This window comes from Saccoglossus kowalevskii, chromosome 22 (assembly GCF_978046115.1).
Source record: "Saccoglossus kowalevskii chromosome 22, keSacKowa6.1, whole genome shotgun sequence".
NCBI lineage: Eukaryota > Metazoa > Hemichordata > Enteropneusta > Harrimaniidae > Saccoglossus > Saccoglossus kowalevskii.
In genome coordinates, this window is record NC_140662.1 from 24,140,760 (window position 1) to 24,405,197 (window position 264,438).

Consider the following 264,438-nt stretch of genomic DNA (forward strand, 5'->3'; position numbering starts at 1 on the left):
GGAAGTGATGATTTTCTCTGGCTGCTCCTAGACAAAGAATTTTTTAATCTTGACAAGGATATTTATTACGGCACCATTTATCTTAGCCCGCAGTATTCAAGTATTTTTAAATGGAAAGACGCAAATTTATTTCAAGTATTGGAGGATGATATTAATAGATATTCAAAACGTGGTTCAGTTATTTTATCAGGCGATTTCAATGCCAGAACCAAAATCATTATGGAATTGACCTCTTTCAGTAAAATTAACTATCAGTCATCCGCTCCAAATATTAACACTAGAAAAAGGGCATCTCAAGACTTGGCAGTAAAAAATCATTATGGTCACTCATTGTTGGATTTATGTTTATCCGCAGAACTAATCATCCTCAATGGTAGATGTATGGGAGATAAAACTGGCAAGTACACTTGTCAACAAACTAAAGGCAGCAGTGTAGTTGACTACACTATTGTTAGCAATAATCTATTTAACAAAATTAATCTATTCTATGTTCACCCTCTTAATTTATTACTCTCAGATCACTGCCAAATAACTTTTCATCTTCAAACAAATGCAATTTACACAAATAATATTTCGAAAATAACACACTCCCACAGTGATAAATTAGTACATGAAACTGACACTTACATTTGGAATAGCGAGTCAAATTTGATATTCAACCTAACGCTACAAAGCAGAGATATTACAAATTTAATTAATAACTTTAACATTAAACATTTTGACAATACACAACAATCAATTGATGAGGCAAATTCTATGCTCTCAAGTATTTACATTGAAGCAGCTGGCAGATGTCTAAAAAAACATATCAGGAGAAAACCAAAAAAAACTAAATGTAAACCAAAATGGTTCAACAAGGACCTATATAATCTAAAGAAAGACATTTTGGGTATCTGCAGTAAATTTAGTGCAAACCCATACAACATTAAACTGAGAGAAAAATGCTACAGTCTGAAGAGGGAATACAAGCGGCTAATAAAAAAGAAAAAGAGAGATTTTAAAAATGATATATTGAACAAGCTCGAAAGTTTTAGCAAATCAAACGCCAGTGAGTACTGGAAATTTATTAAGAGAGCTAAAAGACACCAAAATAAACAATGACTCTGATAATGTTGACAGTCAAACCTGGTTTGAACATTTTAGGAAACTGAGTAAAGAAACAAGTAATACAATGAGCGAAAACTCATTGCAGCTACAACTAAAAAATCATGAATCACTCTCTCTACCTAAAGCCAACTTAGACAAGTACATCTCACAATTAGAAATCCAAAATGCTATAACTAAACTCAAAAATAAAAAAGCTCCAGGCGCAGATAAAATTACCAATGAAATGATCAAGGCCAGCAGGAACCCACTAGTAAAACCACTACAAAAACTATTCAATTTAATCCTGCAGAGTGGATACATCCCTAATTGCTGGAATTTAGGTGTGATCACTCCTATTTTCAAAAAAGGAGACAAAACAAATCCAAATTACAGAGGCATTACATTTCTTAATAGTATCAGTAAACTATTCACCTCCATTCTTAAGCAACGGCTTTTGAAACATCTAAGGAAAACAACACAATTATCAGAGAACAAATAGGATTCATGCCAAACTGTAGCACCAAAGACCATTTATTTGTCCTCAAACAACTAACCACAAAATACCTAAGCAACAAAAAGACTTTGTTTGCTTGTTTCATTGACTTCCAGAAAGCCTTTGATTCCATCTGGCATCTAGGTCTCTTCTGGAAACTTATCCAAAGTGGTATTACAGGTAAATTCTACAACATCATAAAATCCATTTATCTGAACTCAACAGGATGTGTTAAACTTAAACAGGGTGTAACAGACAGCTTCACAATTAATAGAGGAATTAGACAAGGGGATGGACTCAGCCCACTCCTTTTCAATATCTATGTAAATGACATTAAAACATCATTAGACTTGGCTCGTAATGACCCACCAAGTCTCTTAAACACAAGTCTCCCATGTCTGCTATATGCAGACGACCTTGTAGTATTATCCCAATCACATACTGGCTTACAAAATGCCATAAATTCTCTTGAAACTTACTGACAGAAATGGAAACTCAATATTAATATCTCTAAGTCAAAAATCATCATGTTTAGTAGGTCAAAAAAATCACAGGACAAATTAAAATTCCATGTTAATGGAAAGGAACTTGAAAATACAAAAACCTACACATACTCGGCATTAAACTACACAAATCAGGTAAATTCATCGGAGCACAAGAAGACCTCAGAGCTAGAGCAATGAAGGCATGTTTCAAAATGAAACAAATGCTATTCTCAGAAAAACTAATTCCAATCAAAACATACTTAAAAATGTTCGATGCAATTGTAAAACCAATTATGCTTTACTGCAGTGAAATTTGGACGAGCGAGAACATCAACAAATCGCATCTAATGGCAAATCTGTCTACACCAATGGAAAAAGTACAAATACATTTCTGCAAATACCTTCTAAAAGTAAATAGCAAAGCAAGTAATTTGGCAAGCCTACTAGAGTTGGGAAGATTTTTTTAGTCATCGAAGCTAAGAGATAATTTTAACATGAAAAAGATTGAGCCATCACAATAGAAATAATTCTTGTTAATAAATATCACTAAGGTTATAAATCACCATTATATGTGACATCTGAGGGTCATATATAAGGCATATTCATTGACCCATAAATTCAAGTCTTTTTTTTTTTAATTCAGTAAAGTCATTATCGACGAGTCTCTACTTCAAATTTAGAGTTCAGGTCGTTGAATGAATTATGAGCCCCTTCCCTGTCAACGACGCGGCGAGCCAGTTAATGACCACTCGCCAGTCTGCCGTACCTCATCGTCCGCCTGCACGACGTTGTTCCGCCGGAATATTCGCCTTGAAAGATCGAGATGATGTACCTTGACCAACGACCACACTATGTTAACATCGCTGTTCTTATCTCCCGCGTTTTTTTTACAAACTACATATTTTTCGTGATGTTGCGATTGTTTATCGGCGATGAATGAATTAATAAATCAATGTTACCAGGTCCGCACGTACATAATTTACAAATTGGTACATGATGATAACAATAGTACACAATGTGCAAGTTATGTATAATGTTTCAGCTCTAATGAAAACACAGATATAGTTGCTAGAACTAGTCAAGCCCTAGACTTGCATACAGTCTCTTGTTTGTTTTTGATATTTTTTTTAATAAAATAAAAAAAATACGGAGTGCATAAATGACGAAAGCCTGGTTTGTTTCGTGGTAACCCGGCTTTCGCCATTTATACACTTTCATAGTATTGTATTTTATTGAAAAAACAAAAATATAAAAGACTGTATACAAGTCCAGTCGAGCCCATGGCCCCATAAATAGCTCAATAACTATTTTTTCTGAATATATGCCCAACTAAATAATAAGTAATGAACTGAAATAAATAAATAAACAAACAAACAAACAAATAAATAAATAACCTAATACATAACTAAATAACATAACATAAAATAAATAAGTTATTAATAAATTGTTAACAAATAAATAATATATACGTATAACAAAGAAATTGCTCAAATAATTTGATTTGAGTTTATTATTATGTCATTCAATTAATATTAACAACTTTTTTTTAAATATTTCTTTCATTTGAATTGTGCCTGGCAGAGAGTTCCATTCTTTAGTTACCATGTAGTTTATATTATATTGATTCAGAGTGAGGTTCATTCTGGACAGATAATAGTTTTTGTATTTAGTTGATCGTGGTGAGCATGCATGCAGTTGGGGTTAAAGGTATTCTTTGGCATTTTGGTCAAAATGGTTGTTTTTTAAATCAAAGGAAATATGTTTGTTTGTAATTTCTTCATATAAACCAGACAATGGGAATACTTCGTATGATATGGTGCCATGGTAACGATACAACTAACTTTGTTTGAAGAGAGAGAAATAATAATTACTACACGTGGTCTAATCGAACCAATTACGGTCTCTGATGACTGGTTTAGAATGAACGGAAATCCAAGCAACTGCACGTCCCCAAAGTCATCGTGACAATATGTGACAAGATCGATATCATTCAAGTTCATGCAACTGTCAACTGCTGGCCCGAGAACACAACAAATCTGTCAAACATAAATGACACTGTGTCACGAACCCCCCCCCCCCCACTCAGGATCCATAGGGGGCCGCATGCGCGTTCCCATTTTCTCGGGAAAGAGGGTACTTTTTGACGATCTGTCTCGGGAACATTTTCCCGAGAAAATCGTAGAAAAGGGGGTATTTTTTGCTTGTTTTCCCGAGATTCTCAAAATAGGGGTGTATTTCAAAACACTTCCCGAGATATACAAAAAAGGGGGGTTTAAAAGGAGTTCTAGACTGAAAAGTTCCCTAGATAGGGGGTGAAATTCATCGGAAAAGCCCGTGAAAGGGTTAAATTTTCTTCTTTTCCCTAGATAGGGGGGGTCAAAAAAAATGAGGGGACAAGCATAGCCCCCCCCAAATATAGGGAGTGGGGGGGCGGGGTCACGAAGAATCCTCGTTGTTTTCTGCCAAGTTTTATTAAAGTATTACTCCATTCTTTTATGAGTTATATCAGAAATACAAATTCTGTTCGCAAGCCAATGTGACCAAGAGCTACGATTGCTTTCCTATTCATACGTGTTTCCGAGTCCATTATGGTCTTTTAAAGAGCGGTGGTCATTACGTCACGTCGTCTTTGATATGGGTCCCATGCGATGTGTACAACACGTGTGAAATAAATCGTTTCCGAGTCTTTACAAGAAATTCGCACTATGGCATATTAGATACCGTTGTCCAAACTAAATTATCTGTAACCATTTTTATTTTCCCAAGAACATAACACGTGTTATAAAAACAATATTATTTGTTTGTTTTCGTGTCCACTTAGGTTTATCCCTTGATATATGGGATTTTCGATCCCGAACGCGCGTGGTTTTAAAATCCATAATCCTGGGATTATCCGGATCATAATCAACCCAATGAACCCTAATACTGACTGCACAAGAAAACCGGAAGTTGTCAGAATCATAATTACGCAATAGAATACTAGTATATATTCCATAGAGTGGCCGTGAACTTGAACTTCCTTCAATTAGTTACATTTTTTAAAATTAAATTCATCATGAATAGCAAAATTTCTTATTGTTCATATATCATGTGCATGACCTCAAAAGGTCACATATCCTGGTACTTTCAGGGTACAAATTCAATATACATTTCCCAATTACCACAATATGCTCTTATTGTACCCCCCCCCGAATGTGTCAGTTGAAGTGAACTCTGTGAATGAATAGGACGTATTGATAACACATATGATATAACTGATGCAACATAATACTCGCATATACTGTCCCTTTAATACTCCATATACTGTCCTTTTAATACTCGCATATACTGTCCCTTTAATACTCGCATATACTGTCTCTTTAATACTCGCATATACTGTCCCTTTAATACTCGCATATACTGTCCCTTTAATACTCGCATATACTGTCCTTTTAATACTCGCATATACTGTCCCTTTAATACTCCATATACTGTCCTTTTAATACTCGCATATACTGTCCCTTTATTAATACTCGCATATACTGTCCCTTTAATACTCGCATATACTGTCCCTTTAATACTCGCGTATACTGTCCCTTTAATACTCGCATATACTGTCCTTTTAATACTCGCATATACTGTCCCTTTAATACTCGCATATACTGTCCCTTTAATACTCGCATATACTGTCCCTTTAATACTCGCATATACTGTCCCTTTAATACTCGCATATACTGTCCCTTTAATACTCGCATATACTGTCTCTTTAATACTCGCATATACTGTCCCTTTAATACTCGCATATACTGTCCTTTTAATACTCGCATATACTGTCCCTTTAATACTCGCATATACTGTCCCTTTAATACTCGCATATACTGTCCCTTTAATACTCGCATATACTGTCCCTTTAATGCTCGCATATACTGTCCCTTTAATACTCGCATATACTGTCCCTTTAATACTCGCATATACTGTCCCTTTAATACTCGCATATACTGTTCCTTTTAATAAATCTGATCTCCTTACTCTTATCAAAAGTTTTCGAACCTCCCAGTTCCTTCCCGGCTAACAACTACTATATGTATTTTTAATTTTACAGTAATCATTAAGTTATGTACGACAACGTGTAACGCCTTTCCTAAAACACACGTTTGAAGAAGTTGTTTATTTTTTAAATATTTCATTCACCTAGCTACAGTCTAGTACACGTTTCTACAAAACAGTGTGGGCTATTAAGTTTAGGTTGTTAATTTATATATATGTATATATATATATATACCGAGTTATATATATTCTTCTCTAGTGTTTTTGTTGAAGGGTCCGTCCTTTTGCGGGTATCTAAAGAGCGTCACTTTGTCTATTTTCCGTTGGACTAATTCCATATGGGCCATATTTACTGGTAACTCGACTTTGCTTGGATACAGCGTGTGTTCCGCGTCTGCAATAGCCGTTGCTTAATTTTCCGCTGTCTCGAGCACAGTGCCACGAAACTTGATATTTCATAAGTTCATGTTGAAGTCGATACAGCGCTCCAGGACATAACCGCAACAGAGAATAAGACATTACCTAACGCTGTGTTATTTTCACTCAATATTTGGTCCATACGAGGTAGACGACATGTCGAAACGCATACCCCCGCTAACACACAAACTAAACACAAATCAATAATTTGCACTTACCACGTTTTTGCAAAGTTTGTCGCTTAAAATGTCAACCTCACTAAAAGTATCACGTTAAACTTGTCATCGCTAATAATGTTAACTCGGCATATATCTGCGACCCGGGTCTGCGACTGACAATATCGGGAACACGACTGAAATGACGAAACAGTCACATGATCGGTACGTACCTGCTGTGTACAGAGTCCAATACACGTATCTCAGTAGCATGGATTTGTTGTTATGGTTACGCGGCCTCTTGATGGTGTCTTTCGTGTCATGACATTTACAATGTTGCTGTAATAAACATACCTATTATCAGTTTTCGGCAAGTTGTTGGATTTCTTCCCGCATACTGTTAACATGTGGTGTTTTGAACAAAGACACGCGGTCTTTCGCGGTGGAAACTCACCGATGTACATTTCATTATGTGCCGTAAAGTGTGTCACCATTACAAAGTTGACGGAAACACGGTCCTTTTTTTTTCTACGCAACACGAATATGGGTGTATTAGAGATGTTTCTCCGTGATGAACGAATAACGTCGGAGTTTACTTTCGTGGTTCGTTTATATGTATTGTTTGAAGCAAATAAATACACGTGTAAGTTGTATGTATGGATTTGGCAGGATTTCTAAATAATTTTGTAGTTGGATATATTCTACCATTCCATGTGTAATGAGTGTGTTGCATGCCGGGACATCATTGTGGAATACAGAGCAAAGTTCCTGTAGTGGGTAGCTCAACTCAGGCATATATGTGTCACGGGGTGGGGTGGGTACAAATAACATATAACTAATAATAATAAATAATATGCTTTGAGCATAATTAAACTAGTTTGTACTTAGGTAATTTGGGTTCTAATTTCAATTAGTGGAGAGAGAGGGAGGACTTAAAGCGACGCATGGCATTCGTATCAAGCAAGCGCCATGTTACACATGTTATACTGACAATTATATAATTCTGTTTTTTTACTCAAATCTTGGTCCGATGCAAAATTACCAACGCTAGAGTTTCTACAAAATTGTACAACAATAATATACAACAATAAAATTGTCATGAATGGGCCAGTCTAACTCAAACACCGCGCGTAAATCCATTGCTTGTTTATACGAAATAATAACGAGGACTAAGCGACAATTACTGTAATTGCTCTATTAGTAGCGCGTACACTTACGTATATTAAAGTAGTATTTATATACAGCAAATGCGATTGTTTGTACATGTGCGCCTCTATTGAAGATGTGCCTTTTTTTTATAGTAAACACGGTATATTATTTTTAAAATAGGATACCGCCGTTATTGAAGATTGGATATTGACAAAAATTTTAACAGGGAACTGAGACTGAATCATTACATTATAAATATATACAAATATTGATTTTCGCGGTTCAGGTCCAAGTGATAAAAGCGGTAATGTACATGCTTTGGTAATAATTAATTTGGCGAGAGGATCGATGATCGTCCCTCCTATAGATATGACATATTCTGTAAAACTTGCCGTGGAAAGGGGATCGACGGGATATCTTGAGTAATCGATGAGAGATTGTAGAAATAATAAAGATAAAAAATAAGAAAGATAGCGCTATCATGTTAGTACAAGATTTTACCTCTGTCAGTTATCACCCAAGTTTTGATGAGAATTGAACTCAATAAATGGTGGCATTTTTTGAAAATAATTTGAGAGTACATCAGAAAATGTCATGAAAATATTTGTAAAAGTTCAGCATGGTAGATTGTCACATTATATTCAAGTTGTCGCTACCTGTAGAAGTCGTTTGGTAACGCACCCATTTCCTACGAGTCTCAGTCGTGTTTTCCGCTACGAGAATAGATGTATTCCTCCGCGGAACATCAAATTTATCCAAAAACACCAATTTAATCACATAGTACTATATAGTATTGCATGTAATATAAATATTTTGCAAATCTCTTCAGCAAACCACTGGGTTCGATGCATATAATCAAGTATAATATTCTTCTGAGTTGATGAGTTTGAGTATTAAACAGGAAGTTATTTACTCCTCCACTGCCACCAAAAACCTCATGGGATTGTTTTCCGATAATATTCATTCGTCAAGGCTTTGTGATTGGTCTAAGTTTACGCTTAGGGTAGAAGCCTACTCATAGTTTTTGAAAAGAATTGCCATAAATAACATGCTTTTGTGTGTTGCAGTGACGTAAGTTGAGAAACTTATTTGCTTATGGCTATTTTTAGAACAATTCCATATAACACAGTTGTTATGAAAAGATTACTTTTTTGCCACTTTTTAAAACCCAGACTTTTGAAATAATTGAGAAGAACAAAAAGTACCCAATGTTTAACAATATCTGATGTCACCAGCCTATTTTGAGATCTCTGCCATAGTAACATGTAGTAAAAGCGTTATAATACTGACAGAATGGCCACTATCCACTAAAATACAAACATCCTTTTCTCAGAAACTAGGCTGGTGAACCCCAACTTTTTATAAGTCAATATCCATATATTGCCTGGGAGTACAATTTATTGAAAAACGTGTAAATACGCCTCTCTGAATAAGTTTGTATATGTGGGTGTGCATTTCACTTTAACCGTTCATTTGAAGATTGTATTGAGCGTTAGAAGCATTTGTGCTTGCCGAGCTGCAGCCACCGCGGTGTAGCACTTAGTCAGCGAATTGTGAGCTCTGTGTCGGATGTTGCTTTACGGCTATCACTAATTATGATAAATAGTCCTACCATAGATGCCTCATATCATATCCAGACATCGCGGACGTCGGTTGTCATATGTACATGTTATACACTACGGGCCACAGCTATGACACAACGGGAAACTGGAGCTACTAGTATATTTTAATGAAGTGTCTTTGTGAGAACAACTGCCTATTGTACGATAGTTCGCTGCGCTTACCTCTGACAATTCTTCTTATTACAAAGTTGCTGGCGGCATTCCAGAATCCAAACAAGCTTATATAACGTGAAGATAAAGAGATACTTTAATAATCAGTTTTGTACCAGGTGGTAGTACACAGCAAGTGTAAATAGCGACCCAAGGACCAGGCACGACGCGTGCTTTTGTTTTTAAGCGAAGTGCAAATCGCCCTCTATTGGTAGTTACCGGTATACCATAGAGTAGATGCGCTTAAAAATGTTGTGAATCTTTAATATTGAACTTGTATGTTGCACACGTTAATTTTCTGTTGTAAAGGGAGCATGGGACTCAAATCGAACACGACAACTGTGGTGTTTCCAAAAGATAAATGGATCATGGAACTTTGCTTTTACACAACAATTTACAGAACATATCATATTTCAAATTTTAAAATTTTTTATATTTTTCTGAGTGAAAGTTTCAATTAAAATAATTGACAAGAAGCAAATAAAAATTAGTTATCTAAATGTGTTGCCATGGAAACAATTATGTTGCAATTTCCCTATAGTGTTAAATCATATGTAGTTGGCTATTAGGATTGGAAAATGGGCAAAATGCATAGTTTGAGTATCCCGTGTTTTTTTCTTCTGAATTTAGAAAAGTCAATCACAAAAAATAATTAATTAGAAGACATAATTATAACATTTTAGTAATTAAGAAATTAAACTTTCCTGTAATCTAGAGGTTTCGAATATTTATTCCAACTTTACACAAGACTATATTTCAGTGTTGTATTAGTGTATTGATTGGAATTGAAAGACCATGTGTAAAATCATTTATATAGAATGTCACATATACCATGATTTGGAAAAATATTCATCTTTTGGTCATATTACGATTTTTATCAGAGTGTTATATCAAAAATGAAAGAAACTAAGTCTAAGGACATCAACATCAGAAAACAAATAGACTAGAAACAATTTTTTCTTAATTTTATTGGCTTGAGCAGTTTTAATTTCACAATAAATTCAGTGGACTATATTACTGGATCCACACACAAATGAAACAAAGTTGAACTCTTGTGTCTTCTGACTGCTGTAGAAACTATTGAAATAATTTGCATATATTTCCCAGAATGCACAAGAAAACATCTGATAAACCACATCACATGATTATTTTCATCCAATCATATCTTCTCTAATGCCATAATTTGCATAAAATGAAAGAAATTTGGAACACAATTTACAAATTTAAACTTTTTATCTATTTACAAATATATCACTGATTTGACTTTCTCAGAGCAGAAACAAATATTTTGTTTCAAACAAAACATTGCATATTAAAAAGAAAACAAACTATAAGAGTAAACACAAATTGATAAAAGTTGAACGTTTTGTAACTGAATTTTAAGTCAATGTTACAGGCAAGTTCAATTTTAAAAGTTCTTTTTCTCTTTATTCACAGAGTCCATAGATGTGTTTATAACGACTTGAAACATGTCTGACTTCCAACTCTAGAGGTCTCCTGCGATCAGTGAGGTCACGTTCATGGAGATGCCGTCCACCATAACGACCATCGTACGTCAGTGTTCCAGTAGATCCTAGATGGAAATAACAAATCATGATAATTATCACAGAATATGCATGAATGCTAACAAGAAAACATGTCAAATCTAAGAAAATTATGATGTTTTGTTGATTATTATTAAAATGAATATTTTAATGGGTTTCCATGGTGACAAAATTACATGAAAGTCACTGCAGCTCTTGGTCTCAAAGACCCTGTTTATTAATCACTACTGGGTACAAAATTTTAGATCTTCACCACCACTTTTTTTCCTTACCTGACGTAGCTGATCCAGGTTTCCCAGAACAGTCTGGAATACTATTAATACTAGGAACTGTCCATACACCAGATCTATGCCCATTAACGGTTGGTGGATCTGTACGTGGTCCTATCGTCTCACGACGTGTTACTGTACATTCATTAGGCACGGGTCGTCTATAATTTGGATCATCTAATGGGCCGACACTGTCTCCCCACTCTTGACCAAACACTAGAGGACCAGATAAGTTGTGGATCCGAGCTGTACGACGCATGGCATCTATCACAAATGGAGCTAGTTGCTACAGAACAAAAAAATTTAGTTTTAGATTTTCATGTTAAAATTACATCAAGAAATAAATTTATGTATTATTACCAAATCAAAAAATGTTCATACTGTATTTACGCTATTAACAGTGCAACTGTCATAAAAGTAAAAATCAAAATTGCATTGATGAAAATTTGATTTTTAACCCGATTGTTAAAATATGTCTTACTTCAACCATAATGACACCTCTGTCAAATACCGTACCACCAAAACAGACACATTTTTAAAATGCAAAAATTCTAAAAAAAATTAGAATCAATTTTTGTGTTTCAGTAACTTTTCAATTACATCAATTTTAAAACAAGTTTAATTACGTGAAGATATTATTATGCTGATGAACATAGTGTAATATAATATGTACAGTATTTCAATTGTTTTGTTTCCTTAACCATAAATTGTGTTTACCAAACTTCATATTATTATTATAATTAATTCTTTCAATACACGTCAACTTTAATCATCTTTCATAAAAAGTTTTCCATATTTTTAAACAAATTTTGATTCAGATGACGAGATTCTACTGACTGATACAGAAACAGATACAGACTGAGGACCAATTATTATTTTTTACAAATGTTCTATTAGGTGTTGACAAGCAAGTCAGTGAAATGCATGCAAATTAGTAGTGAAAATTTCTTTGGGGTCCTACGACGTGGAATTCCAGTGCAAAGGTGAAAATTCTGCGCGTCTCGGTGAGTGGTTTTGAGTAGTGTACATGCTTTACTCTACACAACGTCTGAGGACTTGCAGGTCCTGGAAAGTGTATGTATCCTTAGCTAACAATTATGCAATATTATTTAAATCAAAAGTATTTTATGATGTGTATTTTTGGTATTTAATATATTTTATTTAATTTTTAATTCATTTTTATCTTTTTTTAATTTTTTTTTTAATTTTTTGTTTTTATCATATATACTGTATTTTGTACTATTTCAACTAATGCCACATATTAAAACAGTACCAAAAAATAAATAATAATTATTAATAATAAAAATATATGAAAAAAATAATAATTAAATACGTATATGAAAAAATTGAATAAATAAAAAAATAAAATTATTATTTTGATAAATGGTAATCAATATTAGAATTTTTTTAATTAAAATAAAATGCATCCTTACTCTTCTGTAGTTTCTGATATGTTCGATATGTTTCTGGCAAACTGATTCAAGAAATGATTTGTCCAAAGCCTTCTGTCCTCTGCTTTCAACACAACACTCATTTTTATAATCCACAAGATAATGTGCAACTTCTGACAAGTGTGCGATGAGATCTGAAAACAAAAAAGAAATCAACACTCTGTAAAGATGATAAACATGTTACTAAACTAAAATATATGGCAGTGTGGTCAGGTGATGGAGAAAATGACAGAAATCAGCTGCAAAGACTCAAAACATTGATGCAATTGCTGTGAATTTTCTGCTCGAGAATTGAGCAAAACGTAAACAATTCCAGCTTTTAGGATTTTTAATAAAATGTTACCAACCCATCTGTGCATCCTCCTTCATTCATAGTTATATTATTCAAGCAAAATGTTTTAATGATTAAATCTTTAATTATTAATGATAACAATTTAGAAATAACTTTTTGTTTTAAAATGTGTTGATTTAAACAGATCTTGATCAAAATCAAGCAGGATTAGTTCATATATATTATTTTATACTTTATAATTTATTATCTTTACGTTTTAATAATAGTCACATCTGTATATCTTATACCAGTATGTGATTTTTTGGTCATTTTACCTAAATTCAGGCAATTTTTTGGTGAAAAACAGCATTTATTGAGCCAAAAAGCACTCTCAACGTTGGGGTCCAGTTTACAACTAGCTGTGGGTTACTCCCACCTAAAATCCAGGTGAGTAACCCAACACGCCAACCCTAGGCCCCTAACATCTAATAATAACAGACTGCATCAGAAACACATTTCTATTTTTATATTTCACATTGTAAACATCAACAATCAACATTTCTCTCTTAATAAATATACATTATTATGAAATAATAATAAGTAGACATTTAAAAAAACATACAATGTACTGTAATGTAATTATTCTACCTATATGCTGTTAATTAGCCTCTTATCTGAGTTATCTCATCTATGACTACTGTCCTATATGCTGGTATTAAATTTGCTTCATGGTTAAATTTCAGTGATAGATCGAGTGTCTATCGAGTCTTTTTGAAATAATAATACTAATAGGTTGACATACTATGATGTGTTGCTATAATTCAGAACTTTGTACTAGTTAGACAATAACAACGACGTCGAGTAACAATGTCTTAATGGACACATTTGTTTATGCATTGAGTATAAGTTAAAATAATCAAACAGCGATGACATTTTGCAAAATACCGGAACTTACATTTGTTTTCTGCTTCGTGATCAGCTTTGAAATGGTGAGCGTGGTAGTTATCTGTGGTTTCCTCGTAGCCTCGATCTCTAGCAAGTTCTTTAATATCTGTACCGATACCTTTAAATTCGCTTAAAAGTTCATCAGTTCTGTAGTAAAGTGGATCATCAACACAACTAGCGATGTTTTGAATTAAGATGTGGAAAACATGGTGTAAGTTGTCAGCCGACGACGCGTGGTCGATCAGACTGTAGCTGTTGTTGCAGTGGCTGATTCCGACAAGACGCACTGGTTTGTCAACTGGGATCCGGACGGCTGGGATCGCTGGCGGGGCTGGATCTGCCATTTTTGGTATTATATCCGCCACAATATCACCGACTTCGAAAGAACGTTTGATCAGTAAGCGGTCTGACTAGTGGTTGAATAAAGGAAACCCTTCGTAACCACGTAACAACGCCCTGTAAACAATTATTAGCATCAGCTGTGGTCACGTGACTGGGAGGTCAGCTGAGCTATTATCTTGCAAATTTGTTTGACCTTTTATTTTATTTTATGCAAATCATACGGTGTTGATGTGCGGCACCATAGCAATAGTGTGATCGACAGAGTAAGACAAAAATACACTGTAAATATCGACGATTGCTTGGTTCTAGCGATGTCGTCGGAAAATCCAGCCACGTTGGTAGCCCGTAGCCAGTACAGGGACACATGTACGAGTGTTTTAATGGGAATCGAGTCCCTGTATCGACACAGGAGCCTTTTGAGCGATGAGCTGGACGCGGAGCTCCAACAAGACGCAACGATGCTAGAGACTTTGAGACCAGAAGTGGACGAAAATTTAGAGTATTGGGTGGATGGTCCCCTTGTACGATGTGAGTATTACTTATAATATGGCAGTGTCCATCAGTTGCCCTGTTTTGTTTATGTTACGTGATAAAAAGCCATTGAAAACCGAAGGATTCAACCTCTGTATCAATTACGACGGCGGCCACCGTGATACAATTTCTTGTTTCTAGATTATACAAACGAACGCGGAAGTGCACCTTTCACAATTTATTTTCGTTGTGATAATATACCAACACGTTTGCCCGCTGACGGTTTTAACCAAACAAACTTATTAAAACACAAGTAAACGGTAATTTTAATTATATATTTATTTATTTATTATTATGTGCATACAGCGTTCATAATGCAGCTCATTTTTGCTTTTACGTTCCTGTCAGACACTTGCACAATTTTTAGACCTCGTAGGAACAGAATTAATGATTTTAAATATTCACCTATTTTCACGTGTATGGATAGTTTTAACAAATTTTTCCTTTCATATATAGATTTATTCAGAGGATTACATAAGTTTATTTCAAGCTTAAATTGTTATTTTTTGTATATTTATTTGTCTTTTTTATTTATATGTTTTTTTGTTGTTGTTAGAATTTTCCCATAGGATATCCAAATAAATAAATTATTATTTTGTTTTTTTCCAGTTTTAACAGCCAAAGTTGCCAAAATGTTAGCTGTTGTACGGGAAATTCGACGAGCTTGTAGTCAACGTAATGTCACTTTAAATGGAATTGAGCATCATGGATGGCACTGTGAGGAACATGTTAAACAGCTGAAAGACATCAGAGAGGTGAGACAGAAAACATCCACTCAACAAACGTGATATTTTCAATTTGTAAAGTTTGCATGCACATAGCAAGGTTGAGGAATATATCGTGTAATTTGAAATACCGTAAAATCTGTATTAGAAAGCCACATCCCTAATAGAAGTCGCACCCATTCTTTTTGAACAATTGAGACCCAAAAATTCACCATTTCTCATATGTGTAGATGCTCTAATAGATGTCGCATCCCCTCTGTTGCATTGTACCATTTTAATAGAAGCTATGGTTTATAATACAGATTTTACAGTAATACATTCATACAAAACTTATTTTCACAATTGTATTCGACTGCCGTCAACATGGCGATCTAAGCACCTTCTTTAACATCAACATCAAAGAATAAATGTGTATTTTGAAGGGTGGTGGTCGTCATGCCGCATCTTGCCCAATATGGGACTCATGGCGATGTTTACAACGTGTGTAAAATACATTGTTTATTTACATGAGATTCGAACATGCGCTGCGCGACGACCACCGCGCTTTAAGAGTGATTTTAGAGTGCGAATTTTAAATTATGACTACTCAAACAATTCATCACTATAAAATATTTCCGAGTCCATATTTGGAAACGCGATCAGCTTACGAATGTTACCTGTTTCCGTTATCAACCTTAACTGTTGACTTGTTGAAGTTGAGGCATTATACCCTGAACATCCAAGACGGTAATATACAGCCATTAGGCTTATGCACGACCCCGGGCCTTCCACGGGTCTTGCTAAGTTCTGGAGACACGAACACACTCTCAATAAAAAAAATCGCGATTATACTGTAAAATTACTAATTTTCGCTGCGTGATGACTACCACCCTTTAAATTCAGTTTTGCATCCACAGTTTCGCGTCATGTGATTTGCATATCAGTGATTAAATACCATACCAATTTGCATATCGGTCGATTGACATTAGCTATCGCAAACTTGATTAATTGTTCTAAAACAAATTATGTGTTGAAAATAAATACTCTGAGTCTCACACAAAAATCTATGCTAATTCTACTATATGAGTCAGTACTGTAACAATCATATGTTTTATAGGAACTAGAGCCCTATTATAAGGATGCTTTAGTGAGGATTGCTAACTATGAGGACCGAATGAGACAGCACCAAGCTGACGCACTGGCGAGAAGTAAGTGGGCCAGCACAGCAACAGCCACACAGCCTGATCCACGAAAAACATCCGGCTCCGACAAAAGTGTCAAATTTAGTGGAGAACTAGAAAAGAGACACCCGCCACTACCACAGCTACGACAGTTGCAACAGAATCGATCGGTGGAATCAACAGAAGAGTATGACAGGACGCGGATGACAGGACAACCTCATTCCAATAGCTGGCCAGAAGATGAGCCCTGGCCACCAAGGGCTGAGTTCAATACAAGACCACCATTTGGTGAGTGGTTTCTAATTTATGATTTATGGATAGAACCACTCACAACTTGATATTTTGATATTTGATAATATTTTTTGGTTTATTCAGGATAATAGTCATCAATCATCGATCCACCGTTAATTACTCTGGAAAATTTAATCAAATTTACTTGAAGTGTCACAGTCAGCATACAATATCAAGTTCAATGGGGATCCCATGTCACTTTCTTGATGATTGTGACACAAATTTTGAAGTCAAGGAAGATCATGTAGTTCCCCCTACCTCCACCCCAATGGTTTCAGACCAATGAGATTTAGTGGCTGTAAATTCACTCACATTTAAAACACTCAAAATTATTATTTACATTACTACCCGGTAGTATATACAAGAAATCTCTACAAAACCTGTTTTGAATTTTTTTAATATTGTTAATTTAAAGCAAAACACAAATTAATCAAAAATTCTCAGCCTACATAATTTTATTTGATATCAATTTATTTATATTGTGCTTTTCAATGTTTTTTTTTCTATAGTTGATGGTCGTTTAAAAAGACTAGATGCCTATAAAGATCTACCACAATTTACAGGAATTAATATTCCAATACCTAAATTACCAGATGCAGAACTTGGATTGATTGCAGAGCACACACAGCACTGGGATCATCACAACACTGTTATGTACTAGACACAAGAAACTATTTAAAGATTCCCAAAACTGGGAAATATTGATATTAATAGTTGGACAGTTATGTAACATCTACAAGACACAAATTTCTGTAGATATTAGTTTTTGTGATACTGAGATAGATTGGTATGGCCTTATGTAAATGTACAAATGTAGTTTACTATGAAGCACCCCTCCCCTTTCCTGCTGGTCCACCCCTGCTAAAAATGAACTATGACAATGATAATGCCTAACATGTCAGTAGGAGTTACTGTGCGCTTGACAACAGATTTACTCAGATACAAATGTAATGTAACAGAACAGCAACTTCCACAAACCATGTCAAGCTAAGCAGTCCCATTATTAGTGAAGTGGCAGAGGTGAAAATCAAAAATGTTTGTGAAGCTGAAAAGCATCAGAGGCATAGTTCATTTGTAGCAGGGGTGGAGGCTGGTTCACTATATTTTAGAAGAAAAGGTAATTCTTAGTTAGTGTATTGAGTTCTTACAAGTAACTATAACCATGGAATATTCTGACTTGATAAATCAGCATTCAGCCAACCAGACAATCTGTTATAATGAAACTGGCGTGGCCAATCATGGTGATTTTGGGGATGCCTCAACCAATCAGATTGTGTATTGTATACATCATAAGCATTGTGTGAAATCAATACCTTAAAACCAAAATTTATCATTTTCTTTAACAATTGCTTCTAAAATATAATGAATTTTATTTTTTAACTATTTTGCTACACTACTAAATTAAAATTATCTATTTGACAATTATAGAGCCGTCCTTGTGGTGCAAACTGCAATCTAATAAAAATAAACTTCATTTCATATGTTTTTGACATTCACATTATTTTATTTAGTCTCACCTCAAATATGGAATCTCATTTTATGAGGTCAAATGTCAAGTATATTACTCGACCAATCACAGTGCTCCAAACGTACTGATTTGTTTTGAACATACACCATCAAACACTCATTCTAATTGGCTGATGAAAATCACACAGGTAAAATCTAAGTATAAACAAACCATATAAACAAAAATCATACATTTTGTCATGATACAGTAATATTGGTCGAGATATACAAATTAATGGAATAACAGTTTGTCTTCTAACAATCTATTCTCACATTCCCAAAAATAAAAATCACAAAATTTTACTGTAGTCAGTAAATAGGTGTAATATCCAGATCACAAAAAATATTTGTAGACTCAAAAAATAATGAATACCATAGCCAAAAACAAAATCAAACTTGGTGCTCTACATTGCGTGTGGTATATTGGAGTGCCATTAGTTAAAAAAAAAAATAGTCATATAATTTACGCCCTCTCTAGTCAAACAAGGAAAGTGTCTGACCGACGCTTTGACGCAGAGAGCGTTACTCTCCAAGTCCACTGTGGAGTCTCGGGGACACTCCAAAAGTTAGACAATATTCTTCAATTTACCGATTGCTGTATGTAAAACTATAAATGAAAGAGTCTATAATTTACCTAAAATCTTAATCTATTTCAGCACGCGATGTGTCATGTCATGATCCCAGGTCATGATGTACGTTGTTTGGCCCGGCCTCGGTAGAACGCATCTCAGAACGAGTTTGATGACTTCCATCGGCACTCATTGAGATTTTAACCCAACAGCGTGAATATAAGGGAAAAAACATACATTTCAATGACTTGTTTGCACTAATAAACAAGAAAGTCATTCATGTGACTGGGTATAGTACCAACAAAAATAGTCATGTACCGTACTTGGTATTGATCTGAATCGGTAGGCCCAGACTCGGAGTTCAAATACAGTTCAAAAGAGAGAGGTGAACGCCAACTAAATTAAATGTAAGGCACAGACAACCAGGCATAGATGATACTTGCATCTGTGAGTAATACATTGTGATGGCGATGTGATAGAAAAACTCGGAAAATTACGATCTGTTTGACGTCCCATTTTAGGCTTTTCGAGGCATTTGCGTCGCGTTTTTTTCGTAATTTACGCATATTCATACCATAACATATGTCACAAACTGGACCCAATACTCCGATAAAGAGTTAAAGCGCGGCAGTCGTCGTGCCGCGTCCTGTTCGATATAGGGCTCATAGCGACGTATACAACGCGTGTAAAATACATTGTTTATTTACATGAAATTCGAACATGCGCTGCGCGACGACCACCGCGCTTTAAGAGTGATTTTAGAGTGCGAATTTTAAATTATGACTACTCAAACAATTCATCACTATAAAATATTTCCGAGTCCATATTTGGAAACGCGATCAGCTTACGAATGTTACCTGTTTCCGTTATCAACCTTAACTGTTGACTTGTTGAAGTTGGGGCATTATACCCTGAACATCCAAGACGGTAATATACAGTCATTAGGCTTATGCACGACCCCGGGCCTTCCACGAGTCTTGCTAATTTCTGGAGACACGAACACACTCTCAATAAAAAAATCGCGATTATACTGTAAAATTACTAATTTTCACTGGGTTTAAATTTCACTGATTTACCATTTCAGGCATATTCAGTGGGTTTTAAATTCATGGTTTTATTATTTAGATAATGTGTTCTATGCTCAATTTTATATATTTTTAATTCAGCGCATTTTCCAATCAGGGAAATAAGCCAAATTAAAACCCAGTGAATAATTAACCCTTTTACAGTAATTCAGAAAATATAACCAGTTGTCATTGAATTTCAAAAACAGTTTACCACTAAAAAATGGGTAACAATATCGGGAATTGTTGTTGTATCAATACCTTGAGATTTCCAGGATGTGTGACATTTAGGGAAAGTGTAGAGAATACTCGTATCTATTACATAATCAACAGCAAATTCCCAACGTCTTTCAAAACCCCAAGGTGTCTGCTATCACACAAGTTAATCTTCGATTGGTTAAATATTCAGGTGTTGGTCTTTGTCAGCCAATGAAAGTGAGGGTACTAACTTGAATGCTGTAGATATTTTTGAACAATGTGATCACATATTTCATTGGCGTATGTAACGTCATTATTGGGCGTTTATCGAAGGGATCATACGATGACCAATTCGCCTTCGGGCTGTGGTAATACTAAACTAACAGTGACTGGTCAAAAATGGAAAGTTTATTGTAAACCCATCTGTGTGGTTTGTATTCTGATTATAATTTGCTTATCAACACTGCATTTTCATGATCCTGGTAAGAACTGTTTCGTTGCTCAGTCACCGCGCATATAGCCTTTGTAGGGTTGTAGTTTCTCCAGAATGTGTCCCGGCGAATAAGGTACAATCGGACTCCGCCATGTAATAGGTTGTATTATATACCTAAATGCATAATAGAAAGCTCCCCATAATTTTGCGGGGGTACGTAAATCAGCTTATGCAGACCGTGTCCAAGCAAAGTCACTCTACTAGTAGAGTGACTGTGGTCCAAGGTAGATTGAAGAGTCCAGCGTAATTAAAAAATGTGTTTTTCATTATCTGCATAACGCTACAATGGTCTATATCATAACACGAAGTAAAATTTGGTGCAAATTTGATTTATGAAAATTAAATCACATCCCACTATAGTTCAATGTAGTTTATGTATATTTTCCACTAAACTATTACTAAACGTTTTTTTATTTAGTGAATACATATGCGGGAATGGAGTACACCGCTGTCACGATGCCCGCTCAAGGTATCCTATATGGGGAGACGGATGTGTACACAAAGAGACGAACACACATGATGAATGTCTGCCAGTCATTATCTCCGATGCAAGTCGCATATCCACCGATCAACCCAGTAATTGCAATCGACGCAAAACACAATTTTCTGTTTTGTTTAATTGCCAAATGCGCGTCTGCTAGTTGGAAACAAATTTTCCGTCAACTCGGCAATGGTTCCCCGCAAATGAAAAATATCACGTTGCTGAAATTCCATGAAATGTCCAGAAATATAAACCACGTGTTTACAGATTACGTCAAAGTGGTGATGGTGAGGCACCCGTTTGAACGATTTTTGTCTGCATATTTGAACATAGTTCTAGCAAAGCTTTCCATCAAAAGAAAACTTCAGAACCCTTCTGCAATGCATCGTCATATAACAAATATGAGAACGATGTTTTCATTGAGTGAATCGCAAGCGGTGACGTTCTCGCATTTTGTTGATTATGTTTTGAATACAGGTGCATTTAACCGTCATTGGGCGCCTTATCACACACTCTGCAGTCCTTGTAAAATACACTATGACGTCATTGGCAAAATGGAGACCATCTCTTCGGATGTCGATTTCATATTACGAAGTGTTGGTATGAATGGCTCGGTGTTTCCAACTGCACTTTCCCGACACAGGACTCAAAGCTCCAGGCGTGCTAAGCTCAGAAAATACTACAACAGACTATCAAAAGACCAGATAAATGGTTTATACGAAAAGTATAGCGTTGATTTCCATTTGTTTGGATATGAATATCCGTCTTGGTATGGCATATAATCACAAATAAACTATAGAGAAGACAATTCATCAATTCGATGAAAAACGAAGTTAACATTATATGGATTTTCCCATATTTTCTAAATCTTTAATACAGCTTAGTCTTTTCCACGAAACGAAATCCTAATCTTAAATTTTGAACGACTTCAGACATCGCCACGTCACAGAAATAAATTTTTCGAGAATATTTAGTTTCCACCTCTTTTCCGCCTACTTTGCAGCACGATTCATTTGTGCTGACATGACGTGACAGCCATTTTGGAATTGTTGAACACTGATGGCGCTAATCATTTCGTGTTTCACAGTGTGAAATTTCCTCAGATATTATTAGGCCAATGAAAAAAATGCGGGTTAGGGTTTCGTTTCGTTTCGTTTCGTTTCGTTTCGATTCGTGGAAAAGACCAAGCTCTTTAATATCCAAAATAACATGAACTTAAGAAGATAAATTGATAACTATACAACACGATGTGATACAAACACGTTAAAATACGAAATAAACGGAAGCTTAAAAAGAATTCCCGTGTGCCGAGAGTTCATTTAAAATGAATTAAAAATTAAAAATTAGCCTTTCAAATAAGAAGCTTTGCAGTTATTATTAGTCTTTCGTTTGAGATGCACAACATGAAAACAATGTCAAACACAGTATTGAAGCTTTACAATATTCAGAGAAAATAAATGTGATTGTACATCTGTAGTCTGATTTATTCTTGGGTTCCTCTGTCACGAGTTCAATTTAAATCTAATTAATTTGTGTCATCAGAAACTGGCTAATACAAATCTGAGATCAATATGCATTTTTTCAACATTAAACTAATCACGTATGTGGGTTACCCCAGAACTCTGGGTAAGACATTTTAATTAAATGTAGTGAATAAACATATTATACAAATTGGGTCATTATGCTCGAATTTCGATCAAAAACTAAACTGGTCATTGGCATTGAACTCGGGTACTTTTATACAAGGTGTTATTTAAATGCAATAATTGGTGTCTGCGATGTAGATGGAAAATGTGTTAATAATTATGCGAATAAGTCGTTATATGCACGGATTTCAACCGAAAACCGAGCATGTCTGTGCATTGTCCCAGGGCACTTGTTTACTATGTTCCAATAGAATGTGATGATTGATTGTGTAACAGCCAAAAATTACATTTTAATGCAAATTAGGTAATTATGATGAATGTATGTATAAAACCCATAACTAATTAGGTGATCGAAATGTCTTAGAGCATTTGTGTATTAAGATTCATTGAAATAAAATTAGAAAAACTTAAAGCTTACAAATTATTATGCAAATTAGGTAATTAATATTTAACCTCAAACTTAATCAGGTCTATGCATTGTTCTATAGCATCTATGTACCAAGTTCAAGTTATAAATCTCTCAATTTATTTTGTAAATGAACTATCGGACGCTCTGGATTTTCACTAATGTTCGTCAGACATACCGCTTCGGCACGACTTCTATCTCGAACCACCAAGACGAGCCTCTAGAAAAACGTCACGATATTCTCGTATTTTTCTTAAATTTCTTAATGTTTTGGCCAAAACCGTTCAAAACAACGGCAAACGATTCATTGTCTTAGCGTCCTAGTCAGATAGGTATTAGATATTATTTGGTAATCGGTGTCCTAATCAACTTTAAAATAGCTAGACGTCTCCATTAAATGATTTACAGACAGATAGTAGGTGCTGCTTTGTTGGTAAGTGGAGGACGCAGTGAATGAGGTATCAGGGGGAAATTCTTCTCTCTGGGGTTCTCCACACGTGTCAGGGGGAATCTCGTCTCGTCTCTATATCTCGTCCCCTCGAGATGCGGGATCGAGAAAGTCTTTACAGTCAAATAAGACACACACAACGAAATACGTTTCAACTCTCGTCTTAGTCGGACTGTCGAGCACTCTATAAGACACAGCGCCCTGGGGAAAAGTCCCCAAGACTATCGCAAGGCTGACTCAAGACTCGCACAAGACTCTCCAGGACTGGACTCTAGACTGCCTCTGTCGTGGAGTACTCGCCAAGACCAACTCAAAACTCTCTTTATTCATTTTCAAAACTCTAACCAATTACAAAGCAGTAAAAAGACTCTAGGGCGTAACCTTCAATCATAAAGCCAATCACACTAAGTACTGAATACGTCATATCTTTTGATTAATCGTTCACTACATTAATAACTATGAATACCAACTGTCAGAAATAGTAGTCCGAATAGCGACGGTTATCTCGTAATTAGTTCCAAATCACTGAGCCAAGTTCCGTTCAGAACTTCACATGGCCTAAACGATGACAGACATAACACAGCCATTCGCTAATAATCAACTAAATAAGTCGGTCAACAGATACGCGTAAACAAATTCATGACAGAGGAATGATACAAGTGAATGAAATTTCCCTTTATTGAGTTCTTGGATGATTTGGAGTTTTGTTTCCTGATTTTGTCACTTTTTACACAAGTCCGTGAATTTGAAGTTGTATCATGATTAAAATGTTAAGCTACCAGGGAGGGTCTGTGCGAGTTGATGCTGTGAAAGTATTCATATGTGCGATTTTGAAGTTCGCGATTGATATCGCCTATACACGTGATGACGTAGATGATGTTACGGTTTGCACATGTAATGTTGCCGATGATTGTACGTCATTTACCCGAGCGATGTTTAATGATGACATTGTTGTCTTGGATCATGTATTTGCAACGATACTATCCTCGGGGGCGGAGCTACGTCACGTTGCTACGACGCGCACCACTGCACTGTACATGCATTTCTATGGGCTCTGAGCGCGCTGCTGTGGAACGCTGGTCGAGCCGGTGAAAATTCGAGAGAACAACACTAACTCAACTTTGAAGTAATCCCGAACAATCAAATTTATATATGTTACACACGTAGGACTAATCTTGTTACACTGTTCAGAGGAGTCTCAACAATCATCACAAAGTACCGTTTTCTGCGAGTTTTTGGCCTTTGTTTTCACCGCCGCGGGTTGCCAGGAGGTGAAAATGCCCGGATGTCCGCCCCCCCCCGAGGATACGAAGAAACCGTATAGTGAAACGCCCTCTGTGGCATAAGCGTTACAACACGCAGTACATTTCAGTCGCAGTTGTGTAAAATACAATAATTGTAAAATTTCAAAATTGCATATATATCGACTTTTCAAAACATGAGCTACTGTACCTACAATTATGTAGAGCATAATATTGACCTTCTGATTTCTCGAAAGTCATTTCTGTGGCCTTATTCCGGTTTTCCTTGAAAATAACACCTCTCTATTTGCACAGTTATCACGTGATTACACGGTCCCATTTTTAGTTGGAATATTTATTTCATATTATTTGAAAAATAAGCTTTCTAAAAATATATAACTTGATGGTATTCAAAGAATGTGTTACTTCAGAAATGTGCTATGCAATTGCAATAGCAAAAACCTCTGCTATATTATTTATGTCATTCTTATGTTACACCCTTCCGACAAGTTGTGCACTCTTAAATAACGCCAACAGGTAAAAGCAGTCTAGTGATATATTATATAACTGAAGCACATTGCCTCTACTAATTCTGCCGTAATACTAGGGCTCGCTTATTTACTCAACTCCGTTCTTGTGTGGGTGGCCAGGGTGGGAGTGTGGTGGGTGGGCCAGTTTATGAAAGCGTGCGAATCGGATGATGCCAAACAAAATCGAACATAACACGCCTACTTTTTCATTCTATAACTGAAGAGTGAATTGTTGCATATTGTTTTTGATTAAACTCTAAAATAAGCACATCGACTGATATCATATGTGACAGTATAGTTATTTCTTTTAGATCAAACAGTCATATTTTATTTTATTTTATTTTATTTTATTTTATTTTATTTTAGAAAGATAATTTACTCAGTAGTGGGCATTCAACTTGAAAATAATGGAGTTGCATTCGAATTTTAACTTTCAGACGGAATATCCAATCACAATTTATCAGACTTACCAATCTGATAACAATCAGATGTAGGTATGGGCTTCATTATTTTAACGAAAACAACAAACTGGAGCTTGTATCTACATCGAATTTCTGAAAATAAACTATTATGAGGGTGGGTGGGTTCATAGATGAACAGTCTAAATTTCGGGCAATTTTAGACCGTTTCAAAACTACACTACAAAGTAAACCCTAGATGTGTCGCTAGATGTGGTACTATGTCACAGTGTAGTCGACAAGCGCCCGGAAACTAACACATCCATTTAACTGTCGTTTACGGATATAAATAACAGACACTGTTTGTAAAAATTTTGGCTATCCCTTAGAAATAACGAGTTTGTATCAAGAAGACTCTCCGGGAAGATCATAATCGCGACCGGAGCACTCACATAATGTTAAAATAATCAGCAATGAATCGTGCATAATTGGACGAAGGGTGAAGTGCGCCACCAATAGACAGCAAAGTTCGCAAATTATCGAGATATTCAATCTGATTAAAATTTGACGAATAGGATTTCATTTTAATCAGATTGTCAATATATTTGCTAAATATGTAATGTCATTCATGATTGATTGCAGTGGCGATTTGAGGTGAAATGTAGCTGTATTAATCAATTGGTAAACATCCCGTCCTTGCTCACCCCCGTAATTCCATTTCGTACGGATCATTATAAACATGACGGGGGTATTAAATCACGTTAACCACTGACAGCGAAAATTACAGAAAAAAAACAACAACAAAACAATTACACATTGGACAATGTAAAGCAAAACAAATTCCAGAGACATCTCCGTGAACAACGATTTTTATTATTTATTTATTTTTTGGACATTTTTTTCATTACCCATACACAAAACAATACAGCACTTAAGTAAACAAATACAGAAATAAGCAGTAATTGAATCCCTCGAACAACGATTTAGGTCAAATTTAATCGAAGGAAAAATAATGATGTTGCTGTATTATTTTCCGCATGGTGAAGGTGTACAAATTTTGTCTGTATGTGTTTCGTGTAGGACTGTTTTTCTGATTTATCTCTTTTCAGCCCCCAATAAAAAATACCATCTACACTCGCCTCTCTAATGTTAACGACTCGCCCCTTATATACCTGAAAATGAACATGCGTATTCCTGTACCACGAGGACATACCAATATCTACACGACGCAGTGCGTCTCGCCTTTGTTTACTTCCGTGTGAGGGAGTATCTTCGCTTTCAGATTCTTGAAAAAATCTCAAACAGGGAAAGGGTCACTGACCCCATTTATTTTCCCACGCTAAAACTACCACACGTTTTGATGACGTGGCAAACAAGATGGACATTTTTGTGACGTCACAGCCCATCCTCCATACTTGCACGCAGAGGTCTTTGGTTGTTTGCATGGTTGTGAAAAAGACCGATTTCGCCCGGAAATAACAGCTTGACCAAGACTGTTGAAGAATTGGACACTCGCTGATGGGTTAATGAGGAGATCACTCATCGCCGGAATATGACTATCACGTAACTTCTTGCGTAATTCATGGATTTTATTGGGTAGAATCGAAGCGTAGAGGGTTCAAAACAGGCGACAACCGCCAGGTCACATTCGACTGGACTGGCTATCTATTCTCGTGATTATATTGTTATTATCATAAAACATTGACACAGTTGACACGTTTTGTTCGCAATCGAGCGGAGATCGTCTAAAGACATTGACTATTTTGAGTATCTCTACGATGCGTGTACTGCCGACAAATCCGTGAAAATACTCGACTCCACATTGAGCAGCCTACAGGTCGTCGTCATCTCAGGTGAGTGAAATATCATAGAGTCGGCGGAAATGTGACGTTCCCTTAACGTCGTGTGCAACCCTTCCCCTTTACGACAATATCATTGGGTCCACTGAGGTGATTGTGTATTTTGAATGTGGGTGGAGGGGATTTATTGTCAGTTTACGACGAGCGATCGTTTAAAGACTTTAGTCCATTCTTCTCGGTTAATTTCCCGATTAAAATGGGATGATTAGGACGACGACCACCATTAAATTAGGCAAATGAATGTGTATATATGTATATAAATGGTATTGATTTAGCAGTGTTTAGTCCACATTATGTCGTTATATTTTTGATTTTAGCAGCTGAATCAAATTCCATAAGATAAACAAAACCCCAATAAACTTTCATATGATGTCATCATCAGCAACTAACAGTCTACTTCTCAACACATTCGCCCTGTAACACAAATTACACTGCCTTTTTGCTGTGTCTTGGCACCTTAAAATTATCCAACACATGGAATACTGGAAAGTGTGCTTTTCTTTTGTCCGTGACTGGGGGTCTGCTATTATTACCACAAAGCATGGATGAATCATCCAGTCAACATAATAAGCCTGGAATTGGAATAAATCTAGGTTGCATAGAACAATATGCAAGTCCAACTAGTGAGACTCATAGATGACTCATTTCTAATCTTAGTGATATTTTACATGAAGCCTGTAACAAACCTTATGCTTCAATTCAACACCACTTACTCTCACTTTCTAGTCACTCTGTATCATGCGAACAGCAACTTTTGGCATTAGTGCAGAGTTTAATATATGCCGTAATTATGAATAAAATATTGGTGAATAATTATTTTAACAATGTTTCCGAAACTTAACCTAAACTCTTGCACTGTATGAATAACATTAATTTCTCTTCTAAAATGTATAATAAAATATAAATTATTGCACAAATATTATGTAATTAATAATGGTGTTGTGGTTCATATGGCAAGACTATTATAAACCATTATTGTATTAGATAATTTTAAGTATCTGGAATATGAGTTAAAAACAAAATCTTTTGTGAATGTATGTTGCTTGGCGAGGGATTCCAATTTTGATTGATTTTTGCAGTTGATATCCCATTAATTGGGTGTGTTTTGGGAGCATTTGCCTAGTGATAATAATATGGTAAATTATCACATGGGTGTGTACTAATTTGTGAAAAACCACAAGAAGGTTGTGATTTGTACATCAACTTAAATTAAAATATACCGTATTTCATATACCATATGAAACTATCAAAGTTTTGGTGGGCGGGTGGATGGGGGATGGAAGCTTACAGAATTGTTTGAATCGGTCTATCACATGTCTATATGTTCACTCTACGCTTAGTCGTGTAACTCGCAACTAAATTTAGCAGTACAGTACAAAAATAAATCTGAAAATTGTTACAGTAAGATTATAATATTTCCATCCAGCAAGCTTCCTGATGTCATCTCTTAACCATCCTGTTTTTTTTTTCAATTATGGTTTTCCATTTTTGTGTGGGTGGTGCATTACGGTATAACTACAATGTATTTTCCACATTTGAAGGTCAGCCAATTTTCACAACCCTGGAATGGTAATAGCTTTGTTCTGCTTTCTAAACTAATTTCATAATTTATCTTTTTTAATTTTAGCCATGACCTATAAGTAATTGCCTGTTCTGTTAATTTCATCTAAGTCTAGAGAAAATAGAACAAAATGTTTTTGTGTGTAGGAATATTGTAAAATGGGTTAAGTGTTGTGTGTTCAGTTTCTAGGTGGATATGTATTATTAGTCTCTGATTTCCTAGGAGAACCACTCCTAATGCCTTGATTAGCATGATTAGATGTGCAAATCATGCAGTTGTTAGAAGCTTGAGTATATATCATTTTACATCTCTGACATGCAATTGATTTCACCAGGATTGGTTTCAATGAAAATGTTTTATACATGCTCATAATGTATGATAAGTACCGGATTTATTAAGTTCTGTAATTATCGACTAAATTTATATGCCGATTGCTTTTAAAGTATTCTTATTAAAGTATATTGATACTTACAAGGCTTTGACATGTGTACAATGAATGTATTAGCTCCATTAGGATCTTACAACATCCACACATGATTATAACTAAATACAGGGAATTTGACTCTAAAACCATGAGAATTTGGTCACAAAATTTCTTTCACTCAGTCCATCATTCATTTAGCATCGCAGTACTGAGATTTGGCGAATAATAAAATAGATTATCAAAAAGAAATCTATGCCTGCTATCATTTTCATTGTTCATAAAAATGAGCATATTGACAGTTCCAGGAAAGGAAATGTTTTTGAAACTATTGTTTTAGTGATGTCATTCAGTGATTTGTATATACCCCCAGTAGTGAGAAGCTAAAGTTCATATTAAGCACCTGTAGGTAAATGACAAGCTAAGCATTCAAAGTGAATGGCTGTGTTTTTTTCTGACAGAAAGCCCTGTGAGATCTTCACCTTACTTTAGCCTGTTTGTTTTCTCAGAATTAGAGATTGTTTCTCAGACTTTGATATTTGTGGACATTTCCAATGTAGCACACAAATCCCAACTCACATGGGTGATCTGAGCAGCCGCTCAGTTTGTCTGTGTTCTACCTGGGGAGTTAACAGGACTCCGCTTTGTATCTCTCAAGATCTGTCTCAGTGTTAGTGCCTTAATGTAGAAATTGTTAATGTTTAACTGCCAGTTGAAAAACAGGTGGTCAGTTGCATGTAAATACACACATGATTGGATGTAGATCAAATGGTGGAAATTTACCGTTGCACTCTGTAATTGCAAATGATTTTGTAAGTTGACCTGTCTTGGGGGTACATAGGGTGGGTGGGATTCAAATCTACAGGTGTATCGGTATGTGTGGGTGATTGTATTGAACAGACATTGTGGTCTCAGACTGTTATAAAATTGGTTTGATTTCTATTGTTTTTGTAAGATCATTATATATACAATGTGCAATTCCACATGTATATAATCTAAAACAATTACAGTGTTGCCAGTTTCTTCAAGTTCCACTGCATTTTATACTCTCAATCACTCTTTATTTTCATAGTTCAATCACATTTTGCAGTCTACTGAGCAACCTGGGAAATTTATTCTTGTTTCAATTTTCAGACTACTGCAGATAAAATAATTAAATAAAAGAAAATACATCATCAATTAACCAAATTGAAAAGCATTTTATTCAAAAAAGACTTTGCTTGCTTCAAATATTATTATTACAATTGATGTGCATAAGTCTGGAAATAATAAAGAAATAACTTAGATTGAATGAGTGGCCTTTCTCTGGGGAGTATAGCATACTTTCAAAGCGTTCAAACAAAACATGACTGCATTTTTGAACCGAAAGTCATCAGTGGTTGACGAAATCGTCAAGTCTGTATGTGCACTGTTCAATACAGTTCAAATGTATACAAACAATTGCGTTGAAACTTTTGAATAGGTGTATCCCCTATTGCCTATTGTAGACATCGTTGTCTGTTCAAGTATTCATCAATGTTTTTGTTGCACGTATTCAACGAAACACAGGTAAATGCTATATGCATTGCTGACCAAGACTGAATACCTCTTTTTGATCTATAGAAAACATTCTTTCTATTTGGGCTTGAATCTTAAGCATTTAGAGTTGTGCATCCCATGGTTAGTAACCATGTCCGCACCTTTATTTTACTTTAAATCTGTCCCTACAGGTTTGAATTGTTACTTTTTAATACATTCTTGCTACATTTGTTTCCTTCAGCTGCTGACAAATGATTGAGAATATATATGAATAACCCTTACCTTTCTTATTTATGATTTTCAGTGAAGATGAATTGAAAAATTGAAAAGAAATTTGTTATTACAGCTGAATATTTTCTATTCGCATGGAAAAATACAACAAATAAAGTGAAGTACTCCATAGTAAATGTTTATAAAGTGTTAAAATACAGGTGTGCGATGAAAAGTTTGTGCTTATTTTTTGAAGAAAAAAAACAAGGTGAAAAAAGGGTTCAAAGTGGTATTACATTTGCATAAATCTGAATGGATAATGATATTACTGTACCTAGTCGGTAGTGAAGTGATGTATAGCAAATGGAATGCTGAATAGATTCTAGGTTAGTTGTAGTTCACTATTTGTTTTTTCTTCTGCTAAATAGATACAACATTCCTGGCATGGATTCTTGTATAAACTCATGTCAGTCATGTTGGAGTTCAGTAATAACATTCATTTGAATTAAGATTTATTATCTTACTATCAACACAGGCTTCATCTACATACACAAGATACTGGTAGATGAACTTTATCAAAATTATACTCCGATTAGAGTCTTGATTCAAGTACAATGAAGGAATTAATTGTTCTAATCCCCCCTTGTATATTGTTCATTGGTCTAACCCTTAAACCACTGACTGTCACTGCATGTACAATGTACCAGTATGTTTGAAACCAAGTTTACATTAGTTTTAAAGGCATTTGCAGGGCTCCAGGGCAGAAGTAATCTCCATTGTCTGTGTGTGTATGCTTTTTGAATTTATCTTTTCTTGTCCCTTTAAATTCTGGCAATGTTTATTTAATCTTGGAAATGAAATTAGCTTTCAGTTTTCATCATCAACCAAGTGAGGATATGTCAATTTATGTTTGTGTAGTTTTGTCATAAAGATGTATTATTTAAATTACACTAGACCATACTTGTATATTGTTCATTGGTCTAACCCTTAAACCACTGACTGTCACTGCATGTACAATGTACCAGTATGTTCGAAACCAAGTTTACATTAGTTTTAAAGGCATTTGCAGGGCTGCAGGGCAGAAGTAATCCCCATTGTCTGTGTGTGTATGCTTTTTGAATTTATCTTTTCTTGTCCCTTTAAATTTAGGCAATGTTTATTTAATCTTGGAAATGAAATTAGCTTTCAGTTTTCATCATCAACCAAGTGAGGATATGGCAATTTATGTTTGTGTAGTTTTGCCATAAAGATGTATTATTTAAATTACACTAGACCATACTTACAGTTTATGTGGGTAGAACTTCGGTGGCTTTGCATTCTAGCAATGTGTTTATGTGCATTTGTGTTTTGAAATCACACAGCATTGTTGAATTTCAATAATTTTCCAGTTGCGTATTCAAAATGGCAGTGCGTATCATAAACTACAGACCTCTGCACCATCGTCAACTTGACTGAATTAAAATTCAACTTTGTTTGAACTTTCTACAAAACTTGTCTTCTGCCAGGCAATATGGTAACATATAGCTGGTAAAATAATCAAGTTACATTGTAGGAGTGGAAGCCTAAAGCACCTGTTGTGTTTTACCCAGCAGGGCAAGGACTGATTTCCCTCCCATGCATGGATCTCCCACTGATTATGGCTTAAAATAGTATCCATGAACAAAGGTTTACAGTTCAGGCTTCTACAAGTACCTCCTGTAGAGTTATGTATGTTCATTATTTTCCTCTCTCCCATGCCTATAATACATTGCTGAGTTAGTGTTATGTGTTGGGTTGTAATTGTACTGGCATCGAACTACTTGTTAAAATATGAATACATTGCCAGGTCAGATGAGTGCACGTCTGGCTGGTAATAGTTACCCTGAAATGCCCCCCTGCCTCTTTTAGTGCATTGTTATGGAGCTGACACCGCATACCATCATGGAAAGCCAATGTATAATTGGTCTGTTGGATACTCATTGGCATTTTACTACTTACCAGAACCATATTTCTTCTTCAATACATGCGCGTCTAGTCTACTTGTCAACATACAGAACAAAAGAAGCATTTTACCTGCAGAGCTGTCTTACTTCTCCATCAGGATTCTTGTTAGCTTTTGAACAATATCATTTTTTCTATAAAAATTGTTGTGCTTATTTTTAGGTATTTGCTAACTTGTTTTTAATAATTTTTGACCAAACGAACGTAATTTCCTACAAATTCTGATCAAAAGGTTTGAAAGAATTATATTATGCAGGATTACAAAAGTTGACACCGGTATTCAGAGGGTTAAATTGTTTAACTGCAATAAAATAACTTGATTAGGATTAATTTGACACATTGCTAACTGAAAGCCTCAATGGACTTAACAAAATCAATAGGAGAATCAGGCGCCAGCAGACGGCCTGTTGAACTCAGATTAAAACCACTATGAAGGTCGAAAACGTTTTTCTTCTTTTATATTTCATGAAAATTTATTTTTCTTTTGTTTTTCTGAAATTCTGTCAATACCGTAAACCAAAACGGTGATGTCTTTTATACACACACAATGACAAGCAATACAAATATTATTTTTTTGTCCCGAAAACCTAGGTTTTCTTTTTGAATGTTTTTTTTTTTTTTTATATGTACATATGTAGTCTAGACTAATCATTATATTAATTGATTCACTTATATTTAAATCAGTGAATTGTTAACTAACATCTATTGTATCGTAATTTTACACTTATTCCGACATAATCATCAGCATTAGTCATGTTGTGTATTTTACATGTACTAACTACAGGACGATAACAATAATGAGGTCAGTGCATTGAACATACATGTACAAGATTATATTCTGTATCATGAGTTTTCCCCACTTTTGTATGGATCGTTTGAACAACAAGGCCACCATCAGTCTTTCACGTTAATAATCTTGGTCATTTTCACAAGAGAAGACGTATTAATAAGACAAGTTGGTGAATACTTATATAAAATATTTGAAATCAGAAATAACAATAACTGACATTTAAATTATTTGTATATGTACATGTATTGTACTTTATTACTAACATTTATTGCTGTTAACCTGTCCTATGGAACTGTTTCCAAGAATGCAATAAATTCATTATTATTATCTAGAAAATTTGTTCTGAGCTCATGTTGTTTGTTCTTGAATACAACAAACGTATATGAGGCGCTTACCACACTAGATTTTTCTCTTCTCAAGCCATTTCAATATTTTGGTATTTTATGTTATTATAATTGAAATAAAGGACTTGGCACTGGTCATTATTGCATGACAACAGGGTTTGGATAGGAATATTCAATTACATAATTGGTAAGATGCAGTATTACTCACATCCCCATACTTGCCCTGTTATTGTGCAGTAAAGGGAAGTAACGTGTATCTCATCCTTTATTTTCAAAGCAAAATGCAAATAATCTCTCTACATTGATTATGTATGCAGTTACTGATACGGATCTATTTTTTTTTTTAATCAAAACAATTTTATGTATTCATGTACAAAATGGATTGCATTTGATTCCCAGCAGTTTTGAGGCTTCTGCTAATGGTGTATCCAGGTCCGTGGTAATTGTGAAGATGAATATTTGGTGGAAGAGCAATGATTGAAATGACTTACTGGCTTCTATCATGATGCTGATCTTTTCTAATTAAACATTCTATTGAAGCAAGTTTAAACCAAATTCAAATTTAGCACTACTGAGCATGTTACTGAGCATATGTGCAATGCATTGTGGGATAGAAATGTTGATTGCATATGATTGATAACAATTATTGCCATAAAACTCACTTTAATTAAATGTTAATTATGAGTACTAAAATTACAAAATGTAAAATTCATATTAATATGCATGTACTACTTTTTCAGCCCATGTCGCCATGTTAAATTCTGATATTCAAAGAAATAATTCTACCATAAAAACTAAACTTTTGATAACATTCACATGTTCACATTTTCTTGTTTATTTTTTGTGTTTTAATATTGGGGATGTATAATAATAAAAGTATTTAATTTAGTTTGGTATGAAGCTACTTAAAAATTTTATTTTCACCATTTTTTTTTTTATTCATGGATTTATATTCTCCATGTAGATTACCATTTATAGATCACAAATTGACTATTTAGTACAACAGATTATCCTAGTCTCTGATTTAGTTCAACTATTTCCCATGGATCTATGAGTGATTCATCAATAAGTTATGTAATGGTTTATACCAACTATCAATCTCCAGCAAATTTAGCTGACTAGCAGGAGTTCTGATAATTGACTGCAGGTGATTCATGCTTGATTAGGTTTGTACATGCTACATACATCTACATCATTTTCTTACACTTGATGTATAGACATGTCTTTTTTTGTTCGCTGTGAAAAGTAAACCTGTATTTTGGCCTTTATTTTGTCATTTGTAGTAATAACTGTCAAGATTTCCATGTTGTACATTTTTTAAATATTTTGATTTCCGCCCATTTGGTTGTGATTGAGTTTCCAGTATCTTTAAGTCGTTGAATCCAGTATGGGATTTTTATGATTGGTGATTCATATACAACATTATTATGATTGGTCTATGGTGAATAATTCTCAAATTTAAATTCTAAATTTATTTTTGAGCGAATTACAAACATTTAGTGTTACATGTAGTTAGTGTTTAGCATGAATTTGAAGTAGAATTGAAATCATGTTGCATGATGGGATTTCACAGAATTTTATTAAACCCATGCAAACTTATTTCTGAAATAATTGAAATCACTTCTGTAACTCACCTCAGTCCTTTTAGGAGGGCTTTTTTTTTACCACTGTAGCAGCCATTTTCAAAAGGTAAGGCCTGTTAATAGGTTGACAGACAAATAATGACAGAGTTGCCGAGTAGCCAAATCATTTAGGATCTTAACACAGATAACTCATGAATGTTGCAACTTTTGGTTTTTGTTCATGGCCTGTTTTGCTTCATAAGTTAGTCTTTCAGCTAGATACTGTACAAAAGCAATAGAGCTTTGATATACCGGTAATGCAACAACTGTTGTTAGAATTCTGTTCATGTAAAACTGAATACATTGATGTATTGTATGTACCCAGTTCCTATGTAAATATACATTGTAATAAATTAGGAAAAAATATTAAACTTTTATTTTGTGACTTCCATCTAGTGAGTACGCTCTCACACATTATATATTATTCATATCTCTGGTAATATAATATCATTATTCATATATAATGTCTTATAATATTAATTTGAATTCTCAAAAACTCTCTTAGGCTTTTCATTTTGAGGAGATGATACGAGTAGAAAAAATCTCTTATTAATGTGAACACTAATTGTCTTGTATATTTTACTACTATATAATGGATATCCTTTAGACCTATTTATTCTTAAAGTCTCTGCTTATGTCATCTGTCTTCGCACAGGTTTTAAGTAATTTCCATGAACACAGTATTTGCTCTATCACGGAGAGCTGTATTAACACAAAAATGTTTGTTATAGGACCTGACAATTGAACATTGAATACACAGGAAAATATATACCGGTACATTCTAAAACCTGCACACAGAATCTCATTGGACACATCCAAGCACAAGAAATGGGCAGTTTCTTCCAAATTAGTAACATAAAAATAACTACGGTGATACATTTTTAGTGGTGTGACATGGACTGCCGAGTTGCATGATCTCTGCCCGTAACAAGCTTACACCATTAGTAATTAAGTATACTTTTTTGGGGATGCCCCATGGCAGAGGGAAGGTCATGCTAGACATGTACTGGTAGTTAGATGATTTGGTCCCATTAGCGAGCATCTGTTTGAGTCAAGCATGCAGAAAATGTTTACTTTGATTTAGCATAGTATTTACCTTGCTGTGTATTTTGTTTTATCTACTTGTAGTACATTTATAGTTCAGAAAAAAATGGAAGATGATTCACAGTAATAAAGTTTGCTAGAGACCTAGTTACACTGTTGAAAAGTTTTTCTACAATGTATCTATATTTTGGAATTGAACATATTCTGCACATGATACTATCTATTATAGGTGCACACATAATATCCGTCCATCCGTCCGTCCGTCCGTGGGATGTGCGAATAAAACCTCTTGTTTGAATTACATGCATTTTATGACATATCGTTGGCTCGGCTAGTGCGACCTCTGTACATGTATAAGTACTACATGCTCTTACCTAAACAGCACATTACATTTTTGACTTGTATGTATGTATGCATGCTTTTAATTTATCTGCGTTTCAAAACAGAATGAATATGGTGAATTTTTATCTTCAATTTTTCAAATATCAGCAATTTGGGAAGTGCCATTGATGGATGCAGTGTATATAATCAGTTGTAGAATTATTAGGATAATTACATGTAATGATTCACCGAGTATGATTTAGTTGGATAGAATTGATAATAAAACTAATTTCAACATGAATGGTCGAGATGGATTTTGTGGAATTACACTTTTTCTTGCGCATTTTCGTTTTATTTCTTCTGTCAAGCATGTGCTAACATTTATAATAAACAAGAAGGTTAAACAAGTTGTTAGTTGAATATTAGCAAAAATTTAGCACTGCACTTTCTATTAGTTGTTTTGCTAACATTTTTTATAACAGGAAACAAGTTTGTTTGGGGTCACCTTATAATACTGCAAACCATTTAATTTCTAAAAAATTAATTCATGTAATTTTTGTAAAAGTCTATTTGAAAGTTTCTTCCTTGTTCATTACTTAAAGATTTCATGGATTTTCCAGATTTGTGGAGCTTGCAGAAATTTGTTTCTCATAAAATTATATCAGCTTACAGTTAATGGATAATTTTAACATTAAATACTTAATTATTCATACATGCACTATTGTAGAAAACAACCATCATACATGTATGCCAGACGAACATCAGTCTGCCTCACCCTGCATTAGATACGGAGTGAGTGGATAGAATCTAAAAAAAAAAACAGGGTCCATAGCGTTGGGAAAATCCTTTGAAAGTCTTTGGATTTTTTGAGGTTTGAAAAGTCTTTGAGTTGTCCTTAAATTGCAGGAAAAATAAAAAAAAATCTTCGAAAAGTCTTTTAATTTCTTCATAGTTAATAATTCATTTTAGAAAGGCCTGTTTTCTCCAGGGAACTACCATATCCTCAGAAATTTGATGAGCTTTGGTGATGATGTTGGCCTGAATTAAGGGTCAAAATGTCTTTGGGAAAAATGGAAGAAAATTTGGGAAAAGGTCTGGAAAAGTCTTGGAAATTATTTGACTCCTGGTGCTATGGATCCTGAAAAAATGCACTATTTGATATTTTGAAACTAAATTGGATACTTGAATGCTTCATTGGGTTTAGAGGATAGTCTGAATAATACATAAAAATGAAGTACCTTGGTTGATTTCAATTCTTAATCTGAATTGCTTTGTTCAATAACTCAAGCTTTATAAGATGAGTATAATGAAATTTAAATCCTCCTTCATGCCAGAATGTTGATGCCAGGAGTGTTCATTTCATTGTCGAGTGGATACTATAACTATTACGTCACTTTTTTGTGAATTTCAATTGCACGCCACACAAAATCCTGAACTTTTGGGCGACTTTTGTGAAATTTGAAAACAGTGATGCAAAATGAATCCCATTATCAAGTTTAATGATTTAGAATTAGTCAATCATGGCCCACTAAATGTTGATATTGTATAAAAATATTGATAATTTTGACATTTTATTAATATAATTAAATGTTGAATAATAGACCCTCTAACTGAAGGTCTATGATTGAATTTTGACAAGGTTGACATTGTTTACAGTGAGATTGTACATATTTAATGTTGACATTGTTAAAATAATTGACATATGTAAGTTAATTGTAGACAATATTGAATTTTATATGTTAAATGTTCACATTAGATGTTGACATTGTTTATGGCAAATGTTCACATTATTAAATGTTTATGTCAAATATTTTCGCATTATTAAATGTTTATGCTAAATGTTCACATTAATAAATGTTGACAATGTTTGTTAAATGTTCACAATGTTTGTTAAATGTTGACAATGTTTGTTAAATGTTCACAATGTTTGTTAAATGTTCACATAATTAAATGTTGACATTGTCTATGTTTACATTATTAAATGTTGACAATGTTTGTTAAATGTTCACATAATTAAATGTTGACATTGTATATGTTTACATTATTAAATGTTGCCAACGTTCACAATCATTGATTGTACATGTTAAATGTTGACATTGTTAAAATAAATGTTAACAAATTCACGTTAAGTGTTAAAAATGTTGACATTGTTAAAATAAATGTTAACAAATTCACGTTAAGTGTTAAAAATGTTGACATTGTATGTTAAATATTTTTATTTTTAATTATGACATTTTTAAATGTTGAAAATATTAAAATTGTTAAAAGAAAGTAAACAACATGATACAGTGAATATAAATATAGATCTGTGGAGTATTTATAGAAAAATTTACTGAACATCCCACACATTATCGTGAAGTGTATTTTTCAATATTTAAATTGCAAGTGAGTCATAATGTTTGACTGCAATATTCTTGGACTTACATAATATGTGTACATTTAATGATAAATTGATTCTAAATAGTTATGATATCAATATTGTAGCCGTATAATAAAAGATATAGTAACACACAGCATATAAATTTAATCTCTATGTACGTCATGCCATGACGTTACATGAATCATACCTACTTATTTAGGCGATATTGTTGTACTAATACAACTAGAAAAAACACACCACTTTTTGTTATTCCCAGCTGTTACATGTATACATTTACCTGCAAGATTTTCACAATAATTTTTTTTTATAGTGAAGTTTGTAAAGTGTTTTGTTAAATAAATAGAAATGATTTTACTTGTGCTTCCTGTATCTTGATTGGCTGATTGAAATGAGGCTCATTATGCATGCAGCTTCCTTATTAGGCAGAAACATTTGCATATTAGAGATGTAAACAATATTCTGGCAACATTCATCGCAGTTTTGGATAGATGATATTTTCTACACTTCGTCTTTCTGGAAATGTTGAAATATTTTCTATACCTACCTGTTGTAATTTCCATGACTAACTTGTTGAGTTTGGTTTAATATGTTTGCTGTATTTTCTCAATTTGTTCCTTAACTTCAGGTCACAATGACCCAAATTTTATATAACTATAATATACAAAAACATACTATTATTAAAGGCTCATTTCATTTCCAAAATTAATAGATTTGTCATGATCTCAGAGGAAACAAAAAGCATATCCAGCACATACCGGTACACACACACACCCACACATATGAATACTTCTTGCAAAATAAGCCTATAAATGTTGTTCATTATGAAAATTTTTTTCACAAAAATGTCCATGATTCCTTGCCAAATGAATCCCACTTGAACTTTCAATACTATGAAAACTTGTGGTTTTCAAAGACTCACAAAATACATGAAACTTGCTTGTAAATCTTTACTATATTTTAGTTTTGTCACTGTCATTTGGTTACAGCAGTATGATCTTTTGTGTTAGTTTCCATCTTTTATCTTCAATAACTACGGTAATTGAATTCTCAGCTGCTACATGTACCTTGATCTGTTGTACTTTGCCATTTGATATGTCTACATTGACACTGTGGTACTGTAATAAATACTAGTGGCTCATGTGTAAATGACAGAGGTGTTGGCACAAGTGATAATGATCCAGTATAGATGGATATGCTATCGTCTGTTATCGTCTATCTTTGGTTTATGTGCTATTCTATTAGAAATGCGTGTCTAATACTTTAATCAGTATAGTCATTTGAGTAACATCAATATAAGCCAGCTGGGGGGAAATTACTGTAAAACATGTAGAAAAAGCGGCATGCAATTTTAGCGAATTGTGGTAAAATGACGTAATAGTGAAATGTTGATTTTAATAGCGAATCTCTCTTGTCATTGTTGATTTCTCCTTTTTGGCGGCCATTTTGAATTTATAATGATGTCATTAGCGACATCTTCAATTAGCGAATCAGCTCTTTCGCTAAATTCGCGAAAAAAACGCGCTCTTGAAAAAGTTTTACAGTAGTTGTGGAAGAATTTTCCAATAATGCACCATATAGGACAAAACAGGAAGTAACATGTATAAGATATCACAACTTTCGATTCGTTTGTGTTGATGTGGTGAAGTGGTGAATTGTACATACTTTCATCTGCACATCAGAGCTAGATGTCAAACTGGATGACAGCAAATTTGTTGTTTTTCCACTCACCAGTGATGGTTTTTTTTTTTGTATTCCATTGTAATTGTATGTACTTAAATACTCGTAAAGCTTTGTCCTTCTGTGTGTGTGCAGTCTGCCATATTTCTGATGTGGCCTTGTTGAAACTACCTAACCAGTGCAGATGTCCTCATTAATTTCCTTTTCATGCTGGGATGCCTTTGATGTGGAGTTAGTTTTTCTGTCATATATGTCACCGTTGAACCCATAAAATCAAGTGTGTGACCTTGAATAATTCTTACTGGGAAATAACACATACATGTAGAAAGAACACAAAAATGGGTTGCTCTTAAATGAACTGCATAAGCAGTAGTTAGTTTCTAGTTGTAATGATTGCCATGTGTTACAAAATAAACACTTTGTAATTCCAGAAATACTTCAAGAAGAATTAAAGTAGCTGTTGTTTTATGAGAAAACCTTTGGGGAGAACTCTTTGAAATAGTTCACAAGCTTGTCCTGAAATCAATCTTATGAAATAAATAAACTTGTCTTACAGGGGTTGATTGGACTTTGCTTCTGATAAAATTCATTTTTTTAAAATTTGGAATCCTAAGCGTACCACCATAGATGAGAAATTTATGGTACCCCCCCCCCCTAACCTCTCATTGTATTTTGATGATGGCTTTAACTTATCTCTTTATTTTTTAGTGTATAGTGCTAAAATACACAGACTATAATTTTTAACTTAGCACATGCGTATATGTCACATGGCCACCATACATTCTATACTACATGAAAGCATTATTTTGGGTCTAAAACAAATTGGATCACCATAACACCCACACATATATGGTGGGTATTGTGAAATACTTTATTTTCGCTGAAAAGACTTTTTGGGTGTTTTGTATGGAATTTATTTTAACTGATTTTTGACAAGTTTAATGTAAAATATAGGAAAAAAGGTATATTTGTTGGATTTTATTTTCACTAAATCATTCCTTCAGAGAAAATTAATTCCAATCGAAAATAAAGTATTTTACAGTATATCATGATTACAATAATTATTTTCATTGTCCAATTTTCTGGGACAGTTCTATCTAGCTTAGATAATGAATATGGAAATTATTGTTAATATTAATATTATTAATAGGTAATGCAACTACATTTATAAGGTTATTATGAAAATACAGTTCTGTGATTGTATTGACAAATGGGCAGTGAAGGTCAATGCAAGTTTGTACTGTTTCAGTGCATACAGTACTTTGCGATATTCTTGTCATAACATTATCATACATCTTTTCCTACTCATAGTAATAATGTTAGACCTGAAATGCCAGCGAAAACTATTCGTTCTACTTCAGTCTACTTTGTTGCTGTGTTTGAAAGAAACAAAAGAAAGTATTTGAATATGGTGTACATTTTCCAAATACCCTGTACAGTCCCACATGATGTAAAATCATGGAGATATGGCAAGAGATGTATAATATTGATTAAATGTGACCAAGTGTACATGTACATTCCCCTATAGAATAACATTGCTGATATCTAGGTTAGTAATATTACAATCTGCGGTCAATGTGCTCGTTGGATCACTCAGACCATATGACATAAGTCTCTGCTATTACATGTGCTTAGTCTAGACAGCCATGAAGAAATGTTTGAGATGTTTATAGTGATGAATGAATGAATGGAATTCACCTTGAGGTTTTTGGTGTTATTAGTGGACATACCACAGTAACATGAACCAATACCATGCACATACTTTTGCCCACTACTTTCTCTTTCTCCTTCTTTAGTGTAATAAACTTAAGTTGATTTGCAGAAGAAACATTTGTTTTATGTCTTGTATGGTCATAAGGGATGGAGAGTGGTGGTATTGAGGCTTGACAGATTATCAAGACTACAACCACCTGTTAGTATGAATTTCTTACTTTCTGGTTATGATGTGGACATCACATGTTGCAGTAATTTCTCCTGGTTAAATTTTGGTTAATTTTATTAACACATCGCTTGCCTCCACAGATAGTTGAAATGAATAGGAAAAAAGCTCCAATCTGTTGCTTTTAAGCCTCAAATGCGTGTAAATTATTTATTGACCTTACCAAATTGTGTGTAACTATCAATATTTTTTTCTCTGATTTTTAATTTGAATAAAACATTTCCTGTGTTAGTAGTGTCAATTTGTAAGGGCTATTGCTGATATGTTGATACTGAAAGCGTATCATCTATGCTATATATTTTTTTTAAGGTTTTATGCATCTGATTTCAATTCAACCCTTACTTCTCGTATCCATTTATATGACATTAGCCCTGTGCAGGGGCCACTTTGCCCATGCAATTGTGTCTGAAACAATATTTTTGTAAGATCTGGTCATTTTTATACGGTTTTCAAACAAAAACATGCTCAAAATCACAGCTTATTGCTGCTTTAATATATTTTGTATATACACTGCATGTACAGTATGATAAGATGAACCATAGATACATGTAGCTACTGTTGTGTCTTCCTTTATTTATGAGATATGTTTACTTGTTGGGAAAGATAGTGAAACTCTCCACATGGAATTTGAGTTTTCTGAAAATTCACAAATGTACACACATGTAGACAGGAGATGAATATTTATAACCCAAATTTCGTTTTTCTTTCATATTTTACGTTTTCTTGTTGAATGTGTCGCATAAACGCACATACATGCTGCATTGTGACACAGTGGAACTTTTAAGTAAAGCTGATGTGATGGACTTGTTAAAATAAATGTATTCCTTGTGACAATCTGATTAAAACTCGATGTAGGTATGAGGCTCCATTTTTTTTTTTTTTATTATGATCTTTTAAACAATATTTAGATGTCAATTATTTGGTTTTACTTGCCATTAATCAGTTCTTAGAAAATCGTGTCCCAGTCGCCTCTATTCAGTTCTTAGAAAATCGTGTCCCAGTCGCCTCTAACTAGTTAGACATGATTAACGGCAAGTAAAACCAGAAAATCAACATATTCAAACAAATTCACAAATAAATTATATAAAGGGTCCTTAAAAAAAAAATTGGATCCTCATACCTACATCGAATTTTAATCAGATTGACTTTGTGAGTATATATCACATGTGTGCTATTCAGAATATACTGCATATACTATTTGAAATATATAAGACATGTACACTATTTAATACATACATTTTAATACATACCTTTTTAAAACACCAAAAATATTAACCCATTCTCTCAGTTCCATAAAGGATACTTCCCTTAGTGATATTAATTCAGAAATCTGTTGTACCGGTATCTTAGTAAAGGTCATGACCAAAATAAGGTCAGTTGACATGAATATATGCAAGTGTAATGTGTGTACCTATGTTATGACAGTAGCTGTTTTATGTTGATTTATTCTTTTACTCAAGTATTATATATTATAGTTGATGTATACATTTAATTTTGCTATATGTATATTAATAGTACATGTTCATGTAGGCTGGTACTGTCAGTCACAGTATACAGTTTAATCATGTCATGCCATGCCAAGTGTGTTTTATGTTTAACAACTCAGTGTGTAAAAATAATAATTAAAAGTGTATAATTTTTTTTCTCAATTTCACAAAATATTTGGATTTGAAATTAAGCTAAAAGGACTAAAAGGACTTTTTTAAATGTTTGACTGCTGTGTGTGTGTGTGTGTGACATGTGACATGTGTGACACATGCTTACCCGTGTTCCTGGCACTCTATAGGTCACAAGAGTACAAACAGTAAAACAAAGGCAAGATAATGCATCTCATAGAACAAATACGCTGTGCAAAGTTTCTATGGTTGCAATGTGTGAATAGAAATCCTCCTCTCCAAAGTTACTGTTGTGAGGAGGGGGGGGGGGGGGTTAGTAAAATGCATTGCCAATGACTGCATTGTGTTTAATCAGTGTTTGTGTTTCATGATAGTGTGCATGTTTTCAAATACCAAAACATTGATTTAAAAACAAAAGTCATCTCGCATCTCATGCCTCTGATGGTAAACACCATCCAGCATCTCATCCCTCTGATGGTGAACGCCATCTAGCATCTCATCCCTCTGATGGTAAACGCCATCCAGCATCTCATCCCTCTGATGGTGAATGCCATCCAGCATCTCAACCCTCTGATGGTAAACGCCATTTAGCATCTCATCCCTCTGATGGTAAACGCCATCCAGCATCTCATCCCTCTGATGGTGAATGCCATCCAGCATCTTATCCCTCTGATGGTAAATGCCATCCAGCATCTCATCCCTCTGATGGTAAACGCCATCCAGCATCTCATCCCTCTGATGGTAAACGCCATCCAGCATCTCATTCCTCTGATGGTAAACGCCATCCAGCATCTCATCCCTCAGATGGTGAATGCCATCCAGCATCTCATCCCTCTGATGGTAAACGCCATCCAGCATCTCATCCCTCTGATGGTAAACGCCATCCAGCATCTCATCCTTCTGATGGTGAATGCCATCCAGCATCTCATTCCTCTGATGGTAAACGCCATCCAGCATCTCATCCCTCTGATGGTGAATGCCATCCAGCATCTCATCCCTCTGATGGTAAACGCCATCCAGCATCTCATCCCTCTGATGGTAAACACCATCCAGCATCTCATCCCTCTGATGGTGAATGCCATCCAGCATCTCATCCTCCTGATGGTAAACGCCATTTAGCATCTCATCCCTCTGATGGTAAACGCCATCCAGCATCTCATCCTCCTGATGGTGAATGCCATCCAGCATCTCATCCCTCTGATGGTAAACGCTATCCAGCATCTCATCCCTCTGATGGTGAACGCCATCCAGTATCTCATCCCTCTGATGGTAAACGCCATCCAGCATCTCATCCCTCTGATGGTAAATGCCATCCAGCATCTCATCCCTCTGATGGTAAACGCCATCCAGCATCTCATCCTCCTGATGGTGAATGCCATCCAGCATCTCATCCCTCTGATGGTAAACGCCATCCAGCATCTCATCCCTCTGATGGTAAACGCCATCCAGCATCTCATCCCTCTGATGGTAAATGCCATCCAGCATCTCATCCCTCTGATGGTAAACGCCATCCAGCATCTCATCCCTCTGATGGTAAACACCATCCAGCATCTCATCCCTCTGATGGTAAACGCCATCCAGCATCTCATCCCTCAGATGGTGAATGCCATCCAGCATCTCATCCCCCTGATGGTGAATGCCATCCAGCATCTCATCCCCCTGATGGTGAATGCCATCCAGCATCTCATCCCCCTGATGGTGAATGCCATCCAGCATCTCATCCCCCTGATGGTAAATGCCATCCAGCATCTCATCCCTCTGATGGTAAACGCCATCCAGCATCTCATCCCTCTGATGGTAAATGCCATCCAGCATCTCATCCCTCTGATGGTAAACGCCATCCAGCATCTCATCCCTCTGATGGTGAATGCCATCCAGCATCTCATCCCTCTGATGGTGAATGCCATCCAGCATCTCATCCCTCTGATGGTAAATGCCATTTAGCATCTCATCCCTCTGATGGTAAATGCCATCCAGCATCTCATCCCTCTGATGGTAAATGCCATCCAGCATCTCATCCCTCTGATGGTAAACACCATCCAGCATCTCATCCCTCTGATGGTAAACGCCATCCAGCATCTCATCCCTCTGATGGTAAACACCATCCAGCATCTCATCCCTCTGATGGTAAACGCCATCCAGCATCTCATCCCTCTGATGGTAAATGCCATCCAGCATCTCATCCCTCTGATGGTAAACGCCATCCAGCATCTCATCCCTCAGATGGTAAACGCCATCCAGCATCTTATTCCTCTGATGGTAAACGCCATCCAGCATCTCATCCCTCTGATGGTAAACGCCATCCAGCATCTCATCCCTCTGATGGTAAATGCCATCCAGCATCTCATCCCTCTGATGGTAAACGCCATCCAGCATCTCATCCCTCTGATGGTAAACGCCATCCAGCATCTCATCCCTCTGATGGTAAACGCCATCCAGCATCTCATCCCTCAGATGGTGAATGCCATCCAGCATCTCATCCCTCTGATGGTAAACGCCATCCAGCATCTCATCCCTCTGATGGTAAACGCCATCCAGCATCTCATCCCTCTGATGGTGAATGCCATCCAGCATCTCATCCCTCTGATGGTGAATGCCATCTAGCATCTCATCCCTCTGATGGTAAACGCCATCTAGCATCTCATGCCTCTGATGGTGAATGCCATCCAGCATCTCATCCCTCTGATGGTAAACGCTATTTAGCATCTCATGCCTCTGATGGTAAACGCCATCTAGCATCTCATGCCTCTGATGGTAAACATTATCTGGCATATGTCATATGTTATTTGGCACAAGTTAGTGTAAATAATTGTGCGCAATATTTCTTTGAGAAATATTTGAGGATATGGCTCTATGCCAAATTATAGAATGGACACCTTTAACCTCTCTTGCCAGTACTCTTGCCAGTATTGTTGTTATATACTTTGAATATACATGTAGTATTTGAGACTCCAGCCTTGTTGTGTGTTAGTGTGGAAAATGGAAACAATGGAAAATCATTACATTTTCTTTTAGCACGAATAATCTATCTAACTCTTGTTTTTCAAAATGCAGTTGTGCCCAAGTTGATGGTCCCATGCTCCTAATCATTTTGATGCACATGATGTTGAATTGCTTAACCAAATTTTGATTCATTGGCTAGTCAGTTGTTAATTAAAACCTTCATGTCATGTATGCTTAATGCTGATCACGTTTTATCATTGTAAGCTTTTAATCTATCAGTCCATTGATGTGGGGATCATTAAGACGCATGCTGTAGGACTACTTTGTTGTGTGCTATGTTTGTGATGATTTACTATTATGGTTTACAAATAGCTTTGTGATCATTATGAAACCTATTTTAACCCTATCACCTTATGTCATTGAGTCTATGGGTCTGTTGTGAGCTTTTTTTGAAACCAGCTTGCTATTATTTGTGATAATATTCCTTCCCAGACACGGTGTTGTGGAGGTAAGATTCATTTTATATTGTTATCCCTTTTTGCTTGAAAGTAGTGGATAATTTGGTCCAGTAATAAGAATGTATACTAGCCGTTAGTAGGTAAGTCATGTCGTGCCAAAATGAAAACCACTGTTTCTGTATAGCAAAAAAATGAGTTGTTGCGCTACATAGCGTACCTCACCCTGCCTGCTATAATTGATAGCTTGTCTTTAACCTCTTCCTCAAATTTAAAATAGAAATTTCTTGAAACATTAAGGTGCTTGGTTCTTTTAGTAGCACATTTCCATATACTTGTGGCATGTGACATGAATCTAATATTTACAAGATATAGGTGTCATATATTTTAAATAACTCATTTTCATCTGGATTGGTTCACAACCAAACTTCAATTGATCGTTGTTTAAAATGGTCATCTGAATTTTGTGCAAATAAACACTGAATATCGACAATTTGATTTTGACTTGGATTCAGGCAGTTTTATCTTTGAATCTACAGTATTAGAGTTTAGACGCAAATGACTGCTGAGACAGAGAGCCACAAGAGTAAACTGTAAACTGAAATTTGAGGAGAGAAGCTAAGTCATGTGACTCTCGTCTTATAAACTAAAAATTTACATTTCCTATATAGTAAATCATCAAAATATGACACCTGTAATTTACGTGGTTGCATGCACTACTAATAGAGCAAATACAGTATGAATTCTAGTTCCAAAACAACTACATGTATAAGTATATTGTATGTGATTATATATGCTTCTAATTCTATCCAGCACAACTATTTTCTTAAATTGTAATGATGTATCTTTACAAGGAATTACGCTTTTTGACTGAACATGTTTTCATTGATGGATTTGCATGGCTAGTTTTTGCAGTGTTCGATTTGAACTCCTGTAAATCATCTCATAACTCTGTGGTTGGAGCCGTTCCTCACTGTAATTATCCCGTGTGAATTGAAAGACTGCTGAATGCGAATATAATTACAACAAGATAAAAATAGATCACAGCGTGCCGTCCGTATGTAAATTTTGTTGACGTTTGAGTATTCCATTGTATTATGAATAACCTGTGTTCATGGCCCACTGGTCAAAACATCATTCTTTCTGACGAGTTGAAAAAACAACTATTGATTTGTTCAGAGTAAACTGTCTGAAATAAACAGCTTAACAGATTACAGAAAGACCCCTTAGAGCAAATTTGATGAATGACAGATGACATTTTGCTACTTTTAGTAAATCATGCCAACGAAGTATTTTAGCCGACATCTACCATTGTACATGTAACCATGGTAACGAATGTTGATTCTAGACTGAGTTTATAGTAGTGAGCGTTGTTCTTAGATACTGCTAACAACAGCATAAATCAGTAACACCGCATGGTGAGTCTGTGTCAGCTGTATTAGTACTCATTTATACAATGTACATCAAGACTGCTTGTAAATATGCATTACTATTCCTACTACCTGTACTTTTGTTGTTTGAAGGACATCTCATTACGATTCTAATTTCACAGCAAAGTTTCTTTGATGTTCAAAATTACAGAAGATCAATTTATATTGTAAATAGTATAAACAAATGCTGTGCTTTTATTTGTGATCCCAGGGGTTGGCAACTTCCTCTTTATAACCTGAATTTCTTGTATTTTGTAAAAGCATTAATTTCCATTAGTATTTAGTTTCCCTGTTTTGATATTTTATCATTTTCAATCAGATTTTCCAGTTGGCAAAACAAACATTGTTTTTTATTTTATATTACATAATATGTCTGTGTACCTAATTTACTGTACAAAATTGTTCATTTGTTTGACCTTCAACACGTATTGTACAAGTATGAGTGAATTCCACTGAAAGTTGTTATGTTGTTTTTATGTTAGTCTAATTGCTGCTATTCAATATCAAAACTCTTAATTTTGTGTTTTTGTTCAATAATTATGCATTAACCCTCTGATCGCCAAAGCACTATCCACAAAATAGTTTCACTTAGGGACGACGTCAAAAGATCGATGTCAGATAAAAAACTTATTTCCTTTAGTTTGGGGGTGGGGGGTTATGACCTCAAAAAGTTTCCATCCTACAAAAACGATTTTATTTTTCAATGAAGTCAAAAAAAATCTTGGAGTATGTGTAGTTCGTTTTTTTCTATCCAATCATGGACAGAAATATCCGAAAAAGAAAAAAAACAAACATCCAAGATGAGAAAATGCTTTGGTTCGAGTGTAAATCTCTGCGTCAAATGCATTTGTAAAATCTTTTTACACCCACCCGACAACCAACTGCTACGCAATACTACTGTCCGATTATCAATTTGTTTTTAATGGTGAATGTAGTCTGACGCCATGACCAATATTTATCAATTAAGTTTCAGTGGGGGGTAGGGGGGTTTGGAAAAAAAATAAAGGAATTAAGTTTTTTATCCGACATCGATCTTTTGACGTTGTCCCTTATAGTCTGCTCTTTTTAACAAGAATTGTTGCTGAAAATTTTTAATTTTTTGATCAAAAACTAGAAGCATTGCCACATTTTGTCTGTTGGGTCCGAAATCAAGATCAATTTCAGTGAAAATTACAGAAAATGTGGGAAAATTACCCCATTTTGAGTTGAAAAAAATTTGACACTGGAAGGGTTAAATTGTACTGCACTGAAATAGTTGTGATTGCCTGGATGGTTTGATTTTTGATTTTACAGAAAATTTGTCTTGACCATCAAACTTTTAACCCTGACTTCACCACCAATAAATAATAAATTGACAAATCTTGGTATTTTCTTTGCTGAATGTTTGTCACTGTAGTTTAAACTGCATTGACTCTTAGTCGTTGTATGATTAAATACTCGCTGTATTATATATGTGACACGGTGTAACAACACAGCCTTGGGTCATATCATCCCCCAACATATACTGTTCACTACACGATATAATTGGCATGGAAGCATGCTGTAGATTAGATGAGGTTATATATTTGACCTGTATCACCTTGGGCAATGTGAAACTATTTAACAGTATACACCTATTCCTTATATACTGTTAATCGGCTGACCAAAGTATTATCAATCACCGCTCTGATTAATTCTTGCAGACGTGAAACTATTTTATATGGTGTATCGCATGTTTTAAGTTTGGGCTTGAGTATCGTGGGAATTATTACGACTAGGAATGGCAGCGTTGGTGTTGTCTGAGTTTGAAACAATGTAAATAATCATTGAGACAAATTGTATAGCATGCTGTTCATTTGATAGACATTATGAATATAATGACTATCTTTTTATTACATGATGAAATGAGTCAGACAAGCTTATCACATATTTGAACAGAAGTCATTATTTATTCATTATGAAATGCGTGACTGTCAATGACACATTGTTATCTTTTAATTTTTTGTTATGATGTGAAGAGAATTACCGTATTTGCTTTCTCAGTAACGCAAACATTATATACTGAATAAGCTAGTTTGTGTGCTTCTATTGGAAGTGTGCTTCTAATACATCAAATTCAAATAAATATAGTAAAATTTAAAAAAAAACAAAAACCACCCTTTATATTTCAAGTGTTACCATGTAACAGACTTGCTTTTATCAACAGAATGATGCTATACCCATTTTACTGCAAGTATTTCTGAGAAACAAAAATAATAATTTGTATGGCGTGTTCTTTGTTTTCAAAACAAAATCTGTTGACAGCTGTAGTCAAGCATCTAATAGATCAGTTATTTAAACTCTGCGCTGTGAATAATATCAGGACTTTCTATTTTGTTCCATTGTAATTAATGTCTCTTTACCAGGACTGAGTGTGACCATTATGTGTGTCAGTGAATTGTTTTGGCAATGACAAGGTCTTGAATTCAAAAGTAAGGAAAAAACTTTGAATTAAAGAACAATTGGAACAAATCGTTTTTGTAGGATTACGGTAGACATTATTATAACAACTAAATCTGGTCAAACTGATTGTATGTTAATCATGGACTTAAATACCTCTATAAATTGAACAATTTTCTCACTTTCTTTGTGTATACAGATCGACTCGCTGATTGAAGAGACCTCTGTAAATTTTCACTCACTTGGGTGTTCACTGTACAAGAGATCTCTATTAAAAATGAACCTCTGTAAAACAAACAATTCTCACCTGCTTAGGTGTTCATTGTGCACTCGACTTCTATTAAAACTGAACCTCTATAAAACATGTGAAATGAAACCCAAATAATAATTAACCCCTATTCAGTATTCATTGTAAACTGGTTTCACTGTACAAAAGACCTCTGAACTGAACACCTCTATAAACTGAACAATTTTTTCTTTCAGAGTCCTTTTGGTGTTCAGTTTAGACAGGTGTCACTATATAACAGACCTATAAACTGAACATCTCAACAAAGTAAACAATTTACTCAGTCCTTTTGGTGTTCAGTTAAGACAGGTGTCACTATATAACAGACCTATAAACTGAACAACTCAACAAAGCAAACAGTTTACTCAGTCCTTTTGGTGTTCAGTTAAGACAGGTGTCACTATATAACAGACCTATAAACTGAACAACTCAACAAAGCAAACAGTTTACTCAGTCCTTTTGGTGTTCAGTTAAGACAGGTGTCACTATATAACAGACCTATAAACTGAACAACTCAACAAACCGAACAATTTCAGTCCTTTTTGATGTTAGGTTAAGACAGGTGTCACTATATAACAGACTTATAAACTGAATAACTCAAAAAAGTAAACAATTTACTCAGTCCTTTTGGTGTTCAGTTTAGACAGGTGTCACTTCATGTATATAACAGACCTATAAACTGAACAACTCAACAAACCAAACAATTTACTCAGTCCTTTTGGTGTTCAGTTTAGACAGGTGTCATGTATAAGAGACCTCTAAACTGAACAACTCAACAAACCGAACAATTTACTCAGTCCTTTGCTTTTCATGAAAAGTGGAATACAACGTTTTGATAATGTTAAAGTTGGTACATGTACATGTAGTATACCAGTCTACAATGTTTCTAGTGTGAACTTTATTCTCTGTGTATATTTAAATTGATTTATTTTCTCTATTGTGTAGGAATTACTGCCCCTCTTTAGCAATCCACAGCATAGAATAGAATGAACAAACTAAAAAGTAGATCTATATTGTCCTTTTTTCTGCTTCCCCTTCTTTATCCTAGTTTAATTTATGGAGCATCCCAGTCATGGGAACTTGGTTAAATCATGAGTCAACGGTCACGGGGTTTTACACATATACAATGTACATTGTGCTACATACAGCATAAGTGAAAGTCGCTACTGGGCATTTCTTTGAAGAGTATTTCACCGTACCACACTCTGTACAGTGGGGTAGTAAACTTGTAATGTGACCTAGATAGGATACCAGATGAGAAGACCACCCCTCAGTAGTCAGGTTTGTAATTTCACTGTAACTTTTAATACATGGCGAGATGATGGACATTCTATTTTTGATACAAACGTCTCATCGCAGTATATTTCAATTTGTTGATGTACATGTACGATGCAACTCAGCTCTTTAAAATGTCTGCTTTTGTTTTGTATTGAGATGACATTTAAATGTCGATGGGAAACTGTTGGTACCTGGATTCCCTTTGATTGTATATTAGTGTAGCTTGTTTTGCAATATAGTAGAATAGTGCTATATTGAGCTTAGGTAGACAAGCAACAGTGCATGAAGTTGTCTTTTTTTGCAGTTGACTTTTTATTGATGCTTGTTCCATCAGTTTAGTGCTAAATGTAAACCTCATTACATCTAGCCTTACAACTGCTATAGTTTTACAGCAAGCAAAAACAAGAAATATCACCAAGCTAAATCCTTTCAATTTCATTCCATTACATTTCATAGTTTTAATGCTCAAATCAACTTCTGACACTGTTTTCAAAAAATATATTTAACAAGTTACAGAAAAACAATTTTTTTGGAAATTTTGTTTTTTGTATGTTCCTGAACCACCTGTCATGTATTTTTGCAAACCATGCTTCTGTCTGAGTTTAGGAGCTCTGTCAATATTTGGAAACAACTTGTATTTTTGAAAAGACTTCCCAATGATCTCTATATATAGAATGTTTTTTATGTCGGGTTTTGGCCAACAAGGTTGAAAAAGTCAATTTTTAAACTCTTAAGGTGGAAGCCTAGTTATAATTTTTGACAAAATTGGTCATAAATCACATGATAATGTTCATTAGTTTATTATGTACAATCATGAAGCGAATGTCTCATGGTACAATGAAATAGCATTATTTTGTGTGTTTTTGGGAAACGTGTCTTAATATTTTTTGAAAATCATTATTTTTAGAACAATTCCACAGAACACAATGTTAAGAAAAAATTGCATTTTTTTACACTTTTTAAAACCTGGATTTTTTAAATAATTCAAAACAACATAAACAATATATGATTTTTTCAGCCTATGTCACCTGGCTACAATTTGAGATATTGCATAGTATCTCTGCTATAGGAACCCATGGTAAAGGCATTATAATAGTGCCAAGAAATTGAAGGTTGTATTTTAGTGGTAAGTCGCCATTTTGGTGACCCCCAACTTTTTAGCCCCGCTGTCGACTTTGTCGAGCGGAGCTTATCATATGAGTGATTGTCCGCCTCCGTCGTCGTCCGTGTCAATGTTTTACTTTTTCGACTTCTTCTTGAAAACTATAAGCCTGAATGCTTTGATATTTGGTGTATATGTACCTTGGGTAGACCTCTCTCAGATTTGTTCATTTCATGATGATATCTTCAATTCTCTAATTTTGGTGAATATTTTTGGTAAAAAGTGATATTTTCGACTTCTTGTTAAAAACCGCAAGTCCAATTGCTTTGATATTACATATTTAGGTACTACATGTGGACTTCTCACAGACTTGTTCATTTTGTAATGATATCTTTAATTCTCTAATTTTGGTGAATATTTTTGTCATTTTTGGTAAAAAGTGATATTTTCGACTTCTTGTTAAAAACAGCTAGTCCGATTGCTTTGATACTATACATATTGTTCATTTTCTAATGATATCTTCTGTTCTTAATTGAAATGTGCGTTGCTAACAGCGGAGCTAACTCAGCCGAGAGGCTGCTTGTTTTAAGTCAATATAATTAACATTGCCTTGGAGTGAAGTTTATTGCAAAATGAATAAATTCTGGGTATTTTTATTTATGAGTAGTCTTGTACCTAAAATCAAAGTTGATGTTGAATCACATAAGAATTTGACAACTGGTGGGCTCATTCAAACTCAATTACCAGCATGCGAATTGGGAATTTCTGCACCAAAAATGTTGCCAGATTTTCTAGTAATTACAAGTGGTGAAAAAAAAACATTTTCCTGCCAAGTTGTGGTGTATTTTAATACTTTAATACTTTTTAGTTATAATGCAGCTACATGTATCAGTACTGCCTACTAATGTCACTTGTCTACTATCGCTTGGAAATAATTTTCACAATTTTTCTTATATTTTACATTCAACTCATCAAATTTCAGTGAAAACAAACTTCATACAAAACACCCAAAAAGTCTTTTCAGCGAAAATTTATTCCAGCGAAAATTAATAAGGTATTCTACAGTGTGCTGACAAGGAGGGCTACTCTGTGTAGTTGGGACTTTGTCAGAATAATCAAATGTGGTGATAAATTAAACTAAAACATTGAGACAGCCGGCGTTGCTAATATTTATGTGGGTTGAGAAAAGAATTTATATCTGTCATCGTACCACGTTAATTTTTTCAGTTGATCTTTGTTTAAACCCTGCATGGTTTCCTACGTCATAAATTGAATCATAAACCATCCTTACTAATTTTGAACACATGATGTAAATTAGTCAAATTATTTCTGAATGTTCAGAATTTTATTTGCCTGGCCTACCAAAAGAAACTATGGCATGTGACCTGGTTACCAGTTGCTATTCAAATCACATGCCAGATGTTTGTGAAATTTTCAGTAAAACTTCACTAAATATGGTTTAAAGGTCTGAATTATAACAGGTGTAGTATTCCATTGTGATGTGTACTGTTATATTATTTACAGTGTGGCATTTCTTATAACCATGAGATGTTGCCCCCCTACTTCTCATTCAACTCTCTAAGGCCTAATTTTTCCTGTTGGAATATTTGTTCAACATTTACGTGTTTTTTGTTAATTTTGGAAAATATGGACATTATTGCCCATCGGATACGTGTCTGTTAATTAATAGCCCCGACTGGACGAAGTCCAGAAAGGCTTATGGTTTGGGTTCTATCTGTCGCATTTTTTCAGAAGTTCATGGACCATTTTTCTCTCTCCAAACTTTGTATATATTTGAAACATGCTGGTATATATATAGCATGAAAATAAATGAAACTACTAAAAAACAAGTAACTAACTAACTAACCATGCTGCTACAAAGGAACTAGACTATTTGACTCTGTTTTAGTGACACAAAACACGATCGTCATAGCATGTGGGATGTGTAAACAACAACAACAACAACAACAACATCACCTCATCAAAACTATGGCGGCCATCTTGTTGCGTTGATTGCACTATTGTTACATTTTATGGACTTTAAGTAAATAATGCCTGTATTTAATGCCTAATTCGTGGTAATTATTTCGCGATACGTCCACCACCATCAGACCAACAAACTCAGTATGTCGCACTTCATGGCTGGCTTCGATCAAGAGCTTTACTTATGTCCTAATATTATGTTGTTGTGAAACGTGAACCCATTAAATGTTTGATTCAATTAGCAATTTTTAGCGCGATAGCCCTGATTAGTTATATTTTTTTCCGAAGTTTCAAAACCATTTGTTTCCATTGCTCATAATAAAATTGATCACTCAATGAAGTGATGAATAATTATTAATATACCGGGGTATCATTCATTTTGTCGCCTCATTCAATTCCTGGAAGATGACCGCAATTGGCAGTTCTATAGACAATTTTTGTCAGTTACTGGTTGCTGTGTTGCTACTATATACAGTTTTTAGCATGTAAATTGGTGGGGACTATTCGACTAACCAATTGTGGTCGTTATAGGCAGGTGGCCACTCTATAGAAATTGCTGTCTTACTGTGTATATTATTTAAATGCTGGAACAAAACATGGCTTGTTCATGTATGTGTTAGTAGAAATTTATACTTGTAGGTATGGGGGGGGGGGGGTATAATGCTTTGTTCAGGTACATGTAGTTCAATATTCACAGTGAAGCATCAAATTTGATAATTTGTGCACATTTAAAAACATTGTGGCTTTTCTAAATTTGGTCTCAAGGGAAATCAACTGAATATCAGGTGATCAGATATGAACCTCTATGTAACCTTTAACATTGTGAACGACTTCCTTCTCTTCCTACTTAAGTTGTTTACCTTGATGGTAGGTGCTGACAGTATTCTCCTGTCTGGTTGTCAGTTATGGTACATTTCAATACTTTGAACTCTTCACTCTACTCATATTATCTACACATTCTACTTTCTATTCTCTCCTGTTCACCACGCGTGACTATTGTATGCTAAACATCCTAAATCTTTTTAGCATACAAGTTCATTTGCATGCCATAGGTCAACTGTGAGGTCTGCTGTCACCTTTGCTTTCATGGCCGACCATCTCAAAATGTGCTTTAAGTTCGTCAATACGTATGCATGTCAGTCCTCTTTCCATATTGTCTGGCCAGCCTGAAACTCCATGTGAAACAGTGTGCTAAATGATAAAATGTTTGAATGTATCTGTGCAATAGAGAAAATTATTGTGAAATCATGAGTAATTCTGTTTGTTTTTTTACTTGTAGTGATACAATAGACATTATTTCTCTGCAAATAATGCACTATTTTTGTATTGTGGTATAAATTACAATAGCCATTATTTCTATGCAAATAATGCACTATCTTTGTATTGTGGTATAAATTACAATAGCCATTATTTCTATGCAAATAATGCACTATTTTTGTATTGTGGTATAAATTACAATAGCCATTATTTCTATGCAAATAATGCACTATTTTTGTATTGTGGTATAAATTACAATAGCCATTATTTCTATGCAAATAATGCACTATTTTTGTATTGTGGTATAAATTACAATAAACATTATTTCTCTGCAAATAATGCACTGTCTTTGTATTGTGGTATAAATTACAATAGACATTGTTGCAATGCAAATAATACACTACCTGTTTTACAGGTCCACCTTAAAAAAAGGCAGTGTGCAATCTCTCTCACCACATCTACTTGAACTTAATAATAAGTAACTTGTTTACAATATCAGTATGTTGCTGCCACTTGTTGCTTCATCAAGTATATCCTAGCAAATCTGAAGAACCAAATACTGACAGATAAGCTCTTAGATTGCATGTATATATATATATGTATGTCACTCAGCTGGAACAAGTAATGGTATCAACTCCATGCAGGTCTTGGTCAATATATTGACTTGCTCAATTAGATTACTGGGAGTGGGTTTGTGTCCTGAGGCAAGAGTCGGTCAAACCTGTTTCCATCCAGGTGTGCATGGTCAAGTGCAGCTCCTTTAGAAAATTACAAATTATGTGAAACTCAGAGATTTGTTGGAATGTTAACGCATAGTCTACTTGCAACTCAAGGATAGTATTTCACAAAGAACAATTAGTTGTAATGAGCAGTCCACTTACAGGTCATGAATCACCAATAGATGCACATCGTTTATTTGTGTTGTATCGATTTTCAGCTGTAAGTTCATGGTCCATTACACCACAAATGAATAGTATCCACTGCATTTTAATTCCAGGGCTACATTACCTGTGCAGAAAGAAGTACTTGTTGTTGAACTCTTCAGGACGGAGGGTTTCCAAGGTTAAAACCCTCTAGATTTTGGCCATATCTCTTTATGCAGGGTATTTTTTTGTTCCCGTTGGACATGCATGTACTTTAAAACAGGAACTTATGTTTATAATTCCATTCTCGTGTCTTGTGTGTGTCATTTTTCTGACATTTTTGGACCATTGTATACACATGCACAATGTTTTTGCCCCTCCACCCCACCCCCCGCATTTGACCAATTGGTGACCATTATTATTTTTTTAAAAGCCCAAAATCAGTTGTTTCTAAGGCCTGTGGGTTGCATGTCATTTCGTTTCTGATTTTATTTTCAGGTACATGTATCCTTTGTAATTTTTAGCTTTTTAGCTCCGCTGTCGACTTTGTCGAGCGAAGCTTATCATATGAGTAATTGTCCGTCGTCGTCCGTGTCAATGTTTTACTTTTTCGACTTCTTCTTGAAAACTACAAGCCTGAATGCTTTGATACTTGGTGTATATGTACCTTGGGTAGACCTCTCTTAGGTTTGTTCATTTCATGTTGATATCTTCAATTCTCTAATTTTGGTGAATATTTTTGTCATTTTTGGTAAAAAGTGATATTTTCGACTTCTTGTTAAAAACCGCAAGTGCAATTGCTTTGATATTACATATATAGGTACTACATGTGGACCTCTCTCAGATTTGTTCATTTTGTAATGATATCTTTAATTCTCTAATTTTGGTGAATATTTTTGTAATTTTTGGTAAAAAGTGATATTTTCGACTTCTTGTTGAAAACCGCAAGTCCAATTGCTTTGATATATTATACATATAGGTACTACATGTGGTCCTCTCTCAGATTTGTTCATTTTGTGATGATATCCCCAATTCTCTAATTTTGACGAATATTTTTGTCATTTTTGGTAAAAGTGATATTTTCGACTTCTTTTTGCTTTGATATTACATATATAGGTACTACAGATGACCTCTCTCAAATTAGTTCATTTTCTGATATCTTATGTTCTTTATTTGAAATGTGCATTGCTAACAGCAGAGCTATCTCAGCTGCGAGGCTGCTTGTTCACAATCTAACCAATTGGAAGCCATTTTGTCTAATTATATAATTGTCTTTCCTTTCCTCTGTCATGTTTAACCAATTTTGTTTAAATTTGGTACTAAGACAATAAATACTGGTTACAAGTGAATGCCAATTTTTGTTTTATTATTCTTCTATTCCTTCTCGCTTGTGTTTCCTCACATGCAAAGACATCTACTGGCGGGAGCTATTCACTGAAAATGACTTGTTATAGGTAACTTGCAAAGTGCAAGTGATGAAAGTAGATAATGAAATTTTGCCATACAAACCATATTCCAAATTTGTGACTTGTATGTACGTGACAGATTTGTAATATATCATTAAATTTAATGTGCCATCCCAGTACCAGTCCCCTATTGATCTTGACAAATATTCCTGAAGTCTGCATCCATTACTAAGCTTTGTTGAGTTGCATCATTAACACTGTGAGTGGGCCTCAAATAGACGCTAAAGGCACACCCTAATAACCAAATATCATATGATACACTAGACTACCTTCTTGTTTGGCCCAGCAGACATGGTACTCAAAATAACCTTGATTGTCTGGATATGTAGTTCAGTGGACATTAAAATTGTTTCATTTTTGTTGCTCCATAAATCTACTTATATGGAGTTCATCTGGTTGTCTGATTTAAAAGTTTATTGCTACACTCATTTCTGGGTTTATTGAAGTGTACTTGGCATTTCAAGAACCACTACATAATTTACTATATATTGTGCAATATTGTACAAGTAGATCCTTGGTAATTGTTTAAGTAGGACATATCCCCCAACCCCCTTTTTAACATGCTTTGGCAGATTTCATCCAAAGACTATACAAGAACCACATTTCCAACACACAACTCTCCTTCAGTTTCTGCTCCAGTGTATCCACTATATCACAAATGTTTTATTAAAACTAAGAAGTTATCACACAAACATATAATTTGGCTGTATAAAGTGATTATGTCGTTTGACACATAGCCCTTCAGTGGCAAGCATTCCACATAAAAATATAGTTAGCGTGGTGGTCGTCGCGCTGCGCAAGTGGATCATTTATGTTGATAAACATTGATTTTCCCATAATCCAATGCGCTCTTCAAATGGAAATCACAAGCATGAGGTTTAACCTGGGCTTGACTTGCTCGATACCTTCTAATCACCTAAAAATTACCTAATTAAGGCTTGAAAACGTCTCAGTTTCTACTCGTTGATCTGCGCAACAGTCAAAGTCGCCACCTTTGTTTATATGAGGCCCATATATCTCGTGCATACATGGCGTGACAACTACCACCCTTTAATATAGTAACACCCAAAAAACAACTTTTATTATGTGTTTTAATGCATTTATTTTGTAATGTAGACAGATAATACTGTATTAAATGTTGTAATATTGGGATTTTTGTTTTCGCTTTGGTTTTCAAATGACAAAAGTACATGTATTTATTTGTCAAGAATAACATGAAATAATGTTAACCCCTTCATAACCAATAGATATGATTCTGTACTGTTTTTGGTGCCTGATATATTACAACAATGATTATTACATTATGAATGAGTGTCTAGTTCAGGTATTATGTTAGATTTGATTATTAACATGCATAGTGTAGGTATTAAAATAAATTAGTTCTCAATTTTTTTGTTGGACTATGTATAATCATATTTGTCATCACATGTGGATATTTGTATATAAACTAATTCTATTGATTGAACACTGGTTGAATACAAAGATTCAATGGTAATCGATTCTCTTTGACCATTCAACATGAAGAGCGTGGAACATTTTGTTTTATTTGGTGGATTTACTGAAACAATAATTGAAACTTTTCAAAGATACAGTTGGTATAGTATTGTATCAATATTGTATCTGTCGTCAAACCTTGGTGCATGTTTATCAACATCTGGTGACGACTAGTGTGATTTCTTGCGTTTAGAGTAATCTTCCTCAACCATGTTTATAATAATCAAGGACTACATTGTCTCTGACTTTCTCTGAGTCTGCATGTGTTATGTCTAGACACTACTTTATTTTGGCTCATTTAATTATAAATACAAATGGTGTCACTATCCAATTGATGAACTGCACTAATTTTGACTGTATCTTAATTTTTTTTGTCAATTCTGAGTTAGTGGACTGTTTAGAATGATCACTTTAAACCCTGTTATTAGTATATCCGCATCCTATTTCGTTTTCAGTGTACCATTCGTCATCCATGTTCTAATTAACTGTAGGAAATAAGCTGGACTCGTTGGCTGTAAGCTTTCTGAGCAAATTACTAGTGTGGAAAACAAAAATTATGTGACAGAAAAAGTAATATATTTTACATGTGTTGTAGTATGGCTTCAATACTTTGGTTAAAGAATATAATTGGCAATAACAGAAAGTTTAATACTGGATAATATCTCTTTTCCTAGCTTAAGCTATTTAGGATGTACATGTGCTACAGGTCTATTGCTATTGGGGAAGCCACAAAATCATTGTTGACATGGAAACAATCTTGATTGTTCACTATTTATTTGCATTTTCTCAGTTACTGGGTTTCATATAGCATTATAAGGCTTGGACCATTAGATCTATGAAAATATTTTTTTTTTTTTTTTTTTGAACTAGATTACCGGTATAAACAAGCCATAGTTTGATAAAAAGAAATGTTTTGGCTTTTACTACTATCTCTTCTAACCCCCCCCCCCATGAGTTACTGGCCAACCCTTCAAAGTTTGAAATGTAGCAATGATTAGTTTTATAAAAAGAAATGTTTTGGCTTTTACAGACTCTCTTCTAAACCCCCCCATGAGTTACTGGCCAACCCTTACAAGTTTGAAATGTAGCAATGATTAGTTTTATAAAAAGAAAGGTTTTGGCTTTTACAGACTATCTCTTCTAACCCCCCCCCCATGAGTTACTGGCCAACCCTTACAAGTTTGAAATGTAGCAATGATTAGTTTTATAAAAAGAAAGGTTTTGGCTTTTACAGACGATCTCTTCTAACCCCCCCCCCTATGAGTTACTGGCCAACCCTTCAAAGTTTGAAATGTAGCAATGATTAGTTTTATAAAAAGAAATGTTTTGGCTTTTACAGACTATCTCTTCTAACCCCCCCCCCCCCATGAGTTACTGGCCAACCCTTACAAGTTTGAAATGTAGCAATGATTAGTTTTATAAAAAGAAAGGTTTTGGCTTTTACAGACTCTCTTCTAACCCCCCCCCCCCCATGAGTTACTGGCCAACCCTTACAAGTTTGAAATGTAGCAATGATTAGTTTTATAAAAAGAAATGTTTTGGCTTTTACAGACTATCTCTTCTAACCCCCCCATGAGTTACTCGCCAACCCTTACTAGTTTGAAATGTAACAATGATTAAAAATAACTAAAAGATTGTCTAGTTTGTCTTCTACATGTATGCCATAACATTATGATACTGCGAGTGCTTGGAATACCACTCAAATATTTTCCTGCTGGTTTAGTTTACCTTCCCCAGTGAAATACTCTATTTTGAAAGCTAATACTATACTTATAATGACTGAGAAATGGTGCCAAGGCTCACCTCAATGCCAAGGATATTAAAATTAACAGCTGTATTTTTTTCCATATGAAGTATGTAGGTAAGGTGAGTTCAAGGCCATGTGGTGTGTTTCTGTATTGCGCTTTGTCTCGATGGCTAATAATGATAATCATTGAGTACAATGCTGTTTAGGGCTACAATGGCCTGTATGGCCTGGACTTAAATGATCTCTTCGTCGTACCTGCCAGGACGTGATAGAATTTTTGAATACACTGATGTTGAACTATACAGGTGCTTTACTAAGTTTAATGTACAGCGTACCTCAGGTTGGTGTCTAATGGGAATCTAATGATATTCTGAATGAATGACTGTGTCTGTCTGCTCGGGGAACAATATTTAGCTGATTACGTTCACGTTTATCGTTTGCCCAGGTTAGTGTTTCTGTTGAGATCTACCTTACATGTGTGTGGTTATCATGTCTGGGCATGACAGATATCTTTCTCTATGTGTAGACATATGGTCTATATACTGAAGCTTGTGTTAACACTCTAAGAATTACCTGTTGGAAGAATTACCTGTCTATTGTGACCATCAGGGTAGATGGAGCGTGTACCGGGAAAGGTCCATTTACATTGGTTAATAGTTCTTAGAAGCTGTGACATTCTATATCTGACTAATGATGTATAGTATTTATGCGTGTACTTTTCTTTATACCCATAAACCATTCTATTCAAAGTGTTGGAAACTGTGTCCTAGTGAACTTTAAATAGTCTAGGTAAGTTGTCTTTAGTGTACTGCAGAATGTGAAACAGAAATGGAGGTATTTGTTTTATGGACACGACAACATTCAATTAGCAGAAAATTATTCAAGTTTTGATTCGGATAGCTTGCAAAGTTTTAGAAATGTTTTTTGGATCAGGTTCCTCAAAGTTTAAAGGGTTTTGAACAAATGTTGATCCAAACAATACATGTGCATGTGAAAAAATGATTGACAAACAAACTGCCTGAGCTAATTGTTGATTGGTGGTGTTAAAAACAGTCATTTCACAAGTTGTGAAACATCACACATTTTTCAGTACCGGTAGTTCAGGATCCTAAGAACAAGGAGTCACAGATACTTTCAATAAAATTCAAAAAAATTTCTAGCTGCCAAATATCACAGTTTAAAACATTTGAGACCTGTGATTGAGCTCTGTACATCTGTGTATGCATGGCGTTAGGTGCTTGTGTTGACATCATTGTTTGTACAATGTGATGCGATGCGATGCGATACGATACGATACGATACAATACAATACAATCGTAAAGTAATTACAATCTTTTTGGGCTCTGAATAATAAATTAATAAACATGAACACAAATTAATTATAGTATCAAAAAAACAAAGAAATTAACTAAATGCTTCTTTTCAAGTTTGCATTATCAAAATAAAATTAAAACCAATTCAATTCTGTGTGACAAATTACTAGCCTTTTCACCATCACTTCCCTTTTTTCATCACAAAATAGTCCCGTTTATAGTCTGCCAAATTTGTTAAGTAAATACTGAAAATTGACTCAAATTTTGTCTATTGGCCACAAAATTAGGGTTCATTTCTAGAAATATTGTATAATATATAAGAAAAAAGTGCAGACAAATCTGGGTTAGAAAGTATTGTAGTAAAAAGGTTAAGACTAGTGAAAACTTTAAATAATCACAATTTATAGTAAAAATGTAACTGTTTACTGTACCGAGGGTTATACTCAATGTGTGAAAATTGCTGTTCTGGAATTGACGTTTTAGAATACAAATGGTGTTAAGATTATTACTTTAATCTACCATTTCAGTAAGCCCTCATTTATGTTCTGAATTGTGAGCTAATCTGGTGGGAAATGTATTTAGGATTTACTGATGACAAAATTGAAATTGTTCTTTCCATGTAAGGTATAGACTATTTGATATCATTTGAAGGGCCTGGAAGGATGCAAAAGAATTTTGTATTTTGTTTTCATTTTACTATAATTTTACTAAATGTTAAATTTAATTTAACAAAAGATTCAATTTTTGTTCAGGATTTCACATCACTTGTAGAATTTATGTTTTATCAGGTTTTTTTTTTAACAGTTTTGTAAAATCCAGGGTTAAGACATGCCTGAAGTACAGATTAATGTACATTTCAAATACTGTATATTTCAAACAAATCTTTGTGCGAGTGAATCTAAGGAATACAGAACAGCATCGGAAGAAACTGAATCTGTCAACTACATTGATTTCTGCAGGTGGATGGTTAATTCTGACACAGACATCAGATTATACGGTACTGTCTTTGTCAAGTGATTGCACGCATTGACTTGCAGTCATTTTTATAAGCAAATTCAAAACCGAATAATTCATTGGCCATCATTGTACTTAACCTATTATTAAAATCTCATTGAAAAAAGTGAACACCTGAAATCATTGTGAGTTTGATTCTTGGGTCAGTGTTCAACAGATTCACAATGTATGTGAACTTCCCTTTTTTTAACCCTTTGAGCACCAAAATCCACAATTGTCATCTTTCACAAAGCAAAACCTGCATATTATATTCCACATTTCCAATCAAGAATAGTAGCAAATGAAAATTTATTGCCAATTATTCCCAAATTAAAGAAAAAAATTATAGCAAAAATTGTGCAAAATCTTTGTCATTCAAAAGTTATATATTAAATCTAAAGTATTAGCAGCCATTGGATATAAATAAAACTGAAAACGTGACATGCTCTACAGTACTATGAATTTTCTATAATAAAATTGCATGTCTGCCAAACATGCCTGTTTTTGGATTCTATTCACATTGAACTGTTTTGCAAGCTATTCACATGAATGCAGGCACTAGAAAAGTGCAGAACAAATATGGTAGAATTCTTCAACTTGTATGAAACAACTTCAAAATTGCCTAGCTTATACGGTTGTTCATAGCATTCTTTACAAGGCAATCTCTTGAATATTAACAATGGTTTTATAGTGGAACGCCGATTTAACAATGTGTTCCTTCGACCTTTAGCAACTAAAAAACATTATTGTATGATGAAGATGTTCTTGACATGTTCATAGAATACTTAATCCATCACAATGGATTGTGTTTGTTAAAGCTTAGACCTTGTCTTGGCTTGGATGGCTGTTTTTGGCATGTTTAAAATGGTGAGGCTTTTATCTGTCTTTTTTTACACTATGAAGGTTCTGACCTGCCATGATGTTTATAATGTTTAAGTTCTAAAGGTACATGTACATGGCATAGTATGTTCAGTATTCACAATTAGATATATCTATTCTGACCTACTGTAAAATACTTTATTTTAGCCGGAATTAATTTTCGCTGAAAAGACTTCTTGGGTGTTTTGTATGGAATTTATTTTCACTGATTTTTGACAAGTTGATAATATAGGAAAAAAAGGTATATTTGCTGGATTTTATTTTCACTGAATCATTCCATCAGCGAAAATAGCAAAAATTAATTCCAAGCGAAAATGAAGTATTTTACAGTATATTATAGCAATGGTGAAATCTTGTGGTGTATAGTAATGCTATGATAATTACTCCCATGTCAGTCTCTAGTGCTTTCTCTCACTGGTAGGCAGTATTTCCTCTCAGAAAATTCGCCACTGACCATCTTTAGTATTCCACTTTTAGATAAAATGTTAATATTCAATGTTTTAAAAGGAAAAGTTGTTTTACTGTAAATGCAGTAATTATTCACTGTTTTTTAATTTCAATGTATGTAAAATTTGCTAAAATATGCACATGAACTTGTAGAATAACAAAAGAAATCATTGTTTCCTTGTAAAGATTGTTAACTTAAAACCCAGTGAAGTTGCTCAAAACATCAAAATAATGAAATTAATTAAATGCCAGTGAAAAATGAATGGTAGTTCTCATCATAGCAACTTCATGAGGTCACTGGTGGTAGGCTCTCTGTATCTGGCATCCAAAACAACACAGTGTTTTCAGACAAAGCCTGCATTGTTTAAAATATGCACACAGCATCAGCACAATAGTAATATTATGAAGTATTTTGTGTCAACACACTGGTTCTGTAAAGCTGGATTGCTTGGGGAGTAATTTCTGTTGTAATGAATCACAGATTCCGGAGAACTATTAACGTGCCCTAGTTTGTGACCCACATCGATTCTAAAGTTAAACTAATACATCTCCCCTGGTAGCTTGCAACTGGTCCACATGATTACATATCTGGGTTAAGTGTTTAACATTTCCATATTGTGCTCTCATTCCCATTTCTTGCTTCCTTTCTAAAACACACAACTGCATGCCTCTGTGAATTAAGCCTCTCAATTTTATTAAGTTGCACGTGGTATCTCAGATTACTTGTCAGTTAACACCAGCAATATGATTACTCATGATTGTACATATGGCTTGGACCTGGAATAGATCACCCACAGCTGTGTGTTTGCTTTATGCAATATTCAATCATAATTTGTAACTTGTTCAGTAAATTATACACATCAGTCTTTGTGTACAGGGGACCAGGGTGCTTGGCAAGCAGAAAGGAGGTCAACGTTGAAACATTTGATGACAGTACACAGTGTCTGGAATACAAGTGTTTCTGTTGAACACACTGATCATACGAATTTAAAACTTCCAGGGTTGATTCATACCATGTTCTACAATGCGGATAATGCCCCCTGTTTTGATAGAAAGAGAAAATGAAGGGAAGATACTGCTGTGATATAAGTGGAATCGTCGGCCATTCTGTGTTTCAGAAAATGAAATATTGCATGAATTGCTATGTAAAAGTTTGCTATTTTAATTTGATGCAAATTTTTTTCTTTTATCAAACATTACCCATGATGCATTGTGCAGCACATCTTGCAATAACATTCCACATTCCATTCATGTTCTTATTAGAGATACTGACAATTTGCTTCAAATTCTGTGAATGTTATTTTTCGATTTGGGTCCTGTTAGCTGACTCTTATCCATCTTCCAGGGGCTGCTCCAGTTGTTTTTTCTATTATTATCCGTGTTTGATTTTTCAACCGGTATATTTCATTTATATATGTTTATTTATAGCAGATTTTGCATTTGTTTTTTATAGGTCAATAAACCCAGTTTTAGTATTACTATGGAATTACCATGCAGTTCCCAGGGTTTTGTTTATGCATGTATGCATTGCTGTAAACTAATTATTTAGATTCCTGTCAGTTTTATTGTAGTTACACTTAACCCCAAAACATTTATATATACTATCTTATATAAATTCCATGCCACTGGTAATTTTTGTTGTTGACAACGCATATCACGTCGTAATAATTGTAATTACGATCGAGATTGCACACATTTCTCTTTGCGCTTCTCCTAACAAATACAAATGTACAATGTAAGTACATGTGCCTGTATATGAGGCAAAAATTTCTGTTTTCCTCTCTTTCTTCCTGCACTGTCACAAATAACTTTCTTGATATGGGACCCATGTGATGACGAGTGGCTAGTATATTACATTGACATGAAATACAAACAGACATGGCAACTGTAGAAAAATGTCAATTTGGGTACCCCACCCCCACACACACTCCAAGTTACAGGTGAAAAGGTGGCTATTTTGTTTTGTCCATACATGCAGTATAAAATCTTGACCAATCTCTGTGTTGCATGACTTTGTATTCCAAGTTTGTCTGCTATGAGTTAATTTGTCAGCTCTGTTGTGATAAGTGAATTATGTGACCTCGGGTGACATGAATTTTTAATACGCTTCCTTGTTTTTGTGTGATTTATTTTCTTTTTTTTCATTTCATGGAAAACTAATTAAAAATTTGATGGATTCATTATACTAATTGATGCATTGACTGGGTTAATATTAATATTCAATAACTCAATGAAATAAATTGCCTCCAAAGAGATTATAAATTGCACTCACTTGAAATTGAGTGTTACTTTGTAAGGAATTAATCATTTGAACTCTTGTGGGAGGCGAGACTTTTTGAGGGGAAAAAATTTATATTGGTGTTGTCATGAAACAAAATGTATTGGGGAAATTAATCAATCATGAGTTTTTTAAGCTTAAGTATATTTTATAAAAAAAACAATCAACATAACCCCCTCAGATTCCAAGCAGCTCTTCCGTAGATGCTTCCTGTGTCAGCTTTTCATATACTGTATTTTTTTGTTGAAAAATGGGCATTTGTGGCTGTTGGCTCCTGCTGCAAATATAAATATTTTAAAGTGTGTACATATATTCAACAGAACTGTTAGTATTGATATTATTAGTGTTTCTTCTTATGTTTTGACTGGTAGGCATTTTTAGTGAATTAATACTTGAATGTTTGTTTATTTGTCATAGATTACATAAAAGAATAACAATACAGCAATAAATAATAACTAATAAATATTAATAAATAATAATAATATTAATCTATGGCTGGGAAACAGAAATTAGCTCATACAGAGCTAGTCTAGTCTAATGACCTATTCTAGCTAGTTTTGTTTGAATTTCTGACGTGTTATCTAAAAATAAGTTGGGAGTGCAATACAAGAAGAATTTAGCACATGTAGCACTATCTACATGTACTTTTTAGCTCCGCTGTCGACTTTGTCGAGCGGAGCTTATCATATGAGTGATTGTCCGGTGTCGTCCGTCGTCGTCGTCCGTCGTCCGTCGTCCGTGTCAATGTTTTACTTTTTCGACTTCTTCTTGAAAACTACAAGCCTGAATGCTTTGATACTTGGTGTATATGTACCTTGGGTAGACCTCTCTCAGATTTGTTCATTTCATGTTGATATCTTCAATTCTCTAATTTTGGTGAATATTTTTGTCATTTTTGGTAAAAAGTGATATTTTCGACTTCTTGTTAAAAACCGCAAGTGCAATTGCTTTGATATCACATATATAGGTACTACATGTGGACCTCTCTCAGATTTGTTGATTTTGTAATGATATCTTTAATTCTCTAATTTTGGTGAATATTTTTGTCATTTTTGGTAAAAAGTGATATTTTCGACTTCTTGTTAAAAACCGCAAGTCAAATCGCTTTGATACTACATATATAGGTACTACATGTGGACCTCTCTCAGATTTGTTCATTTCGTGATGATATCTTCAATTCTCTAATTTTGGTGAATATTTTTGTCATTTTTGGTAAAAAGTGATATTTTCGACTTCTTGTTAAAAACCGCAAGTGCAATTGCTTTGATATTACATATATAGGTACTACATGTGGACCTCTCTCAGATTTGTTCATTTTTTAATGATATCTTTAATTCTCTAATTTTGGTGAATATTTTTGTCATTTTTGGTAAAAAGTGATATTTTCGACTTCTTGTTAAAAACTGCAAGTCCAATTGCTTTGATACTACATATATAGGTACTACATGTGGACCTCTCAGATTTGTTCATTTTGTGATGATATCTTCAATTCTCTAATTAATTTATTTTGGTGAATATTTTTGTAATTTTTGGTAAAAAGTGATATTTTCGACTTCTTGTTAAAAACCGCAAGTTCAATTGCTTTGATACTACATATATAGGTACTACAAGTGGACCTCTCTCAGATTTGTTCATTTTGTAATGATATCTTTAATTCTCTAATTTTGGTGAATATTTTTGTCATTTTTGGTAAAAAGTGATATTTTCGACTTCTTGTTGAAAACTGTAAGTCCGATTGCTTTGATATTACATATATAGGTACTACATGTGGACCTCTCAGATTTGTTCATTTTGTGATGATATCTTCAATTCTCTAATTAATTTATTTTGGTGAATATTTTTGTAATTTTCGGTAAAAAGTGATATTTTCGACTTCTTGTTAAAAACCGTAAGTCTGATTGCTTTGATACTATTCATATTGTTCATTTTCTAATGATATCTTCAGTTCTTTAATTGAAATGTGCATTGCTAACAGCGGAGCTATCTCAGCCGATAGGCTGCTTGTTAAATGCAGTGGTGAACTTAGGTGGTCAATTTAGATATGTTTTGATCTGTTTGTTGTGGTGCTATACTAAACTACAAACTACTTCACCCTTCAAGAAATGAACTTGCCATGTTCTATAGTGATGGAAATAATGCAAAATATTGTAGATTCATAAGCATGCTGTGGGTATAATGTGAGAAGTATAATGTATTTATTTTTGTACAATATTATTATTAAGTTTTTTTTTTATTTTCTCATTTTTCAGATACTCCAGTATTTTTCTATTTTATTTTCCATATCACTCAACTGTCAGTGTTATCTGAATGTGATTGTGTAACAAAAAAGTATGGGTAAGTACAAGATGTCATTGTACACTTCAAAATAATACATCGGATTTCCACTAAAGGTTGAAATAGTTTAGCCTTTTCACCACCAGATTTTTTTGCCCAAATTTGTCTGCACTTTTTTCTTATATTCTTTAATATTTCTGGAAATGAACCCTAATTTTGGAGCCAACAGGCACAATTCGAGTCAAATTCAGCTATTTTGTCCCGATTTTCTGAAGGAAAGTGTAAGCTACTTATAGGACTATTTTGTGAATTTGTGATGAAAAGAGAGAAGTGGTGGTGAAAAGATTAAGTCATGTTAACTGTTTCACAACCTTTTTTTCCTGCTCATATTTAAGTAAAGTTATTCAGTTTCTGTAAATTTCACTGAATTTAATCTTAATTTTAAACCAAACAGACAGAATGAGAAATTACTTCTGGCTAGCTTTTGATTAAAAAAATTTGAAATTTTGTAAACGGGTTGATCTTAGTGATTGGTAATGAAAGTGCCATTTGCCAAATCGTTGACAGGTTAGTGGACACCTAATAACATGAATATGTAAATAAAACAACTGACATACATGTACATGTTGGGATAAAAGTTATTGAGAACATAGTGAAAACAAAGAGAACATTGGACATTTCTTGTTTTCAGCAGATACATGCAAGAATAATTTACACGTGCTCGTTCCACGCTTCAGCTACAGTATCTAAAATGTGTAAACCTGCAGGTCTTTGAACCTGCAGAACTATGCTGTATGTAAACTAATAAAAGGCAAAATGGAACAATGACAATTATTTTAGTAGATGTGTACTGTTGAGTACTTTAGACTATACTGTGGTAACCATTAAGACTTCACTCTGGAATGTTTTATATGACCTGAAATTTCATTTTATTGTGCAATGCGACTAGGCAGAAGTGTAGAATACAGTTTGAATGCAAACGATAATATGAATTGTTTGCAGTTGTCAACGCAAAGCTGCTGAAAAGGTTGTACCTGATTGGCTACCCAACCCTAATGTGTACATGTACTTAACTTTCAGACCAATCAGAGAGCAGATTCTTTGTTGAAATTTTTTTTTATCATATGAAAATCTATCTTGTAAACTTTGACTCAACTGGAGAATTAGCCTGGTTACTTCCTGTTATTTCCTGGGTCCTTCAGCCATCTACTTAAATGTTGCTTTGATTTCTGCCTCCATGGTCAGTGATGTTGATTGGCTGATAAATATAGCACATAGCTAACCTGAATATGCTAATTTTCCAAACAATGGATGACAGTGATGTTGATTGGTTGATAAATATAGCACATAGCTAATCTGAATATGCTAATTGTCCAAACAATGAATGACAGTGATGTTGATTGGCTGATAAATATAGCACATAGCTAATCTGAATATGCTAATTTTCCAAACAATATATGACACTGATATTTGCCACAGAGTTGAAAATACAGCCTTTAATTTGTTGTGATAAATTTATATATGTAATTGAGCGAAATCTAGGCAACATTCCCAGACTGATTTGAAGTGTGCCTGAAGACCTACAAAATAACAAGGTAACCATGCAGGCTAATGAAGAAGTTTGTATAAAAGCATACACTTCTGGAGTCTTAAAGTCACCATGAGTCACTTAACTATATAACAAATCCTCCTACAATATCCTGTGACTCACAAAAAATAAATTGTCTCTGATATTATATTATATTTAGTAACGCATTCATATGTTGTTTTATTGTCAGAATGAGTAATATTTTAATGATTCAGGATATAACAATTGGGATTTTTGGTTTATATGTGCTTTCATTGCAGATGCACTTCTAATGTAGCAAATATGGTATACAGTTTTGTAGAATCACTGACTCAACTTCCATTTGGTACACATGTTATTTTTCATGCTGAAAATTTGATGTTTCTTTATATAGTCTATTTTGCACCCAATGAACGTAATTTTATCATTGGTTGATGTCATTAATGCAGGTACATCAATAAAAGGTGCTAAAAGTTGACCGATATGGTTGACCAGCGTGCCGACTCTTGTCTGTGCGAACCACTTCATATCGTACCTTGTGTTCAGATTTGTAGATTAGCGTAAGAAATTTGAGCATTGTACTTCTGCAGTTGTCTACTGAATATATTTGTGGGATAGACAGATGGGGACTATTGAGTTCTCTCTATCACTTAAGTACGTGTCATACAAATGTTGCAGGTTGTTTCCCTCACGTAGCAGGTTGTTCCCCTCGCCCTTGTTATGACAATGTTAGTCCATTGGTTGCTCCTCTATTGGGCGTATACGTGCTCTGCATGGTTGAGTTGGTGTCACTCCCCTTTTCCTCAGTGCAAAAAATCTGCATGTCTGAAACAGGTGATTAGAATTGTTTGCGTATGGAGCAACTTAATTTTCCCTTTCATTCTGAGAAATGATATTATTAGGAGTACATTAGGTGACAAATGGCCGGTGGAAAATAACCTGTTTATGCAGTACTGGCCTATAAATACAATATGCAATCTGTTTCAATATTAGCGTTATCGTATTTGCTCTATTAGTAGCTCATGTGCTTATATAAAATACAAAGAGATATTTCTATGGTCAGAATAAGTCATACTGTAGAATATTTTATTTTTGCTTGGAATTTATTTTCGCTGAAGGGATGATTCCGTGAAAATAAAATCCAGCGAATATACTTTTTTTCCTATATTTCACATTAAACTTCCAAAACATCACAAAACACCCAAAAAGCCTTTTCAGCAAAAATTAATTCCAGTGAAAATAAAGTATTCCACAGCATTATTTAGTATACAAGATATGGTATTTGTTATTTATGTGCACTTCTAGTGGAGATGGTCTTCTACTGAAACAAATATGTTTATATTCACTATACTGTTGGCATAGGATTTTTATGTAGGATTTCACCTCAAAGAATTTGTCTACTCTCGCCATAGAGATCACTAAAAAACTACATTCATACGCAAGTGCGCATATTTTGCACCAAATTGACAGCATTTATATGAAAATGCATAATCAGCGTTGGACTCACTGAAAGTTTGTTTTAAAAGTCTCCTGTGAATATGAGAGCTGTTAAACCATGTGTCGAGTTTATGTACAACATGTGTATACTCGTCTAATGATTAAGTATGCTGAAGAGATATGCATGATTTGTTGTTAGACTCACTGTGTTAATTCATTGTTACCCCACTGTGTGTGGTCAATGAGCATGTTCTCTACATCGTGTATTTTCCCTATCCCGCAACATTCCATATCCGTAGGGTTCAGTGGGGATCAGTGAATTTACATTTTGCGGTAGTAGTCCAGCGTTTCTTGTAGTCTGTCTCATGTACATGATGGAGTTGTTTTATATTAAACCTAAAAAGATGAAGGACCTCAGTACAAGTCCAAGGACAAATTTGCCTAAATTTCTAAGCGCAAATTTTGCCTTTGCTAGGTTTAAAAACACCAAATTGTTATTATGTGTGACATCCTGGGTGAATGCATACTCTTTAAAGTGTGTCTGGAATTTGCCTTGTGTTGTCTGATGTGATAGCAATAGCATAGCCTTGAATTTTATTAAGAATGTCTACCAAGGTCTGATGTTGATGCTGTTTGTGAGTTTTTAGTCCCCGTTCGGACGCAGTCCGAAAACGGGGACTTATGTTTTGCCCTGTGTGCGTCCGTCCGTCCGTGCGTCCGTCCGTGATCACCTGTATCTCGAACATGCATGGACCGATTAAGTTCAAACTTCACTCATACATCACACATTATATGGGACATATGCACTTGCATTTTTTTCATGATCCGATTAACGATAGCCGAATAGCGGCCATTTTAAGGCCGAAAATGCATCAAAATCGCACATTTTCACCATTCCGGACCCGGATCTCAGTTATGCATGGACGGATTTCATTCAAATTTGGTACATACATTAAACATAATAGGACCTTAATGCACGTCATTTTTTTTTTCGGATCAAGTTCGAAATAGCCGACTGGCGGCCATTTTGTTTTAAAGAATTCAGTTCTGGATCCGTATCCGAGACATGTCTGGATTGATCAAGTTCAAACTTCACACACACAAGGTACATCATGTCACAAATATGTATGTGCATTTGTTTCATGATCTCATTAACGATAGCCAAATGGGGGCCGCTTTAAGGCCGAAAATGCATTGAAATCGCACATTTTCACCATTCCGGACCCGTATCTCAGTTATGCATGGATGGATTTTGTTCAAATTTGGTACATACATTAAACATAATAGGACCTTGATGCACGTCTTTTTTTTTTCGGATCAAGTTCGAAATGGCCGACTGGCGGCCATTTTGTTAAAGAATTCAGTTCTGGATCCGTATCCAAGACATGTCTGGATTGATCAAGTTCAAACTTCACACACACATGGTACATCATGTCACAAATAGATATGTGCATTTGTTTCATGATCTGCTTAACAATAGCGGAATGATGGCCATTTTAAGGCCGAAAATGCATCAAAATCACGTATTTTCACAATTCCAGAACCGGATCTCAGTCATGCATGGATGGATTTTGTTCAGATTTAGCACAATGTGTTGTACATATGCAGGTGCATTTCGGTTATGATCTGCTTTGAATGTATATGTCACTCAAATATGAACGGAACGGGGACGTGTCATTGACAATGACTTGTTTCAATCAGATTTACTCTAAAACTGAACTTGTGTTTGTCAAATCGTAATAATAATATTTATTTATGCAACTGAGGAAAACACACCAGTAGGATCTAAAATGTTGAATACAAACAGTATTGATAAATAGAGACAAAATTCTATGAACATTTCTTAAAGAAATTTTAGTGTTCTAATTGCAGTGTGACCCACCCCTCAACCTGCATAACTCCTTGCTTGTTTAAACATTCATTGCTGGCAAACAAGAATAATTAACCATACCCCAGCACACACTGTACATGGATGATTGAACACTTTTTTCTCACCATACACTTATTGTACACACCTGATCCTTCTGCTGTTTCACAACTCTATATACAAAGGCCATACCAGTTTAGATTTGAGTTTAAAGTTGCTTTCCCCCTTTGCAAATCTGTCAAGTACTGTATAATCTGTATTAGAAATAGTGGCTTCTATTAAAATGTTACAATGCAACAGAGGGGATGTGACTTCTATTAGAGCACCTACACATATGAGAAATGATAAATTTTTGGTTCTCAATTGTTCAAAAAGAATGGTTGCAACTTCTATTAGGGATGCGGATTCTAATACAGATTTGCAGTACTATCTCATAACCAATATACATGTTCAATTTAAAATTAAGCAGGTCTTCTAAGGTTAGATTTGTGAACAATATAAACTGAATTTAGACTTTGCTTCTCTTTGAAGGACAGTTTGATTGTAGGTATGAGAGGTAAGATTCTTAGTACTCCAGAAAGTGACAGCAAGATATATAATAATATATATATCTGTAGGTAAAACAGTATCAGTTAGAATTAATTTTATTGTTTTGTTCATACTGTGATGTTTCAGGTGGAAATTTAATTTTAGTGACATAAATATATCAGTCTTTAAAACTATTGTTACTATACATCACCTATAGATGTGCATGGTTCAGTCAGGGGATGGGGGGGATGGGTTGGTGGGTGTGTGTTGTGTGTGTGTTTGTACGTAATTTTGATGTTATAGAACGGCAATGTCGCTAGACGACCATTTCATTTTCTTAATTTTTCATATGCACATGTTAGATCTTCCTCGCACAAGCCTTTATTAAAATCCAGGGTACTAGATGTGAATTATATGTTACATTATCTACATTCTTTGTCAGTCATGGGTCGTTAAAGGGCAGCAGTCGTCGCGCCGCGTCCTGTTCGATATGGGACTCATAGCGATGTATACAACGCGTGTAAAATACATTGTTTATTTACATAAAATTCGAACGTGCGCGGCGTGACAACCATCGCACTTTAAATTATGTACTTATTGTCGTTTTTATTTTAAAGTTTGTTATAAAAACAACATTCCCAAGCTGGTTATCAGTGGTGTCCCTGTTGATGATAGATACAACATAACTTGAAAATAAATTGTTTCGGAGAGTTAATTGTTTTAAATGTCTGTCATAAAATCCTGGCTGTGCTAGACTGCCACTTTTTATCTCGTCAAATGAATACTAATTTGGTTTGGACTATTCATCCTACACTATCATCTTGTCTTGAGGCATCTTATTGTAATTCAATAATATAGCCTCAAAACACAAAACTTGACAGGATATTTGTTTGATTAGGGGGACATATAACAGAAAACCTTTTTACCAGACTTTTTACAGATAGTCACTAAGGGGAATACACCTGTCTTGTATTCAACGTATGTAGACGTTGACTTGTAAAACTCAGTCAAGCAAGCGATGTAGAGTGAATTTCAATTGCTGTGGACTCCTCCAGTCGTTTCACCGCTTCATTGTCTACTCAGACTCAATCCTGTTAAGCAGACTTTTTAGGTTAGGGCAAGAAACTGCTAAGCTTCAAGGCTACATTGTTAATGGATTTGTCCATGTCAAGCTGTGCTATTCTTTTTTAGGGTCAAGCTTTTGTGTATTCTCCATTGCCCCGCTGAGAAGACTGTTAATCTCTCAGCGGTATCGTCCATACTGCTTGTTATCCGCTATTGTTGTCTGATAAAGCATCCAGTCCCAATCTTCTCACCAGTCGTTTAATGATTATTCCCTATGACACGTTTGACACTTCTTCAAAGATGAATACCAATCATCATCTTTTGCTCACTTAAAGGGTGGTGGTCATCGCACCGCGCATGTGCGACATTTGTATTGATAAACATGGATTTTCCTACAATCCAATGCGCTCTTCTAATGAAAATCATGAGTATGAGTTTTGACCTGGGCGTGACATGCACTAATTACCGCCAGTGAGTCCTTCGATACCCTTCCAATCACCAAAGAAATTATCTAGTTTAAGCTTGGTAACTTCTCAGTTTGTATTTGTTGGTCTTCGCAACAGGCAACGTCACCATCTTTTATCTATACGAGTCTCATATCTTGCACATCCATTATTTTTTAGTCAACTTCATTGTTTGTTTTTTAATGTTCCTTCTTATTTATAATAATTACCAAGGACGTTATGTTTTCTGTAGCACTGATTTGTTGGATTGTCTGTCCGTCTGTCTGAAACATTACGGAAAAAGCTATGCACGAATTGATCGAAAATTTTTCCAGAAATGTGTCTTCACCCAAAGAAGAATCACTGTCTGAGTTTTCTGAAGGATTCTTTATCATTGCAAGATTTCCATTTTTCAAATATGTGCAAACAAACCTTTAACTATAACCAGGTGATTCTCATCTCTGAATTTCACTCCAGTGAGTTTAAATAAGAAAATTGCCATAATAATAATTATATTATTTTATTTTCAATTGAAGAATTTATATCACATAACAGTAATAGAGTAACATTGTATTTTCTATTTCAAAGACGCACATATACTGTAATGTATTAAAAATATGAGGCTAATTATATTTAATTTTCAGTCTGAATTTGCATAATACATGAAAATAAAGATGAGGTTGTCAAGCAGGTGTGCAACTAGTTGTCCGTTCCTACCATGCATTATACAGAAGGCAAGCGCTAATTGGCTGTGAGAATTAAATTTCAGAAATGTTGCTGAAAATCATAGTAGAGTGTCCTCATAGATAATCTTCACTAACCCCTATCACCTGTGGAATGATAAAAACTATACACTTGCATTTTTCGAAACGGGGGGGGGGGGGGGGGGTATTCTATTTGTATATTTGTGTTGGGGAGATTCAGTAAAATGTTTCACTTAGTTTGTTTCTTGTAGAGTTTCCTGTAAGCCTCGTTTGCACAGAACCTGTGAGTTGTGGTGTAAAACTGTACATCATATGAACACACATTTGTAACACTTTGAAAAAAGATAAAAAAAAAATGTAGGTTTTATAAGTGGTCCAAGGGTTAATGTCAGATGGTATCATTATCATAATTATTATTTAACTTTTTATTTGCTCACTGCCAAATTTGTTGAGGGAATACTCTTCCCCTTTAACATGTGTATGTTCACAAACCATCTAGTCGTTGGTTGAATGGAACGGAAAAAAGACTTTAACCGATCCCTTCCTGTCTTTTGTGTCTCCTCTACCCATATAAAGTATTATCATGTATGTACATGCATTATTTTATTTGTTTTATCCTTTCAGTTATTGCATTGATACCCAGACTGGGGTGTGTAACTGATTATATCGTCTTCCTACGCAATGTCTTCTCATTGCACATTGTTGACGATGTATAGAATAATAATAGGCGTATGATAATATAGACAAATAATAATGGACAATGTGTGTGTGCAGTTTCATGTACTGTAAAATGACTAATTTTCACTGGGTTTATATTTCACTGATTTACCATTTCAGGCATATTCAGTGGGTTTTAAATTCACGGTTTTATCATTTAGATAATGTGTTCTATGCTAAATTTTACATATTCACTGGGTTTTATTTAGCGCATTTACCAGTCAGCGAAATAAGCAAAATTAAAACCCAGTGAATAATTAAGCTTTTTACAGTATATCACCATTTTGAATAATTATGTCAATTGTAAATGAAGTCTAGTAATTTCAACCCAGTAGTGGTAAATCTCACCAAAATCCTGCATTGTACAGACATGCATTTGTAACGTATTTTGAGTACATCTGGATACGGAACTTGATTTCAATCTTTTGTCATAAAAATCTTAATTAAATATTAATGTTTCAACAATGGCAATGATACCACAGTAATAAGTTTTTGTCATTTAATGGTCTGATATGCCAGTTTTGAATTGATTTGTTCTTTCCTCTGAGAGTTATCAACAGGTACGACGCATGAAATCATGCTTTAGGGGGTTTGTGCAAGAGCACAGGTATTTGTAGGACATTATTCAAATGGCGCTATTAATAAGTGTTTGAGGAAGAATAAAGGTGTGGAGTTCTTTCAAATGTTTTTATAATAGTTTGTTGTACTATTCGTCTGTATACAGGGTACAATGACCCAAATGTCAGTAAGTGTTTTCGTCTTCTATCTTTGTTTCCAAGGACTTAAGTGATAAGTTTTGTCGCTTAAATTTCATTCTTATAGTGGTTGATCAGTGACCATACAATCTGAGGCTGATTTTCATAATCAGTTAAGTATTGCTGTATTATATTATCTGTATCTATACCTATATTTCTGTGCGTGATGCAATTCAGGAACCAGTTTTTCATCCCAGCTCATTGAAGATGCAAATTTTACTTCTTTTAAACTGGTGAAATACATGATTGTATTTGCGTCATTAACATACTAAAGTTTCCTGATTGCTATTTATTGAAGGAGCATTGCTGTATTATAGTTGTAGTATAACATGGTTAATTTGAATCTAGGCCTCTGATTGGCTGAAGCGCAGGGTCTTATACATGTATCTGGCACTAGAAGACATGTGATTCTGCCTGAAAACTGAATAAACTGGCTTAGATATCTGACTGAATCGTTATCACACGAATGTGAGCACTGTTCATAGGGATTGTCAGTGTACACTGATATTAATATGAATTATTATTGCCAAAAATGGTAATATGTTGGACATTTTGTGAGAAAACTTTCTGTGAGGAACGTGTGCATTCATTCCAGCATAGCATTTGAATCAATATATCGGTATTCGTAATTGTCGCTTGCCAGGGTTGTTCTTTTCGTAAATCTTAAGAATCATAACTGAAAACATGGTGTCTTTACTTTTGTTGCTTCATTAATATGTGCATATGGTTAGACTGTTGAAAGGCTTTCTGTCCTAATGTGTGTGTTTCTTCTTCAACTAAAATGTTTAATGTAATGCGTTTGCGAAATGCCAAAGGCATCTCACGTGAGGGCAGTACACCTGAGTGACTGTTATAGGTTGAAGGCACATCCTTATTATTAATTATGCATACAACTGGATGACATAGTCATGATTATATTTTGTACATATTGGTATCACATTTCCCCCTGTGACTTGTGATTGGTTAGTGATTGCATGACGTCATGTCAATCACCTTCATACCTTACAGATACCCTACGCTATGGGAGAATTTCTCTACAGTAGTGAGTAATATCGGCCTATGACAGTCTCTTGGGGCTAGTCCTGAAATGCTTTTGGCATTTTTGCTATTAAAGGCATTGATTTTAGTTGAAAAATAACATTAGGCCTGAGGAACTGTTCGCAGTGTATGATCACTAGTTAGTTGGAATATACTGGAATTATTGTAAATTTTGTCATGTGTCTTGTCCATCTATGTGTATGTTCTATGGAGAGTGTTTTAACCCAGGAATTTGAATACAAAATCTAGAATGCACACTAAGTAGCTGGAAAATTCTAACCCTTAAAAATGTATTAGAATGCATATATATAAAACCCCAAATTGAAATGGCTTATAGTCTTGAAAGTTTAGTGTATAACCCAAACTAATCTTAATAGAAAATGCTTTTTATTTAATATGGATTTTGTAATATTGTCTACTAGTATCTTACACCATCAAAAAGAGAATCCCATGTGTGATTTAGTGACGTGATGTCACCCTGACATGCTGAAATTGTAACCGATTGCACAAATGATGCTGATGTTCAGCTACCAGTGATGAGAGATGCTAGCAAATACCAAAGCTGCTGCAATAATTGTAGAACACATATTACTAAACATGTCAAAAACTTCAAATGAAATTTTGTCGACAATACAACTTTAACCTGAATGTATTTGCTTAGTGTAGAACCCCAGATGTTCAAAACAAACCACTCACATCACTCACATGGTGGTTTTTTTCAATAGGAGTTGAGAAAATGCAAACAAACTGTATACACGGTCTGCTGATCATCACCATGGTTACAATGATACCAAATCATATTGTGTTTTCCCCATTGGGCATTGGTGCCAACTCGTGTATCGTGAAACTAGGATGGCGAGATCACATTGAAAAGCATGCATTCTTGGGATTTAAATAAAAATTCTGAATTAAGTCTGCTTTATTTCTCTGACCCACTTGCCTGATTGAACACTGTCAGAATGAATGGTCTTTTGTTGAAATCTGCAGTGTTTTTACCTGTACTGTTGAAATGTTTGATGTAGGTCAGGCAGTCTTGGCTAAAGTCAACATTGGTAAATTGAAAGTGCTCAATGATTATACATACATTTGTACTGCTGGTTCTACTATTGTGTAGACCTCTGCTCTGCTTACTATGTATTCCGTCCACCTGTGCCTGGGTACACACCAGATCAAAGTGTTTCTGTGAACGTGAACTTCTATGCAAGTATGTTGTATGGCCCACCTGTGTGTTTCACTGGCATGTCTACATTTCCTGGTTAGTATCATCAAATTTCTCACTCCTGGCTTTCTCGTTTTGTATTTGTTCAGATCAGACAATTTGATGCAAGACATCATCTGTCAACAAAAATGAGTAGATTGTTGTTTCTATAATCTAGTCTTGCTTTAAATCATCAGAGATTGAACGGCAGGTTTTTCATTTTCATCCTCATACCGTATATATGATAGTGGAAAACTCCTGTTTTTTTGTGATGATATGTCACGACTAAAAAGCCAGCTGCGACATTCATCGGTTCACATCTTTGCAAACTCTGAAGAACAGACACGTCTCTTGCATTTGTTATGGTTTTATTACACCTTGGATTTATACTGTGTGAATTACAGTGTAATTGTAAAGGTAGTGCATGATTTATCTTTTGACTGAATAGACCTATAGTTTATCACATTCCTCTCTCTCTCTATTGCACCTATGTGTGGTCTTTCACATGTCATTATTGTATGGTGAAATGAATACACTACTGTATATGGAAATTATCTATTAAAACATTAGCATAAATAACATCAGAACATTGATCAAATTTGTTTAATAAAAATTCTAGAAAGCAAAAATGAAAACACATTGATCAAACTTGGTAAATTCATTTATCAGTGCTCAGAAGAAAACATGAAGCTTACTACACACCAGCTGCCTCATAATATTTACATTATACATATTTATTTCTGATACTAGTAGTGATTTTAATTTTTTTTTTTATTATTTAGCTATTTTAGTAATTACTGTATTTTACTTTCGTTTATCTGATCATTTATTTTTAATTGTTTACTTTATTGTAATCAATTTAATACCCTAAAGAGGGTAGAATGTCAATAAAGTTTACTTTACATAAATGGATTTGTGCAAGTTTGGTGTTAAAACAACAAGGTTTGGTTAATATGCGTTTCTATTTGAGTAAATACCATGCAGTGCAATTGAATACAAAAAATCATTCAAAGTACAGTACAATGCAAATTACCATCTGAAATACGAATACAATATTCAGTATTTGCTTTATTTTAAGAACATATAAACCCTATATTGTGTTTGTTGTATTGATAATACTGAAAAATATTTTTTATTTTGTCCATGGAAACACCTCTGTAATGTATGTACTAAACAGAAAAAATGCCCTGAGATAATACTTTGATTCCTTTCTAACAGAGAAAAGCTGTCCTGTTCTCACTGTTCAATGTTTTATCTCTGTCTATCAGTATATTATATACTCTTTCATTTCCTCTGCTGCATGATGCTGTTTGTTAGTTTATTTGCTCATCATGTCATTACCTAATAGTTCCCACTAGACATGTGCACATGTTATCTATGTAATTTGAAGGGATTACCAGTGACATCCACCATTCCTTGGAGAGAAACTAAGCTATGGGATGCAACTGGTGTCCCAGACAAAGCACCCTCTGGTGGACTGTAAGTGTACACATGTTATCTATATTATTTGAAGTGATTACCAATAACAATTACTTCTTCTCAGATACACTGAGCTTTGTAATTAGTGTCCCGAATGAGGCACCCTTTAGTGGCCTGGAAATGTTTTGTTTCTTCAATTTATTGTTCATCATCCAGTGTATTAGTAACATTTTCTGTATTGTGTCGCCATCATTTTGTGACCTGACAATTCTCTGCTCTATTAATGATTCCGACCAGGCCTAGCCAACTGTGGCACTTCTCAGGTCCAGTACAGTCATGATCCCAACCAGGCTTGGCCAACTGTGGTACCTCTCAGGCCCAGTAGAGCCATGATCCCAACCAGGCTTGGCCAACTGTGGTATCTCTCAGGCCCAGTAGAGCCATGATCCCAAACAGGCTTGGCCAACTGTGGTACCTCTCAGGCCCAGTACAGCCATGTCCCGACCAGGCTTGCCCAACTGTGGTACCTCTCAGGCCCAGTACAGCCATGATCCCAATCTGGCCTGGCCAACTGTGGCGCATCTCATGGTGAGTACATCTATGGTTCAAACCAGGCCTTGCCAACTGCGGTTCAAACCAGGCCTTGCCAACTGTGGTTCAAACCAGGCCTTGCCAACTGCGGTTCAAACCAGGCCTTGCCAACTGCGGTTCAAACCAGGCCTTGCCAACTGTGGTTCAAACCAGGCCTTGCCAACTGTGGTTCAAACCAGGCCTTGCCAACTGTGGTTCAAACCAGGCCTTGCCAACTGTGGTTCAAACCAGGCCTTGCCAACTGTGGTTCAAACCAGGCCTTGCCAACTGGTTCAAACCAGGCCTTGCCAACTGTGGTTCAAACCAGGCCTTGCCAACTGTGGTTCAAACCAGGCCTTGCCAACTGTGGTTCAAACCAGGCCTTGCCAACTGTGGTTCAAACCAGGCCTTGCCAACTGTGGTTCAAACCAGGCCTTGCCAACTGTGGTTCAAACCAAGCCTTGCCAACTGTGGTTCAAACCAGGCCTTGCCAACTGCGGTTCAAACCAGGCCTTGCCAACTGTGGTTCAAACCAGGCCTTGCCAACTGCGGTTCAAACCAGGCCTTGCCAACTGCGGTTCAAACCAGGCCTTGCCAACTGTGGTTCAAACCAGGCCTTGCCAACTGTGGTTCAAACCAGGCCTTGCCAACTGTGGTTCAAACCAGGCCTTGCCAACTGTGGTTCAAACCAGGCCTTGCCAACTGTGGTTCAAACCAGGCCTTGCCAACTGTGGTTCAAACCAGGCCTTGCCAACTGTGGTTCAAACCAGGCCTTGCCAACTGTGGTTCAAACCAGGCCTTGCCAACTGTGGTTCAAACCAGGCCTTGCCAACTGTGCTTCAAACCAAGCCTTGCCAACTGTGGCACCTCTTATTCCAAGTGAATCTATGGTTGATACCATGCCCGCCAACTATGGTCTCTCTCATGCCGAGTACATCCCAACCAGGCCTGGCTAATTGAGCACCTCTCATGCCCTGTACATCCTCATCCAGTTGACACCTGTGCATAAGTTGTTTCTTTATCCTTTGTCTAAAGTCAATTTACAGAGATAATACTGTCATGTATGGGGATGTCCATACAATCACTGTATTTATTATAATTGGTAAAGGCATAATGAAGCATAATTAGCTGGTGGCAGTGAACTTTTATTTGTTTATGTCATTATTTCCATAATAAGACTTATCTTGCTTAAAGCGTTTCCATCCAGACACAATGTTGTTGATGGCTGTAGGCAATAATTTTCCTTTCTGTACTCGGTTTACTGTAGCAACAAATTCGATAGCTGCGCTAATTCATCACGTTGGTAAAACAATACCATGGCTCCGTAGGACGTAATCTCCCAAGTGCGTGTGATGAATCATGTGTGTGCAGTGTTGATGTGAAATAGTTTGGGTTAAAGTCCCCCGTGTATTGTGTGTGGGAGGAAGTTTAGGGCATGAGCAATTACAACCTGGTGTGTCCGTTTGATAAATGCTCAATGTAGATTCTTACAAGTATTGTTGCTGCTGATATGAGTGTTGGGAGATAAATTATAGTTTGATGGAGTTAAACTGCCCTGGAAAACAGTTTAACCTAAAACAGCTGATGGTACTTTTGGGTAAGTGAGATAACTAGAAGATCTATATAAGCACATTGCTCATACAATAATACACGTCTTATGCTCCAATCTTGAATTTAGGATAAACATTGTACTTGTATGATGAAAAAAATAATAATTAGCAGGCATAATTGGCACTTTGCTGGGCTTCAGCTAAATTCGCAAAATTAAGTATTTCACTAATGCAAGTTATTCCAAACCATGAATTAATTTAGTCATCATTTAAAAACATCATGTCATCACCCTTAGAAAAGTATATCTATAAACCATGTGTTTATATGTGTAGCATATTTCAGTTTGCTCTATGAATCTGAAAAATGTGTGATATTTCATAATATTATATCAAGTGGCTATGTATTTAAACTCAGTAAGAAAAATATTAAATCGTTAACCATTATCTACTGTGGTTAAAACATATTTTGGCTTTCTGGACACCCATCTTTGTATGTAAATCAGCTTGGCAACCTCAAGATCTACCGCAAGTGGATTACTCTGACCTTCTTGTTACCCCTTCTGACCGGTCTTTGTACTGATGGAGAATACAGTGAAGATGACCTGCCTTATTGATTAAATTAAATGCCTGTCTGTTGTAGACACTTTAATGTCCCTTACATCAACCTGGTACAATCAAAACCTAATGCCTGTGTTGATTTATGTAAGATATTCCCATGGATGAAATCACATGTGTTATCATGTGCGATTCAAAGAGATGTCCTAGTCTTATATAAACAACCTGTTTTATGATTTACAGGATTACATACCACTACTACTTCTACTGTTTGAGAAATGTTATTTCTCACGAACTTCCTACAAAGATTTTATTTCATGTGTATTTTATGTAACATGACAATTTTTCACAATAAGGTGCTAGTCAGTCAGTCAGTCAGTCAGTCAGTCAGTCAGTCAGTCAGTCAGTCAGTCAGTCAGTCAGTCAGTCATGAGAATTCCTAGGGGTGAAGTTTGAATGGTTTACTGTACTTCCTTCTCTCCCACACATTGCTTTTTACTACTTATTATTGGATTTCCATTTACTCGCCCATTAATATTTCTGCCCCTGATTATTGCAGTGTAAAACAAACTGAGGAAAGCAGTAAACTGATTTGGAGAAGACTAACAGGCCCTGATCAACTGAACTTTTGCAGTTTTATGCAATTATAAATCATGCCACAATGCTTGACTAAAATATCAACTTTAACATTAATACTGCTCACAATCTGGATGCTTACTTCTCCATCCTTCGAGATATTAGCCTTTTCCTCTCTGATACAATTGACCATCATGCCTCTATCCCTTGGGACATAGAACATCACCTTTCTATCTCTTGGGACATTGACCATCACCTCTCTAACCCTTGGGACATTGACCATCACCTTTCTATCCCTTGGGACATTGACCATCACCTCTCTAACCCTTGGGACATAGAACATCATTCCCCTTGGGACATAGACCATCATTCCCCTTGGGACATAGACCATCATTCCCCTTGGGACATAGACCATCATTCCCCTTCCCCTTGGGACATTGACCATCATGCATCTATCCCTTCAGACATAGAACATCACCTTTCTACCCCTTGGGACATTGACCATCACCTTTCTATCCCTTGGGACATTGACCATCACCTCTCTAACCCTTGGGACATTGATCATCACCTTTCTACCCCTTGGGACATTGACCATCACCTCTCTAACCCTTGGGACATTGACCATCACCTTTCTACCCCTTGGGACATTGACCATCACCTTTCTATCCCTTGGGACATTGACCATCACCTCTCTAACCCTTGGGACATTGATCATCACCTTTCTAACCCTTGGGACATTGACCATCACCTTTCTATCCTTTGGGACATTGACCATCACCTTTCTATCCCTTGGGACATTGACCATCACCTCTCTAACCCTTGGGACATAGAACATCATTCCCCTTGGGACATAGAACATCATTCCCCTTGGGACATAGAACATCATTCCCCTTGGGACATAGAACATCATTCCCCTTGGACATTGACCATCACCTTTCTACCCCTTGGGACATTGACCATCACCTTTCTACCCCTTGGGACATTGACCATCACCTTTCTACCCCTTGGGACATTGACCATCACCTTTCTACCCCTTGGGACATTGACCATCACCTTTCTACGCCTTGGACATTGACCATCATCTTCGTACCCCTTGGGGCATAGACCATCACACCTCTACCTCTTGAGACATTGACCATCACCTTCCTATCCGTTGAGACATAGACCATCATCACCCTACCATTGGACTGTGCACTGTATGTGTGGGGAAAACATGTTTCATACATATTGAACAATTGCTTGTTTTAGTATATACATGTACATGGTAAAAACAAACATGACATACTGTTCATTATGAACTATTTTCAAATGGTGCAGTGGTTTACAAACAAACAAAATAGTGTTATATTCCACGACTTAAGAAGAAAACATGTACCGGTACTTGTCTGACAGCAACATTGTTAACTGACTAGCAAACTGCGGTGGTAGAAAGCCATCAGAGATCTGATCGTACTGCTTGGAAAACATCCCAGAAAACACAAATGTACAAATATCTGCAACTGACTGCTATGATCATTCAATTCTCTACAGATCCTTTAGAGATTACAGGTATCTCTATAAGGAAATTATAAAATTGTCTCAACTACGGGAGTCAGTCCACTTTTAGTGCACCACGTGTGGTGCACTAAAAATGAATATATGCAACACAAGCGTGATACATGGGTGAGGCATGACTGAGTGACAGGTTAGGCAACTTGTACATGTAGCTAGGTAATAATCACATTAAAAATGCATCTTTTGTTGCCTGTGGCCTTACAGCTGATTGAAGACCATTGCCAGTCTCTTGTAATATTGTTTTGTGCTGATAATGTGTTTGGATGCATTTGGGTCATTTGTAATAGTCACTCTACTCCATTATATTGACAAGAATTACTTGTGATTTACAGTCTAGTGAATACTGTCTGTCAACATCACTTTTAATTTTATAGTCACAATAACAACTTGATATTCCACTGGTCTGTGGTGATGATGCATGTACTCCCACTCATGTACCCTTAAGTACGCAGCTAGGCTGCTTCAGCTTATGATGTACCATGCTATGCGGTCACTCTTCTAAAATTACATCAAGTTTTACTGCCTTCTTTGAGTGTTAGCATCTTCTTCCAGTGTCTCTGCATTGTCTACATCCGATATATAGCTATACTGTGCTGCTGTCAATGTATCTGCGGGTAACACGCCAATATATTGGTAAGATTGGTGTTCTTACATGTAGTGAGTGTAGTTGTTTTCCAATGTCTCTTCACTGCTGTGTTGATACATACGTACACTATGCTGCTGTCAATGTACATGTATACTAGTAGGTAAAATAATTACTCTTATGTAGCCATACAGCTGTGTACTGTTGTCATGGTTTGTCAATGTTGTTGTGTTCATGCATTCCGCTTCACTTGGTAAAACTCACTACATCACATCTACATGGATGGTTTCTCTGCTGATGTTGGGGCTATAGACTCATCTTGTGTATAGTTCAGATATAGTAGTGCTTTATATCTTCACCATTGTGTAATTGCCCTTAATAGTATTCAGCTACTTTACTATAAACTATGGTGTAGCAGTGTAAATATAAACCAATGAAATAGCTGTGTTTATTTGTTTTAAGTTGTCTATTTAAATTTAGAATGAAATGTTAAAGTTATATTGCTTCGTGTCAATTGTGGTTGTGTATGTTAAGTTTGCTTTAAGTAACTTTGTTCTAGCGATCTTGGTACTAAAAACTCTTTGGTATGGATAGGTTACGATGAGCTATAGAACATTCCACTTATTTTTTTATAACATTTTATGTCCATAGCTGTACAGTGCTTGGAGAATGCATTCCTAGTTGTAAATGTACATGTACCATGCAAATAGACATCATACAAAATGTATATATTCAGCAAGTTTAATCTTTTAAACGCAAATGTTTTGTTATTATTTACAGAATAAGCCAGCACAATATTATTTAGTCTTCTCTTACATTTTGGTTTACATATGATTCAAACTAATATTTCTTTTTTTAAAAAACACACATTTTGTGAATTGTGTTTTCATAATATGGGAGTGATGTTTCTTTTTATGTAGCTATTTGTAATTTGAAAAACCAGTTACTGAGTGAAAATAATTTTCTTTTTTTTCTTTTATTCAGCGGATGCAACTGATGCAACTGACCAGGTTTTACAAGATATCAAAGCTAATCTAGCAGCTGGATATCTTGATGGAGGAGGGCGGCATAAGACATTACGTGGATCATCACCGGTAAATAATATTTCTGTTTTCATTTCAACAAAATATGTTGTGTAGGAAATAACAATCTCGTTTTTCAGGTATTTGTGAGAAAGTAGGTCAGTAGGCCATTTTTCAGAGGTCTGTACAATGTCAAGTAGATATTTCTTGCCTCAGGTCAAGGTCTCAGAGAAACATGTTATATGACACTGAAACTATCAATCGCATAGTTTCATTTATCTGCCGACCCAACTTAGATCACATTCTTTAGCACAAGAATAAATTTATACAATGGCTGTTTGATGTTTTTGGTATCTGTCTATTTAATGTTTCGTAGAATGACAGCTAGAAATTAAATTTCTCTTCCTCCCCCCAATAATTCCTTTGCATACTGGTTTACAACATGGAGTACTGTTCATTACCATGGCCTTGTTATTTATTGAACTACATTTTATCCGCATGTCATACAGAATTGAGCATAGAACTCAGGCAGTGTTAGTTGTGATCAAGGATACGCAGTTTCACTTAAACTTACAGTAAATAAACCAATTTTCTGCTAGCAACGTTCATGATTTCATCATTTGCAAAGACGAAATTACTATACATCTGCTGTGTTTTCTTTTCTAAAGGGGTGCAGTGAAATTTTCATTGCTACAGAATTGTCGCTTAAATGTGACGCTTGTGAAATTCAAATTACATACAAACATACCATGATTGTTATTAAATTAACAATAGTTACAAACCAAAATAAAAAACTTTCATATAATCAGCAATCAATCTGTGTTAGGGTTTGATTGATTACAAAATTATTTCACAAGAATTGGTAGTTGATGTTGATAACATTGATAAAAAGTCAAAACCTAATTTATGTTCTGTAATCAATTTCTCTTATTATTGCTGCTGTTAATTAAGAATAGATTTATGGTTGGTTATTTTAAAAACTTGGTTTCAAACTCAGTGTCACATCAACAGGCTTGGTGTCTAGTCCCAGGCAGTGAAATCAATTAATTTCATTATAAACTGAGAATGTATTTATAACTGACCAACTTTCACTGTTTGTTTAATCTGTTTTATTGTTTGATTTATTTTTTTTGGTTAGATTTTATGAGTTGAGATTCCACAGTTCCTCTAACAAAAAAAAAAAATCCCTGCATTATTTTCAAATTGTCTGTTGATTTTCATATTGTGTTGTTGCCATTACAGAATGATGTCCGTGTTAAGTTTGAATATTTAGGAGAGAAGAGGTAAGATGTTTTTTATTATATATCTGTTAGTGTTATAATTTTACAGTGTCTTCCAAGGTATCTGCAATTTACCTAATTAGGGAATACAAATTCCAAAAAAGGAATGACATGCTATATTTCTAAGATAGTGAGCGTTTTTCCAAATCGTACGAAAGAAAATTGCTGCACCACCTAGTTTTCATGACCTTGCCCTGTTCTGGGCTTTATACATCAAGGGAGTTGGACTAAAAATAACGTGATACAACAAAGTATCCAATTTTAACAACTTTCACAGCAATTGATACTGTCTTTATGCCTACTTGTAAAAACTTTGTCTAGTTAGACTTGAGGGTAATAATGTACTAACTGCAGTGTGCAAGCCCCTTCAGACTACAATCATACCACTCGTATCAAATAGCATTACGTTAAAATTATATTTTTATTTCAATTTTTCAATTTACTCGCTTAAGAATAGATGATGATTTCTGCTGTGTGAGGTTTAGTTTGAAAGGTGAAGTTGCTAATCCTGGAAGCCTGTAAAATATAGCTGCTAGACTGTCGTGATGTCATATTGATGTTATACTTTGGGGTCAAGTTTCCAGGAACAACTATAGACTTCTCACATTCTCTATGTAATTATTTCTCAGGAATATATTGGTTTCAAGACCTGTTAAATTTACAGACTTGCTAAGCAAAGCTAAGACTGCCTATGGAGCAGGACTTACACTTGTGTTGCATTATTCCAATAATGAGGTAAGATTTTGTTACCAACTCAAGATGTATCAGACATTATAGACGTCAAAGTTACACTCTCAGATTATTCTTATAAAAAATTTTTGGGTTTTGGCACTCTTAATCTTTATCTGGTCAAATCAATATAAGGATAAATGGCTGGGTATTCAGAAGGGTAAAGTGTGGACAAATTGTTTATGTACATGAAATTCAAACAAACGTTGCACATATATTCTGTGGCACTTTAAGTAAAATATTTTATTGTCTTTTAATATGCATAAATTCTCAAATAAATTTCTTTTTTGACTCATAATTATGCTGTATTATTGCAGTCTGCAGATGTCTCCATGCACCAAAAGTTGTGGCTCATGAAATTCAAATATTCAATCAAAAACAAAGCTGAAACGATCATTTTGCACAAATTCAGTCAATCAAAAATTTCATCTAATAATACACAAATAAAGTTGTAGGAGTGAGTGTTGAGCTAAGTACTCTATTAGGACACCACTGGTGTCTCTGCTATTATACATGCTATAGGGTAAGAACTCTGTACAGACACCACTGAGTTTGGTAGACATACGAAACTCTCTGTGTAACATGATTCCTCTTTTTTCCCTATTTTCTGAACATTGAATCAAAATTTCAACTATGTTGAGACTATGTTTTTGTCAGTAAAATTCCTGAATTGAAATCCATATGGCATAACTATCTACAAGAAGTGACTAAAATTCACACACTCTGTGAAATTAGGAATTGGTAAAATATTGACTAACATTTACTATCATTATCTGATATGTGTGCTTGCCTTTAAAATTTAGATAATATATATTTATACATATATATACATGTCAGACCTGTAAGAAATTTAGTGACAAAATTCACACATTTTAACCCATCTAAAAAATCAACTTGAGTGTCAACTTCTTTTTAATATTACAAAATAACTCAAATAATCAACTCAAACTCAAGTTTACTATTAAAATATTTTGCGTACTGAACAATTGATTACCTGTAACCACGGAAACAGGCATTTTATTATAAACTTCAGTTTGAGGTAGTTGTATCGTGTATTGAAGTTAGGAGTCATTTACATTTTCAAAGTTGAAGAAATCAAAAGATGGGTGGGCGAGTTGTTTAAATACCGGTAATTACAGGAGGAAATCATAATGCCTATTCTAATAGTTCATTGTCTCTTCTTGTGCTTGCTTAATAACTTTTTATCTCAATATCCATATAATAATTGCAGAATAAAGTTTGAAATGTCCAATGTGCAAAATTATATGGTTATGGTTTAACAACTATTAAACTTACCTTAACAATTGACCCATGTACTTGTATCATTTACTGTGTTATATTACACCAAAATTGGGGAGTGATGTTACACATATTGTAATGAATAAAGCCTTGTCCATGTCTCAGGCTTTTTTCTTGTATTCATAATATAGTGAATGAAAGTTTCTCTCAGTGAGAAGGAAAAAAAATGTTCAAGGGTGCATTTGTACTATTTTGTCAATATTACATATTCTCATTGAAAAAAAAAATGGTTCTGTTATGCAACTAACATTATGTTTTTGATTTGATATTGTTTCAGTTTATTATTCCTGTGACATCACAATCGGCTTTAGATCAGGCCATTGAGTTGATGGATAGAGTGCCACGCAGCAAAGGAAGCAAAGCTCTACGACTTTACCTCACTACAAGTGGCGAAAGCAGGCCGTCAGTATCAAGTACTCCGCCAAATGGACCACTAAAAGATCTATTTGACACACATGTAAGTTTACTTTTAATGTTCTCCTTCTTGAAAGCTATCCCTCAAAGAACATTGCAATTGTGTCTAATAAGTACAATGGAATAGCAACTGTTTCTGCATCTTTATGTAGTGGAATAGATGTTGGTATTAAACTCCTCAATGAAAAGACTAGGCTTCAGATAGTTTCTCTGTTTTCAAACTTGCAGACTCCTCCAAATATTCATCTGTTATACCATGACTTGGCAAATAAATGAATAAAATTCTGTAAGAATTGTAGCTTCCCTGACACTGATTTCACAATTCAAGTTGTTGGCTATTCTTGACCATCAAACAGGTTTATAGTAGGAATAGACCATTTTCCATTCACTGCGAGAATCACGCGTTATGCGTGAAATCGAACGTAAAAACATGACAAACAAAGGTCATAGCATCATAGTGGCATCATACATCGCGTGGGATTCAACAAATGCGAAAGTATTTTGGGGGACACTTCCATGCTTAATAATGTGCTGTGTACACATTTGATGATAGGCAATTTTGATTAAGTGAGGGCATTCGGAAGCAATATTTCTCTGTCGAAGATCGGCTGGTCGATGTGAGCTACAAAATAAAGAAATTCTAGTTCAAAATCAAATCGTTCGATTTTTGCGGCAGACGTTCGACGCACGTCTTTCATGCATCTCGCGAGATCTCACAATTCTACAGAAAATCACATATTCTGTCAAGTTATAATGGTGAGGCAACTGCTTAATAAAAGAACCTTGGTTGGCGAAAATGATGACACACAAAGGGTTAAAATAACGAGTTTTAGGTAGCACCTGAAGCTTACATAAGGTAGTCCTAATCTGAGATGCTGTACTTGAGTTGTACATTCTGCTTTGGAGGGGGGGGGGAGGGGAGGGGGTTACCCAGAATAAATAAATGTGACTTCATTCATCCTTCTGTCTGTTTTGCAGATCAGCAATAATAACAGCAGCAAATCCATTCCAGTAAACAGATCCTATTCTTTGCCTCAGGATATTCCAGAAAAAGGCTTAGAAAGCAACAAGAGACATTCGGCACCACCGCATCAAACGAGGGATACTCATTCCCCGCCTCCTGGTATCACACCGGATAGTGAGGAAATGCCGCAAGCTAGTTCCTTTGATTCCTCATGCGGGGAAGGCAGATTTATTCCAGAAGAAGATTCCAGAGAGGTGAGTTTATTCCACAGTTCTTAGCCTTGTCTCTCTCGTATATCTTGTTAGTCAACAGACTTTCTTGTTGTAACTAGACTAATGAAAATCTATAAACTTTCACAAATTGTGAATACTAACTTGATTCCAGTGAAATATTCACCGTTAAAAAAGTCTATACATGTTCTGCCTGCCACTATTTCTGAAATTTGTCTTCGAAATGAGTCAATTTTCCGTTGATTCTAGTCTGTAACGCTGCACTTGGTGAACTTAGCAGATTTTCGCTGAAAACCCTTAGATTGTCTTGTATTGTTAGATACTGGATAAACATCCTGGATCGTGACTATACATCCTATATTGAATGTTGTTATAACTACCAATTTGAAATGGCCGAGAAGGGTTACAAGTGGTGGGCATGTGTAAAGGAACTGTTTAGTTTTGGTTTCGGTATGGCCTGAGATATGCAAGAATTCGGCAATGTAAATATGTTTGTGTCTGTCCTTAAACAAAGATCAACAAGTCTGCTTCCAATAATCTCATTTTAGAAAAAATATCTGTCCTTTAATGATATAGAAGTTTTTTATGCAGATTTGGGGTTTCTAATTACAGATTGCGCATCGAGAAGGGAAATATTCCCAGAGAAAGGCCATACTTCATTAATAAATTTGGATTCTTGGTTGACCAAAACCATTTAATTGAGGTCACAGAAATTGGCATTAGTAGCTTGGCCATACAATATTGTCCTGGGTTTGAATTTCACAATAGACAATTGACCACAGATGTAGGTCAATGTACACTAACAAGATTCCGTCCGCACAGAATTTTATTTTTTGAATTTTCTACTTTACACAGTAAAAAAAGATAACCTTTAACCTCTTCACCACCAGTTCTCTATTTTCATCACAAATTCCTGTTCATGCACTTTCTACAGAAGATTGGGATAAAAATAGTCAAATCTTTTGAGTAAAAATGTATACTGTCTCAAATTAATTCTGTTGGCTTCACAATTAGGATTCATTTCCAGAAATATTGAACAATGTAGAAAAATTTGGGCAAGAAAGTCTGTTGGTGAAAAGGTTAAACATCATCAGGTACAATATGATATAATGTTGAATGCTTCTTGATTCATCCAATTTAAATCATATGTTTTCACTTGTGAGACTGAAACCATATTCTTACAATTATCTTAACTATTATATTATCACTCCTTGCATACATATGTTAATGATTGTACAAGAACTCTAAGGTCAATTGAGGTTAACTCCCCTGAAGTGTAATCAGTACTTGTGTTACCGACTAATTTAATAGCATTATAATAACAGGTACATCTGTAAGCAGTGGGCATCTACTGTAAATAATGCCAATAATTTGAGTGTGTTAGCAAAAAAAAACCCATTGTGACTGGCCCAGATGATACAATGCTACATTATTGCGTGATTTTCCCCATGCAGCGTGAATACCGGTAATCTTGAAAATGTCTCTGATAAAATCAAAGCGGTTTACGCTATTTCACTTAGTATTAACGTATTAGTCTATTTGATAAGATGCTGAAGCTAGTGCTGTGAAATTAAAAAGTGAACGTGTTGAAAATGAAACATTACATTGTGTTATAGTGTATGAACCGTTCATGCTGAAAGACATGTTTGTGATGTCATCATTTCAAGGTGACCAAATTCACTGAGACTCTAATTAAAAAACAAATTATTTTTGTTTAATTCAGACTGAATACAGGTATGATAGCCAATCATCTTTAGTCACAACTAATTACAGAACTGGTGGATCACTAGGAAGGTATGTAACACATTCTCTCATTTACTCGTTTATACTTTCCATTCCATGTTTGTAAATGTGTTGAAATGGGCGTAGTGCGAGTGGCTAGTACGAGTAGCACTAAGCCAAAAAAGTACTAGATCTAGTGCTAAAATGGCACTAGATCTAGTGCTAAAATGTGCACAGTGCGAGTGGCATTGTTATCGCATTGTCAACGACGTCAAATAATAGGAGGAGCATCGACAACCACTTTCATATGCAAACTACAAACAGTATAAAACATCGGCAATATGCGCGAGATGTCCATAATAATACTTTCTTTATATAATACCGGATTCTGTCGTAAATTTGCCCATCCGAAAAATCACCCTTAGGATTTCACGGCTGGTGGGCGCTTATTTGGGGTTCAAAATTTCAAAAAATAATTATCAATTATTTTGGGGGGGAAATTTTCATTGTATCCAACCATGGACGTACTAGAGTCTCTAGTACGTCCATGATCCAACTACACAGACTTCCTACGCCGTCAGTTGGGCCACCCAAGAACTATTGCAGAATTAACAATAATTAATAATTCTTGCTGAATTAAAAAGTAGACCACCTGGAATATCATTACAGTGTCAGTGTCCAGTGTCATTTTTCAAATACATTTGTTTTTATTTTATTGGTAACAAAAGTATATTTTAAACGACGTTTCTAATAAAAACGAACACAACTGCATTCCGTAGCAGCAAGCGATCACTGATGCTCAATCCGGACATGCTACGTTTCACAAACGTTGAATATTACTCAGTAGTGATTATAATAACGCACAAAAATAAATTCGTTGATTCAAATAAAATTCAACTTAGTTTCATCGTAAGCAAATGATTCCGATTGCATTTAAACGCTCGATGTGGTAGGGTATCCGCCATGTTTCTCTTGTGTGAGTTGAGCTAATAGGTCAAATCGCTAATTAACCAATCAAAATGCTGGATGATGCCAACACGTTCAAATCACCATGGCTCATTTAAATATGTTAATGTTATTGAACGCAACGCGGAAGAGATTTGCCGATGTTGTAGTACGCTCTTTTGGCTTGGATTTTAATGGGAAAATGGCATGATTTTTTTTTAAATAAAAAAATAGTTGTTTTCAAAGATGAACTTAGCATAAGAAGAATAATAATTTAACATTGTTTACAGTGATAACAGCTCTTTGCCCAAACACGCTCTTGAATAAAAACTTAAATCATGGATGTACTTAGTACATGTGTTAGGCGTCAGGAACGATTGAAATGTCCGATAAATTACAACAAAATGTTTTAAAAAATAAATTTAAAAACTGCCGAAAAATCGCCCTGGACGATTTCTTGGTCCCATTTTTTTAACGCGACCATACACTGGGTTTGTTTTGCTGTGAAGGGTTAAAATATCTATTTCACAACCCGAAATTCAACAGACGAACTTGTTACTTCACATGTTTTAATTATTAGCAACTGTAACAAGAACAAGATTTCGAGAGTCTACAACAAAAAATCCTAAGGGCTCCTAAAAAATATTATTGCAGAGAAAGTGTCTAGACATATATAATATGGTCATGTTAAAAAATCAAAAAATCGGCGAGGTTACATCATATTCTGTTAGTTCCCCCATGATACAATGTAACAACAGGATTGCATGAATATGTATATGCCCATTCACAGGTCGCAGTACACACAACATTCACCGAGCTTTACAGGGACCCGGGACTTAGACTAGGAGTATACCAATTTTTTATTTAGTTCACATAGTTCATAATTTCATTTTCGAAGATCTATTTTCATTAAGTGTGGCGCCGACCAGAAATAAAACGACACATCAGTGATTTAAAAAAAATTAACGCTGAATTCCACCATTTACATAAAGTTTCCATTCGCCAAAGTTGAAAACACAAACTTCCTCACAATACCATTTCATACAGTATATCTATTCACAATTTGTAAAAATTTCGAAGTTTGACCTGCAGTTTCACTGTTTCAGCTAGTTTCCCGGCCGATCGCGTTGTTCCAGGTCTATTACGACAAACGTGGACAACGACATTCTCAATTTTCCCACTGTAGCACATTTCCAATGAATGAAAGATACAACAATTTTACGTAAATATTAATTTATTTTCAGAGAATTACGGGATGTCTTGACGTCGTTGACAACGCGATATCAATGCCACTCGCACTATGTACATTTTAGCACTAGATCTAGTGCCGTTTTAGCACTAGATCTAGTGCCATTTTAACACTAGATCTAGTAGTTTTTCGGATTAGTGCTACTATCACTAACCACTCGCACTATGTCCATTTCGACACATTTACATACCTCTTCCATTCAGGTGAAGTCCGATAACTGGGACATCTGGGTTGACCTTTGTGTGTGCGTCCATGCGTGTGTCTTCTGTCTTTCGGACATGCCTGGGCCACATACATCTGTTTATATGCACGTCCATTTGTTTCACAATTTGATTAAAGATGACAGAATGGTGGTCATTTTTATGCTTAAAATTCTGACATTTCTGCCATTCTGGAGCAGGATCTCTGTATGAAAAGATTTTGTTCAAATTTGGTACTTACATCAGACATAATGAAACCTTTATGCACATCATTTTTTTTTTCTCTTTTTTTTTTAACGAATGCGGTTCTTGAGCTGTATGTCCTGACCAATCATGTTGAAACATTACATATGCATTATGTGACACATGTGAACATTTAATCATTTGGTTATCTGATTCAAGATGTCTGAATTGCCGTTCATTCATCAAAATTCATCAAAATCAAGCATTTGTGGAATTTCGGGTCTGGATCTCAGTCATGCATAGACAGATTTTATTTAAACTTAATATTTACATTGAACTTTGTAGTACCTTACAATGAATGTCACTTTGTTAGATCAAACTCAAAATGGCTGACTGTTGTCTGTTTTAGGAAATGCCATTTTGGGTCCATATCTCTGACAATCTCTGACTGTTCTTGTTCAAACCTTATATATAAACTTGAGAACTCGCATTGACTTGGTAATGTAATTTCCTAACACTGTTCACTTGCATGTGTACCCAATCATACCTTACTAAGGTACAATGTAACAAATCTGCTTTATCACTGTATATAATAAGTTAATTATCACAACACCTGATGAAAACAGCTTTGGATTGCCTGAATGAATGGGAAAAAACAATGTCAGCAAGCAAAAAATAAACAAAAACTGAGTAATAGTTCAACCAACATAAAAAATGGTTAAAATATTACCTGATACTACCTCTTCTTAAATCTGAATGTGAAAACCATCCTGATGCAGTGAAAATAAATTTGTATAAAACTATTCAATCAATGTATTTTTATGGTTCTTGCACTGAAATTCCTTTACCTGCAATTTGACAATGAGATAATTTAAAAATTTATTGTAAATGTTGAATGTGTTGTAATCACAGTGCTACTGGTAGAAGCTTTCGAATGGGGGCAAAAAGTAACAGCCATGAAGATTTCTCACTCGGAGGGGACGCCTTCAGCAATGGCGATAAAGTTGGGAAAGGTGGAACATATCCAAGAATACATAAACAACAACAAACTTACATGAGGGACTACGGAGATGGTATGTAATTTTTCATTTTATAAATAATAGTCAATAGATAGAAACCTGGTGGAAAATTAATACAGAGGCGGAGCTGATATGTTTATTTTTCGTTTGGGTTTCTACAACTAACCAACAGCTTTTTCTAACCTCCTGGCTTGGGTGACTATGCATGAAAATAAACCCCAAATAGCAAACTGTCTCGTGTATAAAGTTAGTTCAAATATTGTGACAGGAAATGGCTCTAAAAATGTGAAAGTGGTGAAAATATTGTTGCCTGTAGAGGGCAGCATACATCTATGGCTCTATTAATACAACTTGGTGATATTTCTACAATACACTGAACAAACTATTTCAGACATGATATTCCAACCCACTGGTGTTTCTAGTAAGATTTTACAGGTATTTTAATTAATACTGGAAATTAAAGATAAAAAAGTTGACGTGGCGACCCATAATATTGTTCTGTTCTACTACTCCTCTGTACCTCTTGCTCTACTATTGTACTAAGTATTGTATTAAATACTATGCAAGTATGAGGTACTTAACATTAAAACTAATTTTTCAATTTAATTTTCTTCAATAGGTAGGAGAACGTTTCCAAGCCGTCATCAACCTGCGCCTAGTCCAGCTCCGCTCAGAAGAGACCAGTTCAGTCCCCAAGGAAGTGGTTCACTGAGTAAGAGTAGTAATAGTAGTGGTATTGGTCCTGATATTGAATTGGAAAGAGAACGTAGAAACAGTGATTTACAGAATATCATGAGAACTTTACAAGAAATTAATTTAAAAGAAAACGCTAAATGTACGTCACAGTGTCAGGAATAAGGCCTAGTAGTTAATAAAAACAACCCTGTTTTCCCATCACTGTGGTATAACCTGGCCATGTTTTTCTAGGAGGGCTATACCATTTATGTTGGAATAGGGGTGATAGGGTTATAACAATTAGAATTGCAGTAATTTCAAAACTTTTTAGGTACTAACTGGTGTTTGAGTGTGGTTTAGATTTTAATGTTAAGGCTATAGTTGCATTTAGCTGTGTGTTTAATTAATACTTAGTCTGCGTTAGTAAGATTTGTGTAGTGTTCCACTCTGCTAAATCTATCTCTGATTCTTTCTTTAAAAAAGTAGTTTGCTTTACATGTAGCTAAGATGGTTTGGTATCAAATACATCTATTTTCAGATAATTTCACTCTATATGATCGATTTGTGATGATTCATGTGAATATGGGCTTATAACATAACACATTGGCCTCAGTGGCTAATACTATATTGTTTATCTTAGCCACCAAGGCAAGATATAGCATTATGAAAAATCACCAAAAATTTCAGATTTTAGTACAAGTCGTTTTTCTGGTGTTTAAATTTCTGTCAGTCATGAACATTTCCTTTAGAATAATATATGGTATGAAATTTACTCATTGGGATGAAATGGTTTCATGGCAACCAAGCCTAAAGTGTAATTTGTCATGTCAGTGAGTGATTAGCGGAAGACATACAGACTTGTGCCAGCACTGACTAGAAACAAATTTTTCCCCATTTCAGTTTGAATCTAATTTGTTATGACTGTCAATGTTTACGAGATAACTGTGAGCTCATTTAATGTTCACAAAGATGAACTTTTCCAAAATTCATTGGGACTCGGTTTGAAAGTACATGTAGTATTGCTGGCAAAATTTATTTGAAAAGCCCTTTCAATTTAACCTGACCAAAAAATAAAATCAGAAATTTACAGTGTTCGTATCGATTGAAACCTGATGTATTGTGGCATTTATTATTTGTCATCACTACAATAATTCCAGTCATGAACAAAATTCACTCAAACGCCATAGTAACATGAGTGAAATAGTCATGCTGTAAATTTGAAAGGAAAATACCTAATGTTTATCCAGAAAACTGCTTTGATCTCAAACAAATCGTATTAAAAACTGTTCTGCATCATATGTTGATTTTGTAATATACCGGTAGTTCATTCTTGATCGTGTAATAGAGAATCTCTTGTGCGATTCAGGAACTTGAAAGACACCCTTAAATGCTGAAAACTCAATCACAAATGAATTAAGGTCAATTGGTACCAAATCTATCTTAGCTAATAGGGTAATACTTTGATATGAGTTATCTCGCAATCCTAAAAATAAAAACATATTCTCTTTGATTGTGTTTTAGCACCAAGAGCTCCTGAAAACTGGAGAAGAGGTCGACTGATGGGGCAGGGTGCCTTTGGTCAAGTCTATGTGTGCTATGATGCTGATACAGGAAGGGAGTTGGCAGTTAAACTAGTGCAGCTTGAAAGAGAAAATTGTGAAGCTAGAAGGGTGAGTTCATTGTCTGTAAGAAATTACCCTGTTCTGTTTAGGAAATTTCAACTGATGAAAGAATCGGGTCTGTTTCTCGCCACATGTAAATATGCCAGGGTCCATAGCATTGGGAAAATCCTTTGAAAGTCTTTGGATGTTTTGAGGTCTGGAAAGTCTTTGAGTTGTCCTTAAATTTCTTCATAGTTATTAATTCATTTTAGAAAGGCCCGTTTTCTCTAGGGAACTACCATATCCTCAGAACTTTGAGCTTTGATGATGATGTTGGCGTGAATTAAGGGTCAAAATGTCTTGGGGGGGGGATTGCAAGAAATTTTGGGAAAAGGTCTGGAAAAGTCTTAAAAATCATTTGGCTCTTGGTGCTATGGACATTGTATGCTTTGTCATTAATATTGACTTAGTGTCTGGACTTTAATTTTACAATCAGTTATGAGTAACTGGTTCTTGCCAACCACTTACCTCACTTACGTACACACATGTGCAATATAAATAGATGTCTTACTTTTGTTACTGTTTGTAAATTTCAACATAGAGGGCGATAGACACAGTCATCTGAGGTCATCATCTTCTCATTCTTCATTTACAGGAAGTAAAAGCATTAAAAGTTGAAATAGAATTATTAAAAAATCTTCATCATGAGAGAATAGTGCAGTATTTCGGTTGCGGTGAAGATGAAAAAATGCTTTGTATTTTTATGGAGATGATGCCTGGGGTAAGTTTTTTTGGACAGTTATTGATTGTCATAGATGATATGCTATGATTATGAAGCTTATCATATGAGTGATTGTTCATTGGCAGCATTCACATCAACTTTTTACATATCTAAGTACTACATGTTGACCTCTCAGATTTGTTCATTTCGTGATGATATCTTTAATTCTCGAATTTTCATGAATATTGTTGTCATTTTTAGAAAAAAAGTGATATTTTTGATTTCTTGTTAAAAACCATAAGTCTGATTGATATGATATTATTAGGTATTACAAGCGGACCTTTCTCAGATTTGTTCATTTTGTGATGATATCTTTAATTCTCTAATTTAAATGTGGGGTTGCTAACAGCTGAGCTATCTTGTTTTGTTTATAAACAAGCATGATTTGTACATTTAATTTAAAGGTGTTTCTACATACATGTACATTGTTTTATCTGAACCCTGCTCTAATTGTTTTTTCTGTCTTTAACTTTGTTCTTTCAGGGGTCAGTAAAAGATGAAATTAAACAGTATGGTGAACTGACAGAAGTTGTCGTCAAGAAATATACAAAACAAATACTAGAAGGTGCTGCCTATCTTCATAGCAATCACATTGTTCATAGGGATATCAAAGGTAAGTTAGCCAATTGCACGCCTTGTCTTTATCATGTGATCAGCAATTAACCAATGTCATGCCTTACTTTCATCATGTGACCTGCAATTAACCAATGTCACGTTGGGTTATGATGTATTGTTACAGTAGTGCTTTTTCCGAGCAACAATGATTTTCTATTGTCATCTACTGACAGATTTTTATCAATGGCTCATTACTTTCAGGGGCAAATATTTTACGAGACGCTGTAGGTAATGTGAAGTTAGCTGATTTTGGCGCATCTAAACGATTACAGACTATTTGTACGCTCAACGGTATGAAGTCTGTGACAGGGACGCCATATTGGATGAGCCCCGAGGTAATCAATGGAGAAGGGTATGGAAGGAAAGCTGATGTATGGTAAGTGTTTACTCCCTCTCCACCCTACTTTCCATCGCTTATACAAAATGTCCTGAGATGTGACTGTTAAGATTCTGGATGTTTGAATGATACCACATAATGTATTCAAAATGCCAGACATTTTTCGGGGTATACATGTTGCTAACATTTTTGTGAGAAAATTATGGGCAATCAAATAATTAATCAGTTTGACTTGTTTTGTTCCATGCAGTATTGTCACTGTAATATCAATTTTAAAGTGATAAACTAAATTGATTGACAGCAGCCGAGAGTCTGATAAGATATAACAGATCATAAATGACTTGCCAAGCTCTTTTAATTTTAATTTTATTTCTTACAGGAGCATTGGTTGTACAGTTGTTGAAATGTTCACAAAAAATCCACCTTGGTCCGAGTTTGAGGCCATGGCTGCCATCTTTAAAATTGCAACGCAGCAGACTTCGCCAGAGTTGCCACTCCACGTTTCAGACGATGCAAGAAATTTCATTTGGTTGATATTTAACAGGAATACACAAGAAAGACCAAGTGCTGAAGAACTTCTTATGCATCGGTTTGTTCTGAACTCTCTCATAATGGATTGAAGCAACTTCATGTGTCGTTCTATGATTAGCCTCATGCAGCATTGCTGGAATACATATGTTTGCTGGGGACTGACCACAGTACAATTTCTCAAGATTTTTACTGTGTCACGTAACCATGCATTTTACCCTGAACAATTGACAGGAATGATTTCCAGGTAATGCCCGTTAAGGAATAATAAAGGTGTTGCAGGATCCAGGGTGAGCCATGTACCATGATCTGGATATTATGGGATAGACTGATAACAAGTGACAACAATTACCAATTATGTAATAATAATACGAGGACAACAGACACGAATAATATGGGACAGTCTGATTTTTATTTATTCCATTGAATGTGTTCTCAATGAAACTGTATCTTGATGGAATTGTTGCGACCACTGCCCCCAAGTAATACGCCAGCTTCTGTCTGAGCTGTCGTTTAGCGACATTGAAAAACAGACAGGATAAACGTAACTTGTACAGACTTATCATGTGAAAAGTAACTTTAAATACCAAATCTGAACTCTTTTATATTTGAAACTCTTAGATTTGGGTTATGGAACGAAAAGCGTGTTGATATGTGTATATTACTGCTGTTATTTTGCTCCGCTTGAAAAGAGCGTTGTCATTGATATTTCGTCAGGTGATAGATATCCTATTGGTTGATGGTATTTCCATATATGAAGTTGCTTATGAATTGTAATGAGTTATCTTACAAGATTTTAACCAATAAGATTACAGTCTCCAATTTTTTGATACTTTTAAGTCAAGTCAGTGGTTGGTTGGTGATTTCTAATGATGTGTATAATTTTATTGTATCAGATATTTCATTAGTATGCTGTATTTGAATTCCTTTTGTATTATAAAAAAAAAACACATAATTTTTGTAATATTTTGCTATGGGTTAGATGGTAGGTGCTTAACGTTTGCTTTTCCCTGTGGGAAATTTTCTTACCCCATCTCAGGTCTTGTTCAGAACAAATTATCAAGTACTAAGTGGCTAAGTGGCTAAGATTGGCTTTGGTTTGTGGTGCCTGTTCTTGTGACATGCTTCCCCTCTGCCATGGGCTGATGTGTGCAAAATTATGATAACCATTATTTTAAGACAAATTTTTATCTAATAATAGACTAACCTGATATACTGTTGCCATATTTACAAACGTGACACTGTGAGCAAGAGCAAAAAAGCATTCCAAGTTGTATGCTTTCAGTTGTCTGCCCAATATTATGGGTCAGCTTTTTCCGGAAAATTAAACACATCAACCTATGGCAGAGGTGCACCACGCCAAGGTCGAAATCTTCTCAAAAAATGCTCTAAAGATCCTGGCCAGCTTTTGTAAAAAAACGTACTTCATGGATATGCAGGTTTTTCATTGGTTGATAGCAATTTGAGTAATCACCACACATGTGCATGATCTTCTTTGTTCAGAGTATTATGTATATGTGACGTTTTGTAAACATCCAGTCTATATTCTGCTCAAAATTACCCTTAGAAGTAAAATTTAAGGTGTCTTGATAACCAGATCTAAGTTTCAATTTTGAAATTTTAGAGCCCCAAAACTGTTCTGAATGAGGAATTATATATCCCACCTATAATGTAGGATACAACTGAAGTGGACTTGACATGCATGACGTTGTATCAGTAGAATATAAAACAGTTTGATAAATTTAAATAGTCTACTAGCACCCCTCACCTTAAGTTTATTCCATTCAATGCTACATGCTTGTGCAATCACTATGATTTAAATTTCCATGACGAATAAATTTTATATCACACTTCGCCAAAATATTTGTGTGGACAATCTCCATGACACTCTGCAGTCAATCATGAACACAAAAATTCAAGTCCTTCATTTTCTAATTAAAAAAAAAAGTTTCGTTTTCACAAATGTTATTACTCAGTTTTATAAAATCATGAGAGTAATGGTTTCCAGGAAATTAGCCGACACCAAACCTCTAATACTTGAATCTGATTTGGCTAAGGGGTGGATCAGGTGAAGTGATGGAGAGGTGGCTTTTAGAAAAAAATTTGCAAGCGAGACAATGAGAGAAAAAAAATAGTTGGCAAATTCAAGAAAAATAAATATGTATTGATTAAAACAGTGTGAAAGAAAAAATTGCACAGGTCACATTGATCCCACCTCCCCTAGTGATTTCAAATCCTTGATAATGTTTTATGTGCCTTACCCGATATCCACCCTCAATCACGTAAATATTTTATATGGCTCAAAATGGCTTACATACTCAAGTTACAACTCAACATTTCTATCATTGAGGTGATTAGGGACCTGTAACATTTACTCTAATGCTCTGAAATCATAGACCTTAGAAAACATGTTTTCTAAGGTCTATGCTGAAATCTACACAATAGATATGTATTTCTACTCATTGTATTTATTGCATGCAGGGTCATAGAACCACCTCTGTTTGTCACATGCAATAATAAAACAAACATGGTGTACTTATCCCAATTCTAGAACAAATTGAAGCGTTGTCAGCGCAATCCATATCACAGATAGGTCAAATGTGATCAGCCTTACGATACATCTTGAACACTTGATTCTTGTTCCCTGGATAAGGAACTACTCGTCTGTTGGCACATTCAACCATGAAAAGTATTTCCAAATTTACAGTGGGAGTTTTCTCATTTGAATGCCAACGTTGACTTTCACTAAAACAAATTTACCTAATTACTAATTATCTGGTCCAATACTGAATAAAGTACAAAATGTTACATTTTGGTGGGGAAAAATTAGAGCATTCAAGGAGTTGAATAAAAATAAGGAATTTTACATTGACACATCCTTGATCATATTTTAATTGATTGACTAGGTATTTTGATCACATCATTGTCAAATGATTTTTTTTTATCCATGCTACTGTATCAATAATTATGTATTAATATAAAATGTATCTGCTCTGCATACAATCATGTCTGTATTTTATACAAATGTAAAATAAACAAATAAATTGTAAAACAAAGCTGTCTTTTCATTTTCAATCTTCTTGAAAATCTATTATTCCAAACTGTTGATAAGAGAGATCTGCCAACCTGAAAAATAATTTCAGGAGAATTCAACAACTTTATTTTAAGTCGATTAATCCACCCAAATCTTTATTAAAAGGTGGTGTTCCTTCTATTCTGAAAAATACACAACATGGAGGACAGTACTATGTAGAACTTGATTATTCTGTGTTTTATTAGTCGCCATTCACAGTTCGAAAACTGAAACTTTTTTTTTAAAAATGAACATTTCTTGATCCTTTCTGCTACAAGCACTGTGCCATTTACAATGACTTGTTTTCACTGACATTTAAATGCGCTTAATTAAATACCAGTAAATATTACAATTCAACGATATAACGTATTGTTTTTTCAATATTCCAGGGGAATGTAAAACTCAGTAACTTTTTCTAAAATACCACCAGTTCCCCTTTATAGTATGCACTTTCCTTCAAATGATTAGGACAAAAATATCCAAATTGATTCAAATTTTGTCTGTTCGCTCCAAAATCATGGTTTATTTCCTGAAATATTGAAGAATATTCTAGAAAAAATGTACAGAAAAATTTGGCAAAAAAGTCTGGTGGTGAAAAGATTAATGCAGTGAATATTTCCTTTCATACATGTATATACATTACGTCATTTTGAGAATAAATCGAGAAACTTTTGCACAATAACAAATGGTCATGCAAATTTCCATTTTTGGTCACTAGAGGGCCTATTTCAAGATTACTGCATTTTTAAATTCATTTTGGTGATCACTTGTTTTTTCTAGTTTATAAACTTGAGTAAATTTACTTCAAAACATAGTATGTGCATGTGCAGTAGGACGTCTTAACGTTACTTAGAAACAAAGGTATTGTTTTCCCTGGTTAAACAGCAATGCATCAGATGGAGACTTTTTTAGGCTCTGAGTCCGTCATTTTTTTGGACATGCCTCCTTTTGTTCCAAGTTGGTACAAAAACAAGTCGCAATGGGATACATACATGAATGAACATTACTTTCATTTTTGTTTATTGATCTTGTCCCAAAAAACACCAAATATCCACAGATTTTATTCAAACTTTTCATAAAAAAAATTAAAGAAATTTGAACAGTTTCTCAGGCATTTCATTCAAACTTTGTATTGACGTCACTCATGGTGGATCTCTGGTGCAGGCAAGTTTGTTTGGTGATTTGATTCTGATTACCTTTATATTATACATATAGGTACCGAAGGTAGACCTCTCTCAGATTTGTTCATTTTGTGATGATATCTTTAATTCTCTAATTTGGATGTCTATTTTTGTAATTTTCGATAAAAAGTGATATTTTTGACTTTGTCTTGAAAACTCATCCAATTGTTTTTGTATATGTAGATACGTAATTACTCATCTAAAATTTGTTAATTTCATGACAAGATTGCAAAAAATTTCAAGAACTTATTTGTGACATCTTCCAAAAAACCATTGATTACTGATGGTGTTATTTTATAATTATCACAATATTTAGAAACCAAATCTGTATAAAATTACAGTGAAATTATGTTCCTGAATTTGTACAACAGTGATTTTTTTGACAGTAATTTGGGGGAAATTCTCAGTATATTAAATGGCCACAGGGTTCCAAAAAAGTGAAAGTGGTTAGACAAAATGCTATCTGGAATCGTATCCAAGTTCCAATACTGAGAAATGCAAAATTACTGAAATGTACAGCATAGTGGCGCATAAATAAGTTATACTAGTATACTTCATTGAAATCTCAATTTTACATTCAGTTTTACTTGCCTTACCAACATTTAATGTTGAGTAATGAAAAACTCAATGGGCATAACCGTCCAAGTTTGTCCCCAGTTAAGAAATTAGCAAAATATCCAAATAATCCTGAGAAAATATCTTTTTCTGAAGTTCTGTTGACAAGATGATTACTCCTCCTAAAGACAGGCTTTATTCTATACACAGCCTGCAGTGGACAGGTATTTGTTTCAGAGCATGCTTCATGCAGAATTTGTACAATAGTGACCACCTCACTTTTATTGAATTTTGTTCACAGAAAAGGAGTTAGAAATAAGTTGTGTGGAATACCACAATCTAGTCCTTAGATATACAAAACTCATCAACTGGTGCATGGCAAATATATATAGAAGACTAGGGTGCTAATATGTCCAGAAAGTTACTGGTACCACAAGTACCAGGGCTGTGCAATGCCTCTATCAACCAGCCTCCACTTATCGGTATTGTATAATTAGAATGGATGTAGAGAAAGACACAAATGGTCAAACATCAATCGCAGACCACAAGAACACACAATGATGGAGATGCTGGGATTACCATGTTCCTTGCTGGTAGACTATGGAGCGTACAGACTTTAGACATCTGGGATTGAAGGAAATAACAGCATTAATAAATACTACCCCAAAAGCCATACAGGTCATGAAGTTTGTAGCTTGTATCTTGAGACTACAGCAAAGGTGTAGTTGGAAAAAAGTTTTCAGAAAGCATGTGATTCTGATCTGAGCTGACGTGTTGTTTTCTCAGGCGATATTCTCCTCCCTACATTTAATTAAATTTTAAATGAAGCAAAGCAGATTAAAGAGATCTTTCAAAAACACTTAATCAGCAATATTACACAAACAGATACTCAGTAAGACTAATGAAAATTGAAATGAAATCTTAACTTAAAACTGAATTAGTTTACAATGAATTTGGATATTAACCATTGCTTGGATTAGGTCCAGTCATATTCCATGACAATTGCTATTAATGAATCTTTGCGTTTCTGGCAGAATATCTACTGTTAGATAACATTTAGGTTATCTATAAACTAGAAGTATATACTATATTGACTTTAGTATGAATTGTTGACCTAGACATGTCTCACTATCTTCTTAAACCTGTTTTCAATAATCAACCATTAGAAATATAAGGCTTCCCATATTCAAAGTAGTGCATGTACCGTACAACAAAATGTATGTTTTGCTTGGCAGATATGACCAAGTTTGTATAATCTAAAAACAACTTCTTTTTTATCAAAAATATGTTTGATATACCAGTTGAGTAGAAAAATCAAGATCTGACACTCAGTTATGAACACTGCCCTCTTTAGGCAAGTTCTCATATAATATTGATATGTAGAATATACATCTATCAGCCTCAGATTTGTTAATATTATATTGAAAAGTCATCATTTTAAAAAGTTCTTCGAGATTATCACAAATAAGTATGTTATTTTCCACCAGTACCCTTATATTACTGTCTGAGAAGGTTGTCTTGCAACAATTACAGTGATTTTATCTGATTCAAACATATTAACATCGACAAAGCCAACTTTTTTCAAAATCTCAGCATAAATATTTGGCATAATTGGATCAGTGTTTACTCCTAGCTTGGAACAAAGGGGAAAAAATTTCATATCAACTGTTGTCACCAATTTCGCCCCAGGTTTCATAACTCTTAGCACCTCGCGACAACCAGTATCTATACTTGGCCAGAAGTAGTAACAATTGCAGTGGTATACTGCGTCAAATGAATCATCTCCAAATGGAAGATCCATTACATTCCCTTCTAATATTTCAACGAGACCTTTGGATACTTCAGTTTTCAAGTTACTTGTTGCTTGTTTCACCATTGTTGGTGAAAAGTCAACTCCTCTTACTTTTCCACCACTTTCTAGAATGAATAAAAACAAATATTTAAAGTGGTAACTAATAATTTGAATAGGAATGAATCAAAGTGTTTTAATTTGAATAGAGATGAAATCAAAGTGACCTAATTTGAATAGTGGTGGATCACGATGCCCTGATTCAAATAGCAATGAATCAAGATTCTCCCTGATTTGAATACTGATCAGTTTGTCCCCTAATTTAAATAGCAATGATTCAAGCTGTGTCCTGATTTGAATTGCAATGAGTCAAGGCATGTCCAAATTTGAATAGCAATGGATTGAGGGGTGTGCCCTAATTTGAACAGGCATGAATACATGTAAGCAGTGCCTTAAATTGAATTGTGATGTATCAAGTTTTGCCCTAATTTGAAGGTGGGTCCTAATTTGAATTGTGATGAATCAAGATTTGACCTGATTTGAATAGTTATGTACCAAGTTGTGCTCCGGTTTGAATAGCAAAAAGTTAAGCTTTCCCCTAATTTGAATAGTCACGAATCAAGTAGTCACCAAATTTGAATAGCCATGAACCAAGGTGTGCCCTAGTTTGAATGGCCATAAATCTAGGTGTGACCTAATTTGAATAGCCATAAATTGGGGTGTCCCTAATTTGAATAGCCACGAATCAAGGTATGCCCTAGTTTGAATAGCTATGATCGAATCGAGGTGTCCCTAATTTAAATAGTCATGAATCGAGGTGTCCCTAATTTAAATAGTCATGAATCGAGGTGTTCCTAATTTGAATAGCCATGAATCGAGGTGTGCCCTAATTTGAATAGTAATGAATCAAGGATTGCTCTGATTTGAATAGCCATGAATCAAGGTGTGCCCTAATTTGAATAGTCATGAACCTGGGTGCCTAAATTTGAATAGCCATGTACATATCAAGGTGTGTTCTAATATGAATTAAGAGCCATTTATGTCATAATTTGAATCACCTGCACATGCTGTAATATGAAAAATAAATAATCAAGGTGTGCTGTAATTGGAATATTCAAAGTAAAAATGGAGTGGACTAGTAATAACCCATGGCAACTTTAAATAGTTTGTTGTTTCATAAATTTGAATAAATTGCATACAGTCATGCATTTATCACAATGAAATGCGCATTCATAGAACAACTTTGAGTGTTAAGGAGATCAGAGTGTACAAGAAAATATACTCTACAATTAAGGTTTATACATTTACATATACTGGTATATGTAAATTACAATCAGCTTCCTGTTCTCTAACTACCAATCCCAATTCCAACCCCAATCAAAACCCACATGTATACTTTCCACCATACAGAATTGTTCATAGAGTGTAGTGGGCATGATGAAATAAGCACCACCCTTTAACAGGTATCTTTCAATCATAATAGCAGGTTATGGCACTGTACACAACCATAAATGTGAGTCAATAGTGTTGGATAAGGATGTGAGTTTTACCTGTTTTGACATACTTAGCGGCTTCTTTCATCCCAAGTCCATGTCCAAAACCAACCTCCAAAACATTATGATGTGGCTGAATATCAAGTACTTCCACGGCTTTCTTCTCTAGAGCTAAATTTATTTTTGCAAGGACATGTTTCTATCAATAAAAATAATTGTAAAATTAACTGAACCTATAAATATTACACAACCTACTAAACTATTTTCAAGCAAGCACAATTTCTTTGTCAATTTTTGCACTTTTTTCTTATATTTTTCAATATTCTGGGAATAGTGTTCTCTGCATGCAGGTTAGGTATAGTGTTCTCTGCATGCAGGTTAGGTATAGTGTTCTCTGCATGCAGGTTAGGTATAGTGTTCTCTGCATGCAGGTTAGGTATAGTGTTCTCTGCATGCAGGTTAGGTATAGTGTTCTCTGCATGCAGGTGAGGTATAGTGTTCTCTGCATGCAGGTGAGGTATAGTGTTCTCTGCATGCAGGTGAGGTATAGTGTTCTCTGCATGCAGGTGAGGTATAGTGTTCTCTGCATGCAGGTGAGGTATAGTGTTCTCTGCATGCAGGTTAGGTATAGTGTTCTCTGCATGCAGGTGAGGTATAGTGTTCTCTGCATGCAGGTTAGGTATAGTGTTCTCTGCATGCAGGTGAGGTATAGTGTTCTCTGCATGCAGGTTAGGTATAGTGTTCTCTGCATGCGGGTTAGGTATAGTGTTCTCTGCATGCAGGTGAGGTATAGTGTTCTCTGCATGCAGGTTAGGTATAGTGTTCTCTGCATGCAGGTGAGGTATAGTGTTCTCTGCATGCAGGTGAGGTATAGTGTTCTCTGCATGCAGGTTAGGTAAAGTGTTCTCTGCATGCAGGTTAGGTATAGTGTTCTCTGCATACAGGTTAGGTATAGTGTTCTCTGCATGCAGGTTAGGTATAGTGTTCTCTGCATGCAGGTTAGGTAAAGTGTTCTCTGCATGCAGGTTAGGTATAGTGTTCTCTGCATGAAGGTTAGGTATAGTGTTCTCTGCATGCAGGTTAGGTATAGTGTTCTCTGCATGCAGGTTAGGTAAAGTGTTCTCTGTATGCAGGTTAGGTATAGTGTTCTCTGCATGCAGGTTAGGTATAGTGTTCTCTGCATGCAGGTTAGGTATAGTGTTCTCTGCATGCAGGTTAGGCATAGTGTTCTCTGCATGCAGGTTAGGTAAAGTGTTCTCTGCATGCAGGTTAGGTATAGTGTTCTCTGCATGCAGGTTAGGTATAGTGTTCTCTGCATGCAGGTTAGGTATAGTGTTCTCTGCATGCAGGTTAGGTATAGTGTTCTCTGCATGCAGATTAGGTATAGTGTTCTCTGCATGCAGGTTAGGTATAGTGTTCTCTGCATGCAGGTGAGGTATAGTGTTCTCTGCATGCAGGTGAGGTATAGTGTTCTCTGCATACAGGTTAGGTATAGTGTTCTCTACATGCAGGTTATAAGCATAGACTTTTTGTAACAAAGTGCATAAATTAAATAACCACCACGATGGAAGAACGCTTATGGAAATAGAACAATATGTTTGGTCTCCTTTCCCCTTCAAATTTAAATGCAAGTAAATTTTTGTTTTCCACTCCACTATTCGAGAATGATTTAAAATGTCATTGGAAAAAAATATGGAGCTACAAACTTACCGATAATGCCCATCCTATTAGTCCAGTTGGTTTTCGCAAATGTTTGGTCAATGTACTAGCAGGCAAATAATTCTAATTCAAAATTAAAATAATAATTCATTGTCAGTACTTTTCATATGCACTCTTATTTAGACACAAATTGTTTTTGAACACAATGAGAAATTGCATATCGCCGAGACCCCCAGAACCATGAGTACTTCCTTAATTTCTTAAATCCCAAATGATATAACCTAAATTTAATTACAACATGGTTATTCTGAATCTACATGTAGTCATCTGATGGGCTGTTGCAACGTCTTATATCTGGCACTAAAAAACCTGTGATCCTGCACCGAAACTGAATAAGTTGGCTTCAATATCTAATTGAATTGAGATCTCATGACATAGTGACTGCAGGTGTATCAACTAAGCAAGTACAACTGGTACAAGTACTAATACATATTATTATTACCAGAAATGTTAATACATTGTGCATTTTGCCAGAAAACTTCCCATTCATTGCATTGTATCAAACATTTGATGTCATCAAAACGTTCATTGTTGCCACTCGCTGGTAAATGCAAAAAATAACAATTAAAAACAATTTTTACTTTTTTTCACTTCATTTATGTGTGGAAATAGTGCATGGTCGTTAATTATTACTGCTAGTTCGTTGAAATACGCTAGAATTGATGTTATTTTGTAATGTGCTTCTCCCATCTATGCTTATGTTCAATGGCAAGCATTTTAGCACAGGAATTTGAATACAAAATCTAAAACATGCACTACATAGAGAGTAAATTCTGACCCTTCAAAATGTATTAGAATGTCACTTCACACAAATAAAACTCCAAATTCACAAGTAAATACAGTGGCCCCTCGCTAAGTCGCGGGTGTTGGGATCCAAGCAAAAACCGCGACTTATCGAGGGCCGCGACTTACCGAGGGACGTCGTGAAAGAGGGAGGTCGTGCATTGAAAAACATATAAAAAGCACATATAAACCCTCGGTTTAGTTAATTGATGTATCATCACATGTGTCAGGCAGTATTCGAATAAAATCATGATTATGTTTGCTGTAAACATTGCGTTGATTATTTTGTTTGTGTCTGATATTATGTGGGCCGCTTGCTGTTGCTTGCGACTTCGACGGTAACAGCTTCCAACATAAACCAGTTTCATCGCAATTATAAACATGTTCGTCAAAATAACCACCTTCATAGATAATTTCTCTCAGTTTTTCGGGAAAAGTTCCGACAGCGTCAATGTTCCCAGATCGAGCTTCGCCTTGGATTGAGACTGCGTGTGTCGATAGCGTGTCTTCTTTGCCATCGCAAGAACCACCCTGAACTGGCCTCAAATTCAAAGTCGTCATATCTGAGTTGTATGCTTTGCATTGGGTGATGGGACCAGATAGTGGAGTTCCGGGAGACCGTTCTTAAAGAAACGTAAACAGCTTTATCGGTGTCATCATTGTCGGACACTTTCGCTTGTTTTTCTGTTCAGTCCCGCCTCTTGGTCAACTTTGAAAACAAATTTACTTTTCATTTTTTACCCACCCACGAATAGTGGGCTCAACCACGTGCAACCCTTAACTTGGTTTGACACGGTCGATCGCCGTGAGTTTATGGCGTACGAACAGGCTGTATAGCTTTCGCTTTGACATGCTGCTCAATTGAGAAATAGAGATCAGAATTCTATGAATTCAACTCATTGTAGCGAGTTTTTGTAGAGGTATACCAAAATGGGACCGGCCAAGAAGTACGTACGGTCACTACTCGACACCCCTGTTGACACCTTGAGTAAGGCCGCCGTCACCCATTGCATCTCAGCAATTGACGGACAGTGGGTGTTAAGTTGTCTCTTTAACGGTTAGTTAAAAACACTATGCCACGAAACATTAGTCTTTGTACTTCAAAATTGCTGTCAAAACACAATAGAAATTTTGGGAGCCATCCAAGTACCCGCGACTTAGCCGAATCGCGACTTACCGAGGCGCGACTTAGCGAGGGGCCACTGTAATTATATAATAGAATATAGTGAAAATATACCGCCCATCCACCCCACCGACCCCGTGCTGTCAGCTCTGCAGTAGTTTTATAGATGTATCAGTACTATATCTACCGTAAATACCGGTACACACTAATGGTGTTCTGAAAACAAGTAAGTTCTGGAGAACACTAAAACTACATATATTATTATTATTATTATATATCACTACAGAAATACCCCTAGGATAATCTCTTACATGATATATAAATGAAACCTCTAAGCAAAACTCAAAGTTAATCATTCTGAAAATTTTTTTTTTAACTTTTCAGGTCATTTTGTTTACCCCGGCTATTTGCGCACGCGTGCGACATGTGCGCATGCGTCCAGCCTGTCAACTTGTGAAAGTTGTCACAGAAAACTGCTAATGGCGATTTTTGGCGAAATGGTTATTTTTTACCGAAAATTATAAGATATTCATTTAAACCTTTGACATTTTTCAAAACTATAGAATTCAAGGCAAATGTCCACGCGAGTAGACTTTGTTTCCTCCTCTTGGATATCATAATTCTGATAATTTCTGCTGTATACCAACCCAGAAAAAAATCCAAGTAGTGTCATTTGGGCTGTTTTTTATTTCTAAAGCAATATTTCAAAGTTGTTTTATTTCAAAGTGCTAACAAACTCCATGGTTTCGCTTGGCAGAGTTTCTATGTGCATACTTACCGCTATCAACCAACCAGTAAGTCCCACTTTTTTCATAGTAGCCATTACGACAGCATGCGATTATTATAACTTGTTGTCGATATTAACCACAAATTATACTGTATTGGGTAATTCCCGTAACCGAAACAGCGCCGCCTGTGATGTGTGATAATCGTTCTTAGAACGAGCGAGGCGGATGAGCCCACTTGGGCGGGAACCAGCCCCGGAACCAGACAAACTCGGTGTTATGCGACAAACCTCCCGGGCATGTGTGATGCGCATGCGCAAATCAACGTCGCACCTCAGTAAGCGATATTAGTTCCGGTATGATATACATGTACTAGTACTTTCCGATGTTCCACTAAGAACAATGCTTGTCGAGAACCCTTGCACAACGCATTAAATAATGAGTGAATAATATTGCATACTTATCATTGTAAAAGTCGGAATATTTCTTGGAACTATCGTGTTAACTTATAATTGGGAACACCAAACGTAAATGGCGCATTAAATAAATGTACATAGTGATGCGTGCATGTCATTGTACATTTGTAAAAGTCGGGAAATTTAGAACATCGTGTTAACTTCGAACGTAAAATGACACATAATAAAATAAACATAACAATATGTACATGATCAAAAGTCATTTTGGTCAAAAATGTTATTTTCGACGACTTTTTGAAAACTATCAGCTCCAATTGATTTGATACTTGACATGTAGGTGTCTTGGGTTAAAGCGCGGTGGTCGTCGCGCGGCGCGTGTTCGAATTTCATGTAAATAAACAATGTATTTTACACGCGTTGTATACACTGCCGTCGCTGTGAGTCCCATATCGAACAGGACGCGGCGTGTCGCCCATTAATTATTGTCACTTTCAGATATTTTCATTCTATGACGATATCAACTATTTTCTATTTTTAGCAATTACTTTTTCATGTTTGATATTCTTGAGATGTTTGTAGAGTCAATAGAAGGGAACTAGAATAGAAACAAAAGTTAAATTACAAAATAAATGTACAATATTATGTACAGTATTATGTACAATATATAAGCGTATAAAGCATTTTCCACATTAAATTTCGCAATTTGTACGCAATTTTGATTCTTAAACACAAATTATATTACAAAAATTGCAAAAATTGCTATATCTGTAAAGTGAAAAAAAACTATTTTTTACTGTAAATGGAACATTTTATTCCCTGTAAAAACATAAAATGCCTTTTTTATTTCCTGTAACCTGTAACAAGATATCCCCCTTGCCCCTCTAAATGAAGGCATGCAGAGCTGAACTAGTCACGGTGAATGTCCATTTACTTACTCATAGACATTCAGGAAAATCCTATTGCATAGGGGTGTCGTATATTTAATTTTTATTTTATTTTTCATTTCATATTTTTCTTTTCAACATTTTAATGAATTGTTTCAGAATAAGCAGAGATGGACATAACCAACCCCAAAACCACCCTTAAAAAACAGAATCTTGAAATAATAATGCGAACACAAAGTTGAAAACGACTCAGAAAAACATCTCTACATGTAATGTCTTTGGTACCGGAAGAGATGACAGAAAATATTATTATAATATCAGTATTCAGATTTCAGGACTCGGAGAATTAAAAAGTGATATTCAGATACTTAAATATATTATGAGTTTTAGAGAAGACATAATAATAAATCAAGCTTATTATGCTCATTATAGTTTATATGTATACAATATACAAATTACATATGTTTACGCACGTGTTCTTTATAATGTCAGACATTTTAAAATCGGAGCAACATAAAATAACTTGTAAAATGTACTTTATTTCGGTAACAGAATGGGTAATCAACGAGTATCGTCAAGGTTCTTCTTTGTCTCTAACTCCAATAATAATTGAAAAGATATGGATATATTCGAACGCAATTAATCCAACCACGGTCACCGTGACCCATCCACATCATGTCATGGTGTGGACTGCTGATACTTTCTTTATTGGAGCCAGTTTGCGAGCTTGCATTTCTGCAGTGTTTGTTTCACCGTATTTGTGTTTGTTTTTTCTTCATATTAAAATGATTACATTGAACGTGAAGACAATACAAAATACAGCTCAATCCAAGACGAAATACAACCACATGAAAAAGAAAAAATCAGCCAAAATACGGTGAAACAAACACTACAGAAATGCAAGCTCGCAAACTGAAAAGTTGCATATCTAGTATGAATAAAATTATCATGAAAACACATTGGCAAATGTGTAACGTATCCCGATGCCCATGTGCTTTTTAATGTTTTGTAGTTTACTGAAAAAAGGAACTCATACAGAAAAATCATTTAACTGGAGCTTTTAGTCCTCGAGTATAAAAGTATATTACGTTAACAGATATGACGTGTGACATGGCAGAAATTTTGAAATCTCGTATCAAAACGAGAAAAGACGAGAGTGTGTTCACGCATGCGCATTTTGGGGTCACAAATGATTTCGTTTGGATGGTGAATGTTTTGTGAAATAATAGTCGCAGTGATAGTCATACACGGAAATAAGCGACTGTTTTAGGAAGACAGTGGATGCTATAAACCATACATCACCATATGACAACGAAATGTAGTGATAAGGTAAGCTAAAATAACAGTTTTGCGTCGGCACTCTCATGATCGGTCATGCCCACAAATGAACGATCATAATAATGAAACGCAGCACACTTGTGAATGGAAGAGAATACTGGTATCACATAGCAAATCAGACCAACTGACATAACACGTTGATGTTATCCTGATGTAAACAACTGTTTAAACTCGTGTCTGGATTTGACTCGTCTTACTAAGTCGTGTGATAATACCTATTTACTATAGCAAAAAGTAAACTGGGGAGTGTCTGCAAACGGGGGCGTAGTTGCAATATCGAGTCCAAGCCAGAAATGATAGCCAGGGTTTCTTACAACGCAAGTCTAATATAATATTGCTTACTGGAATAATTATGTGAGTTTTACATTAGACAAAATTGTGCAGACAATTAGCTTAATTTGGTCTAATTACTGGGAGTGGCGGAAGGGGAGGGGTAACTGGTACAGGTTACAGGAAATAAAAAAGGTAAAAAAATAGGTTTTTACACTTTACAGATAAAGCAAATTCATATACACTTACAAAATATAAGATTATTGTACATATTACGAACGAATAAAATAACTGATTACATTTTACACCTGTCTACGATTTTACGTTTTTTATTTATTTAAATTACATTATTACGAAAATAAAAACAATTGATTACAGCTTACGAAAATACCCCTTGCCGACTCTCTACTAACTCAAACCAGAAAATGTATTTACATAACATTAAAGGGCGACAGTCGTCATGTCGCGTCCTGTTCGATATGAGACTCATAGCGAGGTATACAATGCTTGTAAAAAACATTGTTTATTTACACGAAATTCAAACACGCACTGCGCGACGATCACATCGCTTTAATTTATGTACCATCAAGGATTTATAAAATTAGTGTATGCAAGTGTGTTATAAGCGATGAAGATCACACACGAAGTCACGTGAAATGTGATATAACAAAAACACGAGAGAAATCTACTCTACATTTAAATCCTAATGAAAGTCTGTGAAAGAACTGATTTGTGTCCATCTTGCGAATACTGTAATATGTGCATTTTTTAATGCTGCGATAATCTCCCTATTTTCTGTCTATGCAATTGAACATTTCACAGTGTGTTCTGTAACGCTATAGGTTGGAACTAGGTTTGATTGATGTGCACAGAATGAGATCACCATTAAGAGGTACACAAATCGCGAGAGCTTCCTTCTTGAGAGATCTGAAAAGTTGCATACTCTTACATTATAAATCATTGTTATCATTTATAACAATATGCTTTCTGATGTCTACATAAATGAGCACATACAACAATGTATATCATAGTCAGTTGAAAATTTCTGTACCAGACAGCAAGGCAGCTTATTTTCAAACTTTACCAGCCCTGCTACAGGGTTTTCGCCAGTCGCCGGCTTATTTGCCGTCTACATGATCTCACACGGCCGTCTACTGTTGCAGAATTCAATTGCACGTCATAGGTCACGCCTGTTGTCACGTGGTTGATTGGAAAAATGGCGTCCAAACGTAGGATCGCACAGGGAAACAAGACGGGAATAAAATGTATAAATAAAACGATCACAAATAAAATCTACCATTTTGGTCTTGATTTAAACCACATGCCCACATGCAAAATGAGCAAAAATATATTCAAACCTGCCACTAAATATGTCTTGCACTTTCTAAAAGTTTTCGGTCTGCAGAGGGGGGACACCCCAATCCTGCTCTCTCCCCCGCAATTATGCTATGAAATGTCTAATAATTCTGTTCCAGGTTTCATTTCATCTCTACTAGAAACTGTCCTGAATGTCATGTATTCACATAAGGAAAGGTCTTCATAATTATATCATAAATTTTAATCCAATTAAAATGCCGTGCATCAACAAATAGTTGGAGTTAAATTGTGTACTCTTTCACCAATTGGTTGTGGTTTATACTACTGATACCAAGCTCAGAGTTTTGTCTAAATTCAAAAAATACAGTGTACTATGTACAAAGATTTAGAAGTCTGCCAACTGAACAAGATTATAATCATAGATAATAAAAGTAGGAAGTTACATTTTCAGAAAGAATTATTGTCACAATGTGATGGTGATGAAGTGGGGAAACAAGCAGATATGAAATGCTGGGAACAGTTTTGGAACAATTCTATCAAATTTCCTTTATTTTGACTCCTGAATACATATTGGTATGTACATGTACACTGTGGTATCAGGGATTTTTTCAAACAAGGAAACAGGGGTGCAGCGCCATCATCTCATGGCCATGCACCCCCTTACCCTGGGGAGCAGAACCTCTGGCAACCATAAAATTCTGATTGACCAGGGATCACATGTGGCCACAATCTTCAACTGTGACCTGTCTGATAGTAATTTTGGCCCCAAGGAAGCCATAGAATACTCCATTTTCAACTTAGAATTATCAAAAACTCCACACCCTGGTAGGGAGAACCCTATCTCCCCCACTTGGTGGCACCACTGAATTGCAGTGCTCCCTCTTGCAGTATTTTTCTAGAAAAAAACCCTGTGTATGGTACATGTATGAGTTATAAAAGTAATAACTACACTTCCTCCTTATATCATAGTCTCTGATATGCTTCTATAAATCTTTATTGTGATATAAGTTAATAATAAACAGAGTCTAATCATATCAGTTTATTAACTTTAATATTATTTATTTCAGATAAGCTCAACATACCAAGCCATCTTTGAATATGGCAACAGTCAACTCCTATAGTCTGAATGTAGGTAGAAGTCGAAGGATTTCAACTGGTGTTTTAATATTACTTATGGTAGATATAATATGGGTTGCATCATCAGAGCTCACCAGGGTAGGTATTTTTATGTTATAAACATAAACATTCCCTGCAATTTCCCTATCTATACACTGTACCACTAACTGCATGTGTTTTATTCAACTAATGCAAAGTACATGTAAATTATTAACTACATTTAACTATTGAAAATTACATCTGTGCCAAAAAAAACGTAAATCATCAACTGTGCAATGAACAATTACTACTGACCGTATTTTCTCTTTGTTTGGTCCCTTTATATTTTTTTAAAAAGCCAAACTGGCATTTAGAGGCGCAGGACAATTTTAACGCAGAATCGGTATTAGCATTGTATCTAGTGTTAGTAGAGTAGCATATGGTGTGTGGAACAGCACATTGATTCTAGGCTACATCGTGAGATATTACTAACATTGTACCTAGGCATTAGTGGAGTGGCATACAGTGAGTGGGAACATTGCCTCAATTCTAGGCTGCATCGTGAGATATTACTAGCATTGTACCTAGGCATAAGTGTAGTGACAAACAGTGAGTGGGAACACTGCATAGATTCTAGGCTATATAATGGGATATTACTAGCATTGTACCTAGGCATTAGTGGAGTGGCATACAGTGAGTGGGAACATTGCCTCAATTCTAGGCTACATCGTGAGATATTACTTGCATTGTACCTAGGCATAAGTGGAGTGACAAACAGTGAGTGGGAACACTGCATAGATTCTAGGCTATATAATGGGATATTACTAGCATTGTACCTAGGCATTAGTGGAGTGGCATACAGTGAGTGGGAACATTGCCTCAATTCTAGGCTACATCGTGAGATATTACTAGCATTGTACCTAGGCATAAGTGGAATGACAAACAGTGAGTGGGAACACTGCATAGATTCTAGGCTTATATAATGGGATATTACTAGCATTGTACCTAGGCATTAGTGGAGTGGCATACAGTGAGTGGGAACATTGCCTCGATTCTAGGCTACATCATGGGATATTACTAGCATTGTACCTAGGCATTAGTGGAGTGGCATACAGTGAGTGGAACACTGCATAGATTCTATGCTACATCATGGGATGTTACTTGCATTGTACCTAGGCATTAATGGAGTGGCATACAGTGAGTGGGAACACTGCATAGATTCTAGGCTACATCATGGGATATTACTAGCATTGTACCTAGGCATTAATGGAGTGGCATACAGTGAGTGGGAACACTGCATAGATTCTAGGCTACATCCTGGGATATTACTTGCATTGTACCGAGATATTAATGGAGTGGCATACAGTGAGTGGAACACTGCATAGATTCTATGCTACATCATGGGATGTTACTTGCATTGTACCGAGATATTAATGGAGTGGCATACAGTGAGTGGAACACTGCATAGATTCTATGCTACATCATGGGATGTTACTTGCATTGTACCTAGGCATTAATGGAGTGGCATACAGTGAGTGGGAACACTGCATATATTCTATGCTACATCATGGGATATTACTTGCATTGTACCTAGGCTTTAGTGGAGTGGCATACAGTGAGTGGAACACTGCATAGATTCTATGCTACATCATGGGATGTTACTTGCATTGTACCTAGGCTTTAGTGGAGTGGCATACAGTGAGTGGAACACTGCATAGATTCTATGCTACATCATGGGATGTTACTTGCATTGTACCTAGGCTTTAGTGGAGTGGCATACAGTGAGTGGAACACTGCATAGATTCTATGCTACATCATGGGATGTTACTTGCATTGTACCTAGGCTTTAGTGGAGTGGCATACAGTGAGTGGAACACTGCATAGATTCTATGCTACATCATGGGATATTACTTGCATTGTACCTAGGCTTTAGTGGAGTGGCATGCAGTGAGAGAACGTTGCTCAGATTTCAGGTTACTTGAGTAAGAACTTATAGTGTTCTTCATGATATTTTGATCCCCTGCATACATAAACCACCATAATGTTCAGATATTTCTACAATTAGATGACTCTTGTCATGAACTATGGATGTCTTTTATGATATGTCTAGGTCATATTGTCCCTATGGATGTTTACTCCAAGATATATTTTATTTACCAGGTGTTCAACATAAGATTTTATCTGATTTTGTAGCTCGTACATTATATATATATTCAGCCTCTACCCTCACATTCGCAGGAAAAGAACTGTTATTCTGAGAATGTGTCAAAGTATTTGAAAAATACCTAGTTGCAAACTGTGATGGAAATGCATGACTGTTTTTAAGGTATCCAGGCATTCAGGTAGAGGCATGAGTATCTACGCAATCATCTGCATCAAGACAGAGCATCTAGGCAATCACCTCCATAGCATTCATGTATTGCAAGCCCTGGCTTACTTTGTTCACTTTTCGTGTCACCAATATTTCAGAAACAAATCTTTGTATTTTTATTTGAAAAATGAATGAAACTTTAATAAAATGTGAACAATATTGGGCAAACATTTTAGATGGAAAATTCTACCAGTGAAGGGGGGGGGGGTAAATTGACATATTACTATTTCTTAGAGTTGTTTTGAAAGTACCTAAGACTGTACATACAATTCACTCTGGGTCTGTAACTAAATTCATTGTCTGTGAGGGGAGATAAATTGTAAATAAATTTTAGTAAGTCAGTAGCTCACCAATGAAAAGTAAACCACAGTTTGAACTTCATGAAGGCATTAAAATCCATTGCCTTGGTGCCCAATGAGTTTGCCTTGATGCCCAATGAGTTTGCCTTGATGCCAAATTAGTTTGCCTTGATGCCAAATAAGTTTGCCTTGGTGCCCATATGAGTTTGCCTTGATGCCCAGTGAGTTTGCCATGGTGCCCAATGTGTTTGCCTTGATACCAAATAAGTTTGCCTACCTTGATGCCAAATGAGTTTGCCTTGGTGCCCAATGAGTTTGCCTTGATGCCCAATGAGTTTGCCTTGGTACCAAACGAGTTTGTCATGGTGCCCAATGAGTTTGCCTTGATGCCAAATGAGTTTGCCTTGGTGCCCATATGAGCTTGCCTTGATGCCAAATGAGTTTGCCTTGGTGTCCATATGAGTTTGCCTTGATGCCAAATGAGTTTGCCTTGATGCCATATGAGTTTGCCTTGATGCCCAATGAGTTTGCCTTGATGCCAAATGAGTTTGCCTTGATGCCCAATGAGTTTGCCTTGATGCCAAATGAGTTTGCCTTGATGCCAAATGAGTTTGCCTTGATGCCATATGAGTTTGCCTTGATGCCCAATGAGTTTGCCTTGATGCCAAATAAGTTTGTTCACTTTTCGTGTCACCAATATTTCAGAAACAAATCTTTGTATTTTTATTTGAAAAATGAATGAAACTTTCATAAAATATGAACAATATTGGGCAAACATTTTAGATGGAAAATTCTACCAGTGAAGGGGGGGGGGTAAATTGACATACCGTAAAATTCCTTTTTGAGGCCGCATCTTTAATAGAAGCCGCACCCCTAACTTGAGACATTGTTTCATGTTGAAATTGACATGTTTTGATCCCAGGGAAAAGTCTGCAATATAAGCCGCACCCCAAACTTTCACAAACCAAACAGCCACCACATATTTCAGAAAAAAATATACCATTTAATTTTAAATTAAGGCATAATTTTTCGAACATTTCAATGATTCCTGACGCTTAAATTAGAGTCTAATTAAGGTTTTCCGTAGTCATTTACGCTTATTCCAGAGTACAGGTTTATTGTGGGTAACGTGACTGGGTAAACTGCGTTTCCACAGTGAGCTGTTATTATCTTCAAAAGTGTTAAATTCTTCTTCAATGCTCAGCTTATCTTTCGAAAACAACTAATTTCTTGATTTAAAAAAAAAATCATGCCGTTTTCCCATCAAAATCAAAGCCAAACGATCGCAGTACAACAACGGTAAATCTCTTCCGTGTTTCGTTTACCATGAGGTCGCTGAACTACATTAACATATTTAAATGAGCTATGGTAATTTAATCACGTTGGCACCATCCAGCATTTCGATTGGTTAATTAGCGACTTGGCCTATCAGGTCAACATAACAGTTTCAAGTCACTAAAGATGTTTGAACTAACATGGCGGATATCATATCGGTCGAGCATTTATATGTGACCAAAATCATTCGCTTGCGGTGAAACTAAGTTGAATTTTCACAACAATTCAACAAATTTATTTTTGTACATTATTGTAATCACTACAGATTAATAATCAGCAATTTTAACACTTCGAAAACAAGTAAGTTATTCACTTGTGTGAAATGCAGCATGACCGTTACCGTGATCATTTGCTACTAAGAATGCATTCGTTTTTGTTTTGACTTCTATTAGAATATACTTTTCGTTATCAAAAATAAGAAAATAAATATATATTACATTAAATAATATACTGAGTATTTTTTCGTTATCATTTTTTTTTTTATTGACTTTTTTTATTTTAATTTCCCCGATGTCTAGATTAAACATGGAATGTACAGTCACTCTGCCGGAAGTCGAACATGCCGCAATCGACTGAGTCAGACGGCTGTCTGCACGGTTACTAAAAGAGTGACCGGTGCTAACGAATTAGTCTATTCAAGAGATTGTAGTATACGGTACCGTAATCTGCAAATGCATACAAATCTATTTGTAGATATTATTTATTGTGCAGTATGTTATACAGTGTGAAATTTCGTTTGTATACAAGTTTGTCTGCGTGTAAAAATCCGAAAGTGCCTTAGAATCGCAACAAAGTTGCAATCGAGCGTCGTGCATCTCATTAGCATATCATTATCCCTTCTGGCCTTTGTTTTCTGAAAAAAATTCCCACTGTTACCAAAGTGAATGCTCTAATTAAAGCCGCACCAAGACTTCACGCATCTGAATTCGTCCATTGAAAAAATGAATTTTAATTAAAGCCGCGGCCTCAAAAAGGAATTTTACGGTATTACTATTTCTTAGAGTTGTTTTGAAAGTACCTAAGACTGTACATACAATTCACTCTGGGTCTGTAACTAAATTCATTGTCTGTGAGGGGAGATAAATTGTAAATAAATTTTAGTAAGTCAGTAGCTCACCAATGAAAAGTAAACCACAGCTTGAACTTCATGAAGGCATTAAAATACATTGCCTTGATGCCAAATGAGTTTGCCTTGATGCCCAATGAGTTTGCCTTGATGCCAAATGAGTTTGCCTTGGCGCCCAATGAGTTTGCCATGGTGCCCAATGAGTTTGCCTTGGTGCCCAATGAGTATGCCATGGTGCCCAATGAGTTTGTCATGGTGCCCAATGAGTATGCCATGGTGCCCAATGAGTTTGCCTTGGTGCCCAAGGAGTTTGCCATGGTGCCCAATGAGTTTGCCATGGTACCCAATGAGTTTGCCATGGTGCCCAATGAGTTTGCCTTGGTGCCCAATGAGTTTGCCATGGTGCCCAATGAGTTTGCCTTGGTGCCCAATGAGTTTGCCATGGTTTCCAATGAGTTTGTTTTGGTGCCCAATGAGTTTGCCATGGTGACCAATGAGTTTCCCATGGTGCCCAATGAGTTTGCCTTGGTGCCCAAGGAGTTTGCCATGGTGCCAAATGAGTTTGCCTTGATGCCCATATGAGTTTGCCTTGATGCCCATATGAGTTTGCCTTGATGCCAAATGAGTTTGCTTTGATGCCCAATGAGTTTGTCATGGTGCCCAATGAGTTTGCCTTGATGCCAAATGAGTTTGCCTTGATGCCAAATGTGTTTGCCTTGGTGCCCAATGAGTTTGCCTTGATGCCAAATGAGTTTTCTTTGGTGCCCAATGAGTTTGCCATGGTTCCCAATGAGTTTGTTTTGGTGCCCAATGAGTTTGCCATGGTGTCCAATGAGTTTCCCATGGTGCCCAATGAGTTTGCCTTGGTGCCCAAGGAGTTTGCCATGGTGCCAAATGAGTTTGCCTTGATGCCCATATGAGTTTGCCTTGGTGCCCAAATAAGTTTGCCTTGGTGCCCATATGAGTTTGCCTTGATGACCAGTGAGTTTGCCATGGTGCCCAATGTGTTTGCCTTGATACCAAATAAGTTTGCCTACCTTGATGCCAAATGAGTTTGCCTTGGTGCCCAATGAGTTTGCCTTGGTGCCCAATGAGTTTGCCATGGTGCCCAATGAGTTTGTCTTGGTGCCCAATGAGTATGCCATGGTGCCCAATGAGTATGCCACGGTGCCCAATGAGTTTGTCATGGTGCCCAATGAGTATGCCATGGTGCCCAATGAGTTTGCCTTTGTGCCCAAGGAGTTTGCCATGGTGCCCAAGGAGTTTGCCATGGTGCCCAATGAGTTTGCCATGGTGCCCAATGAGTTTGCCTTGGTGCCCAATGAGTTTGCCATGGTTCCCAATGAGTTTGTTTTGGTGCCCAATGAGTTTGCCATGGTGTCCAATGAGTTTCCCATGGTTCCCAATGAGTTTGCCTTGGTGCCCAATGAGTTTCCCATGGTGCCAAATGAGTTTGCCTTGATGTCCATATGAGTTTGCCTTGATGCCCATATGAGTTTGCCTCGATGCCAAATGAGTTTGCCTTGATGCCCAATGAGTTTGCCTTGATGCCCAATGAGTTTGCCTTGATGCCCAATGAGTTTTCTTTGGTGCCAAATGAGTTTGCCATGGTGTCCAATGAGTTTGCCTTGGTGTCCAATGAGTTTCCCATGGTGCCCAATGAGTTTGTCATGGTGCCCAATGAGTTTGCCTTGATGCCAAATGAGTTTGCCTTGATGCCAAATGAGTTTGCCTTGGTGCCCAATGAGTTTGCCTTGATGCCAAATGAGTTTTCTTTGGTGCCAAATGAGTTTGCCATGGTGTCCAATGAGTTTGCCTTGGTGCCCATATGAGTTTGCCTTGGTGCCCATATGAGTTTGCCTTGATGCCAAATGAGTTTGCCTTGATGCCAAATGAGTTTTCCTTGATGCCAAATGAGTTTGCCTTGATTCCCAATGAGTTTGCCTTGGTGCCAAATGAGTTTGCCTTCATGCCAAATGAGTTTGCCTTGATGCCAAATGAGTTTGCCTTGATGCCAAATGAGTTTGCCTTGATGCCAAATGAGTTTGCCTTGATGCCAAATGAGTTTGCCTTGATGCCAAATGAGTTTGCCTTAGTGCCCAATGAGTTTGCCTTGGTGCCCAATGAGTTTGCTTTGGTGCCCAATGAGTTTGCCTTGATGCCAAATGAGTTTGCCTTGATGCCAAATGAGTTTTCCTTCATGCCAAATGAGTTTGCCTTGATGCCCAATGAGTTTGCCTTGATGCCCAATGAGTTTGCCTTGATGCCAAATGAGTTTTCCTTCATGCCCAATGAGTTTACCTTGATGCCCAATGAGTTTGCCTTGATGCCCAATGAGTTTGCCATGATGCCCAATGAGTTTGCCATGGTGCCCAATGTGTTTGTCATGGTGCCCAATGTGTTTGTCATGGTGCCCAATGAGTTTGCCTTGATGCCCATATGAGTTTGCCTTGATGCCAAATGAGTTTGCCTTGGTGCCCAATGAGTTTGCCTTGGTGCCCAATGAGTTTGCCTTGATGCCAAATGAGTTTGCCATGGTGCCCAATGTGTTTGCCATGGTGCCCAATGTGTTTGTCATGGTGCCCAATGAGTTTGCCTTGATGCCAAATGAGTTTTCCTTGGTTCCAAATGAGTTTGCCATGGTGCCCAATGAGTTTGCCATGGTGCCCATATGAGTTTGCCTTGGTGCCCATATGAGTTTGCCTTCATGCCAAATGAGTTTGCCTTGATGCCAAATGAGTTTGCCTTGATGCCAAATGAGTTTGCCTTGATGCCAAATGAGTTTGCCTTAGTGCCCAATGAGTTTGCCTTGGTGCCCAATGAGTTTGCTTTGGTGCCCAATGAGTTTGCCTTGATGCCAAATGAGTTTGCCTTGATGCCAAATGAGTTTTCCTTCATGCCAAATGAGTTTGCCTTGATGCCCAATGAGTTTGCCTTGATGCCCAATGAGTTTGCCTTGATGCCAAATGAGTTTTCCTTCATGCCCAATGAGTTTACCTTGATGCCCAATGAGTTTGCCTTGATGCCCAATGAGTTTGCCATGATGCCCAATGAGTTTGCCATGGTGCCCAATGTGTTTGTCATGGTGCCCAATGTGTTTGTCATGGTGCCCAATGAGTTTGCCTTGATGCCCATATGAGTTTGCCTTGGTGCCCATATGAGTTTGCCTTGATGCCCAATGAGTTTGCCTTGGTGCCCAATGAGTTTGCCTTGGTGCCCAATGAGTTTGCATTGATGCCAAATGAGTTTGCCATGGTGCCCAATGTGTTTGCCATGGTGCCCAATGAGTTTGTCATGGTGCCCAATGAGTTTGTCATGGTGCCCAATGAGTTTGTCATGGTGCCCAATAAGTTTGTCATGGTGCCCAATAAGTTTGGCTTGATGCCAAATGAGTTTGCCTTGGTGCCCAATGAGTTTGCCTTGATGCCAAATGAGTTTTCCTTGGTTCCAAATGAGTTTGCCATGGTGCCCAATGAGTTTGCCATGGTGCCCATATGAGTTTGCCTTGGTGCCCATATGAGTTTGCCTTGGTGCCCATATGAGTTTGCCTTGGTGCCCATATGAGTTTGCCTTGGTGCCCATATGAGTTTGCCTTGGTGCCCATATGAGTTTGCCTTGATGCCAAATGAGTTTGCCTTGGTGCCCAATGAGTTTGCCTTGGTGCCCAATGAGTTTGCCTTGATGCCAAATGAGTTTGCCATGGTGCCCAATGTGTTTGCCATGGTGCCCAATGTGTTTGTCATGGTGCCCAATGAGTTTGCCTTGATGCCAAATGAGTTTTCCTTGGTTCCAAATGAGTTTGCCATGGTGCCCAATGAGTTTGCCATGGTGCCCATATGAGTTTGCCTTGGTGCCCATATGAGTTTGCCTTCATGCCAAATGAGTTTGCCTTGATGCCAAATGAGTTTGCCTTGATGCCAAATGAGTTTGCCTTGATGCCAAATGAGTTTGCCTTAGTGCCCAATGAGTTTGCCTTGGTGCCCAATGAGTTTGCTTTGGTGCCCAATGAGTTTTCCTTGATGCCAAATGAGTTTTCCTTCATGCCAAATGAGTTTTCCTTCATGCCAAATGAGTTTGCCTTGATGCCCAATGAGTTTGCCTTGATGCCCAATGAGTTTGCCTTGATGCCAAATGAGTTTTCCTTCATGCCCAATGAGTTTACCTTGATGCCCAATGAGTTTGCCTTGATGCCCAATGAGTTTGCCATGATGCCCAATGAGTTTGCCATGGTGCCCAATGTGTTTGTCATGGTGCCCAATGTGTTTGTCATGGTGCCCAATGTGTTTGTCATGGTGCCCAATGAGTTTGCCTTGATGCCCATATGAGTTTGCCTTGGTGCCCATATGAGTTTGCCTTGATGCCCAATGAGTTTGCCTTTATGCCAAATGAGTTTGCCTTGATGCCAAATGAGTTTGCCTTGGTGCCCAATGAGTTTGCCTTGATGCCAAATGAGAATGAGTTTGCCTTGATGCCAAATGAGTTTGCCTTGGTGCCCAATGAGTTTGCCTTGGTGCCCAATGAGTTTGCCTTGGTGCCCAATGAGTTTGCATTGATGCCAAATGAGTTTGCCATGGTGCCCAATGAGTTTGCCATGGTGCCCAATGTGTTTGCCATGGTGCCCAATGAGTTTGTCATGGTGCCCAATGAGTTTGTCATGGTGCCCAATAAGTTTGTCATGGTGCCCAATAAGTTTGGCTTGATGCCAAATGAGTTTGCCTTGGTGCCCAATGAGTTTGCCTTGATGCCAAATGAGTTTTCCTTGGTTCCAAATGAGTTTGCCATGGTGCCCAATGAGTTTGCCATGGTGCCCATATGAGTTTGCCTTGGTGCCCATATGAGTTTGCCTTGGTGCCCATATGAGTTTGCCTTGGTGCCCATATGAGTTTGCCTTGATGCCAAATGAGTTTGCCTTGGTGCCCAATGAGTTTGCCTTGGTGCCCAATGAGTTTGCCTTGATACCAAATGAGTTTGCCATGGTGCCCAATGTGTTTGCCATGGTGCCCAATGTGTTTGTCATGGTGCCCAATGAGTTTGTCATGGTGCCCAATGAGTTTGTCATGGTGCCCAATGAGTTTGTCATGGTGCCCAATGAGTTTGTCATGGTGCCCAATAAGTTTGGCTTGATGCCAAATGAGTTTGCCTTGTGCCCAATGAGTTTGCCTTGATGCCAAATGAGTTTTCCTTGGTTCCAAATGAGTTTGCCATGGTGCCCAATGAGTTTGCCATGGTGCCCATATGAGTTTGCCTTGGTGCCCATATGAGTTTGCCTTGGTGCCCATATGAGTTTGCCTTGATGCCAAATGAGTTTGCCTTGATGCCAAATGAGTTTGCCTTCATGCCAAATGAGTTTGCCTTCAAGCCAAATGAGTTTGCCTTCATGCCAAATGAGTTTGCCTTCATGCCAAATGAGTTTGCCTTCATGCCCAATGAGTTTGCCTTGATGCCAAATGAGTTTGCCTTGATGCCAAATGAGTTTGCCTTGATGCCCAATGAGTTTGCCATGGTGCCCAATGTGTTTGCCTTGATGCCAAATGAGTTTTCCTTGATGCCAAATGAGTTTTCCTTCATGCCAAATGAGTTTGTCTTGATGCCCAATGAGTTTGCCTTGATGCTCAATGAGTTCGCCTTGGTGCCCAGTGAGTTTTCCTTGGTGCCCAATGAGTATTCCATGGTGCCCAATGTGTTTGTCATGGTGCCCAATGAGTTTGCCTTGATGCCAAATGAGTTTGCCTTGATGCCAAATGAGTTTGCCTTGATGCCAAATGAGTTTGCCTTGGTGCCCAATGAGTTTGCATTGATGCCAAATAAGTTTTCCTTGATGCCAAATGAGTTTTCCTTGATGCCAAATGAGTTTGCCTTGATTCCCAATGAGTTTGCCTTGGTGCCCATATGAGTTTGCCTTGGTGCCCATATGAGTTTGCCTTGGTGCCCATATGAGTTTGCCTTGATGCCAAATGAGTTTGCCTTGATGCCAAATGAGTTTGCCTTGATGCCAAATGAGTTTGCCTTCATGCCAAATGAGTTTGCCTTCATGCCAAATGAGTTTGCCTTCATGCCAAATGAGTTTGCCTTGATGCCCAATGAGTTTGCCATGGTGCCCAATGTGTTTGCCTTGATGCCAAATAAGTTTGTCTACCTTGATGCCAAATGAGTTTGCGTTGATGCCAAATGAGTTTGCCTTGGTGCCCAATGAGTTTGCCTTGGTGCCCAATGAGATTGCCTTGGTGCCCAATGAGTTTGCCTTGGTGCCCAATGAGATTGCCTTGGTGCCCAATGAGATTGCCTTGGTGCCCAATGAGTTTGCCTTGGTGCCCAATGAGTTTGCCTTGGTGCCCAATGAGTTTGCCTTGATGCCCAATGAGTTTGCCTTGATGCCCAATGAGTTTGCCTTGATGCCCAATGAGTTTGTCATGGTGCCCAATGAGTTTGTCATGGTGCCCAATGAGTTCGTCATGGTGCTCAATGAGTTTGCCTTGGTGCCCAATGAGTTTGCCTTGGTGCCCAATGAGTTTGCCTTGATGCCCAATGAGTTTGCCTTGATGCCCAATGAGTTTGCCTTGATGCCCAATGAGTTTGCCTTGATGCCCAATGAGTTTGCCTTGATGCCCAATGAGTTTGCCTTGGTGCCTTTTCAATTCCAAATGTTATTACTATATGCTACAGCCATTTTATAAATTTTGCCCTTTGAAATGGGTGCCCTCTCAACTTCTCAAAGTTCAAGCTCTAGGAAACATAACAGTGAATAATGAGAAAATCTTTCTCATCTGAGAGCAAAATGTGACTGTTGCTAATGTACAAGTGGATTGCAATTTGTGATTGGCAGAGTCATCATAACATTTCAGTTTCAGCATATGGTAATGCACTACCACATTTCCAGAATTTTATTTGTGCTAAGAACTTTGTCAACACAAGCAAATTGAAAAAATGATGTTTTCTTCTTCTTTTTCAGTATATTTTCAAATCAGAAGACTATGAAAAACCTTTTTTCAGCACCTATCTTAAAACTACAATGTTTATGTTGTATTTACTTGGTTTTTTATTCTGGAGACCTTGGAAGGACCAGTGCTGCACTCGAAGAGTCAAATCAATTCCATTGGTAAGTCATATTTCCATCATTTTTTGAGATATTGGAATGAATTTCTATGACAAATTTCAGAGGATTCTTGGTTTTATTTTTTCTCACTACCATGCATCCTAAATACATGTAGGAAGAGCTGAAGGTACTGTCACAATTATATTTTTATCGTTAGACAAATTTCTGTGAAAGCATGGACCACAATAAAATGTTCACTGCTAAAAACTTTTACTATTTCTATGGCTCATAAATTGAATGACTCATTTGCATAATTAGTATGTTGCTTTCTTCTTATTTATAAATTTGTCATGCCTCGTAATGTCTATCATTTTTGTCATGCAAGCAATATTTCTTGCATCATTTCATATTTTAGGAACTGGTTGTTTTGACGATTGCCAATATTTAATATTTTTGTCCGTTTTTTGTTTTTCAGAAAATAGATATTGAGAATCCAACAGATGAGAGTGATATTGATCATGATAATCCTCTGGTGAGTTCTACTTTTTATTATTCACCATCATCACTTCCAGTTAATAACAGTTCTCATTCTGTCCTAAGACTGAACAAGAAAGAAATTTATGAAATCTGGACGTCACATGTTGTGTATTATGCAAAATATGCATAGAAACATTATGATGTGATAGCGAATTGTGTGTGTGCATATTTCGCAGTATCTTCATAACTTCTTAAACACAGAACTGGTCAGGGTTGTGAAAATTAGTTGCAATTTTATTCAAACTTTATTTTGAAACATACCTGTTATCTTAGAAATATGGCTCTATATGTGGATTTGCATTTTGCAAGGTACATGTAGGTTTCTGACACACCATGTAATACTACAAATTTACCATACACTGTAACATATGGCAATCAAGCGACAGATGTATTGAGACTATAATATGTATGATGTAATGCAATCATGTGCTCAAATGGTAGTGATATATCTGGTAGCTATTTATTTTTATTTTAAATGCTTAAAGCTGTGATTTGAATTTAAAAAGTTTTAGCTTAAATATCTTGTAGAAATTGAATCCATTTTTCCACATTCACTGATTTTTGTGCTTTGTGGCAGCTCTGTTGTTTTCCAAGAAATGGCAGACTAATACAAAAATCCCTCGACTGTGTATCACCACAGTGTGACTTAAGATCAAAAATTCAATACAGTGTCATTGTACGCTCCGCCCAAATGTTTTCCTGAGCTTACAGGGTCATACACAGGTCCAATAACTAGGATTTTTTATGATTAACTATGTATTACTTGTGATTACCGCCCAGGTAGAATTCAATTCTTGGGGGTAAGCATCTAGGCATTTTCAGTGCGTGGCAACGGTGAGAACAGAGATCGAAAACTCTAAGAAAACTGTATTTTGGGATAGTTGTTGACTTTCCTGAACAGTGTCGCAAGATAACCCCCCCCCCCCCCCCCTACATGTGCAACATGTATAAATTTGGTAGCTCCGGGTTATTTCAGAGCTGAGTTTGTGCTGTTATCTTGACTTATGGATGAGACCCAGGTTTGTTGGCGCTTATATTCAAACCTGTATTTCACAGTGAAGATGGCATTTGAACACCTAGGGGTGATCTCATATTCAAACATGCGGGTCAAACCTACGAAAACCTAAACCGCCCGAACAAAACCCAGTTTTGCGGTTTGGAAGTTTAAACAATAGGCAGTGCGGTTCAGGACGACCGCACGAATTTGCATAAAACTGCGGTTCGAACCGATCTCATTCACATCTCATTCAAGCTGTTGTTTATTTTTAGGATTGACAGAGTTTACATTTCTTTTTGAAGACTAGATAGTTGTCTCTAAAATGTGTCGATTTATTGGTGTACAGTAGTCATTTTACCATGTGCCTTGCCTAAAAAAAACACTCTTTTATATATCGGTGAACAGCGTGCTGAATAAATTGTTTTGTTTTGATAAACTGTTATGCTCGAGTCGCAAATTGAGCAGAGGACGTGAATCAGACTTTTCATTGGGCTGGACAATTGATATGTGTCTCTGACAGCTAATAAGTATCAAAAGACGAACATTTGTTGATACAAAGTTGCACTTGAGACTTACGCTACTGTGTTCAAGCCTTTACTACTGTTGTGCGTTCAATTTTCAAACAGTTCTTTCAGGAGTGCGGCATCGCAAAATCCGGAAAAACAAATGCAGCGTACGCCATGAAAATTTATTTCGATTTGCTGCACATTTTTCTTATTCAATTTCCAGTGACACGAAGTATCAAAACAGAAAATTAAATTAAATGGACTCGCGCTGATTATTTACGGCTATTCATCTGCAGACGAGACTGCTTATAAAAAAAACGAACCCTGACCTCTGAAAATACCTTATTCATAGAGTGCCTTGTACCTAAAACCGTCGCCCAAGGCGACGCAGTGCACGTTGCGATATCGCAATCGATGCATGCCGGGTGACAAGGGGGAATTCTGATTGAGGTAACCAAGATGGCTGCGTTGAGTGCACGATTTTCTGCGGTGTTTAAAACAACATCTCGCTGCCTACTTCGCCCACAGTCCCTCAAGGCACTGTGCTTCGATGTATTTTCTAAAATAATCGTTTATTTTTAATTAACCGGGGGTTCGAAATGTGTGCATTTTGTCACAGAAAAGTAAGATATCGGCAGCGGTAAATACCCGTAATTTCCCCGCAATGCCGTCAGCTGACAATGTTTATGCTGTTCGTAGCGCCGGAGTCGTAGCATTAGCCCCGACTTTAGTTTTGGCACAGTGATAGAGGGACTGTGGTTTTCAGATGCCTTCGTAGAAAACAATGTTGCCATTATCGATTTAATACTTTCATCATATTTTGATAACTCGCAGTCTCACAGACTTTACAAACTTAACCAAAAAATGTGTTCTATGAATTTATGAACTGACATGGACACAAAACTGACCGTACTTGTTGCGGACAAAATGTACCAGTTCGCTCCATGGATAAACATATTTTACTGACTATGCCAAATATATATGTATATATATAACGTAAGTAATTTATCCTAAGATGCTGCTCATTAAAATTCTAGTGCATCTTTTCCCTGTTCTGTTTCAAACATTAATTTACCATATATATCACAATAGAGAGGGTTTATGGTATCACTTGATTCACATTTAATGACAAAATATAACAAACCATCACGTCTGTAATTAATTCCAGATAAATTGAATAACAATAACAATTGTATTGACTTGTACCAAAATGTAAGTTGTGGGAAACTGATTATTATTACCAATCACAGAAATAAATGAATATAATTTTCATCACACTTATAAATGACATGATGTAAATAGATTTGTGAAACAAATGCAAGTTTGTTTTTATTAGCATTTACATGTACAAGACTTGCAAAGACAAAATATCGCTGCTGTAATTCTTAACACTTCAAAATATAACACTCAGTATGAACATGGAGCTCCATAGTATACATCTTATTTTTTTTCCTACTGAAACCAGGCTGAAACAGTATTGTAAGAAAAACCTAGGTTTCCCTAGGTCTGTCTTCTTTGTTCTCTGTTGTTTGTTTTCAGTGGGGGCGTTAATGGGCAGTTAATCCAGAGGTTAGGTTCAAACCTACTACTAATTTGCATATTTTAGGTCTAGTAGGTCTGAATAGGGCAGATCGGGTAAACCCAGGTTAACCCAGGTTTGACCCAGGTGTTTGAATATGAGATCACCCCCTACATGTTATATATTTTTAGTTAGCTCTGTGTGTGAATTGTGTGAAAAATGGCGTCACTTGTTTACTGAGTAAATATTTGGGGACAACGATTTAATCTTATCACACAAATAAACACAAAGTGTAATGAATACGTGGGATTAGGTCATAAGCCATGTTAGTCTTGTTAGCGTGATAAAAGTAATCCTAACACAGCTCGATCCAGAAGTTCTATAAAAAATTTAATGGGGACTGTGTCATTTTCAATGATTTGTTAATATTGAGCACTTTTCTAAATACAAAATTAACAATTCCGTTTTACTAGTGTGAAGACAACCCTTGCAACTTTTGAAAATATGCAAAAAAAAAATTTCCAAAAATATGCCACGAACCTGGGTCTCATCCTTAAACTATTTTCATTGGCTCTTTGGCTTTCCACTGCAGCTTGCACAGAGCTCATAGAATTACATGGTACAGTGGTGGGCGTCTTAGCAATGTAGAATATTCTGTGACGTAGATCCACCCCCGAGAATACTCGTCTTGTGTCTACTGACGTCAACACAAGAGAAAATATCATGGGATTATATATAAATAATTGGATGCCCAAAATGTTTCTATTGACGCAATGTTTTTTTTCCTTTCTAGAGTGAACCTCTCTATGTGCCTGTCAGGTTCGATGACAGTGATAAAGACAGTACACCAAGTAATAATAGTAGTTATAATGATCTTTCAGAAATGGGTACGTTTTTTTTTTTCCCATTTCAGTTTGTGTGTCTTTTCTCCTGTATTGAAACATCTTCGCAGCCAAGGTTCATTAATTCGGCCACCACCTCAACAACTCCCACTATAAACATGTATTCACTCTTGTGGCGTGTGCTCTGGTGCGTTTCCATGGTAATTGGAACATGAAGTCAAGTACAGTGACGCGTTTCCATGAGAAATCTAACACAAAGTCGAACGTTTATGGCAGTTTAGTTGTGATGCAATTTAAAATGGCAAAATCTATTTGTTTAAATTTGAAATTAAAGCGGGAGGGTCGTCACCTGCGTATGCGTGGGAATTGAGTCCCAATCGACGATAACAACACACACTAAAAATGCAAAGGCTCATGGGTAGATGCTTGTTTGTAAGCAATGATATGCTATGGCCATGTGACGCATGTGCAGGTAACGACTCCCCCCGCTTTAAGGGACGACGTCAAAAGATCAATGTCGAATAAAAGACTTATTTCCTTTAGTTTGGGGGGTGGGGGTTTTGACCTCAAAAAGTTTCCATCCTACAAAAACGATTTTATTTTTTAATGAAGTCAAAAAAATCTTGGAGTATTTGTAGTTCATTTTTTTTCTATCCAATCATGGACAGAAATAACTGAAAAGGGAAAAAAACAGAAAAATGGTTTGGTTCGAGTGTAAATCTGTGCGTCAAATGAAGTGCATTTGTAAAATCTTTTAACACCCACCCGACTACCAACTGCTATGAAATACTACTAGCCGATTATCAATTTGTATTTAATGGTGAATGTAGTCTGACGCCATGACCAATATTTATCAATTAAGTTTCAGTGGGGGGTAGGGGGGTTTGGAAAAAAACTAAAGGAATTAAGTTTTTTATCCGACATCGATCTTTTGACGTCGTCCCTAAGTTTGTGTTACAAACAAATGTGGATCATTTAATAGAAGTCAAATACAGATTTTTCTAACACAATCATGCACTGGATTGTATAAAACCATGTGAATTGAAGAGGTATGTAAATGTGTCGAAATGGACATAGTGCGAGTGGTTAGTGCTAGTAGCACTAATCCGAAAAACTACTAGATCTAGTGCTAAAATGGCACTAGATCTAGTGCTAAAATTGCACTAGATCTAGTGCAAAAACGGCACTAGATCTAGTGCAAAAATGTATATAGTGCGAGTGGCATTGATGTTGCGTTGTCAACGACGTCAAGACATCCCGTGATTCTCTGAAAATAAATTAATATTTACGTAAAATTGTTGTATCTTTTATTCATTGGAAATGTGCTACAGTGGGAAAATTGAGAATGTCATTGTCCACGTTTGTCGTAATACTAATAGACCTTTGGAACAACGCGATCGGCCGGGAAACTAGCTGAAACAGTGAAACTGCAGGTCGAACTGCGCAATTTTTACAAATTGTGAATAGATATACTGTATGAAATGGTATTGTGGGGGAAGTCCCGGGTCCCAGTAAAGCTCGGTGGGTTGTGCGTGTACTGCGATTTTCACGCAATCCTGTTGTTACATTGTATCATGGAGGAACTAACGGAATATGATGTAACCTCGCCGATTTTTTAATTTTTTAACGTGATCATATTATGTATGTCTATACACTTTCTCTGCAATAATATTTTTTAGAAGCCCTTAGGATTTTTTGTTGTAGACTCTCGAAATCTTGTTCTTGTTACAGTTGCTAATAATTAAAACATGTGAAGTAACAAGTTCATCTGTTGAATTTCCGGTTGTGAAATGCGTATTTTAACCCTCACAGCTAAACAAACCCAGTGTATGGTCGCGTTAAAAAAATGGGACCAAGAAATCGTCCAGGGCGATTTTTCGGCAGTTTTTAAATTTATTTTTTAAAATATTTTGTCGTAATTTATCGGACATTTCAATCGTTCCTGACGCCTAAATCAGTCTATTTAAAGTGCCTGTGAAATGGCTGCTATTTTCGCGCCTAAAATTATCAATTGATACATAAATATTATTAATTTTTATGTTTCTAAGCATGAATTTTTTTTTTTTAAGTGAAAAAATGTGTTTTAAACTCAGTCTATGGCAACTTTATTTTTGTGTATTTTAAAACGAGGCTCCTCATTAGCTTCTCATTTGCATACAGAAATTCCCCTTGTGACGTCAGAAGGGGAAGTCGCATGGCAGCTTGCATTGCCGATACGTGTAAATAAGGCAAATTTCTTGTGCAGTTTTCTTGTCTTTGACTATATTGTCGCTTATGTACTTGTTGGTCGAGGAAGAATGGACCACAATGAACACATAGTATCAATTTTTGATGCACGGGGTTTAGTTAGATGCGAAATATGTCCGTTTTGGTGTAGCTGGTCAACGTGATCGTCACCGACACCGGCGCACGTTTGTACACTGTTGTTGAAATAGGTGAACGGGTCGGGTCACGGCGAGGGCAAGTGCGTTAAAAGCGGCGTTTAATTGGATAACAAAAATAATCGAGATCGACACACATACAGATAAATTCAGAGTGGATTGGAGTTAGCTTGATCCATGGCATGATTGTCATAATTATAACATTGTATTAAAACTTTATTTGGTGGAAACACATTGACCAAGCCCGGATTCTTATTTCATAAATTATTACGCAGATCAAGCTGCAAGCATGGAGGTAAAAAAGAACAGAGGTGTGAATTTGACATTCAACACCAATTACCAAACAATTCAGAAACTTTTAGCCTTCGAAAATGAAAACAGTTAGCAGTGTATAAGGGCTGTGTAATTTCCTGTTTGTCCGACGCTTCGTTTTCGTGTCACTGTCAAAATTGTTGCTACCTTTTACTTAACAGGGACTAAATGGTCTCTATAAAACGATAATCAGAATCGCAAAAAAAGTCAACTGATTTGAAACACCGGACGTCTCTCTCTCTCTTCTGAAATCCGCCTCGGTGATCATGGGCTGGTCCGGAATCTATTTCTTTCAAAAGTGTTGCGCCAAGTTTAAGGTTAAGTGATGTCACACCTTCGGATCGATTAGAAACGTGTGAATACATACACTATGGCTATACGTTTCACTGCAACTGCCCACAACACAACATCTAAAAACTCTCTCTCTCTCAAAAAAAAATAAAATAGACAAAAAAAAAGAAAAAACGCCGACCGAAAAATGTATATCGTTTAAAAGTATACTGAGCGACCAGTGTTATTACAGCTCAGGGGTATGACTTCCTCTCACATTTTGTCATTTGGTGGCGCACTTTCGGCAAGAGTCGGAAATCCGGAAACAGTCGACCGTTTCACGATAGGTGGGCGTGGCTACAACACGAAAAATATCCCAAATTTACTTGGATACGAGTAATCATTTGCAGCAAAAAAATCAATAACTACCCTTTTCAGTGGGACACAGATCTAAAATGGGAAACGTGAGGGTGGGCATTGCACAGGCACTTTAAGTTTTTATTCAAGAGCATGTTTATTTTGACTAGCTAAGCTCCGTTTGGACAAAGAGCTGTTATCACTGTAAACAATGTGAAATTATTCTTCTTATGCTAAGTTCATCTTTGAAAACAACTATTTTTTTATTTTAAAAAAAATCATGCCATTTTCCCATCAAAATCCAAGCCAAAAGAGCGTACTACAACATCGTCAAATCTCTTCCGCGTTGCGTTCAATAACATTAACATATTTAAATGAGCTATGGTGATTTGAACGCGTTGGCATCGTCCAGCATTTTGATTGGTTAATTTGCGATTTGACCTATTAGCTCAACTCATGCAAGAGAAGCGCATGGCGGATACCCTACCGCATCGAGCGTTTATATCATTTGCTTACGATGAAACTAAGTTGAATTTTATTTGAATTTCATAAAAATTATCGAATTTTTTTTTTTTTGCGTTATTATAATCACTACTGACTAATAATCAATGTTTGTGAAACGTAGCATGTCCGGATTGAGCATCTGTGATCGCTTGCCGGGATTGTTAATGCAGTTGTGTTCGTTTTTATTAGAAACGTCGTTTAAAATATACTTTTGTTACCAATAAAATAAAAACAAATGTATTTGAAAAATGACACTGGGCGACACTTTAATGACATTTCAGGTGGTCTACTTTTTAATTCAGCAATAATTATTAATTAATGTTAATTCTGCAATAGTTTCTTTCGTCTTGGGTGGCCCAACTCACGGCGTAGAAAGTCTGTGTAGTTGGATACAATGAAAATGTCCCCCCAAAATATTTGATAATTATTTTTTTAAATTTTGAACCCCAAATAAGCGCACATCAGCCGTGAAATCCCCAGGGCGATTTTTCGGATGGGCGAATTTACGGCAGAATCCGGTATTATATAAAGAAAGTATTATTATGGACATCTCACGCATATTGCCAATGTTTTATACTGTTTGCAGTTTGCACATGAAAGTGGTTGTTGATGCCCCTCCTATTATTCGACGTTGTTGACAATGCGATAACAATGCCACTCGCACTGTGCACATTTTAGCACTAGATCTAGTGCCATTTTAGCGCTAGATCTAGTGCCATTTTAGCACTAGATCTAGTACTTTTTCGGATTAGTGCTACTAGCACTAACCACTCGCACTACGCCCATTTCGACACATTTACATACATGGAATTGAATGATGGTATTAGAGAGAATCATGATGCAATGTGTTGTAGAGTCACTTCATTCAAAACTACTCATTCATTCTAGCAAGTCATGGTGAATTTTATCTTGTCAATCTTGAAGTTACAACCGTTATAGTCATCTCATAAGGAAAACAATTGTTGCTATTTTTTCTCAATGATTAGTTTAATCCGCTATGACAAGCTAACACAATACAGTACAATACCTGTATGCAGATGTACCTGAGTACAGGGGGATGTTCTGTACGTGTGAGCACTGCTTTATAATTTAAGACATTAGAGATGCATGTGCATGCAGTTGCCACAAGCTAGCTCAGGCATGGTATGATGCACTGTGTTACATTCAATGTGCCTTGATGCTTGGAATTAATGCATAAGGATAGTTCTCCACTCAATGTTCATTAACTTGAGAGATATTGAAAATATTGACTTCTATGTGTGTGTGTTTTTTTCTTCAGAAAAAAAGCATATTAATAAGAAAGGAGTGCGTTTTAGTAATGTCATGGAAGTCAGACATTTATCAGGTAGGTGTGTATGGACCAGGGTGAAATAGTGCAATGGAGTATTTCATTCAAGACCATCATTTCATTGCACTATTCCACCCAAGACCATCACTTCATTGCACTATTTCATCCAAGACCATCACTTCATTGCACTATTTCATCCAAGAAATAGTTCATGGAGTGATGGTCTTCGATGAAATAGTGCAATGAAGTGATGATCTTGGATGAAATATTTCGATGGAATGATGGTCTTAGGTGAAATAGTGCAATATTGAATTCATGGATGAAATAGAGCAGTTATGTTGGCGGTTATGTATACAATTAGAAGCTACAGTACAGCTCAGAACTTGCTTACCTAACATGTTAACGCTGTATTTATACACATTATAACCATGGCAACCTTGTGTTCAGGCAAACACACAACACCAGCCTGTATACCATCTTCCGGGTTTCTGGTTTCCAAGTAATATTCAGTGCATGCTATTTGTTTTACATAGATACGCAGGCAGAGGCGGCTAAACAAGCACGTTTGTCGTACGCTGCATCGTTACGTGTTAAGGAAGATGACATGAAGGCTGCAAACAAATTATCAGTTCCAGAAGTTGCAAAACTTAGTTTATTATTTTGTTTAGTGGTAAGTGCATCAAGTGTTATTATATGTACAATAACAAGCATCAAGTATGAATACTGTAGAATACTTTTTTTTCGCTTGGAAATTATTTTTGCTATTTTCGCTGAAGGGATGTTTCCGTGAAAATAAAATCCTATATTTCACATGACACTCATCAAAAATCAGTGAAAATAAATTCCATAAAAGATGCCCAAAAAGCCTTTTCAGCGAAAATTAATTCCAGCGAAAATAAAGTATTCCACAGTATTAAAATTGATCGTTGTTTCTTGAACAAACATGTTTATGTAATTCATGAGAAATCATAATTCAATGTGCTCATCATCAAACAACATTTTTAAATATTACATGTTCTCATTTATATTTACATCTTTAAAGTATAGCTTCCAAATTCCCAAGATTTCATCAATGAATCATGGGAAATGTAATTTAATGGCCGTTTATCATTTGCTATGTTTACGCAAATTATCAGAGGTGTTAATCGCATGTGCGTGAATGCATCACCTATACCATTGTCTAACTTGATAGGACGTATTGTGATTGATAATCATTTTGAACACTGGTTCAAACTTGAAAAATTACTTAATTAACTCTGCCCAACTAGTACTCTGACGTCTAAATAATATTTACATATATTTATGATTGTATACAATAAAAACTAAAATACTTTTGGCATTCTGACTGTTGAAATTATCAATTCATTGATGCATCGCCATAGAGTGTGTCTGGTTGCCATCTTTGCCTTTATACACCTTGAGCTGTAGTTTTTATCATATTATTAATATCTTCATTATTAATATTTTGTCCTTCTAGTTTTTTCTTGGTAATTTTTCATATCAAGAGGCCTTAGCAGACACCCAAGTCGCTGTGGTTAATATACTTTCATCAACATCAGGTAAATATGTGTGCTTGTCTCCACTCTGCTCTGAGATGGTCCCTGGGGCATAAAATCTGTTGTACATTACAATGTATTGCTTTTCTTATGTATCGCTAGTATCCAAATTAGATATTCAATCTAAAAATCAAATATATTTGTTTGTAGGTTTATTTACACTGGTATTAGCTGCCATGTTTCCTAGCTCTCATGGTGATAAGTTTACTTTAACCAAACTTGTAGCTGTTCTTATTACGTAAGTATCTATGGTTTTTGTTTTGTTACTATTAAAATTGGTATTACAGATGAGATTTAAAAAACTAACTGAACATATTTTCTCCTTTTTCCTCATGCCTCTTGAGATATTGTTGGCCTGTTAAGGCATTCGTTTCCAATAATATTTCTCAATTATTTATTAGAAAAGATAACAAAAATTATCCCCATCAAGATTTTGGGAGGAAAAAATGTGACTGTAAAACAGCCATTATCACACAATGGAAGTACATAATAGTGAAACGATGGCTAGCATATTTTTTAGCTAATTTAATTACACTGTAATGTTGCTAATGTAAGTAATTATTAAGCACTTTACTGATTCATGCATTGAACCAAATTCTGAGTAATTTGTCCTGAGACATTCCTAAAAACAAAAACAAGAATAGCGACCCATGTATTTGTAACTGTATTGCTGTTAAGATGATTTAGGATTTATTCAGGAAGTAAATTTGGGTTTCACTACAAATCTCAGAGAAACCCACAGCGAAATAACACAGTTAAGTTAATTTTGATGCTGGTCACTGGTAGCATAGTGGCTGTTGCGTCAGATTCGTGATCGGTAGATCCAAGTTCAAATCCTACCTTACGCTGAAAACCAAAATTCATTCACTAACGAATGCGATTTTGGGGGAACCTTGGTTAAGATCCGTAGGTGCTTGTGTTTGACCGAGCCTAGTTGACCCCAGGATAGCGCATTAAAATTGCTATTTGAAAGAGAGATGGCCGCACAGCCCTGTCATGTAGTCCCAAACATGAATGAATATATCAGCACTAGAACATGCAATTTGCACATACAAAAAAAAGTCAGGAGAGACAACAGTGATATTCAATGTCCAGAACTGTCACCGGGCGCAAAAACATAGTTGATTTTGTCGATATCGTCTGTGTTAATTGTTCTTATAATATGTAATATTTGTTGTAAGATTTCATAATCATTTCAACTTGATAATATTTGTGCTTTGCAGTATAAGTGGTATAGTACTCGTGAGTTTATCAAACAACACATCAGACAACGACCAGGTACAGCTGGGTGCAATATGGGCATTATGTGGTGCTTTGCTTTACGCTATTTATCTTGTTTTGCTAAAAAGAAAAGTTGATAATGAAGAAAGGCTTGACATTCCTATGTTTTTTGGTGAGTGCTTAAATACATTTCATGCTATAATTATTTGTTTATTTATAAACTAGTAGGTAATTTATCATGATTTAAGTTTTCATTCAGTGTATCGTTTTCAGTCTGTGATGTTAAAAGTGTTCTCATTTTGTATGTTTGTCATCACAATGCTGTGCTCTTCCTTAGCAGGATATTAGGAGAAATGCAGCGCCCTCTAGGATTGTTAGAGCACCCTCTTGTGGTCATTCTTTTTCAGAATTTGTTTTTACCTTGCCCGTACCATCAAAGATGGAAGGGAAAGGTATATTAGGGAAAAAATGTTGTCCGGCGTTGTCGTCGTCGTCGTTGTCGTTGCCGTTAATAATTGTTATTGTGTGCATAATAACTTTACTAATTCTAGTCCAAACTTCATCAAACTTGGTCACCTTATTCATCAGTATAAAGTCTTCCCTGAGTTTGAACAACAGATGTCCTGTATGAAAATATCATGCAAAAATTGAGAAAATCTGATAAAATATTTTGTATATTTTGACTGTTTCTACTTGACTGATCACTGGTGATACACATCAAAGGTCACTGATCTCAGTGGAAATATGCATTGTTGTATGTGTTCAATGAAGCAATTCATTTATCTTGTAATAATATCCTTGGTAATGTATCCCCCAAACCCCATGGGAATACTATACTGGGTTTCAAAACTAACTCATGGAGAGATTGCACAGTCTGATACACATTTGCAAACCTACCAATAAAATCTTTACAGAAAACAAGATGTCAGAAAATCAATATAAGCACTCCTATGAACTGGATGCCAAACTTTGATCAAGATCTGAAGCGTATAGAAAATCTGTTTAGTTCAAAGTTATCAAATCAAAAACAATACATAAAAATACATAAAAAGCAAAACGTTTCATCCACATTTTGAAAAGAAAATTGTTCTAAAATATATGTATTCTGTATTTGACAAACAGTTCATTCGACAAATGAACACTCACAGGAATATGTTTCAGCTATTAGAACAGAATGATAGAGTTTTACAATACTACCGGTAGTTTAAAAACACACTTCAAAAACAAAGATTGCGGTGTTTGAAGATGTAGATTCTCAGGAGGCAACAGTACTGTTGACTTCTCTCTCCACTGGACACCAACTATTTAAGTTGATTTGCATACAAAGCAGAGCTTGCAACATGATAGCTATTCATAGAGGGTGTTTTTTTTTACTTTTCATATAATACAGTAGTCACACAATGAGGCAGTTCATATTTGTCTCAGTGAATCATTAATTTTTGACAGACACCTGTACAAAATACTTGGACTAAAGCCAGCTAACATTTTCTGTTATCTTGCATGTTTTATGAATCTATTCACATCTAAATGCAGCACTTTTTTTCTGCGATGAGGCATTTGTTTTTATACTAAAATATCTGAATTACTTTGAATAAAGCTGGAAATTATGTCCCTTAAAATAATAAGGCACCAATGTTTTTGTAAGATATTTACATCTTTTAAGGACATTCAGTAGACTGATTCCCCACTGTTGGTTCAACCCCAAAACTTGTTTGTATTCAAAATTAATTATGACAATGCATATTTATATTGAAACAAACTATGATAAAGGGAATTATATTATATAACAAAGGGCAAGGTCACCAGAGTTCAACTATGTTTTTGTAATATTTCTTAACTACAAGTCTGATATTTGGAGAATACTATAGAAAAATAAATCTATTCTTTTTTCGTTCCATGAGTAAACAATTTTTTTCTTGTATCTGCAACATGCATCAGAATCTGTATCCTTAAATTCCCACTTTCCTGCAATGACTAGAACACTAACATTTTGTTATTGTTTTATTTTTCAGGATTTGTTGGTCTGTTTACCTTTTTATTATTGTGGCCATGTTTTTTTTTACTTCATTATACACATCTCGAAATGTTCCAACTGCCGAATAAGATGGCCTGGTTATATCTGGTTATCAATGGTGTGGTGGGTACAGTGTTGTCAGAGTTCCTCTGGTTATGGTAGGTATACATTCTAAATCAGTATGCCTTGGGCCCACATGTGTGTAGTGGTATAATTTCCGTCTTGAAAGACTGGTATTTATTCCTTAATTTCCTTGCAATAGCGATGTAAAGCAAAACTCATGTACTTTTAAATTAGTGGATTCTGATGAAAGATTGTGTTTTCTTTTACCTTAGTTTAAAGCTGTATTATTGAATATATATTTTGTTTGTAGCATTTGATAAATGAAGTAGTATGTGCAACAATTATGGTATTTAAGAGATATCTGGTAGGAAATTTTTAGCAGCTGAACATCGCCAAGCATTTATGTAGATTTGACTGATCGATTTTTAGGAGCTTAGAGCATGAACAAGTTCATTCAGAGATCTCGTTGAATTGTATTGGAGTTTAAGTATCTAGTTATTGGAGTAGTGGAGTTTTACCGCGTTATTGTACTTGATGTTTGCAGAGTATAATAATACCAGTACCAGTTGAAACCTCATCTGTTGGCTCTGTGTTCGTATTTTATCATCGCCGCCAGGGAAGTCTTTCTGTTACTGTTGCCATTTTGGTATTTGAACCATCACACCTGTACTATACCAATTACGGTAATATTACGTTGCGTGTGACATCTGACAAAAACGAATCCAACAGGTCTTTGAGGCTTACTTTCAATAGATCGCAGCGAAGCGTGACACAAAACTTATTTCTCTCTTGTGCAATCTACATGCTATATGTATATAACATTTCATAACATCTATTGCTACTGCATCCAAGCGATTATGGAACATTTCATACTTTCTTGGCTAGTTGTGTTGAGTGTGTTCTAAAGCAGGATTTGAACCGTGTTGCATGACATGATATGGGGTATTTCAGGTAAAAAAGAAATCAGTCAGGTTCTAACATGCCTAACTCCTGAATGCCACCAGACTTCTTTGTCCAAATATTTCTCCACTTTTTCTGGAAATAAATCCTAATTTTGGAGCCACCAGACAAAATTTGAGTCGATGTTCAGTTTTTACTCAAAAAGTTTGTCTTTTTTTTGTCCCAATCTTTTTAAAGAAATTGCAGACTATAAACGTGACTACTTTGTGAATTTGTGATGAAAAAAGGGAGTTGATGGCTAACTGTATTCCAATTCATGGCTCATTTTCTACACATGTTAAATACTTTAAATATGTTTGACATAATGCAGCTTAATACCTAGGCAAATTCATAGTGTTTGTTTTGAGATTTTATTGCAATGAAATGAAAATAATTTTGTAGTTGTTTGGCATTGGACAACCCCTGGCCAAATATGACATGATGTTTTATTATCTCAAATACGTGACATATATACTTCTTTTCATATTTCAGGGGATGTTTCCTGACGTCATCACTGATTGCTACATTAGCATTAAGTTTAACAATTCCTTTATCAATGTTGTTAGACATCTTCTTTAATCGGGTAGGTAAAGCTGGTGTTTACAATGTATATTGCATTATAGAAAAAGAACAATATACAATTATCTAAATATATTGCAAAGTATGTATGAAGAAAATACAATGATTAAATGGACTAATTTTTAGAGATACAGCTAAAAAATGCCACCTTGTTGAAGTTTTCCGTTTCATTGTGCACTTCTTATAAGTACATTGGACTATTGGTAGACAGACATTGTAGTTAATTACATGACAGTCTCTGTGATATTGTGTAGTATTTACGACTCATCAAATGCAACATTTGCCCTAGAAATTAGTTTTTCATATATTACTGGCCGAATGGGGGCGTTTGTAACACTTCTTTTTTCATTCCTTTTCCATGTTTTATTGATTTTATTTCTTTTTCTCATTAATATTGCCAGTTTTTTCAATAGTATTTTAAAAAAAAATCATTTTCATGCTTTAGATAGTAATTTTTGTAGAATTTGTATATTTTAAGTATGTGTTCTAGTAGTTAGTGTAACCATTTTAATTCCCTCTGAGGAATTTTAAATGCTTCAATAAACTAAAAAAAAAAACTGTTTCCATGCACATCAGATTAAGCGTCAAATGTTAGAAAGGCAAACATTTCACAAAGACACAAACGCACATATTCTGTCAGTAATATTTTTAGTACATGGCTCTCAGATGATATACATGAATTTTACTCTTCAAAACAATCACCGGTTAACAAAATTCAGCTGAACTTTTGTGAGTGTCACCATCTTGAACAAGGCAAATTGATTTTGTGCGAATATGAAGGCATTTAATATGTATAATTCTTTTATATTTGTGTTTAGGTGATGTTTAACTGGATGTTTTTTGTTGGTACCGTGCCTGTGTTCTTATCATTCTTTGCTGTGGCTCTACTCAGCCATTATGATGACTGGGATCCAGTCTTAGTGGCACTCAGGCGTCTCATGTTCTGCTTTTGTCGGAGGAGAACTACACGAAGGTAAGATTCTGTAATGTCAAGATAATAATAAAATAATTTTTTAACCTTTTAACTTGGTAAAACATGTTTCCATCACATTGCATATCGTCTGTAAGCTTTTTGTTGTCATTATTTAAAGCCTAAATTAGAAAAATCAATGGAACAAACGCAGTTGAAATTCTGGAAGCCAATAAATTACAAAAATCTGCTTAAATAATATGGTTAACAATTCGACAAAGTACTTCAAATTAGTGAGTTTTTTCAGTAACCTCAAGCATTTGTCAACCCTTGAGAGCAATACATCTGTCTGGTTCAAATTTATCTGATTCTTAAGGTAGCGAGAACGTTTTGTGACGTTTTTAAATAAAACATTCTCTGTCTGTTGTCTCGTTCAGAACAGTAATTTAGGTTATATATATCAAAAGACTAAGTATAGAGGTGCAAGTTCGCACAAACTGGACAGACATTGTTTACATAATTATCACGTGACATCAAAAATGGCGAACCTTGTAAAAATGACTAAGTACGCGATTGCGAGAGCACACTGCGGAATTTCCTGGTGAAATTTAAGTTATGCATTGTCCGTAATCAAGTCCATTGAAATGCGTCTCCGATAATCAAAAGACCTATTATTCCGATTTCTATGCAGGTTTGTTTTTTTGTCCCCAAATTATTTCATACTTGGCACCTTTAACAGACTATTATTCTGTGACAAAGCATTTTCTTTAAAAACCCAGACATATTTCGCACCATCATAATCTTTTGAACGATAACTGCGAGTTTGAATGTCCAAGTCCGAACGCACTTGATTTGGCGGCGGTCCCAATGAGTCGTTCTCGATCAAAACTTCAACTCGAGAAAAACGCGAAAAAAAGTTTTGGTTAATAAAACACTGTAGATTTGCTGCATTATTATAAATATACACTAAAAATGGCCAAACATATTAACCACTGATATCATAGAACTCATAAAGAGTGTCAGATAATGAATAATTTCAAGCTCGAGCGCGAAAAATGAAGAAAACTGCTGGCATTTGAGTCCGTACTCCAGGAACGTTTGGGTTTTCCATTGTTACGCAAACGAACAACGAGGGATAATCCTCTGACAAACATTACTGTCCCACTGTACACGCTGACAGTTTACAAACAAGCTAATCCTTCAAGTGTCTCAGATAAGACATCTAATAAAACGGTTTTCATGGTGAAACAAAATGGCCGATGTTTGAGTGCGACACTGAGTGGCAGATTTTTCTTTGCCTCGTCTGTCAATGCTTTCTTTCTTTTCTTCGCCATTGCGTTAGAGATAAAATGTATTAGTAAAATAGAATATTGACTTGGAAAATAAAACGATTTAAAAGAAAGTTGTGCAAAGTTACAGTACTCCTTTCCCACAACCTCCCACCCGCTTCCGCTTTCCAATCACCTTTTTCTCTCGCTTTTGTGACCGCTTGTTGAATTCGACCGGACAATTTCCGCTTTATTTTCGACCGCGCAAACCCTGAAATATCAACGCCCACCTGCTCGCTCGCGCGCATTTAAAATTCGGACTAACAGAATAATTTCCGAGGTTCACATTGTCTTATAATTGTCTTTCTGGTTTTTATAGATGTTGAACAGCTGACAAAAGTTCAAATACTTTTTGTTTTAACTATATATAATTATATGCACGCAACCTGACCCTTTGACCTCGATTTGGCTTGGACTGAATATTTTATTTTAAACAATATTCTGACGTGAAATACAAAATGTATTTCAACACAAGTACGACATGGTTGTCAGGGGTTTCTTTCCTGATTGTTGAGTCTTCGCAATGTGTTTTGTATAATTATTGTTGTTTTCCCCCGATGCTGAAGGACCTTAAAGCTAAATGGCAGTTAATTTTACATATGTTTGTCATGACAGTATGTTTGTAAATATCTAGAAAAATCTCGTCTTTCGTTGATAATTTCAATTGTTTGTTTGGAATGTCGATCCCCGTTGGTTTCTCCATACTGAGTTTAGGAAGGGCGTCGATCAACACCGTGACAATCAGCCGAGAGAAGACAAACATTGACCGTAATTCATGGAGATCATGTCCGTAATTTGTGGGCTGAAACCCCAAATAATTAATCAAGTATTATTATTTTAATATATATTTTATTTTACATCGTAAAACTAAACCATGCCCAAAACAGAGCTAGAGTTGTTCGCGGTGAAACAACCGTATTGAAGACGATGCAACTTCAGCTAGCCATTTCTTACCTTGAAATAAAAAAAATAAAAATTTGAAGAGCATCGGGGAAAATATTAATAATCATCCTTATCAATCGCTTGCTTTATTTTATTCGAATCCATGAAATTCACGATTTTTTTTACATTTGTTGGCAACTTCCGCGCTAAAAAAGATTGAAAATGTGGGTGTGATTATTTTGCAAAGTCCTGTTGATAATACGGACAAATATGGTTCTGTGACCCAGTTCGTGCTCCGATCAGGTGACTCTCAGCCAATCAATGATGTTGTAACAAAGCATATTTGACGCTAATTGAAGGGTCGTCGTACAATCCAATCACCGGCGTTGATTCACATAGTTGTTTGTGCTGTGACAGGCTTCAAAATTATTCGCTGAAAAACATATATTTTGACAAACTGATGGAATTTGACCTTAGTTCAAAAAGAAAATACTAGGCTAAGATACATTAGAGCTCACGCGAATCAGTTTTCTCTGCAAGTTGTGAAATAAAGTAAACCAGAGTAGCGTCGATGATTTTCAGCCCTGAAGGACTTTGAATTGTTCATCGACTGGCCACCAAATAGTTATGGCTATAACTAAATTTGACACGTTTTTCTTTTAAGCCCAATAAATTATTCATACATGTCAAGCTCTGTTCGATTTTTTCAGGGCATGTGGCCGTTTTTAGTCGAAAATATTTTTTGTGGGAACACTTTTGCGGTACGTATACGGTATAGACCGAGCTCATTCAATGATCGTGACTTAATTTTAAAAATTGAATGTCAAATTTTACCAGACGTGGACCGATGTGGATTCGATATCGTTATTTTTGGAATTAATCACTAACATTTCCTCGTTTCTCTGCTCTGTCAAAAGGAGTTACCTAGGCTTTTTTCACGTAACTGTCTCATTAAAATAAAAATAAAAATATTACATCTAGAACAAGCACCCAAAACACGTAACAAGAGGTCCCAGTTCAGTTGCTTTCACGATACAAGTGTAATACAGCTATCAGATTTGAAGTGTCGTTCAGAATGTAATAATAGTTAATACTAGTTGTATGTTCACACTTTACTATCAAAACCACCATTTCGACCACCCATGTGCCAGTTTTCAGTGTTTGGGCGAGCGGTCAATGTTTTCAATGAGCGAGCGAGCGAAAAAAAAAACGTGATTAAAATGCGGTCGGTTTCCGGTCGGACAAGACCGCGTGGTCGGAAATTAAGCGATAAGCGGTCAATGTAAAAGCGGAAGGTTGGGCGAAATGAGTACTGTATCATCATGTTTCTCCGACGAAGTCTCGACTGACGATAATGCTGACAATGGACGTTAGATAAACACGCATTGTTTGCAACTGGAAGCTTATCACCCGTTATATCAGAATCGTCAACAACAGAGTATACAGATAAGATGTTATCATTTAATTCCTTCCAAAGATAAACACTATGCAAATATCCACGAAACGGCAGTTGTAGTCTTTTCTGCTAGTGCTTTAAAACACAAATTTGAGCAACGTTATTTCGCAATTTCAATCTTTTGTAAACCTGGGGTGATGTATCAAGATCTAAAGTAACCGCTTTATCAATTTTTGAAAAATCAAGAAAAAAGTGAAAATTTCCCTTCTCGCTACCTTAATCTTAGCATAATCTTATCTGAAATTAAATTTTTTATTAATGATTCTGATTATAATACAAACTGTTTTTAAAATTCACTTGGATTCATATGATTTATCTCTGCATTTTGTTGTGTAGACTTCCTGAAGACAGAGAACAGAGAGAAAGTCTTATTGGTATGCATTCACTGGGAGATGGCAAAAGGAGCTCATTAGATTGTTGTACATAACAGAAAAGATAAATACACCACTTTGCTGCTAAATATGTGCTAGAATATGCACAGACCCTAGCTGCTTAACAAAGTTGATAGTTAAACTTTTTTTTAAATTATAATAATAAACTTGATAGTGTTTATTATTATAAAGACATTGTCTGCTGGATGCCTCCATTGAACAGGAAAAAACGATGTCGGCGTCGGCGGTTAAAATATAAACTTTGTTAAGCAGTTTGGGTCCGAGTAGCTCTGTATTGAAAAGACAATACATGCTGCAATGTTCCTCATCTTAAAATCATTGTACATGTCAATTTATATGTTGTCTCGTACATACTAGAAGCTTCTGAATTAATATAACCTTGACATTAAGTTATATTTTCAAAATGTGCCATTGAATCTGTATTTACATGCAAGTGCTTTGTACTCATTATAAAATGTAACACTATTTGTGTTACATTACTTGTATGCCATGTTCTAATTCAACGAAAACATTATGATTCTCCATACTGATCATTACCACTAAATTAACGTTTAACATTCATACATTTTTTATATCCAAGTTATTTATTCAAGTTTTATATAGACTGATTCCATTATTGTGGCCTGCGATCAGTACTGTCTGCACTTTTCACATTTCGTAATCATGAGAATTCTCATTTTTTCTCCCTGTACATATTATGCAAGAAACTTGAAAAAGTGAGGGGACATCCAGTTCTGATCAGTAGCTTATCCAAGAAACTGCCTCAATTGTCTCTCTTGGTCTACCAGTAATTTTCATTTTATAAATCCAAGTGCTATAGATTTGTTCAGAGGCCATATATACAAACTACTATGCATTCTATGATGCGGTTATGACCAAAATTTAATGTCTGGGAGTACATACCCTGGTAGCACTGATGACAATTGTGAAGTTCTTAGTATAATCTTGTTTTGAACAAGAAGACACTAAAAATGGTTCAGTAGTTAACAGGAATACAGCACTGAGCAAGCCTGGTCAAACGGAGTAGAATAAGGAAAATTGTAAGTTAAATCATTTAGCATGCATGCTCTTTACAGAACATTAATATCAACCAAATATTTAGCTTTGATTACGTATATGCAATTAGTGTCTTCACATCATTACACATGCAAGTTACAATAAGTACCGGTACATTCAGTGACACAGGCAGTTGCCGTCAACACAGAACATTTGTTAAAGATGGTGTCAGTTGCTGGCTTGATTTTGTATCTCGCATGTATCAGCGAGAAGCATTACAAATATTAAGAGTATTAATATAGGTGTTGTACCCTCACCCATTAATTATTTTATCTCCTAATAGCAATAATAATGTGGACTCCTATATTCAGAATTGATGTACTTTTGTCTGTATAAAATAATACAGTTACCTATATGTTGAACAACCTAGTTTTGCTTCATAGTTTATGCCGATATATCATATTTTTTAAATATCGGTATAGAGTTAAGAGTATAAATACAGGGGAGAGGTGGTTGTTGATGCAGAGGGCACATCCTGATTGTGATGACATCACATTAGTCATTTCAAGTGGTTGAATACTGATGTTATGTTTTGGTATCAGCAGCCAAATAAAACACAATACCCACTTGACCACTCACATAAGTTGCAGTTGCATTGTACATAGCATTCCAATAACAGCTGCTTAACTGAGATACCTCAATGTATTTATAAATGTAAGTGGTGATTACTAACAATAATTATAAAACCTCTACTTTGTATCGTTTTCTAGATGTAATAAACATGGTCTAAATTAAAGTAATTCTTTAATACATAGAATGGGGGTATCACTACCAGGATTCAGACCTGGATACTCAACTCAGATTTGTAAATATTTTTTTTTTTTAATTACTACAATTGATGTTGGTGATGGTGCAGTACTCCTCATTTTGTCAGTTGTTTTTGTGCAATACACTAAGTATATTTTTGTAATAGACATGTGTAGTAAGATTAGTTATTTCAAATACAGTAATGTTCCACCCAAACTGGTAAACCAAAGAAAACCATTTTTTTTTTTTATATCTTTCCAGTAAATCATGTCCTCCAGTGACGAGCCCTGCTATGATTTTGAATCAATGTAACAAAAAAAGCAGTTCACAGTATCACTACTATTTTGATGTACTGGTATAATGGTAATTTCTAATAATGAATAACTATACAAGTGTATTGCTGTGGACAACTTTGCTTTTGCCCATGTACATTATCATGTCACACTAGTGCTTCACCACTGGAGGGCACTTGAAAGGTGTATTGGCCTTGTTTTAGCAGCTTGAGCAATTCAATAATCCTGAACAACAAATTCATAAACCACGAGTAGGAGGGTTCCTTTAAATATTAGGACTTAACCTACTGGGAACATTATTATAGAGCATATCTACTGATAACATTGCCATGTGTTTTTTGTTCATTGTACATACACTCAATGCAGTGTAGATATTTTACCATGAAGCCTGTAAATTTGTATTCTGCATAAAGATATACAGGATATATCTCTCAGAATCTGAATAGATTTTAAGCTGAGTTCAGTTGCAACTGTTTCATTTAATATGTATGTGTACCTCTTCAATGCCTTACTAAGATTAAAGGTGTGCTGTTGCAATTAATTATTGTAGGCCCTTCTCACATACATGCAAGTTCTTGGATAACTTCAGCTGATCCCAAATCTGTATACCAACAGTGAAGATCACATGACAGGCAAATTTTTATACGCAAATTGATGCACTTTTCATCAATCCCCCCCATTCCTGCAATAACACTTGTGACAGCACATTCAGGCGAGATTAAAGTGCGGTAGTTGTCGCGCCAACTATGCGCGAGATATATGGGTCTCACATAAACAAAGATGGCGACTTTGGCTGTTGCACAGATCAACGAGTACAAACAGACGTTACCAAGCTTTTATTAGGTGATTTGAGGTATCAAAGGAGTCACCGGCAGTAATTAGTGCAAGTTGCGCCCAGGTCAAACCTCATACTTGTGATTTCCATTAGAAGATTGGATTGTGGGCAAATCAATGTTTATCATCACAAATGTTGCACATGACGACTACCGCTCTTTAACATAGTATACAGATACCTTCAGAATGCTAAAATAAACCCCCCAGGATACCGAGAATAAATAGACCACTCAAGATGCTGCGAATATTACACTTTTTGTCAGCTTTAAGTATAGCATTGTGTTAAATGCTAAATTGTACATTTTTAAATGTTTTTGATCTTTGTCGGTTGTTTTCCTTTGTATTTAGATTTGATAATGCATGAATTTGAATAAATTAATATTAACCTGATCATTTAAAATAAAGTTTAATGGTTTTTCCCATTGATGTAATTTTCTGTCTATGCAATTGATGTCCTGCTGTGTGTCACTGAAAATGTCATCATTCTATCAGTGCAATTGATGTCATCATTTACTGTACATATGTCGTGCTGCGCGTGTCATTGAAAATCTCATTCTATCAGTGCAATTGATGTCACCATGGTGCGCGTCATTGAAAATCTCATTCTATCAGTGCAATTGATGTCATCATTTACTGTACATATGTCGTGCTGCGCGTGTCATTGAAAATCTCATTCTATCAGTGCAATTGATGTCACCATGGTGCGCGTCATTGAAAATCTCATTCTATCAGTGCAATTGATGTCATCATTTACTGTACATATGTCGTGCTGCGCGTGTCATTGAAAATCTCATTCTATCAGTGCAATTGATGTCACCATGGTGCGCGTCATTGAAAATCTCATTCTATCAGTGCAATTGATGTCATCATTTACTGTACATATGTCGTGCTGCGCGTGTCATTGAAAATCTCATTCTATCAGTGCAATTGATGTCACCATGGTGCGCGTCATTGAAAATCTCATTCTATCAGTGCAATTGATGTCATCATTTACTGTACATATGTCGTGCTGCGCGTGTCATTGAAAATCTCATTCTATCAGTGCAATTGATGTCACCATGGTGCGCGTCATTGAAAATCTCATTCTATCAGTGCAATTGATGTCATCATTTACTGTACATATGTCGTGCTGCGCGTGTCATTGAAAATCTCATTCTATCAGTGCAATTGATGTCACCATGGTGCGCGTCATTGAAAATCTCATTCTATCAGTGCAATTGATGTCATCATTTACTGTACATATGTCGTGCTGCGCGTGTCATTGAAAATCTCATTCTATCAGTGCAATTGATGTCACCATGGTGCGCGTCATTGAAAATCTCATTCTATCTGTGCAATTGATGTCACCATGGTGCGTGTGCGTGTCATTGACAACCTCATCATTCTATCAGTGCAATTGATGTCACCATGGTGCGTGTGCGTGTCATTGACAACCTCATCATTCTATCAGTGCAATTGATGTCACCATGGTGCGTGTGCGTGTCATTGACAACCTCATCATTCTATCAGTGCAATTGATGTCACCATGGTGCGCGTCACTGAAAATCTCATTCTATCAGTGCAATTGATGTCATCATTTACTGTACATATGTCGTGCTGCGCGTGTCATTGAAAATCTCATTCTATCAGTGCAATTGATGTCACCATGGTGCGCGTCATTGAAAATCTCATTCTATCAGTGCAATTGATGTCACCATGGTGCGTGTGCGTGTCATTGACAACCTCATCATTCTATCAGTGCAATTGATGTCACCATGGTGCGCGTCACTGAAAATCTCATTCTATCAGTGCAATAGATGTCACCATGGTGCGTGTGCGTGTCACTGAAAATCTCATTCTATCAGTGCAATTGATGTCATCATTTACTGTACATATGTCGTGCTGTGTGTGTCACTGAAAATCTCATTCTATCAGTGCAATTGATGTCACCATGGTGCGCGCGTCTCTGAAAATGTCATTCTATCAGTGCAATTGATGTCACCATGGTGCGTGTGCGTGTCACTGAAAATCTCATTCTATCAGTGCAATTGATGTCACCATGGTGCGCGTCACTGAAAATCTCATTCTATCAGTGCAATTGATGTCATCATTTACTGCCCATGCAATTGATGTCATTTACTGCCCATGCAATTGATGTCATTCACTGCCCATGCAATTGATGTCATCATTCACTGCCCATGCAATTGATGTCATTTACAGCCCATGCAATTGATGTCATCATTCACTGCCCATGCAATTGATGTCATCAATTACTGCCCATGCAATTGATGTCATTTACTGCCCATGCAATTGATGTCATTCACTGCCCATGCAATTGATGTCATCAATAACTGCCCATGCAATTGATGTCATTTACTGCCCACGCAATTGATGTCATTTACTGCCCATGCAATTGATGTCATCAATAACTGCCCATGCAATTGATGTCATCAATAACTGCCCATGCAATTGATGTCATTTACTGCCCATGCAATTGATGTCATCAATAACTGCCCATGCAATTGATGTCATTTACTGCCCATGCAATTGATATCATTCACTGCCCATGCAATTGATGTCATTCACTGCCCATGCAATTGATGTCATTCACTGCCCATGCAATTGATGTCATTTACTGCCCATGCAATTGATGTCATTCACTGCCCATGCAATTGATGTCATTTACTGTCCATGCAATTGATGTCATTCACTGCCCATGCAATTGATGTCATTTACTGCCCATGCAATTGATGTCATTCACTGCCCATGCAATTGATGTCATTCACTGCCCATGCAATTGATGTCATTTACTGCCCATGCAATTGATGTCATTCACTGCCCATGCAATTGATGTCATTTACTGTCCATGCAATTGATGTCATTCACTGCCCATGCAATTGATGTCATTCACTGCCCATGCAATTGATGTCATTTACTGCCCATGCAATTGATGTCATTTACTGCCCATGCAATTGATGTCATCAATAACTGCCCATGCAATTGATGTCATTTACTGCCCATGCAATTGATGTCATTTACTGCCCATGCAATTGATGTCATCAACTGCCCATGCAATTGATGTCATCAATAACTGCCCATGCAATTGATGTCATCAATAACTGCCCATGCAATTGATGTCATCAATAACTGCCCATGCAATTGATGTCATCATTCACTGCCCATGCAATTGATGTCATTTACTGCCCATGCAATTGATGTCATCAATAACTGCCCATGCAATTGATGTCATCAATAACTGCCCATGCAATTGATGTCATTTACTGCCCATGCAATTGATGTCATCAACTGCCCATGCAATTGATGTCATTTACTGCCCATGCAATTGATGTCATTCACTGCCCATGCAATTGATGTCATTTACTGCCCATGCAATTGATGTCATCAACTGCCCATGCAATTGATGTCATCAATAACTGCCCATGCAATTGATGTCATTCACTGCCCATGCAATTGATGTCATTCACTGCCCATGCAATTGATGTCATTCACTGCCCATGCAATTGATGTCATTTACTGCCCATGCAATTGATGTCATTCACTGCCCATGCAATTGATGTCATTTACTGTCCATGCAATTGATGTCATTTACTGCCCATGCAATTGATATCATTCACTGCCCATGCAATTGATGTCATTTACTGTCCATGCAATTGATGTCATTCACTGCCCATGCAATTGATGTCATTTACTGCCCATGCAATTGATGTCATTCACTGCCCATGCAATTGATGTCATTCACTGCCCATGCAATTGATGTCATTCACTGCCCATGCAATTGATGTCATTCACTGCCCATGCAATTGATGTCATTTACTGCCCATGCAATTGATGTCATCAATAACTGCCCACGCAATTGATGTCATCATTCACTGCCCATGCAATTGATGTCATTCACTGCCCATGCAATTGATGTCATTTACTGCCCATGCAATTGATGTCATCAACTGCCCATGCAATTGATGTCATTTACTGCCCATGCAATTGATGTCATTTACTGTTCATGCAATTGATGTCATTCACTGCCCATGCAATTGATGTCATTCACTGCCCATGCAATTGATGTCATTCACTGCCCATGCAATTGATGTCATTTACTGTCCATGCAATTGATGTCATTTACTGCCCATGCAATTGATATCATTCACTGCCCATGCAATTGATGTCATTTACTGTCCATGCAATTGATGTCATTCACTGCCCATGCAATTGATGTCATTTACTGCCCATGCAATTGATGTCATTCACTGCCCATGCAATTGATGTCATTCACTGCCCATGCAATTGATGTCATTCACTGCCCATGCAATTGATGTCATTTACTGCCCATGCAATTGATGTCATTTACTGCCCATGCAATTGATGTCATCAATAACTGCCCATGCAATTGATGTCATTTACTGCCCATGCAATTGATGTCATTTACTGCCCATGCAATTGATGTCATCAATAACTGCCCATGCAATTGATGTCATTTACTGCCCATGCAATTGATATCATTCACTGCCCATGCAATTGATGTCATTCACTGCCCATGCAATTGATGTCATTCACTGCCCATGCAATTGATGTCATTTACTGCCCATGCAATTGATGTCATTCACTGCCCATGCAATTGATGTCATTTACTGCCCATGCAATTGATGTCATCAATAACTGCCCATGCAATTGATGTCATTTACTGCCCATGCAATTGATGTCATTTACTGCCCATGCAATTGATGTCATCAACTGCCCATGCAATTGATGTCATTTACTGCCCATGCAATTGATGTCATCAATAACTGCCCATGCAATTGATGTCATCAATAACTGCCCATGCAATTGATGTCATCAATAACTGCCCATGCAATTGATGTCATCATTCACTGCCCATGCAATTGATGTCATTTACTGCCCATGCAATTGATGTCATTTACTGCCCATGCAATTGATGTCATTCACTGCCCATGCAATTGATGTCATCATTCACTGCCCATGCAATTGATGTCATTTACTGCCCATGCAATTGATGTCATTTACTGCCCATGCAATTGATGTCATCAATAACTGCCCATGCAATTGATGTCATTCACTGCCCATGCAATTGATGTCATCATTCACTGCCCATGCAATTGATGTCATCATTCACTGCCCATGCAATTGATGTCATTTACTGCCCATGCAATTGATGTCATTTACTGCCCATGCAATTGATGTCATTTACTGCCCATGCAATTGATGTCATCAATAACTGCCCATGCAATTGATGTCATCATTTACTGCCCATGCAATTGATTTTTTCATGCTGTGTGATATCAACTCACATAAATGATATAATAATGAATTTCAAAGGAGCAAATGATTTTTTCAAAATTAGTTTGGACACCATTCTCAACTTTGATCTCCAGTTTCCGCATTTTCTTGCAATATTAGGGCATGGTGGTACTTGGTTCCTGATTGGCTATTTTTGTGGATTGATAGATACATCTGTCACATATTTCCTTGACTGTTACATTCACTGTGCAAAATGTAAATGTGTGAAGGCCTATACAACTGCCGCATATTTCTTTGCCATATTAGGCCATGGTACTATATAGCCATTCTTGATTGGCTATTTCAGTTGGTACTCGTTGCCATATTAGGGCATGGTACTATATAATCATTCCTGATTGGCCATTTAAGTTCGTAAATAAACAACTGCCGGATATTTCTTTGCCATATTAGGCCATGGTACTATATAGCCATTCTTGATTGGCTATTTCAGTTGGTACTCGTTGCCATATTAGGGCATGGTACTATATAATCATTCCTGATTGGCCATTTAAGTTCGTAAATAAACAACTGCCGCATATTTTTTTGCCATATTAGGCCATGGTACTATATAGCCATTCTTGATTGGCTATTTCAGTTGGTACTCATTGCCATATTAGGGCATGGTACTATATAATCATTACTGATTGGCCATTTAAGTTCGTAAATAAACATCTGTCACATATTTTCTTCATATTTTCCATATTAGAGTAAAGTGGTACATAATACTATATCCATTCCTGATTGGCTATTTTTGTAGGTAGATATACATCTGTCAAATAATTCCTTGAAATGGACGTCAATGCTTCAATCTCAGCTTTACGATTCATAGATAATAAAATCTGCATCTAAAAAGTAGAAACAAAAATAGGTTTTACCCTCATTTGTATACAAGTTTGATCCTCATTAATATCAAAAAATCAACATCAGAACATTTTTGACAGTCAATTTTCCAATAGTGATGTCATTTATTCTTTGTGTCAAGTATATTTGAAGATGAAAAAAAAAATACTGCCTACCAAAATTTTTGTTATCATCCCATCCCCATATTGCTGTAATTTTTTGAATGCCTAACTTTTGACAACTGCTGTTACAAACGTTTTAATCATGATCTGTATCCAAGGATAAATTATACCGGCCGGTATGTCCATTTGGTACAAATTAACAAAGAATTTATATAAAACGTATATGCAAAATCCTGGCAAAAAAAAAGAATTATGGTGTCCAAAGGATTAAAATGTTAGTACCGGGGGTAATATTGTTAGTATTACATTGTAGTAGTACATAATTTATGTAAATATCTCAATCTAGAACTTGTATGAAGTATCAATAAGACACACCTCAGTCATGAACATTGGTTGAGACATATAGTAAGGTCGCTTCATTAAATCTCTTGCTTTTTCTAAATCAGGTTTACTCAGTGGAATTAGACTGTCTCTAGGTAGATGTAATTTATCAATATCAGATGGTAAGACACCTAACCATTTGATAACAGGAACTGCCATCTGTTCATTGTCGAAAGACAAACCCTGAAATGAGACAGAAGCATGAATTAACCCAGCAATAAAGTAATTATTAGCAATTATTACAACTACTAACCATTTATGAGAACTGCTGATTACTGACACTGGCCATACATTGAAATACTGATTATATACTGTCGTAATGACCATATATGGAACTGCTGATTACTGACACTGGCCATACATTGAAATACTGATTATATACTGTCGTAATGACCATATATGGAACTGCTGATTACTGATACTGGCCATACATTGAAATACTGATTATATACTGTCGTAATGACCATATATGGAACTGCTGATTACTGACACTGGCCATACATTGAAATACTGATTATATACTGTCGTAATGACCATATATGGAACTGCAGATTTCATCACATGACATAATGACCATATATGGAACTGTCACCACATGACATAATAGCTATATATGAAATACATTTAATATGACTTATAAAGACCATATATGGAACTGCTGAATGTCAGTAGATGATATGTCTGTAAATGGGGCTACTGATTGATATCAGGTGAAATAATAGTCATAAATGGAACTACTGATTTCATCAGGAGACATAATGACCATATATGGAACTGTCAACTGTCACCACATTGAATGGCCATATAAGGGGGATACTGATTTAATCATAAGACAATGACCATGTATGGAACTGCAGATTTCATCACATGACATGACCATATATGGAACTTTCACCATGTGACATAATGACCATATATGGAAATGCGAACTGTCACCAAGAGATATGACCATATATGATGCTGTCGACAGTCACCATGCGTCATAATAGCTATATATAAAACTGCCGATTTAATAGACTTTAATAAAGACCATATATGAAACTGCCGACTGTCACCACATGACAATGTCTGTATACAGGGCTACTGATTTCATCACGAGACATAATGACCATATATAGAACTTCTGATTGTCATGTGACATAATGTATGTAGCTACTGTTTGTTATCAGTCATTTTAGTTGTATTACTGTGGTTTAATTCAAATAAAAAAATAGCCTTCTGCAGATCAGTTGGTAATACCAGTTGTAACAAGCCTACCCTGGATCCATATTTATAAACGAATAGTATTTCCATCCCTGAAATAGGAGAGAAAACATCTTCAAATATCAATCATTAGATTAGAACAGACAATATGCTTACATAAATACCTTGTCAACATGATGGTATCAAGTTAATGCACTTCGAATACACTCACTAAAATCAAACATTCCAAATAGAGCTAACACAATGTTACTCTGAAACAGGTTTATTTCAACGCACTGTTATATATACTTACCATGTGGATCCGCATCTACTAAAGCCAAGATAGGTATAAGTAAACAATTCCATAATTTTTTAATCATTTTTCGTGTACCAACATCTGGAAATCCTCTTCCCTGTTAATAAACAAACGCATACTATAACATATTTCTCATACCAGTAAATTAAAAAAAAAAATATGACAAATTTTGTGCAACTTTCGTTGTTGTCAGAACAGCTGGAGCTAATACTACTTTGAATGTAGTCAAACTATGACACTAATAATACTTTTACTGACACCACAATATTATGAATATACAAAGATTACATAAAGCAGAATGTTTTTGTTTTTTTTCAAGTGTACATGATAAAATGAAAATGTTGGGAACCCAAATAATTGGAAAGCACTGTTTGGCTATATATATATATTTGTTTATATATGAAAAAAGCCCTGAATATTTAAAGAATGATTTTCAATAATTTTATTAATATCCATTCCTACAACACAAAAGGTAAAAATTTGGCTACATGTATATATATATTTGTTTTTTTACTGCTAAAAAACAAAAACTAGCAAATATTTTATTCAAAGAAGGTAATTATTTGGCACCGACTGATACTTTTTATCAAGCAATTTAATATTACTGCTGGGGTCCCCTAAAAACTTGTTTACATTTGTTACACAACTATTTTGTAGTAGTATATTACTTACAGTTATAAGAATGCATGGTGGAAGCTTTTCAAATATCTTGTCATCAAGAAGTTTCTGAAAGATGGCATCTTTTTCTACAATTAATACCATCTTAGCAGAGGAAGCAATTTCTGACACAAAATATGTATAGAAAGAATAGAACTGTACAAAGGTTGGGTTCCTTTCAAATATAGATTTTTACATTTTGGTTTATTGCTGATGTCTGTTGAACATTAATATACCAAACTATCCAAATTCTGACTCAGTGGAGATTCAATTTCATTATTAAGTAGTAATTTTTGATGTATTTGAGACATATTTTCATAATGCATCTCAACCAGTGTTTCATTGAAAGGTTGATGTCCTATATGAACCATGTTGGACATTTCAACATTTGTTATTTTGTAGAAATTTAAAAAGGATACCAGATACAGCATTTATATTAGCAGGAATGGCTATCCCCTGCAGAAATAAAAGACATTGTTAACAGAAAGTGTCAGTGAGTGAATGTGCGTCAGCGACAGCTGGTCAGTGAATGAATGAATGAATGACCATCAAGTAGTATTATCAAGATATTATCAACACTTTGAGTTCCAAATCTTTTTCCTGCTCAAATTTTTTTACATTTTCTGTAATATTCACTGAATTCCATTTCAATTTTGTACCAAACTGACAAAATGTGGCATATTGCTTCTAGTTTTAGATAAAAAAAACATAAATTGTTAACATTTTCTCAAAGGGTTAAAGTGAAATATCACTTAATATATGTTCATGTGCACAAACCCTACAGAATACATTGTATGTGTTTTTCGTTAAATTCATCTACTCTACTCACAGCAGAAAGCTAGCAAGTCTACTTACAGTTTGCGTTTTACTACAGTCAATAATATGACCAGCATCACAATCTTTGAACTGTATAGCTCCAGCAATCCAGCCTTTACTTGTTGCTAGCTGTAGATAAACATAGCGACACTATAGAAATCTTGCTCCAATTTTTCAAAGTCACTGTGAGAAATCACTAGAATGCATGAATTAAATTGTTACTAACTTCTAAGCCTTTAAAAAGTAAATTACAGCTAAACTAAGATTTTTGAGCACCTACTGAAATTAGGTTGCTATGCCACTTACACAAGCTATTCTCAGTATGAACTTACTGTACTTATTGTTTTGTTTTTTCGGTGATCATTTTGAATAAACTAAACTAGCTAAACTGAAATAACTAAACTAAATTAAACTAAACTAATAACTACAAACAAGACAACCATACTGTAAAACATTTTTTATAAGCCATATTTTAGCAAATTCAATAAAATCATAAATCAGCATATCTGAAGTGTTCACAAACAAATTGTGTGAATATTGGTTCTTAAGCTGCATATAAAGAATAGCCAAATTAACTAGATAAGAATTGTTTTACAGTAAACTCATAGTGGTATTAATGATGTGGGTATAGGCAACAATTATTCTTGATAACAATATTTTAATTTCATTACAGTAAAATGTGATTGTTATTACTGCATGAAATGATTAAGTAAATTGAATATTGTTGGTGTAATTATACCAGTATTAAAGTGTCATGCATGCCAATACATACCACATGTAATGCTTCTCTGGGTACTTTAATCATGCAAGATATGTTATCAATAATTCCATCTACAACAGACTGACTACCATATAGTTGACAGTCACTATAATAAACATCTCTGAAATTAATTAAATTAATTAATAAATAACCAGTTATTAAGGTGTTTACATTTGTAGCAAAACGTGGAGTTCACCCCAGAGTTTATTTTAACAAACTGTTGAAAAAGACGTGTGAAGAGATTAAAATGGTTAGTTTAGCCATTGAGGTATCTCCATGGTTTAGCTCAGAGTAAAAGGGTATGGGTTCCATGACACAGAGTTCCATGTTTAACCTCAAGCTGGGACACATGTGAACAAGACTAAAGTTTTATTATCTGCTGAAATATTAGAGTCAATAAAACAACTGTAATAGCTGTTTACATTTACCTTTTTGTTGAAAAAGTGTTTGACTGAACTAGTTTATAACACATTGCCATCACTTGTAGTGTAGTAGCTGAAAAACAAAATTAAAAATATTATTCACAGGGGGGGGGGGGAGTTGGATGACATGATTGGTTGAAATAATCATCTCATTTGCATACATGAAAATTCATGAGCAATAAAATCTCATCTCTTCAGTAAAATTGTGCCAAAATCATTTCTGATAGCCAACATAGTAGTTCTAAATTGACTAAATATATCGTTACAAGCTGAAAAAATAATGGAAAAACTGATGTAAATCTTTTTTGTGATTGAGTCCAGCAAACTATTGAAAGTAACCACAGGTTTATCCTTTAATGGAATCATAGTGAGTTACAAAATTCATGAAGCATGCAGAGGAACATTGATATTTCACTAGTATTATTGCTCAAAATTGCCCATAATGTTTTCAATAACTTTTACCAGTGACAAGTTACCTAATTAGTATACATTTCAAGAAATCACTGTGTGTACATGCGCAGTTGAAATGGAACAATTTTGAAGCAATAAAAACTAGTAGCGCCAAACTGGTTGTCGGTTGACTTGTTTTTCAATAGGCATAATTTTAGGGCCTGTGTATTTCTATGCAATGTTTCTAAGTTTTGTCAATTTTGTAAAGAAATTGCTAAATTGATTTCATCTATTTGTAAAAGGAATGTTGTTGCTTCAATGATAGCCTGCGTACAACTGACTTTGAAATGTTCTATCCAGAATGGATGGCACCCTCTCATGCCAATACCCCCCCTGATTATTCTAGTATAAATTCATAGGGTGGATAAAGATTCATAGGGTTATGATAAAGAGTAGAATACATTTTCATTGTCTTTTCTGTTTGTCTAAGTTTCAGTGATTCTACATACTTTGCCATTAAGTTCAAACGTGAACCACCTTGAACTTTTCAAATAAACTTCCTTTTTATGTAAAAATTCATGGTTACCTTCTGACATGTAATATCATTGTCAATGGTTTTTGTTTTTTTATATATAATGAAGTTACCACAAAGAGACATAGGCTAACTTACACAATCCACTTACCAAACTTGTTAACTGAGTTCAGAGAATCAAATCTGACTTCTGTTGCATGAGTGTTTGGTATCATTTGCAAACCTGCAGACTCTGTGAACCTACAATATTATTTTGCATTACATCATTATGACTGCTATTTTTCAAATAAAATGTTCATAATGCATGATGTTCAGGTTGCCATTTTAGTTTGAAAAAAATATTCATATATATAATGCATCTAAAAACAGATGGTTAGTTTCCAGTTTTACTATAAAAAAGACACATAGGTCAGGGTCAGGTCAGGTGTAATACTAGAAACACAAGGAGACACCTAAAAGCAGCAAAAAGTAGTGGTTTAAAACATTTTCATTGTCTGCACATGTTTTCCACATTTGAAAAGGAATCAATATGTTAAGCCAATAAAATGAAATTCTGTTAATTCTCTTCTGCTAAAAACTGAGCAAATTTTTGTGTGGAACAAGCCATTCAAAATGTCCCTCTGTTCTTGTACTCAAATATATGACAAATGAAATATCTGCATTCATATGCTTCTTTTTGATCAAGTACATTGACCAAGTTTGAACCAAATCGATCAAAGCATGTTTGAGAAATGACTTCAGATATGTAAAACCATGAAACAAAATGGCTGCCACTGGATAAAAGTGAAACGACTATTCTATAGTGATTAACACTTTAATAACAATAAAATTGCTATTCTAATTTCCTCCCCAATTTGTACCTTATATTCTGCCAAGTACTTCGACTGTTGTACACAATACTTGGAGATTCGTCTTTTGATAATGACGTTAAAATATTATCAACAACATACTCTAAGCGTCTAAGAACCTCTTCTCTGAAATATGAAAAACAATAAGATGATTGTAAAAAAAACTATAATAGTTTGTGTTTTATTTTTGTTATTTGCATATTAAAGAATCAAATTTGGAATAATGCATGCATTACAGTATCTTTTTAAAGGTTCGCTCCATTAAAGCATAGAAAAGACATTCAGATATTATGTGATGATTCATATACATGTACATGCAATTCATTCATATTTAAAGTTTTCACAGAGAAAAAAGGAGGGTGGTATTTTCAAGAAAACATGATGAATCTCATACATGGAATAGACATTATTCCATGGATAATTTATAACATTTCAAAATTCTCCAATTTTTCATTAGAGCCATATGTAGCCTTTGTAACACGTATTATTTTTAAGCATAGGTTAACTAAATTTGAGATTTGTAAAATGTTTGATGACAGCCCTTCTGTGGTTTGCCTTAGGGATAAGAACCTTTAGTACTCTCAAAATAAGATGTGTGGAATGATCATGTTTATAGATATCTACTTTTAATATTTCACATTTTTTTTTTAGCAATCAGTCAATCAGTATTATTTTCCGAAAAACTTCCTTTTGTACTTCCTCTAAGCACAACTAAAACCGTCACCCCTGATTCAATTGTACATGCCCCCTCTAGATAACTATAGGTATCCTTAGAAGGAGCGGGTACAAAAAGAACTATTTACTTATAATGTGTTTATGGTAGAAGCCTACTCATAATTTTTGAGAAAGTTGGTCATAAATCACATGACAATGTTCATTGGTTTATTATGTAAAATCATGAAGCTATTGTCCCATGGTACCATGGAATGGCATTCGTTTGTGTGTTACATTGACATATTTTGAGAAATTTGTCCTATTTTCCAAAAATATTTATTTTTAGAACAATGCCATAGAGCACAATGTTAACGAAAAATTGCATTTTTGGATATTTTTTGAAACCCAGATATTTTAATTAATCTATGTACTCCATCATTACCAATATATGATTTTTTCAGCCTATACCACCTGGCTACAATTTGAGATATGACTTAATATCTCTTTCATAGGAACCTATGGTAAAAGCGTTATAATACTGTCAAAATGGCCACTATCCACTAAAATACAACCACAATTTTCTCGAAAATTAAGTTGGTGTCCCCAACATTTTCAAGTCAATATCCTTGTATTGCCAAAAAGATCAATTTTTTGAAATGAATAAATTCTGGATATTTGGTATCATGTAGGCTTCTGCCTTAAAGTAGAGTAGCGATCTGAACAATCAACTTGGACACAGTCGATGATGTTCGCAACTTTTTGTGAAATGAAAACCCTGTACGAGATATATTTACCTTTCAATATAGTTCATAGTAACGACACTCACATCCTCAACCTTTGGTTTCATTGCATAACTAAATCTCCATTCCTGTAACAATTTCTGACGTAAGTTTTCCAAGGATTCGACAACATTGTTCACAGCAGACTGCGAGGATTCGAAACTTGCAGACGACACACAGCCCGCCTGTGCAAGGGACACGGAAACTGCCATATCGTAGCTATCTGTGAAGACAAATATCGAACTAGCTGAATAAATAAAATAGTACGCTATTTAGAACCATTCCAGGATAAATTTAGTGGGCAATCTCCACATACAGACGTCATACACAATTTGTTACTCAACACTACACTAAAAGCGAATCAGTCTGGCCTCGTCATTGCATCGTATGACCTCTGACCGTGTAACAAAGGTAAACTTTGAGGACGCTGCTCGCTCAAAGTAGATTCATGATTCACAGATTTTTTTGCTGCTGCCAGTTTCCAACTCTAACTTAGAAATCGTGTTTTATTCACACGTTGGCCATTATAACTATGGATAGAAATTTATATCTGTTTAGCATATACTGTAGAATACTTTATTTTCGCTTGGAATTTATTTTTGCTATTTTCGCTGAAGGGATGATTCCGTGAAAATAAATTGTTTGTTTTTTCTTCCGAGTATTTTTGTGGGATTTGAATTTATAAATATATTTTGTTTTTGTAACTCTTCAGTATATATACACATTTCAAAATATTATCTGTGCAGATTGTTTTATTCCCTCGGACTAGTCAACCCCTAACTGACAACATTATGTTCTTCAAAACTATTTTAGCAACAGATGGCGGTCTTTATTTTGCGCTGATTGACCGGACGGACCGGCAAAATCATCATGAGGCTTTACACAATATAATAACATTCAGGTCACCCTTTTTTCAAATTGTCAACAAAATAATTACCTGAAATAGAATAAATTTTATTAAATAAAAGCAGATTACTAGTGCTTACTTAATTTTTTGACAGAAAATACGTACAAAATAACGAGAAATTCGTTAACGGCAAATCTTTATAATCGGTGTACAGTGAAAGGCAGAAATGGTTTTAATCAAAATGGGCATTATTAATCAAATTGACCAAGCCAGGAAAATAATCATCTTTAATTTCCATTAATATTAATAAGACAGTTCAACATTATCCAATATTGAATAAGTGAGTGGTTGTATTTGCCATGTCATGTATGGGTGTAGATAATACTGAGCTCCGATTAGGCTATCACCATTAAATATTTGAATTTAAATGAAAGTTGATGGTCGGTATTTACAAGTTATAAATGTCCATAAACAAATGTATTCCCACGGTTAAATGTTAATGTTACAGCGAGTATCATAAAGGCATGGATTTGTTTTATATAACACCAGACTACGGCTGGGTTTTACAACGACAAACTCCAATTCGGTTAATTTAACAGTGGCTTCAGAGACACATCACCAAAGCACATTTAATCACGACATAAATTATTACACTCTATTGTGGCCCAATACGCTAACACAATCGTATCGCATCAACGTCCAAACTCGATAGCTATAATGGAGGGAGGGGGGTTACTAAAGGCATTTTACTTTTTAACAGGAAATATAATGACAGTTTAATTTACAGTAAAAAAGGGGGATTTCACACTTTATAGATAAAGGAAATTCCTAATTATTATATTTTTATAATATATTTTATAATTTGTGTTTAAGAATCAAAATTAGAAATTGCATACGAATTGCAACATTTGTAATGTGAAAAATGCTTTATATGCTTACGAAAAATAGCTGATTACATTTTACACCTTGCCCATGTCTATGAATTTACGTTTTTTATTTATTGAAATCACATTATTACAAAAATAAAAACAAATGATTACAGCTTACGAAAATACATCTTGCCGACCCTCAATAATATTCGGAATGATTGCCCTTAAACAAATTATCAACAATAATGGCCACAGTAAAATAACAATGTACAATAACTATCAGGGGGAAAATTCTTCTCTCCGGGGTCTCCACACGTGTCAGGGGGGAATCTCGTCTCGTCTCTCTATCGCGTCCCCTTGAGGTACGGGGATCGGGAAAGTCACTTATACTTTACAGTCAAATAAGACACACACAACGAAATACGTTTCAGCTCTCGTCTTAGTCGGTCAATCGAGCACTCTATAAGACACAGCGCCCTGGGGAAAAATCCCCAAGACTATCGCAAGGCTGACCCAAGACTCTCTTAGACTGCGTCAACACTCGCCCCAAGGCTCTCCAGGACTGGACGTAGACTCTGACTGCGTCTATCGTGGAGTACTCTTCAAGACCAACTCAATCTCTCTTTATTCATTTTCAAAACTCTAACCAATTACAAAGCAGTAAAAAGATTCTAGAGCGTAACCTTCAATCATAAAGCCAATCACACTAAGTACTGAATACGTCATATCTTTTGATTAATCGTTCACTACATTAATAACTATGGATACCAACTGTCAGAATCTTAGTCAGAATAGCGGCGGTTATCTGGTAATTAGTTCCAAATCACTGAGCCAAGTTCCGTCCAAAACTTCAAATAGGCCTAAACGATGACAGACATAACACAGCAATTCGCTAATAATCAGTTAATTAAGTCGGTCAACAGATACGCAAAAACAAATTCATGACACATCCCTTCACCCAAACTGAGATTGTGCCTCCTGGCATAACACGTTCATAAATCAAAGATACCATCAGCCACTCATCGTCATAGGGTTAAATGCAATACTAAGAAAAGGTATAAATCAAAAGAGTAAAACACACTAATTAAGTACAATGATTATAAAGTCTAAATACAATGGTTATAAAGTCACAAATATCAACGGTTATAAATCAAACACAAGGGAAAGGCTACCAAACGACTCACTTTTCTCAAAACGGTTCGCTGAGGTAACCCTTCGCTGCACTGTCTCCGTTACTAAGGTTACAAACTCTATATCAAAAGGTCAAAAACTAAGGCGTGGCGGTGTAACCAAGCGATCAGCCAATCGCTGCAGTCGACAGCATGATCACGTGATTACCAGGGATGCGTCTCTCGGTTAAAGCATTGCAAAGCGGTAACCACAGTCCCTCTATCTATAGAGGGACTGTGCGGTAACTAATAAACAATGAATAAAAAGCTATTAATCAAACTCCTGTCATATACGCTTATAAACTTCAACTGAACTCACAAGTCGTTAATCTAAACAAAAGTCATACGGCGTGGTAACAGAATGCAAAGACAATGTCGCTTTCATAACACATTACTCCTCTGGCAAAAAGACGGAAAAAGGCAAAACGATAGAAACTACTAAGTTACATATAATCCTGTCAATCATGAACAAAATCTTGCGATATCAAACAATACGTATATAAGCGCACCATACTCCTATCTCAAAAAGATATAAAAAAAACGTTACAAAGTGCTCTCAACTCAAAAAGCGTCAGAAGTATCCCGGAAACACGTAAACAACAACAACTCTTAAAACGTTGATATCTCTGTACTCGACAAATCTCAAAACTCTTAAAAACTCGTGGGGGCATCATTCCTCCCATCATATTCCGTACTCATAAACTCATTAAAACACCATAAAACTTCACAAAACTCATAACACTGTTGCAAATACTTGTCCACTGAGGTGCGCTTAAATCGTTATAAAGGACCTCGCACGCCCGGCCCCCCTACTCCCTATATTTAAGGGGGGGCCTATGTTTGTTCCCTCATTTTTTTTGACCCCCTTATCTAGGCAAAAGAAGAAAATTTAACCCCCCCCCCCTTTCACGGGCTTTTCCGATGAATTTCACCCCCTATCTAGGGAACTTTTCAGTCTAGAACTCCTTTTAAACCCCCCCTTTTTGTATATCTCGGTAAGTGTTTTGAAATACACCCCCTATTTTGAGAATCTCGGGAAAACAAGCAAAAAATACCCCCTTTTCTACGATTTTCTCAGGAAAATGTTCCCGAGACAGATCGTCAAAAAGTACCCCCTTTCCCGAGAAAATGGGAACGCGCATGCGGCCCCCTATGGATCCTGAGTGGGGGGGCCGGGCTCGCACGTCACCAAATATCACTTCGAAACAAAGATCTGGGCGCTTACACACATACAATTCAATACCACAAAAAAAACGGTAAGAAAAAAGATAGGAAAAGCAAGCAATACATTACATTACTAAGCAATAGTGTTGTGATTGTGGAAAAGAGTTCAACGTCTTGAGTTACAGTGTCAGTTACAGTGTCCAGCGAGCAGTTCTCTAAGCAAAAAGCTAAAGTCAAAGTCTATAAGCGTCTCTTCTCTTGTCGCGTTATTCCGGGTCGTTCTTTGTCATTTTCTTGTCTTTAATGTCGCTCAATTCTTAATTATTCAGTCCTATCCGGTACTCGTCCTTCATAAGGGGTTCTGAAATCTTCATCTCTTCAGCGTCGTTCATCGGTGCCATACTGTTAACGGTGTTAGTCGTCAAGCGCGGTTTCGTCTCTGCCATCGAGCCAGTTAGTTCGGTTCACAAGAAAGACACCTCTTCGTCATTTCACTTTTCTTCACAGGATGTCAATGTGTGTTAAACACCTGCCCAGGTTCATCCAAAACGTATCAGGAGAAAATTCTCCTACTCTCGGGTTCTCCACCACGTATCACGGGGGTAAACTTCTCCCTCCACGGGGTTGGCCACACTGTCAGGGGGGAAACTCGTCTCGTCTCTATATCTCGTCCCCTTGAGGTGCGGGATCGGGAAAGTCGCTGAAGCTTTACAGTCAAATAAGACACACACAACGAAATACGTTTCAGCTCTCGTCTTAGTCGGTCAATCGAACACTCTATCAGACACAGCGTCCCGAGGAAAAATCCCCAAGACTATCGCAAGGCTGACCCAAGACACTTTTAGACTGCGTCAACACTCGCCCCAAGGCTCTCCAAGACTGCCCTCGACTGCGTCTATCGTGCTGTGCTCCCCAAGACCAACTCAAACTCTCTTTATTCATTTTCAAAACTCTAACCAATTACAAAGCAGTAAAAAGATTCTAGGGCATAACCTTCAATCATAAAGCCAATCACACTAAGTACTGAATACGTCATATCTTTTGATTAATCGTTCACTACATTAATAACTATGGATACCAACTGTCAGAATCTTAGTCAGAATAGCGGCGGTTATCTGGTAATTAGTTCCAAATCACTGAGCCAAGTTCCGTCCAAAACTTCAAATAGGCCTAAACGATGACAGACATAACACAGCAATTCGATAATAATCAGTTAATTAAGTCGGTCAACAGATACGCAAAAACAATTTCATGACATAACACTCGAACGATGGCGTAGAATCACGTACTTGAGACGAAGAGGTTCACGCCTGCAGTTATCTAGCCACGGGGTTGAGCTAATTAGTCGGCGATGTTCATGCACCTTGCGATTTCTTTGGCTGTAGGGCTGATGTAGTCAGTCGACGAACACGCACTTCAAGTGATTGCTGAGTGAAGAACGACATAACAAACCTTCAGCATCGATGACAGTGTTGAAATGCATGCGGTGAAATGGCACACAATTGTACTACACACCACGTGGTCACACCAGAACTATAACACACCTGCCGACTACTAGAATTATGGTAATGAATGACCACAAATTCAAGTTTGATGACCCCTTTATAGAAAACGTATGGGGTGCCTCCCTAGCTTAATGGTAAATTCTCAAAAAAACAAAACTAAACAGCACAATTCCAAACTATGAAATACACTAAAAAACATGTATAATACATTGAGATTGGACAACAGATATCACAATACATCAACAGGCCATTTATGGTCATATGACCTCATTAATATGCATGATTGCAATATCTCAACCATTGCTGCTGATAGGAACATGCAACCAGTATCATATTGATGGCATTTGACAAGAGATATGACTAATATATCAGATGATAATAATTTGACCTCATTAATATCCATATCTGTAATATCTCAAACGCTGTTGCAGATATAAACCTGCAACTAGTTTCATAATGTCAACTGGCAAAAGATTTGACAAATATAATAAATGTGACATCATAGAGGTAACTATACTATCTGATGTACTTTTGCATATATATCCATGAAATCAATGCTATTATGATAGCATTAAAAAGATAGGTAGATAACATAACTATAAGCATAACTATAATACCTCAAGACTATTGCAGAAACACATATGTAACTAATTCTATAATATAGACTTTGAAAAAGAGATGAAGTCATAAAAGCTCTGTTCAATCAGAATATCTAATTTGTGTCACCTTTAATGTTCCTGCTTTTATCCTTAAAAATCTTTAATTGGTAATTTGCTGCTATATTTATAATTGTTAGTTCATCGAAGGCAATGTCTTTAAAATTATAATTTTTTTTTATCTATAAAGATCACATTGTTTAAAATGTGTTATTTTTTTTTTGAAGCGCTTCAACCTGGTCATTAAAAATCTCAACAGCCCTTTTATACAGTGTAACATCGTGACGAAGGACATGTTGTACTTTTGGATCATCTACCAGTTTTCTTCTTAAATTATATCTCTCTATTTTGTCTTGAGACAGTGCTATGTTGTTTTGGATTATGCTATAATCTGTCTCATTGCATGTCCGGAATGGTAAACCATATGCCCGTTCCAATAAAGCATATGTCATGTCCATTTCATTCGACAAACCAATGACGGTGAACCAGTTATGTAAATTATTCACAGCATATTCCAACAAAAGATCTTGTTCTGTCTCGGTTAGCAATTTCTTGTAAAGGCCTTTTAGTTTTGTCCAACACATTTTTTCCCGTGGAGGATCACCATATTTTGTTTCAGAACACAGTTCAGCGTCATTAAAAAGTTGTTCCATGAAATGACTTCCAATGCTAAGCGCCCATTCATTGACAGTTAGGTTATATGATCCGAGTGGTTTACATATGTGATCAACAACAGGGCGTTCCTTACAATATATATAATGCGACACCATACGTTCATAAGGGTCTCTCAGTATTGTGAAGTAGGAACATGGCTGTGTTAAACGACTGCATATTCCAAAAGAATAACCACCTATGTAAATCTGATAATCTGAAATCATATTTGGAGACTGCAACTGTTTGTAGACAGATATGAAATTATTAGATTTGACTATTGTCATGTTATAGAGTGCAGAACTGGTTACCACATGTATAACACAGTGTTTCATAGTCTTTCCCGCAGATTTGTGATTGTGAAGAAACGCTATTGGATTTCCTCCTTGAAGTTGTTGGTTAAGTGTTCCAACTGTGTAATAATTTGGAATGACATTGGTTTTGTTCAACCATGGGTACTTGTTTACAATAAGATGAATGAGTTTGTCTTTGTCTTCGTCGGTGTGACTGTTTTCATCTAGGCGTGTACTATATCTCTTCGTTCGTCTTGATACATGCAAGAATGTTTCAGTAAACAAAAGCAGAATACAAACCCCGAGAATAAATAGATATCGTTTATGTTGTCTGGTAACCATAATAACACATCTGTGGATAAAATAAAATGACAGAGAGATCAGCAACCTCTAACAACTTTGTAATGAGACGTTTATGTTAATTATGTTAATGTTCTTTTTTTGAACTATTTTCTACTGGGCATTGATCGTGGGATTTGAGGGTATATCTTGTTATAGAAACGATGTTATATGGATCTTAGTATGACTGAAAATCATTAGTAATAATGAAAAAAATAAAGTTATAATTGAAACAGTTGGGATGGCCATACTTAATTTACAAAATATGGTAAAACAATATTGTAATTGTCTTTGATACTAATATTAATTAACTCACAATATCGTAGTGTGCATTTCAATGACATTGACATTAAATACCAGTGGATTGGCATAAGAGATTACAAATAACATTATAACATAAATTATGATCAGTGAAAACTGTTCTACTGAATGCTAGAGTGGATAAAAACTAAATACTTATATTATTATACTAGTAATTGATAGTCATTTTCACCTGCCACGCCTATTATATGTTGTAAGTAAAATTGCATGCAATAAGATTTGAAATCATAATTACAACAATGCGCCTCGCTCGCCTGTAAGCATTCACGTGCACACAACTTAGTAAGATACATGGAAGTGGATTTGTGCCTTTTGCTTGTAACCAGAACATTAATAACCGGAATACATCATATTATTTATAATAATAATGCCGTAATGGTGATTAGCCACAAAATATTTGATCAAAATAAAAACACTTTTGTTTGACCTAATATAATGATATGTTGAGTTGTAGTATCAATACGCGAGTATGAAAAATGATGTATAACATAGAAATTAACTCGAGATGCGATCAAAACGTATGTAGCCCACGTTGTAATATTGGCTATTTCCACGCTAATTTTTGGTATAAATATGCAAATTAGATATGGGTCAAATATAATTTTTAAATGAATACATCATTATTTTCTTTATAGAAGAATACAGTAGGCAGGCAAAAAAGTCAAGGTTGCTTGAATGTATGCATAGGAGGTGCATGGTAATCATTTGTAATTTGTAGGTCAATGGTAAATACGCATTTGTAATTAGTTTTATACAGCATTCATTTTTACCCAATATGATTTACTTATTTAATCTGAATTGTGAATTTATGTCTTTGACTCTAATAACACTCATTTTAATTCTATAGTCAATGTTAAAACAAGAATTAAGTCAGGTTCGACGCCATCTGGATTTTTAAGAGGTCGTAGACAAAATAGCAAGATTGTCAAATGCAAAACAAAAAAGGCAATCAGTAATAACAAGTATTGAATATAGGGCCACGTTTTAACTACATGCGCCCATACACTATTGACTCAATCTTTATGATTACCATAGTCATTGGGGGAAATCCACGACTTAAGTACACATTGTTAGACATTATTGATTTGATCGTTGGAGTAACAAATCAACACAGAGGCTTCATTAATTAGCTTATGCTTTGTTGCGTGTGTACAACTGTTTTTTACAACTATATCAGCAACACTATGGTCATATTATGAAGAAACAGGTTAGCAATAATCGTTACGATCAAAAGATCCATTTCAGAGATCAGATGATTACAAGTGTAAATTGTGGACTTGTGTTGGTATTGCTTATATAAAATTATTGTAATTGACACATTTACTATTGGTATATATAAAGAAATATATAGCTATACATCTAAATAGTATTTGTGAAGAATTGTAGGATGTAGATTTCTGGTTAATGTACATGTGTGCTATGTTCGATAAATCTGTGGTAATTTCTGGTGGCGTCAGTAGCGTGTAATATGCTGATACATAAGACGACTTATGGTATGGTATATATACGGGCGTGATATTATGTTGTTGGCATAGCTAATGCGTGTATGTGTTTAACATAGTGCGATACAACGAAAATCCAGACTAATAATGTCAAGAAAATAACGTGACCATGCAATTATAATACTAATTTATGTCAGTGTGTGTCGAAAAAGACTATTGATAATACTAACATTGTTAGTGTTTATGTGAATATGAGTAGAAACTTCAGACTATTGACGACATAGGACAACATTAATCTATTACATTACATGCGTAGTTAGTATACGACATGATGACACACTATAAAGCTAAATATTATCTGTACAAATGAAGAGCATACATACTGAGAACGATGAACGGCAGAATGGTAGTCAGTTTAGTGAACGTAAACTACCTAATAAATGCAGTAAATATGGAAATGTACACATATTGCGGACTGCACCAACAATATCCTAATACCCATAGCATGCGTGTGAGTGATGAGTGGTGCGTTAAATGTTACCAAGGACAATTAAGCATAGATTGTAACACGGCACGCAACAGTGAATATTGGCAAAATAATGTAATTGATTACATATGTAAATATTATATTCAACGATTTCCAATAACGATATTACCTGACATTTACCACACATATTAAGTATCATATACACAATAAGTTATTACGATGTACTAATTATACTTCCAGACTTTATTTATTGTATCTAATCATAGGCATCAAATAAATCAATTCATTAAACAACATTTATTTTATAAAAGAGTATACTCTGTAAAACGCTTCATAAAAAGGAATATAATTACACATTGAATACAATATCCAAGATAAATATCACAATTTTTCAATAGATTTCCTGTTTTGTAAATTGTTTTTGTTAACGTGACATTGATACAAGTCTTGTGTTAATATCTTTTTTGTCAACACTAAATATAATTGCATAACATTGTTTATATTAGGGGAGATTTGTGTCTTTAGCACAACATAACTCAGTGTATCGTGACATATGAATATTCCGAATATAATCAGTGTTAATATTGTTATTGCTTAAACTGTGATATACGAATAGTTAATTCGTGTAATCTCCACAGTCTGTTACTATAGCCTCTGTAATTATATACATCACAGCTGGTTCTACCGGTTGAGTATGCGAGGAGGACGCTGACATGTTCAATATTGTCAAATTATTGCATTTTATTTACATGGATAATTGTTTGAATGAATGAATGTATTAGTGTTTTTAATTGCATCAAATTTACACAATCAGCATTTATAACGCGAGAACTTCCATTATTCTTATGGTGACAAGTCCATTTATGAAAACATATTATATATATTGTTGTTTTATTTTTGTATTATTATACACAGGGTTGGTTATTTCGTCTGTGGATGGGTAGTGCCACTACTTATTGCCTGTGTTTGCTTTCGCATCAATACGTCTGCACATAGAACAGCAAACATGATAGAAAACAACTATATGCACATACAATATTCAGAGAGGCTTTTACCAAAAAATGTGTTCGCAAGGGATTTTTAGCGGGCAGGCAAAATAAAACATCTTCAGTGGGAGGGAATTAAAAATAGGGTTTCTCAGAGGGGAATTCCAGTAGAAGAAGATTTTTATTCAGAGGGCAGGCAAGTTCCATTTTTAGATTGAGCGGGTAAGGGCAAAATCATTGATTGTACATTGTATTTTTCAGAAGTGTAAAATGTGAACTTGGGTACAACTCTCTTAATAAAGAGTGTTGCCGGTGAAATGGGTCATGGGGAACAAAAACTGAGTGGGGAAAGGGCAGTGGGAGCAAAACCAAGTGGAGAGAAGGCACTCGTTTACTCGTTGACTTCACCTGTTTTAATATGCGCCATGATGTAATAAGGAGTGTCAACGTGATCTAAAGCAAAATACCTCGATCAGGATGAAAAAAATATCCAGTCAGAAGATACATAATCTCAATCGGGTTATGTGCATATCCCGATTGGGGTATATATCCCTTTTGACAGTTATAATCCTGACTGAATGGTGCCAGCAGTGATCTTTGATTGGATGACAAATGACTGTATTTATACTATGATATACAAAGGATAAGTACGAAAGTGCATTCTTCATAAACACAAGAAAGAAAATAACCACCAGTTGGACAATTTGAATTGCGAAAACACATGATGTGCATCAGCAAATCTGCATGTTTAATTAACATACCAAATCTACAGAAAAGTGGTCATTGCATAATAGAATGTGTGGCCATGTACCATAATCTTGTGCTTGGGAGTAAAAGTACATTAAGTTTATGTCAACACAATCAGCTCAGTCAAAAGCATTATAATCGTGTCTTATAATCATGTCTCAGCAAATTTTCAAAGCACTTTATTTGTGTTCGATTTTATAACAATATACAGAATAGGTTCAAGCTATTGTCCCAATGAATAAATAAATCAAAGAAAATATTGATATAGCAGATATTTTTTTATATAATGTCAATTTGATCAGACATGTTTCAGATAATGCTGAAGATAGAATTATCAGTAAAACTGCAAACTCTTTTACGATCATTTCTTATTGGTTAAATAAACACTGTATATGGGGGAAACAAAATGGCCACCAAACCATCACAATGTACATTAGTAATCTTGCATGTTCAACCAACATACCAAATCTGAAGAAAGTATTTATGTTGGTCAAAAACTGTTCAATCAGAAAAAAAAACTTGACAAGCACATGTCACTGTACAAACTTCGAACCAAATCATTTAAAGCTTGTCTGAGAATGACTCTGGAGCTGTAAAAACAAGAAACATAATGGCCACCAGTCGACCATTTTGAATCATAAAAATTTGCATGGTCAACCAGCATACCAAATTTGAGTGCATCCTTTAAAAAAATGGCTGTCAATTTACTATTTTTAATCAAAATATACCAAAAATGTATTTACATTAAAGTTTGAAATAACTTAGAATAAGTTTGTAATTTGCTATACATTATTTTAACTCATATGATGTTTTATGAATTACATCAAAACTATATAATACAATACATGGTGAGAAAATCAATATTAGGTGGTTACCATATATTCCCTTATGTTAATTATTTCAATTATTCTATAGCAGCAATTAGTGCTATACTAACATTTTCAAGAATTGTAAATTACTAAAATTCAAAGTAACATGTGACAATACAAACACTGGTAAACCCAAACATTGAATCTTATTCTCTTTTACATAACAAAATAATCTCTGTACCCTGCAACTATATTATAATTCAAAACAATAATTATGCTAACTTCACATTATGAATTATTCTAGCTCTCCATGTTTTTTCAAATGTTCAAACCACAAATGCTCAACAGTTGGATCATGGTGTCTTGCTGTCTTAAACTTCTCCACAGCTTTACCAATGTTTTTCTGTACCATCTCCATGGTAACCAATCCTGTCTCATCAGCACCCAGACCAGTCAAAATCTAAAAATATTAAACATAATTACCTGAATTTCTCAAAATTTCCAGAATCACTAAACAAATGGATCAAAGCAGCTATGATTCAAACTGCACTTGAGACAGTTTCAACTTCAAATATTAACACCAGTGGTAGCATAGTTTTAGAGAAGAAATAATGCCTCCATGGAAAGTATGTCTTTGTATGATTGCTATAACCAGTACTACTTTTTGGCACATTGCTCTTGTTGTAAGAGTCCGCTAACAAGATTGTTCTTACGATGGGCTTGGATAACTACAATTAACTTCCTCCTAGCCAGAATTCAATTATTGGTAACTCACCTCTTTAGCTTTTTCAGGAGTTCCACCAATATCAGTTACATATCTATTTATGAACTCATCGCCATGGAAACCAGGGTCTGGTCCAATTGTCGCCAAATGTGTAGCCAGTTTACTTTAACAAAACAAGAAGGAACAAATAAAATGCATGGCAAAGTTCAGACTATGCAACAAAAACATGTGTGATGATCAGATGGTGCAATGTAGCTGAATAAACATATAAGAATAAGAAGTATTTTGTAAGATAATTTGTGCACAACTTACATAATATCATTGGCTGCAATGTGACTGTATTCAAACTCAACAGTATTGGATACATCAGTTGGGTCAAAAGTCAATAAAAGTTTTTTCAGCATATCTATTGATAATTCTTTGACTTCACCAACGGTTACATACCCTCTACCATTAGGATCAAGTATGTCACAGAACTGGGAAGAAAATCAAACATAATTAACTTTTGAATTTTGAAAAAAACATCAATAAAAAAAGAAAAACTACAAAATCAATAATTACAGCAAAATAGTATTGTTTAAATGAAAAAACAAAGCAAATAAAATACTGATGTGTTCATTTCTCCTGTAAAATAAACCTGTGACTTGTAAATGATATTGATAAAATACAAACTCATCACTTCTTTTATGTCTTGCAATGGTAGTAACACTGTGATGTCATATTTTTATGTTTTTATCAAGCAGCATGTGAGCATGTGATAACAAATGTTGTTCACTATTCTGCACTAGTATGGGACCTGCCGTGACAGGGTTGTCCGTCAGTTGTTTTACTGACAAAGATCAAAACGGAACTAGCTAACAATGTCTTTATTTTATTTTCAGTCACTGCGTACACCCACTTGTCTAAAACGTAAACAACTGCAACAGCATATGCAAACACAAATCCATAAAATACTGTACATTACATATTTGTTTGTATAAATGTGTGTGTATTACTATGGCAACCTGATTGCATCCCAAATTAGCAATGTTTGTCATCAACAATTACAAATACATGATATTTTGTTCAGATTACCTGGTGCCTTATATTATCACAGTAATCTGCTGTATCCTCATCTTCATCTTCAAACTACAAATATAAATTAAATGAAAGTGATTCAAATGCTATTAAATACACAGGTTACAAGTGCCAAGAACATTACCAACCTTCCAAAGATGCAAGCACATGCACTATAAATGCAAATACATGCACTATAAATGATTAGATAGAATTTAATTGATTTCACAGTTATTCAGTGTAACTTATTTATACAATTGTAGAGGGGGAAATATTTATTGAGTTTAATTTTAAGAAATTTGATGTTGCAAAAATATTCACTATGCTTTAAATTCAGATTGTGAAGGATAATTGTGAAGCATTACATTTATTTAGTACATTTAGTGAATTTAGTACATTTAGCTATCAACGAAATAAGCAAAAAAAACCAACATATTATGACTTATCGAGTAAGCACACACAAGTATTTTACCATTTTGACATTTTCTGTAAATTTCTTTAATTTCAATTATATTTTGCATCAAATATATTCACACTGTTTAGTATATATATTTTTCAACTCAAGGTTTAAAAAAAAAGTGTAATACAGTTTGTTAATTGTTGGTAATAGTAATGACAAACAGTAAGTAGTAAAAGTGTAAAAAGGGGCAATGGCAGTGAAATGTTAAAAGAAAGAAGGGTAGAAGAGTCGAAGAAGACAAAATCTGATTATGGTAATGAAAGGATCAAAGGTGACAAGGGAGAAATAAAAGGTAAATGCTTGGGGTCAAAGGTTTATATTAATAGTGCATCATCAAAGTATACCAAAAATTGACATTGACATCCCTCTCATATAATATTTACTTTTGTATTAATCAAAATATTGAACTTGTTTTTGTACTATCTAGGATCACAATTGTTAATTCATGAAAAAATGAATTATTATTCATATAATTAGTACAATTGCACGAAATCTGTTTTATTGTATGTGCGTCCTAAAAATTCTGATAGGATGTTTAGCAGGGCTATTTGATATGCAATTTCAGTCAGGGAAACTAATCAATTTCTTTCTAAACACCGTAATTGTAATTACAACAAGTCAATTAACATTGTCGTTGGAATCTTTTTGTCTGAATTGATATTTGAGAACACCAAAGAAGGAAGGATGTTAAGAAAATTTCATTAAAACAAAAAACACAAATTGAAATGAATATGAAAACATTATTATCAGTCAACGACTGTTGAAAATAAACCAAAATAGCTTCAGGCAGTCCAATGCCACGAGTCAGGCAGGTGGGCAGTGTGTACTTGTTTGCACTACTGAGTCTGCAGTCCACCATAAGAGTCATATTAATCAATGTGCCACTCATCAGTTTGAATTACCATATCCAAATATGGTAAATACATCTGATTAACATAAAGTAAAAATGATTAGTTTGCCTTAAAGATGATGAATCATGACATTAACAAAAGCACACCAACCTGTATGAAATGTTTGGTGAATTTATCTAACCAGATTTGTCCATTTTTATCAGCAGATGTCAATAAAACCGTTCTAGAGTGAAAATGATATCAATTAGTACAGATGATGTGATCTGATTAAAAGAATTGACGTAACATTTGGGGTATTGCTCATTTCAAATCATGAACTGACAAATCATTGTCACTTGTGGTACATACATCTAGGAAAGTCAGTCATGTAATATTTACTGTCATGTGACACTCGGTCATATGATTCATACAGTCACATTATATTTAGTTGTGGTATTTAAAGGGCAGTGCTGCATCGTGCTTGATATGGGACCCATAGCGACATATATTATGTGTATAAAATACATCATTTGTTTAAATGAACCACGGCAATGTGATAGTCATTTAATCGTATTTAAATATGTGGATGTTAGAGTCACATGATATTGTGACATTTAGTCATGTGATACTACGATACATACATATTTTAGTCATGTGGTCATTACAGTCACATGATACTAGGTCAGTTAACAATGTCTTTCATAGTAGCATTTCTATGGGATTGACGTACTAAAATGAATGGGTTCAATTATCAGTGTTCACTGATGACATCAGTGACTGGCCCTCTAGAGGTGAATTGACGCCTGGCAAAGCGGCCGTTTGTTGTCTGCTTCACAGCCCATTTTATACCCGATATTTAGGGCATTTCGCAGCACATACAAGTTATTTTTATCGACAGAATCCATTCATAGATCTCAAATTTCATGTACAGAGTGTCAAAAGCCATATCTCTGCTCCCCTTTAAATTCATGATATTTAGGGGCTAGACTGACATAGTGACGTAGGATCCATGATATCACAGACTTAAAAATCTCAAACAAAGAATATTTTGGATGTACATCACTTACTTGAGAACATAAATATCCATATGTCCCTGTTGTAAATCATTATAACCATCAAATTTCCACAACACATCTACTTCACTCATCGGTTTGAACTCCAGATCTTTATTGCAATCAGCGCCTTCAAATGGATGACTTTTGGTGAAAAATGAAAACCATATTGCAACGGCTGAATTCATAAGACCATTTGAACGAACTTGATGAAGATAACCTTGTGAGAGAAAAAAATGAATTGTTACAATATGTCATGACAGACAGACAGACAGACAGACAGACAGACAGACAGACAGACAGACAGACAGACAGACAGACAGACAGACAGACCAAGATCTATGTACATAAATACTTACCTATGCACAGGACAACATTTTTGTAAAAAATAGCAAAAGTTTTTGAAAGAACACACATTTGGAATTCATTAGTAGGTGTACTCTGTGCCACAATAATGCATTCTTTTGATTGATTTGATTTATTACACCGGAAAAACAACAGAAAACAAACAATGTGAGAATGAAGAAAAAAATGATTTTTGAAATTTCCTGGTTTGGTCCATCGAAAATAGTTCTTCTGAACTAATCTAGTCCAAAGAACCAACTTATTGTATGATATTATGGTAATAAAACTGGTTAAATGATTAAATAATGATTAGAACAATTCAATTAAAATGGAGTTAGGTAGGTAGGACATCCAAGAACAGTATTATACAACTTTTAGAAGGAGGAAATAAAAGAAAATAACAAATCTGATGTGTAAAAAACATATTGATAAAGTAAAAGGTTTAATTCTGTAGTAGGTAATGCTTTAATGTGTTTTTGAAGTGTGTTCTATTATGGGATATTTTAAGGGAGGCTGGGAGTGAGTTCCAATGTTTAACAGATGCAAATTTTAGATTATGCTGAGAAATGGTCAGGTTAACTTTTGGAATTGCAAGATTGCTTTGCAATATTGACCTGGTCGGATAGCTATGAGACAGAGCATCAAAGTAGTGACTCAGATTATTGGCAAAGCGATTATGTTTAAGGTCAAATATAAATAGACAAGTGTGAAGTTTGCAAAGTTTATAAATATCTAGTATGCCGAGTTGATGAAAGATATGTGCAGAAGATGCAAACAAGTCTGAAAATGTGATTAGTCTAACTCAATTATTGATTAGTCTAGTAATTTAAATTCAGACAATGTAATTTATAATGTATTACAATATATTATATTCATTTATTTATTTCCTAATGTTATGTAAATTCTTATTTTTACTATCCCCTTTGCCTTTTTATACTTTTTGTATTCAACTCCTCGGTAGAAAGGTATAAACCCAAGATGATATCACATTTCGATGAAGCCTAATATTTTTAAATTCTCAGCCTCATTACAATCAATTGTGTAATATACAACTACACTTCACAATTTGCTGCATTTTTCTCCATTTTGTCCATCAGTTAATACAGAAATGAACCATTATGATATGAAATTAAATAAAGAGAGAACCCAAGTTCTACAGTGCATGCAACATTTTGAACAATTAGATATGAATAAATTGCAGAGATCGAATCAGCAAATCTGTGTTCATTTTCTATCTTTATTAATCTTAATATTGATTGATTTACAATAAGTACAATTTTCATACTATTAAGTTATGTATAATACATTGTTGGCACAAAATTTGAATGTTCACAGCAAGACAACTGTAGCATTTAAAGTAAAGTTGAAGGGCGGCGATCGTCGTGCCACGTTCTGCTCGATATGGGACTTAAACCGACATATACAATGTGTGTAAAATACACAAAATTCAAACACGCGCTGTGTGACAACCACTGTCCTTTAAACTAAACTTTTGCACCCATTTATTCCTTGTTTTTGTATGATGATTTTTGTTTAATGCTACATGACCATGTTGCATTATGGGTAATCTACAATATACTTACTGCTGGGCATATAAATACATGCAATCACCTTTATAATTAGTGTTCAAAAAAAGTGTTCAATGTCACATGACCATGTTGCATTATGAGTAATCTACAATATACTTACTGCTGGGCATATAAATACATGCAATCACCTTTATAATTAGTGTTCAAAAAAAGTGTTCAATGTCACATGACCATGTTGCATTATGGGTAATCTACAATATACTTACTGCTGGGCATATAAATACATGCAATCACCTTTATAATTAGTGTTCAAAAAAAGTGTTCAATGTCACATGACCATGTTGCATTATGGGTAATCTACAATATACTTACTGCTGGGCATATAAATACATGCAATCACCTTTATAATTAGTGTTCAAAAAAAGTGTTCAATGTCACATGACCATGTTGCATTATTGGTAATCTACAATATACTTACTGCTGGGCATATAAATACATGCAATCACCTTTATAATTAGTGTTCAAAAAAAGTGTTCAATGTCACATGACCATGTTGCATTATTGGTAATCTACAATATACTTACCGCTGGGCATATAAATACATGCAATCACCTTTATAATTAGTGTTCAAAAGAAGTGTTCAATGTTACATGACCATGTTGCATTATTGGTAAACTACAATATACTTACTGCTGGACATATAAATACAGTGGCCCCTCGCTAAGTCGCGCCTCGGTAAGTCGCGATTCGGCTAAGTCGCGGGTACTTGGATGGCTCCCAAAATTTCTATTGTGTTTTGACAGCAATTTTGAAGTACAAAGACTAATGTTTCGTGGCATAGTGTTTTTAACTAACCGTTAAAGAGACAACTTAACACCCACTGTCCGTCAATTGCTGAGATGCAATGGGTGACGGCGGCCTTACTCAAGGTGTCAACAGGGGTGTCGAGTAGTGACCGTACGTACTTCTTGGCCGGTCCCATTTTGGTATACCTCTACAAAAACTCGCTACAATGAGTTGAATTCATAGAATTCTGATCTCTATTTCTCAATTGAGCAGCATGTCAAAGCGAAAGCTATACAGCCTGTTCGTACGCCATAAACTCACGGCGATCGACCGTGTCAAACCAAGTTAAGGGTTGCACGTGGTTGAGCCCACTATTCGTGGGTGGGTAAAAAATGAAAAGTAAATTTGTTTTCAAAGTTGACCAAGAGGCGGGACTGAACAGAAAAACAAGCGAAAGTGTCCGACAATGATGACACCGATAAAGCTGTTTACGTTTCTTTAAGAACGGTCTCCCGGAACTCCACTATCTGGTCCCATCACCCAATGCAAAGCATACAACTCAGATATGACGACTTTGAATTTGAGGCCAGTTCAGGGTGGTTCTTGCGATGGCAAAGAAGACACGCTATCGACACACGCAGTCTCAATCCAAGGCGAAGCTCGATCTGGGAACATTGACGCTGTCGGAACTTTTCCCGAAAAACTGAGAGAAATTATCTATGAAGGTGGTTATTTTGACGAACATGTTTATAATTGCGATGAAACTGGTTTATGTTGGAAGCTGTTACCGTCGAAGTCGCAAGCAACAGCAAGCGGCCCACATAATATCAGACACAAACAAAATAATCAACGCAATGTTTACAGCAAACATAATCATGATTTTATTCGAATACTGCCTGACACATGTGATGATACATCAATTAACTAAACCGAGGGTTTATATGTGCTTTTTATATGTTTTTCAATGCACGACCTCCCTCTTTCACGACGTCCCTCGGTAAGTCGCGGCCCTCGATAAGTCGCGGTTTTTGCTTGGATCCCAACACCCGCGACTTAGCGAGGGGCCACTGTACATGCAATCACCTTTATAATTAGTGTTCAAAAGAAGTGTTCAATGTCACATGACCATGTTGCATTATGGGTAATTTACAATATACTTACCGCTGGGCATATAAATACAATCCCCTTTATTTAGCGTCAGAATGGCGTACTTGACTTGCTGAATTTTTGGATATTTTATCAAATCCACAGCATCCACGTCGATCAAAGAGTATCCACCGAACTCTTCCAAAGAACTTGGTGATAAATATATCAAATCAGTCTAAGACAAAGATATTAATAAGATATTAATAATGATGTAATATTTTAATATTATCACCCCCCCTCCCAACAAAAATTTACATCATAATTGCCCAAGATCATAATAGGCATTTATTGCTTGCTGAAAAAAAATTGTTTCTATGGCAACTGTTTTTTTATTTATTTATTTTTTTAGGATAATTATGAACACGGTCATGTTATGGTTATCTAAGACCATATGTGTTATCATTGTTGCCTATACATTGTATGTGATAGCTTTAACACAGGGACAAATGGTCTGGGGTATGTTATGGTGTTTTGAAACATTAAAAAATGTTTCAAATTCAAAAAACACAGAATAAAATAAGCTGTTCATAGTCCACAAATAGTTAGAAATAAATTTGTGTTAAAAAAAATAAAATAACAATTTCCTGCAGTTTAGGTGTTGTTTGTCACAATATGTCTATTCTATTACTGTACCCATGTGTGGTTATTTAAAACCACTAATACCAGATTAACTCGGTATTATTTAAATGAGGGCTCTTCATGAATTGCACCATGGAATGAAGGAATAGTATTTTTTTAAACAACTAATTATTCTATTGTTTTTCCAGTAAAAAAAGAAACTGAAAAATAATCCAATAAACAACCCTTAAAGCGGGAGGGTTGTCGTCTACGCACGCGTTGGAATTGAGTCCCAAGCGACGATAACAACGCACACTAAAAATGCAAAGGTTCATAGGTAGACACTTGTTTGTGAACAATGACACGCTATGACCATCTGACGCATGCGCAGGTGACGACTCCCCCACTTTAAATATTTAAGTGTAAACTTTTTAATTTGAAGAAATTATGTTCGGCAGCTAAAAAAAAAATGATGACTGATTTTTACCTGATCAGGGTGTACTAGTATCCATTTTTTTGTTCCGTTGAAGACACAATGAATATTCTCATATGGATCCTGATGAACTAATGTTTTGCCGCCACCAGCACTCAAAAATAAATGAACTTCCTGGGGAAAAAATGAAAGAAAGGTGTGGTCATTGCGTTCTAGTGTTGTGTATGCGTTGAACGAGTCACATAGGACATCTCAACACGTTGAGGGACGGTACATAGGACGACAGCATGAATGACAAAAACTATTCTGTTACATTCTGAATATCAGACTCTAGGTCGAATAAAAGAAAGTATAATTTAAAAGGAATCTGATTAAAATGTGATGTAGTTATAAGTTCAAATATGATTATTTTTTGTTTAATATAATAACTCATTTTTTGTTTTACTTGCAGTTTTTCATATATTGTACCTTGCTTGCCTTGACTATCAGTTATATTAGTTAGTACTGTTAACTATTAGTTAAGATGACCAAGTTACCAGTAAAGTAATACTAATAAATAAAGAAAGAAAAATAGGAATAAATGAAATATGGAAATTAAAGTGAATTTGTTTATGGATATTTACAAAACATTTATCCCGAATGATCTTCATTCATCCAAATTTAAAGAAAATGCTTTCATTGGTCATAGAAAAAATCATTTTGTAGAACTCATTGCTCATTACCCATGAGCCTTTGCAGTTTTTCCTCAATCACTGACCGATTCACTGCCATGAATGCAAAAGATAGATTCCAACTTCACACTTTATAACATACTGTACTGAACTGAGTAAGGAATAAATAAAACACCAGTAATTTGTTGTATTCAAGATGAAATTGGCACACTGAGATTATTTTACACAACTTTATAGTGATGGGAATATTATGCATGATGATATGAATATGCGAGAACAGTGGAAAAATGTTATCCAATTAGAGCTAAAGTCATTACTAACATTCAGATTGAAAAACATTGAAATATTATTGTTAAGCATATATTTTCCACAAAATCATTTGTAACGCATAAAACATTTTTGAAATACATAGTTTGAAAAATAATGATTTTAATGTTAATTATCTGCCCCAAAACTTCACTGTCTGTGTTGTACATGTAGATCATAAAACTTTATAAACAAATGGTAATATTAAGGAACCAATAATTTGTTGACAAAATCACTAATTTTGTGAACTTAATATATTTTTGTTTACATTAGGAAAATTTTCGATATACAGGAAAGTATTAAAGTCAGCTGAGTTTGAAGATCATTTACATTAATTTGGACTTAATTAACATATTAAGTTATTTCAATCCAGAATAACGATACACCAAAAGAAATGCCCCAGTTTCCTATCTACTGTAAAATATTTTTTTTTGCTTGGAATTAATTTTTGATGAAGAAATGATTCAATGAAAATAAAATCCAGCGAATATACCTTTTTTCCTATATTTTACTTTTTACTTTACTTTTCAAAAATCAGTGAAAATAAATTCCATACAAAACACCCAAAATGTCTTTTCAGTGAAAATTAATTCCAGCTAAAATAAATTATTTTACAGTAAGTTCTATGATATTAATGATAAAATATTAATATTAAATAAAACTTTTTCTTTACTCTTGCAGTTTCTAGCTTGATTGTCCTACAGAAAAAATTAAAAAAGCACTATGTGAACTACATTACCTGTATTCCATTGGTAAATGTCCCGCACAACAAACATGGCGGTATTGATACGTCTCTTTCCATTGGTCCGGGCACTTGTGATATTATATAACCATCAATATTCTGATAGTTTTCAATAAAATGTTTGACTGTATCTCGTCCGAGCAGACCACCTTCCCCTGGGGGTATATCTTTGTTTCCCTCATGTCTGGCTTCTAAACGAACTGTTAAATCCCCATACTCATTTATTAAATATTCTTCCGTCCACTCGTGGTATGCCCTGGATTGTTTTGCAGCTCCTCGGAAAACTACCGGTTTTTGTGGTTTTACATAATTCTCATAAAATTTGAGTGAATTTGGAACAGTATCCAATTCGTCAGTGATGACTGATGGGTCTGCGTGTGAGCCGAATGGTTGTAGATGTCCTCTGGGTGTCTTGGTGTCAACCAAACATTGAAAGGAACCAATCAGGACACAGATGGCGAAGAAAGGAAATAAAATCTGGTTCAGGTTCATCATCTCCATGACAAGAACAGATGTCTCTTGAAATTTCTTGAACCTCTTACATGTTGCTTTACATCTAAAAGAATTAACGTTAATTAATGTTACAGCAAGTCTCAGAAGTATTGGGGCAGCCAATTTGCAAACTCGTTAGTGAATTGGCTAACTGCTTGGGTTTTGACTAAATGGTTAGCTATGGAATCTCCCTGGCGCCGGTTTGTGATCGCGTCCACTCTTGGCGAGTCTATATTGCATTAGGGGACATGCAATGTTTTTACGCATCCTCAGGCTGGTACATGTCTGGATTCCCTCGAATGATTTGAGCCCGAAAATGGCCAGTCAGCTGGCGTGAAAATATTATAAATGCAATTAATCTACCGATATTTATTATATGAGGTTAACTAAATAGATAAATTGAGAAACTGTTTCCTACAAATCAGGGAGAAAATAACAAACTTTCACATCCAAACAATCCATTGGGGTAACATTAAGCCAACCGTTGAAAAAATCGACCTCATTCGTCGTTTTTGTGTGGACACGGAAGAGCATAGAACACTTTCCCTGGTATATTTGAAAGCAAAATTGCCATCCAACTAAAAGACCGTTGCCGAATAGCTCCTAAAGTATGAGGATCGTCCCCTACTGTTATATAGATTCTCCTTAAGCAGTTAGCCAATTCGCTAGCGAGTTTGCAAATTGGCTGCCCCAATACTTCTGAGACTTGCTGTAATGTTAATTATAGGACTTATTTTTTTACCAGGCAGTAACATACCAATAGTATTCAAAACTTATTGGTATTGATTTTTGAATACTTATGAATTCTTATCAATTGCATACATACAGTACGTTTTAGTGACAATTAATATTTTAAGGAACAAATTCCAAAGTACTGATAAGGAAAATGTGTGTTAACAGAATACTCATGGAATGCAAATACTCAGAATTTATAAATTCCCCAATAATTTGTACGGTACTTCTAGGTAATATAAGGATATTTCAAGAAAATGATGGTTGTAATAATAATAATAATAACGTTATTGAAATCGTATCCACAATGGGGTATTGATAAATACAATAAAGGTAATGTGTATAAAAATAATGACAAAGCAAAATTACAAATATAACTAAAACTACTTGAATACATAACAGTTAGAGAAAAGAAGATAATTTATAAAAAAGACATGTACAATATTGGTTGTATGTTAGTGGATTGTTGCCATTTTGGCAGTATTACCAGTATGACGCTACCATAGGTTCTTATGGCAGAGATGTTGTGCAATATCATAAATTGTAGCCAGGTGACATAAAATCATATATTGTGAAGGATGGGATACTTGTTGTTGCCCTCAATTATTTAAACAAGCAGCCTGTCGGCTGAGATAGCTCCGCTGTTAGCAATGCACATGGCAATTAAAGAACAGAAGATATCATTAGAAAATGAACAAATATGAGAGAGGTCCACATGTAGTACCTATATGTATAATATATCAAAGCAATTGGACTTGCGGTTTTCAACAAGAAGTCGAAAATATCACTTTTTACGAAAAATTACAAAAATATTCATCAAAATTAGAGAATTAAAGATATCATCATGAAATGAACAAATCTGAGAGAGGTCCACATGTAGTACCTATATAAGTAATATCAAAGCAATTGGACTTGCAGTTTTCAACAAGAAGTCGAAAATATCACTTTTTACCAAAAATTACAAAAATATTCACCGAAATTAGAGAATTAAAGATATCATTACAAAATGAACAAATCTGAGAGAGGTCCACATGTAGTACCTATATATGTAATATCAAAGCAATTGGACTTGCGGTTTTCAACAAGAAGTCGAAAATATCACTTTTTACCAAAAATTACAAAAATATTCACCAAAATTAGAGAATTAAAGATATCATTACAAAATGAACAAATCTGAGAGAGGTCCACATGTAGTACCTATATATGTAATATCAAAGCAATTGGACTTGCGGTTTTCAACAAGAGGTCGAAAATATCACTTTTTACCAAAAATTACAAAAATATTCACCAAAATTAGAGAATTGAAGATATCATTACAAAATGAACAAATCTGAGAGAGGTCGACATGTAGTACCTATATATGTAAATATCAAAGCAATTGGACTTGCGGTTTTCAACAAGAAGTCGAAAATATCACTTTTTACCAAAAATGACAAAAATATTCACCAAAATTAGAGAATTAAAGATATCATTACAAAATGAACAAATCTGAGAGAGGTCCACATGTAGTACCTATATATGTAATATCAAAGCAATTGCACTTGCGGTTTTCAACAAGAAGTCGAAAATATCACTTTTTACTAAAAATGACAAAAATATTCACCAAAATTAGAGAATTGAAGATATCATCATGAAATGAACAAATCTGAGAGAGGTCTACCCAAGGTACATATACACCAAGTATCAAAGCATTCAGGCTTGTAGTTTTCAAGAAGAAGTCGAAAAAGTAAAACATTGACACGGACGACGGACGACGACGACGGACGACGACGGACAATCACTCATATGATAAGCTCCGCTCGACAAAGTCGACAGCGGAGCTAAAAATCTGGGTTTAAAAAAAGTCTCAAAATCTCAAAAAATGCAATTGGAATGGAATTGTTCTAAAAACAGTGTTTTTTTGGAAAAAGAATGATATTTCATGGTACCATCATGGGACAATAACTCCATAATTTTACATAATATGAACGTTGTCATGCGATTTATGACCAATTTTCTCAAGAATTATGAGTAGGGTTCTACCTCAAAATTTCCGTCCCACGTTAAAATAGCCCAACCCGTATACATGTATTAACCATAAGTGATTGGTTTCGCCTCAAAGAATACGTATTTCCGGGTTTTAAAAACAGACAACACAAACACGTGAAGTACTATCAGTAATGTAACACTATTGCAGCATTGATGTATAATGATAGCAGTAACATGTGTCTAGTTACAAACAAAATGTTTTTCAGTATTGTCAGTCAGTTGCAGTACTTGACCTTGGTGGCGTGGATTGTTTAGTACTACGGTACTTTCATTTCCTACCACGACAAGTCCACAGTCACTTGGGGGCTGAAAATCAATAAATACTAATTTTCAATAAAAATCATCCGCTATACGTATATAAATAAACAAGTTGTGAAACACGGCACCGAGTAAATCGACACCCTGTCGGTTTCAAATGTCGATTTCTTACCTTAAAATGCGAAACAAAAATTTTAGAGGGGATCAGGTGTTACGTTAATAACCATTGTTCATAATTGCTAACTTGGTTTTATTCAAAACTGCACAAATCCCGCGTTTTCTGACGATATCCGACGATTTCATGAACGAAAATGGCCAGCAGCCAGAATCAAGGGGGATTCGCATAGAGTTCTGGGTAAATCAAGGAAATACTCGCTGTTACGGCACGCCTGATTGGCTGAAAATGAGTATGCGCACTTGATTTACCCATAACTCTGCGCGAATCCCCCTTGATTCTGGCTGCTGGCCATTTTCGATCATGAAATTGTCGGATATCACCAAAAAACTCGCGATTTGTGCCGTTTTGAATAAAACCAAGTTAGCGATTATGAACAATGGTTATTAACCTAACACCTGACCCCCTCTGCACTTTTTGTTTCGCATTTTAAGGTAAGAAATCGACATTTGAAACCGACAGGGTGTCGATTTACTCGGTGCCGTGTTTCACAACTTGTTTATTTATATACGTATAGCGGATGATTTTTATTGAAAATTAGTATTTATTGATTTTCAGCCCCCAAGTGACTGTGGACAAGTCGCCTGAAGTTCGGTCACTAATGGTTGTTGAAGTGAACTGATGTTCCACCAGATTGCTCAACATAGTCTAACCATGTGGAGCTAAAATTATTCATCGCAGACTTTAAATAAATAAGTAAACAAACAAATATAAACAATCGAGCTTACTTGTCACTATCCGCAGTCAGATAGGGGCGTGATATCGTCTTCAATAGGTCTCAATGGTAAACAAATTGTTCGACGTTGATGGCGCGCTTGCCAACCTAGAAGCAACTGAAATCTTTTAGTGGTCTTCGGTTGGCCATTAGAAACTCTGAATAGAGAAAAGGTGGATTTTTTGTCTGACAAAATTTGCAGTAAAAATTACAAAAAAAACTAATTATATATAAAATCTCGCACATATTTGTTAAAGTAAAGCCAAAATAATTTCCGAGTTTCCTCAAACGTTTCATTCTTCCGTGTGATGGCGCTGCAAATCAAGAGCAGTGGGTCATTGACACGCAGATCGACGCAAACCAACCAACCTGATATTGACCTGATAGGCCTGTACTGAATAGCGCCACCTGTGTTGAAACAATGGCAGTGGGCAATAGAACAATATAAACAAGTTAAAATGGTAGATATTAAAACAATAAACAAACTTATCCACACATTTGTAATGGCCCAGACAGTATGGCAAGAAACACTATGATTGGTGATATTGCCAAAGAGGAAATAAATTACATATTTTCTCTCTGTATCCTGTTTTTAGGGTCGAGTGGATTTAACGTTTTCTAGACCCAACTGTGACCGATCCTTGGAAAAAGATATTTCTTTATACCATACAGTCCACACGGGCAGCATAAAGTTCCAACAGCAAACACAGTCATTAGAAAACATTGTAGTTTGGAACAGTTCAACAATAAACATAAATGACACGAGTGTATGTTACTTGGACGTCATTTCCAAGGTATTATTTATATTGCTGACTTTTATGATGCTGGTGGGTACCCAAAAACTTTTCTTTTCAACGCACAGGGCTAACACAAACACATTTTCTCTATTATCAAGTATTACTTTCATCTCTGCCCGCAGAATGGAAGTCATGTAAATCATATTTAGACCAAAAGTACCAATTGGTATGTTTATTGGGAATAAGTTTGTTCATTTGGGTGGCATTATTATGTGGAGATTATGCTGATTGCTGGTTCTATCAATCGTTATTTGATGTTAGGGACAAGAATTCTATTAACTCCCATTGTCAGTTACATTAGAATCAAAACTTCGAGAATTCCAATGGAAGCTTATTAAAATCATAATATCTTGTATACTAATTCTATGTATTTCCGTATGAGACCTGTGCTCGTTACGTCAATGCTATGTACGTGTTGTAACATTGCCGAAGAAACAGTTTTATGCAAATGTAATTAATACATAAAGTCGTCATGGAATATTACATTTAGAAAATGAGGAATTTCACTTATTATTTCAGCAAAACAGGCAACTCTAGGTGACAATACCTTCTCAAAATTGCTGAACCATATCATATAAATTATTAAACAAACATGTAGCAGAGCAAATTAAAGATTAATCTGTCTACATTCAAAATGTTCTGGGGATGCATGCTATGCCAAACAACTGACGGCCTCTTCATTGTTAACACTATCTGTATGTTTGTTGTAATACAGAAGTGAATCTTATTTGAAGTGATACACGTCTTTGAATGAATAACAACAAAATTCAAGCGCCTTGTGTTCATCAAGTTTGTTCTTAACTATAATTAATTTCGGACAGTTTGTTGGCATGCCCCTGAGGTTGCAATATTTCAATTTATCTGGTGAAAATAAGAATGTGTTCGCTGTGGATGCACTCAGGGCACGAATACAACAAGTTTTCTCTAGCACATTTTCTTTCTGTTATTGACTGCAGTTGCTGCGTAAAAAGGTGTCCCAGTTAATCCATGAAATAACTGTCTTAGTTGCAGGTACAATCATTGCCGCAGAAATGAAATTTGGATTAGAGGTAACTTCGACTTGATAATTTATTTAATTGACTTTATCTGGTCCGTCATTGCTAGCTTATTTTGTAGCATCTCTTTTGCTATATATTCTATCTCGGATACATCACTTTCGTTTCTTCATTTTTCGGCATTACATGGTTATTATTTGGAAAGAACGACTCCGCAATCATTCTAAATATTCTGTCCATCGGGTCATTCCCTTATATATTGGTTTCTTCGCTAGCTGTGGGTGATGTGAACACACGATTTTATATGCTAGTTCGACTTTGTGGTGCTGCAGTGCTGGTCATGACTAGCTGACTGCTGATGGTGGTGGTGGTGGTGGCGGCGGCGGCGGCGGAGACTGGTCTTGGATGTTGGCTGGATAGATGGAGCCGCAATCGAAGAAACGAAACGGGATAACACACGTAATGAAAATTAACCAGTGAAAATGGATTTTAAAACCCACAATATTTACAAAATATTTGCCGAAATTAACAATATTTAATACGTATATGGTTCATTTCGCTAATAATCAAAAATCTGTAATTAGCGTAACAAGGGTCTTACACGTACAATATTCACAACTTTCGGACGAAACTTGACCAGTATATTCACCTTTCAGTAGTGTACATAACTTAATAAAACATTTGCCGAAAATAACGGGACTTTAATCAGTAAAAGGTTAGTTTCGCTAATTACAGATAATCATAATGCATCACCCATGCATTTTTGAATTGCCCGGCAGGCATCCTGGCTGATGATCTGTTTTATGGAACTAGGATTATGTTTCTTCGGGTACTGAGAAATTGCAAAGAAACTTGTTCAGGTTGAATGAGGAACCTTGGTGGTCGATTTTGTTTTTATGTGAGAATTTATCAACCAATTTTGTGTATGCACATGTTGAAATTGGCTGGACACAATGAAGATTAGATTTGATGCCGCTAATGCATCTAGCCTACTACTAGTATAGGTTCATGTTGTTTGGGAAGCAATTATGACGTGCAATTACCTAGCCTAGTTTGCCACTCAGGCTATGTATGGAGGAACAGGAATGTGAACCCCGAATACAAAACTCCACCTTTCTATTGCGAGCATCAATATGCTTTGGTATTGGTACACACCACATAGGCATTAATTATCATATTTGCTCTATTAGAAACGCATGTAAAATATCAATTGCATTCTGGGTAAATTCAAATATTACTTTTGGTCATCATAGACACTGCTGTCATTCACAAAAAAGCATATGCTACTAATAGAACAAATATTGTTTAGCCCTATGAATGAGGGCATTGCAGTGCTTCATCTTTTAAAGTTTTTGTTGATGCAATGATTGGTATTCAACATTATTGTACATGTATTAAACAAAGGATAACATCAGAACGTCATCCTTGTTGAAATTATAAGCCAAACACTTTTACATCAAATACTAATTGGGTTGGCCTCAGCGGTTAAGCTGAACAATGTAGTATACACTAGTGCTTAATATATCAGTTATGCATAGTTCATACCTCAATTATATGCAAAGAAGGTAATTAATATGCATGGTTTTAAATCGGCAGCTTATCCAAAAACACCCATGTACCAAGGTTTTTGGAATTTGATGAACAATTTTTGAGGCATCAGTAAAAACATTAAAAACTAGGTAATAATTAGTTAATTTGATTTTAATTAGGTCTGCATTGTTCCAGAGCATCTATGTACTAAGTTTCGTTGAATGTTTCTCGAGCTGATGGTGGAACATGCATGCATATCAGACTATCTGCTTCCCCTCACTAGAAACACAAATCAGTGCCCATTGTGGAATAATGGCTACCGGTCACAAATATTCAAAAGGATTTCTGTATTACAATACACTAGTCTACAGTCAGCCTGGATATTTTTACAGAAATTTGCAGCTTATCAATCATATTTTATGGCAAATAAAAATGACAATATTAATTGATTTTCTGAAGAATTAAATTTAACTTTACATTCAAATTCTTGATTGATAAATATCTGGTTTACATAACTTAGAGTACCTACACATACTTCTTCCAAGCTTCACAGTCACTCAGAGAAACTAAAGTTCTGATTGTAATAACTCAATCATAGTTTTTTATTAATATAGCTATTTATTTTTGGTTATCAAAAATAACTGAATTTTGTGCCCCCACCACAATATATAACATACATTAGTTTAAAGCAGACATTATAAAATGAATTCCCACTCAATCAACAAGGATCAATAGTAAACATGTATACTGCCATACAATGTTTACATATTGTGCATGTTTACACATAATGTCACTACACGTTTACATAGATTGTGTTGTAAACAATGTTTACAGATTACATAGATTGTGTTGTCAACAATGTTTACTGATTGTGCATGTTTTCACATGTCATTACATGTTAACATGGATTGTGATGTAAACAATGTTTACAGATTACATGTTTACATAGATTGTGTTGTCAACAATGTTTACTGATGTGCATAATGTTTTCACATGTCACTACATAGATTGTGTTGTAAACAATGTATACATATTACATGTTTACATAGATTGTGTTGTCAACAATGTTTACTGATTGTGCATAATGTTTTCACATAATGTAACTACATGTTTACATAGATTGTGTTGTCAACAATGTTTACTGATTGTGCATAATGTTTTCACATAATGTCACCACATAGATTGTGTTGTAAACAATGTTTACAGATTACATGTTTACATAGATTGTGTTGTCAACAATGTTTACTGATTGTGCATAATGTTTTCACATAATGTAACTACATGTTTACATAGATTGTGTTGTCAACAATGTTTACTGATTGTGCATAATGTTTTCACATAATGCCACTACATGGATTGTGTTGTAAACAATGTATACATATTACATGTTTACATAGATTGTGTTGTTAACAATTTACAGATTGTGCATAATGTTTTCACATAATGTCACTACATGTTTACAAAATCTCAAAAAATTCTATGTCAGCACAGCAAGCTAGAACTGCAGTGATTCCACGATATGAATTTTATATTCACTTTCATAATCAATGTTATTTCAGATGAGCTCCTTTCTTTATAATAGCATATACAATTGACACAAGAAACTTCTTCTCTTCATTTTCCCTTCAATGGCAGTTGAATCCAACCAACCAATCAACAAGCCTAGGGCACATAGATGTCAACTGAAAATCTTCCTAGGTTATTTCAATGGCCAATATAAACATCGTGTTCCATCCAGTATGAAATTTATAAAAATGAAGAGAATTGGTTTGTTGTGGTGACAGTGAATGAATTAATTAAATATACTCTGCATAATTAATAATTAATAACTTCTACAGTTAGCAGTTATGGATTTTAGAAATATTTGAGAGAATTATGATATGTGTATTGTCAAGCCACGAATGAAGACACCAGACTTAAGAGTTCTTCTGCGGAATCTGTATAGTTACCTGAAAAAAACAAAAAAGCAATCAGGATTACTGTCAAATAATAAAATATCAGCAGGATTTGTTATTATACTTTACAAAAGACAGCTAGATTGAAACAAGCAGCCAGTCGGCTGAGATAGCTCCACTGTTAGCAATGCACATTTCAATTAAAGAACAGAAGATATCATTAGAAAATGAACAAAATGTATAGTATCAAAACAATCAGACTTGCGGTTTTCAACAAGAAGTGGAAAATATCACCTTTTACCAAAAATTACAAAAATATTCATCAAAATTAGAGAATTGAAGATATCTTGAAATGAACAAATCTGAGTTAGAACCACATGTAGTACCCTAAGCAATTGGACTTGCGGTTTTCAACAAGAAGTCGAAAATATCACTTTTTACCAAAAATATTCACCAAAATTAGAGAATTAAAGATATCATTACAAAATGAACAAATCTGAGAGAGGTCCACATGTAGTACCTATATATGTAATATCTAAGCAATCGGACTTGCGGTTTTTAACAAGTCGAAAATATCACTTTTTACCAAAAATGACAAAAATATTCACCAAAATTAGAGAATTGAAGAGATCATCATGAAATGAACAAATCTAAGAGAGGTATACCCAAGGTACATATACACCAAGTATCAAAGCATTCAGGCTTGTAGTTTTCAAGAAGAAGTCGAAAAAATAAAACATTGACATGGACAACGGACGGCGACGGACAATCACTCATAAGTCGACAGCGGAGCTAACAAAAACAAGAATGTATGTCAAGTCTGCTATATCATTCCAAGATACGTTTAATAATCAATGAAATTGGTGTGTTCTATCAAGCAGGGGATTTTCAATGCAATAATTTTTCCCATATTTCTCTGAATTTTATTATTTTCTTGATTATACTGATCTTAATTAACATTTTTGAAAAAGAAATGTGGTGAAGGGCAATGAAAGTTGGCTCTTGCATTAAAATGTGAAAATAAATTATTCTAGGAAAGAAAATTTCAATTAAACAAGCAGCCTGTCGGCTGAGATAGCTCCGCTGTTAGCAATGCACATGGCAATTAAAGAACAGAAGATATCATTAGAAAATGAACAAATCTGAGAGAGGTCCACATGTAGTACATATATGTATAATATATCAAAGCAATTGGACTTGCGGTTTTCAACAAGTCGAAAATATCACTTTTTACCAAAAATTACAAAAATATTCATCAAAATTAGAGAATTAAAGATATCATTATGAAATGAACAAATCTGAGAGAGGTCCACATGTAGTACCTATATATGTAATATCAAAGCAATTGGACTTGCGGTTTTCAACAAGAAGTCGAAAATATCACTTTTTACCAAAAATTACAAAAATATTCACCAAAATTAGAGAATTAAAGAGATCATTACAAAATTAACAAATCTGAGAGAGGTCCACATGTAGTACCTATATATGTAATATCAAAGCAATTGGACTTGCGGTTTTCAACAAGAAGTCGAAAATATCACTTTTTACCAAAAATTACAAAAATATTCACCAAAATTAGAGAATTAAAGATATCATTACAAAATGAACAAATCTGAGAGAGGTCCACATGTAGTACCTATATATGTAATATATCAAAGCAATTGCACTTGCGGTTTTCAACAAGAAGTCGAAAATATCACTTTTTACTAAAAATGACAAAAATATTCACCAAAATTAGAGAATTGAAGATATCATCATGAAATGAACAAATCTGAGAGAGGTCTACCCAAGGTACATATACACCAAGTATCAAAGCATTCAGGCTTGTAGTTTTCAAGAAGAAGTCGAAAAAGTAAAACATTGACACGGACGACGACGACAACGGACGACGACGACGGACGACGGACAATCACTCATATGATAAGCTCCGCTTGACAAAGTCGACAGCGGAGCTAAAAATGATGAAATCTAACACCAGAAATAACCAGAGAGTGCTTTCAATAGACAATTAAATTTCTGTGATCAGGAAATGTTCTCTATTTATGCAACCATCATGGGATACACTTACTGTTTTAACTTCAGTATAAGCCTCCAGTCCATATTCTCCTAATTCACGTCCACTTCCAGACATTTTGTATCCACCAAATGGTGCTTGAGCCCCAAATACATCAAAACAGTTTACCCTAAAAAACAAAATATCATGAACATAATTCTTTCAACTAACTTAAATACAAAATCAAGTAGTTAAGTAAACTTTGACAACTACCATATTGCATGTAGGAACCTTTTTCATTTAACCTTTCGACAACACTACACTTCTTTCCCGTTAACATTTAGGATATTTTTTATGTATTTTTCCATAATTTCGCCAATCATTTTGGACTAAATGAATATGTAACCTAATCAATAGGACTTGACCAACATTTTTGAAGAAAAACATTGTGTGTTTTTTTGTGATACTAAGTGTGCAACTAAGTATAACGTGATTATCAAAAGAAATCCATGCATACCTAAATATTCATGAATCTTGACTAGCTATTTGCTAGTTCACTGCAGCCCTCAAGCTATACATTAACCATACAAACCCATGTAATATGAAACATTTTAAGCCAACATGACAACCATGACTGAATTGCCAACAATTTAGTTTTTTAATTAAACTGGTCAAAGACAAAGTTAAAAAATACTGTATAACAAAGAACAAAATATGTCTCCGTTAACCACAAAATTAAGAAAACATAGGAATACAGATAATAGGACCAATCCTTGAAACAAACAGGCCATGTGCAAGAATAGTAACAATTTTGGTTGAAATCTGCCCGAGCATAGAAGTGAATTTATTGGTACAACCATAAATCCACCAACAAATTAGTATCAGAATCAGTAATAGCTGGACTGTACTAATAAGTTCATAGCAGGGTGTGGAGAACCTTCATCAGAAACATCTGATGTTCATATATAATATTCAATATACTGACTGATCCAGATATAGCAGACTAAATGAAACTTACCAGACAGTACCAGCTCTAACGCCATTAGCAATGGCGATAGCTTTATTGAGATCAGTTGTGTTCACAGCTGCAGCTAAACCATAACAACTGTTATTAGCACGTTCAATTACCTCATCAATTGTGCTGAACTTCAGAATTTGCATGACAGGGCCAAAAATCTGAAAACCAAAATTAAAATGGCATGTTTTTGTGTAACTTGACCTTTTCCCCACCAGTTCTTTCTTTTCATCACAAATTCACAAAATAGTCACGCTTATAGTCTGCACTTTCCTTCAGAAGGTTGAGACAATTTAATTAAAATTTTGTATGTTGGCTGCAAAATTTTGAAGAATACAAGAAAACAAGCAGCTGTTGGCTGAGATAGCTCCGCTGTTGCAATGCATATTTCACTTTTCACCAAAAATTACAAAAATATTCACCAAAATTAGAGAATTAAAGATATCCTCACGAAATAAACAAATCTGAGAGAGGTCTACATGTAGTATATATATATATATATATGTAATATCAAAGCAATTAGACATGTGGTTTTTAACAAGAAGTCAAAAAAACAATTTTTTACCCAAAATTACAAAAATATTCATCAAAATTAGAGAATTGAAAATGATATCATGAAATCAACAAATCTGAGAGAGGTCCACACAATTTGGGTGAGAATGTCTGGTGGTGAAAAGATTAATTTCAATCAATAAGGCAAATTTCTTTGGCATTTCTCTATCCTCGGGGGCGGAGCTACGTCACAAGACGTTCCACGTTGCTACGACGTGCACCACTGTACCATGCATTTCTATGGGCTTTGTGCGCTCTGCTGTGGAACGCCCGTGGAGCCGGTGAAAACTCGAGAAAACAACACAAACTCAACTTTGAAGTAATCCTGAACAACCAAATTCATATATGTTACACACATAGGGCTAATCTTGTTACACTGTTCAGGGGACTCTCAACAACCATCCCAAAGTACCGTTTTCTGCGAGTTTTTGGTCTTTGTTTTCACCGCGAGGGTTGCCAGGCGGTAGAAAATGCTCGGATGTCCGCCCCCGAGGATATTTTTGTTTGTGATTCAGCCTATTAGGAGAGGAGGAGGAGCATAAATATTTAATGATGCTAACTAATGTCCTATCACCCGGGTCTTCGTGACAGATTGACTCACCTCTTCTTTGGCTATTCTCATATTATCTTTAACATCCGCAAAAACAGTAGGTTGAATGAAGAATCCTTTATCACCATGACGAGCACCACCACACATCAACTTAGCACCTTCTGCCTTGCCACTCTCAATCAACTCAAGAATCTTATTCATTTGTTCTTCATCAACCTAAAACAAAACAAAACAAAATAAACAAGCCATGCATGGCACAGTCCCTGTTAGTTATTGAATTTAAGATGTATTGTTTTGGTAATAGTAATACAGCATGTCAGAGATATGCCTCTAGAAGCCCATTCATTAAAACAAAATGGCCGCCAGTAAGCCATTTTGAATCCGATCTGAAAAATAAAATGACATGCATCAGGAACTCGTAATGTCTAATGTATGTACTAAGTTTGAACGAAATTCATCCAAGGACGCACAGAGGTCAAAACACAAGTCCCCGTTTCGGACTGCGTCTGAACGGGGACTAAAAATTATGTTTCTTTGCCAAGAATAATCAGCTTTACGTTTATGGCTTTAAAATGAACAACATCTATGAGGATAAATTCGGAAACATTGATTTTGTTATTCTTATGAGCTTGCAGTAAGTATTTAAATCAACATCTAAATATTTTATAATAACTTTTCCATTAGCTGAAAATGCTGGTTTTGAAAAACTTAAAAGTTAATTGTCAACATGGGAAAATGTGAAATTTTTCATGCAAAATGATTGCATATTTTGTGGAGTAAATTCCTACATATATGACAGATGTAAAGTAACAAAATCCAGAACAGCATATTTAAATATTTTACCTGAGGACCCTGTTCATTAGATTTGTCAAATGGATTACCAATAGTACGATTACGAGCTCTCTCTACGCTTTTTTTGACAAATTCATCGTATATACTTTCATGGACAAAAGTTCTGGATCCTGCACAACAACACTGTCCTTGGTTGAAGAACAATGCAAAGTGACTTTGCTCTACAGCATCAGCAACTGAAAGCAATAATATGAGGTTATGATAACAATATTGTAAGTTAGCACTTTGTCATATTGTGATCATATAACAGCTGACATCCACAAATAGCTGTAGCTATCTTTTCTCCAATTCTTAATAAACAAGCATTGATAATGCATAGTCCTCGTAGTCGATGTAAATGTTCAGTACAAGTGACATGTAGAAATGAAAGATCAATGTATTTTTAACACTAACACACATTATAGATTGTGTTACTGTCAGTATAGTACCTACGTGGGAACTTTGAACTGAATTGGACTATATCTTACAGAGGAAATGAAAGAAAAACGCAGCCAGTCGAGTATTGTTGTTCAAGTATCTCCAAAAGAAATATGGCTTGCACCGTAACCTTATATGTAAGGTCATCATACAAAGTTTGATTGAAAATGCCCTATTAAACTTTGAACTGAATCAGGCCATATCGCCCTGTTATGACATGTTACAGAATGATATTTTACGTTGATATTTCGGCCATCTTGGACCGAATCTAGAAAAAAAGTGACGTGTACCTATAACCCAACATGCATGATCACCATACAAAGTTTGATTGAAATCACCCTGTTCAGCTCCGAGAAACAGTTCATGGCATGCATATGTAGGTCATCATACATCATTCAAGTTTCAACGAGATCGGTCAAAGGGTGTCCGAGAAATGGCTCCGGACAGACAGACGGATGGAACACAAATTAATAGTCCCCGTTTTCGAACTTCGGACAAAAAATTTCATGTGTCATTAATGTCAATATGTAATGGCCATCACTGAAATGTAGACACTAAAAGCATAATGCTATATATCGAGTTTGTACATTAAATCACTTGCAAGTGCAAAAAGATGGCCGTTCGGTTGTGCCCGGGTCTGGGTGAAATGTCAAAAATGTCACAATCACAAGGGCTAACCCTGTCTCTGACAGCCTCTCAGTGAAGATTTTGTGTTATTTTCCATAATAGCATCATATTTTTATGGTTCCCATCATGTTAATGATTTCAAGGAAAAGGCAACTACTCAATCCTTAGTTTTCACATCGCATTTCATGCAACATTAGCCTTGTGTAGGGGATCACTTTGTCCATGCAATTGTGTCTAAAACAATATTTTTGTAAGACTAAGTCATCTCTTTATGTTAATTTATATAAATGAAATGATCAAAATCACAAGTATTTAAACATCTTTTTTCAACATAACTAAAAATAAGTGAATGAGAACAAAAACATTTTACAAGTCACTTGCATTATTTCCTATTCTTGGCATGTGTTCTAATTTGATGTAAATACATGCAATTTGTATGTGTTCAATGTTGGAAAGTTTAGCCCTAAAAACTCTGGAATGAGTGCAAATGTATTTTGAATGAATGCAAATATGGCAATTAGTGATTATCCATTCACCTCCGGATCTTGCATATTGTGTGAAATGCGCGACGTGAACGTTGGCCGCAAAAATTGAACAATTTGATTTTAAACTTGAATTTCTTTATTTCGTAGCTCACAACGAAAGGCCGATCTTTGACAGGGGAATATTGTGATTGAATACTCTTACTTCATCGAAATTGCCTATCATCAAATGTGTACAGCACATTATTAAGCATGGAAATGTCCCCAAAATACTTTTGCATTTGTCGAATCCCACATGATGTTTGATGCCACCACCACGCTATGACCTTTGTTGTCCTGTTTTTCATTTGGTTTCACGCATAACGCTGGATTTCCCAATGAATGGAAAATGGTCAATTATATAATTATATACAGGTCATGTATTTTATTGTTTTTAAAGCCTGGTGCAAGGGAACAGGGGCCCAGCGTCCTCATGCCATGGCCATGTGCCCCCTTACCCTGGGTGGAAAATTCTCTGTCAATCATAAAATTCTGATTGACCAGGGATCACATGTGGCCACAGTCTTCAACTGTGACCTGTCTGATAGTAATTTTGGCCCCAAGAAAGCCATAGAATGCACTATTTTAATTTAGAATTATCAAAAACTCCACACCCTGGTAGGGAGAACCCTATCTCCCCCACTTAGTGGCGCCACTGAATTGCAGTGCTCCCTTATGCAGTTTTTTTCTAGAAAAAAACCTGATGATATATAAAATATATTACTGCAAAGTATGCAAACTGTGATCATTATGAATGATGCATATTAATTTATTGTAATCATATTATATATTAAATATAATGGCTTACTGTTCGCATCATTGAAGACAATGTTTGGACTCTTTCCACCCAACTCCAGTGTCACTTTCTTTAAATTACTTTTGCCAGCAGCAACCTGGATGATATGTCCAACCTAAAACAAAACCAAAATTTTACAAAAATGTGATTTACACTGCAAAAAGAAAAAAATATGTCAGAAAATTTATATATCATCAGGATATTAAGTACAAATTTTCAATAAAATGTACGACTAATGCAAATAATGCATAGTAGTGAAAGTGACAACATACCTCAGTGGATCCAGTGAAGGCTACTTTATCAACATCCATATGTTCAGAAATGGCGGCACCAGCTGTTGGACCATAACCTGGTATAACATTTACGACACCAGCAGGGAATCCAGCCTGGCCAAACAGAATATTAAAGATGAACATATTGTTGATGCAAGAATTACTATGTGATCATTTAAAAAAAAAAAAGATGCTATCAATTAAATTGTAATATTATTTGTAAAATGGAGTGGGATATGAGGATTTTGGGAACCAAAATATTTGATTTTGCACATTGGCCGGAATTGTGCTGTAAGCAGATGTGAATATTTGCAAAAAAAAACCCAACAATTTAACCAAAACTTTGAAACGGCCTAGGTGGGTCTCAAATAGCTACCCCCCCCCCCTCCTGAGTCACTTCTGATGCACATCCTTTTTTGAATTATTACACCCATCCCTATACTAGACTTTTTGAAAATATTGGGGTCCCTATACTGATGCTTGTATCAGCCCAATTATTTCAAATTTTGACAATTGTTCGACTGAAAAATGACACCAGAGAGATACCACACTATTGTAAAATTCAAATATCTAATTAATAAGTACAATATGCTCAAACAATCCTTTGGGTGCGATATATTTTCCTACCAAAATGTTTATGCAATAATTTTTATGTATTTTTCTATAATTATTTTGTTAATTTTGAACCAAATGGATACATCATTTTACTGATTCATAAGCCCCCCCCCCCCCGAGTATAAGCCCAGCCCACTATTTTTAGAGATTTAACGAGTTGAGGGCATCCTCAAGCTGCTTTTTACCAGGTATCAACAACATTCATTAAAATATGCATGTAAAAAGTGATTCACTACACATCGGCAGTTTGGTTCGTGAAACCTGGTCATTGGACATCCTTTTACCTTTCCATGTCCATTGAGACCATTGTGAATGGGGTATAAAAGCGAAAACTATTGAGCAAACGCGACTTGTTGTCGACTGTGAAAGGTCTTAAATATCTCCGAAAATTGCAATCACCAGTTTTTAGAAAGAAAAATCTCCGTCATTTTTACATCGCAGAAATTCACTTCCGCATTGTGTTAAAAAAATTACATCATCAATAATGGAAAAACTTTGTCACTATGACACAGCATTTTCATTGGTTAATGTATGACTTTACCTGTTCAAAGAACTATGTTTCAGGTCAAATAGTGCTGAGAAACATCATGGCGAAAATTGCTTTGCATCAAGAGTTTCCGTATGATCGCAAAAATCCCACAACGAAGATAATAAACCTACCCATTTCTACACCATAAATTCGGACGGTATGTAAATCGTATTGTAATAAAATGTGTGTATGTTTATGAACAGTTTGTTTCTTCATTGTAAAAGTGTTGTGAAAATCAATGACGACTCATTTCGTTTTTTTTCTTCTTCAAAAAGACGTAATATCCCGGAGTCCAGTGTGGTGAATGAAAGATGTAATTTGGATATTTTTTTGCGAGTGGTAAGATGGTTACAATGGTAAACCACAAAAATAATCATCTGAGGTTGTCCTGGAGTATAAGCCCACTCCTTACTTTCCCCGATTTTACATGTTCAGGCCCCTGAGCATATGATCGGGAAAGTACAATAATTTCCCATAGGCTACAGGTTTTGAAAAAAAAAATGATGCAAGTTTTATTTTGTGAAAAGTGACAAAGTCAACACTCAAAAGCCAAATGGTAGATATGCAAATTAAACAATGCCAAGTTTTTTCTGATGTACTAACCTCTTTGATCAGTGAGCAAACGTACAGTGCAGAAAGTGGAGTCTGTTCAGCTGGTTTCATGACGATAGTATTACCCATTGACAGTGCTGGACCAAGTTTCCATGCCATCATTAGTAACGGAAAGTTCCACTGGAGAGGAAAAAAAAAGTGTATAATAAACATCATGAAAATAATTTATGAATTTCATTGTGGAACAGTGAAGACAGTCATATTAACAAATTCGATGCCGTGTAGAAAATATTGATAGAATGTATGGCAGCCATATTGGATTACATCTCTATGGTGGGCAGCATCAAATTCTTTCGATTGGCACTTGTTTTTATTGACAAAATTTGTGTACTAAAATCATCTTAGTTTCTATGATTTTATTATGTACTATAGTGAACTTAAATTTGCCAAGCATCACAGATCTGTCATGTGTGAATAACACTCCCAGTGGTCAAATTTTAAGATACTTTTGTTTTTAACATCATACTCACTGGAATAATTTGACCACACACACCAACGGGTTCATGACGTGTATAGCAGAAATAGTCACCATCTGAAATAACACAAAATCACTTATGAAAGTCAATTTATTATAATAAATAATTAAAATTATACAATGAAACTGAATAAAAACATGCAAATATTTATTTTTTTATTGTATTTTGTCACCACTATTATACAAAAACTTACCAATGGGAATAGTCTTTCCATGATTTTTGTCCGCCCATCCAGCATAGTATCTTAGGTGAAATTAAAAAAAAATTCAAGTTACTTTACATCCACTTAGATCACATTTATTATTTTTTTTTGAAATGAAAAGAACTGGTAGAAAATCCATGATATTTTATCAAATGACTACATTATCGATGTAAAAACAAATAATTTATTAGAACTTATTAATAGAATTAGTTTAGAAATATTCTTCACTGTATAAAATAAAAAAAAATTCTCTGGGTTTCCCCTCACCTGTAAACTAGGCAGGGATGTGTTTTGTTAGATTTAAAGTTAAAACAATTGACCCAGTCAATCACCATAGACTATGATTGTATTGACATTTTATTTTTGCCACAGAATTTGTATTTCGCACATTATGTACAAAATAAATTTAGGTGAAAATAAGCATCCTACATGTACCTTCAGAATAAAGACACACCGTAGACTAATTCAAGCGAAAACGGACAACCTATTCAATATTATATATAAATAGTCTTACCGAAGGCATTTCAGGGTCAATGCCAGATCTGCAGCATAAGCTATGTGAAAGGGTTTACCATTGTCAATAGTTTCCAAACTCTGAAAATACATCAAATATAAATAATATGCAACCGTTGCTGGAAAGATGCAACATAACATGTGGACAGTTGTGATAAGGACGAAGATTTAATGATAATATTATCTGAATAGTCATTCCGTACACTGAAATCTCTGCTTGTTATCCAAGATATTGTATTTGCATTGATTTTTAATGTAACGTGCATTGGCTATAATTTTGATGGTAATAACAAATATAATAGTTGATCTGAAACTTCATCTTTTGACCTGATAGGTCAAACTGGTTACTAACCAATCAGAAAGCTTGATAATACCAGTGTTTTATCAACATTTTTGCAATGATTTTGTGTAAAAATGACATGTTTTTCCCCAAAATGAATTTGACCCATTGATGGTAGTCAAAATAAAATGTATTGTATTCTTGAATTGGTGTCAGCAACTAAGAAAACTCTAAATTGTACTCATTTAATACTAAAAGTGATGACAATTCATACAAAAGACACAGCGGCATTATAATTTATTCAGATATGGATTAAAACTTACTGCAAGATACTCTCTATCTCTTTCAATAAGATCCGCCAGTTTATTCATGAGAAGACCTCGCTCAGATGCATCCATAGTCCTCCATGGTGACCCTAACTTAAACGCTTCACGCGCAGCGACTACAGCCTTGTTAACGTCAGCCTACAAAATATATTATTAACTGTCATATATAATGAAGTCAATATGTGAACTTTGATAAATATTAATCTTCACCAGGTAAAGTGACATGCAACTATGTTACTGTCTTTTGGACATCTATATGTAGTAGATGGGGTGAATTTTTAAATCCCCCAGACACTTTCAAAGATATTTAAATTTTGCTGGGCGATGATCAGTTCTCAAGTTGATTGAACCATATCATTATTATAACTAAAGAAATGATTTATTTTTGTAAATTAAATGGCACTCCACCTTCATTTCGTCTGGTGGAAAAAAAAGTTATGGAAACAAAAATGGAATATTGTATATGTAGTAAAAATAGCACTATCGAATTGTTTCAGGTGAAGTGTGGAAACTTTACCTAATGTTGGTTTGTACATCTTACAATACACAAACTTTATATATAATTGGAGTTACTTTTTTTTTTTAATTTTGTTGTTGTAAATTACTGTGGACTACTTTATTTTCGCTGGAATTAATTTTTGCTGAAAAGGCTTTTTGGGCGTTTTGTATGGAATTTATTTTCATTGATTTTTGACGAGTTTAATGTGAAATATAGGAAAAAAAGTATATTCCCTGGATTTTATTGTCACGGAATCATCCCTTTAGCGAAAATAGCGAAAAAAAATTCCAAGCGAAAATAAAATATTCTACAGTACTGTTTATTTCTGTATTTATTTATTTACTTAAAAAAAAAGTGATACGTGCAAGTGAGTGTAATATTGGTGTTTTGCATCTCATTACTGCATTGGTGTTGGTTTCTGGTGCATAACATCTACGAAATAATGACAATATGATGGGAAGTTCTGACTTTGATACTCGGAGCCAACAGTTTTTTTAGCAGTATAAATCAGTACAGTTTTTCATGCCTTCCATTATGGTTAAAGCCAACTAATTGTCATTTGTATAGTTTGCATTTTCATTGTCCTTGTTATTTATAACCAATTTAAATTCATCCAACATTTTTTTCGTGTTTCAATAAACGATTGTTCCCGTTTCACAACCAAATTTTTCTCATGTAGAAAACAATTATTTTGAAATACAAGTTACACAGATTTCTTTGAATGGCCGAATGATATACATGATGGCCGAGTCTTTTTGTAATATATTTTACCATCATCTAAGGTGCACATATTCAAGTGTTGTAAGCCACATTAATTTTGCAAGACAAATATTCACAATTTTCTTTACCCAGTGAAATATTTGTAACAGTGAAAATTTCTCAGATGTTTTGAGATGAATTTGCAATTCATCTGAATTTGCAACCCTGTTATTGGTCAAAATACTGTTTGAATTACATGCATAAAGGAGATGTCTTGCAGACCTAGAGCATTGTTTAAGAGGTATTTGTGACCTATATAGAAGATGTCTTGCAGACCTATAGCATTGTTTAAGAGGTATTTGTGACCTATATAGAAGATGTCTTGTAGACCTATAGCATTGTTTAAGAGGTATTTGTGACCTATATAGAAGATGTCTTGCAGACCTAGAGCATTGTTTAAGAGGTATTTGTGACCTATATAGAAGATGTCTTGCAGACCTATAGCATTGTTGAAGAGGTATTTGTGACCTATATAGAAGATGTCTTGTAGACCTATAGCATTGTTTAAGAGGTATTTGTGACCTATATAGAAGATGTCTTGCAGACCTACAGCATTGTTTAAGAGGTATTTGTGACCTATATAGAAGATGTCTTGCAGACCTATAGCATTGTTTAAGAGGTATTTGTGACCTATATAGAAGATGTCTTGTAGACCTATAGCATTGTTTAAGAGGTATTTGTGACCTATATAGATGTCTTGCAGACCTATAGCATTGTTTAAGAGGTATTTGTGACCTAAATAGAAGATGTCTTGCAGACCTATAGCATTGTTGAAGAGGTATTTGAGACCTATATAGAAGATGTCTTGTAGTTCTATAGCATTGTTTAAGAGGTATTTGTGACCTATATAGAAGATGTCTTGCAGACCTATAGCATTGTTTAAGAGGTATTTGTGACCTATATAGAAGATGTCTTGTAGACCTATAGCATTGTTTAAGAGGTATTTGTGACCTATATAGAAGATGTCTTGCAGAACTTGGAAAGTACATAAAAATCCTGGTCATACATTAGTCAATTTATAAATTGAAAACACAAATTTCTAAATGAGAAAAAAATGTTGAACCAGCCAATTAAACAAATTACCAGTCAGTACTAGTTGTTTTTAACCGACTTCCGTACTCACAAGATACCAAATGCAATGCATGCTATGTGATAGTCTAACTGAGATGGATGCTGTCTTAGATTGCAAGAACCCAGAGATGGGAACAATCTCGATGTAAAATGAAGAATTTGCCAAAGCAGATCATGTTTAAGGAGCTGTTAAGTTCAAAAATTAGTTTTATTACTAACAGTCTGCGAGTTTTTATTCATATACATTTATGCTAATTGTTGAATGTTTTCTTTTATTATTGTTGTGTTTGTTTGCTTGTGGCCATCAATTCTATATTTCATTATTTTGAGTCAAATAAAATATTCTATTCTATCAAATATGATATATACTTACTTTGTCTCCTTCAGCGATGTCACAGATTTTTTCACAAGTTGATGGATTGATAGTGGGGAATGTCTTTCCACTGACTGAATCATGCCACTCATTATTGATGAAAATCTGTGAATAGATTTTTAATTATAGTAACAGTATATCAATATATCATACTACCACCTAGAGGCAATGGTTGTGTGTGTGCTCTGAAGGCAGGTGGTGTGGAGAACTAGGTCATGAATACTAGTTTGAGTGAATAAATAAATGTTTAAGCGATCCCTACTGGATTCTCCCATAATCCTGAGTGACACAGAATCTATCTGTAGCTAGGTTTCAGAGAATAATCTGTGAAACGCAAAAAAAATGGGTTGCTTTAAATTGTAATGATCCGAGCTGGTAGTAACAATTTGGAATTATCGATAAGACCCAAAACACTATAACATGTAGGAAGTTGTGTTGGGAAATACATGCACAGTTAAGTCCACCTGGTTTTTTCCGTATTTTTTCCATGACTGGTTGTATGTATAAAAATTCAAGGAATTATTTTAAAAGTTTTGCAATATTGCTCTAGTATGTCTATATGTGTAATCCTTTAAGCACATACACATAATCATCAACACTGTTATAGCTACATTGTACTTTACATACACATAATCATCAACACTGTTATAGCTACATTGTACTTTACATACACATAATCATCAACACTGTTATAGCTACATTGTACTTTACATACACATAATCATCAACACTGTTATAGCTACATTGTACTTTACATACACATAATCATCAACACTGTTATAGCTACATTGTACTTTACATACACATAATCATCAACACTGTTATAGCTACATTGTACTTTACATACACATAATCATCAACACTGTTATAGCTACATTGTACTTTACATACACATAATCATCAACACTGTTATAGCTACATTGTACTTTACATACACATAATCATCAACACTGTTATAGCTACATTGTACTTTACATACACATTTGTACAATATATATAAAGGCTATACAGAATTACTGCATACCTGCAAGACTGTAGATTTAGGGCTACAGTCAAGCATATTTATAGACATGACCTCGAGATTTGTTTCATGTGTAAGCGAGTGATTGAATGGAAAGCACAATAGGAATGCCATAAACTGTATAAATTTACATTTTGCACTGATTTCTATGTCAAAACTATTTTGTTCATATTTCGAAATTTGGGTCGGCGAATCATTGAAAGAAAAAGTTATATATATATATTATATGAACTGTATATTGTAAAAAACATTACAAAAAATGTTCATTTAATTTTAATAGTGAGATTCCAGTGTGATAATAGCATTGAGTTCAACTTGAACTGCATTAAGCACAGAATGTTTTGATGGCAATAATGCTTTATGACAGAAAAGCACTATGAAGATTAGATGATGAATTTCAAGCGATCATAAAACAGCTAAAAATGCTAAGATTATACATAGTTTTTTTTTTATTCCAGCTAATATACAAGCAGTTTTGATATATCTATATTGTTAAAAATATTTAAATATAGCTATGCAAATTGTATGTAAATTAAGTTCCTACAAACTCATGGTTATAGTTATAAGTGTGTACAAAATACAGGATTTATGCAAATTGTCATTTTTGTGTGAAAAAATCCCTTGCATACACAAAGAACCTAGAACACTTTCCCAGTCGTTTTTGAAACCAAACTCATCATTAAACTCAGTATCCAATCATAAACGGCCTCAAAGAAAGATATCAATTAGGTTTTAAATAACTCGGGAAAGTGTTTATGTTCTGCGTGTAATGAAGTGTTTCCTATTTGTGTGGATTTTTCCACACAAAAATGACAAATTCTGCCAAATTTTGTTAGTGGTTGGCCTAATATGGGTTGTTTAGATGCGAAAGTTTGGTATTGTTCCCACGATTTGTAGGAATCTGAAAAATGTGTTTCTCAATTTGTCTCTTTATTTAGTTTCAAGCCGTGTTCAAGATGGCTACCACCATATAGAAAATATCTATCAGGAGATTAATCACATTGATTTGATTAACACTTGTACACCAGCTGACAGTAAGGGTTGAGGATAGAGCTAGGCATCCATATATAGCAATGGTTTGCAAATTTGAAAACTGAAAACACTAGAACAATTTAAATTGACCACTTTACAGATGAATAAATTTGCATATAACTGAAAACACTAGAACAATTTAAATTGACCACTTTACAAGTGCATAAATTTGCATATAACTGAAAACACTAGAACAATTTAAATTGACCACTTTACAAGTGCATAAATTTGCATATAACTGAAAACACTAGAACAATTTAAATTGACCACTTTACAAGTGCATAAATTTGCATATAACTGAGAACACTAGAACAATTTAAATTGACCTCTTTACAAGTGCATAAATTTGCATATAACTGAAAACACTAGAACAATTTAAATTGACCACTTTACAAGTGCATAAATTTGCATATAACTGAAAACACTAGAACAATTTAAATTGACCACTTTACAAGTGCATAAATTTGCATATAACTGAAAACACTAGAACAATTTAAATTGACCACTTTACAAGTGCATAAATTTGCATATAACTGAAAACACTAGAACAATTTAAATTGACCACTTTACAAGTGCATAAATTTGCATATAACTGAAAACACTAGAACAATTTAAATTGATCACTTTACAAGTGCATAAATTTGCATACAACTGAAAACACTAGAACAATTTAAATTGACCACTTTACAGATGAATAAATTTGCATATAACTAGAAACAATAAAACAGGACATGATGTCAATTTACACTCTACAATAAAATTGTTAAGCCCTAGCACAAGCTGTTTCCAGATGACTGTTTCAGTTTTAAAAATACAGTACCCCGAGCTGATTTTTTAGAGAAATAGGCCGAGCTCACCTATAGTTGTGCTAAGGAATAGAAACCACAAAAAATTACATTTTTACAAAAGTACAAGTTTGATGTTGTAAACCTACAGACAAAAAAATGATATTTAAAACCAAATACCTTAGTGTACTTTATGGCAGGAGTCTTATGAGGCTTTGGTTCTGACATTTTCAAAAATGTATTCACAAAAGAGAGATGTATTTTAGGATTAACCACGTCAGGAAAACACAGGTCACAACTGAGCACTTCACCTTTGAACAAACTTTAGGTGTTATTCCATTATTACACAGGGGTAGAGGGGTCAGATAGGAATGAGCTTAACTGGACAATCACCATCAGTTATATTGTATTAAGTATATAAATTAATGTTTTAAAACTAAACACATTGTTTAATATAAAATACTATAATAATATTGATAATAATATAATCAGCACAATGAAAAACCACAAAATGTACAACCATGTATGCAAGGTCACAGACGTATAACAAATGGGACAGTTGGATGATTATTTTACCAGAGGTCACCCAAAGGTTGATTTTTTTGTAATGCTGACCTCTACCACAATTCATACGACCATAGATGTCATGCATTAGCATGTTAGCATTTTTGTTAAAAAAATCAATTTTTTTTTCTAATTTGCTGGAACAATAAAATTTGCATGTATGCAATAAAAAAAACATGTTGTCATACTCAAAAAACAACCTCTATCTTCAAGTTCTCAGAAAAACAACCAGTTTAAAGTACTGGTATCTAATCTAAAGTTGCCTAGATATACAGGTCCACTGGTACATGTCAATAAACTAAGCTACACATACAGTCTAACAGCTGACATAATTGAAGTGCGCCCTCACACATCGCATTTCAGATCAAACACAGAAAAAAAGACCATTGGCTAAGAACAACCATACAATTTGAGGGCTTACAAACACCGATAGGAGAATTGGTGGTATGAGTTTTACTATAGTTTATCATATACGAGTAAGATGGTGTACCCTTACACATTGTTATCAGAATACACTATTAATTTTATTAAATTTTTCTAGAAACTAGCTGAAGTATGTAGTAGTGATGATGAAAATGAACTTTATACTTTTTTTTGTTAATTTTTTAAAAACTTTTTATACTTTATAATCTATAACTGTATTTAATTATTCAAAGAAAGCGCTATACGAACATGCTTAAAACAGTGGTAAAAATTGACAACACAAAGTGTTATGATGACTAAATTTACATATTTGTATTTTAAATAATTAATAAATCACACAGGCAAGTATGAAATAATTTTAGAACATCTTTAGATGCGCAATCATCTACATTTTACTGGATGTCAAAACATTGGTCACAAAAGATTTCACGATTATTAAAACAATCAATGCAACAACTCCGCAAGTATTCAATATGCAAATGATTTCAAATTCTGACATCAAAATGTCCAATCACATTGAGTACTACTCGGCAATCAATTTTTTCAGAGATTGTAGATGTAGTATATGGACAATACATTGTCAACTATTTTGGATTAATTTATGCATTCTGAAGATTTGGCTACCTGTAAATCTGAAAAAACTTATTTTGGTAAAAATAATACCATAGTCTCTGTTTGAATTAGGGGGAATGTTATTTATACCAAAAAGAAAGTAATATGGACCAAAAGCATAGTTACTGTAAAATGACTAATATTCACTGGGTTGCTGATTTACCATTTCAGGCATATTCACGGTTTTATCATTTAGATAATGTGTTCTATGCTAAATTTCCCATATTCACTGGGTTTTAATTTACCACATTTTCCAGTTAGCGAAATAAGCAAAATTAAAACCCAGTGAATATTTAATCCTTTTACAGTAGTAAATGAAAGTGAATAAGATAATTAGCTGGTCTAGTATAAACAGAAATTAGATATATTAAATTACCCTTCCAAAATCAAAATAAATGGAGGGAAATTAAACAGGATATGCTATTACTGTAAAATCTGCAACAGAGGGGATGCGGCTTCTATTAGAGCATCTACACATATGCGTCTTGCGTTCTATGTATAGTAATGTTAAGTCTTGTGTCAAATCTGAATCTAATCTTTCAAGTTCCTTTGAATGTCCGATAGGGGTCAGACAAGGATGTATGTTAAGCCCTATTTTATTTAGTTTCTTTATTGAAGAATTAAATTTGATGTTGGTTAACTCGGGAAATTTGGGGATTCAACTAACACAGGACATTTATGATGAAACCATTTTTAGTGACTCAATTCCAAACCTGCAGAATTTGATTAATATTTTATCGCAATTTTGTAGCAAGTGATGTAAGAAAGTTAATTTACAAAAAACAAAAGTTATGGTTTTCCGCAAAGGCGGTCACACTTCACGAAACGAGAAGTGGTACCTTGAGGGATGCGAGTTAGAAGTTAATTGTCTTCTATTATAAGTATTTAGGTCTCGTGCTTTCTTCCAGGAACATTTGGTCTAAAGCAGTTTCTACTTTAGCGGACCAGGCTGGGAAAACTCTTAGGATTCTTTCATCGGTATCTGTTAAACTTAATGGGGTTTATTTTGACACCCATTTCAAATTATTTGATTCAATTATATCTCCTATTCTGTGTTACAGATCTGAAATATGGGGATTTCAATATTACGACCAAATTGAAAAAGTATATAGGAAATGGTGCAGGAGGCTTCTTGGGCTCCCTCAAGGTACTGCCAAAGAAGCTATAGTTGGTGAGTGTGGGCGACTTCCAATCTTTGTTTCCACACTTAAACGTTGTATTAAGTATTGGCTTAGACTCTTAGAACTCACCCCCCCCCCCCCGACGAGAATTCCCAGGCATGCCTATTCAATGTTGCGTAATCTCAATGACCTAGGTAGAAATAACTGGGTGACGGCAATTAAACACATTTTGTATTCATATGGCTTTGGGTATGTCTGGCTAGCTCAAGAAGTAGGTAGCAAGGACGTTTTTCTTTCTGAATTTGTACTGCGAGTCTCCGACACACAGAGACAGCTTTGGAAAGCAAATGCGTCCTTGAAACCTAAATTACGTAATTACATTGAGTTCAAGAGTACCTTACAACCGGAGAAATATTTATTTTTAAATTGCAATCTGAAACTCGTCCGCATTTTTGCCTGTTTTCGTTGTGGGGTTTTACCACTTAGAATTGAAGAAGGTCGGCTCGAAGGTTTGCCTTCAACGAAAAGAGTCTGTAAAGTATGTCGTGCTAATTTTGTTGAGGATGAATATCATTTTCTGTTGATTTGCCCAGCCTATATCACATTTAGACGAGAGATAATCCCCCAACATTATTCATTCCAACCAACCATCGATAAATTTCAAAGGTTTGTTCAAGCAACAAATGGTGTTATTCTACGAAATATTTGTGTGTTTGTGTTCAGAGCATTTGAAGTTAGGAAACAATTGTTAACAAATTAATTATTATTTAATTCCATGTGATCAATAACCGAGAACATTATCATATTCTACTTGTACCCGTTACATTTTAAGCATTGGTTTGATATGTTTGTATATGGGCCGGTGGCCTAGGAAAGCAATAAATACTTATTATCTACACATATGAGAAATGATGAATTTTTGGTTCTCAATTATTCAAAAATAATGGGTGTGACTTCTATTAAGGATGCGGCTTATAATGCAGATTTTACAGTAATGCATTTTTTGTATCCAAACTGAATTTCATTTGTCCAAGATCATGTACAGAGATATAGTAGTATAGTATATAGTCCAAGTGGCATATACAACAGATTGTTTATTTACATCAAAACACGTGTTCTGTGTAGTAGTAATATGGCCTATGATCTGATTATGAAACACACTGATATGTATGATGTATGTGCCAAATACGAATGAAAATGTTACATAAATTGTGGAAATATAGTAGTAAGGCCAAAAAGTCTGTCAATCCTTGACCAGTTTATGAAACAAATTGTCATGGACATGCATCCTAACATGTATAAAGTACATGTACATGTATGTGCCAAATCTGAATGAAAACTGACAGAGCACGTCCAAGATACCACATAAAAAAACAAAAACAAGATGCCAGCCAGCTGACCATCTTTGATCAAATTGCGAAATAAAACGTCATGGACATGTATCCTAACATGTATAATCTATGTACCAAGTTTGAATGACAACTGACAAGATGGCTGCCAGTCGGCCATTTTGAATCGAATCGCTAAACCACTGCATGTGCATATGTCCCACATAAGGTACTAGGCACATGCAAAGAATGAATGGAATCGGTCCACAGGATTCGGAAATACGACTCTGGACAGACTGACGTACGGATGGACGGTCGGGGACATGTATCCTAACATGTATGATCTATGAACTAAATTTAAATGAAAACTGACAAAGCATGTCCAAAATACGAAATTTCAAAAAAACAAGATGGCTGCCAGTCAGCTATCTTTGATCCAATTGTGAAATAAATCGTCATGGACATGTATCCTAACATGTATAATCTATGTACCAAGTTTGAATGAAAACTGACAAAGCATGTCCAAAATACAACATTTTCAAAAAACAAGATGGCTGCCAGTTGGCCATTTTGAATCGAATCGCTAAACCGCTGCATGTGCATATGTCCCACATAAAGTACTAGGCACATGCAAAGAATGAACGGAATCGGTCCAAGGGATTTTGAGATATGACTCCGGATGGACGCACGGACCGAGACCGAATTATAAGTCCCCGTTTTCGAACTTCGTCCGAACGGGGACTAATAAACATGTCAATAATACATTTTGAAATACCAAGATGGCTGCCAGTTGGTCATTTTGGATTCAAATACAGAACGAATCATCATAGATATGTATTTCAACATGTATAATGTTTGTATCAAATTTGAGTGAAAACCAACAAATCCTGTCCAAGTTCACCAAAATTCAAGATGGAAGAAGGTTGTCCATTTTTGATCTGATTATGGAACAAACTGACATGACCATGTATTTCGATATATGTATGATGTACATGTCAAAGATGAATGAAAATGGTCCAAAAGCCTCGGAAATATAGTAGTATGGTTAAAAAGCAATATGGCCACCAGAGGCCCGTTTTTGATCTGATTATGAAGCAAACATCTGTTTCAATATGCATGGTGTATCATGTATGTGCCAAATATGAATTCGACTCTCACATTTTCTTCGTGGACACGTATTCTTTATTTATTTATTTTACTAACTTAATAATTAACAACAATTTTCGATAATAACGAATTTTTTTTAACATTTACAATGTAGAATTGTAATACACGTTTATTAATTAAATGTAATGTACATGTATCAATAAAACATGAAATCAACGTACCATCCATTGTCCTTCATTTTATGTTAATTTTACGTTCGGATCGTTTATCAGAACGATCAATTAACCGAACAAATACGTCACCGCCCACTGTGTTCGGATAATCTAGGTTTGACTGTACATTGTACTACAATTAAAGCGAACCTAAATGCGGCCTTAATTTATAGTTGTGTATATTCTAAACTGTATTCGAAATAATATTGCAGTGGTTTAATTTTGTTTTAATTATAACTGTAGCTTGGATAAGCATTTGAAGTGCTTGCAATTAAACACCATGGAGGCCATTCATGGAGGGGAATAAATAACGAACGAACATATTTAACATCCGGGTACTTTTCAAAGCTATGACGTTTTAGTATCTGATCACATTCGTATACGCCATTGTACATAGCCGTTCATGCTGCCAAGCGTTGTGTACTACGAGTATAAACTCAACTTTTATATGCACAATGTGCTTTTTAAAACTTGGGTTAGAGCCCTATGCGTTTGAAACAGTATTCTGAGAGTGGAAGCCCAATTGCGTTAAAGTACCGTACTTCCCCGATCGTAAGCCCCTCCCGAGTATGAAGCCCATCCCTATATTTTTACTAGGTATTTATCGAGTTGAGAGCAATCACGATTATAAGCCCAGAGTGTTTTTACTGGGCGTCGACGATATTCTTTAAAATATGCGTGTAAAATGTGTTTCATTTCGTAATAATCGTGATTGGCATGGTAGTTTGGTTCGTGCTTTTAGTTTTTATGAGAAAACCTTTCTATTCTGTCATTTACTCAGGATGAACCCCGATGTTGCAATACTGGAGTAATCCATATTTCTTTGAGTAGTAGCTTTCGAAAAACCAAAAATGTGATCGTTAAGTCGTGTACCTGGTTATTGGGCACGGTTTACTTTGAGACTATCATGAAAGGCCTAGGGTTTGAACAATGTGACATGTTGGCGACCGTGAAAGGTGTTTAAATTCTTCCTCCACACTCAGTTTACCCAAGGTTACTATTAACCGTTGTTTATATTTCGGAAATTGCGAATCGCCAGTTTTTAGGGAAAAAATCATTGTTTTTTCGTTGCAATCAGTGCTACAGATCGCAATAATTCACTTCCGCATTGTGTTAAAAAATCATCGTCAATAATCGGAAAATTTCATCATTACGACCCATTTTTTTGATTGGTTAATGAAAGACATGACCTGTTAGGTCAAAGGAAGTTGTTCCAGGTCAAATCGTGCTGAAAAACCTCATGGTGGAAAATTGCTTTGCGTCAAGAGTTTGCGTACGATCGAAAACATACCAAAACAAAGATAATGATAAATGCCTTCGTCCACAGACCCTACCCATTATTTCACTGTAAATTCAGACAGTATGTAAATCGTATTGTAATAAAATGTGTGTGTTTTTATGAACATGTTTGTTTCTTCATTGTAAGTGTTGTGGAAATCAATGACGCATTTTTTTTTTCAAAAATAAGTATTATTTTCCCAAGCCCGGCGTGGTGAACGAATAATTTTTTTGGATAATTTTTCGTTGTTAGCAAGATGGTTACAGTGTTTAACCCCAAAACAAAATCATCTTTTCTGAGTTGGTCCTCGAGTATAAGTTCATCCCTTACTTTTCCCTTTACGTGTTCATGCCTCCGGGCTTATGATCAGGGAAGTACGGTATACTGTGAAGATTTAGATCAGTGTGAGTGATGAGAGTATATCGTCGACGATGCCCCTTGATCGGATAATAGTTTTATTTCAAATTACACGGAAATCTGTGAACAATCTGCTTGGTGTTCTTGTGACAATTGTCCCATGATTTGCCAGTGCAGCCCCGTGAATACATGGACGAAAATGTTTCCTCCACCACCACCTACGAACTCAAGATTGCATACTCCATCATCCATACTTTGAATAATTTGCACGCCGCACAGTGCAGTACTGGAAACAGCATTTATTAGACAGTTAGACAAAAAACAAACAAAATGCCTGTCTCGATCAATCGCACATCCATAATGTTTGTATGTTGATACACTTGTAAATAACATTAATGTAAAAGTCGAAACAACCTAGACTAGAAGTCAATTCACCAGTCCAGCCAAATATGGCTCCCTAAGTTGCTTATATTTAATCAGATACTATTTCGTCATCATGCTTTGTTACCTTACCTGTTTATACCTCATGAGGGCGTTTTTTTATGGCAAGATGGCGCAAGCGGAAGTCCTTCGCAGGTTTATGGTTTCTCATATTTAAATCATCATAACTCTGAAGATTATCATTTTTTTTAATTTTTTTTTTTAAATTTATAATCAATATACATAACTTGATAAATACAAACACCAAAATAGGCTCTATTTAGTTCCCCTTTAATACTCTTATAAAGTTAAAAATAGACTACTCTCGGCGCAACAAGGTATTCTCTTCATCTATAATTATAAATGTTTATAAATTTTCACAATTCTGAAAGAGAGATCGTTATTGGCCGATTGAATAGCATTGGAATGTTTTCAAATGTGCGTCGTTGTTTTCGTTGGTTGCTTGGATGGATGGATTCAATTTCAATGTAACTGCCATTGAAATTTATAAATATTTACAAAGTTGAAGTGAATGCCTTTGCTGCGCTAGAAGTAATATACTCACCTGTTTGCATCCGATGTCTGGGCTTGTATACGGCTTGGGTTGTGCAGCAGAGCCATATGCACAACGACCAATAACACAGACCCAGTTTGGTTTCAAGTTCTTTGCTAATGTTGCCAGCGAGAGCATGTCTATTTCAGTCGTTTCGGGAACGTAAGAACTGGGAGTGTTATTACGTACTGGTGCTCTGCTGTATTTCGCGTAACACAGCGTTGTATACTTGCTCGGTCAAGCGGAACAATAACATAGTTCCCCATGCTTACCGTGTTTAGTATACCATCCTCCACGATTGTACTAGCTTTTGAGTTCAGGGTATACCGTCGTGTGTGTCTTTTTTTTTCATAATACATGCTAACACGCGGCATAACAATTTTCGCAAATTGCTTTTAAAGTTGTTACTGGCGGATTGATACATGAACGAACTTCTGTTGTTCTTTAGGTCACGAACCCGTCCGGTGACAAGGAGGCCAATGATCGAGATTGGCAATCCAAAGAAAGTAGTGTTGTGCTCAAAATTTTGGACAGTGCGTATTTTTCCTATAAAAATCTATTGCTTTATTAGTATTATTTGAGAACGTGGGGTGAATTTAATATTTTTATTAAAGTATTAATAATATTAAAAATAACTTTATTACTCGACTGAATCTTCTCAGTGTGCACGTATGGTAAATGAAAAAATAAATAAAATTACAAAATAATGTCTGAACCACATTTTGTTATCCCTGCAGTTATGACATTTATTTTATTGTTATGATTGTTTTTTTTAAGTATATTGCAAGTACAATGTTGATAGTTACCGTTGTCGAATAAAGAGAACATCTTTAGTCACGTTTTTCGGTTTTATTTTACATTTAAATAACTAAATACCTTTTTTTTCGGTGTCATAATTTGCACATTTCATGATGAAATGTTTCTTATTTTCAATTTGATCTTTCTCTATTTTTTCATCAATTTGATTTGATTTTAATTGTTTCAGTTAGGCATTATTTGTGCAGTTATAATTTTAATTTAAATTTGGAAAAGCGCGCCAAAATGGAGCCTAAAGATGTGTACATTCTTTTACAAGTGACATTCAATTGCTTATCTGGAGTTTTTTTTCGACGTTCCCGAAACTACTGTAAGATCATCTACACACAAAATTGTGTTCAGTTTATTATCCCAAATTTTGATTGGCTTATCTTTAGTTTCCCCAAATACTTATGGTAGGTCATTATTGGGTTAAATTGTTAGCACCTTTTGTGGCAGCAATAACGTTGCTTTATAGTTGCCAGGAAATTTTCCGCTATGAAGAATTTGATTAAATACTGTAAAATACTTTATTTTAGCTGGAATTATTTTTTTGAAAAGAGTTTTTGGGTGTTTTGTATGTTTAATTTTCATTGATTTTTGACAAGTTGAATGTAAAATATAGGAAAAAAGGTATATTTGCTGGATTTCATTTTCCCTGAATCATTCAAGTTTCGAAACTAGCGAAAATTAATTCCAAGCGAAAACATATTTTACAGTACATGTAGATTAATTCTACACTGATTGAGAATCTCATTTTGATTTCCACATTTCATTTGTTACGCCATTTTCTGTAGATTACCTCGGAAATGATTTTAATATATTATGGACTTTTTTTGGAACGTACCATATAATTCTTGCGTAATGTCAGATAATACAACAACAAAACAAAACAAGATTCGGAACAACAAAATTGACAGAACTAAAACATATCAAGAATATAGATTTAACAAAATACATTATTTTGCAAAAGAATCATTATTTGAAACAATATTAAGAAATAAATCATCCGTGCTAAAATCTTCCAATTTTGAGACACAGATGTAGAGTTGAATCTACAGGTGTTTAAAATTGGCCAAAAAACAATGGCCAAATGAGTAAAAAAATCAAACGAATCTAAAGCAAGTTGAGAAATGTTTTAACCGGGGTGAGTATTGAAAATTTTTCAATTTACTGTCTTTAGCCAGTCCAAATTTCTATAGTCCTGAAAAATTTATTTTGTCATGAAAAAAAAAAGCATTTTCAAAGGTACATCACTCGTTGGCTGAATCCGTAATAACTAGAAATCGTTCTCTGTTTTCTTATAGCCATTACCAAAACGGAGAAGTACTTGTGCGACATTACACGGAAATGGCAAGCCGAAAAAGATAGTTTCTGACGCTTCTCCGCCAACGAAGACGAGTTATGTTCAATCACGGCATTGTCTTGAGATCTTTAGCTTTGCCATGCTCACGATGCCCTGGAATGGCGGACACCGTGTCAATGTAACTTGATTTATAATGATTTGCGTTACTCAGGGTTCACCGAGGGTTAATGATCGAAGAGGTAAGTATGGTTATATCCCGGGGAGCAATACATAGAACTTGCCTAATGGGGACGTGCCCCTGAAACGGGTCTCGTTTTTTTTTTTGATTTTAGATATAAGTATCGGTCTTATTTCTGGTCAAGATAGGTATAAACATTGGTACTATTTTTCCGATTTGGTATACTTGTTCAACCCCCAGTATCTGATAGCAGACCCCTAAGGAGGTCAAAGAGAAAGCGAACTGTTGTTTCTCATTTAACAACCTAAATAACCTGAACATTGTGTTAAATAATATGCTCTTATGTAAGTGACAGAGGTGTGTCTATGGTCAAAATACACATTTTAATAAATCAATATACAATGCAACTGTTGGCTTACATGTGCTTCTATTGGAGATGCTCTTCTAATAGAGCAAATAGGTAACTGTTTTATTTGGAATAAACAGTGATGACAGAAATGGTACTTTGGTATGAATATGGGTATAGATTTTGCCACTATCCAGGTATAAAAATGGTCACACTTTTGAACACTCATGGGCACCTTCCTACCCAGCTGTGTATCAACTGCCCCGGGTAATATAACGTGTACCATATCTTTTTCTATAACCCAGAGCTACGCAAACTTGCGGGGTAAATATTAATATAGTGAAACCTGTCTAAACCGAACACCAAAAGGCCTGAGAAGATTGTTCAGTTTATAGAGGTGTTCGGTTTATAGAGGTTTTTTATACAAGCAAGACTATTTAGAAGGGAATTCTAAAACTGTTCGGTTTATGCAGTTTCTAGTTTAGATAGGGTTCAATATAGACAGGTTTTACTGTATGAACCGACTATGGAAACACTGGGAAGATCAATCTTAAATAGGGGCGCAAATCGAAAATGGCGGTGACCTAAAAACTATGATAATTACGATCTCTGTTGAACCATAAATTTTAGAAAGGTCGACGTCTTTCTGAACTGAAGTATGTTACAATCGCGGTCGTTGCCCTCAGGCTGAGATCTGTGATAATTAGGTCACTGCCTTGGTAATAATGTCTGCTTTTACGTAAACCGGGTTGGAGGCTACTGTAGCTTGTTGTTTCCATGACGTCCACTGTCAGGAAATATGGTCGGGAATAATCATCTTTTTTTTTTTTGTAACTTATTTATTTTTTGGGGCTGACACTACATGTAATACATTTCATGAATACGCTGATAAAAGACACTCCAAGTAAACCATAGGAAGATGTTACTTTAAATATGGTATCAGGGAAGACCACTTCTTTTTGTGTGACGTGTCTTTCACTTTTTGTTTGGCGATCGCACTCTCAATTTGAAAATGATGTTTAAGTAAATTAATAAAATTTGCATAGTTAGGTTTCTGTTTCTTCCATTTTGAGTAATATATGTGGTTTCTGACCAGTGAGCAAACAAAGTTCACCGGCCAATCGTACTCCGGGTCCCCTAGTATCACACAAAGTTTACCAGGTACCTCGAGCTCTGTGTGGAATAATCACTGTTATTATCTTTAACTGTGTGTGAATCTTCTCTAATTCAAATGAACATTTCCGTTGTTGAAAACGTGGTCATTCCCCGGAGGAGGCGGGGTGGGGTAATCTCACCACGCTGTTGCTGCTCCTCCATGCTGCGGACGAGAAACTTTTTCATTCATATTTTTTATTGATTATTGCATATTATTGTTCCATACTTCATAGTGTAGACCGAATTGGATTATAATTTATCATAAACTAAAATGTTGCGTTTGCAGGACGTACACAGAATAGTATTCGTTAGAGCAAAACCACTAATACGCATGTGCAGTGATTGTACGTACTAAAATAACAGTGCGCATGCGTGTTAGAGAATTTCTTTTTTTCATCGAACATCTGTGTCTAAGACATTCCCGAAGTAGTTAGAAATTCAAATAAGTTAATTGGGTGGTCTGAGATGACAACTATTAGCACATTTATGGATCAAATAAAAATATAATAACTAAAAAATAAATAAAATGTAATAATATAATGAATACAGCTCGAACTGAACAAAGATGACGACTTTGACTATGATGCAGACCAATGAGTACAAACTGAGACGTTACCAAGCTGTAACTATGTAATTTCTTTGGTGATTGGAAGGTATTAAAGGAGTCACCAGCGGTAATTACTCAGTAGTGTACGTTGGCTTGGTCAAAACACATACTTGTGATTTCATTTTAGAAGAGATTGGATTGTGGGAAAATCAATGTTTTTCAACACAGGTGTCACACATGGGCGGTGCAATGACCATCTCTATTCATCTCTTTTCTAAACACAATTTTAATGACCTAGCAATTGCTGCCTATTATTATTGCAGTTAATGCTGTCAGTATAAATACAGTGTATTTGCCACTGAAACCACATCTGGGACTGTATAACAGTTCCCAGTTGTTTTGGCAGATTGTACACAACTGAAGCACTTGTGGATCTTAACCAACTACATACCTACCTCCTCCACTGGCCCACCAAATTGCATTTATTTGTGACTCTCCTGACAGGTCTCATACCACTCATTAGTTTTAAAGGGCGGTGGTCGTCGAAAAGCGCATGTTCGAATTTATGTAAACAAACAATGTATTTTACACGCGTTGTATACGTCACTATGAGTTCCATATTGAAAAGGATGCGGTGCAACGACCATCCCCTTTTGAACAGTTTACAAAGATCAAACCACCTGTATATAATAGAATTCTGATCAGACTGAAAACGTATTCTCCAGGTCAAACTGGATGTAAACTAAACACATAAATTTTTCAACAAAAAATCTTTGGGAGTGTCTAACCAACAGTTGCCTAGATCCACAGGTCACTGGTACAGGTTAATAAACTATGCTTGACAAATGAGTCCGACACATCTGACATAATTGAAATACATCCATATACATCCTGTTTCAGATCAAACACAAAGAAAAACAAGACATGCATGGCACAGTCCCCATTAGTTATTGAATTTAAAATATATATTTTTGTTTATAGTAATATAGCTGGAATATAACCATGTCAGGAATATGATTATGATGATTGTTTAACATTAAAATGATTGACATTTGTATCTGATCGTCAAACAAGTACTTGTCCATATTGAGAGATATTGCTCTGGAAAAGCATTAATTAAAACAAAATCAGCAATTTTGAATACATCTATATATCTATAACATAACGTATATATAAAATTTGAACATAATCAGTCAAAGCATGTAAGAAATATTAAAACAAAATGGCCGCCAGTGAGCCATTTTGAATCTGATTTGAAAAAGTAAAATGACATGCATCAGGAACCCATTATATGTCTAATGTATGTACCAAGTTTGAACAAAATCCATCCATAAATGCTTGATATTTGATGATTTTTTAGCACAAAAATGGCAGCCATTTATGTATGATGTATAAAGTTTGAATGTAATTGGTCCAGGCATGAATGTCTAAGATATAGGTCCGGACAGACGCACAAACGCACAGAGGTCAATCCATCCCCGTTTTTGGACTGCGACCGAATGGGGACTAAAAAGATCATTATCTAACAACAAACATTGTTAGGCTAATTGGTTGTATGAAATCCCCACATTTACAGCGTTTTCTGCTGTGACCTCTACTTGTAATAATGCTAAAAGCTTAGTTAAAACACATATAATTATAGTGTACAATTTTTTTATTATAAATATTAAATATTCATCTACAAATATATTACACTGCACACAATACAATAAGTACATTTCTGTCAAAAGTCTGAATAAGGTGACAATAGAACTTACGACATGATTTGTTTGCGCTACCACAATGACCTTTCACCTCTGAACTCTTTGATCAATAAGGCAACTTACAAAGCAAATAAAATATCTCGCTTTGCTAAGATGTTAATGCAGCAGGTGTCCTCCCTATATTTGTATTGCGATTTATGTCTAGTATGCTTTTAAAACAATATTTATTTTAAATTTTGTTGAAAATATTTCAAACCAATCAAAATCACATATACATAACAGATATTAAATTTGGCAGTAATCTACATGGCAGAAACAATACAAAATATGGTTGTATGTCATTTTTGTCTTAAGTTAGAATTTCTTGTCGTGTCAAGTTAAAAGGGCGATGATCATGGCGGGATGGGTGTTCAGTTTATTGCATACACAATTTGTACATTATATCAAACATGACACGGTGCACCAACCACCTCCCTTTAACTTTTAAAGGTACGAGGAAGTAAACATTTGATTGCACTATGGTATTGCCAGTATAACCAAAACAAGTCAATACTCATGGGACCTAAGACTTGGAAACAAGTCTGGCTACCCCCCCCCCCCCCAACTGAAACATAATTGTTTTAATCTGAAAGTACGATTAAGGACATTTTCCCAGAACGACATGCCAAAAAAATGTTTGTCAATTTGTTTTTCAAAATCCATTTACTGGGTATATTCATTGTAAAATTTTTATAAAAATTGTATTTTTTTTTCATGAACAATAGATTTTTCTTTTCAAAATTAAAAAATGCTATAATGCCTACATTTTTTACCCAAGTACCCAATGAGAAGTACTAAATAAAATTAAAGCACACAAATTCATGTATATTTTCATTTCCTTCATATTCATATAGATTAAAAATTATATATTTTTTTGATCAGGTCCTAAAGACAGTATATGAAACAAATACATCTTATGGAATGTAAATTATACAGTGAAACATAAAAACAGAATAAACAAAGTGATAACAGCAAATCAACCAAAACTTTTAAAACAGAAATAAGACAGTTTGAGTACATTATTGAAACATCTTATATGAATACATAATTAGCATTTGTACACTATTTAAGTCAGTTGTTGTAATCATAAAGTTCAATCTTGATTCAGCCAATCCATCATGTCATTTGTTTTGAATTTTGCTTGATTGATTTCACCTAAAAAAATGCAAATTCTATTCTACATCTATTCTATTCTATTGGGTGAGACACTGAACAAAACATAATTAACAGCAACATCACAGTGTAGCAGTGAGTTCATCTATACACACTTATATTTACATAAATTTTTCATTTTATTTTCTCATTTCATAGCAAGATTATGCAATGTTTCATGATTTGAACTCCCCTAGTGAATATTTATATAAATTTTCTATTATACACAGCATGACACACACCCAAACCAAATATATAATAAATATTTACATTCGATAAATTCCTTAATGGCTTACATGTAACAATTTGAATAATTACACTTATGACATTACAAAAATATATTAAATAAATAATTTAAGCCCAAGAAAAAAACAGAAAACTATCATTAAAACTGAGCTTTTTCATGAAAATTAATTTTTTCTTTCATTTTTTCAAAAAGTGTTGTCAATTAGGCACATTATCTGTCTTTCTATCTGATGTACAAATCAAAATTTATTTTTTAAACAGCGCCCTCTATGTCATGACATTGAAAACCTCTGTTTGTGTGAGACACTTCTAAACCTTCATTTCACTTCAGAGCAGTGCATCGGCAAGCAATCTATTTAGTCTTAAACTCTAATTCAGCAGATGATATTTGAAAATGACTGTAGAAGAATTAACTTGGGTTCTCAGTGTTTTAACTGAGCTACCTTATCGAGTAGGATGTGAAGTCAGGGCAATATAACCTTCTTAACCTTTCACCAGCAGACTTTTTCAGCACTTTTTCTTTGATATTTTTTGGAAATTAACCCTAATTTTTGAGCACAGACACAATTTTGGTCAATTTTTAGGTTTTACCCAAAAAATTTGGCTATAATTGTCCCAATCTTCTGAAGGAAAGTGCAGACTATAAACGGGACTATTTTGTGAATTTGTGATGAAAAGAAAGAACTGGTGGTGAAAAATTAACAGTTGTGTGTGCATTACTGTCAACCAACTGAATTTAGCATGAGAAGAAAAATTTGTGCAAAAAACCCCTGATTTACAGTATGCAGAAACTCAGACGTGAACCTGGAATTATATTGATAAACTGTCTGCTAACACCTTCACACACTTGTCTTAGTGCTGCTTGTTTCCGTAACAGATTAAAATAATAAAATCAGGAATCATACACAGTGATTCACTGCATGAAGTGATTACTCTTTGAAACTTGATACAAGTGGGACATCTTTAAGACAGCGTGTTGTACTCGGTACCTGGAAACAAAAACACAGATTAGAATGCAGACATCATGAAAAGAAATAATCTAACAAGAAATCTAAGAAATATGAATTTTAAAATGTTTAGTAGAGCATGATGTCTAATGGTTTTGCTATCTTCACCTGGTCACATGTACCATGCATGTCTGAGTTAATTACATGCAATTCTCATCTAATTGTCAAATGTTACACCATTCACATGGATTAGATGGTCATTGTTATAGATACTTCATCTTCCCAGCCATTGATACTCAATACATTGCATGGATGTCCCATTTCTGTTCCTCTTTAATTATTTTAGTAACAATTTTACATGGTCTAAATATTATACACACTGGGTCTACAAAGTGGTGGTTATGATAGATTAATTTTCTCAAATAACATCACAAATTTGAAACAATTCTTTGTCACCAAGAAAAGATTAAACTTGCAAAAAGTTTCTTCCGGCATCTATAGCACTTAGAGAGCCCAATCTAACAAATCAAGAAAAGAGGGAAGGGGGATTCAATGAATCTCAGTTTTGTCGAGAGGATTCAGCCCAGCCAGTTATTAAAACAAACCAAGGTAAGAGGAACTGGTACATGCATGCAACATACAATGAGTAAGTAACTGATGATGTATTAGACAGGTGAACTAATTAAATTAGTGCTAGATAAATTAGGTTTTGAAACAATCAGAGGTACATTACATAGGTGTAAGATTTGAATGTATGAGATATAGTAACACCTACAGTATATAAATCAAACACTTATTCCAGTCTATGCATGTTCTTTTGGTGTTCAGTTTAGACAGTTTAGACAGGTTTCACTGTATAAGAGACCTTAATATACTGAACAATTTTCTCAGTCACTTTGGTGTTCAGTTTTGACAGGTTTCACTGTATAAGAGACCTTAATATACTGAACAATTTTCTCAGTCACTTTGGTGTTCAGTTTGGACAGGTTTCACTGTATAAGAGACCTCTATATACTGAACAATTTTTTCAGTCACTTTGGTGTTCAGTTTATACAGTTTCACTGTAAGACCTTTATAAGCTGAAAACTTCTAAAAAATGAACAATTTTCTTAAATCCTTTTGTGTTCAGTTTAAATTTTCACCACCAGTTTTTCTTTTTTCATCACAAATTCACAAAATAGTTCTGTTAATAGTCTGCACTTTCAATCAGGAGATTGGAACTAAAATAGCCAAATTTTTGAGTAAAAACAAAAAATTTACTTAAATTAGGGTTCATTTTCAGAAATATTGAAAAATATATAAGACAAGCTCCACTGTTAGCAATGCACATTTCAATTAAGAACTGAAGATATCATTAGAAAATAAACAATATGTATAGTATCAAATCAATCAGACTTCCTGTTTTCAAAAATATCACTTTTCACCAAAAATGACAAAAATATTCACCAAAATTAGAGAATTGAAGATATCATCACCAAATGAACAAATCTGAGAGAGGTCTATATGTAGTACCTATATATGTAATAATATCAAAGCAATTGGACTTGCGGTTTTTAACAAGAAGTTGAAAATATCACTTTTTACCAAAAATTACAAAAATATTCACCAAAATTAGAGAATTAAAGATATCATCACGAAATTGAACACATCTGAGAGCGGTCCACATGAAGTATCTATATATGTAATATCATTTTAGCAATTGAACTTGCAGGTTTTTAACAAGAATTCAAAAATATAACTTTTCACCAGAAATGACAAAAATATTCACCAAAACTTGAGAATTTGAGATTTTGACATGAAATGAACAAATCTGAGAAAGAACCATCCAAGGTACTTGCATATCAAACATTCTGACTTGCGGTTTCGAAGAAGAAGTTGAAATCGTAAAGTTGACAACGACGACGACGGACAATCAGTAATAAAAACAGCTCCGCTGTGTCCACTTTGTGCAGCAAAATTTGTGCGAAAAAGGCTGGTGGTGAAAAGGTTACTACGTAAACTAAACAATTTTCAAACCCTTTTGTGTTCAGTTTAGACAGAATTCACTATAAGAGACCACTATAAACAGAACACCTCTGTAAACTAAACAATTTTCAAACCCTTTTGTGTTCAGTTTAGACAGGATTCACTATAAGAGACCTCTATAAACTGAACACCTCTATAAACTAAACAATTTTCAAACCCTTTTGTGTTCAGTTTAGACAGGATTCACTATAAGAGACCTCTATAAACTGACCACTGTAAACTAAACAATTTTCAAACCCTTTTGTGTTCAGTTTAGACAGGATTCACTATAAGAGACCACTATAAACAGAACACCTCTGTAAACTAAATAATTCTTACTCCCCTTTGTGTTCAGTTTAGACAGGATTCACTGTATAAGAGACCTTTATAAACAGAACACCTCTATAAACTAAACAATTTTCAAACCCTTTTGTGTTCAGTTTAGACAGGATTCACTATAAGAGACCTCTATAAACTGACCACTGTAAACTAAACAATTTTCAAACCCTTTTGTGTTCAGTTTAGACAGGATTCACTATAAGAGACCACTATAAACAGAACACCTCTGTAAACTAAATAATTCTTACTCCCCTTTGTGTTCAGTTTAGACAGGATTCACTGTATAAGAGACCTTTATAAACTGAACACCTCTGTAAACTAAACAATTTTCAAACCCCTTTGTGTTCAGTTTAGACAGGATTCACTATAAGAGAGACCTCTATAAACTGAACACCTCTGTAAACTAAACAATTTTCAAACCCTTTTGTGTTCAGTTTAGACAGGATTCACTATAAGAGACCTTTATAAACTGAACACCTCTGTAAACTAAATAATTCTCACTCCCCTTTGTGTTCAGTTTAGACAGGATTCACTGTATAAGAGAGACCTTCAAAAACTGAACACCAATAAAAATAATTGAATATTCTCAGTCACTTTGGTGTTCGATTTAGAAAGGTTCCATTGTATAAATAAAAAACCTCAGGGTCTATAAATTGTACACAGCCGTGAACAGAATAATAGTATCAGTGTATGCATTCAGACAGTTTTTATCTATCCATAATGAACTAACAAAATTACAAATTTGATCAACAAAAAGTACTGAAGACTGTTTTTTATATTTATATACTGTAATTCACTTTTGTGAAATTGCTGTCACATCAGGACAAATCAACAAGTAATAGACCTCTGATAGAAACAATATACCACCTATAAAGTAAATAACAATAATAGTATGAGTTATTGATTAAAAGATATAAGGGAAGCATGCATTAAATTAATTAAAAAAAGAGCAAATTACTAAAATTTAAAATTGGTATGCAAAGCTCTATTGGTATACGGAGGAATGATAAAAGCTGTGCAATAATAGTGATGCCAGTTGCCATGGTTATGGGTAGTGGTGTTGCTAAGGTGACAGCACCTGTTATGCGGCATCTTGGTGTTTCTTGGTGATATGTGCACAAGTCACTTCAGTGGTTTCACCTTCAGTAGTAAAATAAAAACACTGGAAAATTAGTTACAAACCTAGTTGCCAATAGTGATAATTATTTAGGAAAAACATTAGTTGTCAATATTGGGATTTGGGAAGATTTCCTTATTTTCATCATTTTTTTTGGATTTCAATATATTTACATTTACATTAAAAGCACCAGCACTTTTTTCATTTTATTTAGAAAATATTTTCAGGATTTTTAATCCTGGATAAAAAGCGTCTATATTTATATTAATTTGAATATTCTGAGATTATGACCAAGTGGTAGTAGAACTGTCAGGAGAATATCTCTATTTTGGAGAGTGCAGCCAAAATACAATAATTCTATATTATTACAAAAAATACTGGTGAACCATCTTTGATTCATTGCTGATTTTGACTTGATTTGATTTTATGATTATAGATTACATTGTTTTCAGAGCCAATAATGATATTGACATAAAATTGGGATTTGACTGTTATATTATTTTTAATATACTGGTATATTGTTTCTTAACTGTAAACAAATACAATGTAAAGCCAGAAGATGCAACATGTGAAATATTATTAAGTTGCTGCATTTAAAACAAGATTTGATCATGCAAATGTAGTACTAGTACTTAAGTCATTCAACCTGGACATGCTTTGTGTTTAATATTTTAAAAAAATATATTGAAAATGGACACAATCCCTTTACCTATACCCGTTATTTGTCTACATTTCTTATCAAATTGATGATATACTACCATGGTAATTTACTTTAGTCTGGTGTTTACCACAGTCAGTAAATGAAATGAGTGGTGCACAGATTTCAGGAGTCATGGTAGTGATGGATATTTTAATCCTTCCTTCACCAGCACCGACAGTCACATTAGCCATATATCCCAATAGATCACAGTGTTCTCATCTGGTAGAGCCATTTCAACCATAATGATGTGCTACAATTTTTGCTGTTCCACTACACATGTAATCATTCATGGTCATCTCCGATGGAGAATGGTTCAGAAATCTAAAATAATCCATCTTTCATCGGCCAGGTGTACAAACTCATGTTCATGAATGCTCAATTCCAGGCTGGTTCTGCTCTTAGAAAGTTAATACTTATTATATAAGTCCCCACCGTTAGGGGGTGTTTCTTTGTTGGCTCATCCCTTAGTCTGTCCAAGTGCTTTAATTTTATCAGTGAAAGATTTCTTAGTGATGAGGTTTGTTGGTTAAAACATAAGTGAGTGTAATTTGATTCATTATTGGTGCTACTCCATACAAAAAATTGTGTTGCGGAAGACTTCATAAGTCAGATTTTATGCATAATTTTTAATACTTATTATATCAAGTATTTCAAACTAAAAACCTATCTAGGGTGTATGACTTAAGTTTATAAAACTCAATAATTAGTTTTTATAATCAATAATACAATCTGCTCATACTAGCAGCCCACCTCCCCCACCCAACTATTTTTCAATCTGAACTCAGGGAAATTAACAACATGCCTGAGGGGCCCAACATGTACCTTCATGTTTTTGTACTGGGGGTTGGCCCCCTAGAATTGCCAATATTCCAAAAATATTTTTGGCAAAATATCCATCATTTTTGACATTTCTAAATATCCTGAACTACCGGTACTTACAGGCAGCATTATTAGGTATAAAAACTTAATATTGAGCTTTAAATACCACTTCAAAATACAGTTTACATTATATAAAAACAATAATATTCAAATTTCAAACAAGCGTGCTTACAATTTAAATAATGCAAAAACATTCCAGAAATATTGTACTTAATAAAATACAATTTTTTAATTTTTCAACCTACCTTTTTTAGAAAAATATCTGCAGATATTAACATGAACTCTTCCCAGGTGATGGTTGAGGTATTTCGTTGTTTCACAGACACTGACTGTGTAAAAATGGAAAAAATATGTTAATAATTAAGCAATGCCAAATAAAGTGTGAAAATTGTAGAACAGTACAGCCTACATTTTGTTAACCTTTTGAATACCATAATTTTTCCCACCATAATTTTGGTGTGAGAGTTTGCAAATTTGTATGTAGGGTAATTATCTATTTGTAACGAACACTACAAACAGGTAAAGTATTGCAATGAAATTCGATAAAATATGACTCGAGCAAATAACACATATGTACTCAAAACGAGACTGCCGGCACCTGGTACCCAGATAAGGCAAGGCAGTCAATCAAGATATAAACTAAAATAAAATTACAAAGCTATAACCTAATACTCACATAAAATCAGAAATAAATAAATCCCACAAGTGAGTCTAATCCCCTAGGCAAAGGATGACCTGCTAAGCTGAAAAGGGGGTCTGAGGTAGCCATCAAGAAACCAAGAGATCTGAGGGGAGAGGCCAAAAAATGGCTATCAGACCCTGAAATGGGGGGCAGGATGAAATCCTTTGCCCAAACGAGGGATCAGGAGAAAACGAGTGGGACCGAAGTGCCCCCACTCAAAGAGTTACTAGTGCAGCTAGAAAAAAAGATTACTAGTCTTCCAACTATATATGTGCTGATTTTATCCTATGTCAAATCATCTGGTACTATAGGAATCAGTAAACAGGCTCAGCGTGCTCAAGATGGATGGGTACTAATAATTGATGTGAAGTATTCTCATTTAAGAATTTCTTGATATGCCAGACTATTGAGAGCTACACTGTGGTTGTTTCTTGTTACATCCCTCACGTTGGATTCATATGATGATTATTTCATGTTGCCGCATTGTCTGAGTGAACTAAATGAACAGCAATGCATGATGGGTTTTATTGTAGTGATGACAACAATAACTGGAATGGTGAAATATTTCAGGTTTTGATCAGTTCAACTCATGAACACCATAACTTTCAGATTTTAATGTTTAACCATGTTATTCATAACTATGATAAACTTTAATTATCTTTTTTTGTCTCAAAAACAGATGCCATATTCCAAATAATGGCATTTCACTAGCTGATATAGTATACTTATTATTGGTGCTACACATAACCCATGCAATATTAAACTAAATAACAACTGTTTAAACATTTATCAACAAATTATACATGAACCATGTTGTAAAAAAGCCAGAGCTACACAGCAAGCTATATGGGTTATATGCAAATATGCATAGTTACCTGTGATAATAATCTGCATAATTTATCTGGACTCAGTTTAACACCAGCCTCTAAAATACTAGATGAAAAAAAAATCATTATGCAATTAAAGTAATCATTGATTGACTTATACATTTAATATTCATAATTATGTTTGCTTAATTGACTGTATGACAATGCAATCATGTTACTTTTGTCATCCTTCACTAAATAAATCTTCATAATTTATTTCATATTCTATTTAAAATTGTTATCAAGATCTGCAGCCAAACTACAGGTAGTCCAAAATTGAAATTATAGAAAAATATATACAAATGTACAAAATGTGGCCTCACAATTGTAGCAGGAAGTTACAAAATATTGGCATTCAGCATTATTCATCTTTTTATAATTAGAAACCTAATTATCGCAACCTATACATCTATGATTTAATACAGAGCTATGCAAGCCATTATCAGCGACTGACTGTGATTTCAACAAAGTGATTCTGTTCCTGAGAAGAAGTAAAAGTGATTGGTAAAGTTCCTGGTTAATAAAGGACATCCAGAAAATCAGAAGAATATACTTGTTTGCATATACTAAAAAACCTTAGTTGACAAGTGAAATAGACAATGATATGCATATGTATAGCATTATGTATGATGTGAAGTTTGAATGTAATTGGTCCAGACATGTCTAAGATATAGGTCCATCTGCAAGCATGGACACTCGAAAACACACAAAGAGAGGTCAATCTATGAGTCCCCGCTTTGGATTATGTCAGAACGGGGACTACCCTACCAAGCTGTAACTGCACTTTCTAGAGACCAGCCATTACAGAATGTAGAGTGCTCTTCATTGATAAACTCAGACTTAAATATTGAAGTAATATACAGGTCAGTGGCTAATGTACCCTTGCCATTATTATTTTCAAAATTTGAACGGATACATATAACCTTGAAGAAAAATCAAAACTCTAGAGCTAGAGCAATAGCTTTTTTTATCACAAAATTGACCAACAAACATCGTCCAGTAAGTGACTGGATGTGCGACTGAATATAATTTTTACAGAACCATTAAAATAAATAGATTTTCTGAAATTTATTTATGGTATATAGAGACACTAATCTTACCTGACAGGATTGCTGGTAGTCATAGTAACTGATTCATCTAATAGATTGAGAGCTGCATCACATAGTTCTCTGTTTGCATGTCCTGATTTTGATATATCAAATTCATTAAATAAACTTTGTGCTTCTTTTATGTAATCTGAATGAGATAAAAAATATCAAAAAAAACAATAATTTTGCAATGTTCTATTGTGTATTTAATGTTAAAAACCATAGAATTATGTTTTTGTTGATAATAATCAGTACCTACCAGGGTAATGCATAAAATATACAAAATAATTATCAGTGTTTTTTACATGTTTGTGCCTTATTAGAATTTGGCATTTACTGTGCATGTAGGATGTTGATTACACAGAAAAATTCCTAAATTATATAATGGAAAAATAACATCTCATTTAAAATAATAATAATAATAATAAATAATGACAATTTATTCAAAATTTGCCACAACAATATGTACCTTGACTGAGATCTGGTTCAGGAAGTGTCAAAATACCTGATATTCATCGTTTTTATGACTAAAATAGTCTGCCATCTTTGATCAGATGACAAAATTGTATGTGTGCCATGATGTTCTATCAATTTATGTAATTTGAAATGAATTACTCAAGGCAAGTACAAGAAATACGTCTAGATAGAGGTTATTAAATACAAATTTCATCAAATTTACCAATTGAAGTGACATATGCATTAACTACTAATACTGGTTAATCATTCCACCTAGTTTGAGAAGATTTAACTGCACATGCTCGAGATCTGGTCTCGGACAAGTGAAAATATTAGATTTTACTGCATTTTCACAACTAAAATGGCTGCCAGTTGCCCGTCTTTGACAAAAACATAAACTCACCAAACATGCATATGTATCAGATAAGTCTGAGAACTGAAGAGAATTAGTTGAGGGGTGTCCGAGATACAGCTCTGGAAAAAGACTTAACGATGAGACCATATTTCAGATTTCGTTCAAATAGAATTTTTTTTATGTTATTGTGTCTTGTATCATAATTTGAAAGTGAAAGATTCCATATAACTTTATTTTAAAGGGTTGTAATTAAGCTATATTAACCAATACTTTAGAACTGCATTTTTTACATTGGCTGCCATTTGACAATCGTGAATTAGATCGTCGAACAAATAAATGTACATATGTGCAACATGATGTACAATGTATCTATAAAGTTTGAATGTGATTTGCATTTCAGATAAAAGGGGAATGGTCACACACACACACACACACACACACACACACATGGACGAGCAAATGCACGGAGGTCAATGCATAAGTCTCAGTTTTCGAACTGTCTACATCAACATCACACAAGATGGGTTACAGATATATGTCATTTTACTTTGTGACTCAATTTAACATGGCTAACTAGCGTCCATTTCATATATTAATTTGAATATCCTTGTCTTTTATCTGTCAAACTCTGAATGGCTTTGTGTACATTAGCAAAACACAATGGTACAGATATGCGCCCCAATTTATATTGGATGTACCAGGGTAATGACAATTAACTGGCTCAAAACCATTTTTGTCTCCAGAATAAACCATATTTTAAGTATCATCAACCGGTCACTGGTAGCATAGTGGTTGTCGCTCCAGACTCATGATCGGTAGACCCATGTTCAAATCCTACCTTAGGCTGAACATCAAAGGGTCAACCCCTACCCTGGGTGAGTGTGCCACAGACTCAATGGGAAGGCCAATTCCACTGGCCGAGATTCATTCACTAACGAATGCGACTTTGGGGGAACCTTTGTTAAGGTCCGCAGGTGCTTGTGTTCGACCGAGCCTGGTTGACGCCAGGATAGCGCATTAAAATTGCCATTTGACAGAGAGATGGCCACACAGCCCTGTCATGTAGTCTCAAACATGAATATGACTTCTGTGGCAAAATGCACTATGTGTCAGCACTAGCACTTGCAATTTGCACATACAAAAAAAAAAAAGTCAGGAGAGACAACGGTGACATTCAATATCCAGAACTGTCGCCTGGCACAAAAATATTTATTAAAAAAAAAAAAAAAAAAAAGTATCATCAAATATTCATCAAGCGTGTCTGTGATGATCTTATTCAAACATTACCATGGGAGTTACTGTAAGAGGCCGATTGGCGGCCATTTTGAGCAAGTAGCTACAAATAATGAGACATCTGAGAACAAATTGAAAATTCGTAAATACCTTTAAGGACAAGACATGCTAAAACACCCGAGAAATACACATCATATGGTACAACTTCATAATCACGGCATTGTGTTTTTTTCAGCAACTTTTCAGAGATCACACTAGAAATATCCCTGAAATAAAAGTATATTATAATGTAATCATTGTCTCCCAAAATTAATTTCCTAATAAAAACAGACAAGAATGTAATTTTGCATAATTCCTGTAATTCAGTTTAAAACATGAGAATGCTGATGGTGTAGTAACACCACTAAAGTTATGTTATTATGTTATTAGATCATTTGAGATCACCGATTCAAGATATCTTGGTAACTTATGAAACACTATTAAGGATGTACTAGACTTAACAAGGATGTTATAATTAGGCTTAATATTTTCATATAAGAATTGTCCCGAACTATAGTACCGGTAAACTACATATTTTATTAAAGCTCTTATTTCACACTTCATAGAATTCTGGGTCATTTTTGATAGAATTCAATGGTTTACGTTCCTTACCTGGATAGCATTGCAAGTAATTCTGTGTATACTGAGCCTGTTAAGCCATTGCAACCTTTTATACCTAGAAACAAAACAATTATTAGATTCATGGACAATTAAACGTGTGAAAAACAAAAGAACTACATTGTACAAGATAGTACATACTAACAGTGTGCCCTCTAAGCTAATGTGATGTGCTGCTGATGCAGATTCACTGGCATGTTACTGACGCAACAGAATCTTTACATTTCAGGAGTCATCATGAAAAAATCAGGGGACAAGTCAAGTTATTGTGAGCATGTTAGGGAAATTGTACAAATCAGTTAAGTGTGCTACAACTGGTAGAATGAGGAAATATTTTTTGTGTATTCCAAAAACATGTTCTTCCATTTCAGGTGGTGTTTTTGTCGACCAAAATCATTTATGATAGACGCATGTATCTAAGAACATGTTTTTTCCTGGGACAAGAAGCAAAAACATTGCCCTACAATGAGTCACATGATCTGATGAATCATCCATGAACGCTAATTTTAATATTAATCAGAAAATATATACTGATAATAGTAATTTTTATTGTACATCTGTCACTATAACGTCGTAAGTTACAGCGTGCCGTACTTTTGCGGTATTTTACGGGGTATTTTCATCCTACCATATTAGGAAATGCAAATTCCAGATATGAAATGACTATGAGCATAGACCCACACAAAGAAGTTTGCTGATTCTGTTCTAAGCTTTTTGGATTTCGGCATTTCTATGAATTATCCTTGGAAGGAAAAGATGTATAATAATAAGGTTATTACAAGGATACCTCAAAGTATGCACTCAGCCAGTACGCTGTTGCATCGGCCTTCGCTGCACATTGGTCAATACTTACGCTGTACTGTCTTCGTGCATATTTTGAGGTATCTTCGTAATAACCTTATAGTATATAGCAATAAAAAATATATATTCATTTTACTGTAAAGGGGGTAATTATTCACTGGGATTTAATTTAGCTTATTTCGCTGACTGGAAAATGCGACAATTTAAAACCCGGTGAATATGTAAAATTTAGCATAGAACACATTATCTAAATGACGAAACCGTGAATTTAAAACCCACTGAATATGCCTGAAATGGTATCAGGATCAGGACTGTATATTGAGCAGCTCATCTATCAAGCAAGTAACACTTTCACTGATTGGTTATTGTTAAATTAGTATTTGTAACAGCTTACCTGATTGGGTACACAATGTATCATAAGCAGCTACTGCATTGGTTTCAAATGCAGGTCTTGTGTAATGTGTTAGCAATATTCTTTGATACGCCTTAGTAACTTTACTTGGTTTATTGTCACTGATACCTTCAAAACTAAATACAATAAAACATACATTTTTTCAATTTATACTATTCGAATACGTTTTAAATTAATATATTTGTACTTGAGATGAGTGGCACACAGCAGCTCAAGGCAAAGCATACAAACAGTGAAAGAGTAAAAAGAAATATATATTTAATTTGTCATTTTGGTAATACTTTTTTCACGTTGTCCTTTCTCATAATTCAACAATATTATTGGGCAAAGACCAAAGTGTTTTGCAAAGTTGCAAGTCATTTTGCTAACTGCCTGTCCGAATAATTCTCAGAACAGCTGTAATATCTTTGCAATATGGGCCATTAACCACCAGTGACTCTTTTCAAAAAATAATATAGAGCACCGTCAGCAATAAAAGTCTGAATTGAATGCGAATTGAATCGAACATGAACATCAAACTTGATGCTCTCATTTCAAATCCAATAGTCACGTAGATCACCAAAACGTGACAAGAGAATAGAACAGTATTTTAGGCAAAAACCAGTCTTGTGGTTTTGTCACTCTCAACAAGATTTTTGCAACCATTTACAAATAAATCTATTCTCAATCACGTAATCTCAGATGACAGACAATGTTTTTTTTAATATTTAATAGACATTTAGATTTTTTTCGATAGACTTACTACTCTGCAAGGTATAAAACAGGATCTTCTGGACGGTTTTCTATCATCTTAGAAAGAGCATCCCGAATCTGACTGCTAACATTTGTTCTTTCTGTGAAAAAATTAAATAAATAAAATCCATGGTTACCAATAAGTACTGCTGATTTAAAAACTATGTACCAATTTGAGGAGAGTCTACAACTGAATTAGGTTACTGTAAAATACTTTATTTTAGCTGTAAAGACATTTTGGGTGTTTTGTATGGAATTTATTTTCACTGATTTTTGATAAGTTGAATGTAAAATATAGGAAAAAAGGTATATCCGCTGGATTTTATTTTCACTGAATCATTCCTTCAGCGAAAATAGCGAAAATTAATTCCAAGTGGAAATAAAGTATTCTACAGTATTATGACTGATGTAGAGACCAATAGAGAGCATAGCTAATGCACCATGATGTTAAATTAAGCTAAGCTGACACACATTTTTATAACTAACTTTTTAAATAAATTTGGCTAATGTTTTATTAATTGCAGCATTGCCATTGCTTATTATAGTTTTAAATTTATTCTATTACATCAGAGGGTCTATGATTACATGTATGTCAGTTTTTCAAATTTTTTTTTCTTTTTTTCATATAATTCATTATTCTGGTCATTGTGAAAGAACATGACGCTACAAAATAGTATTCGTCTTTATCTTCGTTCTTGTTTGGACCACAGTCTGGGGCAGTATGAGGGGGCAATCACAGTCTGTGGGGCAATCAAGGTCACTACTGTGTCGAAGTCTGTATGCAGATTTTGTTGCTGGCAGCTGTGATCTGCTAGTAAATGAAGCCATTCATGGGTAACGATTACGGTAAGTTCGTCAAGGAATCGGGTGGGGTGTCTGGGTCACAGTAGTGACCACCACGGTCGTGGACACGACTTGCAATCGATTATTGTGTTGTCACAACAACCACCACGTTGTGATGGCGATCGGCTTTTTGTTTTCTGGATGTCAATGCTAAGTTGTTATGCCTGACTCGTACATGCTGTGTCTAGAAATTCTCAATATACACTCACCGAGAAATTCTCTGTTGCTTTCCGGTCTGTCGGCGTCCCTTAATCGAGCTGCCATAGTTCGAGCAGTCAGCCGGCAGCTAACTGCAGGTATTTCACAGCGGTGCAAAAAGCAAGTTGTTAACCAATTGCTGATTGGTGCGTCGCGTTGTTAGCTGGTTTTTTATTGGCTCAGATTTGTGTAAGCGTAAATGGGCTTCTGGGTTAATGTTTTGCGCATTCCCGGAAGTAACCGTACAAACACGTTTTTTGATGTCAGCGCAACTGCATCAACAATAGAAGTGTACTTCAATATCAACAATATAAGTGTTCGAAAAGTACAATATTTGAAAGTACAAAATACCACCCATATTTCTGACCTCATTGTGCTATTTCAATTTGAATCGAAGTAAACACAAATAGCAAATCATAAAGAACAACCTCTTGTTCAACACTACAAAGAAAATTAAAAATATTTCAAACCTCAAAATATGCTCGAAGGATTTTTTTAATATAAGCAAAGAAAAGGAATTAAAAAGGAGGGAATTTAAAAAAAGAAGAAGAAACGCACCAATAAACCCGTTTCATGACATGACCACTGCTCAGGATGTCAATGGACCAATTTTAATGGGCGGTGGTCATCACGCCGCGTCCTGTTCGACATGGGACTCGTAACGACGTATACAACGCGTGTAAAATACATTATTTGTTTACATAAAAATCGCTACGACGAACAGCCTATTGAACAGTAAAATAAGGAAAGACAATTAAAGAATTAATACACAACGATGCAACTGCAAATAATAAAAAATGGAATGAAATTCAAAAACATTGTCAGTCAATTTTTTATATAAAATATTTATGAATGTTAATGAATTTTAAATGACGGGTGAAAACAACTAAATCAATCACATCGCGTTTACTAGAGATGCATGACAGCCAATGAATGAAGGAAGCCCGCAAGTATCCATGGCAATAGAAGCAAATTCTTTGAATTTGAATGAAGTGCGATCTTCCGGGGTAAACGTTTTATAAATATTTTCATAAAAGCCGTTTATTCGTTCTTTAATTTAGCAATAACCCAGTTCTTAGGTCGCCGGCATTCATGGCAATAACTAAAACAGTAACACAATCTACGAGAATAAAACAAATCGTAACTAGACAACTTAACAGCATTAGAGTAGCATTAATATGTAATGGAAAAAAAATCAAAGCGATTATGACAAATACAGAAAAAAAAAAGAAAGATCTATTGACAGTGAAGTAAACAAGGTGGATATACATTTGTTCTTTATTAATAAATTACTTCGTCCGGCAATAGTGTATGAGTGGTATTATCCCAGAGGCCCACATATGTGTTCTCCTCCTCGTTACCGGCAAGGAGGCAGCAAAAATGAACATGGCAGCTGGAGGTAATGCCATTCATACACTATTGCCGGGCGAACTTATTTATCAAAAAAGAACAAATTATATCTGTTTTTTACAATCTCCCACAAACAGCATAGTTTTCAATCCTGCTTAACATGAATACTGTAAAGGGGGTAATTATTCACTGGGTTTTAATTTAGCTTATTTCGCTGACTGGAAAAATGCGCTAAATTAAAACACAGTGAATATGTAAAATTTAGCATAGAACACATTATCTAAATGACGAAACCGTGAATTTAAAACCCACTGAATATGCCTGAAATGGTAAATCAGTGAAATTTAAACCCGGTGAAAATTAGTCATTTTACAGTAGCTAACGCGTGTAACCAGTCCAACATGCGAACATTTCCCAGACATAATAGTTTTCAAACCGGCCTAATATAAAAAGCTAACGTACGTAACATGTGGCTATAGTGAACCCTACTATCACGGGTAAAATCTTTTCCTCGGGGGTTCTCCACACGTGTCAGGGGGGAATCTCGTCTCGTCTCTCTATCTCGTCCCCTTGAGGTACGGGATCGGGAATGTCACTTTAACTTTACAGTCAAATAAGACGCACACAACGAAATACGTTTCAGCTCTCGTCTCAGTCAATCTTTTGGAGCACTCTATAAGACACAGCGCCCTGGGGAAAAATCCCCAAGACTCTCTTAGACTGCGTCAAGGCTCGCCCCAAGGCTCTCCAGGACTGGACCACGACTCTCTACTGCGTCTATCGTGCTGTGCTCCCCAAGACCAACTCAAACTCTCTTTATTCATTTTCAAAAGTTAGATAGGTTACGCTTATATATTCCCCTGTGTGTCTAATTGTACATTACCACGATCTGATACAATCTACATTAGATTACTGTGTTGTCTGGGAATATACAACAATAAAATTATATTCATTAATTAAATGTATGTTCTGCCGAAAAAAGCGCTTCGTTTACTTTTTGATTTACATTTCGACTTCCCTTCTATTGAACTGCTAAACTCCACGTTATATTAATCAGGCAAAGTATTGTCTATTTCACTGCTCTGCTCACATTTAAATGTTTGAATGGCGATGCACTTGCATATGTTTCGGATTCTTTCATTACTCAAAGCGTTGTGCATAATTACATGACACGATCCGCAAAACGGCAAGATTATATAAGGCAGCGGTTCTACTAAACTGTGTATCTTTACCATTAGAGTTGAAAATATCTTCTAATATCTTTTAAAGATAGCCCGTGTGATTTTATTCATAACAATATACCTCTGTGAACTACTCCTTGTTTTTTTATGTTTTGATATTTCTATTTTGTTGTGATATATTGTGTCCTGGTATCTTTGTTGTAATGAGCCCCGATGAGTAACTCGACCGCTCAGTAAATGTATTTAAATAACTACAACTGGCGTTAACCACTCACCCTTACTAACTGGCCAGAAATAGTGAACTCGAAATAGCATGTAGTCAACACGCCTCAAACAAGTGTACTAGTATATTAAACACAGACAAATGTTACGCATTGTAAATATGATGAAATTGCCTCGTGGTTAGTTATCGCTCAATGAATCTTATTAGCATAATTGGTAACATATTTGTGACAAATTTATATGACTACAATATTGATCAATGAGAGAAAATGATTCCAATACCTAATATTAACCTTAAAACTGAATTCTGTTGACGATATATATTCCCCGGTTATTTATATATACGAGGGGCTAACTTGTGATAAAAATCACGGTCCCGGGGACAAGACTTCTCAAAACCCATCTCTTGAAATACATTGACAAAAAAAAACGCCTCTCGAAGAAGTTTAAATATTTGTTGCAGCAGAAATCATGGTCAAATGGACTTATCATCGCCGTTTATCATACACCATGTCAACATATTAAAATACGACTCCTTTGATTTTAGGAAATGTCAAAGAGTGGTCCTTGAACTATTGAGAATTCAAAAAATGACCATCCGCTCATTTAAATACTCGTTGGTGCCTATCATACCAATTACTACATTTATTCTAATGACCCTCAAGATACAGTCGACCCGATTGACTGATCCGTTATATTTTTGTCACGGAGAGATTATCTCCTATCCCTTGCTATATATATATTATAGTAACCAGCGTGGGGCAATTCATTTACAACAAATAGGGGAACATGATTTTTTCTCTTCTTGTCATATGCGGTCTGACTGGATCCATTCAATGGACGGTTCACGCTAGCACACCTAGAGGACATCTACAACCATTCGGCTCACACGCAGACCCTTCTTACATTATTGATGAATTGGACTACGCTCCAAATTCTCTTGAATTTTATGAGAATTATGTAAAACCACACAAACCGGTAGTTTTCCGAGGAGCTGCAAAACAATCCAGGGCATACCACGATTGGACGGACGAATATCTGAAAAACAAATACGGTGATTTTCAGCTGTTGCTTCCTGGTTGGTTTGGCGCTAAAAACCGCGGAAAGCTGCCGGAAGTTGGCCTTGGAAGAACTACTATCAAACAGTTTATCAACACATATCCGAGTATTGATAATGTTATTGTTGCAGCATCGCTGCCTGGACCTATGGAAAGAGACGTATCAATTCCTCCATTTTTGTTATGTGGTACATTTGCAAAAGGGATAAAGGTATTTATTCAATTTATTTATATCCACTGGCTTTGTCAGAGAGAAGATTCCAGTTATGATATCCCATAATACACGCTACAAAAATACCGTGATGCTTTAATGCGTTCCCTTCTAATGGGAGTGCCAGCAAAACAGCCTGTTACCTCAACAACGCATCAACTTTATATTTCTATTGCAAAATGATCAAAGGTGAAAAATGAAATATTGAGAAATGCAAACATTCCATAAAATAACTAATATCAGAAGCTGTCCTCTGTGTTTGCCGAATCCCACGACTTAACGTTCGGTTTCACGCATAATGGAGGATCTCGCAGTAAACGGAAAATGGTTTACGGTGGTGGTATTCGTTTAGAAAATAAACTACGGAAATAGGGAAATTTCTGAGATTAGCTGAACTCTAATTCAATATTTATTGTATTGGTTTACGGCTTCGGATGAACTGCATAGAAACGTTTTTGTGTTTTAAAACATCGCTTCAAAACGTATTTCATTTGAATCTACTACGCATGATCAAAATATTCATCACGTGACATTATCGAAACTGTCTATTTGTTCCGATGAACGCTAGCCCTGAGTACAGTCCTGTAGGCTGGCCTCCTTCCGCTGATCATTCGGCCCTCAATCTACTAGTATTTCTGAGTTTGACGATTTTTCTCAAGTGAAATCTATTTGTTCTTATTATTTGTCCTATGACTTTTATACTATAAATTTTACGCTAAGAAGAAACCAGAAGAACTCACAGACTGGCGATGTTACAAACGCTTCAAGTATTCATACATGGATTATTATGCAAATTATTCATATATAAATTAACTTGCTAATATTGTATTATGCACATTTTATGAAAAAAACAACTTTCTTCCGTGTACATTTCTTTGCTCACTGTATAATTTTGTTTTTCAAAATCTTTTTTATTCAGATATTTCTTCAAAATGTGTCACCACACAATTACTAACGGTAAACATCAAAACCACCAAAAGGGTGTCAAAGGTGTCACGTGATATGTAATGTTTATTAATGCCTCATATTTAGTGATCGCTATTTGTCACGTGTTCTACTGGTTGGTAAACTGTGCCCATGTAACGAAATGATCGTTAACCCCATTATATGTCAAAATAGACAAATCGAGTGAATAGAGTCAAAACACTCAAATAGTGGTAAATGTCCCTTGTTTGATGGAATACTGAACTACGCAATTTCATTTTCAGGAAATTACTCTAATGATGAGAACTGGCGGTTATAATACACCCATTCATAAGCACATAGTAGAAGAATTTCACTGTGCTTTCAATGGTTCAGAAGAATTCATGTTTATACAGCCAGGACAGGTAAACACACAACGAAATGATACAAACAGGTGTTAAATGGCATGCTTCGAGAAGAGTACATGGTTGTGGGATACTTTTGTTTAATAATTCAAATTATCAATTTATATTAATAATTTTGATATGCATATCTCATACGACCTGGTCTTCATTTCAATTTTTTATTGTTTAGTTGTTCACATTATGTAATATACATAATATGTATTGTAATATATTTATCATTGAATTGGTTGATGTGTATTGTTTTGTGTTTCTCGACATATAAATTCAACTTATATATTATAAGTTGCGATCTATATTACACATATTGTATTTCCACTTTTATATTATGTATTTTATTCTAAATAATTCTGTCAAAAACTTTCTTATTTAAGAAAGACTCTTATCGTATCTAATGATTCACTCCATTTTGTTTGATTGCATAAAAGTACTGGAATGTTTTTCGATAATTTGAAATTGAGAATAATAACCGCAAAAAGTTCTGGGCAATACCTATTATATTAAAAGATATATTGGATTCATCCAATTGAAACACCTACATCCCAAAATCACAGAGAGCCCCATACTAACACTTGCAGTTAAATTTTGCTGTGTCACAGTGTCAGTTAGGCCATTTAACATGTTCTAATCGTAGTTTCACAAAAATTCAAATGTGACTAGGATTCCACTCACTTCAAGAAAAGGGAGACTTTTTCAGTTGCCAAAGCTATTTTTGAGAATAATGGAAACAGACAGAAAGTTGATTATAGGCCTCGTTCTACTGTAAAATACTTTATTTCAGCTGGAATTAATACTCGCTGAAAAGATTTTTGAGTGTTTTGTATGGAATTTATTTTCACTGATTTTTGACAAGTTGAAAGTAAAATATATGAAAAAAGGTATATTCGCTGGATTTTATTTTAACTAAATCATTCCTTCGGCGAAAATAGCGAAAACATTTGCTAGCGAAAATAAAGTATTTTACAGTATATATTCCTTCTTAACACCTCACACAATTAGCATACACATATATCTCATTAAATAAATTGACTTCATAGTGCTTACGACCTACGAATAATCTTACACTAAACCAGTACAGGACAATAAGAGTGACAGCCCATAAGATATATGACACATCGAATTATAATTAGAACTACGATTCTATTGAATGTAATATTGATATTATTATCACGCAGAAAGAATTGCAGCATCCATGGTCTTCAATTGATGTTGATTCTGTTGATTTAATAAAATACCCGGAATTGCAGCATATCAAGTACGCTAGCATAGCATTGAACAAAGGCGACTGTATTTATATACCAACAGGTAAAATGTTAGTTCCTGGTTTTACAATAGTAACTCGAAATACAGAGCCTGCGAATTTGTTAGTCATCAAACTTCTGTGTTGCATTTAACTGTGTTTTTGTTTGTTTCCCAGGTTCTTATTACAAAATCAGTTCAACGGATCATTTCAATTCAGGTATCGTAGTATGGTTCTCATTTTTTACCAAGAGTCATCAATTTGAAGGCACTGGCTGCGATAAAAATGACAATTTCATGCCAGCAAGTGATGTAAATATTACTTGGAGATATGATGGATATGGTGATTTGGAAACCTTGCATTTAGATACAAACATATTAAGGTAAGAACGATTGCGATTGAGGTCAATGCTGTGTGTATGCAATCGAAGTAAAATATAATAAATGACAAAATTAAATCACATGAAAAGATGTGTATACTAAAGGTGACACATCCTTGGTTCTTTCTAGGACGGTGTTACTGACATCAGGTGATGAGAAGGGTAGAGTATGGCTGAAACAGTTCACTGAAAATTTGATCAAGGTTAGTATTCTCGTTTCAGATCTTTCAGAATATGACAAATAATCTTAACTGTTTAACAGGGTGTTATATCATTCATTCATTCTCACCAAATGGTTTTCCTATAATCACATCATGCGTTCAATTACTTGGTATACATTTATCAGGGATTCGATGTCAATTTCATACAGTTTATATGCTGTTTTGGTGCATTTTCAAATGTGCTATCATAATGGTAAGGATTATTAAAGAAAGAGTTTACCATTTCATTCAATTCGTGGATATTTTCTAAGGGAAAAGTGCATGATTATGTGTCATATGCGTCAGACTAATACCACATCATCGGTCATAATTACATGTGTATCAAGTATAATTTTAAAATAGTCTGGAACCATTGATGTTATATATATACATGTATACCCAATACAATACAATAAACCGTTTAAAACTGGAACTGTTTACTCCATGTTTCAAACAGGGTGATGGAGAAGTCGGTGTATATGACAATGAAAGGAAACAGGTAACACATAGATAGATGTAACGCATAAACCTTGAGATACATTATTTGTGTATATCTTATATATTATTGCTACACTGCCATTGGACAATACTTTTTAATGTACGATGAATTTGGACATACATTCCAGAACTTTGATTAAGAATACATTGGACATATTAACAATGTAGCGCGTGACGATCATCGGTTATACTGTTTTTGCATTTAAAGCAATTATTTCAAAAAATGCAGAAACAATGTATAAAGGTAACGTTATAAAACAGGCAGTGGCGTCGGCCATATTCTCGAAACCGTGTATAATCGAAATAGAGCTGCCATTCATTGATAACAAATTTAGTGGAATGTATTTTTCCCACTGCCATTACGATTGGATTGATTCATAAAATCAATATTGAATGCTATTGAATGATCATAATGAATAAAAATCATTTGTGTTCTAGTTTTCTGATATACTAGACCCTACTGGTAGAGGATATGTAACAGTGAAAGAAGTCAAGGCGCTATCAATTGATGTGTTGAAAAAAATTATATTGGCATTTGACCACACTGATGATTCCAGCACGTTGGATTACGAATATAGACTCATTAATCATGAAGCAATCATGTAAGTTATATATGCGTATTAAACGTGCACATATGTCTCGGCGAGTCAATATGCAAACTCATATAACGATTCTATGTTGATTTTTACATGACCCGACGAATTTTTAATGCAAAGTGATCCATGTATCTGTGATCCCAATATGCATTATTCTGTGTAGAGATGTTCTATGCAATATTACGTATTTTGTTATGATTTGAAAAACATGTTTGTACAACAAACATCGTGTATACGAGTATAATATTATAATCAATTCCGTCTTTTTAGCAACTTTACCAGGATGCTGGCATCAAATGGACCAGATCCCGGTTTCCATAGTAATGAATTTATTGAGCAGTATGTAAATCAGTTAGGAGGAACTCGTCAAAAGGCGATGGAAGTGAGTAATATGAAACATCTATAAATGTATTATTTATCTACTATGTATGGGTCTAGCTTATAGGGAATTGGAAAACTTATGTTATGGTTTTGATTTTACTGTCGTATTTTCGTGAGTTTTTGAGCAAATGTATGAAAAGAATATTCTGAAATGTTGCCTACAGATCGGACTAACTTGCAGCTGACTTCCACAATTGTGGTAACGTAGTTTGCTGACTATACTGGCTCAAAGCAAACCCGGAAGTGATTCTTTTCACACTCGTTCATGTGTCTCAATAATCTGAAATTTGTCTTGTAGCATCATCATCAGAAATACATTACGTAACGTGACTCTTTGCGTTGAAATTAATTTTCTGAAAAATTGCACGAAACATTTAAAAATCTAATCTGATTGCCCTGAAATTGGGTGTGTATCATGATGGAATACGTAATTGGTGTTAGTTGGAGTATTGTTGATTGGTCACGTGGTATTATAGCCAGTTAATTGAATTGAAAAGTATTTTATAAGTATTTTATCTATTTATTATACTTGTGAGGATTGAGCACGCTGAAATCATATTTATTGAGATTTGTTTTGGAATATACGGCAGTTTTTATTGCAATCTTCTCAACCTTTTTATTTTAATTTGTAAACAGCACTTCTATTCTGAATCGAAAAAAGGTTCTGTCCCAAAGGTGGAAGTCGTGGAGAGTATAATGTTAAACACTCGTATTGTAGAGCGACAAATAGCTATCAATAATGGTTCAATGTCTAAATTTAATGAAAAATGGAACAATTTCAATTATGAGTAAATCACTTAATTGCCAGATTTGTCAGCTTATCAATAATGTTCCCCCACTTCCACTTCCTTTAAGCCATCCACTTTTCTTTTTTTTGTAATTTTTTCTTTCTTTTTTTTGTAAATGTATTTATTTAAAGTAATAAAAAAAAAATAAAAAAAAAAAAAAGAGATTTATAAATATCACTGACATTAGTTCAAATTTACAAATCATGTAACTTTTCTCATATTGGATTTTTCGTAGAAAAAAAAATCTGACGGCTTTCAAGTCATTCTAAAAAACGCTTGTTTTATTAATCTGACACTTACGTTGAAGCATCTATATATCGGAGCAACCAATTGAAATAATAACAACAACAAAGTAACAGGTCACGTGGTTTGGTCACCATCGTGGATTGAGATCTCTAATTTGGAGTTATGACATATTTGGTATACCAGCTGTTTACAATGCACGTGGACCCATGTACTTACATGTTGGACATCTTGGATTTAAAAAAACAATAAACAACACATTTCCAGACTCGAACCCTGCTTTAATTGTATTGTTCTCAGCCCTCGATCTATGACGACATAAAATATATACAATGAATGTAATGACGTCATTGAACATTAGCTGCCTTATTTGTTACTATAACAAGTACTACATGTACTACAAATTATATTGTTTAATTACAGATATTGACAGGTTTGGGTGTTGGACAAGGTGAACTGGTTACCATGGAGATGGTAGAGAAAAACATCGAAAAAACAATAGAGAAGTTTCGCAATGCAAAACTCAAGATACGAGCAGATAGGAAACCATGGTATGAACATTTACTAAAACATAAAGAAATGTTCTGATTTGTAATAATTGGAAGCTTCTTCTCACTATTGAATGTTTTCAAAAAGATTCCCTTATACACATACTTATTTGATAGTCTGTAACAGGCACTGTTTACCACAGTAATATATATTTTAGTATATTTATTGGCGAGATATATTCGATGAATCAATTCACATTAGACACAGTACTAGAAATGTTTGTGAATAGAAAAAACAATGCTCTTTTACAATGAAAGTGCTGAAAAAGTCATATTTTGCGTGACTGACAAGTAATATTTAATAATTATCTGTTCAGGTTCATTAAAGGTCTTAACCAGTCAGTGTAATTCTCGAGTAACCTTGCTTACCTAGCCCTGCACCTAGTGAGCTACAGTATCTTGAAAGTCGAAACATGTATAAATCCATAAGCTGGAGCAAAGGGAATGTTAGATACGAGAAATTGAAAATTTCGAAATCCTATAGCATAGTGTGGAAACCATTAGGTTTTATTTGAAAGATCATTTCTAGGTATGAAGCTTAATTCATGCTCTCTGCTGTGATCTTGATGGTCAGTACTTCATGATAAATCAAGTAAAGATAAATAGCAAAATTCTTGTCAATGGTTGTCAATTAATAGTTACCATGGTTACCATACGATTGGCATCAATTGTGCCCAATTGTTGGTTGTATGATCGGTTGTGAAAAGCTTTATTTATCAAATGACATCACTACTTACACTTGTCTGCCATCTGAGACCACCAAATTGTATATATGTGGTAAACATGAATTACAATTCTATCAATGAATCCATCTCAGTATATCATTTAAACATGTAATCAATTTTGACTTTGGTTTCATTGGACTTGCCTCAAAACTTTTACTTGACATGGTATGTCGAAATATGGTCACTGAAACAGGGAAACACTTCCACGCTCGAATTAAAGATTCAACAAGTCATTGAAAATGACACAGTCCCCGTTACATTTTTGAAAGTTCTCTTTGTGCTCGTCATATTAAAGCGGAAGGGTTGTCGCGAGCGTGTCCTTGAAACTTGAGTCCCAAGTGGCGTATACAACAGATTGTTTATTTACATCAAATCACGTGTTCCGTGAAGTAGTAATATGGCCAAAAATAAAAACAGCTGTTATTCGCCCGTCTTTGATCTGATTATGAAACACACTGATATGTATGCTGTATGTGCCAAATACGAATAAAAATGGTACATAAATTGTGGAAATATAGTAGTAAGGCAAAAAAGTCAGATGGCTGTCAATCGGCCATCCTTGATCAGTTTCGTAACAAACTGTCATGGACATGTATCCTAACATGTATAAAATATGTGCCAAATTTGAATGAAAACTGACAAAGCACAACCACGATACCGCATATGAAAAAAAAA

At 35.1% G+C, this 264,438-nt stretch overlaps 11 protein-coding genes and 1 long non-coding RNA gene across 15 annotated transcripts; 6 read left to right on the plus strand and 6 right to left on the minus strand.

Annotated features, from left to right (window-relative positions):
* Positions 1-10,533: 10,533 nt before the first annotated feature.
* On the minus strand, positions 10,534-14,513 carry LOC100376111 (uncharacterized). The gene is made up of 4 exons (XM_002734457.4): positions 14,074-14,513; positions 12,830-12,981; positions 11,400-11,682; positions 10,534-11,156 (listed from the first exon to the last, which is right to left on the minus strand). The coding sequence occupies exons 1-4, from the start codon at positions 14,405-14,407 to the stop codon at positions 11,011-11,013; spliced, it is 915 nt and encodes a 304-aa protein (XP_002734503.1). The 5' UTR covers positions 14,408-14,513; the 3' UTR covers positions 10,534-11,010.
* A 118-nt stretch (positions 14,514-14,631) lies between these two features.
* Positions 14,632-18,458, plus strand: LOC100376264 (uncharacterized). The gene is made up of 4 exons (XM_002734458.4): positions 14,632-14,933; positions 15,546-15,691; positions 16,758-17,109; positions 17,622-18,458. The coding sequence occupies exons 1-4, from the start codon at positions 14,717-14,719 to the stop codon at positions 17,771-17,773; spliced, it is 867 nt and encodes a 288-aa protein (XP_002734504.1). The 5' UTR covers positions 14,632-14,716; the 3' UTR covers positions 17,774-18,458.
* Positions 18,459-20,770: 2,312 nt separating this feature from the next.
* LOC102810014 (carbohydrate sulfotransferase 11-like) lies at positions 20,771-23,286 on the plus strand. Its single transcript, XM_006816096.3, has 2 exons — positions 20,771-20,931; positions 21,361-23,286. Exons 1-2 carry the CDS (start codon positions 20,793-20,795, stop codon positions 22,203-22,205), a joined length of 984 nt encoding a protein of 327 aa, XP_006816159.2. The 5' UTR covers positions 20,771-20,792; the 3' UTR covers positions 22,206-23,286.
* Positions 23,287-27,496: 4,210 nt separating this feature from the next.
* On the plus strand, positions 27,497-109,255 carry LOC100376570 (mitogen-activated protein kinase kinase kinase 2-like). 3 transcript variants are annotated; one of them, XM_085496187.1, is made up of 15 exons: positions 27,497-27,945; positions 72,256-72,340; positions 91,391-91,500; positions 92,671-92,711; positions 93,338-93,443; positions 95,014-95,193; positions 96,129-96,368; positions 98,068-98,138; positions 101,556-101,716; positions 102,282-102,497; positions 103,859-104,007; positions 104,594-104,719; positions 105,203-105,332; positions 105,536-105,710; positions 106,051-109,255. In XM_085496187.1, exons 2-15 carry the CDS (start codon positions 72,337-72,339, stop codon positions 106,289-106,291), a joined length of 1,950 nt encoding a protein of 649 aa, XP_085352313.1. In that variant the 5' UTR covers positions 27,497-27,945; positions 72,256-72,336; the 3' UTR covers positions 106,292-109,255. The 3 variants fall into 3 exon arrangements, with proteins under 3 accessions (XP_085352313.1, XP_085352315.1, XP_085352314.1); XM_085496189.1 differs by having other exon boundaries at positions 102,282-102,374; XM_085496188.1 differs by having other exon boundaries at positions 96,189-96,368.
* A 3,085-nt stretch (positions 109,256-112,340) lies between these two features.
* Positions 112,341-118,938, minus strand: LOC100376721 (uncharacterized). The gene is made up of 4 exons (XM_006816097.3): positions 118,694-118,938; positions 116,001-116,072; positions 114,348-114,489; positions 112,341-112,925 (listed from the first exon to the last, which is right to left on the minus strand). The coding sequence occupies exons 1-4, from the start codon at positions 118,736-118,738 to the stop codon at positions 112,501-112,503; spliced, it is 684 nt and encodes a 227-aa protein (XP_006816160.1). The 5' UTR covers positions 118,739-118,938; the 3' UTR covers positions 112,341-112,500.
* Positions 118,939-121,113: 2,175 nt separating this feature from the next.
* Positions 121,114-160,251, plus strand: LOC100376872 (solute carrier family 35 member F5-like). Its single transcript, XM_078008992.2, has 14 exons — positions 121,114-121,269; positions 123,933-124,080; positions 135,981-136,127; positions 136,540-136,596; positions 140,417-140,510; positions 145,569-145,634; positions 146,111-146,247; positions 147,055-147,136; positions 147,284-147,371; positions 148,357-148,526; positions 150,367-150,526; positions 151,863-151,953; positions 152,768-152,922; positions 156,862-160,251. The coding sequence occupies exons 2-14, from the start codon at positions 123,964-123,966 to the stop codon at positions 156,950-156,952; spliced, it is 1,455 nt and encodes a 484-aa protein (XP_077865118.2). The 5' UTR covers positions 121,114-121,269; positions 123,933-123,963; the 3' UTR covers positions 156,953-160,251.
* Positions 160,252-165,790: 5,539 nt separating this feature from the next.
* Positions 165,791-174,050, minus strand: LOC102810352 (meiotic recombination protein SPO11-like). The gene is made up of 12 exons (XM_006816099.2): positions 173,854-174,050; positions 172,418-172,531; positions 171,709-171,797; positions 170,642-170,708; positions 170,226-170,334; positions 169,493-169,582; positions 169,057-169,093; positions 168,653-168,762; positions 167,978-168,077; positions 167,740-167,777; positions 166,477-166,665; positions 165,791-165,984 (listed from the first exon to the last, which is right to left on the minus strand). Exons 1-12 carry the CDS (start codon positions 174,048-174,050, stop codon positions 165,865-165,867), a joined length of 1,260 nt encoding a protein of 419 aa, XP_006816162.1. The 3' UTR covers positions 165,791-165,864.
* An 11,220-nt stretch (positions 174,051-185,270) lies between these two features.
* LOC100377023 (tRNA wybutosine-synthesizing protein 5-like) lies at positions 185,271-200,608 on the minus strand. Of its 2 annotated transcripts, XM_085495629.1 has the most exons (11): positions 200,444-200,608; positions 200,247-200,319; positions 196,759-197,317; positions 195,097-195,216; positions 194,067-194,226; positions 190,261-190,465; positions 189,365-189,437; positions 187,922-187,975; positions 187,160-187,323; positions 186,899-187,010; positions 185,271-186,583 (listed from the first exon to the last, which is right to left on the minus strand). In XM_085495629.1, the coding sequence occupies exons 3-11, from the start codon at positions 197,260-197,262 to the stop codon at positions 186,419-186,421; spliced, it is 1,557 nt and encodes a 518-aa protein (XP_085351755.1). In that variant the 5' UTR covers positions 197,263-197,317; positions 200,247-200,319; positions 200,444-200,608; the 3' UTR covers positions 185,271-186,418. The 2 variants fall into 2 exon arrangements, with proteins under 2 accessions (XP_085351755.1, XP_085351754.1); XM_085495628.1 differs by lacking the exon at positions 200,247-200,319.
* Positions 200,609-200,716: 108 nt separating this feature from the next.
* On the plus strand, positions 200,717-201,173 carry LOC146729203 (uncharacterized). Its single transcript, XR_014928286.1, has 2 exons — positions 200,717-200,880; positions 201,005-201,173. It is a non-coding gene; the product is annotated as an uncharacterized LOC146729203 (long non-coding RNA).
* A 4,878-nt stretch (positions 201,174-206,051) lies between these two features.
* LOC100377174 (aldehyde dehydrogenase, mitochondrial-like) lies at positions 206,052-231,252 on the minus strand. The gene is made up of 14 exons (XM_085496096.1): positions 231,055-231,252; positions 220,229-220,333; positions 217,524-217,664; positions 216,922-217,001; positions 216,399-216,448; positions 216,200-216,261; positions 215,721-215,849; positions 213,974-214,087; positions 213,714-213,816; positions 211,332-211,516; positions 210,540-210,704; positions 209,390-209,547; positions 208,447-208,561; positions 206,052-206,432 (listed from the first exon to the last, which is right to left on the minus strand). The coding sequence occupies exons 1-14, from the start codon at positions 231,178-231,180 to the stop codon at positions 206,400-206,402; spliced, it is 1,566 nt and encodes a 521-aa protein (XP_085352222.1). The 5' UTR covers positions 231,181-231,252; the 3' UTR covers positions 206,052-206,399.
* An 8,049-nt stretch (positions 231,253-239,301) lies between these two features.
* On the minus strand, positions 239,302-252,942 carry LOC100377320 (tubulin polyglutamylase complex subunit 1-like). Its single transcript, XM_085496196.1, has 10 exons — positions 252,830-252,942; positions 251,788-251,878; positions 251,028-251,161; positions 249,827-249,890; positions 249,326-249,441; positions 247,144-247,279; positions 246,053-246,110; positions 244,741-244,824; positions 242,878-242,939; positions 239,302-239,498 (listed from the first exon to the last, which is right to left on the minus strand). The coding sequence occupies exons 1-9, from the start codon at positions 252,882-252,884 to the stop codon at positions 242,922-242,924; spliced, it is 756 nt and encodes a 251-aa protein (XP_085352322.1). The 5' UTR covers positions 252,885-252,942; the 3' UTR covers positions 239,302-239,498; positions 242,878-242,921.
* A 3,406-nt stretch (positions 252,943-256,348) lies between these two features.
* On the plus strand, positions 256,349-263,649 carry LOC102809682 (uncharacterized). The gene is made up of 9 exons (XM_006816093.3): positions 256,349-256,840; positions 258,049-258,168; positions 259,341-259,470; positions 259,583-259,787; positions 259,915-259,987; positions 260,442-260,483; positions 260,921-261,084; positions 261,349-261,460; positions 262,914-263,649. Exons 1-9 carry the CDS (start codon positions 256,361-256,363, stop codon positions 263,076-263,078), a joined length of 1,491 nt encoding a protein of 496 aa, XP_006816156.3. The 5' UTR covers positions 256,349-256,360; the 3' UTR covers positions 263,079-263,649.
* Positions 263,650-264,438: the final 789 nt, after the last annotated feature.

Coding starts and splice junctions, on each gene's coding strand:
- LOC100376111 (XM_002734457.4), bottom strand. CDS start 14,407: ATGGCAGATCCAGCCCCGCCAGCGATCCCAGCCGTCCGGATCCCAGTT. Junction 12,982..14,073: donor TCACGAAGCAGAAAACAAAT/GTAAGTTCCGGT, acceptor TTTTGTTTTCAG/ATCTCATCGCACACTTGTCA. Junction 11,683..12,829: donor ATATCAGAAACTACAGAAGA/GTAAGGATGCAT, acceptor TTTGTTCTGTAG/CAACTAGCTCCATTTGTGAT.
- LOC100376264 (XM_002734458.4), top strand. CDS start 14,717: ATGTCGTCGGAAAATCCAGCCACGTTGGTAGCCCGTAGCCAGTACAGG. Junction 14,934..15,545: donor GGATGGTCCCCTTGTACGAT/GTGAGTATTACT, acceptor GTTTTTTTCCAG/TTTTAACAGCCAAAGTTGCC. Junction 15,692..16,757: donor AGCTGAAAGACATCAGAGAG/GTGAGACAGAAA, acceptor TATGTTTTATAG/GAACTAGAGCCCTATTATAA.
- LOC102810014 (XM_006816096.3), top strand. CDS start 20,793: ATGACCAATTCGCCTTCGGGCTGTGGTAATACTAAACTAACAGTGACT. Junction 20,932..21,360: donor ACTGCATTTTCATGATCCTG/GTAAGAACTGTT, acceptor TTTTTTATTTAG/TGAATACATATGCGGGAATG.
- LOC100376570 (XM_085496187.1), top strand. Junction 96,369..98,067: donor CAGAAGAAGATTCCAGAGAG/GTGAGTTTATTC, acceptor TGTTTAATTCAG/ACTGAATACAGGTATGATAG. Junction 105,711..106,050: donor GGAAGGAAAGCTGATGTATG/GTAAGTGTTTAC, acceptor TATTTCTTACAG/GAGCATTGGTTGTACAGTTG.
- LOC100376721 (XM_006816097.3), bottom strand. CDS start 118,738: ATGGCTACTATGAAAAAAGTGGGACTTACTGGTTGGTTGATAGCG. Junction 116,073..118,693: donor TTACTGGTTGGTTGATAGCG/GTAAGTATGCAC, acceptor ATTTTGAATTAG/AATTATTTGCCTGCTAGTAC. Junction 114,490..116,000: donor TAATAGGATGGGCATTATCG/GTAAGTTTGTAG, acceptor TTTTATTGATAG/AAACATGTCCTTGCAAAAAT.
- LOC100376872 (XM_078008992.2), top strand. CDS start 123,964: ATGGCAACAGTCAACTCCTATAGTCTGAATGTAGGTAGAAGTCGAAGG. Junction 140,511..145,568: donor TAATGATCTTTCAGAAATGG/GTACGTTTTTTT, acceptor TTTTTTCTTCAG/AAAAAAAGCATATTAATAAG. Junction 148,527..150,366: donor TGACATTCCTATGTTTTTTG/GTGAGTGCTTAA, acceptor TTTATTTTTCAG/GATTTGTTGGTCTGTTTACC.
- LOC102810352 (XM_006816099.2), bottom strand. CDS start 174,050: ATGGCAGTTTCCGTGTCCCTTGCACAGGCGGGCTGTGTGTCGTCTGCA. Junction 168,763..169,056: donor TAATATAAATGCTGTATCTG/GTATCCTTTTTA, acceptor ATTTTGTGTCAG/AAATTGCTTCCTCTGCTAAG. Junction 168,078..168,652: donor CACCATGCATTCTTATAACT/GTAAGTAATATA, acceptor GTTTATTAACAG/GGAAGAGGATTTCCAGATGT.
- LOC100377023 (XM_085495628.1), bottom strand. CDS start 197,262: ATGGAGATGATGAACCTGAACCAGATTTTATTTCCTTTCTTCGCCATC. Junction 189,438..190,260: donor ATGGATATTTATGTTCTCAA/GTAAGTGATGTA, acceptor TTTTCACTCTAG/AACGGTTTTATTGACATCTG. Junction 187,324..187,921: donor GTGATAATATAAGGCACCAG/GTAATCTGAACA, acceptor TTTTCTTCCCAG/TTCTGTGACATACTTGATCC.
- LOC100377174 (XM_085496096.1), bottom strand. CDS start 231,180: ATGCTCTCGCTGGCAACATTAGCAAAGAACTTGAAACCAAACTGGGTC. Junction 217,665..220,228: donor ACATCGCTGAAGGAGACAAA/GTAAGTATATAT, acceptor TATATTTTGTAG/GCTGACGTTAACAAGGCTGT. Junction 208,562..209,389: donor GTTAGAGCTGGTACTGTCTG/GTAAGTTTCATT, acceptor TTTGTTTTTTAG/GGTAAACTGTTTTGATGTAT.
- LOC100377320 (XM_085496196.1), bottom strand. CDS start 252,884: ATGGCAGCTCGATTAAGGGACGCCGACAGACCGGAAAGCAACAGAGAA. Junction 251,879..252,829: donor AAGCAACAGAGAATTTCTCG/GTGAGTGTATAT, acceptor ATTTTTTCACAG/AAAGAACAAATGTTAGCAGT. Junction 247,280..249,325: donor AGCATGTCTTGTCCTTAAAG/GTATTTACGAAT, acceptor TATCTCATTCAG/ATTACATAAAAGAAGCACAA.
- LOC102809682 (XM_006816093.3), top strand. CDS start 256,361: ATGATTTTTTCTCTTCTTGTCATATGCGGTCTGACTGGATCCATTCAA. Junction 259,471..259,582: donor CTGTATTTATATACCAACAG/GTAAAATGTTAG, acceptor TTTGTTTCCCAG/GTTCTTATTACAAAATCAGT. Junction 260,484..260,920: donor ATGACAATGAAAGGAAACAG/GTAACACATAGA, acceptor TTTGTGTTCTAG/TTTTCTGATATACTAGACCC.